The following is a 288,358-nucleotide window of genomic DNA, read 5'->3' as shown; positions in this document are numbered from 1 at the left end:
CACACCTATGCATTCTCTCTATGTGTGGGATCCTGAAGAACCTCCTGGTTTTGGGGTGAACTTCAGGAGATGGTGGCTTACAAGATGCCTAGAATGCCACCAGAGGAAGACTAAGAGCAAATACAACTGAGCACAAGTAAGAGCCTGTATTAAGGATTACCTTGTGGTAATAAGGACCTGACGAAATGTATTTATTTCTCCACCTCTGTTGCATTCATGGGTAGTTACCGAGTGACCCTATTTCAGGTGACTTGATGCCTTCTGGATGTTGTGAGGATTATGTTGAGCATCTATTGGATAAAGTTGCTTAGCTCAATTTAGAGTCAGACTCTAGATGTTCTGGTTCTAAGGAGAGGACCGTGGTCCAGTCTTGTCCAGTTATCTGAGCTGAGTTCAATCCAGTGACTCCTGCAAAAGTGGACAGGGTCTTTGCCACCTGTGTGTTAGATCCATGCCCCTCCTGGTTGGTTATGGTCTCTTGGGAACTGATATTATAACTGGGCTCAAGTGGTGGTAAATGCTTATTTGTGGGAGGGGACAGTTCCACCCGCCTAAAAGGAGGTGGTGGCCTGCCCCATCCTCAAGAGATCATTGCTGGATACAACAGGACTAGACAGTTTCTGTCCAGTCTCCAATATTCCTTTGTAGGCCTGCAGTTCCAAAGGGCTCTGAAGGAAGTCGGTCAGATGCACTCAGGTTTCAGACTGGGTTATAGTACTGAGATAATATTGATTGTACATGTAGCCTCTGGCCATCCTGACCCTCCTTGATCTCTCAGCTGCCTTCAATACTACCAATCAGTATTTTTCTGGGATGGGTAAGGGGATTAGGAGTGGGGACACCGTTCTTCACTGGTTCTCTTTCTTCCAAGGCTGGTTCTAGTAGGTGGGGAAGGGAGAAGTCCAGCCCTAGGCCTCTGCTTTGTGGGGTGCTGCAATGTTCAACTCTCCCCCCATTCCTATTTAACATCTACATGAAATTTCTGGGCAAGGTCATCTGTCAACACAGTGTCATATATCATCAGTATCCTGATGATACTCAGTTATACATCTTTCCCTTGGGCCTTCCAAATGATGCCATCAAGGTGCTTTCTCAGTGCCTGGAGGTGGTACAGGTATGGATGGGCAAGAACAAGCTTCAGCTCAACCCTGACAAGACTGAATAGCTTTGGGTTTTAGAGTTCCCCATATCTAGTGATTTTCTATTGTTAACTCTGGATTAACCATGTAATCCTACCCCAGGCAAAGTTAATGCACAATCTAGGGATCCTCCTTAACTTGTAGTTCCTGCTCAAGGAGCAGGTGGCAACCATGGTCAGAAGAGCCTTTGCACAAGTACTTTTTGTGTGCTTCCTAGATCAGAAGGCACTGCTCATGTTGTCAGACTTGTGAGGTAGTTCAGACAGGAAGCACAGCCAGATGAACTCTACTTTATTCTACTTTATTGTAAGGTTACATTAACAGAATTTTGCAAGTCTGAAAGTCCATTTTTCCCCCATCACCTTTATAGCCCAAGAAACTAGAGAGGATCCCTTCTGAGACATTTGCCATACTCACATTCCTTCTGCAGGCTAAGATGCCTTTTATATGACTGTTTCCCTGGCTGTGGCTCTTCTCGCTCTCTCCCAAGGTCATTCCCACATACCATTACATGGTCATTCATGCCTTAGTCACCTCCCAATTGGGCTACTGCAATGCAGTCTATATGGGGCTACCCTTGAAGAGTATTCAGAAGCTTCAGCTGATCCAGAATGCAGCAGCATGTGTATTATTGGCTGCATCATGGTATGCCCATGTAACACTCCTGCTACACTGCACTGGTTCCCTGTAGGCCTTTGGGTGCAATTCAAGGTGCTTGTTGTTATCTTTGAAGCCCTACATGGCATGGGGCAGATTATCTGTGGGACAGCCTATCCCTAATGGTTTCCTTCTGTCCCACCAATCTGGCAGAGACAGCATGCTCCAGATCCCCCTGGTGAAACCATGTCAGCTGGTGCTGTCCTAGGAAGCTTGCCTTCTCTGTCATGGTACCTACCTTAGGGAACAGTCTCCCTTAATTCATGAGTATTAGTATTCCTGATGCACAGAATATCATCTGTGGGTCAAGTCTTACTTTGTGTGTTGCAATTACACAGTCAAATAAAAATTAGATAATTCCAATTATACATCCAGATGTGAATGCATAAAAAGAGAAACAAGTGACATCACCATGGTGGCATCAGAAGAGCTGTTATTGATATGGCCCCCAGGATCAGTGTTTTAATATAGATTCTGAAATCTCATGAGAAACTACACAGCTGCAGCTCTATCTGAGAACAAGCAATACTCTGCTATAAAAGGAACAGGGCCCAAAGATGAAGATTTTATTTATTTTAACTTGGGCTACAAGACCATCTCTAGGAAGAACAATTTAGGCTAAATTGTCAATTATGTTTATTTCTCTAATATACTTGCTTGGGAGTTAGCCCCCCTGGACTCATGTGGACTACTTAAAATTAATTGTTAAGAAACAAATTTCTATAATATCCTCTAATTTACCCCAGACTTTGAGTTTTAAATCACTAATGTTCATTCATTTCCCCACTTGCTTTTTAGGCTTACTAAGAACTAACAGTTGTCTGCTCCACATTTCTTCTAAGACTATTGGTTCATGAGCCAAGTTATCAGTGTCATATTTCTTAATGATTTTTCTTTCTGCTCCTCTTATCATTTAAGAAGGAAATGTCTTAATGTGGAGCTTGCCCAGCATATCTGCACCTACAAATTCTCTCTCCTACCCACAATTTGGGAGCAAGATCAATTGGGATGGCTATACTCTCCCTTCACACAATTATTTATAGCACAAAGGAAATGTTCAGATATGCTTATGAAGTTATTCAGCTACCTTCCTCAATTATAAAGCTAGCTTTACAACTTCTTCCATTATTCCAAATTCTTCTGGTACATAATATTGCATATTTAAATTATTCCTATTTCAGTTGGGTCTATTCCCTGCAGGAGGGACTACTTCTTATGATCTGTGTTGCTCATTTTAATGTTGAAGGAACTACTGGAGCTTGTAAAAGTAGGTTAATAAATATATATAAATACTGAGAATCCCCTGCATGATTAGAATTAGCAGTTAAGTGGAGGGAGGGGTACTCAAAATTTTCTGAAGTAGTGCTGTAATAAAGAAACCATTGGAATGTTGTTTTAGAAACAAATATGAAGTTTATTACTTTGATTATTAAAGATCATTGCGCAACAGTAAGCATTATTTTTCTTGATATTAATTCTTCAAGGAATATCAAGTATCAGTCAGCTCAGATCAATGTCTATTTCACCTTATAAAATAAAGTTAAATTTGGAACCCTTGTGTTCCCTTCTAATGCAATGATTCACCTAGATAGTTCCTTCTAATGTGTTTACATGGAGGTTGTTCTGCATAGGAAGCATTGTTATTCCAGGTTCATTAATTCAGATATGCTACTATCATCTCTGAGAGCTGAATTGTGACTACATAATATGGGCTGGGGTTTTCAACAATCCAGCCAGCAATAGTCAAGAATGCTGGGACTTGTAGTTCAGTTACTCCTCCTGAATTAATGGTTGCCAGTTCTCACTATTTGTAAAAAAATATTAGCAACAGACCAGTAGAAGCAGGTTCGACAGAACCTTTGTGAACTGTTCCGGTAGTGTTATTATAGTGAAAGTAGATAATGGAACATGTTGTAACATTATGGCTATATTCTGGTGGCAGAAAACCAGGAGTTTAATTAGCTTTCTGGCAGTCTTCACTCCAATTCAAATGTTAATTAACAAGTCTTTCCTTTCTTTCTTTCTTTCTCTTTCTTTCTTTCTATGAACCACTGCAACAACCACTACGTTACTATTCTCTTTGATCAGTGTCCTGTCAACATTAATTTACCTCCACTGTCATCTTGTTGCCACACAGTGGTGCCCTGCCTAAAATATCTTCATAATTTTGACGATGCCTCAGAAGATAGTTAATTAATGCCCCTGAGAGAAATTAATGCTCCAAAAACGTATAGTATGCAATTTATGTATAAACTGCCTAAATTAATGTATTCATTAATCAAGAATCCATGCATTTCTTATAAGAACAGTTCAGAATTAGCTCCATCTAATAGAAGCACAGAATGAACAGTCTTATTGAAAAGCATCCTTCAAGGCCATTGGCTATTTAATTTATAGAGCCTTGCTTGAAAGAGAGTAAATGTCATAGATCAAAAGACAACAAGATCTATCTGTTATGATCCATTCATTACCTTCCTCATTTCATAGTTTCAGGGTTAGTCAAGAGACAATAAAAACTATAAGGGGAAGACCAAGGTCTTTCACTTCAGATCTGAAGCTTTTCCTGCTACCTCCCTTTTATCTTCTGTATGAAGAGTACAATTATTTGTTTTGCTGCATTCTAACTTAGAAAAGGAACACATATATTAACAGAAGCTTTTCAAAGCTCCTAGAGAACTTGATGCATCTTTTTCCAATACTGTAGGGATGAGACTGAGAATATTCACACCAATATCCATGGATACTCTAATATTTGGAAGTCCTTTCATTCTGCAGTGTAACCTGATACCACAGCAAGATTTTTTTTTCTTTTCATGATGTTGGACACTGGTGCTCCTAGTCCTATTCCCAAGGAGCAGAAATGTTCTAGTATGGATCAGGAGCAACTACTGTCATCTCTGTTGCTACCACTTTTTTTTTCCCCATGATGATGCTTTTCTTTTTCCTTCTTCTCTGACTTCTGAACATGATTTCATGAAGCAAGTTTGGCTATACAACAATCCTTGAAGTATTGTTTGAAAAATGATCTAAACATATTTTTAAGAAGCAGTGGGGAGGAAAGGGACAGAACAATCCCATCATGTTCAAGAACTAGAGAAACATATCCATCTCACAAAACTATCATAGGAAGTTACCGCTAATGCTTTACCAATATATTCTTTTGTACCTTTTCCATTCATTTATTCTAGTTTTGCCCCATGGAGCAACAATTGTGATGTATAGGTCTCACATTTCTTCTTAATCTTTTCTTCTCCAGTCTAAGCAGTGCTGGATTAAGGACAAAGCAATGGGGCCCCTTGACAGAAGCAAAATTCTCATTCCATTCTCATTCCATGAGATGGAAACAAATGTGATATCTGATGACACCTTCAGTTCACCATGTTTAAAAAGAAAACTTTTTTAACAATGCAGATTAAAGTCAAACATGGCAGATAAGGACAATTACAAAAAAATTGACTAACGCTGAGTGTGCAGTGAAAGAGTTAAGGGCACGATAGCTAGGAGGGAACCTCTGTGGTGTCCCCTTTCCCTTGGTGCCGTAGGCACATGCTCATTTTGCTTAATGATTTATCCAGGGCTGAGTCTAAGCATACACAGTTTCTTCAGAAGTTATTTCAGAATAACATATAACATCTTAGTAACCATCCTCTATATGTATTCTAATGTATTAGCTCCCTTCTTTAATTGTAATACCCAAAACTGGTTCAATACCACCTGACCAGCACAGATCAAAGTAGAACTATCGTTTCTCATGATCTGGGTGCTAAATTTCTTTTAAGATTTAATTAACTTTTTTAGCTGCCACTTTATACATAGTTTCTATATTAGGAATGCAGTTAGGAACAGCATCCCCAAGGCAAGGTCTCCACTTCCTTGCTGTGACATCTAAGAATAATCAGAACAATATGCACCATCATATTGTAATCTAACTTGCTTTGCTTTGCACTGATTGCTGCTGAGCAGAGGTCAGGAAACTCAAAATATAGTGATATTATATAATATACTCCAGGGTGAGTGCTTCAACTTTAAGGAGACTTCAGAAATCCTGTTGGGAAAAGTTAGTAGAAATGTTTAAATAATCTGCTGCAATGACAATCAAGACATCAGATATATAATGTATAAGACATTAGATGTATAATCTTTTGGCAAATTGTCTCTAAAGCAAATAAATCTCTCCTAGTTTAGATATTTTCATCATCAGCTATTAGATTAAGATAATACAATAATTGGTATTCCCATTTAATATTGCTGTCTGTCTGGATTGCACAGAATTGAGAGAACTTCTAATCCACAAGAAATAATCAGAAAGAGTAAGAAATAGTTTTTTTCACTATTCTTGCTTTCAGGATCAAAAATATGGATGCTTTTTGATCAGGCTAATCACCAAAGAAACGTCTTTATTTTCTTCACTTAAAAAAAAACTATATACAGTAGTTAAAATGCGTGATACCCATTGCAGTTTGTCAAATTGCATACAGTTTTGTATGTATCTGGCAGTAAATATAGCTCTCCTGACTTTAGCTGTTATTGGGGCAGTTAAATGTGATGCCTAGCCATTGTCAAATGTTCTGTAACACAAGTTGTATAAATCAACTTTCTCCATTCTGTTGTCCTCCAGATATAGTGGCCTTCAAGTCTCACATTCTCTAGCTGCATGGCTATTGTTGATGTTAATAGGGATTATCATAGATGTATTCCAAATTAGATAGGGCCCAGGTTGGTAAAAGGTCGTATAAATAGTGTTATGAATCCGATGAATAGTATTTAGAATGGCATCTCAACATGGCTTGGTAATATCATGTAGGGAATTAACAAAAGGGTTCAGTGTTTCTGAAAATGGCATTAAAGTAGAATGAAACTGTTGGTTTTTTCAAGAAACTGGTTATTTCTATACTGTAGATTCCTTTATTGTTGATAGAAAATCCTATAAAAATAGAAGCTATCCACCACTTCAACATCTTCACTGTCAATTCTATGGCTGGTTGCTGTTATCTGTTGTTATTTTGGTTTTTTTATATTTAGTGCCATTTTTTCACTGTGCCCTTGACTTTTATTACTAAAGATTGCAGATCATTTGCATTTTCAGCTGTCAGAGTAATATCATCAGCCTAGTGCAGGTTATTGATGTTTCTTCCTCCAGTTTTAAAATCACACTCATTGTCTTCCAGTCCAGCTTACCTCAATATATACATTTCAGCATGTAACTTGAATAAATGAGAGATTATACAGCCTTGCCACACTCGTTTGCTGATATGGAGCAAGTCAGGTTTGCCATGTTCTGTCCATACTGTGGCCTCCTGACCTGTATACACTGTAGGTTTTGCAGGAGGACAATGAAATGTTCTGAAATTCCCATTTTTCCTAAGGCTTGGGATGGTTCCCACAGCTTGATATGGTTGATACAATTGAAGGCCTTTCCATAATGAGTGAATGACACACATATTGACTTCTTCCTTGGCTGTCTCAATTGTCCACCATGCATCAGCAATAATGGCTCTTGTTCCACAGTCTTTTCTAAACCAGCTTCAAATATGACATTTCACTTTCCATTCAGAGCCCTACTTTGCACTGAAGACTTCTAGGCATTATTTTGCTAGCATGTGAAATTAAGGATATTGTACAAAAGTTTGCACAGTTAAGCTTCCTTTCTTTGGAATTGTTATGTAGACTGACCTCTTCCAATCTGTAGGCCATTCTGTCATTCTCCAATTTTGCTGGCATAGTTTGGTTAGAACCTTTACTGATTATTCTTTTCTTGCTTGCCATATTTCTGTAGATACTCCATCAATTCCTGTAGCTTTTCAACTTGGTAATGACCAGACGGCTGATATAATTTCAGCTTCTATACTAGAGGTTCTTATAAATAAGGACTATCTTCTAAAGTATTTTGGATGTTGACATCTCTACTGTACAGAATTTCAATATATTCCTTTCAACTGTGTTTGATCTTCTTTGAATTAGTTATTTTCTGTCCCTTGTTATGTTTTAGCAAACAGTTTGAGGTTGGAACTTCCTTCTGAGTTTGGAGATATTTTAGAAGAACTCTCAGCAGTCTTCGCTCATCTCTCCCAGGAAAACACACACACACACACACTCAGCATGATAAGGTAACATAGCAAGGCTGGATGGGGGAGGGGTCAGATTAATTACTATTAATTATTTGTTACATGAAATAGATTACATAATGGTGTTTTTTTTGTATTAGCACTATTATGCCTCTCTGAGATTGAACAACTAATTGTATATTTACTAGTACAAGGGTAAAAGAAGTCTTATTCAAAATTAATTGCAGAAAATATGGTTGGAGAAAGATTATCTGAGCCTCCTGTTTGAATGTTTATTTACTTATTAATTTATTTACAGCAATTCTACCCCAGCCCAGTCTGAAGAGATTGGGTTACTTACGGCTGTCAGAATTAATCCCTACACTGATAAAGAGATGAGCAATTATCAAAACAATCAGGAGGTGCAAGTTGGCCTACTTTTACAAAAGAAGAAGGCCTCCTCCCAATTTTCTAACCCTCTCCAATGTAAGGATATGTGAGAACAGTTAAGAGATCTTCCTCTTGAATTAACTATATAAAGAGGCTTCATTGAAAAGTACATGCAGATGCTGGAATTATTGCATTATATACTCTTATCTTTTTCTCTAATAAGTACCACCATCCAAGCTCTTAAGTTTGGATTTTTTCTTAAACTAACTTATTTCCTACCTTAGCTGTATGGAGGAAAGTCTGACAAACACAGTCCTTTAAAGCAACATCCAAATCAAGTACAAAACAATTAAAAACACACAGGCATAAAAGTATATAATCAGCATAACAGCCACCCAGCAGATAACCTCATGCATCTCAAAAAGAACCACTTTGCTGCCTTTTTAAAACCAAGCAATGTGGAAACTGCCCTCACCTTACAGGGTAAGCTACTTGACAGGGGAGACAGGTGAAGATGGTCCAATAAATAACCAGGACCCATGTCATAAGAAGCTTTATAGGTCACAACTGGCACCTTAAATGGTTCTCAGAAACAAATTGCCAGGCAATGCAGCAACACAGAATGCTGAAATGTCTCATTTGCCAGATAGCATCTGCTGCATTTTGCCCTAACTGAAGGTTCCAATTTTCATCAAAATCGAATTATCCATTCAGTCGTATCCAACCCTTGGCAATTCCATAAGCCAGCTCTCTCCATGATTTCCAATCTTGTACAGCTTCTTTCAGTTGCTTTATATTTTGGCCTCTGTCTGCTCTGATTACATCCAGCCAGTGCATTTGGTGTCCTCATTGTCTTTTGCCACTGACCGTTCCAAGCATAACATATTTCTCCAACAATGTTGATCTCATGACATGACCGAAGTAACTAAGTTTTGTTATTTTTCCTTCTAGTGACATGATTGGTTTTATGTGCTTCAAGACTTCTTTATTTGTTGTCTTTGCAGTCCAAGGGATGCGCAAGATCCTCCTCCAGCACCATAGTTCAAATGAATCAATTTTCCTTCTATCCAACTTTTTCATCGTCCAACTTTCACAGCCATATGTAGTTATGGGGAGCACGATAGTGCGGACTAGTCTACGCTTAGTTGTCAAGCTGACATCCTTGTTTTTCCAAATTTGATTCATACTCATCATTGCTCTGCGACCCAGCATGATTCGGCATTTAATTTCTTGGCTGCATTCACCATTTTGATTGACCAGTGATCCTAAAAAGGTGAATTTTTCCAAGCATTCCACCTCCTCTCCATCAATTACTATTCTGATGTTTCCATTCCTTGCAGTTGTCATGAGAAAGAGGCCAAACTTCTCACTTTCTTCTTTGAGTCTCATTATTAGGTGCTTTAGGCCTTCCTGGGTTTCTGAGAGGAGAGTTGTATCATCCGCCTATCGAAGATTATTGATGTTTCTTCTGCCAGTTCTTACCCCAATTTTTGATTGGTCTAGCTCCAGTTTCCTGAAGATCACTTCGGCATACAAGTTGAACAAGAAAGGTGACAGAATGGAACCTTGTCACACACCTTTCTCCATCTTGAACCAATCAGTGTCTCCATATTCAGTTCATACAGTGGCTTCCTGATTTACATACAGTGATTTTACCAACTTCACCAAATGTTGTGGCACCCCAAGGTCTACTAGGGCTCTCCATAGTTTGTCATGGTCAACACAATCAAAAGCTTTCCTGTAGTCAATGAAGCACATATAAATGTTCTTTTGAAATTTGTGACATTTTCCATTATCCGTCATACGTTAGCAATGTGATCATGGGTGCCATGACCCCGTCTGAAACCAGCTTCGACATCTGGCAGTTCCCTTTCGATGACTAGAGCCAGGCGTTGTATGATTTTCAGTAGAATTTTGCTAGCATGAGATATGAGAGCAACAGTGCAGTAGTTGGAACACTCCTTTGAATCCCCCCTTTTTGGCAATGGAATAAACACTGATCATTTCCAGTTATTTGGCCATGTGTTGGTTTCCCAAATTTTCTGGCACAAAGCTCTGATAATTGCAGTTGGTTCTGGTCTTAGCGATTCTGCAGGGATGTTGCCAACTCCTGGGGCCTTGTTGTTTAGCAGTTGGTTCATTGCCCACTTGACTTCTTCATCAAGTATGAACAAATGGACAAATGGGAAAAACGGATAAATGGGCAGGGTTAAGGAAAGACCTGGCAACCTACCTTGTAAAAAATTTTGCCAAAAAAATTCCATTAAAAGGCTCTCAAATGTTTTCCAATTTTCATAGGCAGCCTTAAATAAAATGTGTTACAGTGATCCAATCTTGTGGCGATAAGGGCTTGAGTAAGTGTTACCAGGACTTCCTTCTCCAGAAAGTGCTGCAAGCAACTAGTGCACCAACTTAAGCTCGGCAAGAACCCCACCCCCGCCATGGCCTATACTTCCTGATAAATTGGAAACCATGCATGAACCTCTTCCTTCAGAGGGAGTGTAACCCCAGTCTGGAGCAATTGTAGAGCAAGTACTAAGCCTAATTATTTTTTGATAAACACTAACTCCATTGTCCTAGGATTCAGCTAGAGTTTGTTTCATCCTACCTAATCTCTATGTAGTCTCTCATCCCAAACCAACTGATGACTTTTCCTAGTACTTTCAGAAAGGTGTTGAACAGCATGTGGAAGAGAGCTGTGTCCTACAGTGCACCTCAGAATAGTGACCAAGAACTCTACCTCTGAAACCTGCCAACACTCTCTGAAATAGTGCCATCCATTCTCAGCACCCACAGATGGTCCAGAATAATATCATGGTTGATAGTTGTTTCTTCTTTTTCTTCCTCTCAGGAATTATCCTCAGTTTTACGGACTGTGGAAGAAATTGAAATCCAAACTCTTTGGAAAGCATGAGAGCAGCTCTATCTAGTCAAGCAAAACAGTCAATCTCCATCTACATGGGCCTAGCCAATAAATTAGAAAATTTTCTGGCAACTGACCCATCTTTCTAATGTGTGGTTGAATGATAAATCATGGACTCGTTTTCACCAGTTATGTCACAGTATTAAAAGGATTAAATGGAAGATGATATTTTGGAAAACAATAATTGAATTCTATCTTTTCAGGCCGGTCAGTATGGGATCAGCACACCAGATGCTTAAGAAGACCCTATAGCATGATGCCCCAAATTAAAGATTTGTTGTAGGAAGTTCCTTTCTCCTCTCACTTGCCACTTACAGGGCCTTCCCATTTTACACTGGATAGCTTATTGCAGTGGTGTCCTAGAGCCAGCTTTTTGTTAAATGTTTAGACTGAAGGCTAGCAATGTGATAATTAAACATTTGTAATCTAAGCAATTCAAAATATGCAGATTAGCATTATCTGGTTCTTAAAAGGAGCCTTCCCAAAATGGTTTTCAGAAGAGAACCTGAAACAGAAGCTGCATTTATTGTTTTCAGTATCTAAATCACTATCAATAAAAATTCATATATGAAACATTGGCTACGTATGAAATATGGAAACAGCATGCATTTTTTGCTATGGATCATCCCTGGAGACAAATGCGTTCTGCATTCAAAGTATCACTGATGAAACCTTGGTAATAAGGCTAATGCCCTCATTCAGTTAGCTGGTCAGCGGGTATTGCAAAGTAAATCAAAACATCAACACATAGCTAATGCCTCTTTGATAATCAGCTATGAACTAGGCTTGTTTTATGCAAGTGCTATTGATGTCTCCTTCCATTTATACTGCTGCTAAGACAGCAGTGTTAATCATTTTTCAGTCAGGTATATGCCAAACTTAAACATGGGCATACTAGCCCAATAGGTGGAATATATTCAGAAACAATTGTGGGAGAATAAAAAGTGAGCAATACATGTTACAGCTAGACTGAGAAGTTGAAAAAAGTAGTGTTGTGCCATTTCCATACCATTGCCAAAAAACCCTACATGGACTTGTCCATAAAGTCACCAGGAGTTCAGTTAGGCTCAGTGGAGATTATTTTTTCAGTTCATTTCTTCTCAGTATTTGCTTTAGATAGACCTCACTGAACCCCAAATTAAATTAGAGTCCATTTTAGTATAAGCTCATGCATGTTGTAAACCATACCTAGTATTGATTTAAAGGGAAAGAGAAGCTGGTGAAAAACATACTGCCCTCTAGAGGAGGTTTACAGAACTTGCCTTTTTAGGGTGGTCTGAGGAGGTCAGAGGCAGTCCAGCCTGACTGCCAATAAAATATGGATCAGCAACAACCCTTCCAGGTTCCAGACACTAGTATGCATTTTACACAATGTTGCCTGTGCAAAAAAGGGATTGTTTTAAATACGATTTTCAAAAATTAAAATGATAAAAAAATTGCGTCATTTTAATTTCAATTATATACAATTTTAAAGGTCAGTAGATGGCCATCTACAGTACTTGGTGTCATGGATTCTGCATTCCTATAATAAAGAATTGCAAGGATATTGTGTTCAAGAATAGCGAATTAACACCATACCAACCCTTTAAGTTAGCACTGGATTTCATATTACCTTAAAATAAAACTTGCCTTTAGGACTTGTAAAATATATATGTCACCTAACAGCCCTTCTAGATTTATTTGACCTTAAGTTTATTGTGTGGCAGCCCATCTTTCAGTAGGACCACTATGATGCAGGAGCATGAGACCTAGTCTTTACTTCTAGTTTTAACCACATGGGCTGCTGCTTTCCTGTCTTCTGCAATAGAATAATGAATTAATCTATGACATATAATAAAAATAACATGGTTCTCACTTTACAATTACTATTATCTCCTCAGTTCTGTAGTTTAATGCGACTCAAGTTATGGCTATTTACATTTTCAAAGTAGTGTAACAGGAGATAAATTACCTACTGTATGTAGGTAAAAATGACTAAAGCAATTTTGTAAAGTAACCTATATAAATGTTTGCCAAGTTATAGGCTTCTCTTCCCTAGATGTATTTAAGCAGAAGCTAAAGAGATAGTTGTCAGAGGTGTTTTAATAGGGATTCTAGCATATCTTGAGCAGGGACTAGATTTAATAGCCTAGCCTGTTCCTTCCAACTCTATTATTCCTTTTGGTGGCATACAGATTTTTTTTTTAATGAGGTCTTTTCATAGGTTCACATGAAATTGCAGTATACAAAGTCACAACAGTGGTCCATCTAGCTCAGTGTTGCAGAAAAGACTGTTTTATAACCATACCTGGCTGGTAATATAACTGGGGTTGAATTTAGAATCTTCTGTATGTATCCTACCATTGAGGATGTTTTCACATTTGTAAAAGTCTTTTAGCTAATCATTTTAAAAGGATGCTTATCCACCATGGAAAGGGAAGTAGCTAATAACAAGCCTGAGCTATATATATATGGAGTGTAGAGTCTGCTTAAGAAGAAACCTGGCAGACTGATACTAGGTCCCAAGTTCCAGTGTCATTCATCATGGTATCCTTTTGGATAGTCTATCCAAGTGGGTCTTGTTTACAGTAGATACGCCTATTGGATAGCCAGTTTGAAAAGGAGGTTTCAGGGAGTATTGTTCTGTACCTGTGCATTGTGTTTGCCAGGAGTTGGGCCTTATTTGGCCCATGAGGCTGGCCATATAGTTGCAGAACCTCAGATGAGTCCCTTTCAATGTCTTATTGAGCTGAAATGCCTGCACACTTGATCAAAACATCTTAGAAGATTTTAACAAAGATGTCCTAAAATCTCTCATTTGAAGGAGGAATCCTCCTCCCTCCTTCCCTCCCTCCCTTCCTTCCTCATATAAGCTATCCCAATCTCAACAGATTCTGGGTGGCATACAAGATCAATCATATATTGATTATATTTTATGGTGATGGAGGCTAATTTCAAATGTTGTGCATTACCAACCTGTATTGTAACACAGTTCATTTTGCTGCAATTTTATTTTATTTTTATTATTGCAACTTACATTTCTATAATTTTAAACTACTAGGTATTATCATGGTTTTGTTATCTATTTGCTATTTAACTGATCTGCATACCACAATGTTAATTGACTAATTACTGAAGAGTTTAAAAGTTTAATAAAGAAGTTATCAGTCTTTTTACTGGAATTTTAGAAAAAAATACAGCTAGAAAATAGGTATAGATGAGTAATGCAAATGCATCATAGGATTTGGTAGGCAAAATAGTAATTTATATATTGTATATGGCTTGCAAGGCCTTTCCTCTGTGGAAATAGTTTAACCACTTACGGTTCAGTTCAGGATCAGGAATGATAATTGAAATAGATCCATCTAGTACAAAAATTAGGATTTGTGCCCAATATCTCTTACCAACTAGTATTCAGGGACATCAAGAACCAGTACTGCTATTGTACTAATATCTGTTTGATATTACAATACTGTAAAAGTCATCTAGCAGTGGCTATTAACTCATTTTGGGATTGGGAATTTTAACTTCTCTCGGAATTCCCATGCAAATCAAGTTCATTGGGTCATTTGTGACAAATCCTTATGTTGTATGACTCCCTTGCTTACAGTACTGCTTTTCTGCTTCTGAATCTGTATTTTTTTTCTCAGCAGCTACCCTCTCCCCATTCTGGCAAACCACCAGCAGGCATCCCTGGGGATCTGTGAGCAGAAAGATGTATGAGCAGGGTTTGTCTACCTGTCACCCTCTTTTTGTTTTAATCTCTTGAGGAAAATATACAATGGCTTATTCTTAAACTATTGCAACAACCTGATCATTACAAACTCTTGCTGCAAATCCATTCTATTCTTTAAACAACAAATAAGAGCAAGTATACAAATGGATATGAATGGATATGTATTTTACATCAAGGGAAATTACAGAAAATGGAATGGTTTTCCAATAATGGCCAGAGTAGAAGGATTGACATGGATTTACTGCCCTCAATCTTTTAAATTCCTTAACAAGATGGTTAATTTTTCCACTTCAAAGCAAACAAGTGTTTATTCTGCTAACGTATCATGCTAGCATTCTAGATATTTCAACTTGGTAGTTCTTTGGGTTCTACCAAGAAGACGCGCTGTTGTGCAGTTCATCTGTGAACATGGAGGTGGCACTGCAGTCCCAGTCTGGAAGCGCAGAGTCTAGCACAATGGGGGCATTGGAAGTCCATTGTTGCAATAACTGTAGGAGTTATTCTGTGATGCTGCTCATGGTTTTCTATCAGGTTTTGGCTGCGCCTGTCTTCAAAGCCAGTGGAGGCTTCATAGCACAGGGCTTGCAAGCAGGTTCTGTCAGTAACTGCAGCTTCTAGTTCCCTTGGCTGAATGTCACAGTGGCATAGGGTTTCCTTCACAGCATGTTTGTAGAGCTTGCATGGATGACTTCAAGGTCTCTCCCATAGAGCAACTAGTGAGGCATACAGTGGTCCTCCATTCTGATATGTCCCACCCACTGCATCTGGGCTCTGATAATCAGGAAGTCAATACTGGGGGACTCTGTGAAATCCAAGATCTCCAGGTTGGAGACATGGTCTTGCCAACAAATGCCAAGGATGGAGTAAACAGCATGCATGTGGAATTTCTCCAGTTGTTTGATATGTAGTCAGTACAGAGACCAGGACTCACATCCATATAGGAGAGAAGATATAATCACAGCTCTGTAGACTTTCAGCTTTGTGGAAATATGGATGTTGTGTTGATTGAATACTCTAGTACACAGCTGCCCCAGATCCTGGCTAGCCTTGCTGATCCTGGAGTCAGTTTCTTTGTCCAAAGACCTATCGCTTGAAATGATGCTTCCCAAGTATTTGTCAGCTGCGTGTCATCAACAGTGATTTTTTCTAAGGGGTTGCTATTTGGCATGGGCTGGTAAAGTACTTCAATCTTGTGTAGGCTGATAGTCAGGCCGAAGAGCATAGCAGCATCTGAGAATCTGTTCAGCATCAACTGTAGACCACTGTCTTTGTGCACCAGGAATGCACAGTCATCAGCAAGGAGGGTTTTTTGAATGACTGTATGGAGGCACTTCCATGCATTCAAGTGGCAAAGGTCAAAGGGAGAGCCATTCAATCATTACCTGATACACACTCACTCCTTCAGACCCTGGACAGCATGTGACAACATGAAAGCGAGGAACAGATTGAACAGGACTGGGGCTAGCACACAACCCTGCTTCACTCCATTGGAAGTGGCAAATTCAGCTGACATAGCACCATTGTAAAGGACCTATCCTGTCATTCCGTTGTGGAGCAGCTGAATCAGCTTCACGAATTTCCTAGGGCATCCATAACATCTCAGAATGATCCAGAGAGCCTCCCTGTTTACAGTGTCAAATGTCTTTGTCAGGTCAACGAAGGTAGAGTGAAGAGGCTTGTTGTACTCAATGCACTTCTTCAGGACTTGCTTCATGGCCAATGTCATGTCTACTCTGTTCTGGCCGAAAGCCACACTGTGCCTCGGGAGGTTCTTTTCTGAGATGAGTCTGTTAGGAGAATGCAGGCAAAGATCTTGTCTGCGATGGACAGCAGTAAGATACCTCTGTAGTTTCCACAGTCTGATTTGCTTCCCTTATTTTTATAGAGAGTCACAATGAGGGCATCATAGAAGTCGCCAGGCATCTCCTCTGTGAACCAAATGTCTTCCAAGGTGTCTTGGAATGCCTGTAAGGTGTTTGGGTCTAGTGCTTTGTAGATCTCAGTGGGAATGCCATCCTGCCCTGTTGCTTTATTTGAGTTCATCTGTGAGATCTCTTTCTTCATCTCATCAGTAGAGGGATGCAAGTCTAGGGCATCCAAGAATGGCAGCAGAGGAATCTGCTGTAAGACATTAGGATCAACTGTTGACAGCCTATTGAGTAGGTTGAAAAAGGTCAGCCCAGCAGTTTTTCAGTGGTCTTGGATCAGGGTCAACCCATCAGATGACAACAAGGGGAGCATCCTGATTTGAAGGACAATAAAGTGGTGCTGAAGAACTCTCTGGTGGCATGCATGTCTGCATAGCATTCCACCTGCTCAGCCTTTCATCTGCATTTCTCACAGTTCCGCCTGTACTTTGGACTGCAGGTGCTTAAACTTGTCTTTCTTTGAGATGGATGATGGATCCAGACTCTACCAGACTGCCTAGGCCTTGTTCTTGGCCTGGAGGGCTGCTGAAATGGTCTCGTAGTTTTCATCAAACCAGTCTTGATGAGCCCGGGTTTTCAGTCCTAGTGCAGTTGTTGCAGTCTGCATAATGAGATTTTTAAACTGCATCCACTTTTAAGAACAAGTGGTAAATTGCTGGAGAGTTTTTCATTAAGTACATGTTGGAAATGTTGGACTTGGCCTGGGTCTTGCAGTCTGCTGGTGTTGAATGACATTCTGACAATCCTTGGTTGCTTACAATGTAAAGGGGCTATGTGCAGGTTGAGGACTGACCAGACCAGCCTGTGATCTGTCCAGCACTCAGCACCTTGCATGGCCCTGGTGATGGTGACATCTTTAAGGTTTTCCCTCCCCACATCTCCCAAGGACTCTGTTCCAGTTGTTGCTTCTCTGTCTTCACCCTAGCACTGAAGTCACCCAGAATGATGAGTTTGTCACTGGCAGGGGTTGTTCGAATAATCTAGTCCAGATCCTCGTAGAGACCTTCCTTGTCTTCATCTGGACTCATGAAAGTTGGTGCATAGATGCTGACAATGGTGATATATTAGGACTTGTTGAGAGGAAAGCAGAATTTCACAATACGTTCATTTATTCCATTGGGTCGAGTAGAGATATTCTTCAGCAGTTTTGATTGCAAAACCTACTCAGTCAGTCCTGTTATCAGTCTGTGGTTTCCCTTTCCAAAAGAATGTATATCCACTTGCTGCTTCTTGTAATGAATGCTCATCTGCAAGCCTGGGCTCACTGAGTGCAGGCCATTTATTCTTTCTGGATTTTGGAAATGATAAATATTAATCTTTAGTCCTCTTAAATTACTTTTATCATCTAGAGTTTTATCTGGCACCCTTCTTCTCTCTCATTATTTCAGATGTTTCGTAATATTATAAACATTATAGGATGTTTTAAAAGGATATTCTTTTATCTTTTTCAAATATTTTGTAAGCTACTCTTGGAATACCAGTTGGCTATTGAAAAGGAAAAGTATAAATAAATAATAAATGAAGACCGGGGCAGGAGAAGGAAGCTGAGAAAGTAAGTCTTTGTGAATAATTGAAAAAAACCAACTTCACATTTTTGTAGAAATCTATGTACTGTGAACTGGGAAGAAAAATATTCTGAATAAAAAGATTTCCAATATATGGCTTTAGGTCATTCTCTGTAAAGTGAACAGATCTCTCTACATGGAATACTTAATGAAACCAGCTAAAGAAAATGAGACTTAAAATGCTGACTGCTGTCACTCTTACCAAAACTCTTTCTTATTGCAACACCTTCTTGATATAAGCTTACTAGTTTGAATAAAGATTTGTCTATAAATATTGTTTTCAGGTTTTCAGCTTTAAGAAAGATCGAGCTCATCCTATCTTTTCTTATTCAGAAATTCTACTGTGTTTAAATGACCTTTCTCCATGGTAAGTGAGCACAGTGGGACTTACTTTAGAATATACACCTATAAGATTATCCTATCAACAGAATCCAAGCCTCCCTTACTATTTTTGTGTTGATCAGTGAATTCAGAAATTAGGGTTATGTTTTGACTTGAGGCAAAGATCAAACCCAGGGCACAGCAGGATAATTTAAGATGGATTTTTACTGGCCTGAGGCAGAGTACATAATTTCAACATGCCATTTTCCAATTCAAAAACCCTTTGGGCCTGATTTGTCAATTTAGGAGGCTCTACTTCAGCCTATCCAAAATGGCAGAGGGGAATTTAAGAACCTTTTGGCACTACTTTGCAGAACATCTTGGTAAGGAAATGAAGTATTAGAGCTGTACTCCAGTCAGAGATCCCTTTGCAAGCAGATCACTGTTGGTTGCAATTTTTGAACAGGTAGCAAGATCACTGTTGGCAAGGAGAAGGGCAGGATTGGTTAAGTTTTTAGTAAATTGTGTTTACAGAAGTTTAAAGGAGTTTGAGGGTGCTATGAAAGTGGTTTGAACATGCAGTTGCTTGAAAAAGGAAGGGAAGGGAAGGGAAGGGAAGGGAAGATTATAATGGCACATGACAGAAACAAGGATTGCAGTATGGCTTGGGAGATATCAGAATTTCCATTTCCTGAAGAAATAATTGGCTGAACTTCAAGATGATGCTTTGGAGGGGAATAGCAATCTTAGTTCCTTAAATGAACTAAGTACACCATACAGTGTAAATTACACTGTAATGGCCTTTGAAGTTTTGGTCTGAACTTGTCTTTGTGGAGGTCATCTAGAAAAATTTTGGACAGTTGGATGCTAATAAAGAAAGGGATTAAAAAAACTACTGTACATGGCAATAGCTGTGTCTTAAACATATTCGCAAAGAATAGAGCAAGGAAACTTCTATATTCCTCAAAGGAATGGGATTTTTTATTTTGTTTTGTCTGTTTGTTTAGAGTTCAAGAGGAATCCTCCTAAAAATTCTTTATGAATTATGGGAACAAGAATGAGTCAGGACAATCCATTCCACTCAGGCAGTTTCTAGGGCATACAATCTGGTCTGCAAAATAGGTTTGGTAGTCTCTGCACAGCTATAATAGGAACCCTTGAAATTACCCCCTTTTGTTTTTTTTTCCTCTAGTAATCTACTCTGCTCTTGGTAAAAGCCCAACAATCACCCAAGGTGCAGCTTTTTGAGAAGGAAAATTCGCTTTGAGTTTTCTGCCATGTGCTCACTTGACATGTGGTTATCTTTTTTTCCTTCAATGCTCCACTTTATGTATGCATTGCTTCCTGCAGTGGAATGGCATTTGAATCGGGGCACTGAATTTTACTGTTTATGCTGTTCATGCATCTGCAGAAAAGAAAAATTGTTTCCTAGAATGTCTTTGAAATATTTAACTTCGTTGTAATATGTTCCATATGTGTGGGTCTGTATTTACTATAGGTCCCTTAATTTCTAATATGTTTTGGGCTAACCTTCTCTGTATCTGAATATAGATGTGCACAGACATATTTTCCACATGGCCTCAGTTTTATTGGTCTGAAAGTATGTATAAATGGTTGAATATTTGTTTGTTTCATTTTATAGTCATTTAGAGTTCACTAATGTCACCTTGAATATAGTTGACCTGATCTCATTTTTCTGTTATTTAAACCTTCAAAGATTCTACTACATTTTGTTTATCTAGTTCAGCTTTTACTGTGACATCCTGAGCATGGTGATAGCTGTAGTTAAATTCACCATGATGGTACCATGTCCATAAAAATTATGCTTGGGGTTTTTTTTCCCTTCCTTACCATTTCTCATTTTTTAAAAAATTAATCATAGAGCTCTTGTGACACTTATTCTTTCAGGAAGTTAGTTTGAATCATGTATTAAATGATTGGTTTTACACCTTTTCTTTCTGAAAGGCAGAGAGCATGTGTAAAAGAGGTTATTCCTATTCAGGATGAGATGAAAATTATTTGCATATGGTTGGTTACTATAGACTGAATTGTACTTTCAGTAAGTGTGATCAGTTAGCAGGCAATCCCTGCAATGACAGTCCTGGGGCCCTGTTTTAAAATTCATGTTACTATTTTTGAAGGGAATATCTGCAGCACACGAAGGTAACCCATGGCAACCATCAGTGAAATTGCAATTCACACCATCTAGTTTTATCACAGGGCTAGGGAGTTTATTTAAGCAATTGGGGGAGGGTGTGTGAATGGGGAAGGGCAGGGAAACAGTCATTGCTCCTTCAAATGTATCTAATACATCTACCAACCTATAGCAGCTTTTCATTTCGTTAAATGGAATCATTCATACTTAATGCCTCCCTCTTTCTTTGCCATTTGATTCTAAATTTGAGTATGTTCCAAACAGCAAAACGGATTCTAAGTCATCCTTGCTGTCCCCTGCTCTGTAATGGGTCCTTTTCTGAAATGTTGAAGAGTGCAGAAAACACCAGAGTCTTAATGAATATGCAGGCACTCATACATACTGTAACTATCACATGTCTATTCCATTCCAGGCAAGCAATCATTATAAAAACATAGAAAAGGTGTTAAGAAGTAATAAAGGAGTAAAGGCATAGGAAATTAGAAGAAAATAAGAGTAAATGAGAAGAAAATATTCCTAAATCTAGTTTATACCAAGATCACTCACTATGCCTTTACATATTTTTCTGTTCTTAAAAACCATCCTTGTTTCCATCATGTAGATACACTATAGGAGGAGAGCTGTGTTAGTCTATGGTGGCAAATCAATCAATCAGCAGTCTGGTAGCACTTTTTCTGAGTAACAAATTTTATTAAAAAGCATAAGCTATCACGAGCTGTGAGTCACTTCATCAGATGCACAGAGCGGCCAGGCTGATGTAGGATTTAAATTGCGGTGAGGCAAGGGTGGGGAACGGAGGGGAATACAGGTTAGTTATGCTGAGGCAGGTTATGTATTAGACAGATTATAAGTACCTTATCAGTTAACAACTGTAGTGTGTTAATAGCCCACTGTGTTTGTAGAGACCTTCTGAGATTGCCTGAAACCTTTTGATTATATGAGTTCAGCAACTTCTTGCTAAAAAGTGCAGTTAAAGCCCCATTTTTCCAAAACAGTCACTTTGAGGTCTGCTATAGAGTGTTCTGGGAGCTTAAAATGCTCTTTGTCCTTATTCTGAGTCCTGATGTCAAATTTGTATTCATTAATTCTTTTGTGCAGTTTGTCTCATTTGTCCTACATAGATTCCAAAGAGGCATTGCTGACAGACGTTGACATTTATCACATTAGAGGAAGAACACTTGAAGGTGCCTCTACTATTGCGCATTACTTGATGGTGCTGTTGGTGTAGATGTCGTGATGAAGTAAACATCTGGGTTTGTTGCAGGGTCTGGTTCCTATGTTAGTATCATTGTCTTGTTGTTTCTTCTTGTTTGTGAGAATCTGCTTCACGTTGGGTGGCTGCATGTATGCAAGCGTGGGTCTGCTGCTGAGCACCTGAGAAAGTTCAGTGTCGTTATCCAGTATGAGCTGTGGCTTAATAATAATGTCTTTGAATATTTTGAGCTGCGAGCTATAGGTGACAACTAGTAGTGTTCTGTTTCTGTGGTCTGCCTTTTATAGGTCCCTCAAGGGAATTGATATGGCTCTATAATGATGGATGGATGGACGGATATTTTGCCTGAAAGTTACTATATTCACCGCAGTTATGTTAGCAGTCTGCAATACGAGGGCAAGTTTCTACCATTTCCCCCTCAGAAGAGCAAAGATTTACTTTGTCCTTCAGTATCAATAGTAGTGGTAATAACTGTACAGTACAGAGCGCCTCTTACATGCAGGAAGTGCAGAAAACTATCTGAAAAATGCAGGTTAGGCTTTTGTGTACTTCTGAATACAGAAGTCTATCTATCCCTCTAAAAACATCAGTTAAATGGCATTTCCTGTATGTTTAATGCTCGTCTCCTCCTTGTAATTTATGCAGTTTTTCTTTTTCTTTTTCTATTGATAATTCAAGCAATATTTTAATTGTTCAGCATCTTTTTGCAGAGGGCACACTATAAACCACCCCTTAGCAACTTTCTCTCTGATTTGAACTGCTATAACTGGGGGAAATTATTGAGAAAAATAATTGCACATGAACAGAACTAGATAGAACTAGAACTGCATACTTCGTCAGTATCTCGTATTTATAATGAATAATTATTTCAAGCAAGTTAGGATGCCACTATGCATGTGGAAAAGTGATGTGGAAGATTTTTCCGCTTGTGCTTCAGTTCCTGCTGCACAAAACAATTCTGTGGTACACAAAGAAATGACAGAGATGAGAAAAGAAGAAAACTATCTCTTTGATATGGATGATTCCTGATTGAATAGTTGCTATCCTTATCTTCAATTCTGTGAATACCATTCCCTCCCCCTCTTTTAAATATTCAGAGAATCAGAAGCCTTCTGAGTTTCATTGTAGAAAAACAAACTAGTGGTGGTCATTCCAGATCTGAGATCAGCTACTGAGCAGGTTTGATGGTAGCACGGGGTCTTTCCCATCATTACTGAATTGTGTCTGTGTCTGTATCTAACTGTATAGCTGTATATACAGTACATACATACATACATACTGCACAGAACCCTCAAACTCCCAGGCCTCTGGTAGAGGACTTGAGGTTGAGGAAGACACATACCACCCATAAGGAGAAGAGATATGTGTGTGTCTGTTCTGCTGAATTCAAAGTGGCTTGGAACACACTTCAGGCTAGGTCATGATTTGCTTAACAATGGTTTGTTAAATAAATCATGATTGTGTTTTTTACACATTGTACTAATTTAGAAAATAGTGGCTGGGTTCTACAATGTGCTAAACTGAAATCAAATAAACCTTGTTATGGCTTGAAGCAATGTATGAACCTAGTTAATACATTGCCTCCTACTGAGTTGTGATCTCTTCCTTTCTCTCTTTATAAATAAAAATAACATGGTCTATCTTCTCATTTGAAACCAAAAAGATAGGACTATGGTCTCCTTAAAAATGGATGTGTTGATAATCAATCCCTTCCCAGTTCTGTAGATGGTTTATCAATATAACTTTCTTGTTACTATTGTCATGGTACAGATCAGCACTCACTACAGTTTGCACACATGTCTTGGTCAGGCATTTTCCAACATTCTTGGACGTTGCCTTGCATAACTTGCATGCTTAGATGTTACCATCAACAACCCCTAGGAAGCAGAAAAATAGCTGAATTTTGTCTCACAGAGCCTGCTGACAAACTAGCAACTTTCACAAGAAGTGATTATTTGACTTCTAACATCATCTCACATGCTGAAGCAGCTCCCTCCCCCCACTTTTACTGCTCAAATTCCCAAGTTATCCTCTCAAGACCATTACTTTCCATATTCTGGAGGACTGAAAGTTTAAATCAAATTACCTGTAATAAACCCCACTCAATACAACCGGAATTACTTCAAAGTAAACTTATATATGATTGTGCAGCCTGTAGGTCACATAATGACCTATGAAGGCATTCCTATGCATTTAAGTTCAGCTAAACTAGGTATTGTGCACATTTAGTTCCCAGACACCCCTATTTCCCTTTATCCCTGTGCTAGTTGCTTTCTAGATCTTATCTATTAAGAGCAAAAATCAACTTTTTTGAATACACTTATGATGTTCTCATAAATGGGAAACTTTCTTATCAGGTTTTGTATCCCAAGGGCACTTTAAAAGGTTTTTTTTCAAAACTTCTTTTTAAATAATTTTATTAAAGATTATAATTGCAATAGTAAAAAACTAATACAAACTAAACGAAGTGTAGAAAGAGAGTAAAAAGTGAAATGGAAAAGAAAAAAACAAAGAAAAGAAAGAATATAGTAAAAAAAAAGGAAAGAAATATATAAAGAAATCTTCCAACCTTCATCACAAATATAAACAATTTTAGCAATTTCAACAACTTTTTACCTCCTCTTAATGCAACCAATGAGCTCTTCATCCCATGTCCCATTTGTTTATCTATAAACAAATCCACAAAGCATCGTCATTTCAGTCCTAGTGTCAGCAAAAGTCCATTAAGGGTTGCCAGAAATAACAACATATACAGTATATTTTAACCTTGATCAAATAAACCAACTTTATATTCCTTCCTTTTACTTCTAACAGTCTTAGTCTTTAGTCCATTCAACTAATGTTGTAGAACTTGATTTTTTTTTTTCATTTTTTTATCCCTTCTCACAAGATTCATCTAAACTTTAACAAACCTCTTTTGTAAATCCAATATAAAAGAATTATCCAGGTCACTTGCTTGGTTTATTATTTGTAATTCCCTTTTGATTTTTAAAGCATCAACTAATTTCTTTTGTATATACAATAAAACATCTTTTTCCATGTCATTCTTGTAGCCTGTCACTTGTAGATCCACTTTCAGTGTCAACTCTGTGCCTGTCTTGTCAGATAAAACTTGTTCTGCAAGCAAATAACCAGAGCACCAAGGATTCCACAATTCCCTATGAGTTGATCTCTTGGATAAGAACTAGGTAGCATCATCAGTGCAAGTGAGTGTGGAGTTTTGCTCCCTGTTTATATAAGGTAGCTTGCCCTGCCAGTGTTGTTGTTGGTGGTTTTCTTTTTGATAGTTTACACATCATTCAAAAGAGACAATAAAAAGCTTAAAAGGAAACAAAAGACCAGAAAACACTGGCTCCAGCAGCCAACACTAATATAAGTAGTGATTAACAACAAACAATCAAGCAGAAAACAATATCCTAATCAAGGAACTACCAATAGGATAAAGAAATATCTGCAAGCAAACAACCGAGCTCAGAGAGCACCAATTCTCCACAGTTCAACCCTGAGCTACATATATTCAAAAGGGATTGCCCCTTTTGGAGCCTCTTAGAGTTGGACAACTATTGATACTCAAGAGTAAACATCTGGCAATATCTTAGGTTCTAACAAAGGAAAAACTGCTTCTTTTTGCTGGTTTTTATTCACTGTTGCTTAGTGTTACAGGATGTTTTAGGGAGATAGTGAAACTGTGAATGGGGAATAAAGTTTGGTAGTAATTGAAAGGAGAGATATGGTGGGAGGCTGCAACCAGGCCACTGCAGAAAAAAGACAGAAGGCTAGTAGCTGCAGTCTGACCAAGGAAGTCAGATGACAGAGATGGGGGACCCTGCAACTAATGGCCCTGATTTCTAATATCAGATAAGTAGTTCATAAAATATCCTAGATGAAAGTACTGACCTGGCTTATAGAGACCTGGCTGAGAGAGGAGAGAAGAATCAAGTCCTTCCATCTCTGTTCGCTTGGATACTCTGTGATGCAGCAGACTAGGGCTATATGGCAGGGAATTCCTGTAGCTTTAGTCTACAGGAACTGCTCACTGACTAGAAGCTCTGTCTAATAGTCTGCCCATTTTGAGTGTTTGCTGATTTGTTGGCTTACTGGGTTAGTGGAATGGTGTCGGAATAGTATACTATTCACTTCTCTGCACAATAGTCTCAATTCCTGAGCTAGCTGAGTGTCATATTTGGCATGGCACTAGATTATCCTAGACTTCTTATCTTGAGGGCTTTTGGTGATTTATCCCATGCATACAGCAGGGCGCACTGGATTTTGTGTTCTATTTTGATGGAGTCAGTGATCAGAAAATGAGGGAGGTTTCCATAAAACAGTTGTCATGGACACATCACTGATCAGTCTTAGACTGTGTCATGTTCGCCGTTTCAATGTCTTTGATGCATCGTAACGTTTCGCATGTCATTAATTGGATGCGTGTTTCATCTTTCTCGGGAGGATGGGAACGGTTATCTTTTGGCTTTGCTTTGGAATGTATTTGTATTATCTACTGCGCTCAAGGTTACTTTCCCAGGCTAGCAACTCTGACGATTGCTAGCACCTGTGTCGGGCGGGGCTGTTACGAGGGAGGCGGGATACGTTTGCACCAAGGGTTTAAGTTTGTATTTGGCGCGCTTTTGCTCATTCTCAGCTTTCTCTGTATCTGTCTTTAGTACTCTAAATAAATCAGATTTCATTTAGCAGCCTCTTGTGAGTCTGAGTATTTGGGGCTAGGGCAACCATTACATAAAGCTGAGAATCTAAGTTCCTAACTCCGCTGGCCCCTGTCCAGGAAAGACAAGCGTCTAACCCTGTGAGGGAGAGAGCCCGCGATGACTGAACCCGACATCATGATGATGGAGGAAGGGGAACCGGACTCGACCGTGAGGCAGTCCGGCCGACCGTCCCAAGGTGGGGAGCTGTCAGCCATCCGAGAGGAGGCGAGCTCCGAGTCGGAGAGTGAAGCCGGGGGGCTGAAAACGGCCCCAGAGACCACCGTAAATTCTCCGGGCGAGCTGCTCACCTGGGATACGACCCAAGGAGATGCCACGGCAGCGGGGGGTCCCTCCTGGAGGCAGAGATACCCATTGTCCCCCAACGTGGTGCAGGTGCAGCCAACGGAGGGCTCACCCACTCCGGATCGGATCCGAGTGTTGGAGTCCAAAATGGATTCGTTGGAGGCTATATTGAAACAGCTGAGCTTGGATGTGACCTCGTTGCGAGAGGTCCGGGAAGAATCAAGCCAAAGGCATTCAACCCCCTCTTCCCAGGGGCTGTCCCCGGAACGGCGACGGGTGGTGCGGAGGCGCGAAGGGGACCAGTCGGTCCGGATGGAAATCGCAGCATCGCCAGGGCGATCGCCCCGGGGCCCCGTGCCGCCCCAAGCCAGGGGAACACAAGCCGCGGCAGCACCGGTGGTGGGGCGCAGCGCGGCGGGAGGCGGCATGCGAGACTTCCCTGTCAAGTTTGATGGGGACCCGACCAAACTCTCGTTCTTCCTGACGAACGCGAAAGCCTATATGGAAGAATGGGGGGCGTTTTTCCAATCGGAAAAGGCAAGGATCATCACCATTGCCACCAAACTGAAGGGGAGGGCGGCAGACTGGTATGTCCAGATGTGCCAGTCGGAGGCGCCCGAACTGGAAAGTCTCGAGGAGTTCCTCTGGGCGTTGAAGCAACACTTCGAGGACCCCTTAGCAAAGGAGAGAGCAAAGCGAGCCCTGAAGGAACTCAAGCAGGGGTTCAGATCAGTGGCCGATTATGCTTTGGAGTTTAAAGCGCTAGCTGGGAAGGTGGATGACTGGTCCCAAGCCACCATTATCGAGCTCTTCAAGGATGGCTTGAATACAGAGGTGCTGCGCTGGTCCCTGGGGAGGGACGACCCATACACGCTGTATGAGTGGATCCTGCTGGCGGGGAGGGCTGAACATGCACAGGAGATCTTTGCCCAGCGGAGGACCGCCAAGTCGGGGCGGGAGGTGAAGCCCAGCCGCCCATCGACCACCGGGGGGAAACCGGGACAACGACCCTGGGACGAGGAGCGGGAGAAGCGGTACGCAAAAGGCTTGTGCCTGAGATGTGGTAAGGAGGGGCATAGAGTGGCAGCATGCCCGAAGGCAAAGGTGGAGGAACGGCCCGGAAAACCGCCAGCAAAGTCCCCTGCATTGCCGAGGAAGCAAAAAGCTGCGGTGGCTGAAACCGAGGGAGACGATGTAATGTTCTTCGAAATTGAGGGGGAGACCGAAATCCCGCAGCCGGCGGGAAACGCCAGCCACCTGCTCTAAAGGGCGCCGCTGGGCAGGTGGTAGAGGATGGGCGCGAGCCTCCATCGGTGAGTGGCACTTACCGCATACTCATGGTGAAATTGAAATTGGGCTCCCAATCCAAGACTGTGGAAGTATGGGCCATGATTGATTCGGGGTGTTCCCGCTGTCTTATGCACCCCGACGTGGTGGCGGCTTTGGAGCTCCCCACATTCCCTTTACAGCGACCCATCGCTTTTACTCAGCTGGATGGGTCCGTGGCAGGGGGCCAACCGGTCACCCATTTTACAGGGCGTGTAGCCTTGCAACTGGGCAGTCACCAGGAAGGGCTGTCTTTTGTGGTGGCTCCGGTTGGGGGGCCATTGGTGGTGTTGGGGGTACCCTGGTTGGTGCAGCAAAACCCCCACATAAACTGGGTCTACCGAACTATCACGTTTAGGGATGGGTTTTATCAAGCGGCCGAGGGGAAGGGTGCCCCAGAGGAGATGGTGGGGGTTGCGGCAGCTGCGACTCCGCCTTACCCGGCCTCTCCTCTGGAAGGCTTGCCGGCCGAGTACTGGAGGTTTGCTGATGTATTCGGTGAAAAGGAAGCCGATCAGTTGCCCCCCCATCGAAAGACGGACTGTGCCATAGAACTGTTGCCCAACACCCAATTGCCTAAACCAAAAATTTATTCCATGACTCAGAAGGAACTGACTCTGTTGAGGGAATTTGTGGACAAAAATCTGGCGCGCGGATTTATTGAGCCGGCAAATTCACCCGTGGGGGCGCCGGTTCTTTTTCGCCCAAAAAAGGACGGGACATTGAGACTTTGTACGGATTTCCGCGGATTAAATGCCGTCTCAATTTCCAACAAATATCCCTTGCCATTGATAAAGGACATGTTGTCACATCTGGCCAAGGGCAAGATCTTCTCTAAGCTTGATTTAAGAGAAGCCTACTATCGTGTACGGATCAAGGAGGGGGATGAGTGGAAAACCGCATTCAATTGCCCGTTGGGAGCTTTCCAGTATAAGGTGTTGCCGTTTGGGTTGGCTGGGGCCCCTGGGGTATTTATGCAATTAATCAATGAGGTTTTGCATGAACATCTGTTCAAAGGTGTACTTGTGTATTTGGATGATGTATTGATTTATACTGAAACCATGAAAGAGCATGTAGCTCTGGTAAAGCAGGTATTGTGTAAACTCAGGTCGGCTGAATTGTATGCTAAGCTGTCGAAATGTGCCTTTCATCAGACCCAAATTGACTACTTGGGGTATAGAATTTCAAATAAAGGCATAGAAATGGACCCTGCCAAGGTGCAGGCTATCATGGACTGGGAGAGTCCCCGCACCCGCAGGCAACTTCAAAGTTTCTTGGGGTTCAGCAACTATTACAGATTGTTCATAAGGGGATTCGCTGAGATTGCCTTGCCCCTAACTGAGCTGCTGCGAACCAAAGGGGTGGGAGATACTAGGAGAGTCAAGAATCCCGGAGCGCTGTTGAGGTGGACGCCTGCTTGTCAAACGGCGTTTGAGCGCCTGAAAGCAGCTTTTGTCAAAGAGCCAATTTTACAGCATCCTGATCCCTCCAAGCCGTTTGTTGTACAGGCAGATGCTTCCGATTATTCTATTGGGGCATTGTTGATGCAGAAGGATGAGGCAGGATGCCTCAAGCCCTGTGCCTACTTATCCCGCAAATTCTCTGAGACTGAAAGGCGTTGGCATGTTTGGGAGAAGGAGGCATTTGCAGTAAAAGCTGCATTAGAAGCTTGGCGGCATCTGTTAGAAGGGGCAAATCATCCCTTTGAAGTATGGACTGACCATAAAAACTTGGAGGCTCTTAGTACCCCTCGAAAACTGAGCCCCAAACAAGTTCGTTGGGCTCAATTTTTCAACCGATTCAATTTTCAGTTTAAATTTATTCCAGGGAAAAAGAACTTCTTGGCTGATGCCTTGTCAAGGCAACCTCAGGACTCTGGGGCAGCGCCAGATGTGGTAAGCACCCTATGGACGGCGCCCCAATTGGGCATGCAGGCTGTGACGCGAAGCCAAACGCGCGCGCAGCAGCCGCCCACTACAAGCGCTGTTCAGCCAAGTCCTTTGTCAATTCCCTCCCAGTTGCAACAAAAGTTTCTAAAAGAACTAAAAACGGATACTTGGTTGCTTGCAAATAAAGACAATGTTACTTCTGACAGAGGCTTTGCTTGGAAATCCGACCGCCTCTACGTCCCTGAAAGCCTCAGAAAAGATGTGTTACTACGTTCACACGATGACAAACTTGCAGGTCACTTCGGGTTTGTAAAAACCTTGCACCTCGTTCGGAGGCAATTCTGGTGGCCCACATTACGTAAAGATGTCAAAGACTACATTGCCTCCTGCACTGTTTGTGCAATGTCCAAGCGCAAGGTGGGCAAGCCCCAAGGACTGCTGCAACCGGTGGCAGCCCCTTCTTCCCCTTGGGAGGAAATCTCCATGGACTTTATTGTCGAGCTCCCGCCCAGCCAACGCAAAACAGTCATTTGGGTGGTCAAAGACTATTTCTCCAAACAGGCGCACTTCATCCCTTGCGTGTCCATTCCGTCGGCCCGTCAATTGGCTCGCCTATTCCTTGTACACGTGTACAGGTTGCACGGATGTCCCTCCCGCTTGATTTCGGACAGAGGTACACAATTTACCTCGCAATTTTGGCGGGCGTTTCTCAAGCTGTTAGGCACGAAACAAGCCCTATCCACGGCTTGGCATCCTCAGACGGACGGGGCCACTGAGGCGCTTAACTCGACTCTAGAACAGTACCTTCGAGCTTTTGTGAATTACCAGCAGGACAATTGGGTAGACCTCCTACCATTTGCTGAAGTGGCTTACAACAATGCAGTGCATCAAAGCACTGGCCAAACCCCCTTTCGGGTAGCCCTGGGTAAGGACTTTGTACCTATCTCTGATCTACCACAACCTCCGGCTGGTGCAGTCACTCCAGATGATTGGACAACACAACTGGCTGACTCCTGGCCAATGATTCAAAAGGCATTGGCAGATGCACAAGCAGATTATAAACTGTATGCTGATCGGAAGCGGGCCCCCCAACCGGCATTCCAAGTGGGGGACTCTGTGTACCTTTCAACAAAGTTTATCAAGTCGTCCCAACCTTCAAAGAAACTTGCGCCTAAGTTTGTGGGTCCTTTCCCGATTATCGCTCAGATTAACCCTGTGACTTTTAAACTTGACTTGCCTCATAACCTTAAACGCTTACACCCTGTTTTTCATTGCAGCTTACTCAAACCGACTATTCCTTCTGACCGCTGGCATCGTCAACCTCCACCTCCCACCCCCATCATGATTGATGGTCAGCAACACTTCGAAGTTAAAGAAATTCTGGACTCTAGACGCCTTCGCAATTCTTTGCAATACTTAGTTCGTTGGAAACATTTCCCTCATCCTGAGTGGGTCGCTGCACCAGATGTAGCTTCCCCTGTTTTGGTAGCCCGCTTCCACTCTGCTTATCCCACAAAACCGGGTCCCTAAGTGTATTTTTAGGAGGGCGGTATGTCATGTTCGCCGTTTCAATGTCTTTGATGCATCGTAACGTTTCGCATGTCATTAATTGGATGCGTGTTTCATCTTTCTCGGGAGGATGGGAACGGTTATCTTTTGGCTTTGCTTTGGAATGTATTTGTATTATCTACTGCGCTCAAGGTTACTTTCCCAGGCTAGCAACTCTGACGATTGCTAGCACCTGTGTCGGGCGGGGCTGTTACGAGGGAGGCGGGATACGTTTGCACCAAGGGTTTAAGTTTGTATTTGGCGCGCTTTTGCTCATTCTCAGCTTTCTCTGTATCTGTCTTTAGTACTCTAAATAAATCAGATTTCATTTAGCAGCCTCTTGTGAGTCTGAGTATTTGGGGCTAGGGCAACCATTACAGACTGGCAGCTGCTATAAATCTCTGCAGTGGTCATGGACCAATTAAAATCCAGGTGCCTGATGAATCCAGATGGTTTTCCGAATACAGTTCGAAAATTTTTTGCCTAATCTGTTGGCAATACCGTTGAAGTCCTGGCTAATCTGTGGAATGTGGAGATAGTTTCAAGTTAACAGTATCTTCCCAAAGTAAAAGAGTTTGTATATTTGTTTATAAAATTTATATTTAGCTATTTTTAAAAAATAACTCTGGGTGTTTAACAACTAATCTACAAAAAGCAATATAATAAAACCTGCATGAAAAATACAAAATATAATGCGAAGGAATGTAGATCTGGCCTTGGGAATGAGGAAAGAATGAGTGAACAATTCAGAAAAGAATAGTCCTGAAAAACAGGAAAGTAGGAGATGTTGATGTTGATTTGTTTCATATAAGATAGGGCAGAGAGAAACACTAACAGGGTTATATTATAACCTATTATATTATAATCTGTTCTATTCTAACATTCCTGGAATCCCTGCCATGCTTGTTTCTAGACCTTGCCCCTCTCAAAGGGCCGGCGCCTATGCATCTTTTTCTCTCTTGCAGGGCTGCACTTTAATTTAGCAGGCAGGGCTAGAAATAGAGTGCCTGAAACCAGACTGATTATAGTAACAAAAGAGATGTCAACTCTTCCTCTCACAGAGAAAATGATAGTCCAGCAAAGTACCCAAAGAGAAAGAGTTGCAAGGTTTGAACCTTGGGATGTATGTATCATTTGAGTTTTACAGATTGCAGTTGCTGGTTTTCTGCTTTAACTATGACCTTTCTAATGCCTGTAACCAGCAAGCCCTTTTGTTCATATCAATCTGGTGATAAACCAGAGATCTGAGTGAGATGAAGTGGATTAGCAGAGTGTTAGAGTCAAAAGGAGGGACTCCCATGAGAAATCAGCCCAAATATGGAGTGAAATCCTACTCCCTGACAATGAGTGCAGGCTGCAAAGAGGCCTTAGTTTTCTGCCTCCATTGCATCTACACAGAATAGGCCAGCAATGGTTTTCCATACAGTACAGCATCTTCTCCATCAAAATTTTAGGGAAAGAAAGCCAATGCTCACTCTGAGCAATTTCCATTGTTTTTTTGCAGATGAAGTCAATCAGATTCACCTCAATTTGGAGTCCATGGTAATGTAACTTTGATCGCTGCTTGTCAGGTTCATACAGATGTTTCTCAACTTGTAGATCACAAGGATGTGGGGATGTGGACATGGTATATGAAGAAATTAGGGACACCACTTGTTTTTTGATCCTTATGCTTTCTAGCTGATTAATTTTGCTTGGAACCAACCTATGGTTAAGGACGATAATCAATGCCTCTTTGAATGCAGGATTAAAGGAGCTCCATGATTAAAGGAGGCTGTTACAAGACTTTTACTGCAAAGATGGTACCAAAACTAGATTAAATGCAATTGGCGCAAAATGTGGTGGCCAGGTTCCTAACTGGTACAAGATATAACTGTACTGAAAGACTTGCACCAGCTACTAATTGCCTACTAGGCACAATGTAAGCTGTTAGTGTTGACTTTTAAAGCCCTAAAGGGCTTAGGTCCTGATTATCTATGGAACTTCATTTCTTCCTTCCTTACCATGAACATAGTTACAGTCATAGTTCAACCCAACTGGAGAGGAGCAGCTTAAAGAAGGTTACCAGAGACCATCAGGGATCCTATAGGACTTATCCACAGATAGTCTCATGCAGCCTTTACTTTTATTATCTATTCTACCATGGATATGTAGGCTGACCCTGGGCAAAACATTTCTTTTCCTAGTACTTCAATTCCCCTTAAAAGAATTGAAAGCTAATAGGTTTCTTTCTCACACTTGTTGCTTGTAGTGAGGATAAATACATTAAAGACAAGCAGCATTCTTATGGGCTGCAATAATTCAGCTACAATGTGTTAGGCATGAAAGTAAGCAGGAAATGCTGGTCAGAAAATAGATAGTATAACCCCCAGGACAATGAAGCTGATTCAAAAAATGAAGCAGCTATAGAAGACAGACAGGTGTGCACCCTGTGAATTATGTTTGCAGAACAAAAAAGAGGGCACAATGGGCCATACTGAGGGAAGAGGCATTTCCCACATTTGCAGAAAATGTATGTACAGTATTCTTTATTATTTCAATTTATTCCTGGCCTTTTTTACCCAAAAAAGTATTCATGGTGGCTAATAGTCAAGAACAAAACAAAATCTAATACAGTTAAATCCTAATAAAAACAGTCAAAATTATTATTAGTTATTATTTTCTAGTATTATTACATTGAGATTGGCTGATCTCATTCTGATCTTGTAGTATTTCACTAAGGGCACTATGGTGTTGCAGTGTATAAAAGCAGGTTTAATCTTTGTTTAGTGTTGTTGTTCCAGTCTAGACTGAGGCTTCCTTATCTAATATTTGGACTAGAAGAAAAGCTGCAAAGCCAAATCTGTCGCCATGCTGGATTCCTGAATTAGATTAGGGATGCACCAATTATCCCCATATACAGTATATACATGCACAATCCACACAATTACCAATTGGGTGGATAACTACTTATTTAATTGCATCTAAGAAATGATTACATTTAGCTCTTCCTTGAAAGATCATTATAAATGTGTATCACATACTTGGATATTTAAGCCAGTAAGAATGCAGTATAAATCTATGAGTAACTTAACGCTGATGCATCAGTTAAAAAATTATAGCAGTCTTATTAATTATAGTTCTCATACCAGACCAATTTGTCAGCTTAGAATCTGTCTCAAGAACAGAGCCTTCTGTTGTGCAAATAACCATTAGTACTTGCCCTATCTGTAGCAATGAGAATTATCCAGAGATGAGATTATATTGAACAGATACAATCTCTTAATTATATGGTTCACTATAATATGGTATGCCATTATTATAGCAATAACTGGGGGAATATGAATGCACTCTTTTTTTAAGCCACACTGAGCTCTTTTGAACATGCTTTCAGACATCTGAAACTCTTTCTGCACAGGCTGACAGCTGGAGGGATGAAACTCTGCGTACTTTAAAAAGTTATATCTTGCACAAAGGGTAACACTGCAGGCCTTCACACCCCATTATTCTGCTCTTTGCACTGATTACTTTCCCACATGCAGAAATACGTTTATATTTGTATGAGATTAATACAAATGACTTGGCAAATCCATTTTAATTCCAGTATCAGATCTCACTTTAAAAACCACTTGCTACTGAAAATACTAGAGCTGTCAATCAATAGAAGAAAAAACAATTACAGGCACTGGGAACTCCCATGAGATATTGGAATAACTAGTTGTCTGGTTATATTTAGATCAATGAGTCTAGCTGACATCAGCAACTCCAAAAAATTACATTCACACCACAGGAGAAAATGTTGTAAAGTAGCCATCCATGAAACAGATATAAGAGCTACAATGTTAAGGGAACTTGGAAATGTTTACATAGAACTGATTGTCAGCTATTTTCTTGTAATCATATATGCATTTCCCTGAGACATACCAGTGAATATACAAGGACTGGATTGGTTTACAGATCATGGCTTGATTATTCATTTGAAAACACTGAAGTTATTACTGGATAAGTAGCATGGAATTTATTTCTGATGTTACAAGTCATCACAAGTCATTGATTCTTCATTCTATCTATGATCATGGAGCTGGATGATGACAGCTTCCAGTAAATTGCTTTTTGCCTTTTAAATCAGCATCTAAATTAAATATCTGAGGTCACCTTTTTAAGCCATTTAGAAAGACTCCCATTATTATAGTGAAAGGCTGATGGACTGTACCAGGATGAAGGAACATTTATTTAATAAATTGTATTCAATTATTTAATAAATTGTATTCAGTAGTCTAAATTTGGAGATGGTAGCATTGTGTAGCTCTGGGTCAGCATATTGCCTTGTTGGAGTGTCTAAGCTTTGTTTTGAGTTGTAGACATTTCACTAGCCTACTTGGTAACTTCATTAGACATGACATGACTTAACTAATTTCCTCCACACAGACAACATTGGGCATAACTCAACTAGAAAATAGTAGAAATTTTAGCATACGGCTTTTCTTCAATTTGTGTTCATAGTACAGATATGGAATTCTTTTGGCATTCCTTTTGCCCAGTTTCTGTGTTATGTGAGCTTGTTCACTTCATAGTATTTGATTTGCCCACTCACAAATATTAAATGTTCTTCTTACTTAACCCTTTCTAACCAAGGAAAGAAACTATTTAGTTCTATCAGCTCAAGGAGTTCTTTCTCTGCTTGACTGTCTTGCTTAAAATGATTATATTGCATTTGAACTAGCATTAAATATGAAGATGTGTTGCATTTTTCTTTGATACAAACATAAGGGATGGAGGAAGGAATAGCATATGCAAGAATTACAAACACAAAACCTAATAATTTTCTGTGATCCCTAATAACTTAGCTAAGATTGCATATCATTCCTCTTCATTGCTTCTTAGTGTGTGGCAAAATGAATTACATACAGTATATAAATAAAAGAAGCTAGGCAGCAGCTGTTATAAGCACAAACAAAAAATAGCACAAATATGATTAAAAAGTAACAGAGTTGTTTCTGCTATACATATTTGAACTTATTGCTATGACCCTGTTATAATCAGAGAACATTTTGAGCAACCAATGAGACTCATTGTTGAATGCACAAATATACATTTTTTAAAAAAGATGAAATAAAAACCACTGCCTTCTTATTGTATATACAGGATATGAGTTAAAATTGTAGTATAGATTCCTCTTCTTCATCATTATCCTAGTGTTTTCCTGCATGTGCAGGGTCCACTTTTTGGATCAACAAACGCCATTTCACACGATCAAATGGAGCAACCAGGACCAACTGGATGATTTTCATGTCCGCATTAATTGTGTCCTGCCACCTTTGTTTCAGTCTTCCATGCGAGCATTTGCCATCAATGTTAAAGTATAGGCGGGGCAGGTGATGGTATGGGGTGCTGCTCGTAGAACATGGCCATACAACTGTAGGCATTTTTCCTGCATTTTCCCATTATTGGTGCAACTTTCATCTGCTGCCAGACTGTATAAATGCTGACATGGTCAAGAAGGGAAACACCTAATGACCAAAGGAGCATGTGCATCTCTTTGACATGTAAAGGGTGCTCGGCACTTTTGGTAGTTGGTCAGCACTAAGTGCTATATAGTTTTACTGGGTGGACCATCATTTTATACACTTTCAATTTTAGGTGAATTGGCACACACCTATGTCAGAGCACTCCAGTGATCTCCTTCTACTGCACCCATGTTGCATTCACCTCGTGCGCAGTACCTCATTAATGCCACCATCACTTTGCAGATGGGATCCTAAGTAATGGAAGGAGTTTGTCTTCATTAGATCTTCACTGCTGACCTGGATGGTGTAGGTGCTCAGGCTAGTCTCTAGATACTCAGTCTTCTTGACATTGAGGAGCAAACCAAATTGGCTAACATGGTTGTTCCATGTCTGGACATAGCACTGCAGTTCTTCCCTGGTGGTAGCTGTGAGGAGGACAATGGCATTGATGAAGTTTTTTCAACTTCCAGACATCTGCTGGTAGATTGTCCAAGCCAGGTGCTTTCAAATTCTTCATGCCACTGATAGCTTTGGTAACCTCTTCAGCTGTAATGTGCAGGACAGGCCAGCATTAGCTGAGCCATCAAGAATTGGCAGGTGTGGAAATTCAACATTAGAGATTTCATCGAAGTGCTGCTGCCAGCATTTCAGGATTTTGAGCTATCCTGCAGTCGCTGTCCATTTTTGTCCTTAACACACATGTAGTGTTCAATGTCTTTTCCCACCTTGGTGCACATTTTCACTAGTTGATAGATGTTCTTCTTGCCTTCCTTTGTGTCCAGTTGTTCATATAAGTCCTGGTAATGATTGGCTTTGGCCTCTGCAACAGTTTTCTTTGCCATTATTCTTGCAGTGACATACTTTTCCCAGTTTTCCTTGGTCTTCTGCACATACCAATTCTTGTAAGCTGCCTTCTTTTCCCGTACTTTCTGCTGCACTTGTTCCATCCAGAGCCACACCTGCTTGTTGATTTGATGACAACATGGTCTCATGATGCCTTGGGTTATTCTTGCAGCAGTGGTAATGGACTCATGGAGAACAATCCATGTTGCATCAGTCGAGCCTGTGGTGATTGGAGGAAATGTGATGCAGTTAATGGTCATCTTGTGGTCTTGTAGCTTCTATCACTTGATTTTCTCTGGACCTGTCATGCTGCCACCACCCTTTGCATGCTTGCTGATCATATCAACAATGAGCATCTTATGTTGCGGGGCAAGGCAATCAGATGGAATGACCATTATGTCCATGATAGTAGGGAAGTCACATTGTCCCACGAGGACAAAATCAGTGTGGCTGTTGTGGTCGCTGCTGGCATAGGTGACCAAGTGGCCGATGTACTTTTTGAAAAACATGTTGGTGATAATGAGGTCATTTGCTTTGGAAAAGTCCAGGACTTGCTGTCCATCATAATTTTGTGTACCATTTCCACTGCCACGACAATTGTAGCCTTCCTGCACACATCCAACATGCAGAAAAGCAGCAAGTCTTGCAGGCATGTAGATACACAACCTTGTAGTTCCATCCAAAACTGTTCTTTTTCTTCTTTGTAGAAGAATTACATCGAGTTTGTAGGGTATAGGCCGAGAAAATTTATAATCAATGGACAGCAGCAGCAATGACAGTTAACATGAAGCAGATGAAGTATTGCTAGACCTCAGCAACATGACTAGGCAGATCAGAGCCTACTATGATAGCCACACCTTTATTGTTGGACACACCATGGTAAATTAGTTTGTATCCTTCACAATGTCATGAGACTTTTGGCCTTTCCAACACATCTCTTATATGTACGCAAAATCCACTTTCTGTCACTTTACCCTTTCTGCAAGCTCATGGCTACGTCTGGTCAAGGTGCCGATGTTCAGTGCGGCAATGCGTGAGTGTGATGTTTGAACTAGCTTCTTTAGCTGGTTCCACCCTTGAACTGGTAGCCTTTGCCCACTTGTTGCGATGGTCAGGCAAGGCCGATGCGCATCACGTCTGGGGCACACCCTAGCATTGTTCAATGTTGTATATGGCTGTTGATCCATTATGTCATGAATACTGATGGTGAGCAGGAGGGGGCCTCTATCCAGGGGGGAAAACGCATGCGTAGTACTGAGGAGTTAAGCAGCCATTCAAAGAGACACAGATCAGACCCGCCTTAACCTTTGGGGTTTATCTGTCTGGGTTTTTCCCACGCTTCTTCAGTTTGTTAGGATTTTCTGTCTCCCTCCACAGAGCTCAGCAGGGAGACCATCAATCAATTAAGAAAGGCTCATTCCGAGGATTCCAGGCAATCCTTTTACTACTTACCAGTTATAATGCACGTAAACCCAGAGCACCAGGTCAAGCTAGAGGCCCTCGTGGATTCCGGAGCTTCCACCAATTTTATTGATGTACAGACTGTACAAGACCTCAACATCCCGACCATAGAATTGCCACATTCCATAGAAGTTGAGACCATTGATGGCCAGCCCCTCAAGGCAGGGCTGATTAGAAGTTTCACAGAACCTTTGCAACTAACAACGGGAGACCACACTAAGTGGATCCAATTTTATGTTACCGCATCACTTAATGTGCCTATAGTCCTGGGCACACCTTGGCTGAAGATCCACAACCCATTGTTGAACTGGACTACAGGAGCAATCTCCTTCCCAGGTAAGGAATGCCAGCACCACAAGATTCAAGCCACTCTCCTCTCTCCAGCAACCAATGCAGCCATGGAAGCAGGGGAGGTCCAGTTGCCAGCCAAGTATGCAGATTTCACAGATGTTTTCAGTGAATGAGAGGCCACAGCACTACCCCCCCATAGGGACTGTGATTGCACCATTGAGTTGATACCAGGGGCCAAGATTCCAGCAAGGAAACAATATCCCATGTCCCCCAAGGAACTAGCCACCTTAAAGGATTACTCGGATTCTAATCTCCAAGAGGGTTTCATCCGACCATCTACTTCCCCAGCATCTGCTCCTACCTTCTTCGTACCAAAGAAGCCTGACCTGTTGGCACCAGCAAACCAGGAAGCACCCATGAGAGTGGTACATGATTTCAGTTCCCTCAATAAACTCATGGTCAAAGAAAATTACCCACTCCCACTAATATCTGATTTGCTGGATCGCTTACAGAAAGCACGCATTTTTACTAGGTTGGACCTCAGGAATGCGTACAATCTGATCCGGATCAAAGAGGGGCATGAATATCTGACTGCCTTCAATACCAGGTTTGGTAAATTGAGTACCTTGTTTTGCCCTTTGGCTTGTCTAATGCAGGAGTCATATTTTCCCGATTTATGAATCAAATTTTCTCTGATTTACTAGATAAGTATCTGGTCATTTATCTAGATGACATATTAATATTCTCTGAGGATGCTACAACTCATGTAACCCATGTATGTAACGTCTTACAAAGACTGAGAGAAAACAAGCTGTTCACCAAGCTAGAGAAGTGTGCCTTTGATTTAACTGAATTACATTTCCTGGGCTATAAAATATCAACAGAAGGCATATCCATGGATCCTTCTAAGGTCCAGGCAATTCTCTCTTGGCAACCCCCCCCCCCCGAAATGTGAAAGAGGTACAAAGATTTCTAGGGTTCTGCAATTTTTACAGGAGATTCATAAATAAATTTAATGACAGGGCTAAACCCCTCACACAGCTTTTGAAGAAAGGATCAAAATTCATTTGGGGGGAGAGAGAGCAAGCAGCCTTCCAAGAATTTAAGCAACTCTTTGCATCCAAGCCACTTTTAAAGCACCCTGATCCCATGAAGCAATTCATAATGTATTCAGATGCTTCAAATATTGCCATTTGTGCAGTTTTATTGCAATATACAAACAAAACCGAGAGTACATTGCTCCCTTGTGTATTTTTCTCCCACATGCTCTCACCAGAAGAGAGAAACTATGATGTTTTTAACAAGGAGTTGCTAGCAATTAAAGCAGCATTTCAAGAGTGGAGGCACTGGCTAGAAGGTGCAACCTTTCCTGTGAAAGTTTGCACTGATCACAAGAATTTACAGCTTCTACAAAACACCAGATCCCTCACCCCATGCCAAATCAGATGGAGCCAGTTTTTCTCCCATTTCAATTTTGTTATTTCTTATGTTCCCGGGGCGCAGAACTGTTTGGCGGATGCACTGTCTCAATCTGTTCAGGCAACCCCCGCGACTCACCAGGGGGTACAGGCTACTATATTACAACCTCACAACTTTCAGCAGTCTATGAGGGGGAGCCAGACAGAGATTTTAGCAGCAGGCAGACAAGCAGAGGACCTATTTACAAGAGTCAGAGCTCAGCAGCAACAGGACCCGTATGCCAGGGCCAGGATGGATGACCTCCAGAGGGACCCGCAAGACACTGCCTCCCCATTTAATGTGGAGGCAGAAATCCTCTGGCATAGTGGGTGATTATACATTCCCCCCTCATTGAGGGAAGAAGTACTGAGACTTTGCCATGACCATCAAATGGCAGGCCACGGAGGTGTTTTCAAAACTCTCCATAGAGCTCTTAGAGACTACTGGTGGCCTAAGATGACTGCAGACATAAAGGGCTACGTGGCTTCTTGTCATACCTGTAGACGAGCCAAGCCTCTCCCAGGGAAGCCCACAGGACTCTTGCAACCCCTACCCACCCCCAGTAGGCCTTGGGATACAATCTCCATGGATTTCATCACTGATTTATCCCAGGTCCAGGGGCTGACTTCCATACTAGTGGTGGCGGACCTTTTCAGTAAAATGGCGCATTTTATTTCTTGCAAGGGCCTCCCATCTGCGCAAGCCACAGCGCAGTTGTTTATGGACCATGTTTTTTGGTATAGAGGCATGATAAATCACTCGATGAGTGACAGAGGCCCTCAGTTCACTTCCAGGTTCTGGAGGGCCCTTTTCAAGTCATTAGGGGTCCAGATCCACCTATCATCATCGCATCATCCGGCTAGTAACGGGCAAGCTGAGAAAATTAACCAATGGTTACAGCAGTATCTCAGGTGTTACACCACTTATCAGCAAGACAATTGGCCAGCCCTGCTCCCCATGGCAGAATTTACTTATAACAACTCTGTGCAATCCTCTACCAAGATGTCTCCTTTCCAAGCACTCTACGGGGTTAACCCTCGGGTGTTGCCCACCTCCTCCCAGTAGGGAACTGTTCCAGCCGTGGCTGATTTTCTTAAAGAGCAACAAGCCGCACAGGAGTTGTTAAAGGAGCAGCTGAACAGGGCAGAGTGCTTACAAGAGAGCTGCAGATGCTCACAGACAAGAGGGGCCAGCGATTGCGGTAGGAGACAAAGTGTGGCTCTCTACCAAGTTTTTGACTTCTACCAGACCCTCCAAGAAGTTGGACTCTAAGTTTGTGGGCCCTTTCACTGTGGTACAGCAGATAAATCCAGTGGCTTATCGCTTAAAGCTGCCAGCATCCATGAAAATCCATCCAGTCTTTCACAGAGCCTTGCTAGCCAAAGACCCTCCCCCAAGTACATGATGATCGCAACTGCCACCCCCCCCACCTTCAGTAATTGTGGAGAGGAAGGAGGAATATGAAGTTGAGGAAATTCTGGACTCTAGGAGGAGGGGAAGGGGCATCCAATATTTAATACACTGGATAGGGTACCCTGAGGAAAAGCGCATGTGGGAGAATGCCAGAGATGTGCATGCACCAACGCTGGCTCATCGATTCCATCAGCTTTTCCCTCACAAACCCAAGCCTCGTATTCTACCAGAGTTTCCTCACTTGACTGACCAAGCAGAGGAATCCCAAGCAGAGGAGTTCATAAGTTGGCAACCTCCACCCCCGCCTGAGGCTCTGAGGCCAGAGACAGAGGACGAGGGAGAGCTGCAGCCCTCCACCTCAGGCTTGCATTTCCCAAGGGGGAGGGGGGAAGAATCTTCTAATTATCTAGCTATTTTCCAGCAGCAGCCACCTGGGCCAGAAGCATTATCAGACCTGGAGAGCAGCACTGATTCATCCTTGGAGGAGTTTTCCTTTGAAGAATTTCCATCGTTGCCCAGTTCCCATGGGAGCTTAGAGGGGGAGATGGACTCTTATGAGACCTTTGGAAGGGAGTGGGCTGAAATGGAATATGATTCTGGAGGGGAGGGTGATGGCATGAGTACTGATGATGAGCAGGAGGAGGCCTCTATCCAGGGGGAAAACGCATGTGTAGTACTGAGGAGTTAAGCAGCCATTCAAAGAGACACAGATCAGACCCGCCTTAACCTTTGGGGTTTATCTGTCTGGGTTTTTCCCACACTTCTTCAGTTTGTTAGGATTTTCTGTCTAATGTAGCAGTAATAAAGCACTAGAGACCTATTCCTTGTCTCAGCGTGGTTCCTGACTATTAGGACACATTAGTTGTGGCAAAAAAAAATGTACTGACCAGCTTGTCACCCAAGCCTGATATCGGTTGGTCTGTGTTCTGCTTAGCACCACCCTTGTGGGAGGGCAGTTTCCAACAGCATCAAGGAGGAATGGACATCACCGTCATGATTATTAGCTAATGATACCTTTTGTCTTAGTATATTTCTGTATGTTTAATGCAGATCGATTTTTAAAAAACATGTCAGCTAATCTAATGCAAGTAGTTAATTTATACATTTTTATTTCAATCATATTAAACACACTTTCACCCTTATGTCTATAATTATTTGACTAGTATCTTCCTCACTGTCACGGTATAACAGCACCACACTGGAGAATTGATATGAATAACAGAGTATATGCTGGACCAAAATCTTCCACATTCAACCTATTCTGAAATACCTCTCTGTTCTATATAAAGCTTTCCCCAGTTTTACTGTTTCTTGAAAGGAACTAATCTGAATCTATTTCATATACCCCTGGGGAGATATTTGGTAGCAAAAACAATGCCCAGGTGATACCCCATCCAGACACTGACCAAAACTAGCCCTGCCTACCTTCACTGAAACTGGTATATCAGGTTTTTAGGATGGCTGTGAACTGAAGCTTCCTTTCTCTCAACATCTGACAAAAGACTAGCTAATAATTTAGATTTATTAGTTTTATTAGAAGGAATAGTGTAAGCCAGGACATACAGTATGTAACTGAAGGAGAAATGGTAGCTTCTTCTCACAAGCGCATGTGTTCTGTTTAACATGGTGTGTTAATCTGCTTAAGTTAAATTTAAAATTCTGTGTATAATCAGACTTTATGGCTTGTTAAAGAAACCACGGTTAAAAAAAGAAATCGTGACAGTGTTTGCATGAACACAGCTATTCATAGAATATGTAAAAAAAACCTGTTGCTTTTGCTGATGTGACATAAACATTTAACTGGCCAGAGAATCCAGAAATAACTGATTCAACTGTGGAGTGGCATACTTAAAGAGACCCACAGAAATATCAGTATGAAAAGTGATTTTTTTTTCTTTAACCCATGATATTAGCTGCAATGCATGCTTGAGAACCTATAATGAGATAGCATGGCTGTCAACTTTCAATCATTTTAATGGGGACAAAGAGATATAATAGAAATGTTATCTCTGCTTGTTACAAACGAAAATGGCTTAAGAGGGAATAAAGATAAAGTCTCCTTTGAGTTAAAGGATATGTCTGTGTAGTTCTTTGGAAGCAACAGAGAAGTAATTTGCCACTGCCTTCTTCTAAGTCTTTTTTTTTTTTTACTTCCCATTCTGGTCTATAGCCAAGCATTTTCTGTCAGGTTCCAATCTTCATGCTAAACAGATGCATCCTGCTTATCTTCAGAACCTAAATAAGATTGTCAAGGTCCTATTATATACAGAGGCCTTGCAGAAGAAATAATTAGTATGAAAAAGTTTTCCTTGAAATATATAATATAAAAAGCTTGTAAAAGGAAAAACGTAACCATATTCTGTGTCCTCCCTTTTGCTTATTCATCATCTCTGTCCTAAGAAATGTGCTTGATATAAATTTAGATAAGATTGTATTTTTATTCTCTTTATGGTTAAAAACTACGGAAATCAAAGTTCAGCCTATTCAGAAATCAATGGATAGGAAAGTTAATGTAAAACATAATTACAGTGAAGCTCTTTTAATTTACATGGATTTCAAGGGTTCATAAATATACATATGTTTAACTTTCTTATTGAAATTGGTGGGACAAATAACTGCCTAATTTTCACTAGATGTTGCCACTATTATTTATGAAATGTATTTATCAGCTTAACTGAATAACAGCATTATGTTTTTCTAGTAATTCTTGGTCAGAAGAAGGCTTGTATATAATATAGTGGAATTGGAACATAAGAAAGTTTTTATTGCCTGTTCCTGATGGTCATTTTTAATATTAATAATTTATTTTGGGTCAGTGTTTTGTGATCTTTAGTTTGGAAATGGCTAGTTTTACTTATCAAGAATAATATCAACCTGTGGATTCAGTCAAAATCACTTGTCCTTACCTGGGTTTATGCAACTTGAGAAATTCATGAAGTTTGGCTCCCTAATTTTCATGTAAATATTTCCAATGAAAAAAGATAATTTAATCATACCATGATGTACCAAAATGAGTAAATAGAGTGTATACTTATGACTGGAAAAGACAAACCCATTGTCAATTGTAGTTTAGAACTTCTTAGGGACCCATGATGATTATTCAAAACACAAAATCCAACTAGTGTGCTTGGCAAGAACAGGGTAAAAATTGAGGTTAATTAAATGTTAAAACAACTTTAGTAAGAAAACTGCAGAGTTCCTTGCTTAGACTGTAATACACATATTTGTAGTTAGTCTCTTAGCTGTGTATAATTAGGACAGCACTACGTTATTCCTTGTTTGCCCCACCGTTGATCATTTTTAAAATACAATTTCATTTTTAAATCTTGTCCTAATATTAGAAACACTTTAATTTTTTTCCAGTAATCTTTTCTTCAGTAATTTTTAAAGTAATACGTATATGTGTGTATGAGAAGAGAGAAAGACAGACAGACAACAGAAGAGTTATTCAGCTTTTTTAGGTGCTAGGAAATTATGCTTTTGACAAGCCAGTCCTACTATTAGGCAGGGTAATAGAGGTATTGATGGGGTATTGATCGATTGTCTGTCAGCCATCTCACTTATTATTCAGACAGACACACAGAGGGAGAGTCAGAACTTTGAACTAAGCCTGCAGCTTGTAGGAATGTTCTTCTATTAATATAACTAAACTGTTAGTTCAGTTGGCTTCTGTTTTAGTACAGGTACTTTGCCCTTTACCTCAGGCAACAAAAATTCTTGTGTTGCTTGTGGTTTCTGGATGGAAACAGTATTAAATAAACTCAAATTAAATTTAGGGATTATTTTTAAAATATAGTTAATTAATATATAATCCAAGTAGGTGATTCAATGTGTTTATGTGTGTCTATGTCCATATATGTGTGTGCAAATAAACAGCATCCATTAAAATAAGTGCAAAAGTTCCTATTGACTCTTATAACAAAAAATCCATGAAATACTTTAATTGTTACTGAACAACATGTATATCATATCCATATAGCTATTTTCTGCAGTGTAGCAGCCATACTCAGTCAGAAGCAGGACAAAAAGTACCAAGGGAAAAGAGGTAATTTGAGTGGGGATTTCACGAAGTGATCACTCTGTCATTTGAACTTCTAAAGGCTCAAATGGGGATTTTCACAGTTCAGTGCTCCAAAAAGTGGCTGTCTGAAATAAAACTCATAACAGCTTCCATGTTGCAGTTATAGATTTGAAAATAAACAGTGGCCTTATTAATCTAAAATCAGTTTCCTCGGGAGCTCAAGATCTATTTTGGTTGCTTCCACAGTGTTATACAGCATCTATGTTGGACTGCAGATAGCTCAAGATACAAACTGATACCTCTAGATTATCATAAATCTATCAGGAAATCCTTTCATCTTAGAATTAATATCAATTCAAGGAAAAAATAAAGGACTAAATACTCTCTCTCACACACACACACAAACACGAACACTGGAGTATCTGGGCAGATCATTGACCCAGAACATTTGTAATAACATCTGATTCCATCTGTAGAGTTGTAACCTTGGTCTTGGATTCACTAATGGAACAATGGGAGAAATTAGAAAGTATGTTTTATGCTGAAGGAAGATACTTGTGATAACAATGAGCTGAACTATTCCTTTGCTTTCCTTTGTTCTTTTCTGTAGTGCTAGCTGGAAAATACACTGTTGCAACTATTCCTTATAGGCTGTTGAAAATCAAGGTCTATTAACATAATCTTTCTTTTTTTAGTTTATATTTATTAAGAATTTTACATAGAGTAAAAAAAATCTAAAGAAAAAAGAAAAGAAAAAAGTGCAAGAAAAGAAAAAAAGAAAAGAAACTAAAGTTATGAAATATGACTTCCGACCTTCTTTTCAACAGATAATTACAATCTTATAATCTCTCCTCCCTCTTAGATATTATAATGTCCCTTTAGCCCTTCATTTAATGCATATATTTTTAATCTTCAAACTCATAAATCATGTCATTTTTTTTTCCAACAAAAAGCCCATATAAGTTTTCCAGTCTTTAAGAAAAATGTTGGTTGCTTTTTCTATCACCAAACAGGTCAGTTTTGCAATTTCTGCAAATTCTGATATTTTTATTCACTTAATTTTTTCATCCAAAGAGATGGTTAGTCTGCTGCTAAATGCTGGAAATGTAGCTGTTTGTTCAGTGGAATGTCATAGCATGATCTAGGCTGAACTGAATTTCAAAACAGTACATGCAGACTCCTCATAATCAGCTGATTGAAAACCATGGGCACAATGGGGACAAAACTACTCTATGAATTAATCTTTAGTATCAAACTGGGATATTACTGTATCTGGAGCTACAGTCTCCAAAAGATATATCATGTATTTTCAGCATTTAGCATCAGCATTTACCAAACCTGTGGTAAAAAAAAAAAAGAACATTGTGATAAAAATGCTATTTCATATGTTTTATTGACTGCTGCAACATTACTTTTTCTTCCACTCGATTTTTAAAAAAAATTATAACCTGATACATTTAGAAAACACTGCGTCAGTTAGAAATATATCTGTGATGTATGCTTTCCACATTCTTGTGGAAAACCATGAGTAAAATAGTGGATCCACTACATTTTAAGGTGCCTTTGCCAGTACAGTTAATATTTGAATTATTACATTTATTTATTGTCCATAAGCTACTAGTTTGTTGAATTACAACAAACTAGTAGCTTATGGACAATAAATGCATATTGTATATTTGCTTTCATATTAACTATATTGCTTGAATGAAACTCATAAATAACGTATGCCATTGATATAACAGTATATTCTATATTCAAAACCCAGCAGAATTTCCTTTTCTAACAGTATCTGTACTGTTGCTAGTAGTGTGAAAGAATTGGCATTCTCTGATCAGAAGGGTTAAACACCCCAGGTGAGCCATATTCTCTTAACAATAACAGCATGGAATCAGCAAAAGGTAGAGGGCTTTTAGTAGGGCTGTACTGAATGTTCTCTTATTTGCATTTTCAAGATAAGAGTCAATTTCAAGAGAAACAGAATGTTTCCTTCAACCCACTATACTTTTCATTGGCTACAAAGGGATTTTTTTGCAATCAGCAGTGTTCTGGACCCTTAAAAACACATATGCATGGTCCCTCATATTCTTTCTCAGAATATGATTCAATCAAATGAGGAAATGTGCTGCATGATCAGAAATATTGTCTACATGACAAGTAGAAAGTAGAAAGTAAAAACAAGTTTACATGGGGTCAAAATGTCTTTCTCTCACTTAGAATAGGCAAATATATTTGTTCCTTTAAAAAAAATACACTTCTTAATAGCTGTTGAAAGCTTTTGCTAAACAAAACAAAAACATAATCTTTTAAAAACATATACTTAATCTGTCATCACTTTCAGTATCAGTGACATTTTATCTTGTCTCCTTCCCAAACTACCCCAGTGGTGTTGCTATTTTTCTGAAAGAACTACTCCATAGTTTTGAAGTATATCTACAGTTGTACAAACAAGATGAATGTTTAATTGGTTAATCTGTGTCTTTGTTTTGTTTTTTCATTCTTTTGAGTCAGTTTTTAATTCCTGGTGACTGCCTGGACAAGTCCCTGCAGTTCTCTTGGCAAGATTTCAGAAGTGGTTTGCCATTGCCTCCTTCCTAGGGCTGAGAGTGAGTGTCTGGCTCAAGGTCACCCAGCTGGCTTCATGCCTAAGGTGGAACTAGAACTTACGGTCTCCTGGTTTCTAGCCTGATGCCTTAACCACTACACCAAACTGGTGTAACAGAGTGCAAAATAAATTGCCACAAATTGTAGATACTGACAACACAATCCTAATGAGTCCCATTTATTTAACATAATTTAGTCACTAGCAAAAGAATTTAGGATAGCAACCAGAGTTGTTATTTTAATAACAAGGCCATTCAGGAAGCACCACACTTGATTTAGTTTAAACATACTATTTACAGTTGAGTTTTGGACAAATAATAATTCAGCAAGTTACATGGCACCACTAGATCACCCACTATTAGGAGATCACCAATAGTAATTCTAGACCTTTATGTAAAGGAATAAAAAAATTCTTATTCAAAAAAGAGTTAATTTACTCATAGAATACACCATTCACACTAGGGTTCAAGGGGAATCTTGTTAGTATCCATTCCTTTGTTTGTTTGTTTGTTCAATTTGTATAGCCACCCATCTCATATATGACTCTGGGCAGCTCACAATTAAAAATACAGACAAAAATACAAATAACAAAAACAATAACAAAAACCATTAAAACATAACATAAAAACCATAAAAACCATAATCTGCAGGACAGTGTAATCCATTTTACAAACAATATAACCATTTTGCAGGCTCCATACCACCACCAGATCTCCAGGCACAACGGCAAAGCTATGTCTTCAAGCTCTTTCAGAAGGTCAATAGGGTTGGGGCCAATCTAACCAAAGGGGGAATGATGTTCCAAACAGCAGGTGCCATGGCAGAAAAGGCTTTTCTCCTGGGACCTATCATTCCTTAGTGGTCAGGAACCAAAATATGCCCATTTGCTGAACCTAATGGGATGGTAACTGAGGAGAGGTGGTCCCTCAGATAAACCAGCCCCATGCCATGTAGACAGAAGAATAGGAATACTGGATTGAATGTAATATTAGTTGTACTTATGACTAAATTGTTCACTTATAATTTGTGCTTTACACTATGATAATAAGTTTAATCATATTTATAGTGGATTCATTGAAATTCGGGACCTTACACTAATACTGACTCAGTCAAGTTCCACTGATTTTAATGGCTGTATTGTAAATGTGCTTAACCTGGTCCAATTCAGAACTAGATAATTAGATGTTAGGCTCACTGGTTGGGGAACTGAGATGCAGTTGCTTTTCCTCAGAATTAACACATGGCTAAGGACTAAGCTTTATTGCAATCAGGTTAGCAGTCAAATTAAACAATCAATAGCACTGATTGATAGAGAAGAACTTACACTATATAAACAGAAACAAGCTACTTTACCTTGTTTCTCACTGCCCTCTGAATATGGCTTTCTGTTTCTCACCCTTCCCCTGCAGGCTATAATATCACTACATTCTCTGCATTTTTTTGCTTCCAATAGTAGCATTGTGGAAAAAATGCCCACTTAAAGATAAAACATTGTCTTCAACCTGAGACTTCACCGCCTTTCTCAAATGCTCCACTAGATTTGTCTCAGCATATTTGCAAAAAAAACCCCAACAACAACCAAAAACCAAATTTCCAAGATTAATTTGCTCTTATGGAATTAGGAAAGGAAATTAATTTTCCTAATACCTTCACATTCCAAGGCTTGTCTGTCTTTCCAATCGATAACAAGCAAGATGACCCTCCTGATATCCTCTAATCCCATCTGACAAGAACCTCTGCCTTCAGCCAAATTCTGGGAAAAATAAAAACAAAATTCTTTGCTCCAGACATTTTTAAAAGAGTCATGTGAAAATATTAAAAACATAAAGGGCAGTGGTACAGTTTCACTGTGATGCACATGAAGATGGTTTTAGGAAGATTTTTTAAGAACATTTATTTAACACATGCTGTATTGAAAGAATGAAAGAAAGAATTTAATGAAAGAATTATAAACATGAAATCAAAATGCAAAATTCCATTAAGAACAATGTGGCAGAAATATAAAATACAGAGAAGTAGTTTATTTTGGCTAGTAAGGAAAATAACAAGGCAAAATCACACCACAGAATTCCAGTCCAACACAGCTAGATACATGTTGGCTACTTTAATAGGATTTTGGCTTTCAGCACATATGTATAGTTCAGTGGTAAGTCTAAGACAGTGTAGTGTGCAGGGAATTGTCTGGAAAACATTGTATTAGTTAGTAATTGTGCATGTATCAATTAGGATTAAAAGTTCATCTAAAAGTCAGTCCAGATCTCACCACTGGGAGGGAGAAATGGCTGATTCTGGAATAATTGCAAGTAAACTGTTTACACCTCTACCACAATGATTAGCCATCACCGAATCTGCATGTGCGAGATGAATCATTATGTCCTGTAAATAATGACTGTTAAGCAAGAAACATGGCTTTGGGTCACATACACTTTGTATCATGAACTTACAAAATCCTGTATTAATGTTTGAGATTTTGAAACTCACCTGAGAGCTGTAGATGGATGTCCCTTGGCCTGGAGAGTCTTCATTGCAAGGTAATTCAGGTCCCCTTTACATTGATGAGAATAAATCTTTTCTCTTCCAAATATAGGTGACTGGAATCTTGTAATTCTTCCTGACCAGGCTGGGGGTCAGGGCACGGCAGGATAGGAAATCATCATAGGCAGCAAAAGTCATTCTGCCTTTTTTCTCCATCAAGCACACTCTGCAGAAGGTACATTTTATGCAATTAATACCTTTGCCCATTGAGTGCCACACTGCCTGAAGTTTTATTTTTCTGGAATAATACCGACATTTGACTTCCTAATCAAATGTTATTTAGAGGGGGTTGAAAGCAAATTCTCATTTTAAAGGAATATGAATGAAGTAACTCCAACCTAACAGCAGAGACTGATTGGTATTTTGTCCAATATTGTGATATAGTTCATTTTCATTGTCATTTATCTAACCAGCAAATTACAAATCTTAGCAGCTTAAATCCACCAGTTTAATTGGTGTAGACCAGCCTTTCTCAACCTTTTGACCCTGGAGGAACCCTTGAAATATTTTTCAGGCCTTGGGGAACCCCTGCACATTCAGGCTCAAATACAGGCCAGAAATTTCAAAATTATTATATTTGTTTCATGTGTAGAACTCTATATATGCATTAACAGTGTTCTTAAACTAAACATAAAGAATGAAACTTACCTCTTTAATGTGAAATTGCCTAAATTTGAAATAATTTTTTAAATAAATTGTGATCTCCCAGGGAACCCCTAGTGACCTCCCACGGAACCCTAGGGGTCCACAGAACCCTGGTTGAGAAACTCTGGTGTAGACTCTTGATTTATAAAATAGTTGCCAGTTCTAATTAGATAGTTTATTGTGCAAATGAGCAATGCTGGATGTACATTGGGAAAGAAAATACAAGACCTGGTTTACGCAGGTTCCTCGGTATAGTGAGACCAATTTAGCAGACACTACAGGAAGTACTGTTGACTACGTTGAAATGTAAGGGTTTGTCACAGGCAGAGTTTGTTTTGAATTCAAGAGACTGAGTGTAATGTGAATGAAGTCATCAGCAGAGTTCCCACAGACCTAGGAATACAGCAGGTCAGGGGAGATTTCTATGAAAAGGGAAGAAATAGAATTCCTTGATTATGATTGATCATGCTCTTTCCTATGTATGCAGCTGATTTCACATGCAGAAGACCTGAATCAAAAGATCCTGTATGTTTAAAATTTATGACTTTCTTCGCTTTGAATCAGCCTTAAAAGGTAACTGAAATTGACATTCTTTCAGTTAAAAACTAAAAACAAAAGTGTAATTCCCCCTCCCCCCTTCAATTCCCTTCATCATGTTAGAATAACCCATTGCTTTCTTCTTGTTCTATAGAAAGCTTTTTTTTTTTAGGGAAAGTGGGGAGTTGTTAACCTTTCTACCAAAGACTTATCTTTCCATCTAAGCTTTAGGACAAATTGAAAGGAAGGTGCTTTGGATCTTTCCAAATATGGAACTTAAGAAAACCATGTGACCATCCAGAAAAAGTGAGGGTAGCTTTTTAACTATGCACCTTATGTATGAAGAATGCTTTAATGAGAAATTCCCTTCTTAAACCAATGAAGACAAAGCTCTGGATATAAAAAGAAATTTGGGGTTATTTTGAGAAGGCTCAGAAGAATCTAAGTAATTATTCCATTTCATGCTGCAATAGATTTTTTTTGTAAGATTAGACATACTAGTTGCTTAGAGAAGTAAAACCTTGACTTTGTCTATACTGAACAACCGACTCTTGCTTGAGACACTTGGGAGAATATTGGCTAGTTTCATCTACTCTATATTAATTTACTCTATAGTAAATTAATTTATCAACACAATGTGTCACAACATGCTTGCTCATATTTCATTTTAAATAATAACCAATATATGTTTATTAATTTGTGTCTGTTGCTAACATACTCCTTACCTGCATTCATCATATAATTACATGTCAATTAAATGTTTTACAAATGTATTTCATGACTGATATTAGCCAATATAATTTTAGTTGGAATTTGCATTCTAATAACAACATTTAAAGAGGTTGCTCCTGGATTCTTTAATTTGAAAGAACACGAATGAAGGCATTTCTGAAATCTTTCACTGAATTTAGGCCATGAATGCTGCTTCCTGAAAGCTGGCATATACAAACCTTGCGATTATATGAGAAAGAATGCAGACCCAATTCCCATTGCACATACTGTTCCTAATACAAGTCAGGAATATGGGGCAGAAAATGTTTTGCAATTATTTTTTTTCCACTTTGGGAAAGTTCAAAGTTGTATTATGCTTGCTTCTCAGGTGATTGTTGTTAAACATTGAAAAGCAGGGATTTAATGTCTTTCTCTGTTCCAATAGTTGTGGGAAGGGAAAAGGGAGAGGCAAGTAGAGAAGCTTCAGGGAAATGAAAGACAAACATGAGATGGATATGGTAATTGGAATCAATTAATTTGCATAGGATAATTTTCTGCCCCCCCCCCTCTTTTCCAGGAAACTCTGTTTCTGGTAAGTGCATGGAAACCTGTTTCCAGACATGTACTATCTTGCTGGATCAAAATAAGATTTGTATTCCAAATAACTATTTTCTTCTCTCAGACTGTTAAATGCCTTTCTTAATACTGCATGAAATAATGGAGGGGGAAAATCATCCAAAAGGTTAAAGCACAGTTGAGGTGCTTTCCATGTATTTTTTGTTCATACCTTTTGAGAATGGAGAATGCAACTTTTCTCTTTATGATTCTAGTGTTCAGTATTTATTCCTAAACCTGTGTTCCTCAACCTTGACAACGTGAAGAGGTGTGGACTTCAACTCCCAGAATGCCCCCAGTCCACGCTTCTTCAAGTTGCCGAGGTTGGGAAACACTGCCCTAAACAATGGAGGACCACCCAACAGGAGGAAGCACACAAAGAAAATTATCCTTCCTAAAATACCAAACAGTCCAGAAGAGAAAAAAGCCTAGACCTGAAAGAAGCACAGCAGCCTGGCAAAAAGAAAAAGCAGCAAGAAAAGTGTTTATTACCCCCATAGAATTCAAAGCCCTACTATTGGGTTAACTACAGTCAAAAGAGCACAAGGAACTGATTCTGTGAGTCTTAATATAAAGGAATATAAAGATGAGCACAGTTATACAACTTTGAGGATAAATTTTGTAGACAATTAGTAAATATGTTCCAAATACAAAAAGTAGGTTGGACATAACATTTTTTAAATGTGTACTTTGATTTTTAAATCTGTACTGTACTCTGATACTTAGCAATCCATCTGTGATGTAGCAGTTATAGTGTTGGACTAGGACTAGGAAGACCTATGTTCAATCCAGCCTCAGCAGTTCATTGGTTGATTATACAGTAAGCAGAGAAATAATGATTAGCATCATCTACCTCAAGGGGTTGTTAGAAAAAAACAGGAACCAGCACTATGCATACTATTTTGAGCTTCTGTAGGAAAAATGGAAATGGAAAATAATATTCAGACAGAGTTTTTACCTGTATATGATGTTCTTCCTGATGCCACAAAAGCACAAGTTAAGGCAAGACCCTGGTGATGGGGAAAGAAGCAGATGATCCAAGAATATTCCTGATCTTACCACATGTACAGATGAGATCAGAAAGCGTCACTGAACGAACCTTGATAGGCCTCTACAATTTTTTTTGTTCCTGCTGCTGCTACTGTATTTAGTAGTAACATCAGTTACATGTTGGATTCATGAGTTTCTGTTTCAATTTTATCAAGTAATATTTCTCAAGGTGAACTGTTCTAGCTTGGGTCTATTAATTTCACAGGGAATTGTGCTTTTCTTTGATTACTGTGCTTAAAGGAGTCTTTACCAATTATACTTGGTAAAGCAGGAGGAAATAAATGCAAATGACAACAAAATGTTGCACTTTGAAATGCTCCCAAGTTCCAACCGGCCAGTATTCTCCACTTCATTCCTGGCAAACCTTATTTTCATTTCTTTCCCTCCAATTTAGCGTTCTGCCAGTGAGTGTGCCCAGTTTTCACTAAGCTATCTGGGCATTTTTTCCCTCTATAATTTACCAGATCTTGGACTCTAAAGCACTGTTTTAGTGAAACCACTTTAGTTATAACTCTGGCAGCACTAACCAGTTGAGTTTGCTATTAGAGGGAGGAAATACAGTAATAGGATAATAACCTAAGAGAAGGTCTGTTACAAGGTAACAACTGAAGTTGAGCTAAGGGTAGGTTACAGCACTAAAATCTGCAAGAGGTAAGAAAATCTGTCTCTTTTCACAATGGCACTGTGTTTTCCTTCCTAAGGGGAAAGAAACAGATGGGCTATAACTGGGCTGCAGAAATCTCTGTATACTTTGGAATTTCTTTTGTTTTGTTTTTTGTAAGCTCAATTTATTTATTTATTTATTTGTCAAATTTATATGGCCACCTATCTCAAATGAAGTGATTCTGGGTGGCGTACAATAAAACCAATAATTAAAGCATTGTACACAACTAATTCAACTAATAAACATAGATAAAACAAGATCATGAGAGGAAAGATATTACATATAATGCAGTCAGTGCATGGGGTCCCTATTACCAGGGGATCCCCAGGTTTGCTGAAAAAAAACACACTTTGGGTGCTTTTTGGAAGGCCGTATGGTGTGATAGACTACAGTAATGCAGCTGGTTCTCAGGAAGGAGGAAGTGCATTCCAAGGAGGGGAGCGAGATAAAACACAGTCCTGAGCTGGAACGTGGGAAGACTAAGAGGTTCAGATTAGCCATGCCCTAGAGCTTCCCAGGTTATTTCCCTTTAGATTAGGTAGAGTAGTCTGGAAAGATTCTGTCTATATGGTGTGAGAAAATAAAGAACTGAAGTTTGGCTGGATTGATTCCCTGTTGTTCTTGAGCTGGGCCTGACATATTGGTTGAGGCTAACCTTACCTTGCGAGGGATGATGTTCCAGAGGGTGGGTGCTGTGGCAGAAAAGACTCGCCTCCTAGGTACCATCAGATGAAACTCCTTTGCAGATGGGACTCGAAGCATGCCTCTCTTGCCTGATCTAATGTGATGGGTAGAGATCAGGAAGAGGCAGCCTCACAGATAACCTTTACTGTTATAATGTTGCTGGTGGGGCAGGGTTTGCATATATTTATCACCCTGTAACTTTTCTGGCTGCTCACAATGACTGATCAGGGAAAAAAGAAAACTTGTGGGAGAAGTTTCCTCATGAAGGCTCTTGGGATTTACATGCTAAAATCTGCTTTACTTAAGTGGGGACAATGATTAGTAGGGCCCCTTCTTAATATGATATCTACTAAATACAAATGTGGGAAGATTCCAGCTAATAAAAGAGAGTACTTCCTTCATACCATGCATAACTAACATATGGAATTTGTTACTTTCAGATGTAGTAATGGCCACCAGTCTAAGTAGTTTAAAAGAGAGCCAGATGGATTCACCGTGAATCAGGCTATAAAAGGCAACCTACTGGCTGTATATGATCTTCTGAACTAAATACTAGTAGTTGGAAAACCAATAATAAAAGACGATCATCATCTTTCCATCTATTCTAGTGATATTTCAAATGTATCCCTTTGGCCCCATGTGTCACAGAATGACTAGAAGGGCCTTTCCCAGCAAGGTTCTTCTTTTAGTCAAGTGTAGGAGCTCTTTGTGTAAACTTCTTCTGACAACATCCAGTAGATATTCATCAGGGAAGAATGGAGATGACACTGACTCTAGCAAGTGATGGCTTAGTCTGCTTGACTCCAGTAGCTGCTGCTCATAGTCACTAATGGCATGGAGGAGTTTATATACTATATACACTCCTTTCAATTTTAGCCGGATTAAGCCTACTGCCTATTTAAGTTTTGTGGGGTAGAGGTGGAGGAGCACAACATAGAGGAAAGGAACTGATTCCATGGCATTTAACTGGAAATCCAAGTAACTGAAGGAATTGGACATCTCAGTATGAGTTTCCGTTGTCATATCAAGTCTGTTCTGTTTTTACTAGAAATGTTGTCTGCAGTGCATACTATTGTTTCAACTAATAATTTTGTAAGAATAAATTTAATTTCTGCCATCTACATTTGCAGCTTCTCAAGAGTAGCTAGTAATCCCATTCTGCATGTTATTAAGGAAGACTTCTACTTTATCCTTGGCTCCCTTATCTTTCTCCCCGGTAATAAAAGTGTACAGAAGCAGAAAGTAGCATGAACTAGAAATGGAATGTAGACTTGGCGCTAATCCAATATGCATTTTGTGAATGCAAGCCATGTAGCATAGTTTAATATTATTCATATGCTGTTCTTCGATCAAAATAATTATGATTCATTTATGAGATACTCAGATTCTATAGATGAGAATGAAGGGGGAGTAGACTGAAAGAGACAGCTTGTATTTAGATTCTACCTGATACGTTTCATTAAAAAAATGTTGGAGTAGAGCTCATTCTACTATGGTTAGTCAGCATAGTTATTAAGACAACAAAAAAACAGGTACAACTGCGTTTTTGGTGCTCTCTTGGTGCTCTCTGAGCTTGGTTGTTTGCTTGCAGACGTTTCATTACCTGACTAGGTAACAGCATCAGTGCTAGTGAGTGTGGGGTTTACTCCCTGTTTATATACAGTAGCTTGCCCTGCCAGTGTGTGTGGGGGTGTAGTTTTCCCCTTGGTAGTTTCTTGATTTAGGATATTGTTTTCTGCTTGATTGTTTGTCTGCTGTTAATCCCTGCTTATCTGGGTGTTGGCTGCTGAAAAGGATGTGTTCTAGTCTTTTTGTTTCCTTCTTAGCTTTTTTATTGTCTCTTTTGAATTGTATGTAAATGTGGTTTATGTGTCTCCTGATCTCTCTCAAACAACTAAAGAAAAGGCTTTTTAAGCAGAAAGGATGCAGCATGGAAAACTCTTAGGTTTGCTCCACAGAACTCTATTCTTCTTCTCTCTTTGATGCTAAAATTCCAACATAACTGAATGTTTGTTTTCTATAACCAAATAGGAGAGGCTTTGGGTCATTCCTCTATTTTGTTTTAAGTGCTATCAGGCATATTTTATTTGGGAAATAAACTAAATGTGGCAAGTGGGCAGGTTGCCTGTGTGAACTATGTGTGACAGATTCTTCAGTGAATGAGAGCTTGCATATGCACTACACTTCATGCCCCAAAATTTCTGAATATCTCCATTAAGAATCACTGATGAGAATCAGTCAGGAAAAAAGTCACAAAACTATTTTAAAAGCTCTTGGACTCCACTAATTCACAAAGACATAATCTTGAAATGGAGAGGGTTTGGGATAATACTAATTAGTCTTAAGAGTTCCTCTACTATCAAATTCAATCTAAGATACAGCATAGAATTGTCCAGGAAGTCATACAGAATCCTAGAACAGCATTCAGGTATCTGCATGTTTCTCTTGCCTTAGCTAAAGTCAGTAATCATGACTACACTATCAGAAAAGCACTGGGTGGAAATAGGATTTACAGGACAGAGACAACAGAGAAACCATTGCTCATTAAGAACCTACATGCTCATTTCAGGTTTCCCAAAATGCACCTGGATTATCTCCAGACTTCTGGAGAAATGTTCTACGGACAGATGAACAAATTTCAAGAGTGGAAATTTGGGGGCTCTGTGGGTGTCAGTATCTGCAGAAATCAAGCACTATGTTCCATAATCTCGTACCAACTGTCAAGCATAAATGCAGTAGTGCTATGGTTTGGGGATATTGTGCTGCCTTAGGTACGGGATGATTTACCATTATAGAAACAAGAATAAATTCGGCTTTGTATCAGAGAATTCTACAGGAGAATTCAGCTAAAGATTATGCATGTATGGCTCATGCAGCAAAATGATGACTCCTAACATAATAGCAATTGTACTAGACAATGGATAAAGAACAAAATCAGTGTTTTGGAATGGCCAAGTCTAAGCCCAGATCTAAACCCCATAGAAATGTTGTGGCAGGATCTGAAACAAGCAGTTGATGCTAGAAAATCCTCAATTGTTACTGAACTGAAGCAGTTCACCATGAAGGAATGGCCCAACATTCCTACACAGTGATATGGTGGTTATCACCAATTACAGGAAGTCTTTAGTTGCAGTATTCCTTCTGTTGTTAGCTACCCAGAGTTACATCTGCAAGATGTGTGGCCATATAAATTGATTAAATACCTACATACATACATACATACATGTGATGCAACCAGTTACTGAGTTTAAGGAGACAATTAAATTGGTTTAATTCATGCTGCATGATTCTGGTGCTTGTTTCATTGATTTTATAAACATACTTTGGTGTTTTTACACAGGCTCCCTTTTATGTGGGACAATAAAACATGAAGCTCTGATAATATTCAGTGGCAAAGATATAAAAAGAAATCAGAAAATCTTAAAAGAGGCAAATAGCTTTTCACAGAACTGTATATACAGTAATATAAATATTGTACAGATGAGAGAATTATGGATTGGAAAGTTTTGCTTACCAACTGAAAATCACCTAGAGATCTTGGAAAACTCAGTCTAAATTCTTTTCACTTCTATATTACATTATATTTTGGTCTGAAATCATATGTAACTTAAACAATACTTTACATTAATGTCAGCTTAATTTATCTTTGTTACTATAAAAGCTGCCTAGTTGATCTGTTTTATGCCTATCAAGGGATCAGTGTGGTTTTACTTTAACAACTTGTTCTTGAGTTGACAGTCATAATAATTTTGTGTGCAATACTGCACAAAAGTGAGGGCTGAGTTATAGGATCTTGATAAGGTAAGGAAAAATCCAGCAGGAAAAGTACAGCTCCATTATGGAATGGCCAATTACTTGCTCAAATAGTGGAAAGGTCAATTTCCTTCACCTTTGCAATGAGGATAGATAAATAAGTTCCACCCTTTAAAAAATTGTTGAAGGATCAGTAAATAATTTTTTAAAAGTCTGCAATAATAGGAAGAGAAAGGGCAGCTAAGTTATTTTTACACTGTAATTAGGGTTGCACACACTTTGAAAATAGTTAGAGTTGAGTACTGTGGATCTCCTACAAGCACACCTCCTCTGTGCTAATGAAAGCAGCTACATCCTTTTCATGCTTCCACGAGCCTGAAAAGATATGCTGTTGCTTTAAGGAATTGAATTTAAAAGATTTGAATTAAATTGAGTTTTAAAATATAAATTAAAAAGAGTTCCAAAACACTTATTTTATGAAGCATGAACACTTCTAGTTATTGCTAAGATCAGGTAGAGATTAAGAGGATCCACAGAACGAGCACACAGGTACCTCTTACCATCCTTCAGCATGCTGTAGTATTATAGTCTAATTTAATTGAAATGGATTAATATTATAATGCTATAAAGTCATTCCATGTTTTTTATGTATTATATTGTTAGTATAGAATATTGTAACATTCTCAAAGAAGATTAAGTTGAGAATGCTAACTTAAGTCTTCAGTAGCATTAAGCAGCATTCAGTAATTGTCTGCTTCTTTTAAAATTCCTATAATGTATATTTCTATGGTTACTCTGTGCTAAAAATATCCGATATTCATTAAAATAGCATAGGAACATGCTATAAAAGATATGTAAAACTCATTGGAGACTTGTTTCTTTCCAGTTTTGTTATGTGTAAGAATATGCTGTTTTTTTCTTTCCATAATTTTTCCCTAGGCCCTGCGATTAATCAATTACAGACATCACCAGCAAACCCTTGCTTTAAAATTTACTTCACATTTATCTCAAACACTACATAGTTTAATCCTTCTCAGGACCAAGTACATGCTACATGCGTAAGTATGTGAGGCATAAGTACACATTACATGCATAAGTATTTTTCAGCAAGTATTAGGCTTTTTATCAAGACTAATACTTGCTGAAAAATCCAGCAACTTCTCCTCCAGTGAGTTTTCAAATATTGCCCAAATATGCATTGAAAAAATTGTGGATGGGAAAAAAACTGGAGCAGGGAAATGGTGAGTTGGATCAAGTTAAGTGCTTTTCTGTACTGCTTTTTCTAGTTTCAATTATTCTGTAAGTAATGTGTCTATAGGTTGCAATCCTATGAAGACTTAGAGAAGAGTATGTGTGATGGCTGGCATGGATAAAAATGCATAGCATGGTGGGCTACCCCTGCTCATTGAGGTCATCTCAGTAGGTCTGTCTACAGATACTGTAACTTGAGGGGGGGGGGGTAATCCTTCTCTGTAGCTTCCCCTGGTCTCTGGGATATACTCCCTGTCAAATTAAGAAAACTGACCTCCCTGCTGGCATTTTTTTTTTGAACAGACTTTTGGTTCTTGAGGTTTTATTTTTAATCATTGTTAATATTTTGATTGTGGTTTATGTTTTAATGAGAGCCATTTTGGTGCAGTGATTAAGGCTTCAGGCTAGAAACCATGAGTTCTAGTCCTGCCTCAGGCACAAAGCCAGCTGGGTGACCTTGGGCCAGACACTCTCTCTCAGCCCTAGGAAAGGGGCAATGGCAAACTACTTCTGAAATCTTCCCAAGAAAACTGCAGGGACTTGCCCAGGCAATCACCAGAAGTCAAGACTGACTCGAAAGCACCAAAGCAACAACAAAAGTTTTATTGTATGCTGCCATTAAACTTTGATAGACAATGATATAAGTATTGAATAATAAAAATAGTAAGAGCAATATAGCTCTCAGTGTAAGGCTTATTATGTTGACATACTTACATATACTTATATAACAGACAAGCTAATTCCAGAAATCACATTAAAATAAGAGCTTATATAGATAAGAATGAATCACTGAAGATTCTTGGCAAATGAGCAGCCATATAAATTTAATGAATAAGTAAAATGGGGATGGTAGATAAACCAACTTAAATTATTTTCTAGAGTTCAGTGTATATATCAGGTAGCAATATTATCAAACGTTAGAACTAGAAACCCTTCCTGCTGTAGGTCCAAGCTTCAAGCATTCCCTTAAAAATCTCTTACAACACAAATATTCTTTTAGCCTTCCTCTTCTTTCCTCTCCTAGTCTGAAATCAGTATCAATTCTGAAAAAAATAGGAGGGGAGAGGAAACTAGGGTGCTTAATAATATTTATTAGTAAAACACTCCATGACTACATATAGAATACCTGATGCTTTTCAAGTTGTTTTTTTCTTCCCAAAGGAAAATACATATTCCAGTATTTAACATAAGCAGCTCTTCTGTTCTCGAAGCAAGCTCAGGTAAACAACTGCTCTTGCCAAAAACAATTATTCTCCCACTCAAGAAATCTTGATTTTGTTTTAGAATGAGACAAGGATTTATACTGCTGACAATCTGAAAAGAACAGCACTAGCAGTTTCAAAACTGTAGTTGATTTACTCATCCCAATAAGCTACATATTTTAAATTGGAGTTTATTATATAAATCAGCATTGGCTGGGTTTACATATCTTGCTAACCCATAAAGCAAGAGTGTAGTATTTCTGTAAAGGGAGTATGCCAACAACTGTATTCTAAACATTTGGCGGTCTAAGGCAAAGTGGGTAGAGGATGGACAAAAGTCAAATTTGATTTCATTTCACTTAAACAGAAGTGAAACTGAATTAAATACAACTTGGATTGCTCCATACATACTTACAAAAAAACTTTTCTATCACATTAAAAAGAAAAGTGGGCAGCAAATTTAGGAGCTGACTGGCAGGCTGTACCCAAGGCTTGGTGGGATGGGGGTTGCATCACTAAACCAGAATCAAACAGATCATAGTATTACTTAGCACAATATATAAATCCAGCCCATAAGTGGGCCAGTGGAGTTCACTCTTAATTTCCCTTTCATGTCATCTGTTTCAACTCCTTTTTTTGTAAGTAATCATGAAGCTTGGAAATGGATGACTAATGGAGGCCGCAGGCCATTTCTTAGAAATATAGAGAAAATTCCAGTTTTGTGCCTTTCTGCACAGCCCATCCCTTCCCTACCACAGTTCAACATCACTTAGTCAGCTCATGAAATCTATAGATGAGCAAAGGTCAGAAGGAAGCAAAAGATCAGTGCCAAGTTGCTAAGTCAAAGTAAGCTATGTTTTATTTGCAGCACTGAGTAGTGATTTCCTACCTCTTCCTCCACCCCCAAATCTACAAAGTATGGAGTTTCTCCTATAGCATTAGGACTAAAGTGACTCAAAAGATCTTTGGTTTAAAAAAACCCCCACCAGGTCAGCTTAATGGATTAAAGCATGACATAGTCTATTCATTAATGATACTCAGAATTACCCATTTTCATTTCCTTGCCTTGCAAGCAGTAACAGGTAACTAAGCTTCTGCCGTATTCCAGGTCCTGCTGCAACATGTTTATGCCGTCACTTTTGCAGCATGCAAGCAACAAAACTTTCAGAATGTATTTCTCTTAAAACATGATAGAATTTGCTTGGCAAATGTTACCAAGATGGTTCTACTTTATAGACTGATTTGCTTTTGTTGTCTGAGGTTTTTTTTTTATGGTTTCGCGCCTGTGTGTCAAACTGCATACTTCGGGTTTTCCATGTTGGATAGATCTTCTGCAAAGTTTGCATATTATGGTTTTAATCTTCAAACAACTTAGTCTGGAGCAGCTCTGGTTGGGATTACTCCAAAATCACAGCTGAATTAATTATAAGCATTGCGTTTTATGTTTGTTCTTAGAGGCATGGAAATATTTGTTCTGATCGTTGTCTGCTCCCTAAACGTGTGGCATTATAAACATGGTCGGTTTTCAGGGTCACCCTTCGATAAATTCCCGACTTAAGAAGTAAACGAAGCCAACCTTTAGGCCAGTCAAACTGTAGACACGCAGCAAGAGCAGTTTTTGCAGGCTCGCAACGATTAATGGTTCTAAGCAAACATGCACCAGTCTTCCCTACAGCCCCGTTTTGACTTTCCTCGCTGCCAGTTGTAACTGTTGAGATTGAAAAACGAGCCTGCTCCAGGTTGAACGACATAAGTCCCCAGACCTCTCCGTGTCTCAGCCTGTGCAAAAAAAAAGCCTTTCTTTTCCTCAGGAGCGAGAGCGGCTTTCTTCTCGCTTTACAGGAGGAGAAGGCGAAAGAGAAAGGTACGAAGAGAAAGGCGAGGGAGAAATCGAAGGCGGACGCTGGGAGAAAGGGCAGGACAAGGCGGTACTGAGGAGGAAGAAGGCGGAGCTTCCAGGCCGGGAGGAAACGTTCGGCACCCCTTGCAGCAGCTTTGAATAGAGAATGAAGCCCGGACGGAGACGCCGGGGAGAAGGCGGTGGCAGCGAGCTGAGGGGAGGAACCGAGAGCGGACAGGTTAGTTGAAGTAGCGCGAGCCAGGAGTAAAGAGAAGGCACCGCATCGGCTACTGATGTGAGGGGAGAAAAGAAAGCAGGGCACGTGGAGTGGCGAAGCTAACGTGGGTAAGGGAGTAGCTGGACGGGGTGAACAACCCGGTTTCTCCTCCGTAAGTGTCGAAGCTTAGCCTGGACGGCGCGTGTTCTCTTCCTTGGCACGGCCCGCTGGATGCGCGGAGCGTCGACTTCGCCGGTGCTTGCGGCGGGGCGCCCTGGCTCGCAATCTGCTGGACTTCGGCAGACGTAATCTTCTCGGCAGTTGACTGCCTCTCTTTGGCTCTCTGGCAATTCCCGGCTGGTCCCGGGCTCCAGCTCCGCCCCTGCTCTTGCCAATAATCTGTTCTTGCAGAGGGCGCCCTGTTAAACCCTTCTCTCCAGTTTGAGAAAATGGGAGGCGGCTCTCTGGAGTAAGAGGTTGAAACAATAGCGGGCTGGTCTTTCCTCGTTATGCTGATGCTTTGGAGGGGGGAGAGGGGGCGGGCCGTGGCTCTGTTTAGCTCCAGTTCCGCCGACCGACCGTCCTCCTGCATTTCAGGCCCATAGAGGGAAAATTCATAGCGGCAGCAATTCCGTTTTTCCTTGCCTCTGCTTTTTAAGTTTTCATGTCTTTTGTCCTCCTTCCTTTCTTAGGAAGAAGCAGTTGTCAACTCTTGGCACCTGGAGAAGGAGCCCAGACTGAAGAGAACCAGCAGCTGAAGCGGCATCTTGGCTTTTGGTTGCCCCTTAAAGTGAAGCAAGCATAGAAAAACGATCTTTCATCTTTAGTTATCAGACCTTGTGATACCTCTTCTGCAGGAAAACTGACAGACACCTATAAAGCTGATTCCTATATGCAGTGCTTGATCCTTTTGGGACTTTCAAAAATGTCAAAGAAACTTGCTTAATTGTCTAGATTTTTTCAAGCACCACCAAATACATACCCCTTTTCTGAGTCCCAGAGATTATTCTGTCTTGTAAAATGGAGTAGATGAACAGATTTTGTGCACCTTTCTTGTTCCCAGGAGGCCAGATCAAGAAAGAGGTGCATGCCAAAGGTGCTGTAGAGGGAAAATAAAAAGTAGGTGCTGCAAAGCGTAACGTGTCAGGATTTAGAAAGCAAAGGTGTCTTTTTGGAACAATCATTTAGCCTCTGAAGACAGTTCCACACCTTCCACTGAGCCTGCGCCTCACTGATTTTTCCCCCTTTTCAGTCCCGTTCCCTGTCCTCCTTTCCCTTGCTTTTCTGCCATACCAGAATATTTGTCTTTGGAGATATAAACCAGCTGGTATTTTTGACAGTGGAAGATAAAAGAATAAGGAAGAGTGAAAGTGGTAACGAGTGATGCCTTTTTATCTTCTCTTTTCCACAAAGATGAGGTACCTTCTGCTGGAGTTGACATCTCTTATGCTACTGGGTAAGAAACTGCTTATCTCTGTTAAAAATCTGTGGCAAGTTTTAACTCATCATTTGCTTTTTTTCTTTCCAGCTGTGTTTCCTTATATGATTGAACATTTCTATTACTGGGTTGCAGCTGGAATCGGGAAGAAAAGGAACTTATTTAACACAATGGATTTAACAATAGTATAACCAGCACAGTGTTCTGTAACTCTTTCTGAGCAAGCATATTGTTTGGTGAGGGTATTGAAAGCAGTGTCTTGGCCTTTTCTGCTGTGCCTCAAACAGATTTGTGTCTGGCTTTTGAATCTGGGTGTCTGATATCAGGAGCAGCTGTGAGTTCAGTCAGTCCATTTTGGATGTAGGAGGTTCTTGAGTTTTGAAAACAAGCATAAAACCGGTGAAGGAACACATGGCATGAGATTGTTGAAGCTAGGTTTTTTATTTAATGTGGCTTGTTGCTATATTTTTACAATGAAAACAACTAAGTATCTTGCAGTACAGTAAAATCCAACTTTAGCCATGGCATAAACGTTGCTGGACTAGAAGCATCAAATGTGTCTTAGAAATGTATACTATGATATATTTTAATAAAGTGCTAAAAGACTTTTATCCAAAGGAAGTCCTGCTAATTTTCATAGTTTACTTCCAGGTAAATGTGTGTAGCATTGTAGCCTTTGTTTCTAAAGGAAAAACAAGAAACGATGCTTTACTTTTTTCAATAAGGTAGAGATCTGGCTAAATTAAAGCTAGAAGAATTTTATCTGACTACTCACTACAGCAGTCTCTTCCTGCCATCAAGTGATTGGTAGTGTTGCTGGCATATGTTGAATGGATGAAGTGAAACTGTTCATGTAGTTCTATAAAGTATCAGAATTTTTAAGGCCGAGTGTTAAAAAGATTCCTTGTGCTTTTACTTCATAGAGGCCATATATAAGCAGCGAAAAAAATCACATCCGCATGTTCCAAAGTTCACGTACAAAGCCTGGCAATTAGATGTACACGACCAGTTGAATAAAATGGGATGTAAGAGAATACAGCAAAATGCATAGATGGTCAAGCCCCACAAATGAAACACTTGAAAAATCCCTTCTGAATAAATCTAGTAACCACTGTGCCATTGGTTATCTTGGTTTTAAGAGAGCCTTGCATTCACTACTTCCCTGTTTATCAGTAGTGATTTGTTTTCCAAACTGTTCCACCCAGTTTATTACATAGTTATTCATAGATGGGCATAAGTGGCTACGGGTAATAACAGGAGCAAATTATGACACATACACAGTGACATCACGACGCAAATCCTTCCCTTCTGTACTTGCATCCCAACCCTGTATACAAGTTCATAAGTCACAGGGCTTGCATCATGATGTCACAAAGCGCATTTCATCACATGTCCCTCATCTGCCCCTACAGATGCCTATGTGGGCTGGTAAACTTTTCTGGGAATAATTGCATTATTATTGCTATATTACTTTAAAAATGAATAATATTGCAACAAGTGTTCTGCTTGATCCACAACCTTTAGGCTTATTTATATATACTTATTTATATTGAAGGGTAAAAAAAAAATCTTACATTCCAGTGCCTGGAATGTTTGCATAATTTATTTATTTGTCGAATTTTATTACTGCCCATTTCCCCCTCAAATTAAATCCCATAGGATGGTGCCTAAAGTTGTAGCCTGCAGGCAACTCTATTGTATTCTGAGAAGTGACATGAATAAATTGGTGGTGTTTATTAAGCAAGCACAATAAGTCTTAACATTAAATCCTCTTGGTTTAAGAACAGTATTATCGTAAGTAATGTAGTCTAATGTCAAATATTTGTTCTGTCCTTAATGCCAGTTGTTCCAACAAAACAGTAGAGGGCTCTGTATTACCAGAAGTATTATCTTTTGTGATGATCCAAATCAGGGATCTGGCAATGGTTTAAAACAAAAGACAAAAAAATATAAATTAGTTCCAGCATCAGGGCTAAATGTCAATCTTTTAAGTGTCTTTATCTGAGTAGTTCAGTTTAAATTAAGTGTCACTCCTGTATTTCAAATTGCATGGCCACATTCAAGCATGTCTGCATAAATCTCAGAGTTCTTTCATCCCACTTGATCCCCCCCCCCCCCAAAAAGTGATGGTGATCTGTATAGGGCAGATATGTGAGATTTTCTCTGTGAAGGTTATTTTTAATTCTCCAGACATCTTTGTTAGGCATATTAACTGCTGATATAAATTAAAAAAGGATTTGGTATGGTTTGAAGGCCTTGCTGTGTTCATAGCCTCAGAAAACTGTACTTAGGATAAATTTGATTTGCTTTCTCAAAGAGAGAGGATGGCATAAAATGAAATCAAAAGCTTTAACTTGTTCTGTGACTTGAATTTTCTAATCAAACGATTCAGAAAGATGATTTTGTCCAGAGTGTTAATTACATCCATAGAATTTAGGAAAATGGTCATAAATCCTATTACAATGCATATTTGCTTATGATTTCATAAGGCTCTTTGAATTGGAAAAGTGAAATTGTGAATCCTGAAAGCAATGAAAGATGATGGTGTAATTATGGGGAAAATTGCAGCTCTTCCCCCTGCTCCCCATAGAGCAGTGGATTGAAAAGTCTCATCTGGCATGTGGGTGTTGTACAGAGGATACTGCTGAGTTTCTTTTGCTTGCACAGCAGTGCTTCAATTCCAAGGCTTTAAGAAAGTGGCACTTCATCATGCTGAGTATATAATGGGGACAAATGGGGTATAATATTGTAAATAACCCTTGCATGGTAATGAGACTGTAAATGTCTCTGTCAGGCACCACTAGGCCGATATGTATTTTTAAGATAGACTTGCTTCTTCCCAAAATACAAAGTCTGATACTAATATATGTAGAGTAATATATAGAAAACAAAGCACAATAAGCTTACAGAAAGTTATGGAATTCATTTTGTCTTTCCTGGATTATGAGTAGTTTTTCTATTTCCTTAGGCTTCCAACAGTGACTAACCTGTATTATAAAACATAGTGTAAACTGAGGGGATTCTCTAAATTTATATGCATGATCCTTCTATCCATCTCTCTATTTCTGTATTATGATTGAACTTATCTTGATGTAGTCACAGAACTGTGTTTCAATAGCTGCTTCACTGACTCTTAATAAATAGTGCCAATCTACAGGACATGGAATATGGAGATTTGGATTAAACTCTCATTTTATATTGGTCAGATCATAGCCTACTCACAACTGGTAACTTTTGCAAGAATAGCTGAGACAGTGCAGAACCCATACAATTTTTTACATTTCTTCAAATTTTGGAAAATAGGTATGTGAGGAGAAATCCAGAACTCAAAAATAGCTTTGCAGGAAATACAGTAGAAACCCCTGCCCTGAGTTTTGTATATAATCAAAAATATCCTAGCATAGAAAATAGCAGGTTGTAGAGGTGAGGGAGGTGAGCATTTCCAGGGTACTTGGATACTTGGATAGTGCACTGTTTGAGCATAGGTGGCATACAAATAAAGGAAAATAAATAGCCCTAATTTTTGTGTAAGGACCAGAAGAGGCAGAAGTCAGAAAGCTTCACACTCAGGTACAGTGCAGTTGTTACTAGCCAACATTTAAACATGTGTAACAATGAGTCACGGTCATGTTTGGCTTTTCTCTCAGATAAAAGAGTTTCCTAGCCATATCATGTGAAATTGTATGATCTACAGTATGTATGACAAAATAGATTAGGAGAGAGCAACCTGCTGATGGCCAGGGGATGTAACCAGGGGATTTTGGGGGGGAGGTCAGAGCCAAAGTGAGCAAGGTCATATAACACACTTGTTCGTGCATGTGCACACACACACACACAAAATTTCTATTTCTTTGGGGAGGGTATTTTAAAACTTATATTAAATCTTCATTATTTTTAAGCTATATATTTTGTCTTTCACATCTCAGAGCTGTAAGTAGTACACCACCAATTTGTTGCAGTTATGCCCAACAGCTTCATTGGGAACACTTTGGAAGCCACAGTAGGAAAGGGCTTCCAAAGTGTTGGAGAATGGCTAGTATTCTTGAGGCCTCAGCATGCCTACCGCAGTTGAAATTGTCTACCATGAGACATTTTGTGAGATTACCATTACTTTATTCATTTGATTCCCTGTTAGGTTTAAGAGTAGCTTGCACAGGCAATTTTAGTTCTTATGTCCTGCTGTTTTCTCTGATAATATGTAGGTTGAATAAAGTATTTGGAAAAAGCAGTTTTGTACCTAATGTGCAGAAGAGTAGTGATTTGTATTTGACTTAGAAAATAAAAATACTGTTGTGTCTGAAAAGATGATGATCAGAAATAAAAGTATTCAGGTTTCAGAAGTTACATTCTGTTGATTGCCACTGCCTGTTTCTATGAATTGTAGTTTCTATAACAACAGTTGCCTGAAAAGAGTAAAAGGAAAGTTGATAAGCCTAAAAATAAGCTAATGCATTCTGATATAACACAATGCAAACACAGGCATTACCAAAAATCAAGGTTGCACACTGTTCTCCTTTTTCTTGTGTAAGATGACTGAATTTTCTGGGAGGACAATAAATTTACCAGACACCACTGCTCTGTCATGGTTGGTCTGCTTCTTTTCACCAACAGTATGTAAGGCCCAAGGCCATTTGGCTAGCCTGAATTGCAACAGTATGACTGTTTTTCCCCTTTAAATTGCTAAATACACTTTGTAATAATCTGGGTATGTGTTTTGACTCTTTTCATTGGTATCTAATCCCTCTGTGCTGATATGCTATTGCTCTTAGATGCTTGTCAGGTCAGTGTAGAACTTTATCAGATGTAGGCAGGAAGAATAGATGTTTCCTAAGGCAAAACTGAGATTAAAGTTTCTCTGAAAAGTAATGGAAGTTTAGGGAGTATTTCTTTTTTCCTGATACTGCTGAATATATCTGCCCTTTCTTTTGGCTTTTTTTCTGTCAAAATATTCTGCTGTTAAGATTGCAAGCCTGGTGAATTAAATTAGAAAGATTCTCAAAATGTTGTTTGTCTAAAAGGTATTCAAGGTTACTGTTGCATAATCAATTAACATTAAAATATGTATAATTGGAGTTCTAAAATAAATTAGTCATCTTATTCCTCTGCTCGTTCCACTTTACATACATATGAAGCTATAATGCACAAAATTAAGTTAAACTATAGACCCATTTCTTGCATTCTGTTCCTGCAGCCTTGGATGTGGACAAGTTGATGCTGGTTACAAGTAAAACATCTATGCAGAAGCTTAATTAGCTTCACAATGGGGTTAAGCAGGGCAATAATGAATGACTGATACTATAATCTAGAGCAGATCTGTATGAAAGCTGCAGTCCAACAAAATTTGGAGGGCTATATTCGGGCGGCCCCATTCTGATCTAAACAGAATAAAAGAAATATAGATCCTGCAGATCCTTTACTCACTTTCCTTATAAAGGACAGTGCTGTTAATTACAAAAAACAGTATAAAGAATTTAGGGTAAAACATCACCTGAGAAATAGACTAGTTAGCAAAGGATGTGAAAAGAGAGGAAGCCAAGTTGCAGTGGGCCATCAATCGCTGTTGGAAAAGACTTGAGAACCATCTTGTTCACCTGCATGGCTTTGAGTTAATAAGCTGTTACTGTGCTTGTTTTTGTGAGCAGAAAGGAATAAAAAGTTAAAAGTTCACCAATATACAATATTTCTGAGTAGTAGAAAATTTGGGAAACTTTCTTAGGAAATGCTGTATTCCATACTGAAAATGAGGTAGGGAAAAATGCAGAGCATGGCTTCAAGAATTCTTTCCAACAGTAGCCATAGGAGGCATGTGTGTTTTTTTCTATGTAGCAAAGCAATGTGTTAATTTAATTTGCATATACAGCAATATATATTTGAATATGGAAGATGAAAGAAGATAAGGAAGGTAGCAGAAGTTGTCTTTGGGATATTTGGGATCAATCATGTATTTATATGCATATAATCACATTACTTTGCATTGCAATAGTGATAGGGTAGCAAGGGGCTATGAACTAATATAATAACTTACTGTTTTTGTAGATTCTTTTTCTGAAGTGCTAGAATATTGTTTCAGTAGAGAATGTTTGTAACATCTATTAAGTCCTACAGATCATACCTTGTCTTTTCTTTGTCTACTCTTGTTTATATATTACAAAGTCTAGTATTAAATATTGTAAATACATTACCAATATTTTGTGAGGAGACTTACAAGAGGTTTGAAAAGAAGATTCATTGTTCTATACGTTTACTCCCTAAATTACTTCCTAACTGGTCTGGATATGTTGTACTAAAGTTTCACTTAATATGTAACATGCATATGATGCTCAGTCTCACATTGAAACAGTCTAAGGTAGAAGTGGCTTTATATAATATTTCAGGACAGGTAAAATTTTCATAATCTGCAATCCACACTTCAAGACATTGAGTGCCCAGATCAGCAAGCATATAGCCTATAAACATGTCTGCCATTGCTGAAAATACTGTTCACAAATTATAATTCTTTGTTATATTAAGGTCAGGATATATTCTGGATCAATTTGCTGTTATTCTACTTTCTTGTATGGTAGCTATTCAGATGAGACTGGAGATTCTCAATACCAGGACAAATAATCCAATCTCACAGATTGTCCCAAAAACTGATAACAAGGGGCATACTGCCTCAGAAAAGCTATTGGTACACTGTTCCTCTGTGAATTACCTAAATCTCTTCAGACAAACTAGCTAGTCCATGTGCCACTACCATACCTTGCAGCACAAGTCCCATGAATTCTCAGAATCAATTATGCTATAACAACTATTGCTATATCAAAATCTTATAGAAAATTTTGAACTCAGTTGATGTGCAAATGTGCAAATATTTGAAACTCCTGCTGTAACTTTGATCAGCTTTACAAGAGACGGGTGCTATTAAGATAAATATTAAAAAAACAATATTATCTGCAAAGTGATAAAGGATGAGTTTACACTGAGAATGAAATAGCACTTTACAGAAGCACATTTAAATGTACAGAAAAAAGGTGAGTCTACAAGTTAAGTTAGATCTTTCAATGCAGTTTGTTGCCAACTGATGTGATATATGAGATACAATCTTCACCCTACAGTCCTGGATTACCATTTGCTACAGTTGCAAGATTGCTCTAATGATAATCCTATTAATATTACAAAAGTAATGGATGTATTCACCCAGAAAAATATAATTAAAAGGAACTAACAGGAGGATACAAAGTGTTCCAGATAGTGCTAGTGACAACCACAAACTGTGTGAGAAACAAGGTTTGGCTTCTCATAAAGTGGCATCACAACTTAACACATGACAGCATTTGTACTTATCAATGCAGAAATAATATCCATTTGAAAAAGAAACAATTCATCCAATCTGGATAAATTAAATGAAACTCAATATACATTAAATTGCAATGTCACAGAAGGAAGAAAAAGTATGGGTATCCATCTGAAAACACAGATTTCATAATTTTCCAGTGTACAAAATCTGATAACTATATTATTACAAGGTGTTCAGCACAGCATACATTGTGTAAATTGAATAATTAAATAACAGACTAAAGGGAGACATACTTGATACTATGTACTTTGTATTATTTTAGCAATAGCAAGGTCTGCAATAAAAATTAGAATATTAAGCCAAACATAAAACAAATTATTTTGGATTCTACTGGTAATATTTATAAGAAGCATAGTTCAGTACAAATCATGCTGCCTACAGGCATATTTCATGTAGTGATTTAAAATAAATTCTTTCAATATTAAAAATGTTTTATTTTTATATTTTAAATAGAAAAATGAAAAATATATTGGATTTTTCTATAAATATTTCACTTCTATATAAAGTGGTATATAAATGTTTTAACTAAAAATATGAATATACTTCTAGTGAGCTAGATTTTGTTTTTGTATTTAACAGTAATGGATTGTTAGGTTGTGAGAGATTGTTTAATATTCAGCAGATAAATGCACTAGGCAAAAATAATGTTAATATTTTGTTGAATTTATGGTTCAGTATTGACTTTCTTGGAGAACTTCTTTTTCTTGTTTCTGTCTAATAGTAGATGATCTTGAAACATTTTCAAGCAGTCATGTTTCAGTACTTTTTAAATGAAAAAAATAGTTTAAATAAATACATTTAATGTAGTTCTGTTACAAAAGGCCTGTCCCATTCCAGTCATCTGGGTTTTTGCATATTTTGGCACTGAATGTTATCACAGCTTCAGGTGGGTCTTACTGGTATATAAATTGACTATGGGTGAAGAAATAACACCAAAGTATGGTGCTTGTTTTATTTACCTCATAAAATTGATTCATTATGTGATACAGAACTATCAAAAAGTAATTGCGCCCCTATTTGAGTTAATTCAGTTGAAGGAGTAACTCTGAACACTTCATTAAACAATCTGGGCCAGCCCTGTTCTATATAAAGCTCATAAACTTTGGTTCCCCTAATCACAGTAAATTTCTCACCACACAGATTCTAGAAACATATTAACATGCTCAAGAGAAAGATCTGAAGACTGCCCTAAAATGTCATTCATCCCAATTAGTTTGGAGCAGGTTACGAAACCATTTCAAAAGCTGTTTGTCTGCAGCAGCCCCCAATCAGAGACACAGTCTTCATATGGAGAAGACTGGGAATAATAATGGCCATCGTGTGGAACCAGTCCAGGAACACTGCATAAAATTAAGATCCAAGAACAAAATCCAAGACTTCTGAAAGAATGCTTTATGGACAGCTGAGTCAGAAGTAGAACTTTATGGCCTATCTTTTGCCAGCTGACATGGAGTATCATGTTTGGGAGATGCTTTGCTACCTTAGGACCTCCATGACTTGCCATCATTGTATGCTGCCTTGTACCAGAGAATTTTATAGGCGATTATCAGTCTCTTTAATTTACTCCTATTTTCATAGCTAGACTGACTTTCAAATAATTATCTTGAACAAATATGTTCATTTCAATGTTCATTTCTGTCAAGGAGGAAAACAATGACGTATTTAGGTTTAAAAGCATCAGATTCCCATGTATATACTGTACACTATCAATGCATAAACTAATGGTACACAGTACAGTACCACTGAAAAGGGTTTTGCCCAACACAAAATAAAATACATAGCAGAGTTCCACGACAAGGAAGAAACATCACTTTCTGAGATCCACAGTTTAAAAATATATTTACACAGAGTACATGATTTCAGACTTACACATAACTGCAAGATAGAATGATCTCTTGTCTTAATCATTAAAATTATTGGTAAATTCAACCCTGTTTATAGCTATTTATTTTCTTATTTTAGGAGGGTTATCCTATATTTTAGTGGCACAAACCCTGTTTAGAAGATATGTTTGTCTGTAAAATTATAAAGTAGTGAGCAGCTTACCCCCTTTTCAAGTTGTGCTGGTGACATAATTGAACAGCCAGTCTCTGTGGCTGCAGCACAGTTGTCTGCAGCATGGGTCCTATGTTCAGAGGCTTCCATGTGAGCTGAAACTTGGATATTTTTGAATTCCAGCTCATACTGAATTGCTTACATGTATGCAAAAGGACTTAGCTGCGTCCACATACAGAAGCAAAGATCCTCCTCCTGAATTGGATAGGTTCAGAAGCACTGTTTCTGCCAAGTTCTTCCATAGTCGCTCTTGGTGAGATGGGCGGTGATGAAATGTGAAGTATAAATAAAATAAATACAAATGGGGAGATTGCATGTGATGTGCAATCTTTTCTTTAGAGATTTCCCTTCCCAGTATATAGGAAGCCATAGCTGTCCTGTGAGGAAGTCTCTTAGTAATAGATGCATCATAAAAAATGAAGCACATATTCAAGGAGATAGCAGATAGAATCTGTTTACTTGGTTCCATATCATTCCCAAGTCTGTTTTCTGTCAATCCCTTGCTTTCATTCCAGAGTTTTTATTGCTCCCATAATACAGGGTACTGGAAACACCTTATTTTATTTTTTGTTTCCCTGCAGTCTTTTATTATGCTAGAGGTGCATTATTAGTTCCTGCTGTGCTAAAAATATTTTCAGCTAGAGTGTTGCCACAACTGGATTAGAGTTCAGATACCAGCTTGGACCATATAGCTCCTTTACCCCTGAAGAATATATTTCAAGTTCCATGATGTGTTCCTAACATGGTGTTGCACCATGAAGTTGGCATAACTAGAACAGAAGCACTTATTTGGACATCATCCTCTTCTATTAGCTAAAGTTACTTTTTCACCCATGAGCTTGACATCCCTGATTTTAATTGACTACTTTGTTTCATCTTGGGGTAAGACATTGCATGAGACCCTGAAATGCTACATTTTCTCACCCAGTGTAATTCTGAAGTTGGAATAAGAGTATGCAGTGGCACCCCTTAAAAAGTGTGCCAAGGATTTGAAAGCCCACTCAGACCTTGCCATACCCAAATATGTGTTCTTGAGAAGTTGCTCTTCTTTTTTAACCCCTACTCTGCATTATTTTATACATACAGTATGCCAAACCTATTGTACTTCACAGGGTTGGAGATAAAGATTCTGTTTGCCACCTAGAGTTTTACCTTGAATGTAAATTATAGAATACCACCATGATGGTTAGTGAGCTTGTTAAGGACTTGTAGGAGAAAGGAAGGCTTCCCTAGAAAATGAAGATGTTGCCTAACATGAAGAAAAAGAAATACAAGCTTCCATGAAAGTGGTTTTTGAGAGGTTAATAAAAATTCCTTACAAGACACTTTGTGACCCGTATCTTTGTGTTTTCTTTTAAAGGCAGTTCTTAAGTCTTCTTTTTATTTTCTATCCTCCCTTTCTAACATGCCCAACCTTGCTTTTTTTATGTTTATAACTCAGCTTGCAATAATAGGGCAATTTCCAATGCAGTGTTCTTCCCATCTAAGGACATAAAAACTTAGAATGAATTATTCCAGTCAAGGAAGGTAATTGGTGCTGTATATATTTTGTCATTGCAATACAAGATGGGTGGTAAAGAAATATGCCCTTGGGCCGGTCACTCTCTTTCAGCCCAACTCACCTCACAGGGTGGTTGTTGTAGGGAAAATAGGAGGAGGAAAGAGTATTAGGTATGTTTGCCCCCTTGAGTTATTTATAAAAATAATAAAGGCAGGATAAAAATTAAATAAATGAATAAATATTTTCTAGTCAGAGTTGTTAGAAATCAGCCTAAAGGTTAGGATAGCAGGAAAGTAAATTAATTAAATACTTCTGAGTATTATGTAAAGAATAAGAAGTTTCAATCTTCATTTGTATCCTATCTTAATATCTGAGTGAACCCAAAACCTTAGGAGCAGGTGTCATATCTATGAATTTTTGTGTACTAGGAAAATATGACATTTTTAACTGCCTATAGGTATAAAAAGTAAATGCACACAATTTGTTTTGCATACTAGTATGCATGTGAAAGACAAACTTGATAACAGATGAATTTTATTTGTTAGGATATGGACCGTTTGTTAGTTGAGCAAGTCATGCTGTTTTAGGATTTTTCACTGAGAAAATCAGTATTGTAATTCTGAAAGGCTTATTTGGAGACCGGCCATATCTACTGTTGCTGATCTTTCCTTGTGCATGTCAGAGTACTTTTTGTCAGTCTGGTGGAGATATTTACAAGGATTTTTTTTTCATTGAATCAGTTAAGATTTTTTATTCATTAATCCCATTTGAGTCTGTATATCTTGGATATATTGAAATCAGAAAAAATAAAATTTGCATACCTTGTTAGTTATGTAATCTTTGCCTTTTCAGTTTATGAACATATGGGTAATGTGTAAAGATATAAAGGTAGATCAAAACTTATGAATGTTTCATTTAACTAGGTGTAGAGGAGTTGGCCTTGAAGAAGGAATTCAGCAGCCATTAGGTAAAGACCAGCTTAGCCCTGGAATAAAGGAGGGAGTGTGAAAAGAAATCAAGATTGCCCCACTTGATTTTTTTCACATATGGAGGTGGAAAGGGAATGCCTATCAGGCTTTCAAGATTCATCATCATCATCATGTTGGACACAATAAAACTATACAATAGTAACAATCGTAACAATCTTACATTTATATATATATATATATATATATATATATATATATATATATATAAACATAAACAAAAGCAATTAATACACTACACAAAATTAAGAATGAAAATACTAAAATGAATTGAAATAAAATGACAGTATTTGAAGGTGTTTTACTTCTGTGGAAATTTTTACCATTTATCAGGAATGAGAAAACATGGGCACTCTAGATATTGTTGAACTACAATTTTGAGCAGGCCAAGTCAGCAGAAAAAGTCTCCTTTTTGTGTGACTAGGACAAATCTGACCCTATCCAAAACATAAAATGTACAAATCTGAACATAATGGTAGGACCAAAATATTTCACGTTTAGCTATGCACTGTCGAGTAGGGTCCAACTCCTGAAGACTACATGGACAAATAGCCATCGTTGTGACCTTTCCCTGCCACCCATGAGACACTTTTCCAAGAACTTTCCAGTGCTGTCTTGATTCTATCTGTCCACCTTATTTGTTTTCTTTGTTCTGGTTATTTCAACCTTGTCAAGTGTAGTTTTCCTTGTCTATCACTCACTTAAACCACATACCAAGTATATGAGTTTCTGCTTGCTGATTGTTGCATTAACAGAGCAGTCAGTCTTTATTAATCCAGAACTGATTGATTGGTTCTTTTTGCAGTCCTTTCCATAGCACTCAGTAACTGTCTCCAAATCTACAACTTCAAAGTATCTGTATTTTTTTAATGTTACTCTTTCACACTGTACAGCTTTGTAATGGTACATTACCACTAGAAAAACCATTGCTTTAATTACTCTGATTTTGTCACAGAAATTTTTTCATCCTTCATTATTTTATCTAAGATTAGCATTGCCTTCTTCTTAAGAATTAATCTAATAAAATCCAAGTGATGGTAGATCTAATTCTACCCAAAGGGGACAGAACCGGTTCCGGCAGGACTAGGGAACCAACCAACCCCAAGAGTGTGCCTTCCTCTCCCCATTCTTGATTGTCATACCTTTCCTTGTTCTTTCTTACTTGATGTTCAGTGTATGTGTGTAGAAGGTAAGGAAGATGACCTTGACAGATACATAGTAGGCAAGATCCATTACCAAAGCCACAAGGGAAAGTGTATCTTAAGTCCACAACAAGCAGAAAATATGCGGGAAAAGCTCAGACAGACACCTCCCTAATTCACATAAAAAGGGGAGGAAGTATAGTACAATCAGACTTGCAAGATCTATTATTATAATCACTCTTGATATAAGTAGTTTTAGCTTTCCAGGGGAGTTGATTCCTAGTTTGGTCTACCTGGTGGGGCTGACAGTCTTGTTGCATGCAAGCTTTCATCCTCTGCTTTTCCTGCCATAATAGCTCTGTCTGCAAGTTGTTGGGATCTTTTTGTCATATGGCACTTCAGCATAGCTAAATGTTTTATTCACAGTTGTACAGTTTTCTGAACAACAGTGCAGAAGTGGCTTGTTGTATTTTCTGGATTTGATTTCTCCTCAATGAATTAGCTTCAGTCACCTCTACAAAATCCCACCTGTCCTCCCTGCTGTGTGGAATACCTTTAGTTTCAGACTCCTCCTTTAGTGTAACTGGCAAAGATGATACTACCAGGACATCACCCTCTCATCAGCACTGTTTCATGGTCATTAAAACTACTAGGCTGTCTCACCACATTAAAGTTTTAATTCCCAGGGAGAGTGTCTGTTTTTAATTAAATATAAATTTAGCTGACACAACAGACTGGCATTTTCTTAATAAGGGTAAAAGAGGAGCTGACTTTAGAATAATGTTTTGTATGCTTAGTTTACAAAGTTCTTAGGCTAAGAAATGGACATTTATACTTCATAAACTCCATACATAAGTATGGTGCTCTATAAAAAATAAACAGCTGAGCAGAACCATTTCCAATTAAGTGTAGGGCACCGGCTTTTCAACATGACAGATGTCATACTAGCTATGTACTGCATTCAATGCCTGTGTGAAATCTAGTTGGTTTCATTTAAAATTCACCATAAACCCACTTGTGGGTTTACTGTAAGGGAATTTAGAGCTGACCTTCTAAAGTTATGGAAGAGCGGTTAAGGGGGGAAATGAAGGAATGAGCTGTTAAGTACTGTAGATGAGATTACACAATCCAGAGATTGAAGCGAGCAAGAGAAATAAACTCAGTTTATTTAACCTTGATTTTGTTTAGTAGGACCAAAAGAAACTTGGACGAGCCTTCAAGATTCTGTTATTATATTTTAGAAGAGTAAAGTAGCGTTCCTGCAGTGTCTATTTCTTGACTGAGTGTACTCCAAAGATGCCATTTCTGGATTTAAATATGTTGTTTTGCAGATTAAAGTAACACATCTTCTTTAAAAAAAACAAAACAGGTTAAATAATCCTGACCTTTAACTTTTTGGCGGAGGAGTGAGTCAGAATATGGAGTAGAACTAGGCTGGTATAAAGGTACTGTGAGAATAATTTCTCACACTGATAAGTCTAGCAGCAACGGTTGCCAAAATAATAAATGCAGGGTGCTTCTACTTTCACAAACCTCCTCCCATTTGCATTAAAGAATGTACAGAATCTTGTGTTTTACATTGCCTATATATAGATTTCTAATTCAACAGCAGAGCTTTTGCTGGAATTCTTGTGTGTACCCTTAATCTTCTAATTGCTAATTGCTAATCAGTGCTCCAAGAGACTGTTTCAGGTCCAGATTTCTAAGAGGGAAGTCTATCAGATCTGCCAGATTCTGCCAAGCTTTATGCTTAATGCAAATCTATTCAATGTAAAACTTCCACAATGGTGGCTCTAATTCTAGCTTTTGTTACAAAGTGTAAGCTGTCATGTGCGGTCTCTGGCATGCTCAACAGTAGTTGTGTTTTTGAAAATATAAAAACAGTCTTACTCCAATGTTTCTATTAAAAATTGATTCAGGAGACTTACTCTCAAGGATATAAAATGTGATTAATAGAAACAAATATGGGAGAGATGGTGTGTAGTCTAACTTGTTTCTGAAAAAGGTTCTTGCATATAGATATCAGCACCTAGTACGTCCATAAATATTACATTTTCTTCCTCCACTTATTCCATTGAAATGTGCATAAAGCCTATGCTTATATAGTTCTCTTAATGTGATTAGGGGTGTGAGAAACCCAATAATTGCTCATCAGGTGAAATGCTCCACACTGTATTATGCATTGGTAAGATCCACCACAAGTATCATGTTCTATTCTGAGTATTGCATATAAGTTCTGTGAAGAAGAGATTGAAAGAGCTGGGTATGTTTAGCCTTGAGAAAAGGCTTATGAGGGATATCATAAGAATATGTGAAAGGATGTCACATAGAAGTTCTCTCTTCTTCCAGGGTGCAGGACATACAGTAATTGGTTTAAGGCAATTCCAATATAATAGTATAAAAATATTTAATAACAATATTTTTTGACAGTGGAATCAGGAAGGTGTCAGGTTCCCATTCACTAGGTATGCTCAAGTGGTAGCTAGCCATCCATCCATCTCATATGTTTTAATTTGGATTCCCACATTGAGCAAGGGATTGGACTTGATGGCCTGAAAGGATCATCCATTTCTTTACCTACCTGCAGGAAAGTTTGAGAGTAGAAAGGATTCCTTCATGAGACTAAGCATAAATGTACACTGCTGCCAAGCAATAACCAAGGAACAGTATGGAGTCAGAGTCTTGGTAACCATAATTTTTGCCTTGGCTAGTAGAACTTTCAAAAACTCTTTCCCCTAGAACTGCTGATTCTTCTAGAAAACTGAAATCATCCCACATATTAAAAGTGATTTGTAAAATAGAATTGCTGGACTTGGAGTAGAAAGATGATGATGATGATGATATTTTATCCTGGCTTTTAAATTGTTTTATGTATGTATGTGGTCAGCTCAAGGTGGCAAACATACCTGATACTCCTGCCTCCAATTTCCCCCACAACAACCCTGTTAGGTGAGTTGGACTGAGAGAGAGTGATTGGCCCAAAGACAGTCCATTCCACTTTTATGTGGAGATTTAAAACACCTGCTAAAAAGAGGCCAAGTTTAAAGGAACATAACACAAACTGTAATTCAAATGAGCAGTGTTAAACTTCCTTCTAAGATGCATTCTTTTTTAGTGGGAGAAATACAGTTTAGAGTAGCAATGTGTTGTGCTCAGCCTAATAACTTGAATTGTTCTTGATCTATTCATCTACACTGCATGATAGATCTGCTATGCAATTTTGCATTACATATTATGTAGCTGATAAGAGTAAACTTTTTTGGACCTATTTCAAGACTTCTGGTTGGAAAACTTTGTATTTGGAGCCTGATATCTAGCAGGAAGTGATTGAGTTAATGCTCCACAAATGCCAAACTACATTGTACTTTCAGCTGTTTAGTTTATTTAAAAAAATAATAGAGCAAAAAATTAATTTCCTTTTCTGGATTAAAACACTTGCATGTATAAATTTCTAATTTCTTTTGCACAATTATAAAAAAAGATAATGATTGTAAACAGCCAGTGTTAGGCAGTACAGCTTCACCAGGATAAATGCTGTAAGTAGCTCAATAGCCAAAGATTTTTGTTGATTTATAGATAGTGTAATTTGTTGATTTCATTGCCATTGTAGCATGGCAAGAACTAATTGGTCTACAACGAAGCTGATAACAGTTGTATTATTCATTTGTCTCTTTCCTTGTGTATCTTACTTGTAACCCAAGGAACAATATTCTTGCTGCAAACAACACCCTATGATAGTGCTCAATATCTTTTAATTTTGCTTTGCTTTTGTTTTGTAACCGCTTTTTTTTTTTCCTAGCAGTTTTCAGACTGATTTAACCCACTAGGCTGATCAAGGGACTATATGCTATTGACAAATAATGCAAAATATATGTTGAACACAGTCTGAGTTCAGATTAGTCATACTGATAATGGAGCCATTTAACATCCCACTGATCTGAATAGTTATGTTTTAAGTAGGACTAAATCTGGATCATGACCAATAAATGTAACTTAGTACAGTGTCCTTTGCACTAAAAAATATTCTCTTGTAGGTCATTAAAGGGTATAATCAGTTCGTGCCTTCGAATATTCCTTCATATGCTGCTTAAATGAGAGAAAACCAGATGTATTAAAGTGAGTGGTGGTTACCTTTTAAAATAATAATACACAATAAGGCTACATCTGCTTGATTGTATAGTTAATAGAAAACCTGAAGTTCCTCCGGATATCTATTAAACTGCTATTTCCATAATCTGTTATTTTTTATCATGCTGTTGGAATTGAGAAAAAATTAATAATATTTGGAAGGCTACAGTTATTTATTCCCAAAACAGTTTTAAAAAAAAGATACTGTATACTGCTGTTTTGGAATAGTTTTCACAAACACTGTGTTGCCTCTAATTTATTAGTTTGGATGTTTATTGTTATTGGGCTACAGATGCTTTCTTGTTACTGTATCATGGATGTTTTATTTATTTTATTACCATGGGCACTTCAACTGGTCATTGTTATGGATGATTTAATTGTAGATTAGTTATTATTGTGAATATTGTAATATTCCGCCCAGAGTCCCCCGACCGGATAAATAAATAAATAAAATTATATTATGGTTATACTTTTGGATCTTACTATATGTTTGGCGGCATACAATTTTAAGAAATACATCAATTGATTTATCATAAATGTGGTCCCTAAGTATTAAAGATTTGTTAAATAAGTTTTCCATAGCCCGTTTTCCAATCATATTGGCTCTTTCAAGTCTAGCCTGTTAGAAAAAAATGGTAATATGAATATGAATGGTAGTATGTCTGCAAAGAATTCAGAATGCCTGCAATTAGTCTAAAACTAGGATATAAAAATTAGGTATTAATCCACTTGATTAGTGATATTTTCATATGTGACTGTATCACATATGACTGTTTTTCATGACTACTGTTCACGGTATCATAATTTTATATATTAACTACTGCTGTTATTTGAAATGAAACTGGCATGTATGTCTTCTAAATTCTCATAGCTTTGGGATCTTGAGTTGAAATAGAATGAATTTTTATTATAACTGATTACTATTCCTCCATAAAGTATCACTTATTTTATAGTGTAAGAACTCAGTGCAAAATATTACTCCTGCTGTGCATTACATATTGAAGTTATAAACATAAGGGTAAAAGAGTATGTAGAGATGTGTTTTCTAGCACAGCACAGCAGATCTAACCAAAGGCTACAGAAATGAAGAGGGTGTGGGTGAAGGAACAAATATTACTACTTTAAATGTCCATTTTATATTACAGTATATAGCATGCTTCTACATATTTGTATTCTATGAAACAAGCATTTTATGTCATAAGATTTTTTAATTCAGATTTTTCCACTGCTGTCAAAATAGTGCAAGTTATTTTCAGAAGCTGCTGGATTTGTTTGTTGATTAAAAGTCTAAGACAATTTAATGTAACATTGGATATAGATACCAGGAACTATCCCATGAAGCATGTGTAAAATTGCAGCTGTTTGATGAGTTTGGAAATCATAATTAGCAAAGGTTATGGTTTATTGCTTGCCTCGTTGTCTGGGATGAGTTTCACCCAGTTAGCCTGGAGGAAGTGGACAAGGTCCTTGGAATTGCTACCTGTGTTTTAGATGCATGTCTTCCTGGTTGGTCAGTACCAGCTGGAAAGTGGCGTGCAGTTGGGTCCAAGTGATAGTGAACACTACTTTGCAGGAGATCCCCATCTTCTTCTTTGAAGGGGATGGTCTCCATCCTCTCCTGATGTCTTGGACCTGACAGCAGTGGACAATTTTTGTCCAGTTTCCAGTTGAGTTTCAGGTTGAAACAGGATTGCTCATGCTTCTGGATGACGTCTGAGGGACTCCATATGTAGGTGGTGCATCTGTCCTTACCTCCCAGATCATTCAGCAGATTTCAGTTCCATCAACCATGATATCCTCTGGGACTGGCTTTGGGGGTTAGAAGTGGAGGGCACTGTTTTGCAGTTGTTTCCTCCTTCCTCCGAGACTAGTTCCAGTTAGTATTGGTAGTGGGGGAGAGTTGTAGCCCCAGGCCACTCTTATGTGGGATGGCTCAGGGCTTAACTCTCTCCCTACTCCTGTATAACATCTACATGAAACCACTGGCAAGGTCATCCATTAGCGTGGAGTAAAATACCATTAATAAACTGATGATATGCGGCTATATATTTCCATCTCTGGCTTTTCAAATGACCCTGTGCCTGTAGGCTGTAAGGATATAGATGGGGGAGAACAAGTTGCGGCTCTGCCCTGGCTAGACCAAGTGGTTCTGGGTTTTTGGACCCCCTGAATCTAGTGATTTTTCATCTTTCACTCTTGATAGGATGCTACTCTTTCAGACAGAGTTGGTGTGCAATCTGGGGTTCTCCTGGCCTCATGGTTCCTGCTGGACAAGCAGGTGGTAGCCATGGCCTGGAGAGCCTTTGTATAAATACTTTTTGAGTGTCATTTGTTGCTAGACTGGAAACCTCTGCTTACTGTTACTCATGCCTTACTCACTTCCTGATTGGATTGCTGCAATTAGCTCTACTTGGGGCTGTTCAGAATACAGTTCACCTGCAGTTTTGCATGCTCCAAATTTTGCCCATGCAACATTACTGCTACGTGAGCTGCGTTGGCTTCCGGTGTTTATTATCATCTTTAAAGCCATGCATGGCATGAGGCCAGGTTATTTTCAGGAGCATCTCTTACCAGGGGTTTCTGCCCATTCCACCAGATCCAACATGGTGGACATGCTCCTGGTCCCCTCTATTAAACAGTGCATCTTATGGGACTGAGGAGGTGTGCCTTCTGTGGCAGTGCCTACCCTATGGAACAGCCTCTCCCAACCCTCCTGGCCTTCCAAAGACTGTTCGGAGCTGGCATTCAGGCCAGGATGCTGGTGGGCCCAAATTGTTATATAGATTTTTATTTTTTATATTGGATTATGCTTAATTTTGGCTATGGAGTTTTTACACTGTTTTTGTACTGATTGTTTGCCATCCAGAGGTATGTATTTAAGATGTATACATATACGTTTCTCTGAACAAATAAAGCAAGAGTGTACCAGTACATGACGTAGATGTTGTGATAGAAATGAAGGGTGTAAATAGAGAGAAAGGCTGGGTTAATTTTTGGAACAAAAGATCATAGTTTAGCTATAGATTTTTATAAATATTAAAGGCCAGTAATTTAATTATAAGATTCATTAACAGAACTAGGCCAACACCTAGATTCCCTCTAGCCAGAGCTTTCATTGTACAGTAGCGCAAACATTTCATGTTGCATTTTGCAGGATTTTTTTCCCCACTCCATCTTACATTTTAACAAAGAAAATCTATTAAAATGGGGGGAAAGTATGTAGTATATCCTGATTAGTAGCGTTAATAACTATCTAAATGGAAGCATCCAAGTCTTCCTCTTAACCGTTATTTCTTAAGTTAAATCTATCTGTACTTTCCATTACAAGAAATTAAAGGATATATCAAACCTTTGTAGTGGGAGAGGGGAAACATCATCTTCAGATATGTATTTAATATCTGTTTCTGAGCAAGAATATATATTTGGTGTTACTTTATGACCTGATTGGAAATAGACCGATTCCTAATCCTAGTCTTGACAAAATAACCTCATTTGTTTTAACAAGTGATTATATTTTACCAGTTTCTAGAAGAACTCTTCTTTTGGAAAAATGTGAGTGATGTACATCAAAATAAAAACCAAAATGGAATATATTGTAGTTAATAAATTTAACTTTTCTTCTTCTTCTTAGGGTGGTCGTTTGCACAGCGTCAAGTCACTGTTCAAGAAGGGCCTCTATACCGAACTGAAAATTCTCACATTACCATTTGGTGCAAGGTCAGCGGTTATCAAGGACCATCAGAACAGAATTTTCAGTGGTCCATATACCTTCCATCTTCTCCAGAAAGGGAAGTACAGATTGTCAGCACCATGGACCCTTCCTTCCCTTATGCAATCTATACTCAGCGTGTTAGGAGTGGAGAAATCTATGTGGAGAGAGTTGAAGGGGATTATGCTCTGCTGCACATCACACAGCTCCAAGACAGGGATGCTGGCGAGTATGAATGTCATACTCCAACGACTGATGAAAGATACTTTGGGAGCTACAGTGCCAAGATGCAGCTAATTGGTAAAGTGTATTATGTTATTTGCCCAGAGAAATAGAGTATTATTATAAATTGTGCAGAGTGGTGGGTTTGAATGTGTTTTATGATGGTTTATATTGCATAAATTAGAGCCAGAGGGGGAAAAAGTCAGGAGCTGCAAAATGGAGTGTGTTATTGGCATAGATTTGGGCCAAAAAGCTTAAATTTAGTTTTAATGAGACCAAGATTTTATAGATTGACAAGCCTGCCAGTATATGGAAGTCTAGAACCAGTTCTAAGTAAGATTGTATTCCTTTGGAAGAGACCCGTCTCACAGACTTTTGTTAAAAAAGTGCACAGCTGGTGTGACTCAAGCAGTTTTCTCTTAGTGATTACATCTGTCTGATGGGTTTAATTAGTAGGGTTGTACAGTGCTTCAGATATGATTTCCAAAAGGTGCTTCAGAGTGCATTGGAGTAGAAATGTAGTATCTGTCTCCAACATGTATTTATCTTTTAAACAATTATTTTATTTTAATTCTTTTTATTTTTTACTAATTGTGAAATACAAAAAATTACAGCAACAACAGAAAAAAATAGTAATTATGTAGTAAAAAATAACTGTACTGATTAAAATAAATGTAATCAAAATTATCACCACAAATTAACAAAAAATATCTTTATAATAACTATAGATAAGAATTAAAATTAAATTCTTAAAGCTTATCATTCAGGCTGGACCATGTAGAAATATATTACATCATGTTGTCATTTTTACAATACACAGACTTTTCAAAAGTAGGTAATAAACATATCCTGGATCTATTCCTTAAAATATACACTTTGAAGCAAGTGATTACATGGCTATTTGTTGATGCTGCCAGACAATCTGGGAACATACATGGCTGCTTTAAGATGTTGCAGGCAGTTGCTCTGTATGCATCATTCTGACCTCAGAAGCATTTTTGGAGGTCAGATCCAAGGCGCTTCACATCCTGTGGTTTTTAATATATTGCATTTTTGGTACCTGACCCTAAAAAGCTGCTTATAAATATCTTGAACAGATCTCCTTCTCCCTTTCTCTGCATGTGTGTGGGTCGAAGAGTCATTAATGCATTCTGTTGTTAAAATAAACTAATTACAAAATGTATTAATTACATTGTACCTACATTTATTCTGTGACTTTACTTTTTACACAATAGCTATGGTAATGGTTTGTCTAATGATGACAAAGCAATTTGTACAGTCATCCTAGAAATTTTATTGAAGCGGGGGATGCACATTCGTGAAATAAAATTGTGAAGATTTTAACTGGGTCACATCCCTCGAATCATATATTGCCAGTTTTAAAATAGTTTAGCTGTTTCTTTGTTCTTTTATCCATTTCAAGGGCTAGGACTTCTTTCTAAGTACTAAATTGTTGGGACCCAGAAATTTAAAGTGTACTCATAAGCTTCTGAGTATTCTTTAGTCATCTGATGGGACTTTTATGAGTACTACTCTAAGTGAAGCTGGTAGCAATGAAGAAGAGGGATTTTCAGCTGTGTTGCTACACTGTGAAACTCCTTTCTTAAGAAATCTCTTCTGTTGCTTACATGTTATTTTAATTGACTTACGAAAATCTGCATAGATTTTAGAATCTTATTTCTCTTTTAATGCAGGAGGAGAGCCACAATAATCAATAATCAGGAGTAGTCTGATTATTTCAGACTGACAAGTGTTATTAAAGCTTATGCCTTTAAATAAAAGTTGTTACTGTAGTTTGAAAAGGTGCTACTAGACTCCTGATATGTTTTATTTAAGTTTGCAAACATCTCTGAACTTACATAAAAAGTATTAAGAATTCATATGTTGTTTGACTATGACAGATAATATTTTTTATTTATTTTGGTCAGTAACCAAATAAAACAGAACATATAGTTGTTTTAATATGATGTGTTTTTTGGTTGGTTGTGGACTTTTTCTCATGAACTTACATTAACATACCAAGTTGTTGTCTCCTGTTAATGATTTGTACCATTCTACAGGTTTTTTAAATAAAAAATCGATCCACAATTGAGCCAAAACCTTTCAAAGATTTTAATTATTAGTTATCCATATAGAATTTTTAAATATAACAGATCTTTACTATCCTTTGAAATATTGCTATCAGATTGATCAGTACTGAAGTACAGTGTTAAGAGCTTTGAATTAAGTACCGTGTTAAAAGCATTATAATTAACTGAATAATGTGGAATAGAATTTGCAAAAGCAAATTTGGCAGCCATTAGAGTCAAAGGAATGTCTCATGGTGCAGTGTTCTCCTTGTCTTATTTTGGTAATGACAACTGGGTCATTAACATGAGGTTAGACAGTATAGCATATGTTTATGAGAAAGTTAATTGCATGGAGTCCTTTGTGCTCTCTGAGCCTTGTTGTTTTCTTGCAGACGTTTCATTGTCAAACTAGGCAACATCTTCAGTGCAAAGAGGAAGTGGGCCTTGTTCTCAGTTTATATACCTTGGCTTGCCCTGCTTGTGTTGGTAGGGGTGTTGTTCTCTCCTTGTGGGTTCTTTGATTGGGCTGTTATTTGCTGTTTGGTTGATTGCCTGAGTTAATAGTTCCTTGATTAGGGTGTATTGTGCTGTTTGACGGTTCATCTGGTGTTAATCCTAGTGTTGATTTTTGCATATCTGGGTGTTGATTGCTGGCAAGGGAGCGTACTGGTCTTTTGGCTTTTCTATTGTTTCTTTTGAATGGTACGTAAATGTTGTTTACCTCTATGTGTCTGTTGATGGCTGCTTTGTCTGAGTGCCAGGCTTCCAGGAATTCTCTGGCATTTTTGGATTTGGCTTGGTTTAGGATGCTCACAGTTTCCCAGTTGAAACTATGGTTGAGTCTGTCCATGTGTTGTGAGATTAAGGAGTTCTCATCGTGTCTTCTGACTGCTAGTTGGTGTTTGTGGATGCGCTCTGCTAGTCTTCTGCCTGTCTGTCCTACATAGTGGCTGTTACAGTCTTTGCATTGTATGTTATAAATAACTCCTGTTTTTTCTTCTTGGGCTATTGGGTCTTTTGGGTTGCTTAATATGTTTTGAAGAGTTTTAGTTGGTTTATGTGCTACGGTGATGCCATGTGGTTGTAACAGTCTGTTGGCGGTTTCTGATGTATGGCAGAGTTATCCTTTTCATAGTTTCCATTGGTTGGGTTGTAGTGGGTTGGGTGGTGAGGCACTTTTTGATAAAGTTGAGAGGGTATCCATTTTGTTGGAAGATGCTGTAAAGATCATCTTTACAGCAAGGGATATTTTTCTCTGGGAAGATAGGTCTTATAAAAGTCCAGCAGAGAGACATGATCAAATTTTTCTTTGAATTGAACGTCTGATTGCAACTCTGTGCATTCCACTTGAAAATTTGGAGGTAATGTAGTTATGTCAACTGAAAATGGAGTCGAAAATATACCAAAATATTGATGATTTTTCTGGAAATCTTGAAACCTGTTCTCAAATTCCTGTATCAAACCAAAAAGCAAGGCTTCATATTTCTCGCTGTTCACAGGACTGTGTTTAGCCAACATGTTAAAATGTATAAAATTATTTTTCATAACTTGAGCTTGCCATACTTTTTTTCATTTCAAATGCTGTTATGGTTTGAAACATTGCAGTCATAAGTTGGTTTTCACCTTGAAGACTCATGTTTAACTCATTAAATGAGTGGTCAAATCCACCAAAAATGCTAAATCTGTGAGCCATTTTTCATCTTCAAGTTCTGGCACAAATTTTCTTTTTGATTCCATAAGCGACTTGATTTCATTTCGCAAATCATAAAATCTTTTCAGCATTTTACCCCAACTTACCCACTGTACTTCAGAAAAGTAAATGATGTCCCTATAATCAGCATCCATACTTTTAGGGAACTGCTGGAATTGGCGATGATTCAATCCCTTGGACCTTATGAAATTCACTGCTTTGATAACAATTTGCACGACATCCATTTTTAAAGCTTTTGTGCATAAATTTTCTTGATGTAGAATGCAGTGATACTTCACCAAACATTAGTTGCCGCTGGCACTTGCATTGTCTTCTATCAATTTTGTAAGTCCTTCACTTTCACCAACCATCACCGGGGTCCCATCAGTAGATATACCAGATACATTGAAAATGGTTAAAGAAAATCACTTAATGTCATTTTTACTGCTTCATACAAATCAAGAGATCTAGTTGTGTCTTTTAATGGCACCAAAGAAGTCATTTCTTCAGTGACATTGTATTTATGTATTTATTCTAATAAAAATGGCAAGTTGAGCCATATCTGTAGCATCAGTACTTTCATCCATCGCCAAAGCATGAAATTTGAAATTAGCATCTTTACTTTTCAAACCTCTTTCGATAGATTTTCCTGTTTCTTCAGTTTGCCTGGCTATAGTCTGGTGAGACAAACTGATTTTAGAAAAATCACTTTTTTTATCAGGACAAATTATATCTGCTACGCTTTCCATACATTGCTTAAGAAACTCACCATCGGTAAATGCTTTTGATTTTTTTGGAATGAGATTTGCTACCAAATAACTAGCTTTTGTAACAAAGTCTTTTTGAGTTGTGACTTTTAAAAAAAAATGGTTGAGATGATAGACTTTTTTTCAGTTTTGCTAATTTGTCTTTACAACAAATTCCTCGATACATTTTGAATCTGGCAGCATGTTTTTCCATATAATGCCTTTTCAAATTGTAGTCTTTGAAAACTGAAAAATTTCCCTACAAATTAAGCATAGCACCTTAATATTTGTTTTGACAAAAAAGTACTCATCTGTCCATTTTTCACTGAATACTCTTCTTTCATCCGCGATTTTTCTTTTCTTTTTCTTTTCTTTTCTTTTTTGGGTTCTGTTTTCTGTTGAAACGACATTGAAGCCATGCTGGAATAAATTTATTTAGGAATAAATACATATTTTTAAGAAATAACACAACAGGCCCGTCATAAATTGTTAGGCAAATAATGCAAAGTTTAATAAATAAGAAAACTTACATGTCTACTTAATAATAATAACAAACACCTGTCATCGCAGAACACGTGTAGGTAGGTTGAAATATATATAACGCCAAATCGCCACAAGCTGAAGGGTGTAGAGGCAGTGGTTGAGTTAGCACTGCACTGCCCCATCTTCTACACAGCGTTCTGTTGTTTCTACCTATGCAGTCCGTGCTCGAGCACCTCGTGATCGAATCAGGAAAAAAATCGCAAAAAAAATGTTAAAAGTTTACGATTTTGGGGGGCCGCATTACTAGCTCTTCAGGGCCACATGCAGCCCGCGGGCTGTGGGTTGGACACGCCTGATGTAACATCTGCATCTCTCTGCTCTATGAGCTTGATGGAAAGTGAACTGTATACACAGTTCTGATAGCCAGGCTGTTAAGTGTGCAGGTTACTTGACTTTATTTGCACATCCAGCTCTTTTGTTCCATAGTGCCAAAAGATCAGGACTAAATATTTTATACACATTATATTTTATTGTCTATTTATATTTATATACTTATACTGATTGTATTTATATGGACATTGAATTTTAAATTTTGTTTTGTTGTAAACCGCCCAGAGTCCCTCCTTGTGGGTGGAGATGGGCGGTGATAAAAATTTTATAAATAAAAATAAATATATTTCAAAAAGAGGCCAAATATATTTGAAATCCAGGGATAGATCTCAACCAGTTTACACCATGGTCTGAATCTTAGATGGTCTTAAGCTTGCACATTCCCTTTTTTTTTCCCTTATGTTTATTCTGTATTAAGGAACACAGACCTAGCTATAGTTCAAGTATGATTATTTAAATGCAGCTTGCTATCATGAACCCCTCCAAAATGGGCCCTGACCTTGCTCATATTGAGTGCAATCCTTAATAGGCCTAGGTTGAATTATGTATATTCCTATTCCCCCAGTTATGACAATACTTTTCGGTTTAATGTATTATGGTTTTGTTTTTAAAATTGTGTGCCTCCCAGAGTTAGTTGAGTTGGAAGGCCTTAAGAAATCTAAATTATGAATAAAGTAAATAATATTTAGGGGTTTTTTTGGTACTTTTTAATCTTATTTATGTAAATAGGGTATGTAAGCCACTCAGAACCAATTTGACTGGAGCAACATACAAAGCCAATAAACACATGAATAAATAAGCCAAATGTGCAACTTTTGAAATGCAAAGCCTCATGCAACTCTCAAGTTGACAGAAATTGCATGAACTTGACTTACAGTATAATTCAAGTGATATTTAAATGGGCACTTTCCATAATGACAAGTCTCAGACCACTTATTGTAGTGGAAACTGGTCATTTAAAATTAGTGTGTGCGTGCTCCCTTTCTCTCTCATGAGGGTATAGAAGTGGATTTAGATTCTACAAATGTGTTTATATTGCACAGAGTCTAAATAGCATTGCCATGAAGAGAAATAGACTTTTGGTTCATACAATAGGAATGAGCCTCTTCCAATCCTTGTGTCATGGAAACATACGTAACACCATTCCCCCCAGTCTTCTATTTAGCAGATACTTCTGACCTGAAAGGAAGAGCAAGTTCCACAGTCATGTTTCTAGGTAACAGATAAATAAGGCATCATGTGCTGTCTAGAAAATAGTTGTTTGCAAAATCTGTATGCCTTTGCCTTACACCCTTCCTTTTGTAATTTTAAAGGCAGGAGAGAGGAAAGTTATTGATGTTATTTTTCTGTGTACAAAGAACTGAGTGGTCATGGTGTAAGCGTACCCAGGCTACTGCTAAATCTTGTGTCTTAAAGGTAGCAGAGTGAATGTTTTTCTGTATTTATTTATTTACTCAATTTATATAGCTGCCCATCTCACATAAGCAAGTCCACTCTGCTGAATTTTTTTTACAACTACTTCAGTCTATATTGGACACACACCTCATAGAATCTCTTATTTCATCTCTTTTAGAAAAAAAAAATTAAAGGATATGTGTGTTAAATGTAAATTTGGTCTGGTCATAGGAATTAGCTAATCAAGTAGAGGGAATGTTGGTATTGCAGTCACTGCTGTCAGATGTTTAGGGGTAGAACTATGACATATCATCCATTAACTACTTCATTACTTAACTCCAGTTTTCTCGATTTGTAATGAGGTGTTACACTTTCAGGCAAATTCAAAGTTTGTTACAACAGCAGCAGAAGCTTATAAGAAAAATATGCAGTAGTTATGGCTAAATGGAACCCGACTAGATGGTGATTTTCTTCATCTAAGTTCGTTTGCGTTGATTCTTGTTTTCTTGAAACTGTATATAATGCATAAGTACTCCAGACATTTTTCTGGAAGTGTAAGGATCGCCACAGCAGCTTTAAGCAATAATCCATCTAGTTTGTTTTACCTGATGTTAGTTAATACAGGATTCTCAGAAAAGTGCATGAAATTGCATCACAACAGAGAAAACATCTTTTACATTTTTTATAAAGCTTTATTAATTTTTTCAACATATACATAAAATAAAAACTGAAAAGAATGAAACAAAGAACACTACAAGAAAAAAGAAAACTAAAAAAGTGCAAAAATACAAAGACTTCCAACTTTCTACAACAAAGATATATATAAGTCATTATCAATCTCTTACTCTAATTAAAACTAAGATAAACATTTCTATAAAGCATTTCCATCTCTATATGACATTCTCCTCTAAAACTATCTCTCCCTCTTTTAAAAAAACCTTTTCTACATAATTATTCACCTAATAAGCAAATAATCAAATATTATCCTACTTCACTAACTTTTTACTCCTCTCTGCCTACTAAAATAACAAAAAATAAATTATTTCCTACATTTGGTTAATGTCCTTTTACCCAATGTAAAATCATCATCTCCAAAACAAAAACATCAGTCTAAACTTTAAAGAGGCCATCCTTATAAACACATTTAAACAATTATCCAACTTCAAAATAGACTAAGGCATTTACATATCTCGGTATTACACACAAAGGTTTCCTCTTACAAGACTCAAATTCAGCAGCCAGCCTTGATTCTTGGTCTCGATTTTCCAGGAAGACAGCCAATTGTATCTCTCCTTTGCTCCCGATACTCTCTCAGTCCAATTTTTCTCCCTTTTTGGCTTGGAAATGTTAATCCTGATTTTCTTCTTTAAAGAAGGATCATTACTCTCAAAGCAGTTTTCAGTCTTCTCTTCTTTTTCAAGTTGTTGGTAGGCTTTAGACTCCACAAGTTCTAAGAGACAATCCAGGCCTTGGGTGATGTCAAAATAGAGTTCTTTAAAGATCACTTTCATTTCTTCCATGTTTCTCCACAGTGTGATATCAGGAGAAAAAAGATGTAAACAAGAGCCATTCTCAAAGGAAGGCAGAGGCAGATAGCTCAAAATTCAACACCACAGATTCAGTGAAGTAGATAAATCTTTTATAATCCTCAAAACATTAAAAAAAATGGCAACAAAGCAGCAAAGATCTTTAAATCCCAATATTAGAAATTAAATATTAAAAAAGCCAACTTTCCAAATTAATAAATTCCCAAAATAATGAAAATCACCAAGAGCTTCACATTTCTTTGTTGCAAAAGGCCTCTCTTCAGTAACAAATTAAAAAAAACAAAAAACACCCTTGGTGTTTTAGAAATGGGGTGGCAAGATTTAGTGTCCATTTTACAGCTTCAGTGCAGCCCTGAACTTGATAACATCCGTGCCTCCTGGCATCCTCAATCACGGATAGATCACAGGGACTCCATTCCATGACCCCACCCCCCACAAGAAAATGTCTGGAGAACAAAAGGGATTATTTCCTGGGTTCTCCTTACCTCCGGAGAATTCTTCAGGCTGCGGGGATCCAGCCCACGCCCAGAAAATGCTGCGCTGCTGGCACTGCTTAAAAAAGCAGTACCACTCAGTCTGCCATCTGCCACAGGAAACCCACATTTCCCATCTTCTATATTTTTAAGAGTTAGAAATTGTTATATCATGAAATAAGTATATTTAGTTTTGTTGCCAAATGTGCTTTTCTCTTTGTTTATTCAGTTCTATTTTCTTGATTGTCTAGTAACACAGAGTATGCAGATTCATGATACTTTATGGATGTGAAGACAGGACAGTTTCAGTATGTAATGTTCAATTAAAATATATTATCTCTTCATCTCATTAATTTGCACACCTTATTCCATTGTTGCCTAATGTGGTATCCTGCAGATGTGTTGTACACTGCAACTTCCAGAATTCCCAGTCAACCTAGTCTTTGGGTCCATCATTCACTGCTTAGCTGGTCTAAGACAAATTTATTTACTGTATTTATCTTTCAATAAGATAGGGGGCATGGTGGCTCAGTAGTTAAGATGTCAGGCTTGTTGACAGGAAGGTTGCAAGTTCAGTGGTTTGAGACCCAAGTACTGCGCGGCGGAGTAAGCTCCCGCATTTGCCCCAGCTCTTGCCAACATAGCAATTTGAAAGCATGCAAATGTGAGTAGATAAATAGGTACTGCTTTGGTGGGAAGGTAACAGCGTTTCCGTGATTGTCATGCTGGCCACATGACATAGAAGTGTCCTTAGACAATGCTGGCTCTTCGGCCATGGAAATGGAGATGAGCACCGTCCCTTAGTGTGTCATTAGACACGGCTAAACGGGAATCTATCTTTCAATAAAGTGTGTCATGTAGTATGCATCTAATTTTGAATTGCATGTGTTGTTTCTACTGTATTATGCAATGTTCCTCCATTCTCCTACATAAATTGCCAGGAAGCCACAGAACAGCTTTCCCAAATTGGTGCCCTCCAGATCTGTTCAGTCTATGACAACTCCCAGAATACCTAATCTGCATAGCCAGAGGCCTAACCTCAGAGTATCAAATCAGAGAAGTGAACAGTGTTAGTCACTGATGTGCAGTACTGTAGTTTCTCATAGTAGGAATCTTTGTTTTAGAAGTACTCTGCAGCTGATGAACTTTTATTATTTATTATTCCTGGCTTTTAGTGATAACAATACAACCACAGCTAGCATAGCTGAGTGAATATAATGCAGGGCTGAAGTAATATTTGCTTTTAATACTAATTTCAATCAGTTATTCTAATTGAAGGAATAATGCCTTGTCTGAGCAAAAAGAGGAAACAGGGCTGTGCAGATTCTTTGAATCAGTGCCTCAGAATACTCAATAATGTTAAGTGGGGAAGGTGAAAACCGTAAGTCCAGCTGGTAACATAAGGCACCCATCCCTTGCCTTAGCAATTGCACAGTAAATTCTGAAGCAGAATGTGGTCACTCTAGTTTCAGCCAGATGCTTTTTGGATAAACCTTAGGAAGGAAAGGGATCATTATGCCATTTCGTATCTTTGCCATTCTCCTGCAAAGTCTCTTTTGCTCAGACAAGGCATTATTCCTTCAATTAGAATAACTGATTGAAATTAGTACTAAAAGCAAATATTGCTTCAGCCCTGCATTGTATTTGCTCAGCTATGCTAGCTGTGGTTGTATTGTTATCACTGAATGCTAGGAATAATAAATAATAAAAGTCTCTGATGAAGTTTTCCTATCCTTTCATACTCTTTATTTGTATTCCCCTATTCCTCACTTGTATGATCCACAGATGAACTGTGTGCATACTAGATGTGGTAAATCATAGGTCCTTATAGAAGTCATAGGACACTTCTTTTACAAAACTGTTACTTTTATATATCAGTGACAAAACAGATTCCACCAGGGCTATGAAAACATTCATTTATCATTGCTGTCAATACGTCAGGAAAAGTGTGAAAAGTATTAGAATCTCTATTTCATTATTAGTGCCTTAAGGCCTGCTTACACCCCCATTAGATACATACCTAATTGGGAGGGTTGGGAGAAGAAACTCAAAAAGCCTACAGGTACAGTCTTTTAGTTCATTACAATCTAGTGTTCGTTAAATATTTAGGCTGTAAACCTGCTAACTATTTAGGCTATGTCATGCCACTGCAATTAGTTGTTGTTGTTGTTTTTTGCAGTGGCATGTGAACTCCTAATCCTGCATGTTACAGATGAGAAACCAGCATGCAGAATTTTTTCCTGCATCCTCTAGACTTCTAATCTTGGAAATAGCACTGTAAAAATAACTTGCCCACCAATATTACTATCTCAGCTACCAGTACATAGACATGTTGGTCAGATATACTCTGAACTATATAAAAGATTCTTACACTTGAATGGCATATATATATTTTGGAAGAACAGTTATCTGCCAATCTCTAGCCTTTTCCAGTACCTTTCTTCCTCCTTTCCATCTCACTTTTAAAGAGTATGCGTGTTAGAATCAAAGAATTTTAATGACTACAGTTCAGTCTTCAGTGACAGTAAATGGCTGGATACAATCTAGTCAACATTATGCCATAAGCAAAGAGCAAGTATGCTGCAGGGGGAAATGTAGAAGGAGAAAACAGTTCTGTCAATGATTGCTGAGTTATTAAAATCAAAAGACCAAAGATGAAAAATATGACTTATCTGACTCCTAGAATTTCATACATCTGGGAATAGAAGTGAAGTGAAGTGAAGTGAAACCCTAGCTTTGTTGGTGTGTCCAAAAGAAATATATTGAGAAATTGGAAAAGTGATATTATTTCAGACAGTAAGAAATGTGCAATTTACCAGTTTAGGAAAAGGCAATATTTTGTACTAATAAAAGACTGAAGCAAGGTGTTTTTCTTTTGCAAAGATTTTGTGGTATTTTACAATAATACAGCGGTATTATTAGGGTTTTTTTCTTTTGTATGTTTTGTGTCTGGTTACTGTATAGCATTATATGATATTTTTGGTAAACCAGTAACTGTACATTTAACATACACGTTAGATTTTTAGTTTCAACCATAACCATAATCCCTTTAGTATTTTAATTTGTTAGTTTTTAAGGGTTTTTTTAGAGGACTTTTTCTTTTGTTTTAATTTTTCTTTTAATTTTTATTTCTTGAATTGGTTAGTTTAATTTTGTTATTGTTGCATGTTTTGGTGCGCTGTTTACATTTTGTAATCTAAAAACAAAGAGTAAAAAAATGCCTAGCTTTAGTGAACCGTGGAACTTCCTTCAAGTAAATTTGCCAGAGGAAACCAGTAATTGCAGTTTTATATTGCTCCAGTTATACAGCTATGTTTTATATAACCTGTTACATAAATTTGTGGAATTTTGTTCATAGTAAACTATAATTTAAAGTTCAGTTGTCATCCTGTTCTTTTATCTGCCTTGCTCTTGCACTTTTCAAATCAGGCAGATTTGCTTATATTTACCACACTTAATCTCTGTTTGAAATCTGTAATTGGATCAAATACTAAATATTGATGGTAAATGAACCCTCCAGATTCAATCTGACTAGATAAAGATAATCTAAGTAACTGCAGACAAAAACAAATCTCATAAAATATATGCAGAATTGGGTCAAGTAGTCAACGGTGAGCTTTTTTCTGTGTCTAGAAACAGAAGGGGACTTGCTACATTCTCTGTCATCATAATGACTCCTGCTGTTAAAAGTATCATGACACACACTGAAATAAAAAGATCACAAGATTGCTCCTATCTTTCTTATAAGTACCAGAAGATCTCTTAACTGTTTTGCTCTAAATGTGTCTATTTTGATTGCAGCAGCAATTATTCAGTAAAGAACTAAAACAGTTTTTGTCAGTTGTGTGTCATCATGTGGATTGTCATCCTGTTCAAATATTACTTTCCATGTGGCTTTGTAATTGTGTGGTGTAGGAGAGCAGGAGCGAAGAAGGAAACAAAAAGATCAGAACACATCCCCAGATAAGCAGGGATTAACACCGGACAAACAATCAAGCAGAAAACAAACCCTAATCAAGGAACTACCAAGGAAAAAAACCACACCCCCACCAACACTGGCAGGGCAAGCTATTGTATATAAACAAGGAACAAAACCCTTCACTTACTAGCACTGATGATGTTACCTGGTTGGGTAATGAAACATCTGGAAGCAAACAACCAAGCTCAGCATCAAGGACTTCACAGTTATGCCTGCTCTATTTGTTCCTCTGTCATGTTCCCAGTTCCCTGTGAACTCCATATCTGGAAAAGGGGGACAATATCTGCTCTGAATTCCTAGGCTTTCTTTGTGATTGGAAACCCAACTTATATCAAGCTCCCAGAGAAAAGGATGTATGTACAATAATTCCTTCTCTCTTGAACGTAAATTAGATTCAGAATTAATTGAAAATGTGATGGGAAAATCAGTCTGGCTTAAAGAGTTCTGTTCTCCACTTTCCCAAGCTATAATTGATGTTTGTAGTGAAAGGGACTATTTGGAGCTTATTGTTATGTACCTTTGTGATCTTGCATAAGAGGCCTACCACCCACATTGCTTCTCAGGGATAACAATGATCAAGTGTGAGTAAAAATGCACACTTCTGTAAGTCACTTCTGTATGTAACTCTGGAAATTGGTATTGTCAAGTCCCTCTTCAGAGAAGACATTTCCACATAACCTTTCCTTTCAGTACTTGTAAAAATACGTAAGGATAGGTGAAAGTGGCCTATCCTGAAATAGTCTAAAATTGTGTTCTGCAGTGTAGTGCCTATAGATGAGTAAGTCTTTGGATATGCTGTCTGGGAATAATAGGAACTGGAACACATCATTTTCAGTATCATCTTGTTCTCTATCAAATTCTCTACTTGTTTCTGTGTCAAGGACACAATAAAATAAATATGAATCCTGTTCTGTACAAATATATAGAGAAGAACGTATTTTTGGTAATTAAAACTAAGGGTCTTTCGGCTTAGACATTAGTTTTGACAGTACGTACACTGCTTTTTCAGAATAAAAGACACTTTCATAATATCACATATAATGCACTTTAAACAAAGAAATCATGTACAGGAGAAGGATTCTCTGTCATCTAACTCAGACTTTGATACCTTCTCTGTTCAGATCTGTATCAGAGGATCTTTTTTTGCTAAATTTAGACAGGCAAGTGAGAAGGAGGAAGACAAGCCAAACTGTTTAGCTAGGAACAGATCACTGAAAGCAACATAATTATAGTGCAAGTTTTCTTTACCAGCAGTGACTGATAACTGTGAGATACAGGCTTTAAATACCCAATTCCTTAGCTTCCTGGAAGATGAGAGATATAAAGAGAAAAGTAAACTAATGAGGGAGATAGCACATGTTGGAACCATTGTTTGCAGAAGCATTAATTTGCCACTGCATGAAGCAAATACTTTTTTAGCTGGCTTCTTGTGTGTGAGAAAAAAGTGCCTAAGACAATTTGTGTAGCATGTAATTTCCTTTGGGTGGTAATTAATATTCATAAACTTTTTACTTCTTTGAAATTTTGGAAATTTATGTTTTTCTAATGAGATCATCAGTCTGGTTCTTAAATTAATCACAAAAAGTATCATTGTTTGAGCTTTGTCTTTCAATTGACTCTGTGAATCAAATGACTATAGCAGGATAAGAACAACAGCAACAACAACTACAACTAGTTGTCTTAGCCAAGAATAATTGAGCTGGCAGGAAAATAGTTCATAATGAAAATGCTAATGTTGGCAAAATTTCTGGTCTGACTCTTGACTGAATCTGTAGGACAGCTGATACATGTCAAGGCTTCTGATAACCAGAAGAACAGAAAGAAAGAAGATTGTGAACAAAGCAGAATGAAGGCTTGTATTATTGAGTAATTAGAGCAGCACAGTAGGCAGATGCCAGGTAGTTGAGAAACAAGCTGGGTATCTTGAAAACATATGTAGGACACTCAAGCTTATTAAATAAGTATAGTCAGTTTCATTCAGTCCCTTCAAAATCTTATAAAAATGGCTACTTATTTATGACTCAGTTGAGTCCTTTTAACAGTTATGGAACTTCAGAAGCAGGAGTGGCATCAGAACCAAATAGTCTAGTAATAAGTGTTTAAGTTGTATAAACTGCCAGTAATCCTCCTTAGGTTAATCAAATTCTGTTGTACAGAAGTTTAAAAAGAATTGTATTGGGATTAAATTGGTCCAGTTTACCTAAAAATAGCTTTACTGGATATTTTTAAAGCGTCAGAATTATATCTGTGATTCAGTGTTTTCATATGTATCTCACATTAAGTGCAGCTAATAAAACTGATCCTTGAACAAAGAAAGATTCCAATGGGATCAAAAAATAGATTTCAAATTGAGCTTAAAGAAGAGCTGATTTCTGAAGTTCCTTATTCCTTCTATAGGAAATAATGTGGAAAATTAAGGCCACATTTCCCAACAGATAATTGTAATTTATACTTTGAATATCTCAAGGATGCCTTGCTGAAAGAAATTATTTAATATTCTATAAATTCACTTAAAATAGTATGAAGGAATAAAAATAGGAAGACAAAGCACCCATTTATTTAATTGTGCAGATATCGGCAGAAGTATACTTAGCTGTCCATCATGTCTTAAACAAGGTGCTGCAGCAGATACATTGGGATCTACGGATAAATGTATGGGTGGTGATTTGCAGTAGATTTCCATTAATTGTTTGAGCTAAAAAACAAAAATACTTTGGAAGAAGGTATGAATTGTTGTGTGAAACAACAGAATACAGTTCTAGGTTGTAAAACTGATGCCTGGATTTAGCTGATGTTCAAGAGAAACCTGTTCATTAATTTAAAATACGTAATTGTTGGGGGTCTGATTTTATTTTGCATGTGTTCAAAGCAAGCCTTGCCTAGTTTCCTTCAAAACTAATTTAAACCTAAAGGAAAAACTTTTCTTAAATGGACCTATTCATTGTTGCTTTGTTCACTCTCTTTGAAGTGTAGTCCTTGCTTTAAGCTTAATACTCATCCATCTTTTTCTTGGTATACACCTCAGTGTATATATCTTTTATATACCTCAGTGTATATTTATAATCTGAAACTGAATACAGAAGCATTGCTTATTTTTGTCATGTAATCTTTCCTTTAAAAAAAAATTGATGATGATAACAGCCACTACAGGTAATGTTTGTTTCTGTTTCATAATAACATGTTCTAATAAATAGAGCAAATCCTAACATGGGTATAAGTAACCTTTATGGTTTGGGAGAACATTTGGCATTTTGATAATAGGTGTGGGCATACTTACAAAATGGCTACAAATCCCATTTTCTAGAAGATGAACTATCTTTCCAGGATGCTTCTTACCATCCCATGGGTTCTCTGTGAAGCCCAAAAACATTGTTTCAGATTAGACCTGTTCAGTATTCAGATCTGAAGCACTGTGCCCACTTTGGATCTGAATAAGCTCATGAACATATTGGTGACTATGGATAACACGTTCTCTATTCCTTCCTTAAAAATTAGTTACTATAAAAGGTTCTCTTTAAATACAGGGTCTCTTAAAAAAAAAAAGAGAAGAAGCTGGGTTAATTCTTTCAAATGCCCTCTGAAACCAATTATAAATGTATGATTAACTTTGCACTGTTCTTTTACACATTTACTAAAAGAGAGAACATGGTGAGGGCCATATGATTGCAGTGATTGTGTTAAGAGGGGAAATATCCATTACATTCTCCTCTGCCCGTGTCATCTTAAAAGCCTTCAAAATCTAGACTTCTAGGTGGTGTAAATTAAGGAAGAAATGTTCTAGAAAGTGGTAATGAGAGATCATACTGTTAATAGAGGGATTTTTTTTCATCCCAGGATAAGTTTCTTCATCTCAGTGAATGCATTTCTTAACAAAGGAAATAGGGTGATACTGGGGTATTGGTCTTTCAATCTGAATAATATTTGACTTTCAGGTACAAGCTGATAGAGATGCTTACTCTGAACAGATTTCCTGATGTTTTTTTCCCTTCTCTGTCCTGGTTTAGCTACTTTGCCTGGGAATAATAAGCACCATTCATATTTACAGCAGGAGGGGTAGAACCTTTGGGCATTGCAGATATAATTTCCATAATCCCTGATTATGATTGTGCTGGCTGGGACTGATGGAAATTGAAATTCAGTAATATGAAGGGGCACAGATGCTTCCTTCTTTCCAAACTACATATTGCCTATAGGACCTCAATGAATTCTGTTTTTCAGTATTAACTATATACTGACAACTTCTTACCTACTCATGATTAGAGTAGATTTTCAATCACTTTCTGATTGACTGAATTATTTTGATTTCTATCTTTTCTTTATTCTAAGTGTCACCTTTAAAAAAGATACAAAACCTAAAAGCAGTAGAAGCTAAATGATTAGTAATAAAATAGAATCAGCCTTTACCAGAATTAAACACATTTAACCCAAAGCTTTCTTTAAAAAGAAGGCATTTACCAATGTAGGATTTTGTGGCCTTTAACAAATGTCTATTAAAAATATATTAAGGCAAGCTTCCGTTTAGAGAGTGTTCTAAAATTCAGCTGCTAGAGAAATAATTAACATGTTATTAAAATTTAATTTTGGTCTTCTCAAAATCCATACATGATCTTCCATATTTATATCCTTACCATTTCTTTTAAAATACACAATAGCCTTGTGTAATTGCACCTGTTTTTCCAACTTCAGTTATTTCTATGTCTCCTGCTGTCTTATAGGACTCTACTATTATATCTTTTGTTTTAGTTCTTCCTCTCCAAATGCTTACATATTTTATTTTATTTTATTTTATTAGATTTATTTTATTAGATTTCAAAGGCTGTCCAACTCCATGACTCTGGGTGACTTAAGTTAAAAGTTAAGAGATAATAATAATAATAATAATAATAATAATAATAATAATAATAATGATGAGTTAACTTAAGAGTTAATAGTTGAGAGAGAGAGAGAATGACATGTGCCCAGACAAAATCAACCAAAATTACATAAAAACCACCAGGGGTCTGACAAATAACCTAACCCCAGGGCTGGGACGAAAGGAAGTTTTCTTAAAGACTTGCAAAACACCTGTACAGTGGAATCCGTGAAAATATCTTTTTGGAGATGTTTTTCCAAAGGGCAGGCCTGGTGAATAAGAGGGTATGTTTCCAGGGTCCCACCAAATCAGGGTTTCTCAACCACAATTTATTTTAAAAAATTATTTCAAATTCGGGCAACTTCACATTAAAGAGATAAGTTTCATTCTTTAATTTTAGTTTAAGAACACAGTTAATGCATATATATAGGCCTATACATGAAACAAATATAATAATTTTGTAACTTCTGGCCTATATTTGAGCCTGAATGTGCAGGGGTTCCCCGAGGCCTGAACAATATTTCAAGGGTTCCTCCAGGGTCAAAAAGTTGAGAAAGGCTGCACTAGATGATATTAATTGGGAGGATCCAGAGCACCCTGCTTTGCCCAATCTTAATGGACCAGCAGAAACCACTGGAAATAGGCACTCTCTCAAATAACTAGACTCTATCCTGTGAAGGGAGAGCCAGTTGGGCGTAGTAGTTAAGGCACCGGGCTAGAAATCAGGATGCTGATTTCCAATTACATTCTCTCAGCTCTAGGAAGGAGGCAATGGCAAACCACTTCTGAAAATGTTGCCAAGAAAACTGCAGGGACTAATCAAGGCAGTCACCAGGAATAAACACTGACTCAAAGGCACCAGGAAAAAACATCCTATGAAGGACTTTATGGGTGACAGCCAGCACTTGAACTGTATCCTGAAGCCAACCAGCAGCCAATGGAACTCATGGAGCAGGGATAACCTTGGGTGTATCAAACCTGTTGTACCTGTTGCTGCTTGCATTACTGCTTTTTGAACCAGCTGTAGCTTCTGGGTGGTCTTCAAGGGCAGCTCCATGTAGGAAGCATATTGCATTAGTCCAGTCATGAGGTGACTGGGGCATGAGTTACCATCCTTCCCAATTGAGGAATTGGCACAACTGGTGCACAAGACGGATCTGTACAAAGCTCCCCCCCCCCCGCCACAGCTGCCACCTGCTCTTGCCACTTCTATTACATTAAATCTTCTCCAGAATGATTTATTCCTTAAGTGCCTTGGCTTAATCCCTCATCTCTTTCTGATTGAAAAAAACATTACATTGATTTGCATTTGCCACAATATAAAGATTTGCTTCTTGTATTCTCCTCTGTTCCACTGCCTGGTTATATTTTGATTGCATGCTTAGAGCAGTGGTAAGTTATGACATAATAATACTGTTGTGCAGTTCTTCACTGATGAGGAAGAAGATGGTGAATGATCTAATCAGTACACAGAAAATATTTTTGTGAGCTCCCTAAATTAGCAGTGGGCATGAAGATACCTCTAACCCAGAATTTGTGAGTCGGAAAGCTGTAATTGAGAAAGCATTCATTCATATCATTGTGTGTTTCAGTAAAATATTCAAAATTTAACGTACATTATTAGCAGAAATAAAATATTTTATCAAGCTTCAGGGACACAGACCTCCAATATGCAGTTATGTGAGTTAGTTTGTTCTTACCAAATTTGCCATATACCCTTTATATAGGGTTTTTAAAATGCATTTATCTTACATGTTCATTCCTTTTCCAGTTTCTTTATACTGAACATTTTAGTATGTTGTTACTATTTAATTGAAATATAGCTATTTATTGCTGGAAATGGACCAAAAAGAAGGAATTTCTTTTATTAGTAAAGCTGCATTACTAAACAAATATACTGAGTAGAGAAAGTGATTTAATAATATTAATTATATAAAAATGTTTCAAAATTGGATATTATGCATGAAACTCATAGCAAACATCTTGAGAATAATTTGTTTCGTAAGTAAATCAGTTTATCAACTATAGATGTATTTAGGATGGTATTTTAATATACTTATGCATAGATTTTAATACCCAGTCTCCCAGTACTTTCTGCTATTCTTTTCAGCAGCTGCTTAAACAATGGAGCAGAGCTGTGAATTTTTATTTTGTATTTTTAGCTGAGATGCTTATGTTTGTAAATCATGGTAGGGATTATTAAACAGCCAGAATTTGAGCTATTTGCATTTATTTTCTTACTAATGATGCATATCTGAACCTGTGGAGTTTTGAAAAGTATCACTGGGATTGATGGATATCTCCATTAGAGATTCAGGGGAAGGGTGATTTTTGTTTTTGTTTTGTATATATATACAGACCTATATTTTCTTTTCTAAAAAGTTGCTCCTTTGGAGTTACAGTGAGCGTGGAAAAAACTGGTAGATTTATGTTTTACTCACATAATATTGTTAAGTTCCAAAGTGTTAATCCCAAACTGCCTTTTTGCATGGTGTTGTTAGGGTCTATATTTGTAGCCTTGGACTCCAGTAGAGCAGCCAGAATCTATTTTTACTTGAAAGTATCTCCAAATTCTTTACACGAGCTTCCAAAAAGCACATTTGCTTGGTGAATTCTGCAACATTAGCCAGTCTTGCAGCAGATCCTGATTTATAAATCATATAGCGGTGTTGTCCCTTGTCTCTCTGTATGATCTGAAACTGTACTATTTTGGAGCAGTGTTGTACGTTTCCTTCTCTTTGTGATTTTTTTATAAAGCAGGATCAGATTTTTGTTCGTTCTTGTAGTGAATAATATAGCATATAGTTAGTTTAACTGTCTTAAATGAGTTTGTGGATCATGGCAAATGCCTTGTAATATCATGTGAGAGGGATTTATGGCCTTGAGTCAGAAAGCTGACCTAGTTTCCTATCTTGAAAATAAATGTTCAATATATGCCACCAGCCCCTTTTCCTCAGCTGCTTGACCATATCCAATTACTTTGACAGATGTACTTCTTTCATCCTAATCATTTGACACAATTAGTAAACACAAACTAGGATGCTATTATAATCAGAGGACAGATCAGTGGTATCATTCTGCAGCAGCCAACAAAACTTCATTTTAGTCTTCATTGTAAATCTAGTAAATATGGAGTATTCTGGTATCATTTATAAGAACAATAGAAATAATTGTGAATTACACCTCATTTCATAAAAATAAAGAAAAAAAGATAAAAAGGTTCCTCTCCCCCAGGAACAATAACTGCAAAATTCATTCCACTCTTACTATACATTAAACAATCTCTGCTATAAATATTGTTTTCTATAATTCAGAAAACTAACTGAATTTTTTGTTAAAAAGCAGCAATATTATGTCACTGACTTTTGATTCAGGAATTATTGAGTTTAAACAGTTTAACTGTTTAAACAAGAGGTAGTTGAAAGAAAGTCAAGCTACCATTAAAGAAAAAAAAAACCAACTCTTGTTCAAGTATTACTCAAGTTTCTTCTTTCTTATATTTTTATATATTCTCTATTTTTATATTTCAGTAACATTTCTAGGAAGTTAAGAAGCCAGTTTTTCAGGCTGGATTCAGAATATAATGCATTATAAACATTCCTGGAAACAGATGGTTGTGTGTTAGATTAGATGAAATCAATTTGTTTAAACATACTGTAGATCTGCTGTATCAGTGGCTAGCACAAAACCATGTGTGCATTTAATTTAATTTAATTTTAGAAAGAGTATGAGAAAGCAGGAAATCAGCCTTCTCCTAAGTTAATTCTCTATATCTAATTACTCTAAGGACCTGATATAGAACTTCCACTTGGTGGAGAGCTTTAGTGGTCTTCCCCTGGCATATCCAGAATCACTCACTCAAAATGAATGAGGCCAGGCTACTAAGTAGGTCTAATGGGAGGCAGCTGAATGATTGAAGGTTTAAAGTACTCATCTTGTCTCTTAAAATTCCCCACCACCAAGTTGTTTGGGTTTGTTTTTTTTTGCTCCCTGTACTTCAAAGGGGATTCTGAGGCCATAAAAAGGGAATGTACACCAGCTGTTTCCTAAAGCTACCCTAAGACATTTTAACTCCTGGTATCTTACAGGGTCAGAGCCTACCAGCTCCTTATAGTGGAAGAATGAATTTCAGTAATAGATTAAAAGGAGCTTAAACAGTGTCAGCATTCCTCTGTTTCTTTTCCTCTTAAAAATTGGAACCCCATAGTGTCTAAAGGTAAAGGTAAAGGTTTCCCTTGACGTAAAGTCCAGTCGAATCCGACTCTAGGGGGCGGTGCTCATCTCCGTTTCTAAGCCTTGGAGCCGGCGTTGTCATAGACACTTCCGGGTCATGTGGCCAGCATGACGACTCGGAACGCCGTTACCTTCCCGCCGAAGCGGTACCTATTGATCTACTCACATTTGCATGTTTTCGAACTGCTAGGTGAGCAGGAGCTGGGACGAGCAACGGGAGCTCACCCTGCCGCGCGGTTTCGAACCGCCGACCTTCTGATCGGCAGCTCAGCGGTTTAACCCGCAGCACCACCGCGTCCCTCTAGTGTCTGAAAGGAAGCTGAAATTTTCTACTAATCAAAAGGGATAAGTTCTACTGCCAATCTTAAAATGTATGCCTTATAGAGCATATTATTCTAACTTTATTAATTTTGTTTTGATTTTTATATTTTTATATTTCTTATTTTGATTTTTAATCTTCATGCTTCTGTTACACACACAAGCTCCCAGGTTCGGCTTATGGTCACTCACTTGCACACTCGCAGCCTGTTGAGGCATGCGGACCTTGTCAGCCCCCCTTGCTTTCTACCTGATTTTCCAGATATGTGCGGCTTGAGCAGACAAGACAGCCCTGGTCAACAGCCAGGAAGAAATTAGGGACACACACAAATAACTGTCAACCTTACACTGATGCACAACAGGTTCTTTGTAATACACAGAGACCCAGTGAATTTAAAGTAACAGCAAAACTTTACTGGTTGCAAGATACATTTGCTCTTTCTCACAAGCACACACATATACACACATGCTTATCCACACTTACCCACGTCCTTCTCAGTAGGCTGCCAGCCGCTAGCCAGAGGGATGGAAGCCGCCAAGTCTGGATCCAAAAATGACTCAAGGAATGGGCGGGCTCTGAGACCCCTTTTATCCCCAAAAGTCCTTGTTTTGTTGATGGGATTGGGGTGGGGGTTTCCTTTGATCTCCTTCGGTGGGATCCATTTGTAGGCCCATTTGCTCAGGCCCAGTTTCCTTTGTCACTCAGGTGACATTTCCATTTCCTTAGAACTTGCTTCTTGTCTACTTCCCCTGAAGGGATCTTTTAGACAAGATTCCTGGCTTTTGTCCTCTCTGCCTACTTTTCTCTTTAGGTTATGGCAGCTTCAGTCTAGTCTCACACTTCTTCATGATGTTTTTAGAATCCTATAAAATATCTCTTACAGGCTTGTAGTTCCCAAAATTTGTTAAAATTGCTATAACAATGAATATGCTGATTTAAAAAGTAAAATCCAAGTCAGGAAGTACCTGTCAACAAATTATATATAGCATAATTTAGCAGATTATCAATGTTAAAAAAGCATAAATCAGTGAAGCAGCTGAACAGCTACTTAAAGCAATTGTCCCATGTTCTTGAAGCATTTATGCTTAGTCTATTATGTATTGAAATAATTCATATAAGTTTTTATTGCAACTAACATGCAAAATGAATGAACTTCCATTTCATTTATAATTTACTACAACAGCAAGGATAAGAAATTAATGAGAAAAGTTGTTAATTAGCCTTAACAAATCGTTAATCTTTAAAGTGCACTCCTTTTAAGAAATTCTTTTAAGTAGAGGTATCACTGTTTCAGGGATCTTTGTTTCCTGTCTGTATACTCATTTAAATATACATGCAAGACTTTATTTTCATCATCTGTCTTGTTAGACTTTAAATGTAAATAGTGATTATTGTGGCTTTTCTGATACATCATTTCACCTGAGTCTTTGGTTTTGTGTGCATCTGTGTCAGTGTGCTCAGTGTTGACTTTTGTTCTTCTGTGATGCAGGACTGATACTCATCTAAGCAGAGAGGGAACAGCAATGTCATCTTGCTTCCATGGTAGAATTAATTCTGATTGCAGCATTGGTTTTCCTGCCAGTTCCACTGAAAGTGACATTACAGCATTACTGTTAGAAAGGCATCTTGGGCCTGGCTGTTTGTTATGGTGAATCCCCGGAGACTGCAAATTGGAAGAAGAGATAGGCAGATTTGTTGATTGGTTTCACTCAGTTTCTTGTTTTTCAGTTTGCTTTGACCCATTTGAATATCTCTTTTTCCTTTTTAAAAGAAGCCTGCATGAACATTTCTGTACATATACATTTTTTTCAAGCTAGTGTGATTAGTAGTTAAGGTGCTGAGCTAGAAACCGTGAGACCTTGAGTTCTAGTCGTCCCTTAGGCATAAGAATTGGCTGGATAACTTTGGATGAATCACTCTGTCTCTCAGCCCAACCCGACCTCACATGATTGTTGTGGGAAAAATAGGAGGTGGCAGCATTAGGTATGTATCCACCTTGAGTTGACCAAATACAACGGCAAGATAAAAATCTAATACTAAAATACAATAATATACAAAAAAATAATTTAGCACTTTTCCCTATTAAAGGCTTTGGGGACAAACAGTTCAAATTGCAAAATACATAATAAACTCCAGAAAATTGAAGGTTTCATCATATTGCAATATTTGCCACATACAAATATGTACTATGGATCATTTTCCTCAGTAAATCAATGAACAAGTATAATGTTTTTGACTCATTTGTTTAATTGGGTTCCCTTTATCTGGTTTTAGGACTTATGCAGAGAACAGATCAGGTTTTAGGTCATATTTATGCAGAGATATTGAAAATTCAAAAGGGTTCACAAACTTTTAAGCACCACTGTATGCTGTGGGGTGATGTTGTGTAGGTCCATCAGCTAAGGAACATTGGTTGGCAGGCCCAAGAATGTGAACCTTTTCTGCCATAGTGCCCGCATTCTTCCTCTGGAGATCAGGTTAGTCCTGACCCTGCTGGCCTTTCATAAGGCCCTAAAGGCCTGGTTCTGTGTAGGGCCCCGTTTCTTGGTTGTATTAGTGATTATAGGATATGACATTTTCTCAGCTGCTATATATTTTAATTTTTATATTTGTTGTTGCAATTGCTGTCCTCTTTCTTTGTAATATTGTTCACAGCACAGAGTCATTTGTTGAGATGGACAGCTATACAAATTTATTAAATAAATAAATATTGACTCCTGTCAACTGCCTGGAAAAGTCCCTGCAGTTTTCTTGGCAATATTTTTGGAAGTGATTTGCCATTGCCTTCTTCCTAGGGCTAAGAGAGATTACTGTAACTGGCTTAAGGTAACCCAGCTGGTTTTGTGCCTAAGGGAGTTCACAGGCTTCTGGTTTCTAGCATGGTGCCTTTAACCATTGTACCACACTGACACTCACATATATGATTGTTAACTGTGAATTCGTAGAATGTAAGAATTAGAAGGGACTTTGGAATCATCTAATTTCTTGCTCAGTGAAGGAATCCACTACAATATCCCTGACAGATGGCCATCCAGACTCTCAAATACCTCGGGTGAAGGATCATGCACCACCTCCCAAGGCAGTCTGTTCCATTGATGGCATAGCTCTTACTGTTAAGACATTTTTCCTGATATTCAATCAAAATCTACAGGTAGTCCTCACTTAACAATGGTAATTGGGACTTGAATTTCTGTCACTAAGCAACACAGCCATAAAATGTGACATCATGTGACCATGCCACTTAGCAACAGAAATTCCAGCACTTCCAGTGGCTATTCTTAAGCGAATCACTGTGGGTCATTAATTGCAGATGTCATGTGGCCGTCATTTGCAGCCTCCTGCCAGCTTCCTCATTGACTTTGCTTGTAGGAAGCCAGCAAAGAAGTTTGCAAATGGTGATTGCGGGATGCTGCGATTGACAGTATGAGGACCAGTCGTAAGTATCACTTGTTCAGCACTGTCATAAGTTTGAGCAGTCACTGAATGAGGGTAGTTGCATTTGTTTATTTTGCAGCTGTAACTCACTGCTGGCATATGTTCAGCTTGTGATCTACCAAACCACCCAGATCCTTTTCAAATTTATTGTTGCCCAGTGTGGTGCCCATCACAGTCCTATACTCATGTCTTTGATTTTTCCTACACAAATGTAGGAAATTTCATTTGCCTCTGTTGAAATTTATCTTGCTGTTTTCTTCTCATTCTTCCAGCTTGTCATGATCCTCTAAGATCTTAATACTATTCTCTAAGTTAATATTTTCTATATTTTAATATAGGCCTTATGTTGTCTTAAATGTGGTAATATTTCTTAATCCCTTGTCCAAGTCATTTATAAACATATTGAGTAGCACAGGGCCTAGAATGGAGGCCTAAATTATAATACTGAACACATCCTTCCAACTCGACATGGATCTATTGACTTTGGTGTGGTTGTTTAACCAGTTGGATTAATTCATATCACAATGTGAATTAAATGAATTTCTTACTATCCCTAGAATTCCCTAGAATTAAGAATGAATATATATATATAACAGAATATCTGTCTATCTGTCTTTCCCCTTTGGAATGTGAGAAATATTATTTTTGGGGAAATTTCTAGTGAATTTAATTTGTAGCAAAGATCTACATGATTCACTGTGACCCACCAATGCATAATTGCTATTCTTTTCATTCTATTCTTTTACCTCTAGTTACAAACGATTTTCTAATCTTTGACACCCTAGTTATAGAATGAGAAAGCATTCTGGAAGTCCAGATAAATACTGGTAGTGTTCTTTCTTTTAAGTTAAAGTTAGATTAGAAAAGAATGCCGTGATTAATAGCATTCAACAAGCTATTCTCTCAGTTTATATTGTGTCCTTTTAAAGATGTTACAATAGGTAACTTAAGGCCTTCCTAACTACTCTGTATATTATAGTTAGAGAAAATAGGTATAAGATGTTTTATTGTTGGTATATTATCCAGTTTTTATTGCTATAATAAACAATTTTCAAAAAAATATATGGAAATGTAATAAGCTGGTCAGATCATTGGCAACTATACTGTGAAGTCAACAGTTCTGGAAAATGATTTATACTAGTATGAAACAAATTTTATATTACATTCCTGTTAAACTTCACTAAACCCTATATCTCCTCAAAGTATACTGAATTAGTTCTATATATGATAACGGCTGCAAGGATTCTGTATGCTTCTTACTGGAAAGGTCATCTGATCACTTCAATGGAAGAATAACTAATCAAGTTGTGGGAATATGCTTTGATGTCTAGAATAACTTCCTATCTTAAAAGTAAATCTGACACATTTCTTTTTTATAAATATATAATTTTTATTAATAATTTTATATAAGTAAAAAGAAAATATAAATAAAAAAGTGAAAGAAAAAGAAGAAAAAAGTACAAAAAGCAAAACAGAATAAGAAAGAAAGAAAACTAGTTAAATTAACGAGAAAGAATACGTGACTTCCAACTTTCTTTTCAAATAAACGAACTCATTATCCCTCCTCCCTCTAGGTATTACAAATCTCTTCAGCTCCTTATTTAATCCTTTTTCAATCATAAAAACAATAAATAATAATTTTTTTAGTGTTATATAGATTGTTGTTTTTGATACTCATTTTCAACTTAAATTCAGTAGTGATTCTTAGTCCCTTAAGGTGATATAATAAATATATTTAACTATTCATAACTAAGCATTACTATTTTAGGAAGCTATGATCTCTAGAACATTTTTAAATCCCTGGTTTATTTATCCGTATTCTTTTATTTTTTTCATGTACTCTTGTATTTGTTTATATATTTTCTTTAAAGTATTCAATAAAAAAAGATAGAATCAGTAAGTATTTAAGATCTAATCCATCTGTGGTTACATTACAGGAAACATAATTTGGAAAAGTTTAAGGACAAATATTTTGGAAGACAAATTGAAAATTTTTCTAAAAAAAAGTTTTTAGATTTTTTTTCTAAAATAGAAAAAAAAAATTCTTTAGAAAAAAATCTAAAAAATTAAGAGTTAACAGAAAAATCATACATAATGTCCAGAAACAAGGAGGATGAGTAGTTCCATTTCTAAAATTATATTATTAAGTAGCACATTTGGGACATACTATTTGCTTTATATTGGAAGATTCAACATAATGGTGGATACCATGGTGTATGGTAGAAAATGGTGTATGTTATAAAACATACAAGAGCTAGATAAAACCACAAGCCAAAAAATTTTTCTTTTGAAAAATTTTATAAAACTAGATAATAAGGTGCTCATAGAAGCTGTGTTTCATTACAAATAGCTACTAAAATTAACTAGGTAATTGATGAGCAATAAGTAAGTGCTGCCCATTAATGGTATATTTTTTTAATATAGGCCTTGCCTAGTCTAATTTCTCAGTCATTGAGTGCTAACTATTTGATATGCTTTCTTCCACACTTCAATGCCTACTGTATAAAGTGGAAAGCTATTCTTCTAAAACTTGAGTATCTTCAATTTTGGTGAACATTTGAGGCATCTGAAATTCAACCATTACAACAATCTTTTCTTCTGTTTTTTTCTAGGCAGCTTGGAATATTATCCATGGCTTCCCACCCCAACTGCATATGTGTGCCCCCTAAAAATAATTTTGAACTTGTAAAAAAAGTTTAAAATGCACTTCTAAAAGCAGATAGCAGAATTACAGTAGTGATGTGGCATTAGAATTTAGTTGGAGCGAATGCTTCTGATCATGGTCTTTGGGCCTTTTACCTTCTAATTGCTTAGTCTGTACAAATAAATAATCTCATTTCTTAAAGAGCTAAATTGCATGATTTTCACAGCAAATTTAGGTAGGGAGTGGGGGATATTTGGATTCAGATGACAAAGCAAAAATATTGCATGAATAATTGCTTTATTTCTGAGTTACACATTTGATGTTCTGAAAACAAAATGATCATCTAATTCAACCCTAGAGTTGACCAATAGATGAAAATAATTTTTGGATCAGGCCTGAAAAATAGTGTGTCTTGCTAAATGAGAATATAAGGTTTTAACAGGTTTAAACTGTGCATGGGAAAAACAATAGTTCTGAGAACAAAACAAGTACTTTAGAATTGATTCATTATGTTCCATCAAGTCATTTTTGACTTCTAGTGACCAAATAAATAGATTTTCTCCTTGAATTTTGTACTTTCTACCCATGTGGTTTTCTTGGTAAAAATACAGGAGTGGTTTACCATTGCCTTGTCCTGCACAGTATGAATTGATATCTTTTCTATTGTCACTAAAGTGATTATCTGCCTCCCGCATCTTCCTATATCGTTGCTACCCAATATAGGGGCCTACTTGCTTTAGATGGGCAGCTGGGATGACCTTCATGCCTTGGGTGACCCTGCTGGGAGAATACATTTTGGCATGCACTCCCAGTATTCTTTGCTTATCCATCCCAGGAACAGCCTCCCCCCACCCCCCACCATGATGAGGCAGTACAGCAGGACATGGAGGTGGGCTTTAGAATAGATGAACACAATGTTGCATTTTTAGAAGACTCTATCCTCCTCTTTCATGTAGTTCTTCAAAGATAATACTTGCCAATGTGCAGTGAACTAGATTTCATTTTTAATTATCCAGTTAATTTAGGAGACAATTTTATTTGATCAAAATATAATCAAAGTATTAAAATACATATAGCATATTAATCACTGTGAAAAGATTTTTATCATTTTTTCATTGATTAGGATCTAATTTATATTTCATTGAAAAATTCTTTGTTCTCCATGAATGCGTTGGACTTTCTAGAAATTTTAGAATGTTTCTCATGCCCTAATTCTATCTGAATCAAATCTAGCATTCTTTATTTGAGTTTATGTTAGTAAACAAAATTTTACATACTGGGTAAATATCTTAAAGGATTTCTTTTTACAATAGGGAAATGTAATTCAAATGAAATTTTGAATGTTTAAACGTTAAATTCCAATACAGATCATGTAGTATTTACAAATACTTAAATTGTAAGCACAAAAGTTGAGATGTTGAAACTTTTAGCATAAGTTTGTTATTGATGCATGGCAGGGAGTAGGATTATAGTTGCCATCAATATAGGGCAGAATTGGATCTTGCTTTTTTTCCTTTTTTCCCTTTTTTGTATTTATCAATAATTTTGACATTACATTATATTACATTAATACTATTGCATGTTTCTATACTTTTCCTTCCATTAACTAGTTTAAATAACAGAATAATAATAACAATAACAATAACAATAATAATAATAATAATAATAATATAAAATAATGGCAACTTTGTACCACATTTGCACTTTCAGCAAATGGTAGAATAAGCACTCTATACATACAGCAAGTTCCCTGATTGTGGTTACAGGCCCTTTGTTCATATAGCTGATCTTATTTCTGGTAAACATACTGGATGAAGCCAGCCCTGCCACATTTGATAGAAAGCTTAAATGGAATATAAAATTTATAGATAGCTGTCCCCCAAAAGAAAAAAGTTACATACAGCTCTGAAACTTCATTATAACTGGTAAAGTATCCATTCATTATATTATAAAACATAATATCTTTCCATAGAAAAATATAACAGTGAAAAAATATGGTTACCCTTATCTCTGATGAATACGATTGCTAAGGAAAAAGTAATTTTCCTATTACTTTCTTGGTAATCTGTAAATCATAATTTGCTCAGCAAAAATCCCATCTATTAACGGATGTCAGCTGGACACAAGAAATTAATGAGTGTTTTGAAGTTGTTGCAATACAAAACATAGCATTTGGAAAAGTGTTTACATATTGCTTTTAAAGTTAATTGCTTAAGTTGAAGGAATATGCATTTATTTCTTATCCTTGCAAGAAACAGACTGCCTGTGAGTGCAATACCTTAATTTTGTTTGCAGATATTGTTAATTTATGAAAGGACAAAATACAAAATACAATGATAATCATAGTTTTTATAGACAAAGATTACTGATAGTGTACTGCCAAAGAACACACATACACACTCCAGGAATAATTATTTAGGAAGGTCTGAGCAGCTAGTACCAATACTGAAATTTAAAAGAAATTTAAATAACAAAATAAATCTCTAAAAGTATGTACTTTTATTGCATTAAAAAAAAAAGAAATTAAAAAGAAATAACTGGGAAAGGAAAAGAATGGGTGAGGCGGATCTGATATAATCTGATCTGGAAAGTAAACCAAAGGTGACAATTGGAGAAATTCTTCTGAGGAATTAAGTGGGCTTGTGATAAGAAGCTGCTGTATCAGGCTGTGCATGTCTGAGATCCTTACTTCATTATCATACATACAGAAATCTATAGTAGGAATAGGAAAGGCTTCTGCTATAATTCTGAAGGCCAAGACTAACAGAACCGGATCAGATAGATTGCTACTGTATGCTAAATCAAAGTAGCAATCCATCCGATCCGGTTCTGTTAGTCTTGGCCTTCAGAAATATAGCAGAAGCCTTTCCTATTCGTACTATAGATTTCTGTATGTTTGGTAATGAAGTAAGGATCTCAGACATGCATAGCCTGATGCCTGGGGGCCACATGCAGCACCCCAAAATATTTCTCCAAAATTTGTCACCAAATTATAGTGTTTAATATGACAGCTTATTAATTATCCTGTGAATAATCATTTTAACTATATTCATTTGCTAATTAATTTTAAATATAAATGAAATTAGGACTGATAATTTTTGTCTTGGTCATACCTACTTTTTTGTCCTGGCCCCAATATTTTTTGAGTGTGGCCCTCAGTCTTCCATGGAAAGGCCAAGTGTAGGCTTTGTATCAGGAAAAAAAAAATGTATTCCCACCAAGAGCCAACTGATTGCGGCAGGCTAAAATTGGATAAATAAATGTCCATAATCTGTTGGATATGAACCCCCCCCCCCCGGCTTTGCTTTCTATCCTGTAAAAGTAAAAGTACTTTCCTATTATTTGTAAAGTCTAATTTCTATTTGATCTATTCTGCAATATCTGTAGGAGCATAAATACTACTATGAATATTTATATTCCTTTCTTTCATCTTTTCACTGCAGTTATTCCTGATTCCCTGCGAGTGACCTCAGAAACACAGACTCTAAAGAAAGTACAGCATGATTCTCTGGAACTAAAGTGTGAGATAACCAAGAATACTGAAAAGCACAGCCACATTTCCATTGCCTGGTATCGTCAGAAAGCAGATGAGCCTCTTGCAGAAGTTATTTCTCTCAGTAGGGATTTTGTATTGCATGCAGGAAGTGAATACACCCAACGCCACGCAAGTGGAGACGTCCGGCTTGATAAAGTGGGCGAGACTCAGTCTAAGCTTACTATCTACAATCTGCAGTCCTCTGATGAGGGCGAGTTTTACTGTGAGGCAGCTGAATGGATTCAGGACCCTGATGGCACTTGGTATGCTGTGACTCGCAAGCGGTCAGAGAGCACCATGGTCTATGTGGAAGGAACTGGTTAGTGTGCCAAGATTTTTTACCTCTTTCATAGCCTTGCATGTGCTCTGTGATTTCACTTTTTGGATCAGGGGATTCAAGGTGAACAGTATAGTTTTCTGTGGAAATTTGCTTTATTAGGAGGAGTTTCAAAGGCTATAATGATACTTCCCATACCTCCTTTATGTTGACCACTATATCACTACCAAAAGCTTTTGAGGGCTACTACATATAGCAGAGGTTGGAAATGTAGAAGTTATGGGTACCATGGCGCACAAGTCTCCCAAGAAAGCAGTCTGCAGGAACCCAAAATTAAATAAAAATACCTATTTTAAAATTTGAAATGGCTAGAATCTCATGAGATTGCCAAATATAAATGTTGGTTTCCGTCCTGATTCTCACAAGAGTTTTGGTAACAATGCCTAAATCTAATGAGATTTGGCAATCTCTCAATATTTTGTTAATCTACATATATGCTTGTATATACATACAGTATGTGTATGTACTGTATATATAGCAACTGTAATTATTTTAACCATTGGACTAGAACTTAATGGTTCCAAGTTTCACTTTTTAAGAGAGTGTGTGTGTATGTATGAGAGTATGTGAGAGATGGATTGATTGATTGATTGATTATTGGCTGAATCATTTAGTTAATACATGGAGGTGAAACCTTGAAACCAAACCAGACACTTCTTATAGTGGTGTAGGATGATTCATCTTAAACTTTGATGCATCAAAGACACTCCTGTTCTTTTGGGCCATTAGTTAGTTACAGACTGGTTGATTTAGACTACCTGGGATGTGCTTAAATAGTCTCATTATCATATGGCTATTGATCCCTCTCTCTTTCAAAAAGAGACATTTCAGCAGCTGTTGGCAAAAAAGATGTTTGTATAAGGGAATGCAAGAAACAATAGAACAGCAGCCATTCTACCTGCTGGTTCTCCACTCATAATTGCCAGTATAGAACTGAATCCCTGTTTTGACAGCATCTTTAGCTAGAGTAGCATCCACCTTTGTATTTGATTTAACCTCCTAGAGTTGTATATATATCAGAGTGGCTAAAAGATCTTACATTTTTATAAGCCAGAAACTAGAAGTTTAGTTATAGCACTCCCATTCTCCACAGTCCTGTCTTTTGTTCTCTTTCTTTCCCTTTTACTTTTCTTTTTTCTTCTCCTGACTTTTCTTCTCGTGCTCTTTGTGACTGCCATGTCACACCTCCTTCTTTTCTCCTGACTTAACTCCTCTAGTGCTGCTCAGGAAAGGAGTTCATGGGACCTTCCATTTGTATGATATTATTGCACCGCCATCTGGTCAGAAGCCCCTTAGTAATTTCTGTACAGAATGTTACTGTTGGGAATGAAGCTGTAGTTTTACATTTTTGGCACCCCCAAAAAAGCCTCTTCAGCTGAAGGTGTCTTAGCACTAAAATGATTATCAGGAATTCTGTAAGAGAACTTTTGTTTCCTGTTTGAAAAGTAAATGTAGTTCTTTAGAGAAAGTTTTGTAGAAATTATTTAGCAACGCAACTACAGAAAAACTGACAAGTGTGAATAAATTATGGAATATTTTTATATTGAAGATAGAATCAAAATTTGTATTTATTTGTAAAATAGGAAAAAACTTGATTATCTTCAAATGTTTTGGACTATAGCTTCCACAATTTCTTGCTAATGATCATACTGGTTGGGGCTAATTGCTATTGAAATTATCTGATAAGCCTCAGGTTGCCTAATCCTGTTACAAAATGTACTGTCTTGCTTTAGGATATTTAAATTTATGTACAACACAGTTTATGAAAACCTACATAAAGAGGAGTATTATTTACCTTGGACATACACCATTTTTCTTTCTTTGCAGCTAATCATGGTCTCTATATATTAAAGGTATTCAGGGAATTTTTCTGATAAATAAAGTCTTTCTGTCCAATTAATATTTAAGGATGTTGAACATTAAATGCCCCGTTTACCTTATTATTCATATAAAAGAAACACTACTCTTTTCAGTGCCTTTACTAAACTATGTTTTACCCTGTCTTGTTGTTGTCCTGTGTTGTGGTCCTTTCTGAATGGTGATGTCCTCTTTTTGGCCCATCAGTCAGTACTCACTCTAGTTTTGGTAGGAATTGCTTATTTAGAACAAATGAATAAATAAATTACAGCAGTTCTTTCTAGATTTTGATGTATTCAGTAAATAAATTCATGCAAGACTGTTTACTTATGTGACAAGCCCAAATTTTGAGGTAGAATACATGGCTGATAAAAAATATTCTTTGAATTGATGCAACCTAAATTGGCATAATCCCTCAGTCTGCTAGCATGTAACTAGCTAGCAAATTATCTTTTGCAGAAAATTAGTACAGTATATAATTGTACCACATACATACCTCTTTGTGTTTCCCTATGCGTAATAAAGATGAAACATAAAAGAAACATAGCTTTTGGATATGAAGTTAGAATCCACGAAGAGGCAGAATTGTTAATATGTACAATATGTTCAAAATAATTCTCGAACGTTGTCTAAGTTTGTTAGCTCTTTCACAGGTGTATAGTGCTGTGACACAGTTTCATTGGTTTGTGTGTGTGGGTGTGTATGTACTGTTTGTTCTGTTTCTTTTAGATATGGATATCAACGTTCGACTAGAAACAGAGAAGCGGACATATACAGTGGGTGAACCTGTGGAGTTCAGATGCATTTTGGAAGTACAGAATGTTGCAAAGAGATATTTCTCCATCTCTTGGGCCTTCAATAGTTCCCTCATTGCCACTTTTGGTGCTAATGCTGTGCCAGTCCTTAACAATGAGTTTGCTCAGAGAGAAGCCCTGGGGCAACTGAAAGTAGCCAAAGAGAGTGACAGCGTCTACATCCTAAAAATCTACCGACTCCGCTTGGAGGACAGTGGCAAATATAACTGTCGAGTGACAGAGCGATTGAAGACGACAACTGGTGAATTTATTGATGGAGAAAGCAAACGGCCAAAGAACACACCTATTACGGTGCTGCCCCTTAGTAAGTAAATATCTTCTTTGCTTCTTTTGATTGTGTGGCTTTCTAGGACCTGGGCAGGCTTATGGTTATGTGATACAAGCAGCTAATGGGGTTGACTTCTTAGCTGCTGCCGAGTATAACCTGCAGAGGAACTTCAGACTCATTTGACCAAGTAAATGTATACACCACTTTGCCCACCAAGCTCCAAGCAGTTTCTAGCAGATAAATTCATAAATACAGGCAGACATCACTTAGTGACCACTCATTCAGTGACAGTTTGAAGTTACAAAGGCGCTGAATGAGGAGACTTATGGCCAGTCCTTGAAGTTGTGGCTTTTCACAACATCCCTGCCGTCATGGGATTTCAATTCGGGTGCTTGGCAACTGGTGCACAATTACAATGGTTGCAGCATCCTACAGTCACGTGATTGCCATTTGTGACCTTCAGTGCCAGCTTCCGACAAGCAAAGTCAACGGGGAAGCCAGCAGGAAGTAGCAAGTTGCGGTCACATGACATCATGCTTAACAACTACACATGATTCACTTCACCACCACCACCGGAACTGCCAGAACTACTGCCTTAAGTCAGCGCGATCATGTGATTTTTCACTTTACAACTGCATCACTTAGTGACAGAGTTGTTGCTCCAAATTACGGTTGTTAGCTGAGGACTCCCTGTATAATAAAACAAACAGTGCATTATACCATCAAATTACAAATCAATTTGCAGAGTGGTCCATGCTTCAGAAAAATACTTCAGATTGCAGCATATACATTTAGTATATAAAAAGAATATTTGTGCACCTGCATGCTATATGTTGTTTTTGGGAGAGTGGAAGACTTATGCTGCCATCCCAAGCAAACTTATTGGGAAGCAAATCAGAATTATCTCAGGCTTGTGTAATAGTGGAAAAGAACTGTTATTCATCTGAATGTGTGTGAGTTCCTGAATGCATCTGTTGGTCACTGTCTTAGGGAATGTTGGACTTAATGAGCTATTGGTCTAATATAGTAAGGCTCTTAATGTTCTTAAGGATTTTAGGTTTGGGCAGCCTAATTAATGATAGAACTACATCTTCTGTTCCTTTCACATGTCTCCAGAACTTTCTTGAAATACATATAGAAGAAAGGTTCTCTTTGTAGCCTTGACTCAGAGTTGTTTTGGCACAAAGTCATAGACATCATACTTTTGTTTAGATCCCAAGCAAACTCTCCCTTCAGTTCCTTTTCTGACACTTTGGCTTCTCTCCTGCTGACTATAACAGGGAAATTGGTAAAAAGATCTAACTTTGATCTTTTCAGAATTTGAGAGAATTTGAAGGCATATGTACTTCCCTGAAAACCTCACATTTCAAACAAATAGTTTCAAGTGAATGATGTGTTAGAGATATTTCAGGTTGACTTGGACCACCCTTCACTCTGATATGAGCTTCACTTTGCTCCTTTCTCATAGTTGATGAAGCACATATGTCAGTAGTGTTTGCTTAGTGAACAGTGGGTATTTATAAGTTGGTCACAAAACATATATAATAAACAATATAGTATCAGATTTAGATAGATTTAGTATTAGGTCTATATATTCACAGACTTATTCAGTATTGTAAATAATGCTTACAGTTATTACTGTAATCTGAATCTGGGTGTTATATGAACAAATTATATCTGATAACTTACACCAGACAGACACAAACAATGACAAAGTAAAAAGAAATAATTAGAATAGAGAGGGAGTAATTTTAGAAAAAGATTTGTTTTAATTGAAGAAATATCACAGAAGCAATGCACGGTAATTTCTGTCTTACCCATTTCTTCTGCATTACTGATCCTAAAAGAGAGTAGTCTTACTGTACATAACAGTGAAAAACAATAAACAGCTTTTGTTATATTATTTCATTGCATATCCCTCCCAAAAATAGTTGGTAAAGTTGTCTCTCATTAGTAAACAGAACTGAACACTTCATTCTTCTTTTCACCCACTCCCCTTTAACTCACCTCTCAGGTCTGTGTTTTCAGTGGAAATAATACGATTCTTGCAGGGCAAAACATCTGGAAAAGCAAGGAAGTATCTTTTCTATTATAACTTGAACATTTTTAAACCCAGTGAACTGTGAAAAAGCAGGAGTTGTGCTGACTAGTTTAAACAAGTTCATGCACTTGCCATTCTTAATTCTCAGGTAGTAAGGATGTTCGTAAGATGGATTCTTCTTACCTCAAGTGGTTGAGAAGGGAAGCAGGAGGTGCTGAACAGATATTGTACAATTCTGTTACTTTGTGATAAGAATGTAGTTACCTTTATGGAAAAAGCTTCATTTTTAGTTGATGTTATATGGATATTACAGGAAAGATCTTTAATATGAAATATCAACTTAATATTCCTTTGGCCATGGGAAGGCAGTGATTATGGCTTGGCCATTGACCCACAAGATTGACTGTGTATCTGACAGCCTTGAATGGATCTACAAGTTGATCTTTCCACAATTTAAATGTTAAATAAATCAGAAGTTTAATTTTATAGGACCTCTGAAAAATACCTATAATTCACCTGTTATTTGGCTGTTATTCAACTTTTTTTAAACAGGGTACAGTAATCATGAGAATCTGAGGTTTAATTGTCTGAGGTAACATGGAGGCCTACCTTGTGGCAGTAAGAGTGGCAAAACATCAATATTTCTCCACTCTTATTATATCCACAGAATGCCATCCGACGGCCCTGTTTAAGATCACCCAATCCCTTCTGGGGAAGATGGGTCCAGTAACTCACCTACAGGACTGTGCAGAGGAATTTTCCAGGCATCTGGAGGATAAAATCCTCGGATCTGTTCCAAGTGTGCGGCATGGCCTGTGGAGATACCTGGGGAGCATACTTACCCAGTTATCTGGGAACAGTTTGACCCTGTTGGGCCCGAGGAAGTAGACAGGATTCTCTGGACTGTAAATGCCACAACTTGTCAATTAGATCCTTGTCCTTCCTGGCTGGTGAAGGCAGCTCGGGAGGTGATGTGTGGGTGGGTCCAGGCGATGGTGAATTCATCCTTGGGGGAGGGAGTGTTTCCAGCTGCCTTTAAAGAGGCACTGGTGCACCCCCCCCAGCCATCACTGAATCCCACCATGCTGGACAATTTTCGTCCAGTCTTCCACCTCCCCTTTCTAGGGAGGGTGGTTGAGAAAGTGGTGGCATTGCAGTTTCAGAGGATCCTGGATGAAATGGATTATCTGGACCCTTTTCAGTCAGGTTTCAGACCTGGATATGGGATGGAAACAGCTTTGGTCACACTTTTGGATGATCTCTGGTGGGAGCAGGATGGGGGCAGTGCATCCATCCTTGCTCTTCTTGACTTCCCAGCGGCTTTTGATACCATAAACCATGGTATCGTTTTGGGTCAGCTCGGGGAGTTGGGGGTGGGTGGTGCGGTTTTGCACTGCGTCACCTCCTTCCTCCAGGGCCGGTCCCAATTGGTGTTGATAGGGAGCGAGAGATCCAGTCTGCAGCCCCTCCTTTGTGGGGTGCTACAGGGTTCAGTACTCTCTCTGCTCCTTTTTAACATCTACATGAAACCACTGGGTGAGATCATCCATCGCCACAGGATGAGGTATCATCAATATGCGGATGATACTCAATTATACATCTCCATCCCGGGTGACTTAAGTGATGCTGTGACCACCCTCTCTCAGTGCCTGGAGGCTGTAGGGGTTTGGATGGGAAACAACAGGCTTCAGCTGGACCCTGGGAAGACGGAGTGGCTGTGGGTTGGGGGCTCTTTGGCATCCAGGAACTTACCATCTTTAGTTCTGGATGGGGCTGCACTGCCCCAGACAGATCCAGTGTGGAACCTGGGAAATTTTATTGAGACTGTTGTTTCACCATCTTGGATTTTATATTTTATATTTCATATTTATATGTTTCTAATGAATCTGTTTTTATGATATGTTAATCTTTTATTATCTTAATTTGATTGTAAACTGCCCAGAGTCGCTTGCAGAGATGGGCAGTGAATAAATGTGATAAATAAATAACATAAATAACATAAAATATAAGTTGACTGAGAGATTGGGCAAAATTTGCCTTTGTTTTCTCTTCCTTTCTTCTCTTAAGCCAGAAAATAAAGGATGGGGTTGAATGCATACACACACACATGCACACAGTGTTGACCTTAGACTAGTTGCCAGTAGCTGGGAACCTAGGCAGATTAGGCAATTGGCACCTCCATCCCCAAGGCATATGGAACACATTTGTTTTTTACCATAGCCATCCATTTAATTTGCTTATATGGCAGACCACCCCTGGTCACACACATACTCACTTGTCCACATGCGTGCATGTGATTTCTCCAGGCAATTTAAAACTGCAATTAAATCAATCAGAATAAAAAGTTACATTTCAAAACAGATTTTAAAAGCAGGATAATAAAAACACAGGAGCAGTACGTCAAATAAATGCATCATAGTTAGAAAGTCTTAAGAAAATAAAAATATCAATATAAGAATGAGGGCCAGGAGCCAGAACATCATAATTGAGAAGGCTTTCTCTCTAGTTACTGCTTATCTTTAAAGATAGGAATAGTAGAAAAAAAGTTGAAGTCATAATAACAGTCAGATGTAGAAAAAGATGGTACTGTATTTGAAATATTTTGCAGTGAAGTAGGTTTTCAGAGGAAATTTAAGCTTGACAATGTTCCACTACACTAAATCAAGGAATATCTGGCTTTGAGTGTTTATTGCTTTTTATATATTGCTTTCTAAAGTAAAAGTGGGAATGTTATTTTGGAAAACTGTTCAGCCTGCATCAGTGTTGTGTGTGTCCTAGAATGTATAGCATGAAATAGAAGTAATCATTAAGATTTTGGATTGTGTCTAGCAGTGAGTGAAGATGTTTAAAAACTATAGAAGAATTCTCTTCAGCCAGTTCTGGTCAAGAGTGTAGAAAACACAAAATTAATCCAAAGATTTATTTTACCAGCTATCTCTTTCCATATCATTGCTCCTGATTACTCCCAGATACATACTAGTGGGGTTTTCCAAGGACACACAATTAAACAATAAAAGTGATAATCTGTTTCCAACATTAATGTGTTTCTTTTTAAACTAGCACAATTTTAAAATAATTTTCCAATGTATCCTGTTATTGCTGGATCACATGTTGTATTTCTGTATGAAGAAATATGCATGTATGGATTATCCCACACAGTCCTGATTGTAATCACATATGTTCTCCTTTACTGCAGAAACCAATATTTCAGTAGAAGTGTCCAACAATGCCACAAACGTTCTAGAAGGGGAGAGCCTGAGATTTGGTTGCACTGTTCGCACTGGGTTTAGACCCCAAAACCGATTATCTGTCACTTGGCAACTTGTGGATAAGCAGAACCGTCGCAGTGACATTATACAACTTGACCGGGATGGAACTCTTCGTCCTGGTCCCTCTTATGTCGAGCGCAGTAGCTATGGGGGGATCCAAATGGAGCAGATACGGCCTGGATCCTTCACACTTGAAATCTTTAACAGCATCAAGGCAGATGAGGGCCATTATGAGTGTCGTATCACAGAATGGACACGTAGGCTGGATGGGGAGTGGCAGATGATTGGAGAGCGGCATAATGGCTCAGCAGTAGCTATTACTGCACTAGGTAAGTATAAAAAGTGCCACCAGTTATTACATGACAGTCATCAGCTTAAGCGAGAGTTGCCTAATCAGCATTCCCCCAAAACTTTATATACAGCTGTCAGATCTTTATGAGAATTGCTATTACATTGTGACTTTTAATGTTTTAAAATGGAAATTGATTGCATATATGAGAAGTAATATTAACTATAATAATAATTGCTTTGACTTTATATCATTTCAGCAAAATCGATCAATGAAATAGTTTTCATCCTGGCCCTTTCCACTTTTTGGGAGTGTGCCCTTGTAGAGAGTAAGAAACATTACCTTGGTACAGTTGTTGCATAGGCAAAAGGGGCTAAAACTTATTTTAAATCCACAATAGATGGATAAGATTTGGAAGCATCTCAGACAGACACCTCCCTAATTCACTGAACTATACATAAGGAGGAGGAGATACAACATAATCAGACTTGCAAGATTCTGTTATTGTAACCAATCTCAGTAAAAGCAGTTTTAGCCTTCCTGTGGAGTTGATTCCTTGATCTGGTCTACCTAGAATGGCTGACAACCTCCTAGCATACCACTTAAAGACCAAGAGTGGACTGAAAAGATGGTTCAACTCTTATTATTTATTACAGCATTTAAATCCTGTCTTCCCTCTAAGGAGATCAAGGCAACATAAATAAGGATCTCTCCTCGTTTTATCATTAAAACAATAAATTATTGACCCAAAGTCATCTATATGGTTGTGTGTATGACATATATAAGGAGTTAATTTAAACTGCTCTGTTACCATTTTTGAATCAGCTGTTTTCATCTTCTGGGAAAATAACCTAGTAAACCTTCGTTTTTCTCTTTTTATGCCCAAAACAATATATACGTTACATAAGAATTAACTCTTAAATGCTTGAAATAGTTGTCTGAGACAGCAAAAAATGTTATAATAACTCATGGTTCTTTTAAGCATGTATAACACAATTGCTTGCTAGTGTCCTTGGGGAAAGAGGTGGAAGTTTGTCTGTCTTAGAAATAGATAACAGTCTATTTGTTATGGTACTTTTTCAGTGCTTAGTCATCTTATTTTCTGTGGGCAGACATGGCCATGTCTGTTGGTCATGAACTTTCTTACTCCCAGTAGAATACTCCTTGCTATGCATTGGTGATTATAGGCTTGTATGGACGTAATGTCTCAGAAATTATTTGAGTGATATTTTCTTCTTTTAAAAATGGTTAGAGCTAATCTAAATTAGATTTTCTGTCTGAATGTTCTTAGAGGATTTTACATTTTTAGATCATGCTTACTTGCAGGTGTGAAAGGACACAATTCCCAACCCCATGTTTCTCTTGTAATGGTAAGGCAGAGGATGGAGACAAGTGAGAATTATTAGATTATACAAATGATGAATCCTTGTCCATGTGCTGGTTTTCCTTGACCTTAGCCTCTAAAGTTCTTCTTAACCTCTGATTACTAAAGAGGCATGGGGAAACTGAGAAGCTAGGCTATATGGCACTTGCACAACCTCACCGTGTTTTAAGCCCCCTTTTATTTTATCCTCCTTCCTTATAAGTGCTTTCATTGTTTTGGAATGGCTCCAGTCTTATTGTGCTATCTGAAATTAGTTCAGTTGTTCAAATGTTTATGAGTCTTCTTGACTTAATGGGCAACAGAATTGCCCATCAGTAACTTTTTCTTTGACTTTACTCATGCTCACAATATCTACTATCTGGTTTCTGCCAACCTCTTTTTCTATTGCCTTAGATTTTTTTCAACCATCAGGGTCTTTTCCAAAGATTTGCTTCTGCATTATATGGCCAAAATATTTAAGCTTTAGCTTCATTATCAGTGCTTCTAATAAGTTGTCTGCCTTTACCTTATTTAGTATTGAGCATTTTTTTTCTTGCTGTTCAACAATTGCCGTCTTGCTGTACTTTCAACAATTTTCTCCAGCACCAGTATAAAGGGATCAGTTTTATTTATCCAGCTTTTCTGATAATCCAGTTTTCCCAACTGTATGTTATGTCTTGGAAGACTATGGCTTTGATAATGTGTAGCTTTATGATTGTAGTGTGATATCTCTACAAGTTTATGTTTTGTTTAGATGTGTGTAACCTTTCTCTCAAAAAGCAGATATTATTTATTTCACTATTATAGAGTCATAATCCCTGTGGATTGTTGAGGCCAGGAAAATAAAGTCTGTTGCTCTTTCCACTAGTACTCCACTCCTGTGCGGTAGGCTGGCACTAGCAATTGATATAACTGCAGGTTTTGTCTGTTTTGAAAACTAAGCATCAGACCAGCTTTTACATTCTCATCTTCCAGCTTCAACAAAAGGTTACATAAGCTTTCCTCACTTCCAGCTACCAAAATGGTATCTTCAACCTATCTGAGATGGTTAAAATTTCTTTTATCAGTTGTAATTCCAAAAAGTTATTCTAAAATTAAGAATCATTCAAAAATGTGAATCTTCCCCTATGTATGGGAATGAACAAGTCTACACTGTTCCATTTTATCAACAAATTATGTTTTCTACAGCTAGCAAGATTTACTGGCCATTGAGAACATATGCTTTGCCCGGTGAGGAAGAGGTTAAGGCAGAATTAAAAAATAAATATTGTTAATCTTGCAAACTCAGAAGCCAAGACAGCTGGAGAAAAAGAAGACAATATCACACAGATCTAGGAATTTTCTAGTGAAGTGATGCTCTGATTCCTAGAGAGGCATAAGGAAATTATTTACATGCTATAGTGTTTTCCAGAAAAGTTAAACTCGTATCTGGGACAGAAGAAAAGTTTATGCTCATTTTACATCTAGCTCTTAATTCTGCTGAATGAAGACAGCGCAGAAATTGGTATGAAAGCACGTGGTACAATTAAGTGTTGATATGAAGCAGGTCTGATCCTATGATAATATTGAAGACTATAGCTAGATTATTTTGCAAAATAAGCGGTTTGTTTTTCACTTAGCATGATATATTTACTCAGCTGCTGAGGTGAGTAAACTATTAATTTTATTTATTTATTCAAATTTCTATCACTGCCCATCTCCCCCCAAAAAGGGGGAAATTTTATGGTTTAACATGTGTGATCCATGGCTACAACAAATCATAGCTTAACATAGTGTTCAGACAGCAAAATATGTAAGCTTCTCTTAGTTCTTTAGAGGAAGGTTCAGGATACATGGAGTAAAGTAAGAATTTTCCAGTTTCCAAACTTGCCTAGATATACTGTTAGTCTTCACTAACTGACTGCCTTGACCATTTGAAGGTACACTGAAAAAGTAGGTTTATGAGTGGTCCTCAACCATTGCAGTGACCTGCGGTCATGTGGTAAAAATTCAGGTGCTTGGAAACAGAGGAGTTTCCAACTAAAACTCAGCTAAAGTACTATTGTGTGAGGGGAGCCATGCCTGTACTCCATACTAGAAAAATGAAAGTGTCTCTTGAATGTGAGTTTCCAGGAATTGCATTAGAAATCTAAGTGCAGCATTATTTCTGATTGTCTACTGTGAACTCCACTCATAGGAAGAGAAGGAAATGTTTGTTTTTTTTCTTCCTCATTTAGTCTCTTCTTCTTCTGTAAATCATTAAACACATTTCAAAAAGGGCTTTGATGCCAAAGTTTGACCGGTTTTTCTGTAATTACATGGAGTAGAGTTCTGCTATAATGATGGCCTCAAGGATTAGAATCCTTGAGCCACTTGCTGTAAGTGTACAAAAGTTCTCTTGCAGTTCTGGAGCAACAATATACCCAAGAGCTGTGTTAAAAGATTTCATAGAATCTACTGCTATGAGTTGCATATTAGAGAATATTGTGGATTAGAAAACAAGAAATAGCAACATTTGAGGTATGCTCTTTGGTGCAAACAGCACATCTAAAAGTACAACACAGTTTTACAAGTAACAAGACAAAGTTTCATTTTCGATGTCCAGTTCAGTGTACTTGGAAACAAAATACATTTTGCTTCATAGCGGATAATTTGAAAAGAGTGGAGTAAGAAGCATCCTTTCCATTTAATACTACCTGCTCAATTTTTACCCTCAGATTTCAGGAATAGGATTATTTTCCGTAATACTAGGAATCAACTTTTCCTATTTGAGTTTTAATGTGTTAACTGAAAAAAAAAATGCTTAGAGCAATTTTCTATGAATTATACTTAGGAAATTAGTTGCTTCTTTACGTATAAGGATTAATACAAGTTTATTAATGTTTTAACTGGTGTTTTTGTATTTTATTTTTTGGCAGATGCTGGCTTTGCAGTTACAGCCATCTCCCGCACACCTGGAGTGACCTATAATGAATCATTTGACTTACAATGCATTATCAAGCCACACTATCCTTCATGGGTTCCAGTGTCTGTGACTTGGCGTTTTCAACCAGCTGGCAGCACTGAATTTCATGATTTGGTCACTTTTACTCGTGATGGAGGAGTTCAGTGGGGAGATAGATATGTTGGATTCCGAACCCGAACAGCCATTGAGAAAGCAGAGTCCAGCAACAATGTACGCCTGAGCATCAGCAGGGCCAGTGACACAGAAGCAGGCAAATACCAGTGCGTGGCCGAGCTGTGGCGCAAGAACTACAATAGCAGCTGGACACGTTTGGCAGATAGAACATCTAACCTGTTGGAGATCAGGGTCTTGCGGCCCAGTAAGTACATTGGCAGAATTGCAAGACCCTGCCATTCTACAGCCTGAAATTACTTACCTTTTATAAGATTTGTGTTTATAAATGTTTTTCCCCTTGGCTCAATGGAAGGTGCAGGTTTTTAAATTTCTTGGTGCTGCCTTAAGTCCATGTGTTCTCAGGAGTGTATGTACCTTCAGGAAAAGTAACAGAAATCTGTTTCAGATTCCATGAAGTTACCATTAAAAAAAAGTAGTTGCTTTCTCCTTTATGAGGAAGAATTATCAGGAGAAAATTGTGTCTGAACTAAAGGTAGAGCATTCAAGAGAATTCAAGCTGTGCTCTTAGTTTACAGCTGTTTTACCAGCTTCTGAGTGTGTATCTAGGACTAATTTTCTTGGGGGGGAAAATCCTCAGTATAAAGCTGGAAAACAAATTATTGTCTACAGGTGGTCCTTGGCTTATGTCTATTTGTTCAGCGACTGTTCAAAGTTACAGTGGGGCTGAAAAAATGGACTTACAACTGGTCCTCAAAGTTCCAGCTGTCGCAGTACTCCTGTGGTCACATGATTGCGATCTGGGCACTCGGGTGGCTGGCTCACGATTATGACATCTCAGCGAGCCGCGGACATGTGTTTGGCATTTGTGACCTTCCCTGCCAGCTTCCCGCAAGCAAAAGTCAATGGGTGAGCTGACAAGGAAGGCTCCAGTAAGTCACTCTCACTGTCTTCCCTCCCGAGGAGCTCAGGATCTCGTACTCCGTAGCAGCTGCCACCCTCCTGCAGCCTCCACCAGCCCTCCTGCAGTCTCCCCCAATCCGCGCATGGCCTCCAGCAGCCCGCCTGTGCTCCATAGCACCTGCTTGCGGCACCCCCCATGACACCCCTGCACTCCTTATCTGGGACTGCCATCTCTTTCCGCTTAACAACCTACGTGGTCCTGGGGTTATGGCAGCAACTAGGACTGTCAGAATTGCCATCGCTAAACAATGTGATCATGTGATGTTGCACCTTATGCCTGCATTGCTTAGCAACAGCAATCCCGGTCCCAACTGCCACTGTAACCTCGCTTAAGGTAGTCCTCGCTTAACTACTACAATAGGGACCTGAATTTCAGTCACTAAGTGATGCAGTTGTTAAGTGAGGTACAGTGTGACTGGACCCAATTTTATTACCATTTTTGTGGTCGCAGAGTGAGTCGCACAGTTGTAAAGTGAATCAATTGTTTCCAATTGATTTTTTTGGGTCGGAAGCCAGCTGGGAAGGTCATAAATTGCGATCACGTGGCCATGGGACACTGCAAGTGGTCATAAATGCAAGTCAGTTGCCAAGCGCCCAAATCGTGATCACGTGACCATGGGAGTGGTGTGACAGTAGTAACTTTGAGGACGGGTCATAAGAAACTTTTTAGTTCTATTGTATCTCCGAACTGTCATTAAATGAACAGTCATTAAGTGAGGACTACCTGTACATACTTGCACTTGTGAATACATGTATTTCATGCATCTTACTTTTGGATCTAGTGAGCATTGCATAATGACTGAAAAGTCTGTCTTCCTATGACCTTAAAAGTCTCAAAAACATACTTCCGAAAACTTGTTAAAAGTTAAAACCCAGAACAAACAGCAAATTTCCATACTGAAACCATCTCATAGTCATAAAAAGCATTGTTATATAGCTTACTTAGAGAACTCTGTTTTAAAAAAGAATATGCAGAATCACATCTGAATGGTCCCTGTATATAAACATAAATCAAGAAAAAAAGTTCCTTGCATGTGGAATAATTTAGACTAAAATCAGTGTTTGAATCACATCTAGAAAGAATCTGTATGTTTATAACAATATGATCAAATAAGACCACAGGGCAAAATTGTAGTTATTATGCTCAACAAGGATGCACAAGTATGTCATTTAAATGAGAGATTACTTCAGGCATAAAATGTTGGCTAAATTCCAACATCAGTCAGTAATTCTATTTATCTAGCTCATTCCATCTAATTTAAGTTGGATAATATTTTAGTATATTATTTCTGTTACAGTAGTCTCATTTGTGTGTCTCAGAGTAATGTGTGTGTCTGGAACATGTCATTTTTGTCCTTTAGTTGCAAAAACAAATGCTTCCCTTCGGCATTTGTTCAGTATGGAATCCCTTGATCCTTTTTGTCTTCTATTTACACACCATATTCAGTCTACTGTGGAGCACCTGAGAAGGGTTGAATGTAAAAATCACTGTATAAATAATGTTATAAAAGGGCCTTGATGTTTTAACACTTTTAAAATGCATAGGCATTTGTCTCTTCAGCTTATCACAGTTTTCACTACTAGTAACAATGAGTTGTAACTGGCAAAAAGATCTTAAATTCAAAGAGGTAACTGGTGTATTTTGTACAGGGCCATAACTAACGTAGCACAGAAGTTAGATCTATCCAGTTCAGTCCCCAGGGTCCTCTGTTACATGTCGATGATGACTGAGCTGTGCTACAAAGGGTAGTGGTAGTAAAAACTGAATCCCAAAGTCTACTTACTATAGATTGATATAAAATAGGCCTTTGGGGATAGTGAAGAAAGCAATATATGCTGAGATGCAATTAACAAATAGGATACTTCTAGAGTGTTAATACCAACGATTTGTTTTCAGTGTTACAACTAAGTTCATAGTCCTTTCTCATGAAAACCCAATCTTAGTTCCCCCACACCAACCAAGGTGTTTGTTTATGCAGTTCAAATTACAGAAGATAAAAAGTTCGGACCTAGTTCTTGCAATTGTTAAACAGGTAGAAATCAGAATGTTTTGCTAATCTACCATATTACTCGATCCTTCTATAACAGAATATGAGGAATAGTCTTTACAGAATTGAAACCACAAGGAAAAAGCATCTCGTTGGATGTAATATTAACAATGCTTTAGTGAAAAAGCCTTTGGCTAATGTTTTTCCCTCTCACCTTAGATATACAGTAGCCACAAAGACAAAAATTGGAAGTTCTTACTTCCATTTATTGTTATGTCTAAATCCAGTGAAACTGTTTTTCCTTAAATATAAGGAAACAAATCAAGTATGGTTTAAAAAAATGAGCAAACTCAATACAGCACTCCATAAATTGTTCCTATGAATCATGGTTAATACTAGCTATATTTTGTCTACGTTTGGATAAAATGATAAACTACAGTGAATTAAAAGCAGAAGTGAAAATTTTTGATCTCCTGTAAGTAATACTGTAGCTGAAAAAAATAATTTCCATAACATTAAATAATGGTTCAACTTTACATCCAAATGAGACCACTGCTTCTCTCAAAAAAAGGCATCCAAAATGGCTGAAGGCAAAGGAAATTAAATCTCCTTGCTTTTCAGTAAGACAAAACGTGCTAACAAAGCAGTCTAAGCTTCCTAGCTTCATTATTTTTTAAAAATATTTCTGCAGTTATTCAGATAGGATGATGAATTTGGGAATAGGGGTCATATTAAGACATACACACGGTTTTAGAAGAAATTGTAGGATGGCACTTTCCATATTTATTAGCTGTGTGTTGATTACCTCACCCTTTTGAAATACATCTTCCAGTTGTGATCGGCGCCACAAGCTGAAGTAGATATGTCTGAGGGCCTCAAACAAAGACAGCAAGCTCACTTCTGGTCCTACTGTCATATGACAGATGGCTGTGTTGCACACTACTGAATAGAAATATTTATTCATGACCTCTGGCAAAGAACTTAACTGACTGATTTGTGCCTCTATCAAATTGCTGCAGGCTTGAGGTATATTAGTGCAGTTAAGTTTTCAAACATGATCTGCATTAAGTGATGGAATGATGGAAGCATTTACACAAGCAAATAAATGTTTCCATTTTGAACCTTTGTGGCCCTTGTTTTTACTTGAATAATCAAGAGCCATAGTGCTCTTAGAAGCTATAATTTGCTTCTGTAAATGTCCCTGTCCTTTCTATAAACTAGGAGAACCTATAAGGCTCCTTCAGGTGGTATGTACTAACCCACAAAGTAGTTTTTGTGGTATAAAATATCAGTGCCCATGAATTCACTTTATGAAATTGTTTCTCACATATCAGAGTTTAGACACGGTGTGTGTTCAGCAAAGGAGAAGAATTCTGCTGGGATCTGATTTGAGTATTTAATTTGTTCTGCTTAAATATATTAAATTTGCTATGTTAAGTATTTTGCAGATCACTGAAGACTGCTAGTGGTATATTCTGGCTTATGAATCAATGTGCAGAAAGATAGTCATAAACTCATATTGTTTTGTGGTGATGTGGCATCATAAAAAACATGGACTGTGGGCAATCTTTTGCTCTCTAAATTGAGACACAGGGTTCCCTATGCTGCTGCTTTATGGTCTCCTGAAGAATAAAAATATGCATTTGGGATGTCACTGTAGGTCACAGCTATCTTTGGTTATAGTGAGTGATTGCTCCCATATATTTCCTTACCAGTATGCTGTAATATTATATGTGGAGATGGGGGCTAGGACAGGAGGAAATAATATGTCTGTTAAATATTAAAAATAAATCTATTTGATCGAGAAATCTCTTCTACCCTATACTTCCTTCTAAAATATCTGATATTTAAGCAGTGGCTGGATTAACTAACCTTGAAAGAAGTACACTGAGATAAACTGCAACTGGTTTATAAACTTACTGTGCTTTATTTGATTGATTGAGCGATTGAGCGATTATCAATCAAATGATTTAAAGCAAAAATATAACATGGGTAGCAGAGAAACTTTGAGAGGTAAAAAGCTTTTCCCAAAAGTCTCAAATTTCTTGCTACTTTCCCAGGTCTGGCCCCAACAAGTGGTTTACTTTAGTGCCTCCAAAAGGACTTTTTTTTCCCATGAGAACATTAATTAGAAGAAAGAGTCTTGTGGATTCCCTTTCTAATTTACTAACAGCTATTTAAATTAAGTCAGCTTTGGTGGAAGTGAAGTAGTGTGCTCAATGACCTAAAAATCTAAATGCTGCCCCATTATGATGAAGAGGAAAGTCCAGGGATGGCAATGTGTGTTTCAGTAATACAATATAATCATCAGTTGCCAGTTTCTCAGATCCCAAGCTAAATAGCTAACACAAGTGAAGGAGGTAAGTAGAATAAAATCTATTTCTGTAACTTAGGAAACTAACTAGTGTTTTATTAACCAATATTTTGATACATCTGAACACAGAACTGTAATAGAATAGATAAAATATCTTCCATAATTCATTCTAGCATTAATAACAGTCCCACCCATTGCTATAAGCCATCAAGTTTAAGTATCTCTAGAATTACTTGAACAGAAATGTCATGAAGCCCTGTTGCTATCCAAATGTAAACATCAGTATAGCTATAGTAACACTTCTGATTGTATTAGTTCCTGCTGGCAGACATGTAAAAGCTTTCCAGTTTTAGATACGTGGAGAAAAATGAGGTATCTGTAAAGAAACCCAGATATAATTGAGTATGGTTAAGTACAGCCAAGAGTAGTACTTAACCTATCACTAAATTCAGTCTCTGTATCAAGATGTGGATTGTAGCTAATGTAAAGACTGTTTAGTCTATAAAGGTGGCATTGAAAGCCATGGGCCAGTGAACAGGCAAATTGATTGAAACTGCAATAAAGAGCAAAACAGCTAGATGCTGTAGGTTAGATAAGACCAGCAGCTCTTTGGTGGTCTAGCTAGAACTTCTGGCTCAGGAGACAGTTTTATTTTCCCAGGTAGCTCAATTTTTGGAGTAATTTCTAATGCTTGTGGATCAGACATTTATCTGTGTGGGGAGCCATTACTCTAAAGTTCTTAAATCACCATCTGATCATATTATAATACTTGTTGCTGTAGGATAATTTGGTATAAATGTGCTCAGTAGAACTAGAAAAATTGTAAAAGAAATGATCAATAAAAAATGATTAATTAGAATGGTAGGACTTGCAACAACTTCAAATGCTGCATGAACCTCTAATTGACAATGATGGAAGTAGCTGATCGGAATCAAAACCTCTTTCCTGATCCCAGGTGGGCACAAAAAAAGCTACTTTGTGTAAAGCAATTCCAAGACTTGTTCCAAGTAGGATAAGGAAATTAAGATAATTTCATGAGAATTAGAATTAGCATTGAGTAACATTCTTAAGTCACAGACTCAATTTATCACCTAGTTTCAAAAGAAAACAAACTTACATTATTTCATGGCAGGGAATTATGGTTTATGAAGCTTCCTAATAGGAGGTGGTATCCATGATGGGTCCTCAAAAATATTAAATTAGTAGTGGTAGGAAGCATTCTGCAGTGATGAGGAATAATAACGTGTGAGTTGTGTTTATGTGTTAGCTATTATGTTCTTTTTTTATACAGCTTTCATTTAGATGAATGAGATGTAACTGCTCAGCTTTTACTTTCTAAGCATGTTTCTGAGGCGTTTTGGGGAAGGAATCCAGAAACAATATTAGAAAAGAAATCAGGATGGTGCTGGGACTGGCATTTTGTCTTATATCCTACTCTGATATTTATCTAGAATAAGTTGGAGTTGAACATTTTGATGGATTGAAGGTCAGCTGTCTTGCATTAAAAGGTTTGTTCAGGAATAGCCATTTTAAGATCAGTGACTATGGGAAATTTCAGTGACCATGAAATGTTAAGTATCATTTAATTATAGAGTTTAGAAGAATCTAAAGGCTCCCTAGGTTAAATCCTTTGGTACTAGTAGGGCTTCACATTCACCTGTTTTAGGCCAACCTGGATTCTTTAGATTACCACAACCATAATAGAAAGGTAATTGCAGATTCTGCCAGTTTCATTAGGATGACAAAACAAGTGTTGTGATGCCAGCTTCGCCTTTCATATATGTGTGGGCAACATCACAGTGCATGTTAAAAAAAGGCACAGGTTCTCATATTGTTGTCACCCTGTAGGTGCCCATGCAGAATAGAGATTTCTGAAGGTCTTTGATTAAATATACTTTTAATCTACTGAAGGAGAGAGATAGTTCCAATTATGTAAATGTATATTTGCAGGGTATGCAGGAGAATAGTGCTTACTATACTCTTCAAGTTTTCTTTCTCAAGGAGCTTGGAAGACAAAGGCAACCTGCTGGGTGAGATTCCTCCTTTGCTTTCCAACCTGCTCTGCCTTCCAAAACAGTACCTTTGACAATGGTAAACGTAGCCTTTGGAAGACAGATGCTTCAGAAAGTTGTCATTCAGTAAGGGCTGTATTATATTCCCATCTGTTCCAGACATGTTATTAATACTGTTATGAACTGTCCTTCAGTATATTTTGGAGAAACAAGAATTTTAACTTTCCATGCATTTCTTCTTGAAGAAGGAAGAAGCAGGTCATCTGCCTTACACTGAATAGATTAGTTCTTCTGGACAATGGGCTACATCTAGAAAGATGGGTAAACCCTTCTGAGATGTATCATTCTGTCTGCATTTGTAAAAGATAGATTGCTCGTTCTCCAGGTCAGTGCATGCATACCTAGCGAAGCCTCTCAGGAAAGCTTTACTTGGGTCTGCCAGTTCTGTGGGAAGTGTAACTCAAACATCAAGTCTATTCTCCTGGAATATTTAGGAACAAAATTGTGGAGTAAGCCATTACTCTTGTTTTCAGAGGTCAAAAACATCTTGTTTTTCTGACAAGAAAATATGAGGTCAAGAACTTAAATCATATTTTCTAACATCTCAGTATAGGTAAACTGGTATATTATAATCAAGATTGTAAATAAAACTTGGCAGAGAGTAAGACAAAGATGTGTGTTGTCCCCTGGAATGTATAATGTACGAATCTAAGGAATGCTTCTGGTGACATTAGAGGTGTGTTGGTTGGGAAAATAAATATACATTTATTTTTTATAGGCAGATGATGCTATGTTGTTGTCCGGGTATACCAATGATTTGCAGTGAATGTTAGATAGATTGCATGATGCGACAAGGAGTATCATAGACCAAAGGAATTGAACTAATGTATCAAAACCAGGTAGCTGTATTTGGAAGGAGAAATGAGTGATTGCAAGTTGTATATAAATGATTAAACTAGAGCAAGTAAATTAATTTGTGTCGATTGATTGTTTACTAAAGATGGGTAATGGGTGGTAAAAACTGAAACATGAAAATACTGGTAGAAGGTGCTCTGTGATCTGTTGCAAAGAATGAAAGTTTGTTGAATAGACACAAAGTCTGTGTATACAACCATACTTCTGACCACTTCGTCACATAGAAGTGAGAATAGGGTATGTCAGGAAAAATATACAGTTGAGTGCAGTACAGTTGAGTGCACTAAAGTTGAGTGCAGTAGGAATAGAATCTTTAAGAAATGTGTGTGGTAAAACAATAAAAGATAGGGTCAAGAATGAATGGGTACTGAATGAATGTGGACTGAATTAAAAAGTCATGACTAGTATGAAAAATGTATGTTGAGATGATTTAGTCATGTAGAAAGAATGAATGAGGATTACACTGCAAAGCAAATATATGAAAAGGTGACAGAAAGGAAGACTGAAGAAACTATGGATGGATGGAGTTGGTGAGAGCCTAAAATGATGTAAGATATTTAAACGTGTGATATATGAAGAGCCAGTTTGGTGTAGTGGTTAAGGCATTAAACTAACAACTGGGAAACCATCACCTTAGGCATGAAGCCAGCTGGGTGACATTGGATCAGTCACTTTTTCTCAGCCCTAGGAAGGAGACAATGGCAAACCACTTCTGAAAAACCTTGCCAAGAAAACTGCAGGGAATTGTCCAGGCAGTCTCTGAGAATTGGACACAATTGAACGGATATATACACAGACACAGACACGAAGTAGCAAATAGAAAGAGTGGAAGTAAAAATGGTTTGCAAGGATAGAAAGGTATATAGAGATAAAGTGAACGGTATTAGTGTAGTCTAGTTTTACCTATATTTGATTTTCATTTTCTTATGTGTTTAATCTCTTTGGCTTTTTATTTCTTTCTTCTTTCTGCACTCTGCACAATGTTGCTAATCCTGAAAGGGAATTGTGTGATGGTCATGTATGTATGTAAGTATATATGTATTACAGAGTTCTACGTAAAGTTTTATTATTCAGCTTAGCTGCTAATGCAGCAGCATCTTTAATATCTTGGGGAATATGAGGGTTTGGGGAGAGGGGTACATTCTTCATTAATACATTAATCAATGAAAAAGCATTTTTCCTTTGATATGTGATTCATTTGATCAGTATTCTATCACATATCCTCAAACTTGGTTCTCCATTCCTTCTCTTTTTCCTCTTTAGCATTTACTTAAAACAGTTGGAAGCTGTGAGTGGCCAGTGTTCAAATATCTCAGTGAATTTAAACAAGAATCCATGGAGACCAATATCCTCTTTCCAGCAATGGCTGGCAAGAGATTCTAAGAACATATTGCAAATATATGAGATTTTAAGAGTTGGAATTCTAAGCTGAAAGAATACATTTGTTCTAATAGAGCCTTATAGAAACATAGTCAGATCACTTATACAGAGTCTTATTATTAGTCTAGTTTATTCTTCTCTACCCAAGGGAAGTTCTCCCAAGTTTACTGTTTTTTCTTAACTTTGCTTGGAAGTGTCACAGATTGAATCTGAGGCTTATCACATGCTATGAATGTTGCTTGCCGCTGATATTTATTGCTTACAAACTATGGACTTCTAAGTAACAGTCCATGGTACTTAAATCTTATAGACATAGTCAAATTAAGTATGATTCCAAACTGTATCCTTAAGGTTCTAATTTATTGAAATAAAATTAATTCATATGTATATTCTTGGAGATTTCTTGGATTTTCTGCCCCTAGTTAAATGAATGTCATTGTACTGATATTACAATGACTGTATAGCTGTTTACTGAACTTGCTTGCAAATGATTCTTAAAAGTTTGAATTTACACGAACTTAGTATTTTATTTTCAAACACTTTTTTTTACAAACCATGTCTATCAGTAAATGAAATGCAGAGTAAATAAATAGATTTCTTTAAATAATTAATTTAAATTGCTTATTTAAATGTTTTCTGCTAGCATATTTTGTTTTAAATGTTTTTTGATTAGCCATTGATGAAATAGCTCAGACTTGATTGTGTCCTTTTGAATGTATTCCTTGATGTAACTTCTATTTTTAATTGTTTATATCTCCATATTCTAGCTCACCAGTGATCACTAAGACATATAAGTTTTCTGATTATATATACATAGTTATTTATTCATTTATTTACTCATTCATTCATTCTGGCCTATAGGCCACTTGAATCATAACTAACTGTAAGTGGCTTACATTCCCAGTTTACACTAAAAAGGTTAAAACAATAGATATAATAAAACAAACCCACAGTTCACTCAGCAGCACACTCTGCTGGTGTACTACTTGTATATTTCAGGTTTATTGCTAGTTGCACTTAATAAATGGTTTTGTGAAAAAGTATTTGCTCTGTTTTGGATTACTTGAATTGTTAAAGTTGGGTGTAGTGGTTAAGATGCTGGTCGAGAAACCAGGAGACTGGGTTCTAGGCTTCACTTAGACATGAAAGCCAGCTGGGTGACTTTTGGCCAGTCACTCTCTCTCAGCCCAACCCATTTCACAAGGTTGTTGTGGGGATTGTATGAGGCAGAAGTATTATGTATGTTCACCACTTTAAGTTGTATATATATATGAAAAAGGCAAGATTAAAAATATAGTCATCATCTTTGTCATTGAATGTTACCAGAGCTTCATGTGGGTCCTACTTATAGAGGAATAACTAAGCCATTTACATTGATGTGCGGGTGTAAAAAAAGTAATTGGCCTCTAGTTCAATCAGTTCTATTAAATGGATAAATAGAGCCACTTGTTTAAGTATTTCCTTAAACCAGCTGGAGGATATGAGGAACACTGCCCTATATAAATCTCATAAACCTTGGCTGCTCTCATCAAAATAGAGTTCTCACCACAGGTATTCTGGAGAGAGATCATGCTCTGATCAAAAGAAATTTCTGAACACCTCTATAAAAATGAGGACAGCCAGTCTGGAAGACATTGGAAAATGAGTTCTAAAGCTTTGAAGCTACAGAGATACATAGTCTTCCTATGGAGAAAATTGGAATTATAGTGAAACTTCACAAGAAAGTGGCCAATCTGTCAATATTATTTCAAGAGCAAAGCATAAGATCATTCAGGAAGTTACAACCCTAGAACATCAACCAGGCTACTTCAGATTTCTCTCACCTAGGCTAAAGTCAGTGTTCATAATTCTTACCCAGATCTTAAAAATTGGTTTTATCAGGAAATAAGCTCTAGTTTACTAAAAAGAACACCGATAGTCATATTAGGTATGTTTGCTGCTTTGAGTTATTTATAAAAATAATAAAGGTGGGGTAAAAAAAATCTTAAAAAATTCCTAGGTGACCAATCACAGAGTTGGAAGGGGCCATAGACATTTAGTCCAACCCCTTGCTCATTGCAGGATCCACTACAGCATCTCTAGGAGATGGCAATTCAGCTTCCATTTGAACACCTCTAGCAAAGGAGAACGTATGTCATGTAGCATTCTTTTTCTCTAGCTGAAAGCTTGTACAGTCACAAAATGTCTCCTGGGGTTTAGCCTTCCATGTAGGTTTAAACCATTCTCTGGAGAAATAGAGAAATCAATTTTCTCTTTGGTATTGACTACCCTTCAGATATCATATCTCCTCCTAGTGATATTTTATGTAGGCTAATCATATCCAGTTCCTTTAACCATTCCTCATAGGGCTTCGTTTCCAGAACTTTCACTGTCTTGGTAGTCATCCTTTGGGCTCCAATTTGCCTCTCTCCTTTTAGAAACGTGGTCAGAATTGGACAACGCACTCCAAATGGGGTCTGAAGCATAAGAGTGAATGGAGCAATTACTTCCTGTGATCTGGACTCCATGCAACTCCAAGATAGCATTTGCCCTTTTAGCAGCCTGCATCACTTGCTGCCTCATGCTTAACACAGAATCCCAGATTGCTTTCACATACAGTATACTGTACAGTTGCCAAGCCACATCTCCCTCTACACTTGTGCCTTATATTTCTTCTGCCAGATGAAGAGCTTGACATTTCTCCATGTTAAATTCCATCTTACTCATTTCACCACATAGCTCAAGTCTTTCTAGATTATTTTTAATCTTCACTCTTTCATCTAAAGTATTAGCCAGGTTAAAACCTCAATGTTTTTTCTTTCACCTTCTGACAAATGAAGTCAGCAGGAGAGGACAAGAATTCATTGGACTTCTCACTCTAGCACAGTTAGATTCCTAGCAGATGTCAGTATAATTAAAATGCCCCATTAACACTACTGCATGACTCTTTGAAAGACTGGTCATCTGATGCAGGAAGACCTCATCTGTATCTTCTGCCTGCCCAGGTGGTATATAATAAACTCCCATGGCAATATCTTGTTTGTTTCTATCTCCCTTTTTTTTTCACAGATACTTTCAAAAGTATTTCCATGCTTTAATTCTGAATTACTGTGCAAATATATATTTTTTTCTTTACTTACACTGAAACACCCTGATCTTTTCTGTTGGGTTTGTTCCTTTTCAATAAATTGTAATCTTCCAGTGCTGTGTACCAGTCATAAGTATAATTCCACAAAGTTTCTGTCATATTTGTCTTCCTCAGTGAGAATTTCTTCTTCTGTTTATTTCCCATACACTTTGTGTTGGTGTAGAATCATCTAAGTATTACACTTACTGGCATCTCTGTTGTACTGTCCTCTAAAATGTGTCCCTATTCCTGACATCCTGCTTCTCCCTTTGTGTTCTGCTTTCTTGGCTTCAGTCCTTAGAGATATGTTCTGTAGACAGAATGTTCTATGGACAGATGAGTCAAAAGTACAAGTATTCAGGTTACATGGTGTTTTACAGTGCATTCCTCAGTATAAATCTCATGCTGGTATCAAGTAGGGAAATGCAGAAATATGGTTTGGGAATGCTTTGTTGTCTCAGAACTTGGACAACTTGCTATCATTGAAGGAAACATGAATTCTGCTTTGTGTCAGAGAATTCTACAGGAGAATATTAAGCTATTAGTCTGTCAAGTGAAGTGTAAGCAAATCGTGTTACAAGACATTGATCTCAAATATATAAGCAAGTGTACAAGATAATGGGTAAAGAAGAACAAATTCACCATTTTGGAATGGCAACATCAATGTCCAGACCTAAATCCCATCGAAGGGGACTTGAAATGAATAGTTCATGATAAAAAAATTCTCAAATGTTAATGAGTTGCTTTGCCATGAAAAAAAAATGGTTCAGAATTCCTGTATAGTGATGTGAGACAGTGATCACCAATTATAGGAAGTGTTTAGTTTGCAGTTACACCAGCTAAAGTGTATAACTGAATATAAGGAGCAATTACTTTTGTTTATGAAATAAGTAGGCAATCAATCTCCTTTTATATATCAGTAGGTTCAGCTTGAGCTGTTGATAACATTCAGGACAAAGATAGCAAAAATTCAGAAAATCTGAAAAGGGTCACATTCATTAATTCATCAAATTTATATGGTGGCACATCTCACAAAAAAAATCAGTGGCGTACAATAAAACCAAACATTTAACATACAGTATAAAAACAATTATTCATAAAAAAATTTAAAATTGTAATTAAAGGCTAAGAAGGGCAGCAGATGTCAACAACCTCACCGGTCCCCTGGGGCCCCCAGGCCTGATGGCATAACCAGGTTTTGATAGACTTCCGTAAAATCTACAGGGATAAAGGCGGCCTCACTTCGAGGGGAGAGGATGCTCCATAAGGCATCACATACTGTAGTTTTTCACAGAAACAGTAGAAGCCCCAATGAGCTATCGTACAACTCATAAGCATCTGCATGTTTAGAGAAGTGGATCACAATCCTAAATTATTATAAACAATTGTAATGTGACATAATTGTTTTAAAACGTATTGGTGTTATATAGAAATATGGACAGCTAATTCATCTGATGAATTGTAGAATATGTTATTTTCTCATATCTGCTTTAAGTGACATTATTTTTATGTAAATTGCATTGACTCATATATGGCTGGTCAGAAACATTTTTCACATTCTTAATAATGTGGCTATAATAGGATAGAACTGGTGGTACCGAAATATCGGGGGTTCTGTACCATCTGGCAACAGTATTCTTACCCTGAAAAGGATGTAATTTCTATTTAAAATAAAATATTTTTTTTGCTGGTTTTTATCAGATCTGTTACACTTGCACACACAAATATATCCATTCGTTCACATACATCATGTTGCATTGTCCTTGGTGCTCTCTGAGCTTGGTTGCTTGCTTGCAGACACTTCATTACCCAACTAGGTAACATCATCAGTGCTAGTGAGTGTGGGGTTTGCTCCCTGTTTATATACAGTAGCTTGCCCTGCCAGTGTCGGGGATAGGGTGGTTTTCTCCTTGGTTGTTCCTTGATTAGGGTATTGTTTTCTGATTGTTGTTAATCCCAGTTTATCTGGGTGTTGGCTGCTGGAGGGGATGTGTTTTGGTCTTTTTGTTTCCTTCTTTTCGTATTATGTCTTTTGAATGGTGTGTTAATGTGGTTTATCTCTTTGTGTCTGTTGATGGCTGATTTGTCTGAATGCCGAGTTTCCAGGAGTTCCCTAGCATGGTCCAGTTGAAACTATGTTTGAGTCTGTCTATGTGTTGTGAGATTAAGGAACTTACATTGTGTCTGCTGACTGCTAGTTGGTGTTCGTGGATGTGCTCTGCTAGTCTTCTGCCTGTCATATATAGTGGCTGTTACAGTCCTTATACTGTATGTTTTAGATAACTCCTGTTTTTTTCTTCTTGGGCTACTGGGTCTTTTGGTTTACTTACAATGTTTTGGAGGGCTTTAGTTGGTTTGTGTGCTACGGTGGTGCCGTGTGTTTGTAATAGTCTGTTAGTTGTTTGTGAGATGTTTTTGATGTATGGTAGTGTTATCCTTTTTATAGTGTTACAAAGTTATCCTTTTTATACTGATGATGTTATCTAGTCATGTAATAAAACATCTGCAAGCAAACAACCAAGCTCAGAGAGCACCAAGGAATCCACAGTTCAACCCTGAGCTACATATTTTCTCTTCTGTAAAAATCTCTGTTTAAAGCTTGATAAAGTGGGGAGGGTTTTGCAGCTTTATTTTAAAAGGCAACAATGTTGAACTCTTCTCTAACTCCTCAGGAGCGAGGATGTAATTTGGGGTTTGGTTCTTTGAAAAATCTTGGCTTCTGACTCAAGTAGCTTTTTAACCTAGCATAGGAAAGAAATAGCCATCAAAGCAAACTACAATTACATTGGAAAATGAACTAATTTCGGATATGAACATTTAAATGCAGAACATAGTTCTTGAGAGCTCTTACAGAAAGAGTTAATGCTATCATGTTTATCTAGAAGCTGTTCATCCCTTTCCTCTCTCGTGATTCAATCATGATGGCCTGCTTTCAGGCAATAATTCATTGTTACCAGAACACTAGAGTGAAATGACAAGTTAATAACTGCACTAATAATAGGGGGTAGTCAATCCTGGGGGTGGCTAGCGCCTTAAAAGTCGTTCCCATGTACTTATGAATTTCAGTCAGAACTTTTAATATTGCCATCCTGGATGCTATTTTATATTTATATTTAAGATACATTGTTTTTATTGTATTTTAATCTCTTTTTAGCTTTACTGTAAATCGCCCAGAGGCCCTCCTTTGAGGGAGATGGGTGGTGAGGAAATTTGATAAATAAATAATCGTTTCACAGCCTAACAGTTTCTCTTGCTCATATTCTCATTGTACCATCCAGCTGCCCATGCTACTTAATGCAATTTACAGCATGGTTAATGCAGTTTGAGTTGGAATATTGTTCCGCTGTGCAAGAGAATAGTGCATGCAGCAGCCAGGGATATGTTCATATCACTTGTGTCTCTGTACTTCATTCTAATTCTATTATTTTTGTTTGATTTTCATTGTTTCTCCAAGAGAGTAAATTGACCTCATTGTGAACTGTTTCTCCTTTCTTGTTATTTTCCACTGATGGGAGGAATTTCCCAATACAATTCTTGCTCCTCTTTCTATTTAATGATTCCCAAGCTGCACCGTAATCTGTCAATTTCCATTCAGTCTTAATGTCAGTTATAAACAGATAACTATTAAAAGAAAATTAATTTCATTGTGAGGATGCATGATTATATTGTATGGTGATGGAAATCTCCAACACTGTCGAATTATGCAAGTTATACTTTGCATAACTTTTAAAATGTGTATCAGGGAAGCTCTAATAATCCACTTAGGTCTGGATACTGCCTTAGAGATTTCTTCCTTTTTGGCAATAACTCTTGTGAGACCTAATACATTTCCCTAAGGTTGGACATTATGGAAGTTAGACATCTTTGTAAGGAACTTCACAAAGTCCTTGCTAAATATTATTATAAGATGTATCAAAACACAATGGAGATACACAGTGAAAACGTTTTAAAACCTGGATGAATGTAACAAGTAATAATCGAGATAGCATAATCATTACAAACATGTATAACAATGAAAATAATGTTAACATATACATACCTCGGGAGCCAATTTGGTGTAGTGGTTAAGGCACCAGGCTAGAAACCAGGAGAGTGGGTTCTAGTCTTACCTTGGGCATGAAGCCAGCTGGGTAACTTTGGGCCAGTCACTCTCCCGTAACCTAAGGAAGGAGGCAGTGGTAAACCACTTCCAAAAAACCTTGCCAAGACAACTGCAGGGACTTGTCCAGAGAGTCACCAGGAGTCAACACTGACTCAAAGGCACTTCCCCGATCAGTACATACATACATATATATATATATGGGGAAGCATTTCCACTACAAACTTTCTTCATTGTGCTTCAGAGAAACTTGTTTCTTAATGAATTGTCCAGATTTGAAGTTCATTTTGTGTAATACTTCCTCAGAAGCACTGAGTGAAAGTAAACATGATGGCATATTTTCAGCCACAGCTGTGAGATTAGAGAGGGAGAGGGAGTAATTCTGAAATTCATTTCTGAAATACATTCAAACTATAGATGTGTGTCATGAACACACATATGAAAATTCTTCATTCATAACAGCTCTTCTCAACTTTTTGTTGTTGCCTACCCTGTTGTCCTTCATTCTCCTACATCAAAAAGGCCAAATTCTGTCAGAGACTAAAACTAGGGCAAGCACTGAGAAACTTTGTAATGTTTCATAAGTTCTCTGCAAGAGAAAGCTGTCTTTGAAGATTGCTAGCCTCCAGGGAAGAGTACCTTCAAAGTAGGACAAAGCAGACGTTGACTCTCCTTATTACATAGATAGTGGTTTCCCATGGCATTCTATACCAGGTTTTAGTACTGCTGTGTCTATACATCAGCATTTTCCTTGTCTTCTCCCCCACCTCTCTTTGAGTTCTTAAACAATTCTTCTCTCATTACTATATAGAACATTTTGCCAGTGGTGTCTTTAGCTAGATTAATTATCATGATTAATTAGGGGCCAATAGCTTACACCTTGTACCTGCAGTCACTAGAAAGTATGTCATGGAGGGTTTTCTTCTTTTTATCATGAGAGAACATGCATTAAAAAATAACCTGGGAATGACAAAATATTTAATAACCTGTATCAGCTATAAGATTTCTATCTTGCAGATTCAGACATTTTAAAAGAGTCAGTTACTATTATAGGTGAGGGAACTGAGGGCACATACTACATCTGCATGTTTATTTTTGGATTTGTCTGCCCATTGACAGCTGTCTAATCAGTGCTAAACAGCATGAAATGTTTCAGGTCCTCTCACCTATCTCCCAGTGGCAGAAACTATGAAATGCCCAAAAAGGATTTTGCAATGTTATTATCTAGATTGTACTATTCATGTGGGAGTATCTCAAACCAAACGAGATTACCCCTTTCAAATGTTAGTATACATTCAAATGTAATGTTCTTATTTTCTATTTTAAGGATGTGTTCTCAGGAGAACAGAAAATTAAGGAGAGAGTTGACAAGCCAACCAAATCAGTTGAGGTTTGTGTGCCTTCAGTAATAAAAGGGATGAGTGTGAGTTTTGCTTGGAACTTGGACTACCAGAGTTCAAATCTTAGTTCACAATGGATTTGTTCATTGTCTTTTAGAAAAAGAAAGAAATTCCCTACTTCGGTAGCAACAGAAATAGTGATAGATATATCTTTCTCAAGATTTTCCTAGCTATGATTTCAAGACCGTTCAGTTTTAAATAATAATGTTTAAGTTAAAAATATATAAAGACAATAGAGGATGGAATCATAACTCGATCTGGTGACTCAGATGCCAACATACATATGTCCTCTCTGACAGCTGGTTCCCTTTTTTATTTTAATTCTTTGCTTACTTTTTTCAAGTGACCCAATAGTCGTGAAATAATTGTATTAAACAGTCATGATTATTTCCTTGAAATATTTGTCTGTTTCCCATTGCTTATGAGCTACTGCTGTATAGAGCACTTGGTTTCTTAACATCACTGACATCATTAAGCAGAGCCAACATTTATCTACCTCTTATTGACCTGCTGGTAGAGAGATTGCAACTAACTAATTTTCTTGCAACACTGAGCCACAAAATTGGGAAGCAGCTATGGCTTTTTATATGGATTCAAATGCATTGTGTATCTACTTAAAGGAATATGCAACTAGTTCTCCCTCTCTTTGACCACCTCTAATACAATTTCAGTACCTTTTTGTATAAACTTTATACCACTTTAGTACTTTCCATTTAATACGATCTGTTTCTAAGCCCAGATGTGGCCAAAGATAGAAATGCCAATTTACTTTTGATTCCTATCATTTCATATCTTGATATGGTTGCCTTCACTTTTTCCAGGGAAGCACAAATGGTAAATTGTACCTGCCTGGCAGAATATACTATCTCTTCCAGGAAGGTTGTCCATAATGCTGTGATGTGTTAATACCATGATAAGTGCAGGTGCATTCTCTGTCAGATCATGGAAGAATGAACAATTTTTAAAGCAAGAGTATATAACCCGTGGCTTGAACGTCACATCAGCTTGCCAACACCCTGTTGCACCCCCTGCATTGGACATGGTTCTTTGTTGTATGATTGAGAGATTTTAAAATATGAAAGGGTATCCTAAGTCTTGCAGAGGTTTAGTGTCCCATTTTTACACTTCACATTGCCGTGAAAAATTAGGCTGATATTTTGGTGGTGTGTGTGTGTGGATTTCAGTGCAGAAAGGCAGTACTCAAAGGCAAAAATGTAAAATCTCAGGTTAAAAGTTTGCCCACACCCTTTAAAGGCTCAGTGAGAAATTAAAAGAGTGGAGATGGTATGCTGTATAGAGAATAGGTCCTATGCTTTTTATATGTCATGTATATGTTAGCATTAAAAAGTGTGTAGAAAAAAGAGAAGCAAAGACACTGAACACTGTGATGGGAAATGGAAAGCAGACCCACAAGTGAACAGCCCTCAAATCAGAGCCTGTTGCCGAACTTTGGTAATCAGCTGACAAAGTATTCCCAATGAAACATTTGAAGCTGAAAAGGTGGAGACTCACCTGGCTTTGAAGTATTACCTTAAAGATTATTTCCATAGTTTTCTAGATAACATAATGTCAATTGTCATTCAAAAGAAAACATATTTAATTTTGCAACAATGAGCCACATGGTGGTGCAAAGCTATCACAACTTGATGCCAAATGGGGAACTATGGTTCCTGCCCTTTTTTCAGTATATGGGCTTATATCAAAGGGCCTCTCATTTTTCTATCTTCCTATGAATTTAGAAGAAAAAGTAAAGGAGGGAATGGAGGATTTGGAAAACTCATGTATTGCTAGATGTAATTGCAGCATATCCTCATAGATACAGGAACTGATATGTTAGGTCTACACATGTGTGAAGAGATAATGCTTGGGATTGTATGTGTACTGCTTTAATAGCAGTCTTACAGCTCCCCACTTAACATACACAGTTACTATAGCAACTGAGGTTATAGCAACTGATGCTCCCTTAGCAACAGTGCCAGGAAATAATCCAGTACCAATTAAAAATAAACTGTTAGGTAGGGGAGTGGGAGCAGCAATGGGAGAAGTAGATTTTTTTGTGAATTGGTTGCTTTTTCATCCTGAGGACTTGGAGCACCAGGAGGGACAGGAAGAATGACCTTTTTCCTTTTTGAACTTGGTAGCTGAGGTTGTTCTCTTAAACTTAAGCTAGAAAGTATCTGCTCAGCAGTATGAGCCTAAGCCTCCCTGTAAAAATAAATTCCCTAGAGAGAAGTGATGAGGACTTCTCTATATGTCACATCATTGCATAGCAAAGCTATCTAGTCTTTATTAGCATACTGATTAAAGCCAGTGGCAATATAGGCTCCAGGGGAACTTCCTAATGTGTTGCCAGGATACATAAACCTATATTAGAAAGGCAAACTCCTATTACTGTATCATGAGAACTGCCTCCCCTCCCCATCAATTATTTGTGCATTCTTTTCCTTTTCTATGTGGCTATCTGTGTAGCAGATAAGCAAGGAAGGATTAATAGAGTGGGGCTTTTGATATAAAGGTGGGTACACTTGTTTTAAAAATCAACAGAAATATACTTATGTAAGTCTAGCGTGTGGCCATGGGTGTGCATCCTACATCGTATCAACATTTTGCCTTCAATGAAGATATTGGGGAAGTCCCTGGATTAGTATTCCAGGGGACTTTTTATTTGTACGTTATCTGTAAGGAATATTTTACCAACAGTCACAAGTGAGAGAGTAGCTGAAATGTATTGCCTGCTGTGTGACAACTCTAAATATTCTTGGGATGTTTTAAATAACCAAAGTTACAGTGGGGAATAGTTTATAAAAGTGATTGCTGTATTCTAGATAATGGCTTGAGGATAAGAATGATCTTGGAGTCTCTAATTTTCTTCATTATACACTGATACCGTACCTTACTATAAAATGTGCTTAAAGAAATCTTATTTACATGATTGATTTTTCTGAAGTGCTAGCTCCAAATTCTATTTGTTTACACTTTTGTGGGGTAAAAGTTAAAGTGAGTTGAAGAAAAGAGCCTGAGTAACAAAAGAAATTAACCTTTTTCTTAAAATGGCATACAGCATAATGGAAAATGGAATACAAAATGACATCTTCTTGATCTTCCCATATATTTGATGCCCTCCATATATATTGTCCTAAAACCTTTGGAAAGGCATAAAGTTTAGGAAGACAATCCTGTCTGGTCTTTCTCTATGACTATAAGATGGTCTGCTGAGAGAAAGCCATGTGCATGCATCTAAATAAATTCTTCTCTCTTGCTTTTTTTTAATTGATCCATTTTATTGTATTATAAGACGCAAGTAATACATTGTAAAATTTGGGTATAGTGCTATTTATATAGTATTAACTAGATATTATTAATGCTATGATGATTTGGGTAACTTAAACCTTAAAGAAAAAAGTTTATCAGTATTAACTATGATTTCTAAAAGGTTAATGTTAGGTTGCTTAAATTATATGTCTACAGCTGAGTATTGCATTGATAAACAGCTGCAAAGTGTATTAAATTATTTTGTTGTATAATAATGATTTCTATCTTAAGCTTAATACTCAATACTAAGGTCTCCACTGTAATTAATTGATCCATCCACTTCTCTCTCTTTTCTTCTCCATTACTCCACCTCCAAGTAACAAAGCTACAGGTCAGCAAATCAAAGCGGAGTATAGTCCTTGTGGCGAATAAACCTATCCCTCTGAATTGTTCTGTCAAGTCTCAAACCAGCCCAGACTCTCATTTTGCGGTCCTGTGGTATGTTCACAGACCCTCAGACACAGATGGGAAGCTCATCCTGAAGACGACTCATAGCTCTGTATTTGAGTATGGCACTTATGCAGAGGAAGAAGGGCTAAAGGGAAGATTGCAATTTGAGAGGTCACTATCCGGGGGCCTCTTCAGTCTGACAGTGCAGAGGGCCCAGGTCAGTGACAGCGGTAGCTACTACTGCCATGTGGAAGAGTGGCTGCTCAACCCTAACCATGCCTGGTATAAATTGGCAGAGGAGGTTTCTGGCCGGACTGAAGTGACTGTCAAGTTACCAGGTAATAGTTCTCAAGGGCTGTGCAGGCTCTGCATAAACAGATGGGAATTGAGGGCTCTGAAATCTTTGCATTTAAGCAGCACTAGGTTCCCCATTTCCTTTCCTGGTCAAATTTGCTTTTTAAAAAATTTATATGTCACCCATTTAGACTCATGGCAACTTGCAACAAACTGATGGGTTATTCTTCCTTCCTACTGGGATGGAATTTGTTATCCTTAACAGCATTAAAAGTTTAGATCCCAAGCAACTTTCTGGAGCAATGCATAGTTGATGGAAATTACTAGCCCTGCCAGCTTTTGCTGTAATAAACTTCACCTCTCTCCTGCCTCTCAATTTTTGGAATGGCAGTCCATTAATTTATTTGTCTTTCCCTGATTCCATTCTGAAACCAATATCTCATGTCATTAAAAGTCTCAATACAGAGAATGAAAACCGATGTTCCATGTATAACAAAGGTATAAGAGCAGAAATTTTCATCAAATTGCTAACACTGGGATATCATGTCATGGGCTTAATATGAGACTATTATCCCATTCTATCAAAGAGTCTCGAAGCATATTTGGAAAGGAAATACTTCTTTGTCCAGTGAGCCCATGGCAGCGCGCTACTTAATAAAACGACTCAATAACAGCTTTCAGAAAAAGTCCTTGGAATATAACTGGAAACTGGAATATAAGTATTTAGAAAACTTTCTATGTAAGCATTTTTAACCCATTTCTCCTCACCACAATCTGTAAGGCTCACAGCCTGCTGTCACTTGAAATATTTTTATGTGACAAAAATATCACAAAACTTGGGAGTCTGGCTACTTGGCATCTTTTAGTGTATTGAAATTGCAATTCCCAGAATTCCCAAAAACCATGCTTGCTGGAGAATTTTGGAGTGCAGTCATAACACATCTTGAGAATACCAGGTTGCAGATCGCTAATATAGCTGTTAATAGTCGTAAGCAGAGGATTAACTTACAGGGAAGGAATGAAAGACAGAGAAATGGTCCATGAAAAGAACTGATTCAATTTAAACAATCATATAATTAAGATCATGAAATAACACAATGCTAAACTAGTAGAATTCCAAGGGAAGAAGTTACAGTATGTTCTAATAGAGACAGCTGTAAGGAAAGTTCTTAATCTCTGATGTAGCATTTCTCAACCTTCTGACCCTGGAGGAACTCTTGAAGTATTTTTCAGGCCTCGGGGAACCCCTGCACATTCAGGCTCAAATATAGGCCAGAAGTTACAAAATTATTATATTCGTTTCATGTGTAAGACACTATATGTGCATTAACAGTGTTCTTAAACTAAAAATAAAGAATGAAACTTACCTCTTTAATGTGAAATTGCCTAAATTTGAAATAATCTTTTAAATAAATCGTGATCTCCCAGGGAACCCCTAGTGACCTGTCGCAGAACACTAGGCTGAAGAAACCCTGCTTTGGTGAGTGCTTACTACTCCAAATAACCTGATTGGTACATTTGTAGTCCCTCAGTTTTATTAGTGGATGTGGTATCTGCAGCATTCCCATGTGGTCACTGCATAAGAACCCATGTTGCCTGTAGTATCTTTCCTACTGCATGGTATACATGCTTTTCTTATGCTAGAACCATGTGAGACAATGTGCACAATATGAAGTATCCTTATAAACGTACACTGAATTATTTTTTTAAAATAACTGAATCCAGCCGCCCAGAGTCAGTTTAGAGTCAGGCAGTGCCTGAATCAAAATAAATAACTACAGATGATACATAAAGAATATCAGAGCAGAGTTGAAACTGTAGACGTGTAACTAATGTGTTGGGCAGTTCTTTTTCAGTTAATTATTTTCTTGTATTTTCCCTAGATAATCTCTTGGAAGTGAACAAGAGCCAAAAGAACCTGACCATTTTAGAAAATGAATGGGTAACATTAGAGTGTCTGGTCACTAATCGGAGCAGTCAGGCTTCCCAGTTGTCTGTGGAATGGTATGTGTGGAAATCTGGCCACCCAGAGAAAGAAGCAGTTGTAAAGCTCACCAGGCAGGCCACTCTTTTATATGGAGAGCTAGCAACCCTAAATGGTCTTAAGAGCAGACTGCACCTGGAAAGCCCCTTGGCAGGCCTGTATCTGCTCACCATCCAGAACATGACACTGCAGGACAGTGGGACCTATGATTGTCGAGTGGAGGAGTGGCTATTGAATCCTACAAATACCTGGTACAAAAGGGCAGAAGATCTGTCTGGGCTGACAACAGTTATGGTGAAGAAGCCAGGTAAAATGTTCGAATACTTAAGTTTTGGATCACTAATGGAGAAAGCAGCTTAATTTCTGCTCACTGCAAATTAATCAGTGAAATATCTGGTCATTCTGAATTAGCTAACATGGGTTTTAGTCAGCAGCTAGGTTGACCAGTTGACCTTATATCCCTCTGCTATAATACTAAGCCAGCAGTCACTGATTTTAGATAATGTTAATGATGTGAAGAGAAACTCCAAAAACTATTAAACTCTTATGCATTTGTCTTTTTTAGAATGAGGGCAGGCTTTCAAGTTGCAAACTGAGCCTGCTGCCAGACACCTCAGTCCAAACATTTGAAGCTGTCTCTCCCCCGGACCTACACAGAGCAAAGAGCTTCCTACCTTAGGAGGGATGGATCTTTTTGAATTGTATTCCAGCTCTTTTCTTACTCCCCCCACTCCAAACCAGTATTCTTTTGCATGACTGTATGTGCTACACTGTTTTCACTCAATCTGAATTATGATATACAGTTCTGATTTCTGTAGCTTTAAGGGTGATTCAGATAAATTGGAGCAGCAGGATCAGGGAGAGGTAACAAAGTTAATAAAAGTAATTAAAAAACCCAGGTCCTATTTATTTGATTTCTAGACTGCTGCAATCATACACCTCTTTTTGACCTACAGGAACATGATTATATACATAAATATAAAATGTCCACAGTATAATAATGACAATATACTACCAAAATTAAAACCAGTAATCTAGTTACAGCAATATTAACATTCCTATAGCGTTCACTGAGATACTTTAATAAGCCATCTGGAAGAGTTCCATCTTAACTTGCTTCCAAAAAGCTAAGTGTCACAGCTAATCTAACAATGGCTGTCCACAGAAAAATGGCACCTTCTGACCTCAGGTCCTCAGATCCTCTGATTTCATATAGCAGGGAACTATGATCACACCCATAAATGTTTTGGCAGCTAGTGTAGGCCCCCAGCATAGATGTAGTGAGTTCATGGCATCTAGATGCTAGCAGGGGAACAGTAGGCTGTTGCATCTTGAACCAAATGCACTTTCTGAATGGTCTTTAAATGTAGTCCTAAGCATGTTGCAATAGTCAAACAAAATGGTGATGAGAGAGGTAGGACTGCAGATACTGCATCAGCTGGAGCTGGACAAAGACCCTTCTGGCCATGTCCTCCACCTACCCATCTAACCATAGCTGTGAGTCCATCAAATCCCAGACCTGCTCTATCAAGAACAGTGCCACCCCATAGAATGGTAACACTGAACCTTGTTGAATGAAATGAGACTCCAACTTGCTTGGGTTCATCTTCAGCCTGTTCTCCCTATCTAGGAAAGCAAATGAAAAACCTTAAGAAGAGAAGACCAAAGAGAGAATATGATTTGTGAAGTTTCCAACTTTTTCCCAAATTCTCTAAGCTCCTAAGTGAAACAGGAAAGACCATGTGTCACTGCCTCTTTAATGCTGCTTTAACTCAGACAGCTAACCATGAGCATTAAGGAACTGCTGACAGGTACAGCAAGAACCTGGTAGTGTATGAAACTTAGACATATTTTGAAAAAATACAATCCAAACTATATTTATAGGCATTTCAAGTAAAGTTGCAACATTCTTTTCCATTTAAAAATGCATATGAGATTGTTCTTCCCTTGTGTATGGATGTGATGCTGACTAATTAATATAACGCAAGGAGAAAATGCAGCCTAAAAGTTAAATGATTGCTGATACCTCAAGTGGAAAGTTTAACAGTGAACTGCTGGCACTACTTTCCATGATGGAAACATTTTATATTAGATAAAATGAAAGCAGAAAAGACCATTTTAACAGATAAGAAAATAGATAACTTTCACACTCTAAAATTAATACTTTATATTTCAGTGATGGCTTCTGACTTATAGAAAAAATGGAAGGTTGAAATTATATCTGTGAAATATACCTTTCAAATCAGTGCACTTGCTCTTAACAAACTTCACATAGACCTGTGCTTTCTGAGGATTTATGCCTATAAAATGTCTATAACATAGTTTCCAAATATCAGCAGAGTGAATAGGAAAGGCTATAGTCCTTGTTTTTTTTTAAAGAATTTTATTAAGTTTGAAGAAAGGCTACAGTCCTTGTTGATGGGATCTGCACTCTGAAAAACCAGCCAGCTCTTGAAGAATGTGAAAATCTTTGACATTCTTGCTAAAGAAACTTTTTTTCAGCTGTTCAGGTGAAGAAGAAAGATCTATGGGTCTCTAGAGGAAAAATGCCTCCAGGCTATAATCATTGTGATGCTGCACACATTAGAGTTAAGCTTCTGGATTTTCTTTTTGGGCAAAATGTTTTCAGATGGTCTGTTAGCAACATCCAGATAGATGAAGGAGAGTAATCTAAGGCAGAAACCTTATGACTTCTCCTGAGCTATATGCAAAGGGAGACCATTATTTTAGCATTTAAAAATTTCCACAAGTGTCTAAACTCACTAACAGAATTTAAATGGTCTTTATAGTTCACCAGAACTTAGTCCTGTTCATTTAGTTTGTAAGTGTTCCCTTCCTCCCTCTAGTTCAACAACTAATGTGTTTGTTTTCTAATAAGCACCCTGTGAATGGGTGTCAGCTTGAAATTCCAAAACGCACTCTTTTTTTTTCCTTTTCTCTTGAAGTAAATAATACCAAAGTACCACTTTCTTTTGTTGTACATTTCACTGTATGCTGGTCATTCTAGGTAAGACAAGTAAGCTTAGGAAAAAAGCTTTAAAAATTTATGTCACATGATTGTTTCTCCTTATAGCATTATCTTATATAATTAGATAAGGGTGAAAAGGAGAATTTGTGGAGGAGTATTTGTGGAAAGCACCAACTTTTTTGCCTCTACTTATATTTTCCCTCATTAAATGTTACCAGAAATGTTAGAAAAATAACAAATGTAAGAACAAACCCTTTGAACAGGGTGCTCCAAAGAACGTTCAGTTGTGCAGCACCATTCCATGATAATCCTTGGACTGCAGAGGCTGTCCAGGGAGGCATGAGTATCTCCCTATCCATTTCAGGCTTGAAGTAATCTTATTCCAATCAGGACATTTAAAAAAGGCTGAATATGCTATTCTTTGTGATATTTGCCCCATGGGTATACTCAATTCTCCAGCACTTGGTTACTTAGCAATCCCTTTCTTAATTATCTGAAAGTTGGCAGTATACCCTTACAGTATGCTCTTTACCATGCCTCTTTTGATCTCCTGGTTTCTGTGCCAAGAAGAAGAATTAGCCCTTGCAGGCAAACCTAACTCTGTGCCTCATTTCAGGAAACTTTTCTGAAGGGAGGGCCACTCAGGAAATTCCAATTTTGCTTTTCAGCATAGGGCACATGTTCTGTACAATTAAAGAAATTAATTGGCCTCTGTATATCTTCAATATCTTCAGATGTCTCACTGCAAGTGGATGCAACCATAGCCAACCTCACAGTGCCAGAACAGGGCCATTTCCATTTGGATTGCAACATTTTGTCACTTTCCAGCCAGGATTCCCGTTTTGCTGTGACATGGTTCATCATGAAGAGTAAAGATAGAAGTGGGCAAGCTGGTCACAAGAACGGAGAAGATCGAGAGGCCTTGTTAAGAGTAGGCCAGGATTTCGTCTTCAGCCGAGAGGCCAGCCCCTGGGAAGGGAGGCTACGTTTTCAGAGACTTTCAGCCATGTTCTATCGGCTGACTGTGTTGCAGGCAGCTACTACTGATGCTGGCAATTACTCATGCCATGTGGAAGAGTGGCTACCTGACCCCAAGGGAGTGTGGTACAAACTGACCGAGGAAGATTCTGGTCTTATAACTGTTTATGTGCAAGATACAGGTGAGGTGATGATGTATTCAATGGACAGGAATAGGGCTTGTAAAAATTCAGTGAGAATATAACCTGAGAATATTTTTAGGGTTCTATAATGAGGAAAGTGTTCTTAGAATATTAGTTAATGAAACTGATTATTGCGTATCGCAATTATTTCCAAGCCCAGTTAAGAACTGCAACTTCTGCCCATGTTTTTAATGTTGATTGCAAATAATACATGCCATGCTAAGTGTTGCAGGTATGAAAAATAACCAGATGATGTATCCTAAAAATATGAGTGGAAGTTACAAGTTATGCTGGGTGTGGTGTAGGAGCAACCTACTAGATAATCACAACTATGCCACTTTGGGTAATCTAAATAGCTTTTAGATTTTCTCTGAAACAAGTTGAAGAAAATTAGCACTGCAGTAGCATTGGAAAAAAATCTCTGGGAAGACATGATGCTTTTAGCCATCTTATACAGTGCCTGTTACATATTAACTGGAACAGCTACTTTTCTGCATCAAATTATTATGTAATGCAAATTGAGGATTTCCTAACTTAGAACCTTTCCTGTTCTAATGTTCTAATTCAGAGCTACACAACCTAAGGTCCAGGGCCATATACAGGTCCCAAAAGCATTGAATAAGACCAGACTTTAATTTTGGTTTTTAAATTGCCACCAAACTTTAACTTTTTAATAGGAGAAAATAATTGCATATACATATTAATTGTATTCATTACATTTAAATGAAAATTAATCAAATTTAGTTAACCTACAGAGTGTAGTCCCCAGCATGCCAGCCAGAGGCCAATGCAATCCTTAGTCCCCTAAAAGCTATCTGTACCTACTCTGGCAACACACAGGATCAGATTTTAGACAGGATTGTTTTGTTCACTTGTTTTGCTGGACTTATATCTTGTGTTTACTAAAAGAGCTTAAGGAAGCTTCCATGGGGATCATTATAGCTACGATGTGAAATAGATTGCGCTGAGAAAATGACTGATTTAAAGTCAGTAAGTTTCCATTGGTAAGGGTAGAGTTGAATGTGGATTTCTCAGCTCCTAGTCCACTATATTATCTTTATTCTCCACAGTCTCTGATATTTTATTTCCATAAAACTACAGATATGGCAGGTGGTAGCTCCTTCTCAAAGATAGTACTGTTCTTTTGAAAGGTTATGGATATGAAAGCAAAAGGAAGCAAAGATCTAAAAATCAATTTCCCCTTGGATGCAAGTCCATAGCCTGTACATATGGCCATTTATGCTCATTTTTAGTGGTTGAGGCATACAATAGCTCTTTATGGAATTTGAAAAGTTGTGGTAAACAAAGCCTTTTGGTTAAAAGTGTTTGGCTCGCACAGGACTGATTTTAGCCACATTTGGCATATTGCTGCTTAATGGTTGTTTACAAAAGCCAGTTTGGTTTAGTGGTGAAGGTGCTACATTAGGTGTAGGATGACCTGAGTTCTAGTCCTGCCTTAGGCACAGAAGCCAATTAAGTGACTTTGGGTCAATCGGTGTCTCTCACCCCTAGGAAGAAAGCAATGGCTTTCTTCTGAAGATGCTGCCAAGAAAAATGTGTGGATATTAAAACTGAACTGCAGTTTGTTTGTGTAGTCACCAGGAATCAAGACTGACTTGAAACACATACACAAATTGTTACATTGGTATGTACAGAAAATCATTGATCTGAAAGTTTATTACTACCCTTTGTCACTCTTTTTTTAGGTTCCTCTCTGCAATCTGTTATCTGCAGCAATGACTCCCTGTTCTATTTCGTATTTTTTTACCCCTTTCCCATCTTTGGCATTCTCATCATCACCATTCTGCTGGTGCGATTCAAAAGCCGAAACTCCAGCAAGAATTCTGAAGGAAAGAATGGGGTGCCCTTGCTATGGATCAAAGAGCCGCACCTAAACTATTCACCCACTTGTCTGGAGCCTCCTGTTCTCAGCATTCATCCAGGAACTATAGATTAAATGGAAGAGTCCTAAGAGAGGTAAAGCTGCATCTGAAACCCAAAGGAGGTGTATTTTGTTGTCTTTTTATCCAACATCTGAACTTTTGGATACCAGCTTACCTCTGTTACACTGTTCTGTCACCATTGGGGCTAGAAGAACTTGAACACCCCAGAATGCCTGTGAAGAACCAGCCAACTGCTAAGGGGGGTAGAATGTCCATCTGTTCACTGTATATAGTGGATTTTCATACTGTTTTCCTTTTCATCCAGTGTCATCATTTGTCCTCTGGGATGTAATTCTGTTGCTCAAATATGTATTCTTGTATTATGCAGAGGACAGACTCCAGAATGTATTGATTTTGGTTGGGCTCTGGTTGTGCCAAAGTGGGGCACTTTATTTTGAGTAAGCTTGTTTTATCAAATGAGCTTGTTTTAGCAGCTACATGTCCTTGATATTGGAGTGGACCAGAAAGACTACATACTGCTTTTGAGAAAATGAACCTAGGACCACTCCATACCACATATTAAGCAGCACACCACATATTAAGCAGCATTGTTTCTGCCCTATCGGTCTCTGGATGTTTATTATTCCTTGAGGACTAAAAATGCTTATGGGGGAGTGGGGAGGGGCTTTGCTTTTAGCTTCAAAAAGAAATTGCAGTCCATCAAAGGCAAATCTTGACTTCCCCAAGTACAATTGCCTAATTCTAGAAAGGCCCACAGTTGTTCTTTGGTTTTATTATCCTCCACTATCACACTTGGAGACTGCAGGGGCAAAAAATTCCTAATCTTGACCAAAGATTTAGGAAGTGGTACAGAAATAGCCTCTTTATATGGCCTGGCATTGTGTAACTGTGGAATGTTTAAACAGAGCAGAGAAAGGGCTGACATACTGACCAACTTCTGTTTCTCACAAGCACTCTGTCCAGTTGCATTGTCTACACAAAGAAGCTTACATCAGGCAAGAAGGGGTATGAATGGTCTTCCTTCCCTCCCATATATGTATATGCTGCTTTGTTATTTCAGCTTTATTTCTTCAGGTACACTACCCTTCATCTTCATTCCACCAGCCTTGCATAAGCCACAATAAGTGAAAATATGCTGGGCTAAGAACTGCTGTTCTTTCTATGAAAGGCATAGCATTAAGAGACCTTGGTTCAGTTCAGGTGGAATTCCTACTTCCCACCAGAGAAAGGCAACAGCTCTTTCCATGTGCTGTCCAGGAAAATGCTTGTTATACGTGATGGATACGTGTGCCCTGATTCTAGCTGCAGAGACAGGGAAACTTAAAAAAAAAAAGTGTATGTTTACTGTCTTCCTAAAAGTCTTCCTGGCACAGCTGGTTGCTAATTTTCATAAAACGGATGAATCTGTGTAAGGACTCACCGTGTCAGTGATATATGCCAGCATGTTCTACTGTCTTGACATGAGGTGGTGATCAGTGGTAAGATGATAGCAATAGAACAGGTTTTTCCTTCCTGAAGAGCGAAAACACAAAGTTTTGCTAATTTGCCCTCACTGAAGCAATTTGTGGGAATAATAAATTAAATTTAACGAATGGTGCTTTAACACTGATGCAGAAGTTTTTCTTATGTCAAGAGAAAGACATGCCTGTTATACTAATACTAGAGCAGTCTTTCTTAAGATGTCTCTGATGTCTTTGAGCTGGGTGGAGACTACAGTTTGCATAATTTCCAGCCAGCAGGGCCTTTGGTTATGTTGGCTAGAAATAATAAATTTGTAATACAATACATCTAAAGGACCTTAGGTTGAGGCAGGTGCTCTAGGGGAAAAAAAGTCACTATTGATCTAAGCTCTGAGGTTTTGAAAAGAGTCTCCCTTTTATAAAAGAACTTTGTAGCATTCTAATAAAGCACCCAGAAAGTTCCCAGGACCAAATCTGCCTCTGCAAAACATTAATCCTGTATAATGTGCAATTTGAAAACACACATACTTTTAGTCTGCCTGCCTACACTGTCTATTCAGAAGAGGGGGAATTTAAAAAGAAAATGAGACTCCCTGCCCCCCAAAAGGTTCCTAGCTTCTCTCTACAGTTCTATACGTGTAAAATGTCTTGTACATATACTGCTGGAGGGCAGGAGCTGTGATTGAGTTCAGGTCTTAAAAAGGAAAGGGGGCAGTGGGACTATCCCCTGCCCCAAACAACATTGGCCATTATCTTTGCATTGGAAATGTGTTGGAACTGACCTAGTAGCATCAATGCTTCTCTACTTTACCAGCAATCCTTCCCTTCTTCTCTGCACTCCTGCTTATGGAAAGCTATCCCACAGCGACATCCAGTGGCTAGCTTTCCAATCTGTGGACTATGGACTCTTGGGAAAGTATGTGGATGTCATAAAGCCACTAGACAGTGGGAGAATTGTCCCACAAGCAGCACCAAGGATCACTTGCAAATGACTTGTCCGTTGTGCTGCCAAGCTTATTACGAATTCAGGATGGGCTTTCTTTTTAAAACATGGGCACCGCCTGCAGAAAGCTTTCACAAAGCTTTTTGGACCACTCTTTCTCTACCCAGAGAAAAAGGAACAAGCTACCTTTGCATGATGTGAGAAAACAATGTGTTTTTTATTATTATTAAAGAGAACTTTGTACCATGTTGCACTAAATGTTTTATACAACACACATGCAAGCTGTAGTAAACTGTGTTAAAAAGGTGATTTAATGTCCTGTGTTAATGGTTTTGACCTGTTAACAAAACTTATTTTTATTGATGTAACCCAGCTATCAAAGTGTTGCTCATTTCAAGTTGGATGTTCAGCTGCAGCAAGCCATATGGTTCTTGCTCTAGCCCTGGCTTGGCATTGCTGCCATGTGCACAGCAACACAAGCATTGGACAAATGCCCAAGATGAGTCACCTGTACAGAAGAATGGATTTCACCGGTCTGTTCCCCTTTCCTTCTGAAAGCTAAGACTATGAACATACAACTTCACTGAGACTTAGAAATAGTGGCAAATAAAAGATCTGCTTTTCCTTAATGATTCAACAATGCTGGGGAAGGAAGGGGACACTAAGCTGATATTGGAGGTATGCAAAATATCTCTCTGCTTACCAATTGTTATATCTTTTTCTTCCTTGAGGGATTATCTTTAAAAGCATAAATATAGACTTTCTGTCTCAGTTACTAGTGATTTAGGAGCAAGATGTCTTCAGTCCAACTGGACTTATTTCAGAACTCCACTGATAGAATAAGCAAAGTTTTCAAGATGCTAAGCAAAACGTAATGTTAAATTCCTGAGGCCAAGGTGTGGCTCTCTGCCGGCAAGATGTCAGTTAGAAGTCCACACAATACTGCTTATGTATATTTATGGGAGCAATTTGAACTGAAGGACAACAGCCAGATGACTAATGGCCCTCTCTGATCATCTAAAACTACAATCCAAAAACTGAAATTGGAGCAGGGACAATTACATCTGCCTACACACCCCCTAGAAAGTCTAATGCAGGACACATTTCATTATTTAAATGATAGCAAAAATTCTTCCTTGTTTCAGATTCTTCTGCCACATTTCTAAATACAAATGAAACACCAGAGATTAGAGGTCCCAACTAATTTTACAAATGAGAGGTATTTCCCCCTTTTTAGCTAAATTTTATACTGAAATAAATCCTTAAGTTTCTAACATTTAATTAAATTCCTTGCATAATTTAAATTACTATCTAGATGTATTCACTTTTCATATTTTACAAGTTCATTGAGAAGTATTTTATTTTACTACATTTTAATGGTTGCTTCATCTCTAGTGGCAGGACCTTTATCTAGTCAAGCTGAGGTGATAGAGCTCCTTAGCTACTTTCTCCAGTCGGTCTCGGTATTCAATTTCTTCATAGTTCTTTTCACTAACCCCTTCGAAGCCATGCATTGCTCCCCACCAGCATGCAGCAATCACTCCAGTAGAGTCACTGTCCCCACCATGAAAGAAACTCCGCAGAGCCAACTCAGTCCAGTTCTTAGAGCCCAGTATGGCATCATAGGCAATCATGGGGGCATCATGGCCACTACTACCTCCCCACCCAGAGAAACTCAAGGAAGTATAGAATTCATCTCTCTCTCTCACACCAAATACTTCAGGGAAGGAGGGAGGAGAGTTCCCATCTGAGATGCCTCTGATTTTCAGGTATCTCTTCCACTGGTTTTCAAAGTAGTTCCTTTGAAATAGAAATTGAAAAGTTTCTATTGATATGCTAGCCTTATGTAAAATAATAAAATGAATTTGAATTAAAACTCTAATCCCTCAACCCTCCCCACTTAATAGCTGGAGGATTATGGAAGAAAGTTGAAGTCCAATATAAGAAGAAAACAGTTAGGAGATGTTCCCTTAGATCAGCCTTTCTCAACCTTTTGACCCTGGAGGAACCCTTGAAATATTTTTCCAGCCTCAGGGAACCCCTGCACATTCAGGCTCAAATATAGGCCAGAAGTTACAAAATCATACTTGTTTCATATGTCAGCCTGTATATATGCATTAATAGTATTCTTAAACTAAAAGAATGAAACTTACCTCTTTAATGTGAAGTTGCCCAAATTTGAAATTTTTTAAATAAATTGTCATCTCCCAGGGAACCCCTAGCGACCTATCACGGAATCCTAGGATTCCATGGAACCTTGGTTGAGAAACCCTGCCTTAGATGTACAGAAATATAAAAATTACATTGAACCCAATGTAATTAGAAGACTTTGAGGCATAGGTTATCAAATAATGTCTGGAAATATATGCAGATCACGTTGAAAGTAGTGTAACTGGGCATTGCCCATTACCCTCTTCCCTCCATTCTGGAGTTCTGAACTTTTTAGTTTGAGAGTTTAAATAAGGAAGGTGTGTATATCACTTACAGATTATCCTTTTGTTCCAAAGTATCTATATTGGTTGTCTGAATAGAACACTTAATGCTTGCTCAGCACTATGTAGTTTCAGCTGTCAGATATGCTTAGGACCTTCAAATTATTAAAATCACAAATACCCATGCTTACCAATGCTCCAAATTTTTATCTACAAAGCAGCCTGACTTCTGGATATATGCCTTTGCTTTAGGGATCACCTCCATTAGCTCTCTTCCCCACTCCTGTGGTGGTTTATGATTCACAGCATAAGAAGTAAAGAGAGCAGACGCCAGGGATCCAAGATAACCAGTAGGATGATGGTGAGTCATTCGTCCACTCTCAATACTGACTGTAATCAATGTTTCCAGGTCTTCTGGATGACAAAATCTCAGTCCAATGCACATTGATCTCATGGCAGCTCCACACCCTCCTCCTCTTTCACAGAAATTAGGTTTCCAGCTATCTGGATCATCTGGATCCAAATTCAGAGCATAATGCATGCAGGTACCACCTATGGAAGATGGAACACTATATCAGAACCAAACATGTTAAGCAGGCAGCAAAAACAGTAACATTAAAAATTACAAATAGAGCTTTTCTAAAAACCTGTCTAAATGACTTAGTACTATTATCAGAAAAATTCTCCCTGAATAACCTTTTGCTATGCCTCTCTCTTTACACAATGTAAAATTGAAACAATGCCTTCACTGCGTGTCTCCAAATACGTTTTCTTGCAAGACCCATCATCCTTAGTCAATCTAGCCAATGCTGCCCAAAGATGTGGGCTGCACTCCAATACATTTTAAGAACACAGAATAGGAAAGCCTAGTTTACAAAATTAGCGGTTCTTCGGTATTTCAGAAAGTACTGAACTAGTAAAGTATTAAACTATTAACTATTATTACTATGTCTGCAAAGTAGTGGTCAAAACTGGCAATCCATCTAAATGCAAACCCCACCTCTTTTGTAGAAGAAGCCTATGTTTTGTACAAGAAGCCTATGTTTTACCACTGTGAAACTGAAAATTGTTATTGCTGTTCATAAACCTGAACAGCATTAACAACGTTGGTAAAGCAAGTAGGTTGAAGAAGGAGATATAATAATTACAAAAAGTCTAATTAAAATAATAAACCATCTAAGGATGAAATTAGATGTACACTTATATGAAAATAGGCTCCACTGAGTGTTGTGGGACCCAGTTCTGACTAAATATACATAGAATATATATTAACCAAAATATGTAAATGAATGAGAAACTCTTTAAATTTATACCAAAGTATGCATGTACTAAACCTAGAAGAAAACAATTCATTTTTTTTAACTTTTCCCAAAGCTCTGCAACATAATCCAGTGTAGTACACTGTGAATATCCTAAATGAAAATGCAGAGAATCAGTACACACATTCTAATTGCACTGTGACCACTTTAGAGATGAGTTTAAAACTAGGAGTAACCATGTTGAATTGGATCTTTAGTCAACTTTAGCCCTTTAGTCAAGTTTCCAAAAGCTCCCAGCAAAATTTCTCCAGAAAGTCCAGAAACAACACAGTGGCAGTAGTCTTTCCTATGTTTTGTCCCCAAACGTCCAAACCCAGCTAAAATAAAGGTGCAACTAGTAATGACAGAAGCGCATTAACCAGCGTTCTTTCCATATTACAGGCTGCTCTGGAATTGTTGCTTTGCACATCTTCCAACAGTTAGGCTGCCACAGGAAAGAGGCTATGAATATATCCTCTGTAATGTCCAGGGTAGGACAAGTACTGATGGGTGGATGTTTTAGAGAGAGAGCCAAGCTCAACACAAGGAGCAACTTCCTGACTGTGAGAGCTATTAAGATGAAATAATCTGCCTCCTGGAGTTGTGGATCTCCATCACTGGAAGTTTGGGATGGTATGAGAGTTCCTGCTCTGAGCAGGGGTTTGGCATAGATCTCCAAGGTCCCTTCTAACCCTATGAATCCACCAGAATGGGTTTTAAATATCTCACAATATTCTCCGTGGTGAAAGGATATGGAAACTAATGCTATTAAAAGATAGTGGAGGAAAGGATTACTTGTCAATTTCTTTCTTTCCATATTTTTAATGAACATGTTTTTAGGTTCCACTAAATGCAAATAACTTTAAGCATAACAAGAAGGAACCAGAGAGAAATACAAAGTATCTTTTAGGAACAGAGGCAGTCAATCTCCCAATATCAACAGCTAAAAATCTGCATGGGAGAAAGTTACTAGCCTTCTGACAGGCTCTGGTTAGCAATGGTGGGAAGCAAAATACAGTACTGTAATGGCTAAATCTTAGCTATGATACAGTGGAAATATTCTAGTTTTCAAAATCACAGGATGGTGTGGTTTACACAGAAGAAAACAGGACCTGTTCTCTATCATCCTTGAATGCAGAACAGAGAATGAGGTAGGTTACAGAAAGGCATAAGAATTAGAGAGCAGCTCAATACTGGAACCAATTACTCTGAGAGGTGGTGGGCTTCCCTTGACTGAGTATGTCTAAACAGTGGCTGGACAGGCATCAGCTGGAGGGGTTTTAAAGTAGATGTCTGCATTAAGCAGAGAGTCAGACTCACTATTCCTATGTGGCCACTGCCAGTTCTACAACTCTTAAGAATTGAAGGCTGTATCTGATGTATTTTTGTAGGGAAGGAGAAGGTGAATTAATTTAGTGACATGTACTTTTCTATTGTTAAAAAAGGAAAAAAAATACAATTTTAGTTTGAAAACATGCTTCTTTAAATAAGTTAATCTCACTAATGTACTCTGATACTGGAGATGAGCTTCTACCTAGCTACCAAGAGATAACAGAACAGCAAGGTTACTTTGCAACCTTTTCTGAAGGTCAGGGCAGGAGGAGGAATTTCCCTATGCCTTCTCCAGAAGGGGAAAATCCCTATGATTTGCAGAGTTTCAGGCTTGTAAAACAGTAAGGTAATTCACAGTTGTGTAAGTCTATCAACAACAGAAAGCCCCCAAGCTACACCACAAGGAGCTGCAAGAAGCCCCAACCATGGACATTTTCTAAAAGTCATTTAAAACTGTCCTTTGTATTTCAGCCTAACTTGGAAGTTTTCAGGGGAATAATGGTGGGTCACTGGTACAGCACAAATACTTTGCACTCAGAAGGTCTCTAATCCAACGGTCCTCAGTTATATCTGGGAAACACTCCTTGTCTAAACACTATAGCTGTGCTGCACAACCTGAGGCCACGAGATTTTCTTTGCACTTCCTTTTCCTCCTGACTTCGTTTTTTGTAGGATAACCCCTTGCATGATAACTAAAGATAACTGATCACGGGCCTGAAAAAAATAGTGTACCCTCGCTTTGGAGAATTGCTGGCATGAGTGAAGGTAAGACTTGAGCCAGGCACCTTTGGCACACTTGAAATCTTTTGCTGCTTAAAAAAATCAATTCAAAGATCTGTAGAAAACCACATGAAAGTACAGCATGAAAGATCAGTTAATCTATACTTCCCAAATTTCCCTTTCTAAGCACTGAAGATGTAATACAGCCACTGATGTAATATAGGACAGAAGAACAGTCAGGAGCTGATGGAAATGGGACTCAAACCATACATGGGTGTTCATAGGCCCTTCGTGTGAACCTCACTTGGCTGGACAAAAATTCTGATATACATTGGATAAGTTCCCATTTGTTTAAGACCACTGTGATACATTCTGCTAACAAATTCCCATTTGTTTAAGACCACTGTGATATATTCTGATATATTCTGCTTGCTTAAGACTGCTGTGATATATTCTGCTAACCATTCTGCATGGTTTATCTGCCACAATTGTTCACACGAAGTACAAAGCCCAAACCCCAAAATCCACAGTTTGGCTTCCTGCAATGTATGAACCTAACACTGTCTTTTTAGTTTTACTGAACTGGAATTTTATTTGTTATTTAAATTTATATATCCCTTTTATCCAAAGAAGCCTCTAACCAGCTTATAAAATAGAGCTTAAAAAGACCCACAATAAAATAAACAGAACAAAAGAGCAATGCTCTTAGAAGCAGCTGAAAGCATCCAAACTCAGCAGGAGGATCCCCCTCATCACAAATCAATTCCCAAGGCTCTCCAGAATAGCGAGCTTTTACTAGCTTTCTGAAAAACCAATAGGGTGGGAGCCAATCTAATCTTGGAAAGAAGGCTGTTCCAGAAAAGGAGGAAGCACAACTGAGAGACGCATCCCCATGGTGGTTAATGGAACCCAGATAAAGCCCCCTTTCCAATAACACTGGGAGAAGGTGGTCCAGTAGATATCCTAAGCCATCATCTTAGGATTTCAAGGAAACTACCACACCTGGAAGCAAACAGGTGAACAGTGCAGCTTTCACAGTAGAGGCTTTGCATGAGAAAACAGAGACTCCCATCATTACACAAACCACAGCATTCTGGAACAGCAAAAGCTTTCCAGTGGTCTTCAGTATATTTAATGGAAAAGAAAAATGCTTGGACCAAAATTTGGTATGTATGTTTTATGGATAGACTTGAGGTGGGAATTGTTTGGAGATGGTGCCATGTCCTAATTAAGTGAAGGAGCTATAATGCAGAGAACAGAAATTGCTAACTATACCAGGAGGGAACATTCAGTAATGGAGTAAATATTTGGATAGATCTCACCATAGCCTACCACACAGGGTAGTAGATTAAAATGGGAGAACTGCCCTTCTTATTAAGTAGGGTCAGGTGATTGTCTCACCTAGCAGATTTTAGGTATATAAAAAGACAGTGGACTATTACTTCAGCTATTTATTACTGCACAGTATTTTAATGCAAGAAAGAGAAAAAAGACTCTGGGATGTTCTGCCTTAGGTGCCAAATACGTAATTTGGGTAGCTTAAGAATTTATGACTGGGGAGTAGTACACTGAGGATTTGGGCAGCTCTGAAGAAAAGTTATGGCCTCTTAAATTCTTCAGGGAAGCAAACAAAAAAGGAAGTAGGTGAATAGATATTGCTGCCACAATTTTATGTTTTGGGCTCCTTCTATACTTTCTTACCCTTCTGCCAACCTTTAACAAGCTGCCACTCTCCAGATAGGTTGGTCTATAAGTCCCATCATTCCCAATCAACATCCCCAGTGCCCTGAGTGAGTGGGGGTGTTTGTTCCAACCCATCTGGAGCCACATGGTGTTGTCCCTCTAATAGAACCTGACTGGAAAAAAAAAATGAGTGTGTACTGCATGTGGCTGTTATAGCATCTCAGTAATTTTCAGCAATTAGTTTCTGTAACTAGAAATGGCTGTAGAGGCCACAAAAAGTAGGTTACCAGCATCACTAGGGCCTATGGTTAACTACTACTGCTTTAGAGCAAGAATCATAAAACTAGGGACCAATGAACAGAGTTGCACTTTCTAAGAGTGAAATAGACTACACCTGGCAAAGTATGACATTTGAGAAATACTATTCTATTCCTTCCTGTGGAAACATTTTGAAAGCATACCTGGAGCTCGTCCAGCCATGTCACTCATACAGTCCCTGTAGTTTGTTGCAAGGAGTTTGTACAAGTGGAGTAAGTCTGTTTTTTTGCCAGCAGCAACCAAGGCTTCAGCAGTAGCCAAGTGCATGATGGTGTCATCACTGACCTTCCAACCTGCTACATTGAGATGGCCCACGCCGCCCATTTTGGCCACTTCCTTGTGAATTTTCTCACCACTGCGTTGGAATTCCCATTTTCTATTACCAAACCCCAAGGCATCTCCAGCTGCACTCAATACCATGGCAGCCACATAGTTCTCCAACAGGCCAGAACACATGTTGTGTTGCCACAAAAGGATTAAAATCAAGAAAATCTGAAAGAAAAACAAGTTAAAAACACATTGTCATTGATTTCCCTAGATACCTCAATTTACAGTGCATGAATTTCAGCTGTTTTATTCTCTGCATTCAGTCTTTTTTATATAATTGCTTGGGCAGAACACACTGTAAAATGATTTGGAAAAAGTGCTTCAGAACTTACATGAGCAAAGCACCTGTATGCTGTTCACTAAAGTAGCATACGGGGGGGGGGGGTTCAGATTCCTACATGAATTTGAAAGAAAAGTTGCTGTTTTAATGAGTCAACTCATGTAGAAACCTGAAAAAGTACAGGCTGCTTTAATGAATAATAATCCTGCTTTCAGGAGCTACAAAACCCAAATAATGCTCATTCTCAGATACCGAGGGCATGTGCTATCCCACAACCAATAGGGGGGGGGGGGGGAAATCTGTGCATGGTTTAACACACACTGTCTCATATATGAAACAAAACTAGAACAGGTAGCTTTTAAATAAGGAATTTATTTCTATTCTTTCTAGAACCTGACACTGGATGTAAATCATCTCTTTTCTGCCACTTTTATTGTGGAAAAACCCTGATCCTTTTCAAAATGTTTAGCCAATGAATGAAAAGTTCTAATAGTGACTAAGTACTAGAAGAAGTTCCTGGTTCATCTTGCCCTAATGAAAAGTGACTGTTGAAGCTAGGACCAGACACAAAAGTCAATAGTATTTTTATTCAATTTTACTTTAAATATAGGTGAATTTTGAGGATACACACACATACATGTGTCTATCCTGAAATATCTGTATCAAATATATATCCAATATATCTCTATATCAAATGTACTCCTGTCAATGCATCTAAATCAAATCCATTGTGAAACACGTTGCAAAAAACAGTTGAGAGAACATGAGTTACACAGTATTGCAAGATATCCTAGAATTGTTATGTCCATGGGGGAAGGAAGATTGGTATATAGCAACCCTGCACAGTATTCTCCTGGTGGTTCTTTTTTTTTTAAACAGGAAATAATTCTGATTTGAAGATAAAGTCTCTTGTTTGTTATCTGGAGAGAAGAGAGCTGGCTAGTCTCCAAGCTGAGCCGAAGAGTCATTACTGTACTGTACTGAAGGAAGCCCAGGAAAATGTGGATTTCATTTACATTTTGCTTTCCTTTAAAAAATGGCCTTTAAGACAGCTAGCCATAATATAAAGTAAAAGTCCTGTGTAATAAAAGGCTTTATACCATGCTTTATACAATGATTGTTGCCTAGAAACAGGTTAGCATGCCCTGGAATTGCTTATAGACGAGGGAGCATATGACCAGCTCATTCAGTAGCGGGTGCCACAGCACTTCTGAAGTTTCAGAACACTTGTAGCCTAAAGCAAACTTGTATCAAAACATTGCTATAGCACATGTAGAATAAGCTATGGTGGACTGATCTGACAGCTTTAGGAATTAACACTAGGAAAGAGATATTCCTTTTTTCATGGATCTTTTTCATGGATTTCAAGATAGGTCAACCAAAATATATAGATCTAACTTGACACATGCCAGTATTATTTCTTGCTTCTCAATAGGTAAACATGGGAGTTATTAAGTGAAGTAGAGAAAAGGTGGCAGTCCAGCACAGACAAATTATTTCTTAATCTGTTGTTTTCAGTGACATATAACATTTCTAGCAGCTGGATCAAGCATCAGTTTGTTCTCTTTCAATCAGTCCATTAATATCAGACACCATTTGAGAATCTGAAGAACTTCCTTAAATGTCAAGGTTTAATTGAGGATCATATCCAGAGGCAGAGAAATTGTATCTAAATCCCAGGATAACACACTTAAAAAGAAATTGAGTACCAATATCTCAAGGTCAGAATTATTTCTTTTGGGGGAGTTGGGCGGTGGTGAAATGTGATAAATAAATAAATGAATATGCTTCTGGTGAGAATATGGCTAGGGATACCACCATTTTCCAGACCATGCTACAGCCCTAAAGGGGCATTAGGTTGAGCCTTTCTCATTTCTAAATCACCCAATTTGTGTATTTTTAAAATTTTTGTACCTTAAGAGAAGCTTTCCACAGCAAGAAGAAAGGAATTCCTTGGTGCTAATTGTTGTTTCTGGAGTAGCATCAAAACTTTCTCTTAATCTCTTAATTTAAAAGGAAGACTGAGAATAAATAATCATCTCTCTGTTACTATCTTTGTATCTAATTTGAAGGATTTAACATTTTCTTACACATTTGATGTGAGTTTTCAGTTTTCTGTTCACTTTCCTTGGATGCTGTATTTGCTGATTTGCATACTTTTTGTTTTGTCAATATCATTCAATAGCTTTTGGAAGCCTTTCATAGGGAGCTAGATTTTACTGCTTGAATTATGGACAACCTTAAGGGGACAGTTTCAGAACTCTGTGCTGAGCTTCATGCTGATTTCAAACAAGTTCTCCATGAAACTACTCGGGCTATTTTGCAAGATGTTCAGGATATTATTTTTAAAATGCATCAATTGGCTGAGGACTTTCTGAAGGGAGAGGAAGAGATTTATCAAGGAGGAGGCATTTTCCCTGATTGTGAGAATCCAGGATGTGAAGAAATGCCAGCTGATGAATATATGCTGCTCATGAAGGAGTTACAATGACTTGCAAGATAATGACTGATCTGTTTGTCTCAGGGTTTGTTTTGAGAACGAGATGGCTCTGTTATGTCAGAAATTTTCTGCTGATTTTTTAAGGGGGGCACTTGGGTTGCTTGATTTATTTATAAAAAATGTCCTGTGTATAATATGGAGACAAATAAATGTTCTGGTTTATATTGAGGCCAGATAAGAAATTAAGAATAAGTATGTGGATTGATTTAAAGGCAGTATGATTCTATTGTTCCATAATGATTCAAAATTTGTTTGATTTTTTTTTAGGTCTAACAGGGGCAAGATTGTTATAGTAGTACTAAGCATAAAAGTAGATAATTTAATTTTTTTTTAAAAAGATGTTTTTATAATTTGTTAATATAGCGGCCAGAAATATATAGAATAGTGGTAGGACAGAAACATTTCATAAATGGGTTTCTATGGGGTGGGGGGAAGTTGATTTGGAGATTTATATATTTGTTAATTTTTCTTTATATATAAGGGGAAGGAGCAATTGCTTTTATTGATTTTTATAATGCCTATGGGATGATTTATAGAAATAATGTGATACTGGTTAGATTTAGAGTAAGGGATTAATTATGGAAATTGCTATATATTCTTGATGTTGAAAGTCAGAAGTCATGTTGTAATTTCTCAAAAAAAATCTTCCTTCATTTTCTATTTTCTCACTTTTTTTTCTTTCTTCTTCTTCTGTTTTGTTTTTGTTTTGCTTTTTTGTAGTTTTTATCTTTGTTCTAAATTTAATAAAGCTTTAACCAAAAACAAAGATAAATAAATAGATTTCTCTTGGCAGGCTCAAACGATTAAACATTGTAGACTTTTTGTCCAGTACCATCTGGTCTCTTAATACAGTAAATGTGGAATCAGACCCATGCAGTTGTATAAAATAAACCACTGGAAGAGTATAAAATTCTGTAATGTAAACATTGCCAAGTTAGCTACTGAAAAAGTTGCAGATCAACACCATGAACGTAACGTGAGTTCTTAACCATGGCCAAGTAAATCCTTTTCTTTCCATTTCTACTGCAAAAGGCATTCCCACAGCTACTATCTACAGAATGCCCATCAGTGTATTCCAGGTGGCAGAAGGAACTATAGCTCAGCAACAGAGCTTTTACTTTGCGCACAGTGAGCCACCTTCCATCCCTAGCCAGTGCAAGTAGGCTGGGAAGAAATTCTGGTGGTGTTTGCACTCCAGGGTAACCCTGGGGCTTCATCAGGTCAGTTAAAGACTTAGTAGCAGCATTTAGTTAGCAGGAAAAGCGAGGTGGGGGGGTTGTTGCAACTTAGAATGTCATGTTAACCCATCCCTTTTATGAATTTATGTATTGTGTGCACCCTGAAGATAGGTTAATTCAGTAACCAAGTTAAGCATATTGTGCAGTTGAAGCTAAGTGAACTAGCGCTCTGATAGGATCCCTCAACAAGTGAAGCTGTCAAGCTTATGAAAAAGGCGTTGTTACCAGGAGAGAGAAATCCGACTGTAAAGCTGCTGCGCCATGTTTCTGGGATAGACTCTTTCAGCACCTCCGGGCTAGGCGCATTTAGCGTGCCGTTAAGCAACAAGCCAAGGGTCAAGGTGCCTTACCGGGACACGCAACTTTGCCCCACAGGATTAAGCAATACTTTCTGAGTCAAGGTGAAGTGAATCAAGCAATCCTCCCAGTCCCGTGAAAGTCCCTACAGTACAGTATGGCTTTCGTTAGGCCGAATGAAGATAAATCGTTCGGTGTTCCTCTCCTCGCCGCTCTGAGTCCTTGCTAGCAGCGCGACTCCCCAACCCCCTCCCTCCGGAGCCGTCAGCCGCTCTCCAGAGCGCCGTTTCTTGGCTGAGTCCTGCATATTATATACAGTAGGTGGTTCCTCGGCGCGTGAGGGTTTCTTCTTCGCGAGAAGTTCCTGAAGAGGTAAGAGGGACAGCTCCACTCTCAGCGGGGTTTCGCAAACCACGAACTTGGTTTTACCTCGTTCCTCCGCCTTCTCTCAGCTTTCGCCGTGGGTGCAGCTTTTGCAACAATCACTGGGAGCAACCCCTACAAAACCCTGTAGGAGGGCATATTTCCGAATAAACACGATTCTATTTTTAAAAAAAATCCAAATTATCTGATTTGTTGCAATGCTAATCACCCTTGCTTATTAGGGACTACGGCCCATTAAGCACAGTGGGACACGCTTCCAAATATATAAGTCGAGGAGTGCCCCGTAAGGCTACGCCCAATGTCTGTCTGCTTAGGAGCAGATCTAGGTGGTCTTACTTCTAAATGCACAAGGCTGGGCTAAGTATTATCCTAAAGGGAAAATACAGAAATTCGGGGAAGGTATTGGTGGGAACGGGACACCTCAGGTATCTTGGTTATCGCCGTGACCTATCCTGGGTTATTTCAAATTGGAGACTCAGCCGTACTTACTATACTGTTCTGCGAATGTCAGATCCGCGGCTAAAGCCCGACGAAAGGCTCGAAAGAAAATGGGAGCGGGAAGCAGCGACAGCCACCCTGACTCAGCCCGGGCCGGCCGCCGATCTACAGCTGCAGGTGGCGGTGCGCCAAAAAAGTAGTTTGGCGGAGAGCGCCGAAAGAAGTGTCTCCCGGTCATATGATCGCTGTTTTGCTTCCCGGGAAGCTTCGTTTGGATCCGGTGTGGGTGGCAGGAAGCGAAGCACAAGTTAAAGTTGCAGGCGTTAGGGCGCACTTTAATCACCAGTTTTCTGTCCTAACAAAAAGATCAAACAGGTGGAGCATCATTTAAAATTAAATCTAAAAAAAATTAGATTAAATTTTTAATCTAAAAAACAGTTGTATGCTGCTTCCCCCCCCCCCATTCATAGAGAACAGTCCAATTAGTTTACAGTATAGGTGCATATACAAATAAAAATGGAGGATAAAATAAAACAAATAAATTAAACCATAAATAAGGTAACTTCACTTTAAAGGCCTGGTCCCTTTGAAAAGTAGATTGCATACTAATCACTCCCAAGTGCCAGATATACAAATCTCTGACAGAAGTTGTGTCATAAGGGTGGGGGTGGGGGCTTTTCCTGCAGATTCATAGCTGGACTGATGATAAAATCCTTCAGATTATCAGATTATCCAACTCCCAGACCCACACATGTGTATGATGTAGCCTCCCCACTTTTCAGCCTTTCTTTTTTTTCCCCATATGTTACCTGTGACTTACACAAGTGACTTTTGGTGGATCCTGATGTATATTTCAGTTTGGTAATGCCTGGGCAAACTCTACTTAAAGAAATATTCAAGAAAGGAAAGCAAAGGCTGTCTTTATCACATATTCCCTCATTTCCAAAGTATCACCTTAAGAATCTGCTTCTTCAAAACTTCCTGCTTTATTGGTTTAGAGGGAAAAATAAGTTATGTATACACTAAAAGCTATAATACATACATAATGCTCATATATGTCCTTACTTCCCTACTTTAGCATCAAAACATGCTTGTGCTAGCAAGTATCATTAAAAATAGGAGAAAAGTCTACCAGTGGCTTTTTGAAGGTGCTGACATACAGGGTCTCAGGATTGCAGGTTGTCGTCAGATTGTCAGTACTCCAGAAAATATGCAGTCTACAGAATATAATCTTAACTTAATGAAGAATTAAAATAGAGTTCTTCAGATTTGTAATGAATACCATTAATCACAGAATTACAAACATTAGCAATAGATTTGGCAGTTTTGAGACAAAATCACAACAGTGAGGAAAACCAGTACCCTGAACCTTTGATGTATAGTTCTAACCAGTCTCTTTGCAAACTCTTTTATAATAATTTTTAAAAAGTTATCAGACCACCAGTCACATTCAGAGAGGCCATATAAAGTCTCTTTGGAAGTCTTTTTTTTTTTTAAGGCAAAGGGACATATCCAGATCCCAGCAATGATAGGGGCCGCAGTGGCTCAGTGGTTAAGACGCTGAGTCAGAGGACCATTAAGGTCGCAGCTCAGCAGTTCAAAACCCGAGAGTGCGAGCCGCGTGAAGGAATGAGCTCCCATCAACTTGTCCCAGCTCCTGCTAACCTAGCAGTTCGAAAGCATGCAAATGCAAGTAGATAAATAGGTACCACTTTGGTGGGAAAATAACAGGGACATGAAAGGAGCCTCCTTGGGCGTCCCCCAGGCAACGGTGACATCACCGGCAAATGCTCTTAATACAGAAGTGTCTTGGTAGGTGCTTCTGACACACACACATACACACACACAAAATGATAGAAATTCAATGTTAGCTTGTTGAAACCACATCCATACAAATGCACAGATGTGCTGTCTTTAAGTAACGTAGGAAAAAAAATGCAGGGCTTATAGTGAGAAAGGAAAAGGGACTGAATCCTATATGTTAGGGCTGGTCTCACTGTAGCTTCTTTCTTTCTGAAATTCCGTTCTTCCAAACCAGACAGAAAGGATGAGTGGGCTTAGCTATTACCAACGATCACTTTACAGAGTAAATAAGAGAAAATCTAGCCTCTCAACAGAAGAGCCATCTTCTGTGTTAAGTCCCAAACTGATCTTTCCATGCAGGAAAACTAAATTCATCAGCTAAAAGGTTTTCTATTTGGGCAGGGCAATAAATAAATGCTAGAGCAATAAATCATAGTTGCCCACACTGTATATAAGTCTCGGGTATAGAGAGAAATGTATGAGAGAAAGTGTTGCTCCTCCCTGCCTCTGTTTTGTTTTTGTTTCTTTCCATATTGGCATGAGGGTGGGGATGAGCAAAAAGCAAATGTTTCTCAGAAGAAGTTTGCAGGTTCTCTTTTCCCTCCGTACTGTTTAACAGGGGGATCCCCAAAGGACATTAGTGTAGAAAGAAAAGAAACATAGTCTGGCTCACTTCACACTTACTGGCATATCAAAGGGAATTTCTGAGGCCTGTTTCTCCAACTGGATTTCAAAGTAATCAGGGACTCTGGAAGATACTTCAAAATACTTTGAAGAACCCAGGGGTTCTGGAACTTACTTCTAGTTTGGGTATGAAACACTACACTTTGTAAGGATAGCCTTCTCTTTTTCTAACAAATTCCTTGGATGCTGGAAGGATTATTCTGAAGACTCTCCTCTGGGCACCTCAGGATTCATTAGGTTAGGGCAGTGTTTCTCACCCTTGGCAACTTCAAGCTGTGTGAACTTCAACTCCCAGAATTCCCCAGCCAACCATGAAGTTGAATTCTGGGAGTTGAAGTCCACACAGCTTGAAGTTGCCAAGGGTGAGAAACACTGGGTTAGGGACCTCAGAAGAATGAACAATCTCATCTGGAGACCCAGGAGTCTGCTTTGCAGTTGTCCCTAACTTTTCGCCGGGCAGAAGTAGGGTGAAGTTTCTCTGTCAGCTTCCATGGTATAACTTTCTCTCATGGTCTATGCTACTCAAAAAGGAAAGGATTACCACTAGCAGACATCTCATCTCATGAAGAAGACTGGTATTTCTATAGCCTTGGGATCTGAAAGAGTTCTTCAAAACCCAGATCTTCTTCTATTTCTAGATATGATTGTATAGCAAACAGCTGCTGATCCCAGAGGGCTAATTATCCTGATTTATTCAACAGTATACAGTTCTGACTGCTTCTACTTATATTATTGTACAGTACAATACACCCTTATCATTCTACCTCTAGCTATATTCGGTTTCCCCAAAGTAAACCCCAATATTCTTATATATTGACCTGTATATTATTCTTAAACTCACTTTTTTGTCTTGTACCCACTGATGGTTTCTTTCCTTTTATTGCTCCTTCCTACTGCCATATTTTTTTTCCTTTTGTCTTCTTTTGTGATAAGCTTCTTGTCTCTCAGCTTTTGCACTATGCACGCTATTCTAGATTATGGGGAATGAACACTACCAGGTCAATTTACTGATACTGTTTCAAGGATTAGGGGGAAAAAGAGGACAACTTTGCCTTCCTGACATGTGGAAGGGTGGGCACCTGAGCTGGAAAATTACCAGCTGGTTTGATTCAGAAAAATGTAAGAGCCAAAGGGAAGCTGTCTTGCAGAGTACCAGCGGCTCCTATCATGGGGAAGCAGAGACCTTAAGAGCATATGCCACTTAACCCATGACCTTAAGACATTCATAGGAGAGATGGCATTGCTTAGGGAAGTTGTTTTACTTCTGCCAGTGCCAGAATTAGACTTGGTGAGGCTCTTTGTTAAAAACTTACACCAGAAGGTCTCACAAAGCTACATACCAAAACAGGACCTTGGGTCACCACAAAAAATTTAAAAACATATACATATGCCTTTTAATTAAATTTAATAAAGCCATTTTAAAACTACATATAACAATTTGCTACACAAGATTTTAAAAACTACAAAATATATAAAAGCCACATAAAATTCTAAAAGCAAAAAACAAACAAAACACCCCTGAAACTTTTGAGGCCCTAAGCTGTAGCTTGTTTATCTTATGCCTAAATCTAGCACTGGCCTTGTTTCATTAAAGGTAGCTTTATTTTTGTAACTTTATGTGTTTATTGTAAGCCACATTTGAGGTTATTTTTTGTCTTAAAAGGGAAGACCCATATAAAGATATAAACTGTGATTAATTAATAATATCAAAGAAAAAGTCCTCAGACTTAGATAAATTTTCAGCAGAATGTGTTTTGATTAATTGAGAGTCTTTTGAACTACAGAATGGACATTTTCAGGATTAAATCATTCATATTTCTTGGAAAGAGATCCAAATGTGACTGAATCTACTTTTTCAGTCTATATTAACCGAAGTATAGTGGGTATCTTGAACATGCATTTATTTACATACCATGACTATCAGTTCAATTCCATAAAACCTTTGACTATTCTCATTAACAATGAGCCTAGCCAATAAAGGTTTCAATCTGTACATTCAAGTGTGAAGAATAAATCTACAAGGAATGTCATTAATAACATTTTGTACAATTTAAAATTTTAACCATTTCCAGAAGAACAGCTGCTTTTGTTGCAGAAAAAAAATGTGGCAGCCTTCAAACAAATATTACTATGTTGCAAGATTTTGAAGACTATAGTCCATTCATCTGATCTGTGGGGAAATATCCTGAGATTGGAGTTGCATGAGAATAAATTCTCACAGAGATTGGTAGTGGAACAATAATTACACATGGTGGGAATGATTAGCTGCTTTAAGAAAGTTGTTTGGGTATGTGGGTGAGGCTGTTTGCTTTTTTTCCCCTGCTGAATGAAGTGCTTGCTTGCTGATCCCATGATCTGTGGGGGAAAGGTTTACAGCTCCAGCTGATAAGTGAATCAGTCCTACTCAGTACTCTTTAGAAAGGGGAAAGGCATTTGGGAGTGTGTGACTGCAATAAGCAAACAGAAACAGAGTTTATAAAAGTTACTTTTTTTTCTTCTTCTTCTTCAGAAAGGAGAGCAGGAGGAGGAGCTTGGGTACATTGACCTTCCACCTCCAGAAATTCAAAGTAAATTTAGTATCCAAGGAAGCCAGGACTCTAACTCTGGGCATATCACCTTTTGTTTTGGAACAAAAAGAACAAAACTATGTTACCAGAAAGACAGAGAGCCAGCAAAGGGGAAGGTGCTTTCCAGGTTTTTGCTAGCATGATAAGTGCATGGTTATTTGCCTGTTGGCATAGTTTATACTTTTTCCTGTCTTTTAGAAAGAGAGTCTGTTTCCTTGAAACCATGGTGGTTGAAGTAGAGATCTTTAGACAATGAAAGTAGTACATAAATAAGACTCTCCAGGATGCAATTGCTTTGTCCCACCCACAGGATGACGAGTTCCTTGCTGCCAAGAAGAATGAGGCTCTTAGGAAAGAAGGACATAATTCTGAGGATAAAAGAGGTGTTGTCATAGGAAGAACTCAATCCTTGGGTGATGTCCACCTTTGATGATGATGATGCTATCTGTTCAGTCATGCCTGATTGTCGGTGATTCTATGGACCAGGTCTCTCCGTATTTTCTGATCTTGTAAGTTTTCTTTGAGTTGTTTTATGCTCTGCCTGGTGTCAGCTTTGATGGTGTCTAGCCACTGTGTTTTTTGGCAGCTTTGTTTCCTTTTACGGCTGACCATTTTGAGCATAACTGCCTTTTCCAGTGAGTTTGATTGCATGACATGGCCAAAATAAGTAAGGCAGAGTTTTGTGATTTTGCCCACCAGCAATATGTCTGGTTTTATACGCTCCAGTACTTGCTTGTTTGTCACCTTTGCTGACCAAGAAATTGGTCAATTTTCCTCCTGTCTAGTTTTTTCATGGTCCAACTTTCACAACCATAGGTAGCTATGAGAAACATGATAGTGCAGGCTAATCTGCATACAGATAAAATAAAATGTAAAAAAACAGGAGTCACTGCAGTCTTGGACTTGCATGCAGTTGGGGTATTGTAAACAGAATTTTGAAAACTCATCAAATCCCCTCTCTACTTCATCTTATGCCTAACACAATCCAGGTGGAGTTGTTTAGGGTTTCTTTCTCACGTTTCTACTTTCCCAGGACTTGGATATCTTTTCTGTGACAGCTCCCACTTCTCCAAGTCAGATTCATATTCCATTACACTACTTTGCCCATCAGAATCACTTCCGGTTCCTTGCCCAACATCAACGAACAAGTCTGAGATGGAAGATTTAGGTGAAACTGCAATGTGTTCCTCCTCTCTTGTTCCCTGGCAATGGTAACTGGTGTTAGGAACCAAGTAGTCTTCCTTGTCATCATTGTCTAGAGGCAGTTCTGAGGGATGGGGCTTGCAAAGATATTTCAGAGGCAGCTGGCAGACAAGTTGTGATGCATGGATGTCCCCTGACACTTCCCAGGATTGCTATGTGTCAGAGTAGCCTTTCCAGTGAATCAAATATTTTCTCCCCACCAGGTTTAAGTGTTTTATTGGCTATAAAATACAAATAATACATCATAGAATATAGATAATTGAGTACAGTGGTATTTATACAGTAGGAATTGGAAACTGTTAACACTGATGATTAAGGTAAATTAAACCTTTAAAAATGAGTAAAAATTATACCAAAGTTGGATATGATTTCTAAAATGTTAATGAGCATAAGAATGTTTAATTTGTGCAATTAATGCTAAATATGACGTCGATTAAAAACTGAAAAGTGCATTTAATTATTTTATAATATAAAAGAAGTTTAGATCTGAGCTTAATACTAAATATTTAATACAGGTAGTCCTTGCTTACCGACCACTCATTCAGATTGTTCAGAAGGGTTAGTATATATTAGATATAGTATTAGTATATGTTTATCTCTATTTATTTCATCCCTTATTAATTTCTATTTTGGGGAGTATGTTTTAGAATGCACATAGTATATTAGTAGTGTAGTTGCTGTGGTGGTCCATCAAATCAACCTTGATTCCTTATAACTGCAGGAACAAGTCCATACAGTTTTCTTGGCAACATTTTCAGAGTGGCTGGCCAGTACGTTCTTTCTAGGGCTGAGAAAGAGTAACTGGCCTAGAGTCACCCAGCTGGCTTTGTGTCTAAGCCGGACTAGAACTCATGGTCTTCTAGCTTTTAACCACTGGACCAAATTGTCTCTTTTCTACAGTATGCATGTTTTTTTTCAATCTGTTCAATCGTGTCTGATTCTTGGAGACTGCCTGGACAAGTCCCTGCAGTTTTCTTGGCAGGTTTTTCAGAAGTGGTTTGCCATTGCCTCCTTCCTAAAGCTGAGAGAGAGTGACTGACCTAAGGTCACCCAGCTGGCTTTGTACCTATGATGAAACTAGAACTCACAGTCTTCCAGTTTCTAGCCTGGTACCTTAACCACTATACCAAACTGGCTCTCTCCATGCATGTACTTACCTACTATTTTTGTCTCTGGCATTTATTTTCTATGAGCTCAGCATTGGGCTTTGTATTATTGAATCTCTTTTGAATTTTTAAAATGGAGATTTTTCTAAGTAGGAGCAGGCCAGCATTGTCTTATATCTGCCCAGAGCCTTATGTTTTTCTGTAGAAGGTTAATTTGAAATGCTTTCTGTGGCTTGAACAGCTATACATTTTAATTCTTCCATCATAATGTAATGATATAAAGTTAAAAAGGGATTTTTACATTTTATCTTTTCCTTTTTATTAAAATTATCCTTACATTTTACTTAGTTCTTCTGAGATTGTCTCTCTCCCAAAGGGAGGGGGAAAGGGGGTGATTTCCCTAGCTACAATGCCTCAGTGCTACAGGGTCAGGAGGAGACACTATAGATTTTTTTCCTCATTTTTTTTCCTTTAAATTTGCCAGAAAAGCAACACAAGTTTTGGGGGCCCTCTCTCTCTCACATTCAGGAGTTAGTGGAAGGATGTCGGATGAGTTATTCTCTGGAAGACTGATGTTGGTAGCAGGAACTACCACCACGACACTCGGACAGAAGGCACTGCTGGGAATGGAGACCCAACGGGCTTGCAGGAATGAGGTTTGAAACTAACCTTTTGCTCAAAGGGCTCAGCCCTGTTGCCACTGCTCCAGTTTGAAGCTGCTCTTTCAGTATCTTGCCCACAGCACAGTTTTTGTATCGATACATATGCATCATACTATTATTTTCTTTGCAACTTATGTTAATACTCAGTATTGCTTTTTTCCATGAGTTAGAACATTGTAATTTCTCCTTTTCCAATCATCGCCACAAACCTTTTAGCCAGAAGGGCCAACCTACTGCATAACATGTGCCTGCTTTGCTGTTTTCTCTGGTAATATTCTACGGTAGGGGAAAAATGGTCAGCAGTATAAATTATGAACCACCTACTTCTTCATTTTTGGATACTTGTTCTATATTCTATATTTTTGAGAATTGAGAAGTACTGGCACATAACATAAGAGGAACAGATACAGGTAGGGCATTCTCAAAAATTACCAAAAGAGAGAGGGGGGGGGAGGGAGAGAGAAGGAGAGGCATGTTCAAGCCACAATCAACCACTGCTAAATTTCAGAAAAATATTTAAATATTCTTTATGAGCTGAGCTCCACCATATGCAAAATACATTACTTGAAGTTGCTTATTTGGCATGATGTTTAATAACATGACTGAGATTTAACCTTTCATCCCCCATTGCAGCCAATGAAAGTCTTCGCCTTGAAGCAACTATTAGCCCCAGAACAAGGCTTGCACTGGTCCCAAAAGACCATTTTATTATTGCTCTTATTGTAAACCGCCCAAAGTCCCCTGTTGGGGGATATGGGCAGTGATATAAATTTTAATAATAATAATAATAATAATAATAATAATAGATTTGGATTACATCAGGCCTATCTAATCCATCATTCTGTTCTTAGAGTAGGTAAAGGTAAAGGTTTCCCTTGACGTTAAGTCCAGTCGTGTTCGACTCTAGGGGGCGGTGTTCATCTCCGTTTCAAAGCCGAAGAGCCGGCGTTTGTCCGTAGACACTTCCTTGGTCATGTGGCCAGCATGTCTACACAGAACGCCGTTACCTGCCCGCCGAAGTGGTACCTATTAATCTACTCACATTTGCATGTTTTCGAACTGCTAGGTTGGCAGGAGCTGGGACTAGCAACGGGGGCTCCCCCCGTCACGTGGATTCAAACTGCCGACCTTCTGATCAGCAAGCTCAGCAGCTCAGCAGTTTAACCCGCAACACCACCGTGTTCTTAGAGTAGTTGTTGGAAAACCCACAAGCAAGATATGAGCACAAGGTCTTTCATCTCATATGGAGACATTTACTATCCCTAATGCTAATATATAACCATTGTGATTAATAGCTGACAATAGACTTATTATCTGTAAATTGTCTGATCTTTTGTCCAACTTGCTGCTAATTACTACACCTTGTGGTAGTAAATTAAGGCACCACCTGAACTAGTATCTCTTTTTTTCTGTCTTAAATTTTCTACCATCCAACCTCTAAACTTCAAGAGGAGGAACAGAACTCATTCTAGCCTATTTTCCTGCACTGTATATCAGTTTGTATACTTACATCATAATCACTATAATCACTTTTCTTTCCCTAAGCTAAAAACCCTAAACTTTGCAAGCTTTCCTCACAGGGCTGTTCCTCCAGACTTTGGTTGCTCTTATTTGTGTTTTTTTCACCTAGCTCTGCAAGATCTTTGTGAAGTGCAGTAGTCAGAATAGTATACAGTATTCCAATTGTGGTTAGTAATAGAGATAGTATTGGTATGTGGGAGGGCTCCTGGGCTTCTTCTGTGTCGGGTGCCTCAGGGCTCTGGTCTCTCCCCTTTCCTATTTAACATCTATGTGGATCATCTCATCCAAATGTTTGTAGAGTCCTGCCAACCGGTGAACTTCACTTCTCTGCATGGATCAGTTTCTGCACTGATGATCTGAACCAAACATTGAAACATCTGCACCCAAAAACCAAACTCAGAGAACTGAGAACTCCAGAAGTGCTACATACCAACCCCTGAGCTGCAGATATTCATTATTATCACACAGAAAATAATTCCCTGTGATAAAGGGAATTTTCCTTGAAGCTTTTATCCACCTATCCCAGTTGCTTGTGGCCTTTTGAGAGCAGGAATAGACAACTGGTGAGCAGCGATGAGCAGAAACTCTCCACATGATTAATTTTAATGTACCTTTCTTTCATATGCTTTAATATGTGGTGGAAGAATTCTTTTTTCCTGAACTTAACTGTTCCAGAAAATGTTGCAGTCTGGACTAAGTTATTTATGTCCTTATTCCCATTCAGAATCTACCTTTCCATCAATATGGAGTAGGCCATGGGCAAGTAACCTTTCTTGGGTAAAGAATTAAATTAATGGTTGCAGAATAACATGATCTTTTGCATTTTTCTCTCTGTCTCATACATGCACATACAAACACCCACACACCAGAATGGTAATTCTAGCCTCTCTTCCCACCACCTGTCTAGATCAATATAGCTGTTTCCTCCTGCTATTAATGACAATATCAGTCTTCCCTGCAGAGGTTGTTGGTGGTGAGGCTTTACTTTCATCCCCACCCCTTTCTGATCAAGATCACTGTTTACCTGCAGAGTTTGCTGGGGAAGCAGGAAAGGCTTTAATTTCCCCAGTGATCAACAGGAGTAAGGTTAACAACCCCTCCCCAGATATTGATTTCTCACAGTTAATAATAGTGGAAAAGAATAAAATTGATCCCAGCCATCTCTAAAGATAAAGTGGGCATCAAAAAAGTGAATGGGACATAAGTATAATATATAAAATGACTGAAGGCTGTGTATGGCCTGCATGGCTGCTCACTAGTGGGCTAGCCTTTTCTAGTGCATGAAGAACTGAGGGGAATTATTCTAATGATATGACAGCCTGTTTCCTTTGTGGCCCTGACTGTATCCTTCCTGCTGCTACACAGACCTATGTAAAAGAAACCTCTCAAAAATGAAGATCGTTAGAGAGGTTGGGCCAGAATCACTGTGCCTGGTGGACTGGATTTTATATGTTTTTTGTGTAGCATTTCTGTAGCATTTGAAGCCTGTAATGGCCACAATGCCCATATTCTAACTTCAACATTGGTGGCATCTCCAGAACAGTTCCACAAACTTAAGATGCTGCAGCAACTGTGAAACCCAGGTCTATATTATCTCATACAAAAGACATCCAAAAGTGACAAGCAGGATCCAACTGTCTTAATAGCAGCTGAAGTGGCACAAAGTAACAAGGCTAAAAGAGAGGTGGGAAATAAAGGGAAGTAGAATGGCTATCAGCAGGTATAAGAGAGAAAAAAGCCCTCGTCTACAAGTGTGTTGCTGTCTTTACGTGAATGAAAGGAGGTGCTCTGCAGGTTGAATGAGATTAGATGACATTTGCTACAAGTTGTGGGAAGGGAAGCTGGACTTAGGAGCAATGGACTCTTCCTTTGTTTCAGAGCTATCAGTTGGATAGACAAGAACAGCAGTGAAGCAAAGGAATAACCTTGTATTCACTAAGTTAAAAAAAAAAGTTGGGATCTCTTAAATTAAGAGTTAAGAGAAAAGGAACTGGGTAATTCCTCCTTTCCCAAATGCCAGATTGGACAGAGTCATTACCAGTCATAAATTATGGGAGAAAATTGCCTTCTGATAATGGCTTGTCTTCTAATATTGATTCTGGCCTCCTCTACCTGGCACACTCCATCGACGTCTGACTGCATTTCTCATCATCCCTGGTGAGCACATCATTGGTGGCTTGGTGGGGGGGAGAGGAGTTTAGGATAACATATCTGAAGAGAGATAGGATGGGAAAAGTCGGTTTCTTATGGACCAGGTAAAATTATTCTAAGGAAAGGACCAGCTCTTATTTTCTTCTTTGACATTTCTTTGCTTAATACCTAGCATGAAATTCTGATGAAATACAAAAGTTGTTTTACCCTTTTCAGCTGTTCTTTATAAATGCACGTACAGTATTGGTTTTTGGATTTTTGCAGGTAGTTTTTCTTTAAAAAAAAATCCCATGGTTTTGCCAGAAAGCAACCATTTCACAAATGTTAATCAGCCTCAAAAGATCTTTTTACTCAAAACCGTGCTCCTTCCAGCAGTCCTAGGCATCCACACTATAGCCAGTAAAATCAATTGTCTACAATAACTTGATCCCCAGACTTTTTAAAATAAAAATCCAAGCATAAGGCGGCAAAAAAAGAATGCGCACACACACACTCTCTCTCTCTCTATATATATATATATCTTCTTGCTTGCCAGCAAAAAACAGGCCAGCTGCAGCCAGTTCTTGGTTGGTAATTGGCAATTGATAATAGACCACAAGTCAACTGAGCAAGCTAGCCAGCCTGTTTTTTGCCAGTAAGCAAGGAACACGATGTGCTTTCAGGGCATCTGAGTATGAGCAGTGATATCACTATGCAAGCCCCACTGGCAGCAGGTTCCAATACCGGCATGCAAAGGACTGGTCATAACTTGTCCTGTTTTGCTGCAATCTCTGGAAGCTCATGGAGAAAACCTATCTCTGTGGTCGCTAGGAGTCAAAACAACTTGATGGCACATAATCAAGCTCTGGAGACACATGTCAGAGGGTGCATGTTAATCCTTCATATCCCCTTTTATATTTAGTTGCTTACTTGTCAGCTTTATATCCTTGCTTTCTTCCAGAGATGTATATAGAACAACCTGTTACAAGAACTCCCCTGTGATGCAGATTAGGCCGAGAGATCATGACTGCCCAAAGGCACCCAGTCCTCTGGTCCTAGTACAATCCCTTAATTGTTGTGCTGCATGGGAAAGGAGGATTAAGCCTCACATACCCCCATTGCCCCAAAGATCCCAGAGGTCAGAAAATCTTCAAGTATATAATTTAATCTGATCCAGATCTCAGGTAAACCTTTCCCTGAAAAGCAAATGAGGTTTCAAAGGAGGATCCTTCCTGTGTAATTCTTTGTAACGACAAAGAGAAGCATGGCATTTTATTTATTTATGTATTTATTCAATTTACATGGCCACTCTTCCCTAGTTAATGACTCTGGGTGGAATTATTATGGGAAGCACAGGGATCCAGCAAACCCCCTCCCCGGCATGATATGGGACAGTAATGTCTTGTTTCCTATTCCAGTACATAGCCATGCTTTCTTCCAGGATGCTGTGTTCTCCTGCTTAATATTCTCCAACCCTGTACTTCTAAATGATAGTATTTTATGTCTTCAGTGGTCATTTTGCAGAATTTGCTCTTTTTTCCTAAAAATGTTTTCTAGTTTTGCAAAACATTGACAAAATATTTTTACTAGCCTGCTGAATCGAACTTTTTTTTCTTTTGGTATATACAGTATAAGTTTGTATACCTTATGCCTGAATAGCAAAAATATAAAAGCTGTACAAGGCTCCCCTTTCAAGATTCCTTTTTCCTTTTCCTTCCCCCAGCCCATCCCACCCCATCCCCCCACTTACCCAGCTGCCATCAATTAGCATTCCCTGCTCCTGAACATATTCAGAGTTTATTGAACATTTCCCAACCCCCTTTCTCTCAACCACTTAGGTTTTTCTTTAAAATATTTTTATCTTTCTGCAAAGTTTGACGTTATCCTGATATATTACTCTCCCATGCATAAATATACAGTATTGAAGCTATCAAACCATTAACTAATTGATTGTGTTTACTTTTCAGATTCTTACTTAGCTTAATACCACTGTTGCTGTGTTTTTTTGCATCTGTTTCATTTCTGGTTTTTGGAATTGGGTTGGTTTTATTTTATTTTTGCATGCTTGCATAATTATTTCATTTTTTTTCCTCTAAGGTTCCTTGAGTTTATCATTATTACTGTTGCTAATAGTGTTCTTAAGTGTGCCTGATGCTTGAGAATCTTCCTCTTTTTCTGTATAATGTTGTTATAAGGCATGCTTCCCCTTTCAGGCTAAAATACGTGTTAGCTTCTTGGAAAAAAAATTTACTCTGAAAATAATTAACCAGATTTTAATGCACTTCTAGTGGGCTTTATGACCACTGCTCTGAGGTCACAGTCTCATACATCCTCAATACCTTACTGTACTCATCTCTATCAAGCAGGGATCTTGAATAGTTATTTGTCCTCTCTTTTGTAAAGTACTGAAAATATTCTGGTCCATTTTATTCAGTAATCCCAGAGCTCATAGTAAATCTGGAACTTCTAAAATTCCTCACCTTGTCTGTAGTTAATATAAATACATATCCTACCGTCTAGTCAATCTATACAAAACAATCCAGACAATCCAAAATATAATGAGTTTATATATAAAGAAAGGAAATGAAAAGAAGTTTTGAAAAACTGAAGGACTGGCTAGTATTTTTTTTTAACAGAAAAGAGATTTCCAGGGACTATTCTGTACTTTATAGTTTACAGAAGAAAAGATGCTTGGGTACAATTTGCCCCGTTATTTTTTAAAATATGACTTTTAAAAAACAGAGTAGGAGTACATAATTTTCTTCTCATTATACATAAGCAACATTAATATACACAGTGCTCACTAAATAAATACCCAGCAATTTTAACTCTTAAGTAATCCATAAAATGCTTGGGATTAATGGTTAGTAGCATGGCTAATCATTTCTGGCAAATTAACAAGGAAGTTCATGTTCATGTGACTTGATGACATAATACTGAAAAATAAAGGGAAAACAGTACAGTTTAGGAAGTAGTTGGCTATGAAACATGAGATACTTGGCATGTGAAAGTGCAACAAGGCTAGATTTAGTATGTCAAGCCTACATTTACTAACCCATATTTGTAACTCAAAAACACTTCCTTAGGGATCATACTGCTGATTAGTGCAGTTGTTAGCTTTATCAGCCTGTCTGTCTTTCATGAAATGGAAAGTGTTGATGAAACTTACATTTCAGACATCGAAAAAAGGAAGTTGTGTGGGTGGTACATTTAGCTTTTCTTAATCTTTTGCTACCATCATTGTTTAAAGAATGAGTGACTTGGGGCTTTGTAAGTCAGCCAGCTGAAAGAAGAGTGTTGATTTGCAGTGCAAGCGACTAATCTCAGATTTCTGCTTACTGTAAGTTGACTATAAAGGATTTTCTTGCTTCCTTATCTTTGCTATCTTTTGCTGTACTCTGAATAGCTAATGCGAAACTGATCATTTATGGAGAGCTAAAGTCCATGTAATCTTTTATTTCATAAAGATTTGGTCTTGTTTGTCTTTCAGAAAGCTGGTATAGCAAGGATTAAGAGAATAAGGCTGTATGCCAATCTAGATAATATTAGCTTTGGATTTAATGATCTTCCAAAGACCCCTCCTAAATTCATACATTATTTTAGCTGTACAGCATCCAAAAAACTTGAGAATAATACTCTTTTTGCTTGAGAGTAAGAAGCACTTGTTACAAGATTATATGTTTGGAATAAGAAGAAAAAAACAACCACTCTAATAAACAGCCATAAGCATGTATAGATTCAGGCAAGCAAGTCCTAATTATGAGCCACTTGCAGCCTCCCAGAGCTGGTCTGGAGTCAAGTGGCCCTGAAACAGAATGAGTGAATGAATGAACGAACGAATGAACAAATGAATCTATTGAACCTTAGTACAAACATGCTCGGACAATATATTTTTCTGCCATGTCACTATGATGTTGACTTCATCTTGTTCAGAACTGATGATTGAGACAGGCTTAACTTGTTTACTGTACTCTGACACCATCCAAGGACAGCCTCAAGCTCAGGCAAAACTGTTACATTTTGTCATGGATTATAATGAAAGAACATTAGAGGTCTGAAGTGACTTGAAAGATATGTAATAGAGGTGTTTAAGAATCAGAAATGGGACAGAAAATTCTGAGCCAATATAAATTTCTGCTGATTCAAGGATAGGTGGATAGCATTTCAGTTCAGCAATGTGGAAAGGCCATATGTGTTTAAAAATAAGAAAGGATGCCGCAGTGACCATTAGTAGTTCACCCATATTCTTACGTTAACAAAGGTGCCGATCCCTGAAATAACTGCTGTTGCTTAGGTCACCAGTCACCCTTTACTTATCTGGGGTCTGCCTGGTCTGTGGAGTGGGGCTTGGACCTTGTCTTGGAACTCCAGGTATAGTTGCTTGTTTGTTCTCCTCCCCTAAATATTTTAATCAATCCACCCTAATAATTAATTTCCACTGGAAACAACAAATATTTGGTTTTCCTTTTCTTCCTGATACATCCTTTTACAGTACATGTTTGGAAACAACTGATGTGTCACTTCAATCTTAATCTTATTTCTTTCATATTTTCCACATAAGATTTTAATTTTAGAACTTTTACCATCCCAATATTACTGATGTCTTCTTTCTAACCTCTGAAAAACCTCCCCTAGAAGGCAACTGAAAATTGTTCTCCATCTTACCTGTTTCTTTATGGGTATTTGTGGAATCTTGAATTCAAAGTATATACAGTGCTACATCATTAATATAATTTAATTTTTCATCAGTTCCTATTTAAATCCTGCTTGGAATTTCTGTGGTTTATCCTGTGACTTCCCATGCTCAATTGTCTCTAATTCCATTGTTACTTGTTTTTCTTCCTAATACTTTATATTTGCTCAAGTTCCCTGTCTTTCAGATTACAGGTATCATTCTGTTAATTTTCAGTTTGCTTTCAGACTAAGCTCCAAAGTGTTGGTTTTAAGGGCTGATTCTCCTATTGTGTGTGTGTGAGATATATATGATCGTGCATGTCTGTGTGCATACACATACACGTTTTCTTTGTTGTGTGTGTATATAACATATGTTTGGTAGATGTGTTTTTCATCTTTTTATCCACAATACTGTGATGAAATTGTTGAATATACAGTATAAACCTTAGAGTGATTCTGGAAATTTAATACTTTTTTTTGGTTATTTATATATCAATTAATTACATACTATCTTTCAAGCAGTAATTGTATACCCTTGAAGTCCATGTTTCACTGATGTTTTGTAATTAATTATGGGTAACTAAATGCAGATACAAATGTCTTCATATAGCACCCTACATTCCCATAGAGGTGAAGAAATAATAAACATAGAGGAAGCTAGATAGTTACATTGCAACAGTGTGTCTATAATCTTACCCAAATTAGCCTTGTTCATTCTGGTGCTGTTCAATTCAAGTTGTATTTCCAAAATTCCCAACTAGCATGGCCAAACTTGAGAATTATAGGAAAAGCAGGCTAACAAATCCAGATATCCCAGGGATCATCAGACTAGGAAAAGATAAGCTAAATTGTTTTCACTGTATGGGACTTCTACTGTGCTTTTTGTAACTTCCTGCTTTTTTTTTTAATCGTATGGCATAGCAGTTTGGTGTTCATGCTGCTTTTTCTTGTTGGGAAATCCTTGTGAGGTCCAGCAGCCAGATGTGTAGGCTATTTAGCTGTGACAAGTCACGTTGCCCAGGGTGCACCATGAGGAGGCTAGTCTACATTGCACCGAGTTGGGCTGAGAGAGAGTGACTGGCCCAAGGTCACCTAGCCAGCTTTCATGCCTAAGATGGGACTAGAACTCACAGACTCCTGGTTCCTAGTCCAGAACCTTAGCCACTAGACCAGACTGGCTCTCGTAACTTCTTGCTCTTTTGTTGCTTCTGTTCAGGTAAACTGAGGAAATGATGCATACACAGAAGACTGAGACAATGTTATCCAGCCTACAGGGAATTTTGTGGCTTAGTTTCTTTGAGCTTATATACAGTAGTTCAGGTAAGTCAGTGTCTATCTGTCAACGCAGAAGAGCATCTTAATCTACCTTGCTTATTACCAGTTAGAGTGGCTATATACTTTTAAAAATGGCCTCAGCTTTAGTCCATAGCAGTAACTCATTACCACTTAGCAATGAACATCCAAGAAACAGACACAGGAATCACCCCCAGAGTCAGAAAATCCCTGCCTGAATCTCACCTTTGCCATGAACTGGCTAATGAACAGGACTAGTCATGAATGGACAACAGGTATTAGGCAAGCCAATCTCCCTCAGCTCCACTTACATATAGAGATGGAATTTGGGAATTTGCCCCCAAATTCTTAAATAATATTTTGTTTATGTGAAAAATGCAATGTCTCAAAAGAATCAGCCATAGTACAAGAGCCACTATAATTGTGGTTTGTTTGTCATTTTTTGGTGGGTTTGTTTATATTAAATGTAGATATTAATATATATTACTCCCAAAAAGGAAGTTTTTGGTCAAAAGATATTCTCAAATGATCACCTTTTCTTTGTAATGATTTTTTACTGTAAAGAAAAAAGATAGAAGAAGCAATGAGAAAATACAGAAGATTACAAATGGTAGATAAAGTCTGGAAACCCCACCTCCACAAATTCCATCAATAAGGATCTTATTGGAAGGGGAGTTAAAATGCACAGAGTGTAAGACTGCATCATACATGGGCAGGATTGGGATTACTATTTTTGTCCAGTTTGAGAATTGATGTATGATTTTTATTTTTCAACTCTGCAAAGAATGTTTGAAGGCATGTACTACACTTCAGCTGTGTTTCTCATTTCTAAATACCAGGGGAACAATTGTGTTACTGAAATTCAATGGTAGTGTGAGAGGGCATTCTAGGGACAGTGGAAAAAATATGGGACTATAAGTTACCTATCTTAGCTGAAGAAGAATTTGCAGTGATCCTGAACGGAGCCTTACCTCACTAATATTGGAGGTTTTTGATAGTATAAAACGGGTAGGCAAGCTGGGGTCCTTGATTCTACTTTTTGAGGTCCTTGGGCCCCCCTGCCATGAATGCTGAAATCTGAAAGTATAGTCTCCTACCATACCAAGATAGGAAGCAGAGGAAAACTGAAATGGAAGCCCTACAATAGACATATTAAAGTTAAAAAAACAAGAGAACACAAAAAACTCTCCCCACAAATCCCAATCTCACATACCTCTGGGGCCCACCCCACCCACTTTAAACTGATCCTCCTCAAGTCTCCTGTTAACAGCTGCTGTGGAAGCAGTAGATTCTGTGGTGGAATGAACAATAAACTAAAACTGCTTTTAAAGCTTTTATATGGATGGTCACAGTAGAATTTGGAATCCCCACCAGTGGGGGCAGATAGCTTATGCTAGACTCATCCAACCAACTATACCAAAATGTCGGTAGTAAGTACATGCTTTAGATTACCCCAGTGATGGTAGTAAAGATCCTGCCACAGTACACAGTTCTGGCTAATTAGCCCTTAAAGGAAACCATAGAGCTAGAAAAGTTCAGAAAAAAGGAGAAGCAAAAAAGATCAAGGACTTGGGACACTTCCCAGAAGGAAAATTTAAAATTATTTGGACTTCGTAATGTAAAAACAAAGGTGACTGAGACAGAACATGAAAGGAAGTTATGTATGCATGATTGGGAGGAAGAATCACAGAGATTTTTCCTGCTTTTATAACATATAATGAAATGCCTCAAACGAACAAACTTATAAGAATGGAGAAATTAAAAGAAGAGGTAACTTGAAGAGGTTATTTAGAGAAGCATTTCGTCAAATATGGATCCTTCCTCTGATTAACTCAAAGATGTAGAAACTGAGAACCAGTGTGGATGGACCTTATGGGACTGTGCAAATCCCAATTCATTGAATAGCCTTAATAAATTATCATTTAACTTCCTTAGAGTTTCAAAATGGTTATACTGTATGTTGCCACTGTTACTTTCTTGGCATGAACTTGAAGAACCCTCTCCACTACCTTCTTAAAAGATTAATGGTTTGTAACTACTTTGTAGTTGCAATCTAAATAATTTTCAATAATAATAAGATCCCTAATGTGCTGTAAATACACTATTTTCTCAGTACCTTAATTTCCCCTAGCTGAGGAAGCAAGAAAATTGGAGAGATTTGTTTTTGTTTTCAGAATGAAAGGGACTCTATCTGTAATTTAAGTCTGCATAATTCTGAAGGGAACAGTGATTCAAATGATCCCTTCTCATTCTAATATTCTATAAATATTGCCAATTGTAATTTAATGCATGCACCACATTTTTAGTGTGGGCATTTAGTCACATTTGTCCTTGCCCTTCTCTCAGAGCCGCATGCGCCTTGCTCCTTTTTAGGACATTGCCAGTTCTCATTTCCCAAGTCATCACATGCCCAGCTGCGAGTTCAGTATATCCGCTGAAGACATTCTGAAATGAGCAGCTCTAGCCTTCGCTCTGACACTGCTGTCCTGGGAAAACACTGTATGGTGTTTGTGCTGCACATGAAACATTTTCTTCCTTGTCATTAAAGACGTGGCTTTTCTTTTTTCTGAAGCTATGTAATTCAGATTGTTTTTATGGATCATGATGGGGAAGTAAAAAGAAAATGAAAAAAAGAGAAAAAAGATTACCAAAGAAATAAAAATTAATCAGTTTCAAAGTAGTAATTAAATTATGCACATAATCAATTTTCCTAAGCCCATATTAACATCAGTAGCCATTATTGTATAAAAAGAAACTAATATAAGGCATAAAAGCCTTTTTTAAACCTATTTTTAAACATGTCTTCAGAAAAAGGGCCAATCATGTATTTTAAAGTAACCAGAAACATGACTAACATGTGCTGGCTGGCAAGTCAAGACAGTGAGATGGCTCATTACCTCTCAGGAAAGGTGCAGAGAGACAAGCCAACTCTTCATCCACCAAGCCTCGGGTCCCATGGAACCTATCTAAGCAACTAGAGACCTGTTGGGTAAAAAGCCATTTCTCCCAGGTTCTCCTGAGATCTATGGTTTGGCATGTTGTTAACACATGCAAATGCTTTGTCTTAATATCTACATCTAATATAATCAGCTGACAAGCATGATGGGTAAGTTGCACCCTGAAGCATAGAAACAGTGCGCTCACTTGCACAGTCTCTTTTTCTCCTTCTTTACTAGGCTGCTCCAGGCCTCCAAGATGAAAATTGGCTCTGAGAGTTGGTGCACCAGAGAGACAGAGCCCAGATTGAAAGAACCACAAGTTACTACTGCCCAAAATAGAATGACCATGGAAAACAGTGCCAAGGGATTGGAGGGGAGGTGGCATGTTGTAGCAGCCTAAAGTGGACAATACAGTAGATGCTGGGCAGATCCCAACCCCTGATCACATCATCAACCATATTATCTTAGATTATGTCCATAGCAAAACTTGTTTCAGGAAAAGAGGGGTGACATTCCTTTAAAATTGGAACATGGTGTTGCCTTGTCTCTATCAAGGCAACTTAAAGTCATCTTTCACTTTAAGTTGCCTTGATTGAGACAAGGCAACACCATGAAGACATGTACAGTTACTGGGATATGGTTCATGTCATGGTGTAGGGGAATGTGAGAATGTGCTCATATACACAAGAAATGGAGAGAAGACTGACTGGTCAGTTCTCACAATGGAAGGAAACATGAAGTGGTTCCCCTCCCCCCACAAGTTCTATATATGGACCAGTTCTTTTTAACTAGTTCATAAATGAACAATTGGGGCAGAGGAAAGATGAGTTGAATAATCAGGGTAATTTCAACTGCCATACCCACTATCTAAAGCAGCCACCTAACACTGTTTAATGATATGGTCAGCAAGGAATAGCATTTAATCTCTCATGGGAACGAAAACATTGCAGCTACTGGTTGTTGTTTCCCTCCCAACATAGGGATTCTCCCATGCCATGATTTATCTCCTCATGGGCTTTCCCCAGTTTCTTACAAAATTCCCCACTTCTGTCATCTCAGTTTAAAGTCACTAAGGGGCTCTTGAAAATAATCTAATCTTTAACATTTCTGCAGGACTTTATATAACGTTTTTGGAAAGTGTTTTATATTCATTTATTCATTCCTTATGCAGTTATTAAAATATTCCAGAACTGACTTAGGAAAAAAAAATCCATATTGTTATCACAATCAAGTTGCTATATAAGTGAACAATTTCTCATAGAAAGTCCAGCATGGCAGCATATTTAATTTCAAATGGGAGCATTGCTCAAAAACATCAGGGAATTAATTAAAAGTAGTAGTCTGAAATGTCTCATATAAGACATGTGGAGTTGTTTTGAATTTTTGGTAGGATTGATCAATAAGAAAAACTCTTTTAAGATTCTACAACAGATTGAAAAAGTTACAGAAAGGTCTAAGAGTATAGAAGATCATCCAGGCCTTGAGGGGTTTATCTGGGTTAAATGCAGCATCTTGAATCAGAACTAGAAACAAATTGGGAGCCGGTGAACATTATGAGAGCCATTTCGGTGTAGTGGTTACTAGAAACCAGGCTAGAAACCGGGAGACCGTGCATTCCAGCCCACCTTAAGCACCAACCAGCTGTGTGACCTTGGGCCAGTCACACCCTCTCAGCCCTAGGAAGCAGGCAGTGGCAAACCACTTCTGAAATCTTGCCAAGAAAACTGCAGGGACTTGTCCAGGCAGTCACCAGGAGCCAAGACTGACTCGAAGGCGCGCGTGCGCGCACACACACCCACACACAAGTGAACATTATAAAGAACTGGTATGATGTGCTCAGTGCTCTTGCCATAGTGTTTACTCTTGATTTATAACATTGGTATGAAACCCCATAAAATAAAGTACTCATTTAAAAATATTTTTAATCAATTGTGTCTGATTCTTGGAGTCTGCCTGGACAAGTCCCTGCAGTTTTCTTGGCAAGGTTTTTCAAAAGTGGTTTGCCATTGCCTCCTTCCTAGGGCAAGAAAGAGTGACTGGCCCAAGGTCACCCAGCTGGCTTTGTGCCTAGGGCAGGACTAGAAGTCCCGGTCTCCCGGTTTCTAGCCTGATGCCTTAACCACTACACCAAACTGGCTCTCATTTTAAAATAATAAACTTTAAAACAATAAAAAGACATTTTAATTTAGCTATCCCACAGACTAACCTACAGTGCCCTGTACAGTAATTTGTTTTAAAAATAAAACCCAATTTTAAAAAAGCATCTGAAATGTGAAATTGCTTGTCTTCTAATAACTTTTCCCTTCACATTAGAGGCCTGGAGAGTAAACAGTGTATAGTAATAACATTAAAAAAAAATAGAGTAATTTCAGTCTCATTAACGTGATGTCTGTTTCAGGTAGGTTGGTGGAGAGCATGATAAATGATAAAATGGTAAAGAAAATCAAGATTTGTTGGGAAGGAATCAGCATGAATTCTGAAAAAGAAAGTCCTGCAGAGTATTTTAGAGTGCCGGCAAACTTACAGACAGATGGTGCAGCGGATATTATTATATTTGGGATTATAAAAATTTTGATAAAGCTCTTCAAGGGCTTCTGAATTAAATTAGCAGGCAAGTAATAAAAAAACAGTGCTTTTATGGACTGATAACTGGTTAGAACAAAATCATACTGTATAGTAATGGAAAGTTTACGTAGTAGAAGAAATTGAACAGTGAGATCTATGAAAGAGGGCATTTTTCTAATCATTCATAACTTTAGGCAAGAGTAATCTGTGATGTAGTGAAGTTTGCAGTGACATCATGAGGATTGCAAAGAATACCAAAAGCGTCTTTCCAAATGAGCCTCAGTGTAAGAAAATATAAAGTGATGCATATTTTATTAGACTTAAACTGTAGTGTCAGATGTTGCTTTATTGACCAACCGCTATTAGGATAAATCATACTTTCCCAAATTCAGATGCAGTTGGAAAACGAAGTTTAATTAAAACTCAATAAAGTTTTTATAGTTCTCCTCTTACATTTGTAAGATAGCCTTATGTCTGCTCAAGGCAAACTGCAGTTCATTCTCATAATATTAAACAATACTTAATATTATATCTGAGCCAGGTTTATCTTTCTTCTGCTTCATCGTCCATTGCCATTGGAAATATTAATCAGTTCCTGTAGTTGGTAATGGGCTGGCTGTAGATTTAATCTGGACAAGAAATAAATGCTACTTGTTTGGGATGGTTAGCATTTCCACAGAAGAATCAGGTCCACAATTTAGCATTGTTCCTTGATCCAAGCTTGCTTCTCCAAGGTACAACTTCTCCTGGGAAAAAAAATAAATCTGGTCATCGTCTCATATTCTTAGATCATATCCCACTTAGGGTTGATCTACATAAGTAGTTTGTCCTAGCATGAGCATGGTCTATTAAGTGTTTTTCTAGGACCGGAACACAAGATCTTGTCCTCGACTGGCCCCCACATCACTATCAAGGTAACCTGCTTCAACCTTTCCTGCTACGCATCAAAAATACTGTTTTCCAACTTGTACCAGCAATCCCACTGGCTATTCTGCACTACTGCAGAACATACCATTCTTTCCAGTCACTGGTCACTGATTTCCACTGAGTGTTTTCCCCTCTCTCTTCCAAGCTTCATTTCCAGCTAGCTTACACATAAGAGTCAATCAGCAGAAAAGCCATTAGACCAGTGTTTCTCAACCTTGGCAACTTGAAGATTTGTGGACCTCAACTCCCAGAATTCCCCAGCTGTGGCTGGCTGGGGAATTCTGGGAGTTGTTGTCCACACATCTTCAAGTTGCCACTTTCAGACAGCCTTTTAGCCTGGATTAATTACTGTAGAATGTTGCTTTGTTCTCCATGTTAGATCTGATAGACTCTGGGGCCAGTTGTATTTAATTATAGGCAATATGATTATACTTCCTTATTTTGTTTATTTTTGAGATTTTAAATAATGTGATTCAATGCTGCTTTTTGGTTATTGCCAAAAAGTCCGTACATATTATAACTGTATTAAATAATTCAAGAGGTTTTGCAACCTCAAGATGTGGAGTGGGTGCTGGCCATAATAGTAGAATATCGTTTACAGATAATGTGTCTTCTGTATCACTTGTTGTGGAGAAGCTATGGGAATAGGCTTTTGCTTTCATGCCTTGCTTTCTTCTGAGTTAATTAAAAAAATCTGTTTTTTTAATGTTTGATGTTAATGTTAACCATCTGTTTGATGATTGTGAGAAACAAAATACTGTACTAGGTGGACAGCCTTATACAATCCTACCTAATTTTCAGATGTCCTGATCTACTAGACTACAATTTCATTTGCTGTACTAGTTGGCAAGAGCCAGTGCAGTCTAGTGGTTATGGCAGCAGGCTAGAAACTAGGAGGCCGTGAGTTCTAGTTCCACCTTAGGCATAAAGCCAGCTGGGTGACTTTGAGCCAGTCACTTTCTCTCATCCTAGAAAGGAGGCAATGGCAAACCACTTCTGAAATCTTGCCAAGAAAACTGCAGGGACTTGTCCAGGCAATTGCCTAGGATCAGACAAAATTGAATAGGGAAAAAAAAATAGTTGACAATAATGATATTTATGGTGAACACATCTGGAGGATTCAAAGCTGGAGAAGGAATATCTCAAAGGATTCACTTTTTCAGGGGATCTTCTAGATTAAGTCAGCTAATTTCCAAAAAGTTTACATAATGCTATATGTGTGTGTACACACACACACACACACACACACACACAGAGATAAGAAATATGCAAATGCATTAAGAGAGCAGTCCTGTGTTTGCACAGAGGCTCCAGCAACCAAGTGCTTCAATAATTCCAAGTATTCTGCCAGCAATGCAGCAGCTGACAGGCATTTGTTGGAATGAGCAAGGTTTCAGTTCCCTGTTTCTTAATTTTAGCAAAAAAGAAAAAGAAAAAATCCTCCTTTTATGGGTGAAAATACATTTAGGACAGTTACTGAACTGGTTTAAAGTTGAGGCTGTGGCAGAAGGTCAGGTGATTTAGGATCCAATGGATGGTTATCCTTGCCCAGCCTACTTCCATAACACCTTTTGGGCTTTCCACGTTGAGAATTGGCAGTCTCCTTCCATCATCAGAGAGGATCCTGCAAAAAGCCCATGGGTGCTAGGATTACCCCTATATAGTAAAAACCTTTAAAATAATATGCTTTCCCAGATTCAACCTTCATTTAGTCTAGTGGTTAAAGTGTTGGGCTAGAAACTAGGAGACTGTGAGTTCTACTCCCGCCTTAGGCCTGAAAGCCGGCTGGGTGACCTTGGGCCAGTCACTCTCTCTCAGCCCAATACACCTCACAGGGTTGCTGTTGTGGGGAAAATAGGAGGAGGAAGGAGTATTAGCTATGTTCACCGTCTTGACTTATTTATAATAACAACAACAACAACAACAACATCAATAATAAAGCTGCCATGACTAGTCTATTTCTTACTCTCTGTACATAAAACTACATGTTGTGTTAAGCTTGAAATTGTTTGTTTACCACCCCCCCCCCCATAGAAGCCACCATGGGGTCTGTTACTACAATTAAGTCTGCACACTTCTCTGGAGAGGACATCAAAGTCTTTATACCCCTTCCTGTTGTTGTAATTTGGAATGGAACTCTATAATTTTTCTTTGCCTCTGGAATATAGCTGTCATAAGCACAGGGAGTACTTCATTTTTGGGAAGACAACAATACTGTATATGATCATACAAAAACATATGTTCACCCTTACTCTTTCTCATTCACTTTTGTATGGCAGGCTGCTTAATGCTACATATGCTGGAAACAAATAGCCAATTTAACAACTTGTACATGTAGCAAAAATGTTAACATCTCAAGTCATATATAAAGCATCCTGTAAACTTGTTTGCAAAGTTGGGCAAATTCTTGCAGTACTAATATTTTAGCACAAGATCAAGCTACTTTTCTAATCTCAGCGAAAGAATGAGTGCGTACACACACACACACACACACACACTTCTGAAGGCCACAAGGGACATGCCTGGTAATAAAGTGATGCCACCAGATTCTAAGCCCACAAAGCTGACAAATTCAAGAAGCAAGAACTACATGAATTTCAGAAAAGCATATATAATACACATAAAAACATAATCTTGAAAACTGTAAGAGTAAATTCCCAGACTTATAGCAAGCCAATTAATGGAAAGTCTTTTTGAAGTGTTTTCTTCCCATTGACCCCACCTCTGGCCTCTGGTTCCTCTTTTCATACCCACCCACACCCACTCCTCCTCCCCTCACCCTTTTCCCACAGTCTCTCACACCAGGTTGCTAGGCAGGATTAAGAAGGTTGAGAGCTTGGTTCCTCTCTAGCACAGTAGAAGAATTCTTATGAATGTCCATTGTATGGGGTTCATAGCTAAAGTAATATTTTTCAATAGTCATGTTTTCTGCTGAAGAACCTCAGATATGATAGGGCTAGGAAGCACTCACCCTTCCCCCTAAGTCCAAACTTGGGATATTTGTTAAAATATCTCAGAATTGTTTTGTTTTATTTATTTATTTATGTGTGTGTGTGTGTGTGTGTGTGTGTAAGTGAATATAGTTTTAATCTTTTTAGCCTGTTTCCTGCATAATCCAATTTTGGACTGTTCACACCTAAAATAAATACACTGCAAATGTGTCCACTGTTTTTGAGTAATGTGATGAGATGCGATGTAGGCTTCTAAATCTGTTACCTGTGTATATTTTAAAGTGATATAGTCTTCTTTTATTGGTAGCAGTGGAAAAGCTCAATCCACAGGTGCTTTTCTGTACAAGTGAAAAGGAAATCAGCGAGAATGAACAAAATTACTCCTTACAGATGCCAATTCTCCCATAGAACCAAGACGACATGAAAAAAGTGTATTTTTGATGTTTACAATAATTTTATCCCCCTACCTAAGAGTATTGGATTAAAATCCTAATACACTGAAATACTGAAAGGATTTGCAGGGAGGGGGGCAGTGGTAGTCAATCCTATGCATTCATTGGATGCATGGTTATGCAAATACAAGGAGAAATCTTGGAGGTGAGATTTAAAAAAAAAACAGCCCTTGCTTAAAATGGACCTTACATCAGTGTGCTTGAGTATCTTCAGTAGAAATGTAAATTCTGGATTCATGCTGCACCAAACTACTTTCTAGTGTAGGCTGGGCTTCTTCTTTCTTCTGTTGTATGCTTTTAAATATCAGAAGTTCACTGTCTCAGGGAATCCCCTCATTGAAAATTAAAGCTGACTATGATGAGTAATGACATATCATGCTCTCCCTTGGGATGACTGCAAAGAAGTACAGCAGCCACACACACTTTCATTTCCTTTCCTTTGGTGGCAATATAACATACAGTCACAAACTTTTAACCCTGTTTCTTTGCAGTGAATAAGTAAAAGAGATGATATATTGAGAACTCCATAGTGTAGTGATTATAATGCTGGACATGGATCAGGAAGGCCCAGGTTCAAACCCTTGCTTAGCCACCATACATCACATTGTTTATTTTATGCTAGCCTTCGTTCATTCATTCATTGTTCACATTTATATGGCCACCTATCTCACACAGGGCACTCTGGGCAGCATACAATGATGAGATAAAAACAGTGAATAAATAAAAACAATCATTATAAAAAATAAAATGATTATTTAAAATATCACATAATTATAAAATCACTATAATATACCAATACCATGGAGACAGCAAGAATGTCAGTCATAGTGGAGCCATCTAAAAATGTCTCCTGTTCCCAAGACCCCCAGGCCTGATACAACAACTTCTTGTATCATTCAATCAATGGGAAACCAAATATTGTCCCCTTTGATATGAAAGGTAGCTAGAAGTACACTGCCAGTTTTTGTTCAGCTTATTGGGACCAATTGTTTTGTTAGTGTGCTAAGCCTTTCGGCTAATGTCAAGTGTAATAATGATGCCACTTTGATTTTCTTTATTTTTGTATTTTCCAATTGCTTTTATTTAATCATATCATATTTAGTGTTCTATGTTTATCAAGCTTTTAGTAGTTCTAGAAGTAATCTAGATTACTATTAATTTCTATGCTGCTGAAGTATTTCTTTTTTAGCAAGAAATAACTGGACTGTGGGCAACATCATTCTACTTGTCCATAGCTCTTCTATGCTGTAAACATATTCAGGTTACACTTTCATGGTCTACAAAGATAGGAATGACCTTAGCAAAAAAAATTCCAGTATCTCTGTGCAAGCTCACGGGTGCTTAGCCCAGGAGGTTTTTGTTCTCTTTTTCTGAATAGAGGAGAGAACCACAAAAGAATTTGACAAGCTCTCTGACATAACTACACCCACAGTCATCCTCTGCTGATTTCCTGTATTGGTGTGGTTACCAGTTACAGCTGACTACACCACCCCCATAGAATTCCATGGAATAAAATTATCATTCATAGCTATATTGAGGGAGATAATGTTTTGTGAAATACTTAAAGAGGACAGATGAATTGTAGGCAGGACATTGGACAGGACATACTTATACCTTCTCATATGCCTCTATATAGACTTTGAGACAAGTTGTAGGCTGCACAACATAGTTTGAATGCTGGAAAGCAAACCAAAGTCCATGAAAGTCAAAAGATGCTTTGGCAGCATCTCAAGTGTGATATTCATGAGAGGTTTCCTACATGAAAAAAGAGGAGATATGGGGAAAGGCAAGTAAGTGATATTCTTGTTCATTCATGAATTCCAGTATCACTTGGGGAGTGTGAGTGGGTCTTTGGCAGCTGATAAAAAAGCAAGAGACAGGAACAAGCAATGTAGTAATGCAAAACATGTTTATATTTCTCCTCTGAATGTTTGCAATTGGAATGGCAGAGCACTGCTTTCAGTGCTGCTGCTCTATAATTATAATAGCACATTCAGAGCCTCCCTTCCCAACCTGTGTAATTTGACTCCCATCTGACCATACATGCATGCATGTGCATACACATTCTCTATCCCCATTTAACCAATATGTGAACTCTGTCTGCCTACCAATGTCATCATAAAGTTCTTCCTTCAGAGACCATTAATTGAGCACATGGAGATATGATTTCTGCATATCATTAAGACAAAGCTAGACCACATCGTTAATGGATCCATATAGATTGCTTTATCTAATAAAAACAGCTAACTGTAAGGTCTGTATATGTGGAATTATATTTTTAGAAATTTATATCCCCCTTTCCTCCACAAACATACCCATTACATATTTCTGAAACTATGTGTTTAGCAACTTATCAAGGGGCTCTGCAAACAGAAGACCAAGTGTCTATACATACTGTACTTTTCCTTCCCCTCAGTCCTGTTCAGTCTAGAATATGTACTTCTCACTGCACCCTCCCCGTCTTCCTAACATTATTCAGCACAACAAGCTAGAATGAAATATATATCATCTTCAACTGTCTTGGTTTGGTTTCAAATTTTTGATATCATCACTTAGAAAAAATGAGTGATAGTGTAATGTGGCATCATCATGTCTACTAGTCAATTAGTGATTGTCTGAAATCATAAAGTGACAGAGAATGAGCTCAAAAACATGGCATTGAAGCAGAAGTGGAAAGGGAAAATGCAGTGGGCAGGCATGGATATAATCAAAACCCAAAGAAGGTATATTTGTAGAAGTATTTGAGACACTGTGTTCTTTCTGAAAGCTCTTCCTTCACACCACATTGTATTAAGGGGGAAAATGCACCATGCAACTTGTAATATTGATGATCATCGCAAGGTGGACTTCTTACAGTTTTATTCACTTGATTCTACTACATGATGATAACTAATATATATTTGCTATCTCACTCTTCCCTCTTTTCTCCCACATTACTTCATATTTGTAAGGAGAAACTTGAAGAATAGGTATCTGTGTCATACTTTTGTTGGTGCATTTATATGTTTATATTTTTCCTTCTTAGGCATTCTCAGTCAAGAAATAACCAATATCTCAGCCAGAGAAGGAGATGAAGCCAGGCTTCCTTGCAGTTACAAAATCTCTGAAGGCAGATCTCTAGAATCTTACTATATCTACTGGCAAAAGCCTACCTTTGGTAAATCAGACCTGGTTGTGATTTCTTACAAGCATGGAAGAGAATCTGAATCTGAGAAGGACGTGCATTATAAAAACAGAACAAAGATGGATAAGCATAATCTTACACTTTCAATCTCCCCAGTGAAACTATCAGATATAGGCATATATAAATGTATTGCCATATTGCGAACTTCCAAAGAAGGGGAAGGATTTGCCAGTTTATCTGTGATAGGTAAGTATTAATCTGCTGACACAGCAGCTTTAATTACTTCTTTTCATATATATATATATATATATAATTAAAGATTTTTAAAAGGGAAGATAAAAACTAATACAAACTAATATAAAGTAAGAACAAGAAAAGAAAAATCAAAGAGAAAGCTAAAAGTGCAAGAAAGGGAAAAATGAAAAAGAAAAGATACAAGGAAGTAGCTTCCAATCTTCTTTACAGCAGTTATAAGTACAATTATAAATTTACCTCTTACTCTATAGTTATAAGATAACTGTCTTATTTGTATAATCTATCCTGTCTAATCATCAAATCCATAAATCATAAGTTCATTTTTTTTCTATTTTACACAAAAAGTCCATAAAGGATTTCCAGTCAGCAATAAACATAGATACTGACTTTTCTCTGATCAAAGAAGTCAGTTTAGCTATCGCAGTAAGTTCCATTCTCTTCACTAACCATTCCTCCATTATGGGTAGTGCTGAATCTTTCCATCTTTGTGCGTACAATAATCTCGCTGCAATTATAATAAACAAAAACTAAGTTCCATGACTTTTTTCCAACTGTTTGTCCATCAATCTCCCCCACAAAAAAACTCTGGTCTTAATTGTATATTAATCTTTAAAATTCTCTGAATCAGTGTGTGTTTGAATCCAGAATTTTCTAGCTTTTTTACACATCCACCAAACATGATAAAATGTCCCTTCTTGATATTCACATTCCAACATAAATTTGAAGTGCAAATTTATACATTCTAGACAATTTCTCTTGTGACATACACCAATTTTTTTTTTTAATTGTATGGCATAGCAGTTCGGTGTTCATGCTGCTTTTTTTCTTGCTGGGAAATCCTTGTGAGGTCCAGCAGCCAGATGTGTAGACTATTTAGCTGTGAGAAGTCACATTGCCCGGGGTGTACCACTCGGAGGCTAGTGTACATTGACTGGCCCAAGGTAAACCAGGAGTCTGTGAGTTCTAGTCCCGCCTTAGGCATGAAAGCCGGCTGGGTGACCTTGGGCGAGTCACTCTCTCTCAGCCCAACTCAGTGCAATGTAGACTAGCCTCCTCGTGGTACAACCCAGGCAGCATGACTTGTCACGGCTCAATAGTCTACACATCTGGCTCTCACATATACCAATGATACACCATTTTATAAAACTTCTCTTTAAGGTTATAACATACTGTAAATTTCAATCCTTTCAACCACATATTTTCCCATTGTTCCATTTGTATGTTAAAACAAAAAAATTAGCCCATTTTATCATATCTGTTTCACTTCTTCTGTTTCAAATTTCAATAAATGTTTATTTTAGCAATTACATGTTCATCATTTGTACACAATTCTGTATCAAACTCAGTCTTACAATGTTCAAACCAAAAAACTCTTTTGTCTACTTAAAATATTTATAATAACTGTAAATAAGAAAAACATTGACAACTATATCCCTCTGCCACATGTTCTTCTCCTGATTTTATTTACATTGCCCTTGACAAAATTCTAATATCTCATGATAAGTTAGCCATTTGTGTTTGCCTATTATTTCTTGTCTAGAAAATGCTTCTTGTGCTGAGAGCCACAAAGATGTTTTCAGGCACAACCTGGGTTTGTATCTATTCCATATTCTCAATATGGCACGACTAACATAATGATTTTTTTAAAATCCACATTAACCTTGACTTTACTGTACCATATATCCATGCCACCTAAATCTCAGGTTGTGCCCTTCTAACTCCCAAGAGCCTTCTATTTCTCAGCATCACCCACTCTTTCATTCAAACCAAACAGCAAGCTGTAAAATACAATTTCAAATTAGGTAGACCCAATCCTCCTCTTTCCTGTACCTCTTGTAACATCTTATATTTAATTTGTGCTTTTTTCCCCTGCCACACAAATTTAGATATATCCTTTTGCCACTGTTTAAATGGTGCATCAGTTGTCAAAACAGGTATTGTCTGAAACAAAAACATCGTTCTAGGCAAAACATTCATTTTTATCACAGACATTCTTCCCAGCAATGACAGTTGTAGTTTGTCCTGTCCTAACATGTCTTTTTTAACTTCATTCCATGTCTTAATACAGTTATTTTGAAATAACATACAGTTCATATTTGTCATAGTGATACCCAGATATTTTACCTTCTTCTCAATCTTAAAACCTGCTTTATTCATCAATTCTGTTTGATCTTCTATTTCCATATTTTTGTTAACATCTTCGTATTCTGTTTATTAATCTTGAAATCTGCTAATGCACTAAATTCTTTTAATTTGCCTGTTAATGTTTCAATTCCCTTTAAAAGATCTTCCAAAACCAACACCAAGTCATCTGCAAAAGCCCTTAACTTATAAGTTTCTTTTTAAATGTTTACTCCCACAACTCTCTCATCTTGTCTTATATCTCTATTCGGTATTCAGAATCAAATTAATCAAGAGTAGAGACAGTGGACATCCCTGTCTTGTTCCTTTTTGTATCTCACAGGGTTTTGTTAGATCTCCATTAACAATTATTTGTGCTTTGTGTGAAGTGTAAATCAATCTAACCCATTTTATAAAATTCTCTCCAAAATTTGTATCTTCCAAAACCTTGAACAAGAAAGCCCAGTTCAAATTGTCAAAGGCCCTCTCTGCGTCTAAGAAAATCAATGTGGCTTGTTTTTCATTAAGTTGTTCCAAATATTTCAAAATATTGAACACATTTCTAATGTTGTCCTTTAACTGTCTTTTAGGTAAAAACCCACATTGATCCTCATGGATAAATTCTTGCAAAATTATTTTCAGTCTATCAGGTAGAATCATTGTGAACAACTTGAAGTCATTATTCAGTAATGATATTGGCCTATGGTTTCTTGTGAAACTAAAATCTTGTCCCTCTTATGAATTAATACTATATTGGCCTCTTTCCAACTCTCTGGCATCTTTCTTATCTGTATGATAGAGTTCATCGTGTTTTGTAAAGGTTGTAAAAGTTCACCCTCAAAATGTTTATAATAAAAACCTGATAATCCATCTGGTCCAGACACCTTTCCTAGTTTAATCTTTTTTTATAGCTTCAGAAACTTCCCTTATTGTTATAGGTCCATTCATAACCTGTCTCTGTTTCCTCTGTAATCCTTGGTAAATTTTATTTCTTTATTTCTTGATATTCATCTATTTTCTCTAGAGATATGTCACTTCTTTTATACAAGTTGGAATAATATTGATGAAATGCTTTTTGTATGGCTGTGTTGTCCATTAATACATTATCCCCCTTTTGTAATTTCAATATAATTTTCTTTTTCTTTTTTTAGTTTTTATGCCAGCCACTTCCCTAGTTTGTATGCAAACTCAATTTTTTTTTGCTTTACATAATTCATTTTTATTTTCTATTTCTCTCACTGTTAACATAGATAATTGTCATTGTAAAAGCTTGATTTGTTGAGAAATACTTACCTTCTCTGGAAATTTCTTTAATTCTTCTTCTTTTTTCTTTATCTCATCCCAAATAGCTTCTGTTTTCTTTTGATTCTTCTTTATGAGTTCACTATTATGTTGTATAAAATAACCTCTAATAAAAGCTTTACTTGCATCCTAAACCATTCTTAAATCAGTGCCTTTACCTAAATTATTTTCAAAAATTCTTTTAATTTTTTTAATTTAATTAAATTCTCCACTATTACTTCTTTCTGTAGCAACATTTCCTTTAGTCTCTGTCTAAAAGAACTAGATTTTCTTTTATAAACCAAACTCACAGGATTATGAACCCAAAAAGTCTTTGCTGATATCTCTACTTTATAAACATTAATAGCCAAGTTCTTTGAAGTCCAAATCATGTCTATTCTTGAAAAGGATCTATCAGAACAGTAGGTGTACTCTCTTGAATTGTCCTTTTTTTGTCTCAATATATCAACCAACCCTAAATTGTCCATCAGATCAAAGAAAACTTTTGGTAATTTGCCCTGATTTTAATATCTTTCTTGGAAGTTCTGTCCAGTTGTGGGGCGATCAATCCATTTCAATCCCCCATCAAACACTTAATCTCTCCATATGTTTCTTATAGAACAAGACTTTGTCTTCATTTGGGGCATACATTCCCAGTATTGTCTTAGTCCCATGCAAATTAACTTCCACCCTAACAAATCTACTATGGTCATGAGTCAGTACAAGTTCTGTTTTTAACTGGGGATTTATATACAAAACAACTCCATTTCTTTTTCTTTCTTTTTTGTTCTTGCTGAAATAAATTCTTTACTCACATTTTTATAAATCAAATATTTTATGTCCCTTTTTCCTAATATACGTCTTTTATAGGCGAATACCTTTTTTTAATTTTTTCAAATAATGAATTGTTTTCTTCTCTTTTGAGGAACATTTTCTTCAATTATATTCCACGTTAAGCATTTGATATCCATAATCAAGCCAAAAAAATTAGAAAAATTGATGCGTGTAGGTCCTAGTTCAGTATCATCCCTTTCAGTTTCCTATTACACCTGCTGGAGTTTTTGTGTAGTCTCATATGACACCTCCATTTGAATCTCTTCCAATTCTTCTTAATTTTTTTCTAGAAATTCCCTTGCTTTCCAGACAGAATTCAATTGACACTTCTGTTGTTTAAAAGTAAAAATCACGCCTTCCAATTTGTCCCATTGAAATGGAATCTTCTTCTGCTTTAGTCTCTCAGTAAAAAAATACTTTTCTCTTACGCAAGATTCTAATAGGAATTTCTTTAAAAACAATTACATCTGTATTATCAAGATTCAGTCTTGCATTAAAATGCTGCTACAAAACTTGATCCCTTGTCTTCTTGACAAACTGCAGCAAAACATTGTTTGGAACATTTCATATTCTCAGATCTTGTATTTATTCTATATACTTTATCAATTTCTGCCTCTGTATTTTCCTCATCCCAATCCCAAAAAAATTGTTAAAGCCTTAATAATGTTTTTTCTAATATCTTCACTGGAATCCTCTGGGATTGCTCTAAATCTCAAACGAAATGCCTTCTCTCTCATTCCAATAGAGCCAGATAATCTAGTTCACTTCCAACTCTCTTGTCTACAACTTCTGTCTTACTCTCCAAAATTTCCACTTTGCAATTAATTTGGTTTACATCTCCGGACACTTTAGCACTTTCCATCTTCTTAACTTCTTCTTTCATCTCTTTCATCTTTACAAGTCTTTCATTCATTTTTTTTCAAAAGCTGTCAATTTAGTATCAAGTAGTATTCAGCTAACTTATTGCCCAGTTGCTCAAACATTTTCTAAACCAAATGTGGCGTAATTCCTCTCTCTCTGGGTTGATCTAGAATCCTATCCTACCCCTCTACTATTTTTGCCGCCTTTTGGTGGCTGCCATTATGCTATTATAATCCAAAAATGAAAGTGTCTCAAACATGGGAAAGAGAAAAGGCAAGCTTTCCCCCTTTTTTCTATTTTGGCTTCCTGTGCCCTTAATAATTCTGTCTCAAATGGCACTCTGTAGTTACAGTCAGCATCACCGTCTGGCTAATATTACCTTTATCTTTTGTTTTGTAAAATCCACCAATTGTCTGCATTCTTTAATAGTAAACAAAAAACATTCCCCCAAGGTCTGGTTCATGTGTCTATTTTAATTCCAATTTGTTCAAAAGCACTTTCACCAAAAAAGAATCTTTCAAAATAACTATCCCTTTCATCCATTTTAAACTTTCTCTTTTTAAGCTTTTTTTCCCTTTGTAATCCAGAAAGAATGTTAACTCACCAAGTGGAATTTTCTTATCCTGCCAGTCAAAAAAATCTTTAGTTGTAAATTAGTTATATATGAAACTGCTTAATAAATTAGACTCGTGCAAACCTTATGTCCATATAGGCTGCATTACAGCTGTGAGCTTTATTGAAATGCATCGACTTCCAGCCACTCAAGTCATAAGCCAACCACAAAAACCTCAGTTCCTGCAGTCTACTCATGAGGAGCAGCTGTCTGGAGTGCAAGTGGGCGATCTCACAGTCGCTCCTTTTTCTGGACAGACTGCACCAGCCAGAATTCCCTGTCAGCTGCTGCTATCCGCAACAGTGCCACCCCCATTCCTTCAGGGACATCTAGTTCGCCATGAATCCTCACCGGAAGCCAGCATCTTTAATTACTATAGAAACAGTCAAGGCTTAATATCCAGTCTGTTTTGCCATAGCAGTAATAACAATGTGAGCTGCCTTTTTGCTTTAGACATTCTCTATGTAAACGTAATCAAGCATATACCTCTTCAAAAGTAAGCTTCACTGAATTCAAAATAAAATAATTAGGAATGTGGACTGCTGGACATTGCTGTTGAAATGAGATACAGAGTTCCATTTGTTTCTTTTTTTCTGCTTCCACTAGTCACATTACCCATGTAGAACGGATCATTTGGATTGTTTATGTGTTTGTTCTAATTAACAACATTTTGATTTGGGGGTTATAAAGCATAGTGGTATAACCTGCTGGCTGTATGAGGTCCCTCAGGCCCATTTTTGTAGCTATGGAGTACAGAATCAGGTGCAAATTTCCTCTGAAATACTTAAAGAGGCCAAATGGATTGCACACAGGACACATGATAGATCATATTTAAATCTCAGATGCCTCAGCAATATTTTGAACAGATTGCACATTATGGACTTGAGGCTGGACAGAAGACTAGGTCATGCAGTTCAAAAGATGCTTTAGTGCTATCTCAAGTATGTGTGGTAATCAGGAGTGGAATCTTGCATGAAGAAATGGGAAATGGTAGAGAAAAAGAAAAAGTGGAATTGTTCTTTCTTGATCTCCAATATCATTTTGGAACATGAATGGGTCTTTGACGGCTGCTGCAGCTGGAAAAAAAAGACAGACAAGAGCAAACAATGAATAGAAACAACCCTTCATACTCCTATATAGGCACATCTTCCTATACCCTTAATTGTGTCATAGGATGCTACAGTAACTGGGTTTTTTATGCCATGTCATCACGACATTGCCTTTGTTTCATCCTTAGTCCATGGCTGAAGCAGCTTAAAATAGTTTTTAAGCTGTTCCAGTTATAGTGTTTTTTGTTCTTGAAATACGCTGTGGATATTATAAAGCAAATTTCATAAGCAGCTTGGTTGCTGAGTGGTAAGGTGTGATCTGCTCAGTATCTACTGGCTATGTTAGGTTACTGGGGGCACCTTCCCTCCCCTCCAGGTGCTGAGAGCTGCCCTCTGAGGCTCTTTTGACCTTGGCTGCAGATGAGACTGTCTTACCTGCCTTATACAGAGATTTCCACCTGAGTCATGCCAGACTGGAGCTTTCCAAAGGACTTGTCAGATTATATGCAGGCTCTTTTTAAAGTGAGAGGACTAGTTCAGTGCTGCATAGAAGGCCAATTGAAACTGGGAGAGAGATGGGTTTTGCCTGCGAGCTGTTGCTGGCTCTGTCACTGTTGGGTACATTCTGTTAGTAAGGGGTTTCATGTGACCATATTTTTATTGCTTTTATTATGTGGGGGCTGGAGTGGGGTGGCACTATTTGCCTACTCCATTTGAGTTCCATGGGTGTCCATGGGCTACTTCTGGGTGCTGCCAGCCAGGAAGATTAAAAATGGGCTCACTGCATTGTTAATCCCTTGAAGCACTAGTCAAGAATGGACTTACTTATTATTGATCCCTCCTGCTACTCCCTGCACCTCTCGGCTATAACTCTGACCTGTCAGCTCAGCTATTTTTAGACATGGATTTAGTGCTAGATCTGTGTTCATAAAAGGTTGGAGACATCACAAGTTCAGAACACCTCCATACCTGTAGTTGTCAGTTGGGAAGTTTGACAGGTGATTTAATACACTGCTTCCAACACCTGACTACACTCATCCAGTGCTGCCCTACGTTAGGTGATGGGAGCAGATAATGCTTGAAATGGGCATTATCACATCACAATGAAAGATCTACCCTTTTGTACTTGTACTAAATTTGGGAAGGAAACTTTATTCCAGTATATGTTGTAAATATTGCAAATAAAAAATAATTTTGTTATTGGTAACTTCAGATTTACTATAGTAAAAAAGTGGAAAGTTATTTTTTTTCTTTTTCTCCTCTATAGATTAATGGTATTTAAAAGTGTGGAAAATAGCATTGACCCCAAAATTAGCACAATAGCAAAGAGTTTCAGAGAATCTTTTACTTAAGATAGTTTACTTAAATTTGGTATTTATTTTTTTAGGCATCTTAACAATTCTTAATGACTTTCATCTGCACAAAAGTTGCTTAGGACAGAAATAATATGGATGCTTAAAAATTTGTAGCCCTCCTTAAAGATTACAATTATGTATACTCCAAAACTGTTCATTATTTTGCAATTTTTCCTTTCATATTTTTTAATCATTAATATTTTAAAAGGAAACATCCAAAGGCCAAGCAAGATTCTTACACAGATTTGCCAGCCCAACTTTTCAGCTGGTTTTTGATTACCTATTAATTCTTAATGATTTACAGTTAGAAGACGTCACTATAAAATAGTTCTGAAAAGGCATCTGGACTAGCCCCCTCCTTATTATAATATGGTGAATTGATTTGACAGGAAGATTATTTTTCCCCCCAAATAATTTATGTGTGAATTGAGCAGAGGTTATCTTAGAACTATACATAGAAGAAGAATAGAAGCAACATTTAGCAATAGTGTAAATAGTGACAGGTGAAAGTAGCTGCAGATATCCCTGCTGCAAAGCTTGGATGCTTTGAAAATCAGTTTGATGATCTTCTGCTCCTTGGGAGGGATCCACTTCTCTAATGGAGGAAAGTAACCTTGTTCTGGAATGTCTCATAAGAGCTTCTGTTTCTTTTCTTTCCTTCTCCTGCCAGTCACCTGTTCATCTAGTTTCACCTCCATCCGGTTATGTCCCCTCACCTTTTTCCTTCTCTTCCCAATACAGTTACCCTTCTGTTTAGGCCACTGCCCTTCCTTCCTTCCTTCTTGTTGTCTCTGCTGAAAAGAAAGATGGGAAAATATATGCCTCCTTGCATAATTTCTATCTGTGTTATATAATGGTTTGTGTGTAAGGGGTGCAAGAGAGGGTAAAACATGGTTGGAATATTAAGCTGATATGTGCACACATTTATTGGGAGGATGAATCCCCAGGATCAGTTTCAACTAAGCTGGCAAACTTAGATGGACAAAGTGGAAAAGCTGGGCACTGAACAGAACTGATGTATGCATTTATTTTTTCCTGTCTAGTCTGCCTGCCTGCTTATTATTTATTTCAAGTGATTTTATGCTGCTTCAGTCAAGAAAGAAATCTAAGTGTCTTACAAAAGCATTATACAACAAATTATACAATGTATATTATGTATAAAATAATATATATTATATTTGAGAGCCAGTTTGGTGTAGTGGTTAAGGCACCCAGCTAGAAACCAGGAGGCCATGAGTTCTAGTGCTACCTTAGGCACAAAGCCAACTGGGTGACCTAAACAACATAAACAACATCACTTTAAACCACAATATTACCACCACCCTTAGCAGCACACACATACCTTTGTGGTACATATTTTGGATTAATTACTGAATATCTACTTAAATCATTAAGTTTTCACTGCTGTTCAAAAAAGATTAACAGTGAATATGCTATCTTATTTTGGGGGAAACAATTCCACAGAAGGGGAACTTGGCAGAGTTTTCTAAAACTTTTGTTTAAGACAGTTTTCTTAAATTCAGGATCATCAATGACAGTGTTCAACTTAGGGTTTCATGTGTACAAATCTGCTTGAGCAAATTCTACCCATATTAAACTATTGTTTGCATACAAGTCATATTCAGTAATACCTTACTGTCTTTTCTGTTTCTTCCAGCTCCATTTAGTAAGCCTATCATCCAGTATAATTCATCCAGTGATCGCTGTGACCCAACAGAGTTGACACTGAGCTGTTCATCTCATGGAGGTTCTTCATGGCCAAAGATGTATGGATTTGTCAATAAAAAAGCAGTGAATTGGACCTCCACTGTCACAGACAACAACCAATATAAACTTTTTAATATTACTGGCACCTTGCAGTTAAACATGACAGAAAATATGTTGGTCCAGTGCACAGTCGTATTTTCAGATTTCCAAGTGTCAACCAACTTTAGCTTGAGTAAGTTCCCTCCATTTTATATAAAGGCAATATTATTTGATTGTATAACATAGTAACTGAGTAAATGACAAAAGCCAAGCCTATTTGAATTAATAATAATCAAACAAAGAATCTTATTTCTGTATGAAAAATCCTCTTGTGCTTAGGAAGAAATTGAATTGGATCCTGAGTTACTCATGTTTAGTCACTCAGATTCATGGAAAGTAAATGACTCACAGCCCATTGATTTAAATTGATTTATTCTAGGTAAAGGTAAGCCTGGTCCAATTGTACAGTATATTGCCATTCTTCTTTTCAACCATTCATTGCTACCAATTATTATTTCCTATTTGATCAGATGAAGAGACACTTCTGCACTTTACTGAATCTTTGAGAGATAGTAAAAGTGCAAGCAAAAGTTAGTAGCTGTAACTGTTAGCTAAACTAGTGAAAACAGTACTGAACATAGTTTGAAATAAATTTGAATATTCCTTCTTTGATGTGTGGTTATAGCTGATATTCTTCCTGTGCTTCAGCTTGGAGAATGATGTCATTTTGTTCGTCATAAATTTAAAATATATGGAAACAGTACTTGCTCTCTTAGATTCAGGTGGATAGTCATCATAAGAAACAGAAAAGCCTGGTTTCTACATGTATGCAGATTTCAGATTTTACTAGGCAGGATATCTAATAAAAAACCTGAGATAAGGGAAAAAAGACAAGGTCTTTTTACGCTGTAGTTGCTTGATTCCCATGTGTAAACTGGCTGGAAAAGAAGCCAGCTTAAGAAATTTCTTTCTGGATTCAACCCCACCCTCCTGCACTTCAGTCACAGTGAGGACTTGATATCCTGCAAGGAACACAGCCCCCAGTTAGTAGATTGCCCAGCTTCATCCCTCCCACCTATGCTGGGAAAACCAATTGCTTTCCTTTCTGTGGGTGGATCTTCAGGACATGTAGTTTTCATTGACAGACTTTTTGTATAAGTCCCCTCCATTTTATCTCCTCTGTACATGACACCTTCCAATATGATGTGTCCACTAATAGACTGGTAAAAGAGAAAAGAGAACTACTTTACCCTTTTTCCTATGAGTTGAGGTAGAAAGGGAAGGGAACCTTTTACTATTCTACAGCTCTATGTTTCACCAGTCACCAAGGGGTGGAGGATGGAGAGAGATTCACCAATCAACTCTCTTCGGAAAGGGGAAGGCAATCCAGCAGCCCAGCCAAAATGGCTATGGAAGATAGTGACCAGTAATTGGAAGGGAGCGGACATTCCTGCCACAGTGCACAGTAGCCAGATGGAGGGAAGCATTGCAGGAGAACAAGATAGCACCACTGTGCCAGCATAAGCTGGAAAACAATAGGAGAATTGCTTTCATAGTGAATTGGAGGCAAAGAGAGGATAATGTTATGTGTTCCTGTAGTTGAGAAACATTTAGTGGCCTGTACTTGCACAACCCAGTCATGCAAATTTGTCTATAGCTATGACTAGTTTGCACCATTCACTTAGAGGCCCCATAGGTTTCTAGCCTTGTAAATTATTTTCACTTCATTCATACACAACTTCACACATTGTCTTTTGTTCTTTAAGCTTCTCCCTTTTTTTTAATCATACAACTACAACTTTTTCAGTTTTTTCCTTTTTTTTTTAAATCTCTTGACCCATTCACTCTTCCTTCATATTTTTATTTTACTGAAAGTCCTTATTCTTGTGTAAGTTGATAAAATACTCTAGCTTCATGGAGACTATATCACAATGCTATATCATGGAACCAATAATTTCTTCACAGTGGGCCTGAATTTTTCAGTAATATTTTCAACTTTTATTTCAGATAAGACAACGAAGTGTCTTAAACCCACATTGCCACCATTGACTCCATTTGGGATCATCATTTCTTCAGCAATGATCCTGATTTTCCTTCTAGCTGTGGTACTGCTAGTAACACTCCAATACTACTGTAAGTACTGATACATCTGTCACTAGCCAGTGCAGTGTTGAGATCCAGTATGAAATGATAGAATAGTAATCAGTGAGGTCATAAGGCCGCAATAGACTCTGAGAATATGCAATCTTGTACAATTGTCCCCAGGGCCGCAACTAGGGTCTGTGTCACCCGGGGCAAACATGGATTCCGCACCCATTTTGGCGCCCCCCCAGCACTCATTTTGGCACCCCACCAGTGCGGCGCCCGGGGCACATGCCCCGGTTGCCCCCCAAGTTGTGGCCCTGATTGTCCCTCCCCCATTTCCTGAAAGTTCATCAGCATTCAGCAACCTTACCCAGGAATGTCCTGAGATCTCAAGCAAGAATGATGAAAAATATGATGAAACATGAGATTATAATCTAATGGCATTTGGTGTTTTTGCAAGATTTTGGCCCTTCCTTTTTAATGTTTATAACTGTCGCTTTGGTGAGTATCAAATCCTCTGATGCCCTAAAGTACGATATTTCTAATTCTTGTGATATGGAAATAAAATACAAAAGGTAAACAGACTGACAATTAAGTTCTTAACAAAGCAGTTGCTAGATGTGATGCATTCACAGGAATGTACTGTATATGCAGTTGTATAAAGGATTGGGCTATGAACTCAGCCTTGACCCTTACGGCCTCTGACCTCCACATGTTCAACCAGAAATTATGAAATCTAGTTGTATTCATATTTACTTGAATACATTTATTACTATGCAAATATAGGTTTCCATCTTATCTAGAATGCTAATAAAGCACACAGATGTATGAGGTCTTCAGTCATGGTTGAAGAGTAGAGTGCAGGGGAAGGGTACAGACATTCCTACTTTAGACATTCCCACTTTAACACATATAGAGTAGTAAGAGTAGTTTGCCTCTGTTATATCCTCAAGGAAATAGAGCTGAACCATTTAATGAATCCTAGTTCATCAGTTTTGCTACTAAATCAATCTTCGCAATTCACATAAGTTAGCAAAAACAGAATATCTAACAAGCATCCCCTGGCAAGTTTCAATTATTTATTTTTTTATTTATCCAGTTTATGTGTATAAATAAATTATATGGATATATTCATTCATTTACATTTCTGCTTTCAAACTTCCAGTTCATTTCCTTTTCATAGTGACTGGCCATTTTTCAGTAGGGCATTGTTAACTAGAGGGCATGTTTCACAGGTGGAAGGTGGATTAATCCTTTTGTTGGGAAAATAGCATTATCACAATAGATGTGGGGATATAGTTGATGGATAAGTTTTCTGCAGCATTTAGTTCTTGAGTTTGTATCATTACGGTATGATCTGTTTTTGCTATGTTTTAGGTTATGTGCTGACTGTATTCAGCTACAGTCTGACTGTATTCAGCTACAGCTTCAGCTATTCACACAAATGTTGTGAAAATAAGGCTATAGGATCTGGGCTGCAATTTTTTTTTTTAAATCACCTGTAATTTTTTAAAACCACCATGTAATTTTTGAAGAGCAAAAACAACAGAATTCTATTGTTATAAAATATATATTTTTTCTCTACTGCCCTTCCATCTAATGGATTTTGGATTGCAGTTACCAAAGTTCAGGGCATAATAATTATGTGCATGTGTTTATGGTGCCACAAGTCTCTCTTATTTTTGCAGCAAGTGACTGATACAACTGTCTTTCTGGAAATCTCTTCTTCTAAGAACTTTGAAAAGTAAATAAATAAGCTTTTAAAAATCCCCTCTATTATTAATCTGCAATTTTGAAAATAAAACTTGGTCTTTAAGAGTGAAGTGATTGTTCCTTCTTTGTGTGGTTGTGGATTTCAGAGAATGTTGATCTTTGTTCTATTCGGCTAGTGGTTAAAGAGGGAATTCTCTTGGAGGTCTGTTTCAGCATCTATAATATGTAGGCAGATATTCTCTGTGTTTTTCCAGTGTTAGGCAAAGGCATCTATCTGTAATATATGGAACCAGATGAAACAAAATGCTGTGTTCTTGTTTGCATCATTTTTATCTGTATAAATAGGAATTGGTTGTCAAATATAAATAAATAACGCTATGTATATGTTGGAAAAAACATGTTAATAAGAAATCCACATATAAAAGCAAATCTTTGTTATAATTATTACTTACAGTATGATGCTTACTGTGTATGATTTGGATCCATATAGATGTGAGAACATTTTTCTATGAATTCTGCATTTTTCAGATAAATTGATAATGCACTCTGCAAGTGCTATCTTTTTCTAAAATTTACAGCACAATCCTTTCCATGATTATTCAGAAATAAGTCCATGTTTCAATGGAATATAGTCAGAAGTAAAGCTACAGAATTATTCAGCTATGACTTTGCAGCAATGTAGAAGCTGCCTGGAAAGGTTTGCAATGCCTATTTTATGGCTGCTCACCTGATGAAAACTTTTGTTGACAAAAGTTTAATACTGAACATATATTGGAATCATTTTTGCTGTATCTGGTGGAAGATAACCTAGAACAACTTTAGGCAGGCTAACAAATTATTACCTTGTCATATACGTATGAAGAGGTGTGGGGAAAAAGGCTAGTCAGCGTCCACCACATATGCTTGACAAGACTAGTGTCAGTCTCTTCTTACAGTGAGCCACCAGCCCAGCCACATCTTAGTAATGGATCTGGCTGTAGATGATCATACTAAGGAGATCAAAAGTCAGCTGGTTTTGTTTTGTTTTTCAATAATTTTTATTAAAGTTTATATAAAACAGATAAAACCAATCCAAAGAAAAACCTAATACAAAAATACATTAAAAATATATTTTAAAAAGTGCAAAAAAGAAAAAGGAAAAAAAATCCCCAAAAAGAGAAAAAAAGAAGCTTCCCCCCGTTATCCCCAGCAAATATATACAACCTTAACAACTTACCACTGTCTCTTAAAATACTACCAAATACATTTTCATTCCATATTTCACCCCATATTGTATAAACCCATCTCTAAATCCTCAGCTCTCCTTATTAATCAACAAAAGGTGTAAAAGTTAACAGACATAACTAACGACATAAACATTTAGTCCCCCTTTCCATTTAAACACAGCATTTAAACATAATTCCCCTAATCCATAATAATCCCTTATTTGTAAATCAAATATAGTAACATAGCCATTACAAACTAATCAATTACACCCAATTGTACATTTCCTGAAAAACCTATCCAGTCAAACAGTACCAAAAATAACAACCCAATACTTAACCATAATCAAATAAACCAGTTTTGTACTTTTCCTTCCTCCCATCATTCCTTGAATCCCATAAATAAAGTTCTAACATCTGCTTTATTCTATTCTCAAAATCCTTGTCATCTTTGTCAAGTCCACATGTATCACTGTATCCACTCATGTAAGTCTCTTATATTCCATTTTAAATGAATAATCCACATCTCTCTTCTGGAACATTATTTGTACATCTTTAATTTTTAAATATCCATCAAATTCCTTTTGTAAATCCAATATTTCCATCTATTTCTTATAAGTTATAATTTTTAAGTCCACCTTAAAAGCTGTTTCATTTACCGTTGAAGGAACTTGGCTCTCTTCCATAAGAACTTTTGGTTCCAATATAGGATTAAATAATCCAAGCATTTCTTGAGCTAGCTTGTAAAATGTTTCCTTTAAAGTAGCCAACTGGTGCTTTCTAGCAATTGACCTTCAAAGCTTTGTTTTCAAGTTGGAGTATAAACATAATGTTCTTTCCCACACCAGAGGATCTTAATTAACTTCATCTTTCTTTCAATTAATTACATCCAAATCCTTAGCATTTAAAAACTTAAACAACAACAACAACACTATAGTCTCCCTTTTGTTATATACTACAAAAAATAAAGATCTTACAAAGCTGGAAAAACATAATTTTCTTTCTTTCTAATTGGAATGAAGAGAAACTCACCCAGTGAATACCCAACTTGAGGCTCTGAATGTTTTCCAATCTAAAAAAAAAAATCAACTCCAAGGTGATTAAAAAGATGAGGTTTGGATGAACTTTGAGTCCTTAAAAAGGCTACATTAATGCCTCAGAGCATGATGAAACTCATGACTCCCAGCTGATCACAAGCGCTGCAAAAACATCATCTGTGCTGCCAACTCACACACACACACAAAAACAGCTGTCCAGAATGTATGAGGGTAATCTCAAGATCTCTCTTTTATCCAGAGAGAGTTATCAGCAGTCTGGATTTCACATCCAGCTGCGTTTCAGCCTCAGTGTCTCCTACAAAGCGTGTGGCATCAGTTCTCCAGCCTCACCAGAAGCATTCTCCCAAAATTCATCTGGTTTTGGAGTTAACGGAGCCCTATCCATTTTCTCCAGGAACTGTCTGGTAACCCCTGAGCCTTGGCACCAGGAAAGTACTAACAAGGTTATACATATCACTAGCAGACTTCCTATTGGACTTCCTATTGGAAGTCTGCTAGTGATAAAATCTGTTATCATCGGAGATAAAATCTGTTATCGGAGTAGAGACTGGTTTACAGTCTTGCATAATAAAATCCTCTAGGAGCTTTTAAATTTTACTACGTTGGTTTAACAGAAAGCTACCATCCTTCTCCCTGTATATTTCCAAACCTAGGTAATTTGTTACAGTTCCAAGGCTTTTTAACGTGAAATGGCTTTTCATGCAGGCTTCAAAATCAAGCCTTTGTTTTTCTGATGTGAACAGCAGCAGATTATCAACATAAATGCACAGATACATACAGCCTTGTTTGTCTTTCTTCATATATACACATGGATCTGCTTTTCCTTTTTCAAAACCAAAATTTTGCAGTTTTTCATCTAATTTTTGGTTCCAGGATCTAGCAGCTTGTTTTAACCCATAGATTGACTTCTGCAGTTCACAGACTAGATTCTCCCCTTTTTCATGGCCAGGGGGTTGCTGCATGTATAATTTGTGGTCTAAATCACCATAGAGAAATGCAGTTTGAATGTCATAGTGGTGAACTGACATTCCCTTGAGTGCAACAATTTTTAACAGTAATCTAATTGATTCACCTTTAGTAACTGGTGCAAAAGTCTTGTCAAAGTCTAAATCTTTCCTTTGAGTGAACCCTTTTGCAACCAACCTTGCTTTATATTTTTGGATTTTGCCATCAGCATCCCTAAACAGCGTTCATTTGGAGGTAGATTTACCAATTTCCATGTTTTATTTTCTTTCAAGGATGCTAACTCCTGTTGCATGGCAGAATGCCAATTTTGTGCAATCTCAGGTGGTAAAGCATTCACTTGTTCTAAAAACTCAGGTTCTGTGAATATGTGAAAAGCCTTTACTGTTTCAGCCTGAAAACGTGATGGAGGAATGCCTTTATTACTTTTCTGAGATCTGCGAGGTAATACAGGGCTTAAATTTTGACTCCTATCACTTTCCTGAGAAGCATCTGTATCAGACAGATCTTCAGTTTGCTTTTCTGGTTTAATGTCCTCATGAGGCAAAAGATCACCATCAGCAAGTCCTTGCTGTTCTCTTGTGGCAGTCAGATCAACTGGAGAGCTAGAGTTTAATCTCCCCAAGTTTTGTTCAGCAAAAGAAGCACTTTTGCTAATTATTAATTTCTCTCCCATTATGAACCTGTAGCTCCTTTGGCTTTGTTCATAGCCAACAAAGATGGCTTTCTTTGTTGTGGGGCCTCCTTTCCTTCTCTGTTGTTTTGGAATATGAACCCATGCAGTGCTACCAAACACTCTGAGATGGTTTACCTTTGGTTTCACACCATAAAACAAATGGAATGAAGTGTCCTGAATCACAGAGTTATACCATCTGTTTTGTACATAACAGGCAGTAGATATTGCCTCTCCCCAATACTTAAAAGATAAATGTGAATCTTTAAGCATGCATTCCATCGCATTTTGCAAGGTTCTGCCCTTTCTTTCAGCAACACCATTTTGCTGAGGGGTGTAAGGGTTAGAAAGAATTTGTTCTATCCCCTTTTCCGCTAGGAACCTTTTGAATTTATGAGAAAGGTACTCCCCTCCTCTATCACATTGGAGTGCAGATACAGGCCTAGGGAATTTTCCATTTGCCCATGTCACAAAACCTTTAAATTTCTCAAATGCCTCATCTTTGTTTTAAGATGTAGATAAATGTGTATCTTGAGAAATCATCAATGATGGTCATTGCATACCTCGCTTGTCCAAGACTTGGAGCGAAAGGACCAATAATGTCAGAGTGTACAATTTCCAAAGGTCTAGTTGTAACTCTGTCACTGTGCTTACTCACAGAAGCTTTTAGTGTTTTGCATTCTTTGCAAACTACACAATCTAAGTATTTGTCGCAGAGTTTTATCTTTAGGTCAGCACACAGCTGTGGCATTTGTGCTATATACTTGAAATTAGCGTGACCAAATCTCCTGTGCATCAGGTGTACACATTGGTCATGATATGGAGTGTTGCCAACTGCAGCCTTGCAGCTTGGCTTCCTTGCATTTTGCACAATGTACAAGGAGTCTTTTAATATGCCAGTAGCACACAATTTTCTATTTTTACGTATCTCACAACCATTTTTCTTAAATGTTATGACATACCCTGTTGCAGCCAATTGTGCCAGATAAAAGGCTTGATTGTAAATTTGGCACATACAACACGCCTTTTACAGTTTCTCCCAAGCAGGATAAATACAAGTCACCTTGTCCCATAATTTTGGTCACAGACCCATCAGCCAAAGATACACTTTGTCTCTCAGTTTTAGACAGTGACACAAAAGAGCTTTTACAATTACATAAATGACAATTGGCCCCAGAATCTAACACCCATACATCAGAATTACCCTTCTCAGCAACCTGTGCAATTTGGGTTGTCTGAAGAGCCTTCTTTTGTGTTGCCCTTGTGTTCTTCTTCTCTGTCTTTCTACTCTTGGGTCTTAAGGCACAGTGTTTCTGCAAATCTCCAGCTGAACCACAAGTGAAACATCGCTGGCTGGCTAGCACTGTGGCCTCAGCTTCCTTTCCCTTCTTTTCCCTTGTTTTCTGGTACTGCAGCTTTCCAGAAGAGATGGGGGGGGGATCTTTCCTCTCTCTTCTCTCATTCAGCGAGTAAGCACTGTGTAACATACGATGGGGTGAGGTCTGCTTCAGGCATAGCCTCCTCCAGGGTACATATCAGTGGGTCCCACGTTTCATTCAGTGAGGACAGGAGGATATACCATCTTGTGAGAGGTGTAAATTCCATTCCTCTCTCCTGCAACTCAACAAACAGCTGCTGAATATAATGCAGGTGCTCAGGAAGGCTATCTCCTTCTGCAAGGTAGGCTTTGTACAGCTTTTCTGTCAGAGTAACTTTACTCCCTGCTGTTGCCCTTATATACAAGTCTCTTAAAGTGTCCCAAAGTTGCTTTGCAGACTGCATACCTTGCATGTGGACTAGCTGATTGTCCTCAACTCCCAGGATAATGGTGGCTCTAGCCCGCTCATCCTGTCTCAGCCATTCAGCACTGGGATTTGGGGGGGTTTGCTCACCAATTGGCAGCCAAAGATTCTCTCTGCAAAGATACATCTCCATCTTCAGGGCCCAATTCAAATAGTTGGTCTCTGATAGGCACTCCAGAGGCATCGCTGAGGGCTGGGAGGTAGCCATGGCTTCTTCCTTCTTTTGCAAGTCACCTCAGCTGGCTTCTTTGTCCTGTAGACCAGCAGTTGCTGGAAAATCTCCACGTGGCTCCAAAGAAAATCTTCACAGGTCTTTGCTACCTGCCTTTAAATTGTGCATGAGGTGTGGAGCTGATCTCTCTATTCTCTCTGGGGTTTTACTGGGCTTCTTAGGTTTACTGGGCTGCTTATTGGGCCCATAACCTGTTGGCAGATTGCTAGGAAAGCCTTTGGCCCAGGAGAGATCAGAAAAGTCACACACCAGGCATTTCTATAAAAATAATTTTATTTACAGAAAGCAAAAAATATTTAAAAGCTTCTGCATTCTTACAGGCTCTCAGTGAGAGCTGCTTAACTCTCAACGTGCCTACACAGAAGGGAAACTGAAACTAAAACAAGTCCAGGGAAGTTCTTCCCCCCAGGTGCAAAAATTAACATCCGAAAAGAGGACAATTAAATTCAACCTCTTCACTTGGCCAAAATGATTAGTTACCATAGTAACCTTAATCTGTAGTAGAAAACATATTAACATGGACCTCATCAACTTCTGCCTTACAACCTACTTTCAGTTTGATGGAGAAATATACCAACAGATCAAAGGAACACCCATGGGATCACCAATTTCAGGACTTATAGCAGAGATTGTAATGGAGCATCTGGAAAGGATAGCACTCCCACACATATAACCCAAAGTATGGATCCAGTATGTAGATGACACTTTTGTCATAATACAAAAGAAACAACTGGAAGAAACCCACAAAACCATCAATAACATCTTTAATGGAGTAAAATTCACAAGGGAGGAAGAAAACAACAACTCACTACCATTCCTGGACATCCTCATCAGTAGAGGAAATGATGGTAAGTTAGAAACACAAGTCTACAGGAAAGCTACCCACACCAACCAAGTGCTCTATTACCAAAGTAACAATCCAACCTCCCACAAGAGAAGCTGAGTAAGAACATTATTCAGATGAGCACTTACACACTGCAGCAACCCAGAACACCAGAAAAAGGAAAAAAATCATCTTCCAACAAAATGGATACCCTCTCAACTTTATCAGAAAATGCCTCACCACCCAACCCACTACAACCCAACCAATGGAAACTATGAAAAGAATAACACTGCCATACATCAGAAACATCTCAGAAACCACCAACAGACTGTTACAACCACATGGCATCACCATAGCACATAAACCAACTAAAACTCTTCAAAACATATTAAGCAACCCAAAGACCCAATAGCCCAAGGGGAAAAAAAAGGAGTTATTTACAACATACAATGCAAAGACTGTAACAGCCACTATGTAGGACAGACAGGCAGAAGACTAGCAGAGCGCATCCACGAACACCAACTAGCAGTCAGAAGACACAATGAGAACTCCTTAATCTCAGAACACATGGACAGACTCAACCATAGTTTCAACTGGGAAACTGTGAGCATCCTAAACCAAGCCAAATCCAAAAACGCCAGAGAATTCCTGGAAGCTTGGCACTCAGACAAAGCAGCCATCAACAGACACATAGAGGTAAACAACATTTACGTACCATTCAAAAGAGACAATAGAAAAGCCAAAAGACCAGTACACTCCCTTGCCAGCAATCAACACCCAGATATGCAAAAATCAACACTAGGATTAACACCAGATGAACCGTCAAACAGCACAATACACCCTAATCAAGGAACTATTAACTCAGGCAATCAACCAAGCAGCAAACAACAGCCCAATCAAAGAATTCCCAAGGAGAGAACAACACCCCTACCAACACAAGCAGGGCAAGCCAAGGTATATAAACTGAGAGCAAGGCCCACTACCTCTTTGCACTGAAGATGTTGCCTAGTCTGGCAATGAAATGTCTGCCAGAAAACAACAAGGCTCAGAGAGCACCAAGGACTCCACAGAAATAATTTAAACAAAGTCTCTCCATTTACCTTTGTGCTTCATTTTGCTGATAGGGACCTAGAAATAGAAGATAGTCTAGCTTCTCTTAGGACATGGTATTAATAGCAGGAGGACAGAAAAGCAGGTTGTACAAAGTTGGGAAGTCTTAAAACTTCCAGAATGAAATATGAGGATCAGAGGGGATTCTGGGGAAAAGAGTCTAAGTAATGGATGAGCTGGTTGGCAGCTCAAAGTGTTACCATGGCTAAAAAGGATTAGTCAGCCCTAGTAGCTGTTGAAGATGGACTGTGTACTATTGGTTTCCATCCAGAGTAGAGTTGACTGGTAAACCTGAAATGAAGTGATAAATTTCCACTAATTGAGATTCACGGGATACTGGGTGAGACCAGAAGAAAACGCACTGGAGTGTTCAAGGGCCCAATCTGGGGAAGAAAGCATGCTGAAGAGGAAGAGCACTGTGGGAAACCCAGTTAGATAACCCAAAAATTCATCTGGAGTTGAAGGGGACAGAACATAACAATATCAAAAGTTTGCCTGCCATAGAATTAACTAGATACTTGCCCATCATCTCTATAGCTTGAGATTGGTTGGTACCATTAATTAAGCACTTTCCTTAGACCTAGAATAGTAAATATTGGTAGTGCTAGGACTAAGGTCCAGAGAGAGTGCACATGTGTTAAGCACACATCATACTGTGTCTAGAATTGCTTTCTTGGAGTGCTTTCAGAACAAGCACAGCTCTAGACTGTGTCAGCCTATCAGTTGGGAAAGAGAAAATTGTCTGTTAAAGAATGTAAGATAATGTTGAAGTTGGTAAAAGTAAAACTACTTGTCTGCCAGATAAGCCTTAGCTTTTATCCAAACTACTAATCTCTGTCTTTCTTTCTTATTGAAATAAGAGAAAAATCTGGAAACTGAGTGATTTATTATTTTTTTTAATATAATTTTTCTTTGCACTAGTTCGCAATCATCCAAAGCCCTCCACCACACATCAATCACTGCCAACAGATGAAGTGATGCTCCAGGAGCTCTCTAATGGGCAGACACCTTCAGGTCTGAGGAGGTAGGCTTGGTTCTCTGCATTGTCCTCTTAAAAAGATGAAAATAGAATCAGAGTTGGGAGTAGCCATGTAAACTACTAAATTCCCCTTGCGCAATGCACTTCATACAAGATGAAGTCTTCACTGCAGATGCTGCCCAGTCTCTGCATAAAGACATCCAGTGAAAAGGGGCCCACCATCACTCTTGGTAATTAGTTCCACTGTCAAACTGCTTTTACAGGTAGGAAGTTTAACTTCAAATCTCACACCATGAGAACCAGTACAGTGTAATAGTTGAGGTGTAGGACTAGGTGTTGACCCAAGTTCACAGTCATCCTCAGAAAAGGAAACTTGCTGTCTCCCAAACCTATCTCACAAGGTTGTTGTGAGCAAAAACTGGAATAGGGAGTACCTGAACAACTGGAGGACAGGCAGGATATTAATCAAACAAATTCAAATCTTCACTGCTATAATTTAAATCCAGTATGCCACATTGTGTACTATGTGGTGATAGAGAACATATTTTGAGCATCTTCTTTTGGACATTATGTAACTGCCAAGTCCTTGACGTTCTTTTTCTAGATATTAGTTTCTAATTCCTGATCTTCCTTATAGTCCTTCTCTAAATCTGTTCCACCTTATCTGAATCTTTCTTAAAATGTAATGCTGAGAACAGAATACAATACCTCAATAAAATGCAATACTTTGTTCTACCAAAGCAGAACAAGTATTAGTTCCTATCACTTAGAGATTTTACTTCTTTTGATGCAGTATAAAATTGTGTTTATCTTTTCTGTTGCCTCATCCATGCTGAGTAATATTCAGTTTGCAATAAATTACTGTCAGAAGTACTTTTACCAAGCCACACAATACCTGCTTGTTTTTTTATTTTTGAAGTGAACTTTGGATTTGTTTATTAAATATCATTTTTTTCAGCACATTTATCTAAACTAGCTTGATCTCTATCAAGATCACTTTTAAAATTATATTTAGTTCTCCCACCCAATTTTGTGTTATTTGCAGACACAATCAGCATTCTCTTTTTCATACTAAATGTTGGCAAGATATGGAAGTCTAATGGCATTTAATTTTATTTATTCCATCTTTTACATGCCACTCATTCCAATCTTGTGTACCTACCATCTACAGTTCAATTCAGAATATCATATAACAATGAAAGCTATTTAAAACTTGCAGCATAAAAATTCTAAAGTAAAAGGGTTGGATAAAAAATATTAGCCTCCTCCTAAACTGTAGCAACAAAGCCAGCCTTTGATTCCACCTAAGATCTATTATATTAGATATTCAAGATTTTTCTTTCCTGGATTGGCAACAAACTCCTGATCAATTCTTGCCGAATAATTGGTCATAAGTTCTTTTTTTATATAATTTTTAATTAAAAGTTTTACAAAGCTCATAAAAACTAACTAATAAAGAGTAGAAGCAAGCAAGCAGCTTCTGATTTCCTTTGCAGCAAATATAAGTACAATTACAAAGTTATCTCTTTATGATTACAAAAAATAGCTCACTTTTTTCTACTAACCAGTGGTTTTTTTCTAATCATCCAAACCACAAATTGTAAGTGCATTTTTTTCTGTTTCATGCAAAAAGTCTATAACGGGTTTCCATTCAACCATAAATGTAGATATTGTTTTTTCTCTAATCAAAGAAGTTAATTTAAAAGGCTCATAAGTTCTAATCTGGTTTTGAGATGGTACAAATGGTCTGATAGTTATGAGATCTTTCCATTCAAGAACATCAGCAGTATATGAAGATAAACAATATATATCCCTGTCATTTAAAATTAAACTAGTCTTTTACGTGGTATTCATTTCAGCAACAACAGAAATATATTATCAGGGATGTACCTACAGACAATCCACTTAATGCAGAAATTAACAACAGTGGGAAAGTTGAAACGCCTTTCCAGATATGTAAACATTCATAAAACATGAAGCTGTCTTAGTAGATTAATTTAATTCAGGTTTCTAACTCTAGAAATGGTAAAAAGGAAGCTCACAAGCATGACAATATCTGATTTTTCAGAATGTTGCAATCACAGATATTCTTCCTCTGAACATAGATGTTTCATTCTTAATAATGACTATGACTAAAGTTAAAAATGTGTCCAATTTTGAGGATGGCAAGGGCAAAGTTCTCAGTGAGTAGACCATGGATTATATGAAGTAGTATTTGTTTGTTGATCCTTTATCTATTTTGTAATTGATTTTCTACTGGATCTACAGAGGCCTCCAACGGGAGGATATGGGCGGGGATAAATTAGATAAATAAATAAATAAAATTGCTCATTAATATGTCTAATCAGTACCCTTTGTTGCAGGACATTAGAGCTATACAAGTAGCAGAACTTGCAAGTGGAATCAGTGTTAAAGTTTTGAATCCAATTACTAAAAAACTAAAGTCACTTTCCAGTTAAGGTCAACTCCTGATAGACACATCCATATGGCTTTTGTGGTATGATAAGGATCCAGGATTTCTTAAATCAGGGTGCTTTATTTTTTTTTCTCAGTCTAACCTAGAATTCTAGGCTTCCCAGATTCTAAGTACTAACAAGGGCTAACCTTACTTAGCTTCCTAGATCAGCCAAGGTCAGTAAGGTGCTGCCATCACTGAGTTACAGTGTATCAGTGAAGCAGAGAGGCACTCTGCAGTCCATCCATACTCCTGAACTGAATTCAGAGAGTGCCCATCTTTTGGGGGAGCGGGGGTGCTGCAGGAAAAAAAGGGAAAAGTACAATTAGGGAGCATAACACAACATAGCTGGTAATGTATTTCTATGGGGATAAAGCAAAACATCTCATATTCTTTGAAATGTTACGCTTTCCCTATCGGAAACATCTTATTACATTTGTTAGATTACATATTGAATGTTTATTTATGTAGGAAAACTACCAAAGGAGCCTAGCAACAAGCAGGCTAGGCTAGCCTTTGTTTTTTCTACATAATCGTTTTTTTGAAAATGGCATTTCCCACCTGCTGTCTAAAGTGATGCATTTATTATTGCTGAGTAGAAGCCATGAAGCAAGTTCATGAGTCTTTCTGCCCATGTTTTACAGAATTCTTTTATGTTCTCAGATCTCCACTCTGATGCTAAGTTGCAGCTCCAGACTTATTTTGCTAGCATATTTCAATATTCAGCTGTGATGAAGAATTCTCCTAAGCAGAATTTAATGGTGACTATAAACCACAAACTCATATCTGAAGATTTTCCTTTACATACATGAACACTGGTGATAACTTTGGATGGACTTGAAAGCTAATCATGATTGCACCTTGGAAAGTCTTGCATGGGATACCACCATAGAATGCCAGGTTGTACACAAGACTGGGAAGCTGAAAAAAGCAAGGCAGTGCAAATCACTTCCAGACTGCTGTGAAGAAAACTGAGGTGTTCTCTCTTGTGGTGGGGTTCTGTCTGTCATTAATGCAATGGTATTGTTCTTTGGCTAAAAGTAACAGATGACTTTATTATTTCTTTTTTAGTTTCTTGTATGGAGTGTTTTGGTTTTATTTATAAAGGATATGTAAGCTCAAAGTTAATAACAATTGGAGCAGCATATAAGCCCAATAAATAAATAATGAAAACTCTGTACTGATAGAGTCACCAGGAGAATAGTGCAACTCACGTGCCTTTTTAAAGAAAATCTACTGTCCTGTAAAATAATTCCCTGGAAAATATACTATTAGTCCAAAATTCATTAATCTTTGTGAACTGGTTCTTGCAAGATATGGTTTTAATGTAATGAAGAGATGTTCTCATATTTCCAGCAGAAGAATGCAAGCTATCTGAAACTTAGTAATTTCTAGAAATAATACTATGCCTGCTACGTAGGTAAATGTAGTTTCTCATTTTGGAAACTTCCCTTAAATGGAACTTGAACATGAATAACCCAGCTTATTTATAATGAAAACACCAAACAACTAAGAAATTATATAGCTTAACTTGGTGCTATGTAATAACCCAGAATTAATAAACAATGTAAGGAAAATTTGGATGGAAGCCGGGATTTATACTTTGGCTCAATTAATAATGAAAATGAATTTTTATTTCCACTTTAAAGGATAAATATTACATGCTGGGTACGGCTTGGCAATTACATTTATTGACTTATCAATTTGGATCTGTGTTTTCATCCTTGGAAACATTAGATCTTCTACAATAAATTACTAAATCATATGACACAGCACACACAAACACACGGACTTACTCTGTAAACTTCTGATCATTAATCAATTCAATATACACACTTCAATAGCTGATTCCAATAGAATACCTGAATAGAATAAATAGAGCAATAGGATAAATAGAGATTCCTATTTGCCTATATAATGGAAAGGGTTGTTGACATGAATTCTAAAAAATCTATAGACCTTAGATTACATCTTATGCAACAAAAAGTAGTATTTTGGACTCCATTGCATTTTTTGAAGAAACTTCATGCTGGAGATGACCTCAGATTAATAATTTCATTTAAATGTTTGTACAGTATCCTATAATTGTTCCATTTTAGAGGAAGTAGTTACAGATATTATTCAATTTTGAAACAAGCTTTATATTTTCAGATGTTCATATTCTTAACTGTAGTCCTATCATGTGGAAATTGACATCTAGACAAAGAAAGTAGACTCTCCATGCCGATAAGACTTACTCTTCAGCCCTGAAAAGATAAATATATGGCTATGCAATGGGCTGCAAAATTGATGTTGAATTAATCACTTACCAGCATAGATTATACATGGATAATTGCCATGAAATGCTTATGCATATTTTTTTAATTATATGTATACATATCTTGTCAGTATATGCCCTGCATTTTTTAAAGGTTTTTGGGTTTTTTGTATGTATACTGTTTACTTCTGTTTTTTATATTCAATTAATAAAGCCCTCCAAATTTTTTAAAAGCTGTCTTACTAGGTACTGCTATTGCCATAGCTTATTGGTTATCTGAATATTCTATTTATTACTGCTTTAAATGATGTACCTCTGGCTTATGTGACAGGATTTTAATGAGCTAAAGTAAAATAGTGTCTTGTACTACACCTTGATAAGCAACAAAAATAGAAACTGCTAAATTAATGTTAGATTATGGGGACTGGGTTATCTATGGACATGGATCCCAGAGCACCCCCTGCTTTTCAGAACTCCAGAACAACACTGGAGGAAAATGAAGACTGAACCCAACTGAACACAGGTAAGAGCCTTTTTTAATACCTAGTGGCAATAAAGGCCGTGAACTGTTATTTCTCTGCCCTTATTTTTCCACAGAGTGTCAACTGGTGGCCTAGTTCAGGTAATCTGTTCCCTTATGGATAAGGAGAAGTCATGGGAATACCTGCAGGACTGTTGTGAAGACTATTCTAGGCAAGTGCCAGATAAAATGGCTCAGATTTGCTTGGAATGGGATGTATCATTTACCTCAGGTGTCATGGATTACTGGTTGTAGTTACTATTTTAATCCCTATATGCCAGAGGGCTGTGTGGAAGGAAGGAAGGAAGGAAATAAGAGAGGGATATGCTAAAGAAGTAAAAAAATGAAGATAAATTGCTCAAGAGGCTCAGTAATTTTTACATTTTAATTCAGGTGATTTGTAACAAATATAACACCCCAGTCTTGTTTTAAAATGGCTCTTGATTTCACATGGTCACCATAGATACTTTCTCAAAGGCTTTGCTGTTTGAACTGTCAACTGTTTTCCATAATTTTCTTCCCATTAAGCTTTTGTACTTTCCTTTATGGATAGTCTCATCCAATCAGCAATTCTGACAATTCAGTCAGGAGACACTCTGTTCTCACAAGTTTCTGATCAATGCCTGTTCATTAAATCTTCATTAAGAGACGCCTGGAGCGCCACTGGCAGAAGACAGGGAGTGAAGATGACCGAACACAAGCTAGAGCCTCTATTAGAGCCTACCTTGTGGCGGTAAGGGCGGCGAAACGTGGTTCTCTGCCCTTATTGCATCTGCAGATAGCCGTCTGGCAGCCCTATTTCGGGTGACTCAGTCCCTCCTCAGAGGGAGCAATACCAAGCTTCACCTTCGGGTTCTGCGCCAGCTGTGCCCATTCCTAGACTGAGATGTCTATACCTGTATCTCTCTCATTTTTCTTTGTTGAACAGAGGTCATCCAGCCATTACAAAAAGCAAATAGTATCTTTATGACTATTCACTGCTACTGCTTTTGAAGTCCACAAATATTTCCCTTATTGCAAAAAGTTCTTCAAAAACAGTAAACACCTGCCAAACGCTTGTTATTAATAAAGGAGGAAGGGAAGAACATTCCTTCTCCCAATGCTATCACATAATACAGGCTTTTTCATCAGTCATTTCGTCTGAATTAGCTAGATTTTCTTGCAAATCTGTTAAGAATGCATTTTTATGCTGCTCAGAATGTTTTCTAACCTGTTATCTCCCATTTTCACAATAGCTTCTTCAATATTGTATATGAAATGGCACTTGACTAAAATCTATGCTGAGACAAAAAACCTTGAACAAATTTTATAAATTTATATAGGAAATAAAATGATTGAATTTCGCTCCTCAGTGTAATGTATATGAATAGTTGACTTTTATATTGCAACCCATGTAACATAAGTTTTTAATTTAACTTTTACATACTGTTTCTTAAACAATGAAAACAGTATCTTTGAAATCATTGTGTTGCAAGTAAAATATGATTGGGTCAGCTGAACTAGGCTCAAAGAATGGTTTAAATGCTCAATAACCACAATTCTTCATGGACCAATTCACACAATCTTTATTTTGTGGTATGTGGTTTCCTTCCTCGCCATATTTATGGCAAAATATCAGTTGATGCATTCACTCTACACATATGGTTAGTTAGACATCAGTACCCATTCACATAGTTGAAAGAAATGTTTAATCATTCATCTCCATCTCACTGTTTGCTAGACTGGGAGAGTCAGGATGGACCTGGATATGGGATTGCTTGGACATACAAATAATTTATTTCCCTAACATTCACCCAAATGAGGTGATTATTTCTTAAGTAATAGATGCAGGGATAGAGCAAACTCAGCTCATTATCAGTGGTGGTAGTATGAGAAGAAAAGTGGCAGCAAAGGAGTTTGAGACAAGTGTGTCAGGCAAGAAGTGTTGGGAATGAGGTCACTGGCTTACTATAAGGATTGATACAGGGTATTTATTCAGCTGAATAAATTTATTCTTGTCCTCATACTGCCATCAGTGAAGGCTAAATTATCCTGTTGGCTCAAAACTGAACAGTGGCCTTAGCTTTTTGAAAATATTCCCTGATTTTTTTATATATATTCAAGGGAGCAGTAGGACCACATCGAAGAATTCATGTATTGTTTAATATTCCTGGTAATTATTTTTACAATCCTTTACTTTTTTAAAAAAAGTTACTGTTTATTCCACAAAAGGAAGTTCTGTTGTCACGTGCACCTATTTAATTATGTGTCCAGAGGAATTCGAATTTCTCCCCTTCCAACAAAAGCTTCTAGTCAATTTTTGAAGTTGAATTTTTGTTCTCTGAGATTATCTGATATCATCTTCTTCCTGCAGGATATCATCTGTTCCTTCTGAAATATCTTCAGAGATATCAAGAGTGGTCCTCCTAAACAAAGAAAAAGGTTTCAATATTTCTGGATAATAACAAACAGAATTGCACATATATAACTTATATGATGTCTAATATTGCAGTTAGAAGACAATCTATTTAAAATCAGTCTCCAAAAAAGACAACCCTTTCATATAGAACTCAAAATTAAGGGTAGATTTTGATCCAAGACAACCCTCCTTCCAAATTGTAGGTACCAGTTATCATACACAGTGTATCTCCTAAATAAACAATGTAGGAACCAAAACTTTTACCTAGCTAGTTAAACTAGCAGCCCAGAGTTCTTGAGACTTTGAGGGCACCTAAATCAAATAATTAAAATTAAAATTTAGGCCACTTCAAGTATTCGGGCAATACAATTATTAAGCCCACTGACAACAGCAATATTATAAAAGGCTTATTCACCTGCACATGTGCCATCAATGGTCCATTTCTCTGCAGCCCAAAAGGCCAAATGAACTCAAGATGTAGCAACATGTAAAACTAAATGGATAAACATTTCAACTTCCTGATTCACTTTAATCAATCCTAAGGTTGTCATACAGAGTAAGATGGATTTAAGGGCTAGATATTTTCATCACAAGACTTCTGGTGGGAACATGGTGGACTGAACTGCTGTCTCATGGGCTCTGCAGGCAGAACTGACAACATGGCAGGTTTTTTTGGGCTCAGGCAGGTTTTTCCTGAAGCCCTGGAGCACAGACAGAAAATGCTCAGAATCATCCCATTTGCCCTCCAGAACAGTGATTTGCAGCCAGAGGATCTTAAATAGCGTTTGCGCTAATTTATCTGGTAAGAGCTGCCAGAAGGCTGGGACATCATCATTTCCAAGCTGCGCTGTAGCCTTAAAGGGATACTAAGACCAGCCGTCCCATTTCTAAATCACCCAATTTATTTCTCTTTATGTATCCCAAGAGAAACTTTTTAGAGCAAGGAGAAGTGAGCTCTCTTGTTGCTTGTTATTTTGGGGATTAATTTTTAAAGAAAATTCTTCTTAAGTTTTGGATTTTGCATTCCATCCAAATATTGAGGGTTGAGATAATGTAATTCTCTCCCTGTTATTATTTCTGCATTAAATTTGGAGACTACTTTTTCCTACACGTTGAATCTGCTGTTCTGAACTTTTAGCTTTCTGCTGCTATTTTCCCTGGGGAGCTGCCTCTTATTGCACTTTCACTTGTGTAAACATCTCTTTGGAAATTTTCCATTAACTCCTACTTTCACTAGTTACGTACCTAGGGGGCACCATAATCTACTGCGTGAGACATGGAGGATTTCAAGCAGACTTTCTTGGATTTCCGTTGTGAGCTTAGCTGGGGATTTTTGGAGGAAATTGAAGAGCTTAACAACAATGGAAACGTTTCTACTAACAGTGAGATTGAGGCTTCTGTTAAAATGCCAGATGAAGATCGGGCAGTCGAGCTGAAGAATTTAAAGGAACAGAACCAATTGCAATGTTATGGAAAAGAAGTTATCTATGGGAGGTTTTTTGCTGAGAAGTCAGAGTTTTTAAAGGGGCAGTTGGGTTGCTTGATCTCTTTATGAAAAATGCTTTGTGTGTATTGTAGAGATATGTAAATATCTGGTTTATTTTGAAGTGGGGTAAGGGTTTAAGAATAATCTGGATTGCTTTTAGGGCTTGTTTGACTTCACTTCTCTTTAATGATTTGGATTAAGTTTAATAAGACACAATAGTAATTGTTTGGTTTTAGGTTTAATATGATTAAGATTAGTATAATTGTTGTATTATTAACTATAATGGCAGACAATTTATATGCTTTTTAGTTTGATTTCTATTATAGCAGACAGAAAAGTACAGAATAGTAGTTGGAAGGAAATAATTAAATAAATGTTATTGGGGGGAAGTTGATTAGGAGGTTTGTATTCTTTTCTTTTAATATAAGGGGAAGGAGCAAATGTATTTAGTGATTTTTATAATGTGCTAATAGAATGTTTTAAAGAAATGTGATTTTGGTTTAATCTAGAGTAAGGGATCGATTATGGAAAATTGTTGCATATTCTTACTTTTAAAAGTCGGAAGTCACCTCTTTATGTAATCCTTAAAAAAAAATTTCTTTTTGTGTTTTTTTCACTTTCACTTTTTTTCTTTTTTGTAGTTTTTATCTCTGTTCTAAATCAAAATTCTTCTATAAAGATTTAAGGGCTAGATATTTTGTGGATGTATGCCTTAATTGTTGATTCCTGGTGACTGCCTGGACTAGTCCCTGCAGTTTTCTTGGCTTCATTTTTAGAAGTGTCTAAAACACTCAGACATCCAGTTGGCTTTGTGCCTTAGGCGAGATTAGGACTCATGATATCAGGGTTTCTTATCTGGTGCCTTAAACAAAACAGGTAGTCCTCGCTTAACAACCATTTGTTCAGTGACCAAAGTTGCAACCGTGCTGAATCAGTATTACGACCAGTCCTCAAAGTTATGGCCCTTGCAGCACACCCACAGTCACATGATCAAAATTTGGGTGCTTGGTAGCCTGCCTGCATTTATGACTGCTTCAACTCCTCCCACCCACCTATCTCCACCCCATCTCTGCCCTTCTGGCTGCCCTGCACTTTGCCACCCCTGCCACCTGAGCTGACCTTGTGAAGCCTCCCCAGGTCTTTGTACGGCATCCTGGAGACCTCACATGGCCTCAGGGAGGGCTTGCACAATGTCAGGCAGGCCTTGGGAAGGCCTTGTAAAGGGCTGGCAGATGCCTCGGCTGGATGCGCCTTTTCAGCAGCGGAAGAAAATGGCAAAGGTCAGCTGGGAGTGGCAGGGGCAGCAGAGTGCAGGGCAGCCAAAAGGGTAGAACATGGGGGTAGATAGGTGGATGGGGGAAGTTGAAGTGGAGGCAAGCATGGCAGAGCAGAAGTATGAGGTCCTCGCCTAATGATCACAACTGGGACTGCTGGAACTGCTGTTGCTAAGCATTGTGGTCACGTGATATTTCACCTAACAACCACTTCGCTTAGTGACAGAAATTCTGGTCCCAATTAGGGATATTAAGTGAGGACTACCTGTACAGATAACACTATGAGGCTGCTTTTTTCCACTGCATACTGTACTAGATAAATTAATCATCAAGGAGACTTACTTCACTTCAAAAAATAATTATCTTATATAAGATCTTAATTTCAAGTACGAATAACCATGAATTGGGTTCCTTAAAACAACTTGACTTCAACTGTCCTTCTGATATACTATGCCTATTCTATCAGGGAAAAACAAATGGTTTGGTACAGCTTACTTTGTAAAATATTTTTATCAACAGGACAAATGGCATTGTAGCAGTCAAAATACAGTCACGCTACAGATAGTAGCACATTTGCATGCCTGACTACATACAAATAGCAAGTCATGTTATTAGTGAAAGTAGCGATGACCTGAGAGGTATGTAGACTGAGACCCAGCTGTTCTTATATAATGGAACAGCGGTGGTTTCTTACCACATTGCCATCTTCATTTCATGTAGCTCACTTTGCTTTCTTTTCCTTCTCTCAATAAAGGTTTCTCCAGTGACTTTTTGCAGTGCCATTAGTAATGCTCCTACAGAGACACTATAGAAAGACACCAAAGGAAATAAATGTAGCTATGTGGGATACAACCAAGCATGAATTACAACAATGAAAGGATCAGACACTTCAAAACAGTTGTATCTTTGCCTCTTTCCTAAACCTTTTCCTTTTAAAAGGAATTTGGGAAATGGAGCCCAATGTTATAATATAAGGGCCCTGGTCTCTGGCTGCTGCTGCTTAATGCCAGGTCAGTCAATAACAAGGCCCCCCTCATATGTGATTTGATCACGGAAGAGGGGGCAGACCTGGAGTGTATTACTGAGACCTGGCTGGGCCCAGGGGGGTGGGTAGCCCTCTCAAAAATGTGTCCAGCCAGGTTTCAGGTGTGGCACCCGGGGCAGGGGAGGTGGGGTGGCGGTTGTCTTCCGAGAATCTCTAGTGGCTTTCAGGGGCCCTGCTCCACAAGTGGCCAGTTGTGAGACCCTGTTCTTTAAGTTGGGTTCACGAGAACAGTTCGGAGTGTTGCTGCTGTCTTGGGGTTGGCAGTGGAGTTCCCCAGGCTTATCGTTCTGGGGGATTTCAACCTGCCATCCCTGGGGCATGCCATGGAGGCAGTTCGGGCGTTCATGGCTACCATGGCAGCCATGGGCCTGTCCCAGATTATTTGGGACCCAACTCGAGACAGTGGCCTCGCTCCGGACTTGGTTTTCTTGTCGGAGCTTTGGCAATGTGATCTGAGGGGAGCGCTAGATCTGTCCCTGTTGTCATGGTCAGATCATGCCCTGGTGTCCCTGAGATTCTCTTGTGCCACCCCACCCCGCAGGGACGTAGGACCTATTTGATTGGTCCACCCCCGGCGACTGATGGACCCGGTAGGGTTTCAGAGGGAGCTGGGGATTATACCCGACGATATACTGCATGGTCCAGTGGAGGTCCTAGCCACAGCCTGGAATAGGGAGGCAGCTGGGGCCTTGGACAGGATCGCACCTGTGTGACCTCTCTTGCCCCATTCAGCCAAACACTCCCCGTGGTTCACGGAGGGGTTGAGAGTTCTGAAGAGGATTAAGAGACGTCTAGAGCGCCACTGGAGGAAGACGAAGACCAAATCTGACCCAACACAAGCTAGAGCCGCTATTAAGGCCTACCTTGTTGCGATAAGAGTGGCGAAATGTCAATATTTTTCTGCTCTTATTGCACCTGCAGATTGCTGCTCAGCGGCCCTGTTTAAGATCACTCGTTCCCTTCTGGGTAAGGTGGATTCAGTTATCCACCTACAGGGCTGTGTGGAGGAGTTTTCTGGGCATATGCAGGATAAAATCGCTCAGATCTGTTCCAAGTTGGACTCTATGCATGAGGCACAGTCTGAGGAGATGCTGAGGGAGCATACTTACCATGTTATCTGGGACCGGTCTGATCCTACTGGGCCTGAGGAAATGGACAGGATCCTCCGGGCTATGAATGCCACCACAAGTCAAGTAGACCCATGCCCTTCCTGGTTGGTAAAAGCAGCCTGGGAGCTGACATGGTTGGGTCCAGGTGATGGTTAATACATTCTTGAGAGAAGGGGTGTTTCCAGCTACCTTCAAGGAAGCGCTGGTACACCCCCTCCTCAAGAAACCATCACTGGACCCTACTGCGTTGGACAATTTTCGTCCTGTCTCCCACCTTCCCCTTTTTGGGAAGGTGGTTGACAAAGTGGTAGTGTTACAACTCCAAAAGATTCTGGATAAAATGGATTATCTAGACCCCTTTCAGTCAGGTTTCAGGACAGGATTCAGGACAGCAACTGCATTGGTCGCGCTTATGGATGATCTCTGGCGGGAGCGGGATGGGAGGAGTGCATCTATCCTGGCTTTTCTTGAACTCTCAGCAGCTTTCGATACCATTGACCATGGTATCCTTTTGGGATGGCTCAGGGAGTTGGGGGTGGGCAGCACAGTTTTGCGCTGGTTCACCTCCTTCCTCTAGGGCTGGTCCCAATCAGTGGTGATAGGGGATGAGAGATCTGACCCTCAACCCCTCTTGTGTGGGGTGCCGCAGGGTTTGGTTCTCTCTCCTCTCCTATTTAACATCTACATGAAACCTTTTGGTGAGATCATCCATCACCATGGAATGCGGTATCATCAGTATGCTGATGATACCCAGTTATGTATCTCCATCCTGGGTAAGTGATGCAGTGTCTGCCCTGTCTCAGTGCCTGGGGGCTGTAGGGGCCTGGATGTGGAACAACAGGCTTCAGCTGAACCCTGGTAAGACGGAGTGGCTGTGGGTTGATGGCTCCCCTACATCCAGGAAATTGTCATCTTTAGTTCTGGATGGGGTTGCACTACCCCATTCAGACCCGGTGCAGAACCTGGGGATCCTCCTGGACTTGCGACTCCTGCTCAAAGAGCAGGTGTCAGTCGCGGCCAGAAGGGCCTTTGCACAACTTCGTGTTGTGCGCCAGCTCCGCCCTTTCCTGGAGCAAGAGGCCCTCCGAATAGTCACTCATGCCCTGGTCATCTCCCATATAGACTATTGCAATGCGCTCTACATGGGGATACCCTTGAAGGGTATCCAGAAGCTTCAACTGGTCCAGAATGCGGCCATGCTGGTAGTTATTTGTGCCCCTAGATCAGCACATGTGACACCAGTCCTGTGCAAGCTGCACTGGGTGCCGGTTTGCTTCCGGGCCCAATTCAAAGTGTTGGTTATCACCTTTAAAGCCCTACATGGCATGGGGCCAGGGTAGCTGAGGGACCGTCTCATCCCCATAACATCAACCCATCCCACCTGGTCAAACAGGGCATGCTACAGACCCCATCAACAAAGGAATTTCATCTATCAGGGTCCAGGAAGTGAGCTTTCTCTGCAGTGGCACCCGCCGTTTGGAATATCTTGCTCCCGGAGGTGAGGCAGGCACCTTCACTTGCAGACTTCTGGAAGAATTTAAAACCTGGTTCTGCCACCTTGCTTGGGATGGGAAAGGCAACAGCTTTTCCAGGGGGTAGTTCGCAACGTAGTGCCTTCCCCATTGAATGGGTGCTTTTCACCATAAGGGTCATATATTTATCTATTTATAATGATATTTTGTATTGCAATCTATGTTTTATGAATTTGTTTCTTGTGTTGTAAACCGCCCAGAGTCCCCCTTTGGGGGAGATAGGTGGTGACAGAAATTTGAAATATAAACCTACCCCAAGAGTCCTCCAATAATGTTGCCTCCAACCAGACCTCTCAAGCCCAAGTGCATTCTGAACAAGCCTCCGGTACAAGCTAGAAATAGAACGCAATCAGAGGAACCAAGGTCTCAATCACAGTACTATAAGAGGCCTATTCTGTTATTTCAACTTCCTCCTTCCCCCATCTTCTGTAATGAAATGTAATTCCAAGGTTGTGCAGATCATAAATTCAATCCCAAATATTTGTACAAGACAAACCAACATTCTCTGCAGCAAACACATGAGGCATGGGCACTATGTGCATCCATACCCATCCATATAGCCATATGTATATCTTTAAATGATCTTATACATATAAGTATGATGTCTACAGTTGGATGTGTGTGCAGGAAATATTAGCATAACACAGGTGTACACATATAGATGTCCCATCTCAGCATCTAATTCAAAAGTGTAGATGTTACTAAAACAACTTAGAACATGGCCTTCCTACCAAGTTCCTTTTTAAGGTCTCTACAGTATTTATGTGGTATAAACAATTATATTGTTTTCAAGTTGTTCTCTGCTAATATGACTACCCATATTAGGACTACTAACTGTAAAAAGTTGTCTCCAATAGCATATTCAAGTGAAACTTCTAGCAGACCTCATTTCGGTGAAAACGAAAATAGCACTTCCCTCCAGACGTATATATGAAGCAGCAGATTCCAGGATCAATTTGGTGCTCCATTCTGCATTAGGAAAATTCTGGGCTCAATAGGTATACAATGGGAATAATGAACAATCCTAAACTGCAACTCATTTCATTACTGTAACTGGGTACTAGAGAAAGTAACAATAAGTGTTAGACTATTCTTTGGGGATTTTCATAAATTTGAAAAAATTATGAAAAAAAAACAAAACAGAAAACCCAAGGAAAACTGTAATATCTTATAGTATCTTCTGCTACACTGTGTGTCTGTGTCACTGAGTGCCAGCAGTATGGAGGATCTGTGGTTTTTCAATGTCCAGCATCCTTGAACATTGAAATTGAAGGTTGTAGTGAGTAATTCCAGAAACTTGAAGCTGTAGTCAGTAATATATAGAAGCAATATTTTTTTCAACTCTGCCCTTTCCAAAGAAGTAAGCAAAGAAGAGAGAAAATACCATTCATTTCGGCATGCACGTTTTTACATGATGCTTGCATAACTCCAGCTGAAATAAAGGAGATTATGGAGCACAGCGCAATAAACTATTTATCTTATTAGCTACTAGAATTTATTAGGGAAACTTCAGCAGGAATTCAGCAGGGCCTTTTCTGTATCAAAGGACTGCTGCAGTTTCTGAACAGCCAGTTTATACCCACAGAACATTTAGATCAGGATCTATGGGATATATATTTTTTGAGTACCTGAATAACTCAAAATATAACCAAGATCAGAAAGCAACTCTGATGTTTATTTTCTCTAATCAGTAGTCTTACCTCCAGCAATGGTATAGTGACTAAGGATGCTTTTATCACGATATACAGACAAGCCAGTATTCACTGTGCTGTAAGAAGGAGAGAAATAATAAGAATTAACAAGAAGAAATTCAAGAAGTATTTATTCTGTAGATTCAAACTTTGGCCTATTATTTTTCAAGCTAGATACTTTTGTAATCTGCAAAGAACATACATATTTTCTTAAATGGGATCAGGAAATTATATACATGTGAAATGTGTCTACATCACAGTTCACATATGAGTAAGAAAAACATCATTTCTCAGTGAACGTATTTATGGCTTAAGCATAATTCACAAGAGATAGAAACTGTATTTTTCACCTTCATGAATACCTTCCAGAGGGAAGTTCATATATAATGTAGGTTTTATTTGGGGTAATGAGTACACAGTACTATTTTGTGGATTTAGGGCAATTTAGCAAAATGAGATAAGAATTTTAAATAATGTGATTTAATAATGATGGTTTTAATATTTAATAATAATGCATTGCATTTCTATTACCAAAAGGGAATACTACCCTGGATTTAAGATAATCCTGTCTCAAAGGAGTATTAGACAGAAAAAAGGTTTATAAACAATCTTGGAGATTCTTTGCCGACTTGCACACCTGCCCCCAATTCTATTTGTGTGTATATAGAGCTGCACACAATCCTTGTTATCCACGGTCTTGGCACCCACAATTCCACTATTTGGAACAGAACCCAAATAGTGAGGCCACCTGCAAACAAGTATTTGCACTGGGAAGAAGTTAGGCTAACTTCTAGGGAGTAAAGGACCTACTGCCAATTTGAAAGATAACCACAGTTCTTAGAAGGCCAACATTCTAGCTTCTGTGGAGGAGAGAAAACTGATCCATATGAAGGATCAGTAACAGTGCCAGTCAGATTTTCAAGCGGCCCCTATGTCCCCACAAACAGCGACACTTAAAAACCCTTCAATCTCTCTCAATTTTGACAATCTTGTTTTGTTCTGTTTTTTGGGGAGGGGACATTTGGGCCATTATACAATTGCTCCTGGAAGCAGAAGATAAAACCAAGCCCTGAGTTTTGCTCAGATCAAGCCTATTGCTTGAGAAGAGGAAAATGCTATTGCAAAAATAAAAGAGGGCACTATGCTATTAGAGATGCAGGAAACAACAGAAAGGGCACAATGACCTTAAGGCAGTCTCACTTTGCATCTAACTACTCATAAATTACAGTAATATTATCCTAGAATTGTGGGGTATTGTAGATTTGTAGGATCATGTATTATGGCCACAGCACCTTGTTCACCTCCCACATGTAACAAGAGACACACTTACTTGAATATTGCTACAAAAGCAGCAACTCTCCAGCTCCACCGCCAGCCATATCGGATGAATCCTCTGATTGCTATACGTTGCATAGATTGCTTTGGAGAAAGTAAGCAAATTTATATGATGTCAAGGCATTCTATATCCACTATTCTTAATGTGAACTCAAGGTGTGCTAACAGAAACCAGGTAAAAGCTCCATTGTATATATAAATCCCTTGCACAGCTTTTTGTTTTGTAAAAGTAACGTATACCCAAACTTCTGCCATTACAAATTAAACCTGATCACAGAAAACAATTCAATTGAATTTAATGGTACCATAAATAAATACTCATTTGTACATGGATGCACAGAATGTATTATTTTAATAAGTGATTCTCAATATTAGATTCAAAAATGTCAGTGAAAAATATTATATAAAATATAATAACTGTCTCTCTGTGGTGCTTGATTTCTGATTTTTGTTTCTCATGTACAAGACAGCAACTAACAAAGAAAATAATTAAAACCTATTTAGAGGATTACATTTAATGTGTGTTCTATTTTTGTCAAATATTTGTCCATACCACAGCATCCAGCCGATTATGATAGACTTCTCCTTTGCACTGCTCAATATACTGCTTTTTGGCATTTACAAATCCAGGGATACCTCCATAGACCAAGCCAGTAATACCCCCTGTAAACGTTGCTTTAATTATATCAATAGTTTCTTCTGGGTATTCATTTTGTTCACTGCAAAAGAAAATACGCTTCATGAAACATATTCAGAAACTATTCAGGGTTAAGACCATTTTATGAAATTATATGTATCCTTCTGAATAATAACAACTGCAGATAAAAGGGAATATTTCTTTTCTAGATAAATGATAATGCTAGCAATATTTTGGATGCATATGGACATAACACTTCACAATGGATTAATGAAATGTCAGTAAATGTTAGACTGATCCATATCTTATTCTGCCTTCTTCCACCTATATGCTTCAAGTGTTAGGGGATTTTCAAAAAAATACCTTTGCAATGGAGTTGAACTAGATGACCTCTGAGGTCACTTGCATCTACCATTCTGAGATAACCTGGCCCCATTCTCTGATTAGCATAATGAGCATTTTAGGTTCAGGATACATTTGAATGTTAGCAAGGCAGACTGAAGCAGGGAAAGATCAGCAATCCACTGAGTCAGAGTCAAAGCACCACTGCATTCGGTCCAGAAGTGGCTAGTTCAGTACTGGGATGTATTTGTATTGGTAGACTGAAGCTCAGAAAAACATGAAACAGGGGCAATGTTCACTAGACACACTAAACCATGATTAACTGAACTATGGCTTACTGAATTCACCCTATTGCTAACCACGCTACTGGTTGACTTGACCGAATACGCTGAGCCACAAGTTCGCCAAATGTATTTTGGCCAAGCGTGTTGAGCGAGCTCGGCAAGTAATAAGGAAAACGCTTTCTGATCGTACACAGAAACTGGGATACGCAGGGAAGCACGAGACTGGGGCTTAATGTCGAAAAAGCGTGTCATTTTTTAATTATATACGTTCCCTCCCGCCACCCACTAGACCTCACCTGAGCTGTTTGCTATTCACTTACTTCCGCCGAAAGAGCTCCCGAAGTCGTTGCCAGCCCGAGTCCGGTGGCTGCAGCCAAGGGGGCGAGCTTCCCTCACCCAACTCTGCGGGCGGCCGCTCCATATTGCAGTTGCCGGCAGCAGCTGCCCGGGAAGTCTTTGTGGGAGCTTCCCTTCAATGCGTTAGTGCGTCGAAAGAAAAGAGCGCCACTCTGTCGCCTGGGCGGATGTAGCGCATCCTGGTATCCTATGCGAGAAACGTCGCGTGAAAAAGAAGCGGCAATGGGGGCGGGCGGTAACTTTCTCCTTTTTACCTTAGAAATAGCATGAGCGCCTGCAGTGATTCTTAAAATAAGCAATGGAGGAAGACCTTCCGTCCTCCTTGACTTCTCCTGCTTCCGGTCGGCCTGCACTTAGAAAGACGTCGTTCTAATATCCTCGGCGTCATCCCCTTTATTCTTCTTTACCCAGGAACAAGCAAAACAAAATACCCTTTATGCTTCCTGTCCCCACCAGCCCGGTCTTGCTTCTCAGCCTTTCAAGCTTTTCTGTCCAAAACCTTGAACCTGTCTCCTTGCATCCCTGATTTCCGCAGCTGCATTTCTTCCCGTCTCTCCACTTTCTCTGAGCCCTGCTGACTACGTTTCTGCTACTTCTTCGACGCTGCATTTTTTCCCTCCGCAACTCTGAGAGGGAGATCCGGAACGTCCTTCAAAACGTTCTCCGCTTAACCAAGACTCAGTGGACAAAGATCCGTTATTACCTAAACAGTTTGTGGGAATTGTCTTGGAAAGGCTTAAACATGTTTTGCTTCTTAACCCTACCCTTGGCCCAAATACAAAAAAGTCCAAGTGGCAGCATGTGCTTCTAATCAGCAGAACTGTATCTCCCCCAAACGTGTTGCATCTATGTGGTTGGAAGGCTGATCTGTGTACATTCTTTGTATTGTTGGGTGGGCATTTACACCTACAGTGTGGGGAAGTGAGAGAGATATTAGGCAGAATCTTAGTATCAATCATACCTTCTGAGAGGTGGAATTACAATTCAGAATTCATACAGGCAACCTGCTTGGTCCTTCAGATCCACATGGGCTGAGGAGGGATGCATCCAGTCACTTATTTAACTGATATAGCTTCCCAATCACTTGATAAGAGATGGCCCTGAAAAATTCTTGTCTAAGTAGCTGTACAAAATAAAGCACTTCCAAAAATCCCATCTACTATTGTACAGACAAACATCCAGCAGGTCAACAATCCACCCACAACTGTCTGCCTTGTGAGGTAGACAGAGAGGAAGCACACCTAGATGAGCTAATTCTATTTTACTGTAAGGTTACATTAACAGAATCTTGCAAGTCTGAAAGTACATTTCTTTCTCCATGCCCTTCACAGCCCAGGAAACTGGAGAGGGTTCCTCTGAGCCTCTTGCACCACCCACATTCCTGCTGTGGGTTAAGTAGCCTTTTATCTGACCATTCCCTTGGCTGCATCTCTTCTCCCTGTCTCACAAGGTCATTCCCACAATCATTACAACACAGCTGCATCCCTACTGATGACACATGGCGCACTAAGTACCTTTTAGAGATAAGTGTCATTATGCTGGAGCATAAATCTTATCATTTGTATCTATAGGAAGCTCCAACAGTCAGCTTATCATCACAGTGTGGTTGTTGTAGAGAAAATAGGAGGAAAGAGTACTAGGTATGTTCACTGCCTTGAGTTATTTATAAAAATAATAAAGGCAGGATTAAAAAAAATCTTTAAAAATTTGTTGAGAACACTCATTTGATTTTATCTATATAAGAAAATAAGCTCAAGATAATACCTTCTAAATCATGTTTGGTAAAGTCGAGGGCCAGCAGAAAAGAGGAAGACCTTCAATGCGATGGATTGATGCAGTTATAACAACAATGGATGCAAACATTGGAACAGTCAGGCATATGGCGCAAGACTGAACAGCATTTTGTTGTTATACATAGGGTTGCCATGAGTCATAAAGGACTCAATGGCAACTAACAACAACGTATGTGAGGGAGTATAACCCCCTCACCAGACATGAACTTTCCTGGTCGCGAATGGTGAAAACTTTAAGTCCAATTCATCCAGAGGACAACTTGCAGAATGCTGCCAAAAAGTGACTTCCAAACTTTTGCCTTGAGTTGAGAGCAATGAAAACCTTGCAAAGCTATGAAATAATTATATATTGTTTTGAAATAAGCAACATGCACGTATATAGCTTTCAATTTTTAATTATTTCAATCCAATATTTCTATTCCAAGTGGAGCCAAAAAATTTGATGTTTTTTAAAAAGAATTCATGAAGTAAACGATTCCAAAACACTGTTCTTTGGCAATCATTAATAATACATTGCTGTCAGTTTTGTTGATATCCAAAACCAGCTATCCCAGGAGACTGCCTCACTATGTCCAAGGATAGAGCTAGTCCTATTTATAACAATACTGCTTTTTTCTTGGAAAATAAGAATACTTTAAATCTGCACAAGAAGCCTTCATAAAAAATTAAGTGAAAAACACCGATACACTGAGAGAAAAATCAGTTGCTCAAACATTTCCACTAATTCTGACAGAAAAAGGATTCATAGTTAACATTTACATTTTAAAAAGGCAAATCATCTATTTCAGCAAATAGCAGTGATGTCTTTTCATAATTATTAAACATAAAAATTAAACAGTAACTTTAACATGTTAAAGAAGGTTCAGACTTACAGTGTTCAACAATGTGTTTTTGGAAATTAAGGTGATAAGTATCTTATGAAACGTCATTGAGTTGTGTCTATGTTGTTTATTCGTTCAGTCACTTCTGACTCTTTGTGACTTCATGGACCAGCCCACGGCAGAGCTTCCTGTCAGTCATCAACGCCCCCAGCTCCCCCAGGGATGAGTCCGTCACCTCTACAATATCATCTATCCACCTTGCCCTTGGTCGGCCCCTCTTCCTTTTGCCCTCCACTCTCCCTAGCATCAGCATCTTCTCCAGGGTGTCCTGTCTTCTCATTATGTGGCCAAAGTATTTCAGTTTTGCCTTTAATATCATTCCCTCAAGTGAGCAGTCTGGCTTTATTTCCTGGAGGATGGACTGGTTTGATCTTCTTGCAGTCCAAGGCACTCTCAGAATTTTCCTCCAACACCACAGTTCCAAAGCATCGATCTTCCTTCTCTCAGCCTTCCTTAGGGTTCAGCTCTCGCAGCCATATGTTACTATGGGGAACACCATTGCTTTAACTATGCAGACCTTTGTTGTCAGTGTGATGTCTCTGCTCTTAACTATTTTATTGAGATTTGTCATTGTTCTCCTCCCAAGAATTAAATGTCTTCTGATTTCCTAGCTGCAGTCAGTGTCTGGAGTAATCTTTGCGCCTAAAAATACAGTCACTGCCTCTACGTTTCCTCTATTTGCCAGTTATCAATCAAGCTGGTTGCCATAATCTTGATTTTTTTGAGGTTTAGCTGCAAGCCAGCTTTTGCACTTTCTTCTTTCACCTTCATCATAAGGCTCCTCAGTTCCTACTCGCTTTCAGCCATCAAAGTGGTATCATCTGCATATCTGAGATTGTTAATGTTTTTTCCAGCGATTATACCCCAGTGGCGCTGCGGGTTAAACCGCTGAGCTGCCAATCGGAAGGTCGGCGGTTCAAAACCGCGCGGCGGGGTGAGCTCCCGTTGCTTGTCCCAGCTCCTGCTCACCTAGCAGTTCGAAAACATGCAAATGTGAGTAGATCAATAGGTACCGCTTCGGCGGGAAGGTAACAGCGTTCCGTGAGTCATGCTGGCCACATGACCCGGAAGTGTCCTATGGACAACGCCGGCTCTAAAGGCTTAGAAACGGAGATGAGCACCGCCCCCTAGAGTCGGACTCGACTGGACTTTACGTCAAGGGAAACCTTTACCTTTACCTATACCCCAGCCATGGATTCTTCAAGCCCAGCATGTTGCATGATGTGTTCTGCGTACAAGTTGAATAGGTAGGGTGAGAGTATACAACTCTGCCGTACTCCTTTCCCAATCTTAAACCAGTCTGTTTTCTGCGGTCTGTTCTTACCGTTGCTACTTGGTTATTATACAGATTCCTCAGGAGGCAGACAAGATGACTTGGTATCCCCATACCGCTAAGAACTTGCCACAATTTGTTATGGTCCACACAGTCAAAGGCTTTAGAATAGTCAATAAAACAGAAATAGATGTTTTTCTGAAACTCCCTGGCTTTTTCCATTATCCAGCGGATATTGGCAATTTGGTCCCGAGTTCCTCTGCCTTTTCTAAACCCAGCTTGTACATCTGGAAATTCTTGCTCCATGAATTGCTGGAGTCTACCTTGCAGGATCTTGAGCATTACGTTACTGGCATGTGAAATAAGTGCCACTGGTTGATAGAGCATTCTTTAGTGTTTCCTTTTTTTGGTATGGGGATATAAGTTGATTTTTTCCAATCTGATGGCCATTCTTGTGTTTTCCAAATTTGCTGGCATATGGCATGCATTACCTTGACAGCATCTTCTTGCAAGATTTTGAACAGCTCAGCTGGGATACTGCCGTCTCCTGCTGCCTTGTTATTCTGAAGGCCCATTCAACCTCACTCTGCAATGCTTCTGAAGGCCCATTCAACCTCACTCTTCAGGATATCTGGCTCTAACTCACTGACCACACCAAAGTTATCTCCGCTATTGTTATCCTTCCTATACAGATCTTCTGTATATTCTTGCCACCTTTTCTTGATCTCTAGGCCCTTTCCTTGTTTTTGATCATACCCATTTTTGCCTGGAATTTACCTCCAATCTTTCTAATTTTCTGGAAGAGGTCTCTTGTCCTTCCTATTCTATTGTCTTCTTCCACTTCTGCGTATTGCTTGTTTAGAATTAATTCCTTATCTCTTCTGGCTAACCTCTGGAATTTTGCATTTAATTGGGCATATCTCCCCCCTTCGCTGTTGCCTTTTGCTTTCCTTCTTTTTTGGGCTACTTCTAGCATCTCAGCAGACAGCCATTTTGCCTTCTTGGTTTTCTTTTTCTTTGGGATGTATTTTGTTGCCGCCTCCATATCATTCCATATCATATCTCATATCATATCATAATCGTCATATCATATATAAATCATATATAATCTATATAAACCCCTAAAAAAACCCTGAAAAAGAATACATTATACTGAAGCTACAAAAAAATCTGCTCCCATTACCAGAATATGCATATTTATAAAATGTATATGCCTAGGAGCAGAAGTACTTTTTTAAAAATGAATTTAGTCATATTGTACTCTGGGTGATGACCCCAGGCCCTAAGATATATTAGCACTCACAAAGAATATATTTAATGGAGCTGAAATATTTCAATACTTAACCCAACACCAAAAACTCTGCTGGGAAAGTGGCCAATTTCTGTTGTATTTTTTTTCTTAGAGGGAAGGAATCTGCTCCAATTTCTACTTTTCCATCCTAAAACTGGTCAAAATATCAGGCTATTTTGGAGGGACCTCTTGGCTTTTATGGCCAGAAATAGGAGCAGTTTTGCCTCTTTCCACACTCAACCTCTCCTTCAATGATGTAATCACACTTCCAGGGACATCAGTAGGAGCACTCCAGCTTGTCAGGGAATTGGTAGCTCACAACTCTGAAAAGATTGCCTGGCCTGATTTAACATGTTATTAAAAGTTATCCTGAATATGGTAGTGGTTAATTTATCAGGAAATGTAACATAGGAACCTAGAACTCATACAAGATCTTACAGATATATACTGTAGCTCCCACAAAACAGTTCTTTTGATCAATACACTTTCAATCATTAGCATAGTAGTAGCTTGAAACAACCTCTCTATATCAGCACTGCTCAACCTTGGGAACTTTCAGATGTGTGGACTTCAACTCCCAGAATTCCTCAGCCAGCAAGGATGGCTGGGGAATTCTGGGAGTTGAAGTCCACACATCTGAAAGTTCCCAAGGTTGAGCAACACTGCTCTACATAAAGGCAGAAGATGAAAGCTGGAAAAGATGTTTATGCTGTTTGCAAACAACAGACTCAGCAAGAAACCATTTCATGGCATTTGTATTCCAAAGCACATAGTTCTTTAACTGATGTTTTAGGTTTATTGTGTTGTATAGATCTAAATGGACTCCATCTTGGTTCCTTTTAAGCTAGATCTGTTTTGTTGTCACATCTGACTAAGGGGATCCAAGATAGCACACATGTGAAGTCTACATAATATGAATCTGAAACTTAAAGAGCTATAACACTCAGAAAACACAAACTCATGGTAAAATTGATTAATTTTTTAAATTTGAATTAGTCCTTTGGACATTCATGATGTTACAACCATTAAGAAATTAGTGTGGAGGCCAGAAAGCATGGAGGCTGAACTACAGTTCAAGCTACTGTCTCCATCCCATAAAAATATTTTTTTTTCTTTTGCAAAGGTGCCATATTTTACATCTGGGATCACGTGTAAAGTATTCCTACTGACTAACATACTGGTCACTAATTATGATTTGATTAAATCAGTAACTGATTATCAGCATGTATGAGGGGAAACCCATGGCTTACTACAAATTGTTTGAATACAGCTGGTATGCCAGACCTCCAGACCTGGGGAAAATAATAGGGAAGAATTATTTAATTTCACGCTTTCCACAAGCTTCCAGCAGCTTGTTTTAGAATGATGGGCTTCCTGATGTATTAAACTATATCTTTGATCTTAGCCAGCAGGAAAGTTAGTCAACATAGTATGTTGCACAATTCAGGAGATGATTCACTTAGCAATTATAACCCACACAGTAGATCAATATGACATTGTGGTGAGACAAGTAGATATGACAGAACAATTGTCAAGGAATTTTTAAAAATGCTAGGACTCAGTGAAATTTTCACCCCCTTAACAGAGTACTTCTCAAAATTTTACTGACCACAATATAAAATAGAATACACACTCAGCCATAATCACTCAGTATAATAAGTAGCAACAATATGCTTCTCTCTTTAGTTTGTCAACAAACACAGAGAACTTCCCTGGTTGGACGAACAATCCTGTTTTCCTGATTTCAAAATGTTTACAAGCCCTGATTGGAAGTGTTGTTTTTTTACAGTTCTGTTTTCAAAGGTCTTGGTGGTATCTCTTTATAGTTGCTCTTCCGTTTCACTTTATAAGTCAAGGCTTTGGAATACTCAGTTAGGAGTCGTTCCCAGTAACAAGAGATATCCTCCATTTGCAAGTGGTCCATGATGAACTGGCGACCCCTAGAGGCCAAATGATCAAGCAAAGAAGTCAATTGCTTTTCTAATTCAAAAGTCAATTTTGAATTCTAATTCAAAAGTCAATAGTCAATTGCTTTTCTCATTCAAAAGCTTAAATACACATCTACGCTATAAAAGGAAAAAAAGCTTAGCAATCATTATGTCTCTCCAGGGAACTCTAATTTCATGATATAAAGCCATGATTTTAAACGGGAAGCCTCAGCATCCTATGCTAGGATTTAAACACTTATTTAAAAATCAAAGCCAGGTTTATACATATAATTCGAATGGATGTGTAAGACTTGAAGTGCTAGCTGTTGTAAAGAAAACAGAACAAACCTCTTCCCAATTGTGGAGATAAACTTTAAATGATGTATAATCAAATCACTGATATTAGAACTGAATGACATTTAAAGGTCTTCCTCCTGCAAAATATAAACACCTCCTAGCAATTATTTCTAAATTTGCATGTATCAGAAATAGAATTTTTTTCAGCTTTTAAACATATTGCAAAATATAACCTTGGGAAAGTCTTATGGACTTCATGATCAAATCTGTTTTGTTCCAAGCAATTCCTATAATTAAAACAAAGCACAGCAGTAACAAGACTTACCTCTCAGAAATTCTTTGAGCAACGTCATCATTTTCTCTTGCAAATTCCAATAGCTCTCTGAAACATATATGAAATATATGTTTACTATCTTCTGGATACAAATCAGAAAATTGTTAGGTTCTTAAGACTGACTTTAAAAGGTAAAGGTAAAGGTTTCCCTTGACGTAAAGTCCAGTCGTGTCCGACTCTAGGGGGCGGCGCTCATCTCCATTTCTAAGCCTTGGAGCCGGCGTTGTCCCTAAGGACCCGTCCGTGGTCATGTGGCCGGCATGACTCACGGAACGCCGTTACCTTCCCGCCGAAGCGGTACCAATTAATCTACTCACATTTGCATGTTTTCGAACTGCTTGGTGTGCAGGAGCTGGGACGAGCAACGGGAGCTCACCCCGCCGCGCGGTTTCGAACCGCCGACCTTCCGATCGGCAGCTCAGCGGTTTAACCCGCAGCGCCACCGCGTCCCTTAAGACTTAAGACTGACTTTAGGCAGGACAAATAAGCCCAAAATCAGCAAGGGAAGTCTCTTACGTTTAATTGTTTGGTTTGATTTGGTTTTTTTCAACTTGCTATTTATTCGCTTGTTTATTAGTTTGTTTGCTGGAGCTTTTACGTAGCTCCAATCCAACAGAACTCTAAGCCTTCCTTCAGTAAAAGCATTAACATACAAAAACAATATAATAAAATACAAAAAAGTAATTCAATAAATAAATAAATATGAAATTACATAAAAATAATTATAACAATGTGACTAAAAAAGAAAGGAAGATCACTGAGAACAAAACATCAGTCACAATCCATATATATATATTTTGCCTTTAATTAAAAAGAACAGAAGAATAAGTCATACAACAGAAAAATAAAACAAAGGGGGGGAAAAGCAAAACATATGTATATAAAGGTTTCTCATACGTGAGTGAATACACACACATGAATATAATTTTATAGAACAGTTTCAGTGAAGGATGATATTTCTTATAATCATCCATACATAATCTATGTCTGTAAGCCACTTGTTTATAAGTCACAAGTAACATCAGGTCTTCAATCCACTGAGCAATTGGGACCATACATTTATCATTCCAGCATGAAGGTCAGAGTCATGTAGAACTGGGCAGCTATGGAAACCAACAACCAACCAACCAATGAACCAACCAAATAAATAAATGTGTTAGCAGTATGAAGGGAGCAGAGAATCCAGTTTTGTGGTCCAGCCATCATTTTCCAAGTACAGTAATAGGTATATAATTAAAAATATGTATGTCCAAAAATATTAAACCTTGCCTTAATGTCATATTATTGTACAGTATAATTTATAATTTTCCCAGAGTACAACCCTTTTAGGACATTACAAAAACACATGTTTTAATAAAGCTTTATTCCCAATGGATCTCCAAAAGAATATGATTTACTTGTTTCTTTTCTAAGCAATGCAATAAGTCTGAAATATTTTTTTAATAACCTATAGTCTTACTGAAATTTCTAAATTTACCTAAATTTCTAGATTTACCTAAATTTCATATAGACACTAAGACAGTTTATCATAATTTAAACAACATGGAGATCTCCAATTCCTTATTCCAATCACTTTAAAATATGCCTATCAAAATGATTTATCAATAATAAGATTTATAAAGACTAACCATGGGCTTTTCTGCCTTATAATATTTAGTGATTACTTCTAATAATTTAGGTGCCCTAGAAGCTGAAAATGCTAATTCTCCAAATCAAAATACCAAAAAAATCCTTGCTAATGTAGTCCATTTTCCTAGGAGATATATAATATGATGTTTTATGATGGCAACTGGGACTACAATTGCCATTGCTAAGTGACAGGGTTGTAAAGTGTGATGTGATGTGACTGCGCCACTTAGTGATGGCACTTCTGGCAGTCCTGGTTGCTGTCATTAAGGAAGGACCATGCAGGTCATCAAGCAAGGATCTCACATGACTGCAACTTCCAACTTCCTCATTGACTTTGCTTGTGGGAAGCTGGCAGGGAATGTCGGAATTTGTGACTGCAGCTTACTCCAAGATCATAATTGCAAGCCAGGCACTGAGCGCCCAGATCATAATCATATGACTGTGATGGCTGGAGCTCCAAGAACCAGTTGTAACTCCACTTACTCAGCACCGTCTAAGTTTGAATGGTTGCTTAACAAATGGTTGTTAAACAAGGACCACCTGTAACTGGAAATGGCTTTTATAAAATGGGCTGGAATGTCAACTACACTTCTATCTATAAAAATCGACTTTACGTAGTCTCAATTATATAAGAACCAGTTAAATCCAGACTAAACTATGCAGTGCATTCTGTATGATTTTACCTTTGAAGGCAATCATATATTTTAAGTCAGCTATCTCTGGCTCATTATTGATTTTGACAAATATGATGCACAATTCTAAGTAATTTTCTATTATTAATATTTTATATAAAAGCTATTAATACACACAAATAATTAAGCAACTGCAGTTTTAACATCTTACCTCACATTAGAAAGATCAGACTGAACTGGGATATAGTGAACCCAAGATTTCAATTGTGGGTAGAAGAATTCTTGCCAGCCTTCTCCAACATGGAAGACCAAAGAACCACACAGGAAAAGGTGTTTGAAGCGGAAACTGGCTGCTACACCTCGAAAATTGAAGAGGTATCTTATCATTCAAAAAAGAAAAAAACAGACACCTGCCTTAGAATATGGCCTCTTCTCCAACAATAAGCATATTTATATTTATTTACATTTATAGAAATTAAAATTTATTTTATTCTTCTACAGAATGAAAGTTGTTAGAATACAATCCTAATGCTATATGATAAAGCATATTCCACTCAAATATTGCCACACAGAAGCTAAAATCAGAAGCAGTAAATCAAAAGTTCAGCAGTCTCGGTTGCTGCATCTATAATATCTGCCTGCACTCCTCCATCTGGGTTTAATCCTTGCTTCTACTGAGTCGATACAAGTAGTCCTTGCTTAATGACCACAACTGAGACCAGAATTTCAGTTGCTAAACGAAGCGATCATTAAGCGAATCTGACCCAATTTTACAGTCTTTTTTGTGGCAGTCATTAAGTGAATCACCGTGATTGCTAAGCAAGCCATGTGGTTATCAAGCACATCACATGGATCCCCAGTGATTTTGCTTGTCCTTCTAGCCAGGAAGATTGAAAATGGCAATCATGTGACCACAGAATGCTGCAATGGTCATAAATGCGAACTGGGTACAAGTCCCCAAATCGTGATCATATGACCATGGGGATGCTGCAATGGTCATAAGTGTGAGCACTGGTTGTAAGTCATTTTTCTCAGCACCATTGTAAGTCTGAACCATCACTAAACGAATGGTCTTAAGTGAGGACTACCTGTATAAATAAATGAACACACTATAAAATGTATATTTCAGCTAAAAAATTCACCAATACCTTAGTAACCACAGTGGAGCTAAAAGAAATAGAGAATGCATTCTGCTAGTACAATGAGAGGAAACAATCTGAAAATGAGAGAATCCTCAATTTCTATTCTTAGCAATGTTTTGCTTTTTCCAAGAGATGCCAAATCATTCAAATTACCAGCCTATCATCATCATCATCATCATCATCATCATCATCATCATCATCTAAATACAATACTGAAAATTCTTGCTGCACAACTCCAGGGACTTGAATGATTGAGTGCCTTTGGTCTGTGCATCAGAGCAACTACAGATATCCTAAGGTGTCTAATCATATCAGTTATGATTAGACTCCTTATTACTGCTGAATGACACATACAGGATACAGAGAGTCTTAGAGATTCCTGGAATCCATTCCTTCAATTACAGTAAATAACACAGCTGTAAATCAGGGATGGCGGGGCAAACAATTCACAGCACTACAGTTACAAATACAGAAGTAGGATTATTTAGAAAAGTTAAATTTAATTTTTTTAAAAAGTCAAACTGCTTACTTGGCAGCCATGTATATTTATCTTGTATTTATTTTGTATTTTAATTGTTTCAATTGTAATTGTTTTAACTGTTTTATAGTTTTATTGCTGTAAGCTGCCCAGAGTCACTTGCTGAGATGGGCAGCTATAGAAATCAATCAATCGATCAATCAATCAATCAATCAAATAAATAAATAAATTTGTGCAGTGCCAATAGCATTTATATGTTCCTACTTACAAAAAAATTCAGGACACAATTGTCTAGCTTTCATCATGAAGTTCAAGCTAAGGCAAACAATGAAAATAGCACTAGCAGCTAATGGTTAATGAGTGGACTCATGGCTTATCAATTCCAGTGTAAAGGATAGATAGCATGATTTTAAGGCTAGTGCTGACATGTGCCCCAGTGAATTCCACGACACTTGCTTTCAGATATTTGCACTGATTTGACATGTATTCAGATATTTACCTAGACTGAATCAAATACTTACTTGAATTTACAATGGTCTACCAGTGGAACTTCTGTCGCAGGTGGTCTCCCAAGAGTATCCTTTAAAAAAAGTAGTTTAAAAAAAATCTGTTTCAAATCACCTTCCTAATAACTATAATAGAAACGCTATACAAAAAGGTGCAGTAATACATATTTTTCCTAATTTATTTTCAGTAGGAGATATGATTAAAGTTCTTACTATAAACCTGAGAATCTAAGAACTAGCTAGCTAAATATTCAATTAATTAATTTTCTTAGAGTACAGCCTTACACATGTTTTCTTAGAAGATCCCTTGATTTTTTTTCCTTCCAAGTAAACATTCATTCACAGACACAAACCCCTTGTAGTAATTTCTTCATTTCACATATGCAACAAGCTGTCGTTTTCCTTAATCCATTTTCCTGTCTTGCACTGATTAGAAATGCCATATTTAATATAGGTTGTTTATTTAGTCAATTTATATGCTAATCCATTTCTGTAAACTCTGAGCAGCTGGTCAGACATGCCTCAAGTCCTCTCATCACTTTCCATATCAATAACTGCAGCTGTGAACTGTTATTTTCAATACAGAATATTTCAGAATACAGAAATAGTTATAAGCCCTTAAGGTTTTTAAACTATGCAGAACTCATCTTCAGCTAAATCGTAGTTCCAATACTGGTCAGTCTGTTTTATACTATGAAATCCAATCCCAACACATTAATTGAGTACTGTACATATTTGCGGACAAGCCGAGAATTCGGTATCAAAATGCACCTCCAGCTTTGGCTTGTCTGAGGATGGGCTTATCCATGAGTATATACTGTACAGTAATACTTCTTAAAAGTACCCATATTTCCTGTATATACTTGTGGATAAGCCCATCCATGGATAAGCAGACCCTTGAATTTTTAACCAAAATACCATGAAAAATGTGGGTTGACTTATCAACGGGTGGCACATTTTTCACGGTATTTTGGTTAAAAATGTGAGGGTCGGCTTACACTCAGATGGGCTTATACACCAGTATATACAATAGTTCGAAATGATCTTCTGCATATAGTATATCAGGGAGTAGTACACAACAATAGTAGGTGCCAGCATATTCAGTATCTAGTATTCATCTCTCCCTCCCCTTATCCCCAAGGTTCCTATCTGTCTGTCTGTAAAAATGCGTTTTAAAGACTGGAAACTGTAAGGCAAGACCATCAGAACCTTGCTAGATGTAAAGTAATTTTTGTGGGCTAGGAGAGAGAACCTCATCACTGCATGAGATCACATGGCAGTACCTGGACCTGAAAAGATTGCTGACCTGTGTCGTTATTCCATCTACATAATAGGCACCACCAAAATTAGAGACTAAACTCCATGGCTATGGAATAAGCATGCTCAATAAAAGACACTAGGAAAACAAGTTCTGGTTTGCACAAATCAGGGGGGTAATTATTGTTACTTAATTTACTTCCTGTTGTGCCAAATCAAGCATCCTGATGTTGAAAAAAAGACTAAAGCTCAATCAGCAAGAGATGATAAAAAGAGAAGTAGAATCAACCTATTTAACATGATCCCATTAGGGCCAACCTATGCCTACATTGTATGAATGCACTATGCTCATAGCTGGCTGTTAAACAATGTAAACTCCTTGTCACATTTACAGTGAAGGCTATTTTAAAACATCTAGAAGAACCTTCCTCTGAGAGATACATCTTGCAAGTATGATTTGCAATCAGTCCACATACAACTGGGACATATTGGCCAGGTGTGTGCTAGAGTGATGAAATCCAGGATGGCATGTGGGCTAGCATAGTGTAGTTGTTAGATGTGTTGGCTAGCACTACAGTCAGAGATCCAAATTCCCACTATACCACAAAGCTCACTACACCCCCTGGCCCAATCACTATCATCTCTCAGCTTAACCAACCTTACAGTGGCTGCTGGAATAATAAAATTGGAAGAAGTAATACTATTTATTGATTTACTTATTTATTTACTGGAGCTTATATACCACTCCAATCCAGAGGAACTCTGAGCAGCTTACATTCCCTTTGTTTGGTAAGAAGATTAACATAGTAGTAATGTAACAGAAGAGCAACTAACAGCAGAACAAAAAAATAAAATCATAAAAAAAACATGTACCCTGCTACACATCTAACAAACAAGCATAATGCTGTATTTGGAGGAGCTTTCCTATTTAAATATAAACTCAGTTGTATATTACATATTAAAATAACTCTTACAAGTCCAGTGGCAGTTCCACCAGTTTTTGGTTCTAAGTGGATCAAGTACAGTAAAATAACAGATAATTTTCCACCTTCTTAAAATATATTCTTTCCTTTAAATAGAAAATCCTAAAATGTACTAATGATTATCAATATTAGAATCTACATCTGACTTCACAATGAGAACATATTATTGTCTCTTACAAGAAAAAGAGAAAAAAATGTTTTGAACAGTATTTACTTTTTCAGATTTCCAAGCCTGGTTCTTAGTGTACTCTGCATCAACAAGATCTGGATTTTCTCGGGAAAGAAGAATGAGGGGATCCCGCTCTGAACTTGTCCTTACAAAGAAATCACACAGAAATCTGTTTGATTGGCTTTTCCCAATCTGGCACTCTTTAAATATGTTGGACAATAAATCATATAATTCTAAAGTGAGCGAGTGATTATAGGAACTATCATCCATTGGTTTTGTAGGACTCCGCTTGGAGAGATCAGAATGTTCTGCTGTGTTTTGTGACCCAACAAGGACAGACAAAACCCTGAGAAATTTGGAAGCATCTACTGAAAAATTATTTGAAAATGACAGTTCTCCCTAAAGGACCTTGAAGTCCCCAAAAGCATATAACAACAACAGGAGGAATCTTAACTGTGTGAAGTTTCTGTAGAGCATGTAGGAGAGAACAATCTGTATTCATCACACACTCCAAGCAGAATTTTTGCACAAACCTTTCTACTATAAAGAAAATGCACAAGTTATGTTTGGATAGACTAAAACAGAGCAGGGGTGGGAAGTGTACTGAAGAACATAAGAACATAAGCAGTGCTCTGCTGGATTGGACCCTTAGCCCATCTCATTCAGCAGTCCGTTCTCACAGTGGCCAACCAAAGACACAAGGAAACTAGTCTCCCAGCAGATGGCTTCCCTCTCACTTCTTCCCTCTTGTCAAGGTCCACACTGTTTTCAATATTTGGACTGAAGCCCTGCAGTAAAACTACCCAAACATAGAAGTACTGAAATATAGAATTATGCTGGGGTGTGCTTTTCACACACCCAGATCACAAATGTCTTTTGGCAAATGTTCCAGATGACTATAGAACTCTGATCCATATGGGCTGTTCTGGACCTTACACACTATTCTCATGCTTCATTACAGGACAGGACTCTTCAATGGCTCCCATATGCAATCTAGGATGTGATTAAATCAGTGAACATTGTATGTAGAGCTCTCTGTTCACAAACTCCCCAGTATCTATCTGCCCTTACTTCTCCCAACAATCCTGTTAGCTACTTTTGTTACTCTGAGCAGGGCTTTCTTTCTGTTCCTCATTCTGAGGTTGCAGTCTCTAGATTCAGGGCTTTCAGGGACTCAGCCCCACAACTCTGGAATCCATGCCATCCTTCCTTAGCCTCTGCGAATGTTTGATGGCCTTTAAAAGAGAGTCAAAACCCTTTTATTTGACTAGTATTAGCTTGGCTCCCACCTACTTTGTCTTGGTGGGTCCTATGTTAATACCTGCTTTATTTTAATTATGGATGTGTCACTCAGTGGCATCAAAGGACATTTTTTTTAAAAAATATGTATGACTGCAGTGTTTGGTTTGCTCGGTTAATATCTGTTTACTGTCTTGACTGTTAAGTTGTAAGCCAATTCTATTGGATAGAATTTTGTTATTATTGTATTTTTATTACATGCCACACATAATATAAAAATATGATTGCTTCTACTACTATTACAACAGCTCCCTGCTTTTTTAAAGGCAATAATGAATTATTATTTCTTAAGTAACAAAATATGGAAAGCAACATGAGAACATTTTAAAAAGCTGCTGATTTAGGCGAAAATTCTGGTGCACTTCAATGGCTGCTTCTAAAACAAAATGGTACTACCCACACATAGCACTCAAATTTAGTTCACACCTTGGCTATTTTCATAAAAAGTTAAGCAGGGTCAGATCTAGTTACTATTTGGATGGGAAACACCAATAATTCCCAGAACTATAATCTAGGCATTATGGTAGTATATACTACAAAGTTGACAAGCATTCCTGAAGATAGTAGTGGCAAAGCATTTCCATACTGTTGCCAAGAAAACAACACTGGTATGCCCACGTATTCACCAGGAACTGATGTCAACTCAAAGGAAACTTTACTTTACATGCATATATTTCAATTGGACCAATTCCATCTTCCTGGGCAACACAGTACAATAGAAGCATGATTTACAAGATTAGGACTGTCACAGTATCAAAATACCTGGGGAAAAAAAATACTCACCTGGATCCTCGAAAATAGGCTTTTGAAATTTTCTTCTCCCAGCGCCATTTTTCTGCTGAGCTAAGAATATTTTGATTCACAGTATTAAAATACTGGCATTAAAAGTAGTCAATAAATAAATGAACAAACAATGTTTTTGACTCAATTGCTTAACTGGGTTCTCTTGATCTAGTTTTAAGACTTGTGTGGAGAACAAATCAGGTTTTAGGTCATATTTATGCAGAAATATTGAAAATTCAAAAGTGTTCACAAACTTTTAAGCACCATTGTACTTCTGGCAGTGCTTTGACTGTTTACTTACAGCTCATTGGATGGAGACTAAGCAGGATGGCAAAAAAGAGAGAAAGAAGTTGCTGCATTCAGTCCTGGAATCCAATTCCCAACAGCATCAACCAAGGAAATGCCATCCACCAAAGAAAAACACATCTTCATCTTAAAATGTTTGCATCTGGATGCCCTACTGACTTCTAAAGTTTGCTTTTCCCCCCATGTGCTAACTTCTGTATGGATTTCAGTCAATCTGAACCACAATTATATCAGTGTAGATGAACTTGAGCCACATGCGCGGCTCCGTTTGAGTTATACTGTCTGTAACTATATGCGTTCAACTTTCATTTAACAAAGTACAAGTTATTGCTCAATGAAAATGCTTCAGAATGAAGAGTTGGGTACACATACCTCTATTACAATGCAAATTGTCTCTTTTAGTTAAAAACAAACAAAAAACAACAACAAAACTGTTCTCTCTTCAGATATACCTTTGGAGGCTTTCTCTCATTAGATCCCACCGCCCAAGGCCTGTGGGATAAATTGGCCAAACAGCTGGTCCCCCTTCCCAAAATGTCCAGGCAGGGTACATAATATCATAGTATTCTGAAGTCTTTGAGAGAAAAAGGAGAGCAAAGTATGTCAGTTATATCAAAATGTTTCTTTCATGCAAGAGATTCAATGAAACATCTTATTTGTTCTCATCTAATATGACTGATGGGTGATAGCTCCCTGCTCTCACCTTGCTGAAAGATAAAACAGGCACTCTTGGTTTCATAAATTTGGGCACTTGGGGGTAGTCTCGCACATTGATGACCATCTCCATATCTGGAAGATCCTGAATAATTTCCAGGATGAAGTGCTCAACTCCACTGCATCTGCAGACAATTAAATAGCAAAAAGGTATCTATGAGTAGAATACACTGGCTGTGTTCACACATCATACAAAGCCATGGATTATTTCAACCACAGTTTTTAAAGCAAGTCAAAGTTAGCATCACAGATGACCAAAGCAAGCAAAGGAGTTTACTTGGACAATTCTTTTTTTTCTCCCCTTTTTTAAATCTTGCTTTGTAACTTTGTAAATGGGAAAGAGGCTTGGCCAGGGCATCAAAACAACTAGTGAGTAAATGTCTCAGACAAGCCTCTCCCTAGTTCACACAAGGATAAAGTGGGGCAGGGGGGAATCACAGACTGGCAAGATTCTGTTACTATAGCTTTACAATAAAGATAGTACTGACATTGGTTTCCTAGTACTGACATTGGTTAAGTATCAGGAGAGAAGGTGCAGATCTTTTGTCCTGTGGTAGGATGTGCCACAAGAGGCAAAATGGTTTATGAAAAGTAGGATTAACCAAAGTGGTTAAAAGAAATATTAAAATGGACTGAATGACCAGATTGAGATTGAATAAAAGTTACAGTATTCCTGTGACAGGTATAGGATGAAAGCATTGCAAAAGGATCAGAAACTGAGTTGAGCAAAAGCAACAACAGGGAAACACCATACCATTAACAGATATTATAAAGAGTGCTTTTTATTTTACTCCCATCATAAAGCGGATAAAGTAAAGTCACAAGCTCCCTTCTGACAGTCCAACAACTCTATGAGTAATCCTTTACAATTATTCTTTTTTCCCAGAGGTATTTATTCCTGATTTCTTTCAGCTTTTAACCCATATCACGTCCTTGCACAACTAAAGTGCATTGTCAATATTGATTTCTCACAAAAGCAAATCCAATTTCTACATTTCAAGCAAGGCAATGCGAAATCAGTTAGTTCCCCTTACATCAGAGTTCAGCCCTTTCAAACATTTTCTGCTCAATGATCCATAAATTAAGTGGGGCAGGGAGATTCTCCTGTTTCTCTCTCTCTCTCTCTTTGGGTATGTGATTGATAGGGTTTATATCTCACCTTGCAGGGAACATGCAATCACGCTCACGGTACAATTTCTTCTCAATGATCTGGTAGTGTGTCCCAAACTTTCGACTGATTGCTTCTGACAGCAACTCCTCAGAGATTCCTTCTCGAAAAGGAGCCAAGTCTTGTTCCATAACTCTAAGGTGAGAGAGATTTTATCCATTGTCACACATATTGGAGGAAATTAGTATAATCACCATTAACAAGACAGGAATAAATTTTTACTTGGCAAATATCCAGTGCAGATTTAGGACCAGCCCTATAGTGGGCAAGGTGAAGCAAATGCGGTGGGGAAGGATCAATGGTACCAGCCATCTTCCCAGCTACTCCCATTCTCCTGAGCCTTTACCTTGGTGGGCTGCTTCTACATTGTTAGTCTGATGAATATAGGTTTTCTTGCTTTGCCAATTGCCCTCTCCCCAAGTGTCATCAACAGCACTGTTGGGAACAGGCCCTGACTGGATGAGCATCCAGAGAGGCAGGCAGCCCAAGCCATATATTCCATGAGTGGTGAGAAAAAATTGAATCCTTTAGGATGATCAGTAATCAAGCTGCACTGTGACCTATAGCATGATATGAGCTTCAACTAAATGCCAGTGATAGATAAAGAGATTTAAGCTAAACAAACAACACAGAGAACAGTATAGTGCATTATGTCTCCACAGTGAACCACCATTTGCTGTTTTTGCTGGGAATTTTTTTTTCTTGAAACTTTAGATTTAGTAATTTGTGGCACCTCCTTTAGTAGCAATGACTTCAGCCAAACTTTTCCTGTACCTGTTGATTAATCTTAGTTTGACATTACTTTAGCCTATTCCTCTTCACAGAGCTGCTTTAACTCATTAATATTTTGGGCATGTCTTCCATAATTGCAGATTTCAGAACACGCCAAAACATTTTAATTGAGTACGGCCAGGTGGCTATTCCAAAATGCAAAATTCCTTCTACTTCAGCCATTTTGTTGTAGATTTACTAAGTCAGATAAACATGATATAAAGCAGCTTCCAATGGTCCTTTGATTTGGCTTAATATGAACTATGAACCAAAGAACTATTGCTAGTTCAATAAAATCCTGACTTAGCACAACTAGGCATTTTTCATCTTGCATGAGCAGTGGCTGAGACTGACTGATCTCTTGAGGCCCTTTAAATAGATTTATTTTACTGCTGTTCTATTTTGCCCTCTTCCTATTCATACCGAAATGTTTGCATACTGACCTATTTTTTTTAATGTTTCCATTATGAAATTGTACTGAATTCTCTTTTATAGAATTCTTGTTTTTCCATGCTTTCTAGAGAACCACTTTGGGGCAGTTTATATAAAATAGTATAAAAATAAAGCAGCTGTGAAGTACAATCTTAAAATAATTTACCAAGGTATAATTAATCAGTGCAATTTACCTCTAAGGAAAAGGTATTCAAGATGAGAAAGATACAGAATAGGTTATACAGAAAGCACAATTTTATTTTATTTTATTGAAGGAGTTTTTAAATAAACTAAAATATTTGCAATTAATGCAAGGAAAATATTTTATTGTTATTATTGAATATATACCCCACTTTTCTGTTTATTCCAATATTCAAAGTTAACTTTCACCAATAAAAAATGCAAAGTATAAAACATAACAAAATTAATGCAATTCCAATCAAAATCAAAATTGTTAATTACTGTAATAAAATCATTACAGTAATTAACAATTAAAAGCTTGGAAAAAGAAACTGATTTTTATCATCTTCCTATATACTGGGAAAAGACAAGCTAAATACAGGAGTACATTCTATAGCCTGAGAGCTACATGAGATAAGGCCCCTTCCCATATGCCCAATAGTTAAGCTTCTGGCAGTGGTGGACATTTTCATAAGGGTCCATCCTGCAGGTCCATCATGAAAAGGGTGGTTCCACAGATAATCAGGCCCTAAGCCATTTAGGGCTTCAAAGGTCAACACTATTACTGGTAGCTAATGCAGATCTTTCAGTACAGGCATATGATCCCTATATCTAGCACTGATAAGCAACCTGGCTGCTTTATTTTGTAAATTTCTGGACATTTTTCAAAGCTAGTCCCAGGTAAAGCACACTGTAAATTGAGGCACATGGGTAACCAAGAAATATATTAACTGTTACTAAATTGCTGGTTTAGGAAGGCTTGCAGTTGGTGCCCTAGCTGTAATTTTGCAAAGGAGGACTGGAAACATTGCAAAACAATACTCTGAAGGCACCACCCTGCCAGATGGATGCCAGGGTCAATGGTATCAAAAGGTGAAAACAATCCAAGAGAACCAGCAGGGTTGAACTTTTCCATCTAGTTTCTGCTGTAGATCACTCATCAAAGCAGTCTCAGTATTACATTCTAGAAGAAATCCTAAATGTAACCATACAGTAAAGCAGTTTCTTCCATATGCACCAGGAACTACGAGGCTATCGCTTCCTCAATCATCTTACCATGACTAGAATAACTGAGACTGGCCTACAATTAGAAAGATTTCAAATCAAAGGGGGGATTTCTCAATACATGTCTTAAAACTGCAGGTCTTTTAAGCAGGTAAACACACATCCCACATTCAAAGAGATATTAATTACCTACATTTGGAGCCAGCCCTGACCTGGCCAATTTAATCGTCCAGAAAGGCAAGCATTGAACAAGCAAGCCTTCATCTCTCCACAGAACCTGTCTACATACTCAAGATCTACAAGCTAAGAATTCAAGTGAACACTATGACTTCATCAATGTTGGTCAGTAAACAGAGGTAAATTCAATTGACTATGTCTGCAGAGAATAATGAAAATTGCTTACAGCAAGCCTTCAACTGTTCTGACTCCCTTCCTCCAGCATAACTGTACCCAAATCTGGGATCTGAAGAAGCCCTTGTGGTTCTAGGTCTCAAGAGTATACTTCATTTGTTTAGCATTACATATATATATGTAATGCTAAACAAATGAAGTATACTCTTGAGACCTATTTGTTTGTTTGTTTGTTTATTATCACCGCCCATCTCTCCCAATGGGGGACTCTGGGCGGTTTACAACAAAATAGCACTAAAAACATAACCACATAAAAATTACCATTAAATATATATATAAAAACAAATGTAAAATCCAAGTGGAAATGGAACACAGTCACTAAGAAGTGCTATGTCGCCAGCCATCCCCAGGTGGAGCTATCACTCTCCCCCTCCCAAGAAAGGCGGCAGAACGAGGTCTTAAGTTTCTTCCGGAAGTCCGAGAGCAAGGAAACCTGTCTCAACTCCGGGGGCAAGATGTTCCAAAGGGCGGGCGCCACTGCAGAGAAGGCTCGCCTCCTGGACCCTGCTAGATGAAATTCCTTTACTGATGGGGTCCGTAGCATGTCCTCCCTGCCTGACCGAGTGGGATGGGTCGATGTTATGGGGACGAGACGGTCCCTCAAGTACCCTGGTCCCATGCCATGTAGGGCTTTAAAGGTGATAACCAACACCTTGAATTGGACCCAGAAGCAAACTGGTACCTAATGCAGCTTGCGTACCAGTGGTGTCACATGGGCTGATTTTACAGCCCCGATAACTGTTCACGCAGCCGCGTTCTGGACCAGCTGAAGCTTCCGAATACTTTTCAAGGGTAGCCCCATGTAGAGCGCATTGCAGTAGTCTCTATGGGAGATGACCAGGGCATGAATGACTGTTCGGAGGGCATCTCGGTCCAGGAATGGGCGTAGCTGGCGCACCACCCGAAGATGTGCAAAGGTCCTCCTGGCCACAACTGCCACCTGCTCTTTGAGCAGGAGTCGTGAGTCCAGGAGGACCCCCAGGTTCCGCACTGGTTCTGAATGGGGCAGTGCCATCCCATCCAGAACCAAAGATGACAGCTTCCTGGAACCCCAGGGGCCATCAATCCACAGCCACTCTGTCTTACCAGGGTTCAGTTGAAGCCTTTTGTTCCCTATCCAGGCCCCAACAGCCCCCAGGCACCTGGAAAGGGTGGAGACCGCATCACTTACTTCACCCGGGATGGAGATATATAACTGGGTATCATCAGCATATTGATGATACCTCATCCCATGGTGACGGATGATCCCACCCAGTGGTTTCATGTAGATGTTAAATAGGAGAGGAGAGAGTACCGAACCCTGCGGCACCCCAAAATGGAGGGGTCGAGGGCCGGATCTCTCCTCTCCTATCACCACCAATTGGGAACAGCCCTGAAGGAAGGAGGTGAACCAGTGCAAAACTACACCGCCCACCCTAACCCGAGCCTCCCCAGAAGGATACCATGGTTGATAGTATTGAAAGCCGCTGAGAGGTCTAGGAGAGCCAGGATGGATGCGCTCCCTCCATCCCGCTCCCGCCAGAGATCATCCATAAGTGCGACCAATGCAGTCTCCGTCCCATATCCTGGCCTGAAACCTGACTGAAAGGGGTCCACGTAATCCGTTTCTCTGGAGCTGCAACGCAACCACTTTCTCAACCACCTTTCCCAAGAAGGGAAGGTGGGAGACAGGGCGAAAATTGCCCAGTATAGTAGGTCCAAGGATGGCTTTTGAGGAGGGGGTACACCAGCGTCTCCTTAAAGGTAGCCGGAAACACCCCCTCCCTCAAGGATGCATTAACCATCACCTGGACCCAACCACAAGTCACTTCCCGGGCTGATTTTATCAGCCAGGGACCTCATGGGTCACGCTGACATGTGGTTGCATTCACAGTCCAGAGAATCCTGTCTACGTTCTCAGGCCCAACAGGATCAAACCGTTCCCATATAACAGGATAAGTACATTCCACTGGCATCTCCCCAGGCTCTGCTTCACGCTTAGAGTCCAACTTAGAATGGATCTGAGTGATTTTATCCTGCAGATGCTGTGAAAACTCTTCTTTGTAGGTGGGTCCCTGGATCTACCTGACCCCGATGAGATCAAGCAATCTTGAACAGGGCCGTCAGATGGCATTCTGCGGATGCAATAAGAGCAGAGAAATATTCACGTTTCATCGCTCTTACCGCCACAAGGTAGGCCTTAATAGCAGTTCTAGCTCGTGTTCGGCCAGATTCAGTCTTTGTCTTCCCTCAGCGACACTCCAGACATCTCTTAACCCTCTTCAAAACCCCCAACTTCTCTGTAAACCATGGGAGTGATGGGTCCAACGAGGCAAGAGAGGTCGCACAGGCGCGATCCTGTCCAAGGCCCGGCCCTATTCCAGGCCATGGCTAGAACCTCCGCTGGACCGTGCAGCAGGCCCTTGGGAATAACCCCCAGCTCCCTCTGAAACCCTACTGAGTCCATCAGTCGCCGGGGGCGGATCAATCGAATGGGTCCAGCCTCCCTGTGGAGCGAGGTAGCACAATAGAATCTCAGAGTCACCAGGGCGTGGTCTGACCATGACAATGGGGACATGTCAGGCTCTGCCTGCTACTCAATAAAACACAGACGCCAATTTAGGGAAAATCAGGTTCTGAGTTTATTCAAGTATAGTGCATGCCTAGTTAAAAGCTGAGAGTGGAGAGAACGCGCTGGTACGGGATTTAAATAGCCCGCGCCAGTCAGCGCTCTCCCTTCCCTCCGTTGCGTCAAACCCCGAGCCCCAAATGTCCCGTTGCCGGTGGGTGAGGGGTCGCGGGGCCCCTGCTGGTGCCCCAGGCGTTTTGCTTAATCTTTCTCCTCTGGCCAGTGATGACTTTAAGCCGGGCGATGATCTTCTGCACTTCTGTTGACAACTCCGGGCGTGCCTTGTGCTCAGGCGTTGTTTCACCCTTTGCAACAATGTATCTTCTTGATTGGACCTTTCTGGCTGGACTTGTTACTTTGTTGCCGGTGTCTGTTGCCTGTCTTTGTGTGTTGCTTGCCTTCGAGCACTTAATCCCTTGCCCCTGCTTCCTTGGTATTGTTGTGTGTGCTGTTGTGCTGACACAATCAGCTCAACGGTGCTAATGACATACTGCCCCCCTTCCGAATGGTTAACCCGTGGGTTTGTTGGGGTAAGCAGTGTGGAATGCGCGAATTAGGTCCGGTGCTTTGACGTGTCGTGCAGCAACCCATTCTGGGTGGGGGAAGTGTTTCCACTTCACCAGGTAGTGTAGGGTGCCCCGCTGCCGGCGCGAGTCGAGCACTTCTTTCACTTCAAAATGTTGCTGGCCGTCTATCATTACCGGGGGGGGGGCACGTTGGGATGCCATCGGGAGGTACTTGCCGGCTTTAAAAGGCTACAGTGGAATACTGGGTGAAGTCTCTTTAAATTGTGCGGCAGTTCTAGGCATACTGTGACCGGGTTAACTATTTGTGTTACCTGGAACGGCCCAATGTACTTCGGGCCCAGTTTCTTCGAGGGTTGGGGCGATTTTATGAATTTGGTAGAGAGATAGACCATATCTCCTACCTGGAATGTCAGTTGCTGGCGCCAGTGCTTGTCTGCTTGTTCTTTGTAGGCTGACTGTGCTTCTTTCAGCGCTGCTGTGATCACTAGCCACGATTCTGCTATCTTCTGTCCCCAGTCACCAGCGCCCGGGGGGGGGGGGCAGGGGTTGCGGCAGCTCTGGGATGGGGGTGAACTCGCGACCTGATACCACCTCAAATGGGGTTTTCCCCATGCTCGTGTGAATGGCATTGTAGGCGACTTCCGCGAACAGGAGAAGATCAACCCAGTTGTCCTGGTGGTAATTGATGTATGAGCAGAGGAATTGTTCTAGCGTGGCATCGAGGATCTCCGTGGCTCTGTCCGTCTGGGGATGCCAGGCTGTGGATAGGGCTTGTTCTGTCCCGATCAGTTTTAAAAAAGCCCACCAAAACTTTGAGGTGAATTGTGTGCCCCTGTCGGTCACCAAGCGTACAGGACATCCGTGTAGCCTGTACACGTGTACGAGGAAGAGTTTAGCCAGTTGCTGGGCGGACGGGATTGCTGCACAGGGAATAAAATGCGCCTGTTTGGAGAAGTAGTCTTTCACCACCCAGATGGTTGTTTTCTTTTGGCTGGGTGGTAGGTCGACTATAAAATCCATGGAGATCTCCTCCCATGGCCGGGAAGGCTCCGCCACCGCTTGCAGCAGTCCCTGGGGTCTTCCCGGTGGCCGTTTGGCCATTGCGCACACCGGGCAGGATGCGACGTATGCCTTGATGTCCCGTCTCAATGAGGGCCACCAGAACTGCCTTCGTGTTAGGTGCAGGGTTTTTAAAAATCCGAAGTGTCCCGCCTGCTTGCTGTCGTGCGATCTGCTGAGGATTGCCTGGTGCTGTGAGTCCAGGGCGTACAGTCTGCCTTCTCCCCATGCTAAGTCTTGCTCCATTGTCACCTTGTCGGGGTTGGCTAGGACCCAGGGATCGGATTTGAGGGCGGCGGTGAGGTATGCGCGTATCCCCCCTGGTAGTTGCGGCTGGCGCCGTCTGTTAGCTGGTTGGCTTGCCGTCGTTTGTGTCGTGGGGGTGGGTTGTCTCCGTGCGCTGCTCCGAGTGGCCGCTGCCACCCCCAGCTGGGAGGCAGATAGTACGGTCCCTACCATATCTGGGATGGGCTCCTCGTCTTGGGGCAGTCGGGAGAGGGCGTCTGCCAGGAAGTTATTCTTGCCCGGTATGAACTTCAGCTGGAAGTTAAACCGGCTGAAGAACTGAGCCCATCTGACCTGCTTAGGGCTGAGGCATCTGGGCGTCCGGAGGGCCTCGAGGTTCCGGTGGTCTGTCCAGACCTCAAACAGTTGGGAGGTCCCTTCAAGTAGGTGCTGCCATGTCTCCAGCGCCGTTTTCATCGCGAACGCCTCCTTCTCCCATACGTGCCAGCGCCTCTCCATCTCCGAGAATTTTTTTGACAGGTAGGCGCATGGCTTAAGGATTCCTGCGGGGTCCTTTTGAAGCAGTATGGCGCCCAGGTAGAAGTCAGACGCGTCAGCTTGAACTACGAACGGCCGTTCTGGGTCCGGGTGTGCAAGGATTAGCTCCGTTGTGAACAGCGTTTTCAGCTTGTCAAACGCTGCTTGACATGCAGGGGTCCAATTAAGCACGGCCCCCGGGTTCTTGACTCTGCATGTTTACCCAACTCCTTTGGTTTTGAGTAGATCTGTTAGGGGGAGGGCTATCTCCGCGAACCCCCTGGCAAAGGACCTGTAGAAATTTGCGAATCCCAGGAAGCTTTGAAGTTGGCGCCTATTGCGTGGGCGTTCCGAATTCAAAACTGCCTGGACTTTCGCGGGTCCATTTCCACGCCTTTGCCGGAGATTCGGTACCCTAGGTAGTCGAAGCGCGATTTGTGGAACTCGCACTTGGACAGTTTGGCGTAGAGTTTAGCCCCCCTTAATTTGTCCAGTACTTGTCTGACCAGCCGTTCGTGTTCTTCCTGTGTCCTCGTGTAAATGAAGACATCGTCTATGTACACTAGTACCCCTTTAAATAGGTGTTCATGTAGCACCTCGTTGATGAGTTGCATGAACACCCCCGGGGCCCCTGCTAACCCGAATGGCAGTACCTTGTATTGAAAGGCGCCGAGGGGGCAGTTGAAGGCTGTTTTCCACTCATCCCCCGCCTTGATTCGGATCCTATAGTATGCCTCGCGGAGGTCGAGTTTGGAGAACACGCGGCCCGTTGACAGGTGGGCGAGCATGTCCTTTACGAGGGGCAGTGGGTATTTATTGGAGGAGAATGCGGCATTGAGTCCCCGGTAATCGGTACAGAGCCGTAAGGTGCCGTCCTTTTTTTCTCGGAAAAGGACGGGCGCTCCGACAGGTGAATTTGCTGGCTCTATAAAACCCCTGGCCAGGTTTTTGTCGATGAACTCTCGGAGGGTTGCCAGCTCCTTTTGGGTCATGGAGTATATCTTTGGTTTGGGTAAGGGGACGTCTGGGAGTAGCTTGATTGTGCAGTCCATCTTGCGATGGGGGGGTAGCTGGTCTGCCTCCTCTTCTCCGAAGACGTCTGCGAAGTCGGCGTATTGGTCTGGTAGTCCTTCTGGGTTTGGGTCGGTGTCTTGGGCGACCCCTTCAGCCCTCCCCACTGTCGGAGTGGGCATCGTGTCTGGTGCTGGGGCCTGGTATGTGCCATCGCTGAATTGGATGGTACGCGTCCTCCAGTCTACGCGGGGGTTGTTGTTTGCTAACCACGGGATGCCCAGCACTATGATGGGCTTCCCTATTTGGGTCACCACAAAGGTTATTTGTTCTATGTGGGCGCCCATTGTGAGGGTGACTGTCCCGGTCTGTTGCGTGGCTGGTTCCCCCCCCCCCCGCTGTTGAGCCGTCCAGTTGGTGGAACACCAGCGGTTTGGGGAGGGGGAGGCATGGCAGATTGAGCTTCGCGACGATGTTGGGGTGAATCAGGTTTTTGGAGCACCCAGAGTCCACTAACGCCACGGCTATGGTGGCTCTAGGGCCGTAGCTGAGCCTGATCTTCGCTGTTATGATGGAACTTTCGTCGCTCTCCTTGTGTGTGTCACGCCCCCTTTTCACCACCTGTCCTGCAGCGTGCTTTAGGGCAGGTGGGGAGCGTTTCCCGCCAGTTGTCCCAGTGTGTCGCTGTCGTCCGCTGCGAGGTAGGCATCCACGTCCTCATCTGGGGCTGCTAAAGCTCCTGTCAGTCGCCGGGGGGGTGTTCGCTGGTTTGAGTGGCGCTTTCGGTGCGGGTCAGGGTGTGCGGTCCAGTGCTCTGTTTGCGAAGCAGTCTGCCGCCTTGTGCCCCATTTTCCTGCACTTTGCGCATGGTGCGCGGGCGAACCTCCGCTGTTGGTCCGCGTGCCCGGTTGAACCCGTGTGTGGGGGGGGTCCTCTTGGGTAGGACGGGGATTTGTCATCTCCGGTTGACAGCAGGAACGTGCGGTGTGCGTGTTCCGCTTTGCCGGCGAGGCAGATCCATTCATGAAGTGAGGTTGGGTCGTCCCGGTAAAGTGCCCATTGGAGCACTTCTCGGTTGAGTCCCCTTTTAAACATTTCGGTGAGGGTGGCCTCTGACCACTCGGTGATTTTGCCCGCGAGGGCTTTGAATTCCAGGGCGTAATGGGCCACAGTTCTTTTGCCCTGTCTCAGTGCTTGCAGTGCGCACTTCGCCCTCTCCTTCGCCATTGGGTCTTCAAAATAGTGTTTCAAATCGGTGAGCAAAGTCTGGAAGTTTGATAGGGCTGGGGACTTGGACTCGTATAGCTGGACGTACCAGTCCGCCGCCCTGTCTTGCAGTTTGATGGCTACCGCCGAGATTTTTTCAGCTTCTGAATCAAAGTAGTGTCCGTGGCGGGCCGTGTATTCTCTGGCGTTGGTGACGAAGGACAGCTTTGTTGGGTTTCTGTCGAAGGTAACTGAAAAGTCCCTTGGGAACCTCGCGTGCTGTGGGTCGCCCCTCCACGTGCTTTGGCTCGTGGGCTCTGCCAGCGTGGATGCACTCGCCACTGCAACTTGCATGCGGGCGTGCCCTCTCCCGTTCAGGGTCTGGTTTGGGGTGGGTATCTGCGTTGCCATTGTCTTGTAGGGTCCGTTGGTTATCAGGGACTGTAACAGGGCTCCTAGGTCCCGTAGTTGGGCTTCCATGGCTGTGAGCCTGGCTTGCGTGTCCCTGTCAGCTGGCCGCGATGTTGTTGGAAATGGTCCAGTCGGTGTTTCGGGGTAGGTGAGCTCCCAATTTGGGTAGGGTGGCTCTATCCGGTGTTCTACCCTGTCAGCCCAGTAACGGAGTGATTGGTCCGTGACTTCGTCCTCCGCTGTGCTTCTTGCGGCTGGGCTGAAGCTCCAGGACCGGAACTGGGGTGCGGTGTGGGCCGGGAGGGTGCCCGTGGCTCTGGTGGAGTGCGTTGTCTCCAGCCATTGCGGGGTCGCCTCTGCCTCTTGCTGGGTCTGAGACTGGAGAGTGGGGTGGGCGAGGAGGGTGTCCATGGCTCCGGTAGGGTATGTTGTCCCCAGCCACCGTTGGGTCGCCTCCGCCACCTGCTGACCGTCTCGTACGTCTTGGGTGCGGTTTGTCGGCTCCATCGTTGCTCCCGTTTCTGCCTCTCGCCGTCTGGTTCCTCCCGCGGCTCGTCTCCGTCCGGTGGGGCTTGGCGAGGTTGGGTTTTGTGACTCTCAGCTTTCTGTCAGGCTCTGCCTGCTACTCAATAAAACACAGACGCCAATTTAGGGAAAATCAGGTTCTGAGTTTATTCAAGTATAGTGCATGCCTAGTTAAAAGCTGAGAGTGGAGAGAACGCGCCGGTACAGGATTTAAATAGCCCGCGCCAGTCAGCGCTCCCCCTTCCCTCCGTTGCGTCAAACCCCGAGCCCCAAATGTCCCGTTGCCGGTGGGTGAGGGTCGCAGGCCCCTGCTGGTGCCCCGGGCGTCTTGCTTAATCTTTCTCCTCCGGCCGGTGATGACTTTAAGCCGGGCGATGATCTTCTGCGCTTCCGTTGACAGCTCCGGGCGTGCCTTGTGCTCAGGCGTTGTCAGTTTCACCCTTTGCAACAATGTATCTTCTTGATTGGATCTTTCCGGCTGGAGTTGTTACTTTGTTGCCGGTGTCTGTTGCCTGTCTTTGTGTGTTGCTTGCCTATCTCTTAATCCCTTGCCCCTGCTTCCTTGGTATTGTTATGTGTGCCATTGTGCTGACACAATCAGCTCAACAGTGCTCATGACAGGACAGATCTAACTCTCCCCTCAGATCACATTGCCACTGTTCCGACAAGAAAACTAAGTCCGGGGTGTGACCACTGTCTTGAGTCAGGTCCTGGATAATCTGGAACAGGCCATGGCTGCCATGGTAGCCATGAACTCCCGGGCTGTCTCCGAGGCACGTCCCAGGGATGGCAGATTGAAGTCCCCCAGAACCATAAGCCTGGGGAACTCCACTGCCAACTCCGAGATGGCCTCCAGCAGCTCAGGCAGGGAGGTTGCTACGCAGCAGGGAGGCTGGTACAGCAGCAACACCCCCAGCTGTTCTCGGGATCCCAGCTTGAAAAACAGGGTCTCACAACCTGCCACTTGCGGAGCAAGGCCCCTGAAGGCCACTAAAGGTTCTCTGATGACAACTGCCACCCTGCCCTGGCGTCTCGGCTGGTGCCACACTTGAAACCCGGCCGGGCACATCTCGGAGAGGGCTACACCCTCTTCCAAGCCCAGCCAGGTCTCGGTGATACACGCCAGGTCTGCCCCCTCCTATGTGATTAAATATGCTGATGAGACCCAGAAAATCTCAGGATCTTGCACCCCCTGCACGGCAAGGAAGGGGTGATAAAAGCAGGATTGCACAACCATGGTGGAATTCTGCAAATGTGGTTTCTAAAGATGGTTTCTTGAAACTAAACATGGTAAGCTTGATATAACTATATTTGACTAAAAGTAGAAGCAAATGCCCCTGAACTCTTTCTCTTAACTACGTGGGAAAAGGGAAACTTACACATCATACTAAATCATAGTTTAACTTCTGTTGAGAAAACCATTATTGTCTGTTTAGATCATAATTGCTGGGTTCACACAAAACTCTAAGCCAATCATGTTACAGCTTAGCCTGCTGTATAAAACCAAACTACAAATGGAAGGTCTTAACATCATGACTGCACTGATACTGCACTAAGATATGATTTAACTAAGGTTTACTTAACTCAGAATTAGCAAGATTCTCTTACCTTTGATAGCAGTCACAGTTACCTTTCGTGCATGGTCTGTAGTTCTTCACTGCCTCGTCAATTTGAACAAGGAATTTCTTCCAGTGTGCATCTAAAAATTGAACAGAAATAATTTTGCAAATTTCACTGTTGTTAATGCAGGGTGTGCAAGGTTTTCATACATATTTTGTTAATAGTGTACCTACAGCATGAATGAACTTGGATTTACAGTTTTGTGCTAAAAGTATTTACCTTTTCCTCTAATAATACTTGTTCCAAAGATATGCAAACATTCAAAAAACCCAAAAAGGGTTAAGTTATTTCCTCCTAACCTGTACAACTAAGTAAGTGCAGGGAAATACATTATGAACTTCTTGTTAGTACACCTGGTGAATATAATATTAAAAGCAGTGTTTCCTTGTTTTACAATATTTTTGACTTATCATTAATATATCATTGTATCTATTTAATTTTAATCAATCAATTGTATTTACAGTCAAAAGGCCCAAAAACAAGTTACAAATATAATCTGAACTTGGAATTAGATAAAATAGTTTAACAAATAATATATTTAATAAATATTACAAAATACACTTAAAATACCAATTCATTGATTTGTTACTAAAAACCTTGTCTTTATAGCTATAGGTAAAAATCTGGCTGTTGTCACTGTATTTTGAGGATTTTGAGGATTTATTTATTTAATTTCTATAGCTGCCCATCTCAACAAGTGACTCTGGGTGGCTTACAATGATAAAAACCATGGAACAGTTAAAATAATTAAAAACAATTAAAAGTACAAAATAAATATATATGGTCGCCAACTATACAATGCATAGATGTTAATATAGCCAAGAAACAGGGCTCTTAACACACTTGGAACCCCAGGCCCAAGCACATAACCAGGTCTTCATGGCCTTACAGAAGGCCAACAGGGTTGGGGACATCCCGATGTCATGCAGTCATTACACCTGATCTCTGAAGGGAGAATGTTCCAGAGGGCAGGCGCTATGACAGAGAAGGCATGCTTTCTAGTCCCTGCCAACCAACATTCCTTGGCTGACAGGATCTGTAGCATGGATGGATATACCCACTGAACTCCTTAAATAAAATATAGATTGGTGGGGCTTTTTATTAGTGGCCCTATTCACTGCAATAAATGCCTGTGGTTTAATTCCCTCAGGCTTTATTTAGTTTCTTTTGAATCTCAATCTTTAGCAAGTTGAATATTATTTTTACTATTCTTTGAACATTAATGTGTTTTTTACTGCCCTGAGTTCTGATTACCATGAGAATTAGCCAGTGTGTAGATTAGAAGTGGTACATTAATTGGATGTGAAGAAAAAAAGGGTTTTGCAAACTACAGAGAAATGAAAGTTAGGAAATTTGCCTCTTTAAATTTATGGTTTAATTCACCTGAATAATTTATTTGCTCTAAGCAATTATTGTTTTGATCAAGCAGGTCAATGTATGGTATGAATAGATGAACTGTACGAATAACTGTCATTGACCAGCCAAACTAATGTATTTTGTAAGTTCTTCATCTTCTCAGTGACCTTGCCAAGCCACAAATTCCTTTCTGGTATCATCCATATTTATGCCCACAGAATGAGGTGGTTTTAAATGCAGTAGCATTCAGGTAGCATTCAATCTCGCGAATAAAACCGTGTGTTGACATTTTTATATTGCAAATAATGCTGCATTACATTCTTCTACAGCCTGGGGTTCTTCTGACACATGGGACTATAGAGTCCAAAATCAGCATGGCCAACGCTTGCTGGGAGCAATAGTTACTTTACTCCACCATATATTAAAGGCAACAAGTTAACAAAAACAGCTTTAGTTCCATTCTCCAAAATCCAAAAGGGGCAAAAAACATACTCCAGCAATAACCAAATTACTGCTTAAACAAATCTGCAGATGCGACTTTGCCTGGGTAAAGTTTTATTTTTCATTAATTATTTTATTTAATCTGCAGAAAAAGTGAAAGTAGATTTAAAGGATTAGCAGCACTTTGATTCAAGAAAGTTGCTTCAGAGGTAGAGGGCAACCACAGAAAAAGATGCTGTTACTCAAAATGGACCTAGGCATGTGTTATGCCAAAGCACTTTTTTGGAATTGAATTAAAATGCTGCACAATCGTAATAGATTACAAAAACATATACTATCATATAGTTTTTATGATTAAGATTTCTCACAGTCTGTTAGTCCCTCTTGTACACAAAAAAGTAATGCTTCCAGATGTATAGTGAGAGAAACTCCCAGAATTCATCATGATGGCCAAGATTTCTGATAGATCTGGAGGTTATCAAGTCATAGACGAAATCTTAATGTTTTAATCTGGTAAATTCATTCTAAACTATTTACATAACAGCATAATATTACTAATAAGTTAAGTATATCAGGAAACAATTACTGAAAACTGAAAGGAAGTTCCAGGTGAATGCTCAAATCTCTGGCGCAAAAAAAAAAAGGGAAACCTGTAAAGGAATACAGTATGATTTTGGCCTTTGAACAACGAATGATTCCAGAGAGTCAAGAGTAAGACTATGCAGAAAGAACTCCTGGATCCCATATATCAGTGCGCTGCAAGACAAAACTATAATGAGATACACTTCTGTCCCCTTGCTTCCACTCAGTGAAAAATCATCCTAACAACACTCACCTGCTGAGCTATCCCCCCAGCAAACAGTAAACAGAACAACGTGCAAAATCCCAAGAGACAGTTGCAGACGCTGCATCACGCCGAAAGCCAAGCTACATTTACGCACGCGCCCACAAATCCTCCCGCACTCCACTGGAACGATTCATTGAAAAAAGGAAAAGCGGATTCCATTAGCCCCACCTCCACCAATGGCAGTTACTACACAAGCGCAGAAGGGGCGTCCCGCCGCTGTCGCGTTGGTTTATGGGCTTTGTAGTTTACTTGGTAGAAAGACTAGTCGCTGTTTTGTATGGTGCATCTTCGAGTATTGACAAAGAAGCATGTTATATATTAATGCTACGTTCAAATATATACAGACGTAGACTATATCCCACCGTGGCCTTATTTCTAAAAGACTCGGAGCAGCCTCCTGGCACAAGAACCCGTTGAATCCTCAGGCAATTGTTTGCTGATAAATCACTCCTTTGAGTTCAGCGAATGCTTATTTGAGCTCTGAATGCTCTAATCCGATTTTTCGGCCTCGAAGCTCGGCTACATCGGAACTGCCTGCTAGAAAATGACCTCCCGCCCCAGACTGATGACGCCTCTTATTATCTCCCAATACCGGGGCTTTCCCAAAGCTGCGCGGCGCCCCGAAGCGCAGCGAGGGCGGAAGTCTTGGAGATCTTCAGCCACAAAAGGCACGTGCAGGGCCAACTACAGGAAAAGATATCTATGGGAGATCCAGAGGGCTTTGGTCATTCATCATAAATGACAAGAGTGAACTTGTAATTTGTACTGGAGGACATGTGTGGAAACTTAATTCTGTATTTCTTAACTCACTGTCCAGGGCTTAGGAAATTATAATGCAGAATATGTATTAACCAGCCGCTTTGTCTGCACAGTGTGATCGTTCATAAAGCTCCCAGGCATTGTCTACGGGGGAAGTTGATCTGCAGGGTATCATGTCAACCTGGAAAATGAGGTTGAAAAAAATCAGGGTTCTGTTAATCTTGGGTAAGCTGTCCTGCAAACACAGCACTTCACACTTGCCCAAGTTTTTTGTGCAGTTAAGACTCGATGGAAAGACAGTGGGGTTTGTTCGTGGACTGGAGGGAATGTGGCCTGGTGGGAACAAAATGGTACTAAACTAATCAGGAATATTTTTCAATAGGTAGTGAGAACCTGTGTGCTGCAAAACAAAAACAATAGATTTGTAGTTATGCTGGGTGTTACCTTAAACAATGCAGGGGAAAGACTCGGAGGCAGGATAATAAAATACATAGAGGGGAAAATGGCAGCATTGCTTAATGTGAGTGATTTCCCAATGACCCAAATTCCTGAATTGAGAAAAAATAGCACATACTTAATCTCTCTGCTATTCTGCTCATATTGACTGTCAGATGGAGGTCTCTTAACAGGCTAAAGCTTGTATTAGTTGACAGAAATGTAAGTTCCTGTTACGTAACATTGATGGAAAGAAAACTTACCAAGGGTTCCTCCCTTGGAATAAAGAAATGCAGGCAATTGCTTGAGCAGAGGTGATTTTATTTCCCAAGAGCATGTACAGTGTATGCTGGTTGAGGGTGGCCACATGTGTGTTTGCCCACCAGCTCCTTATATAGAAACGTAGATCTTTGTTAGAAAGGAAGGCAAAGATGCTGTTTGTTTTAGCTGGATTTGTACCTTGTCAGTTTCAGGGATGCTTTCTAAAAGTTCGGAATGAGTGTTAATTGAACAAAGGTCAGAGGCATTCCTGTGGTTGCCCCCCCCCCATTGCTTTCTGGTTTCTAGTTCCTTTGACCAATTAAGCTCTCTGCTGGGCTGTGGATTCTGTCTGTGGGGTTTAGATTGTTTGATATTCCAAGGGGAAACGCTTTTCTTTACTTATATTAAGATGTTTGCTCTCTGCTCTTTGTTTTCTCAGTTCCCTGACCTAGGCTCATAGGGAATCTGATTAGGTAACCTGATTAGGTAACCTAGGCTCATAGGGAATCTGATTATCTTTCCCAACAAAGATACAAGAATGCAATTACCCAAGTAGGAAGCTGGTTCAAAAGTGATTCAAAGACATCATGGGGAAGTATCCTCAACCTTCAGATGTTCTGAAATGGGTCAGATGTGGATCCAGTGTAAACGGATTGACAACATTTATTACATTCACTACAGTGCACCAACTTTTCTCATTAATATTGCTAATTCTTGCTTCTTAGATACAGGAAGTTTTATTTTTTGCAAAGTAGGTGCACATTTAGAAAGGAAAGGCTGAAATTTAGAATTTACCACTATATTGCTACACTGAAAGACAGAAAGTTATGTGAGAACAGGGTCACACTCAATATCTTTGGACAGTAGTTATGAAGCTTAGATGAAATTGATGGGCTTTCTCTTTTTGCTTGCTGTAGGGTTAGTTTTAGTACTTTTTATGCATTTAGTGACAGTGCTAAAGATAGATGTTTACTTGCAAGAAAATGGCTATAAGTTTACAGTGTTAATATTTGTTCAGATATGAGCTAAATCACACCTATTTCTAAGTAAAACTTAAATATTTTTTAGTAACATAAAATGGAAAAGGAAAAAGGGAAAGGAAAGGTGTCTGTATTTAAAACAGACTACAGACTTGAACATACTCCTACATGAGAGTAAGTTTCAGTAAATTCAATGGGGAATTTATTTTTTTAGAAAGTAGATTGGAATGGGTTAAATCGATTTATACCTCACAGAAAGCACAAATTATTGTTAATGGAGTTATAACAAAACCTTGTGAAATACAAAAAGGAACAAGATAAGGTTGCCCATTGTCTCCTCTTCTGTTTATTCTGGTTCTTGAAGTTTTAAATAGAGATATATGGCAAGATGAGAGGATAACAGGTGTAAAAATTAAAAAAGAGACGAGAGCTTTTGCAGATGATTTGGTGCTGGTTTTGGAAGATCCGAGATTACTAATGAGAAAACTAAAAGAATTTGGTGCATTAACTGGTTTTAAGATTAATAAGCAGAAGGCAAAGATGTTAACAAAAATATGAAGATACAAGATCAAACAGAATTGATAAACAAAACGGGTTTCAAGGTTGGTAAAGGTAAAATATTTCGGTGTTACTTTGACAAGTATTAATTGTATGTTATTTCAAAATAACTATGTTAAGACATGGAATGAAGTTAAAAATATGTTTTAAGATGGGACAAATTACAATTATTATTGTTGAGGAGAATTTCTGTGATGAAAGTTTTGCCTAGAATGTTATTTTTGTTTCAGATACTACCTGTTTTGACAGCTGATATACCAATTAAACAATGACATACAGAAAGACAGTATCTAAATTTGTGTGGCAGAAGAAAAAACCATGAGTCAAATATAAGGTGTTACAAGATACTAAAGGAAGAGGAGGTTGGGTTTACTTGATTTGAAACTATACTTTGCAGCTTGTTGTTTAGTTTGGATGAAAGAGTGGGTGATGCTGAAAAATAGAAAATTATTGAAGGACTTGATTTGAGGTTTGGGTGGAATGGTTATTTATGGTATGATAAAGCTAAAGTTAATGTAGATTTTAAAAATAATTTTGTCAGACGTGCCATATTGAGAATATAGAATAAATATAAATCCAGGCTGAATCTGAAAATACCTTTGTGGCTTTTGCCACAAGAAGCATTATTACAGAAGAGAAATAATAACTAAACATAAATGGTTAACTTATGGTGACTTATGGTATTAGAATTTTCCCTGGGTGAATTCAA

At 38.5% G+C, this 288,358-nt stretch overlaps 5 protein-coding genes across 10 annotated transcripts; 2 read left to right on the top strand and 3 right to left on the bottom strand.

Annotated features, from left to right (window-relative positions):
* Positions 1 to 64,965: 64,965 nt before the first annotated feature.
* IGSF3 (immunoglobulin superfamily member 3) lies at positions 64,966 to 165,605 on the top strand. 3 transcript variants are annotated; one of them, XM_063305509.1, is made up of 11 exons: positions 64,966 to 65,121; positions 65,793 to 66,556; positions 87,321 to 87,698; positions 119,319 to 119,729; positions 122,334 to 122,723; positions 127,925 to 128,326; positions 132,547 to 132,951; positions 154,511 to 154,921; positions 156,761 to 157,168; positions 160,564 to 160,989; positions 162,696 to 165,605. In XM_063305509.1, the coding sequence occupies exons 2-11, from the start codon at positions 66,484 to 66,486 to the stop codon at positions 162,944 to 162,946; spliced, it is 3,555 nt and encodes a 1,184-aa protein (XP_063161579.1). In that variant the 5' UTR covers positions 64,966 to 65,121; positions 65,793 to 66,483; the 3' UTR covers positions 162,947 to 165,605. The 3 variants fall into 3 exon arrangements, with proteins under 3 accessions (XP_063161579.1, XP_063161580.1, XP_063161581.1); XM_063305510.1 differs by having other exon boundaries at positions 64,966 to 65,228; XM_063305511.1 differs by lacking the exon at positions 127,925 to 128,326 and having other exon boundaries at positions 64,968 to 65,121.
* Positions 165,606 to 166,022: 417 nt separating this feature from the next.
* On the bottom strand, positions 166,023 to 178,653 carry ADPRH (ADP-ribosylarginine hydrolase). Its single transcript, XM_063305518.1, has 4 exons — positions 178,595 to 178,653; positions 173,223 to 173,571; positions 167,920 to 168,280; positions 166,023 to 167,096 (listed from the first exon to the last, which is right to left on the bottom strand). The coding sequence occupies exons 2-4, from the start codon at positions 173,533 to 173,535 to the stop codon at positions 166,703 to 166,705; spliced, it is 1,068 nt and encodes a 355-aa protein (XP_063161588.1). The 5' UTR covers positions 173,536 to 173,571; positions 178,595 to 178,653; the 3' UTR covers positions 166,023 to 166,702.
* A 17,460-nt stretch (positions 178,654 to 196,113) lies between these two features.
* Positions 196,114 to 231,948, top strand: LOC134499025 (CD276 antigen-like). Its single transcript, XM_063305520.1, has 5 exons — positions 196,114 to 196,213; positions 209,046 to 209,390; positions 219,171 to 219,452; positions 221,267 to 221,392; positions 231,842 to 231,948. The coding sequence occupies exons 1-5, from the start codon at positions 196,123 to 196,125 to the stop codon at positions 231,946 to 231,948; spliced, it is 951 nt and encodes a 316-aa protein (XP_063161590.1). The 5' UTR covers positions 196,114 to 196,122.
* Positions 231,949 to 238,678: 6,730 nt separating this feature from the next.
* TIMMDC1 (translocase of inner mitochondrial membrane domain containing 1) lies at positions 238,679 to 250,756 on the bottom strand. The gene is made up of 7 exons (XM_063305519.1): positions 250,585 to 250,756; positions 249,555 to 249,720; positions 248,997 to 249,085; positions 247,676 to 247,743; positions 246,229 to 246,307; positions 242,984 to 243,094; positions 238,679 to 239,536 (listed from the first exon to the last, which is right to left on the bottom strand). Exons 1-7 carry the CDS (start codon positions 250,683 to 250,685, stop codon positions 239,458 to 239,460), a joined length of 693 nt encoding a protein of 230 aa, XP_063161589.1. The 5' UTR covers positions 250,686 to 250,756; the 3' UTR covers positions 238,679 to 239,457.
* A 6,329-nt stretch (positions 250,757 to 257,085) lies between these two features.
* Positions 257,086 to 284,786, bottom strand: POGLUT1 (protein O-glucosyltransferase 1). Of its 4 annotated transcripts, none has more exons than XM_063305505.1 (11): positions 284,645 to 284,783; positions 282,001 to 282,091; positions 269,476 to 269,619; positions 268,306 to 268,441; positions 268,055 to 268,176; positions 267,297 to 267,356; positions 265,260 to 265,359; positions 262,821 to 262,879; positions 260,891 to 261,058; positions 258,410 to 258,493; positions 257,086 to 257,799 (listed from the first exon to the last, which is right to left on the bottom strand). In XM_063305505.1, the coding sequence occupies exons 1-11, from the start codon at positions 284,718 to 284,720 to the stop codon at positions 257,643 to 257,645; spliced, it is 1,197 nt and encodes a 398-aa protein (XP_063161575.1). In that variant the 5' UTR covers positions 284,721 to 284,783; the 3' UTR covers positions 257,086 to 257,642. The 4 variants fall into 4 exon arrangements, 3 of the variants coding, with proteins under 3 accessions (XP_063161575.1, XP_063161576.1, XP_063161577.1); XM_063305506.1 differs by having other exon boundaries at positions 258,410 to 258,466; positions 284,645 to 284,780; XR_010068089.1 differs by having other exon boundaries at positions 257,782 to 257,799; positions 258,410 to 258,500; positions 284,645 to 284,786.
* Between the last annotated feature and the right edge of the window lie 3,572 nt (positions 284,787 to 288,358).

The sequence above is a fragment of the Candoia aspera genome, chromosome 5 (genome assembly GCF_035149785.1).
Source record: "Candoia aspera isolate rCanAsp1 chromosome 5, rCanAsp1.hap2, whole genome shotgun sequence".
Lineage (NCBI taxonomy): Eukaryota > Metazoa > Chordata > Lepidosauria > Squamata > Boidae > Candoia > Candoia aspera.
The sequence above is the reverse complement of the archived record's forward strand: the minus strand, read 5'-3'. Positions and strand labels throughout refer to the sequence as shown.

Bases quoted from the DNA above. Each gene is read 5' to 3' on its own strand.
- IGSF3 (XM_063305509.1), top strand. From the start codon at position 66,484: ATGCCTTTTTATCTTCTCTTTTCCACAAAGATGAGGTACCTTCTGCTG. The intron at 132,952-154,510 runs GTAAGTACATTG...TCCACCTCCAAG, and splicing joins GATCAGGGTCTTGCGGCCCA to TAACAAAGCTACAGGTCAGC. The intron at 160,990-162,695 runs GTGAGGTGATGA...CTCTTTTTTTAG, and splicing joins TGTTTATGTGCAAGATACAG to GTTCCTCTCTGCAATCTGTT.
- ADPRH (XM_063305518.1), bottom strand. From the start codon at position 173,535: ATGTGTTCTGGCCTGTTGGAGAACTATGTGGCTGCCATGGTATTGAGT. The intron at 168,281-173,222 runs GTATGCTTTCAA...CATCTTCCATAG, and splicing joins CATGGCTGGACGAGCTCCAG to GTGGTACCTGCATGCATTAT. The intron at 167,097-167,919 runs GTAAGCATGGGT...TCTATTTCAAAG, and splicing joins GATAAAAATTTGGAGCATTG to GAACTACTTTGAAAACCAGT.
- LOC134499025 (XM_063305520.1), top strand. From the start codon at position 196,123: ATGATGCATACACAGAAGACTGAGACAATGTTATCCAGCCTACAGGGA. The intron at 196,214-209,045 runs GTAAGTCAGTGT...TTTCCTTCTTAG, and splicing joins GCTTATATACAGTAGTTCAG to GCATTCTCAGTCAAGAAATA. The intron at 221,393-231,841 runs GTAAGTACTGAT...TCTTTGCACTAG, and splicing joins AGTAACACTCCAATACTACT to TTCGCAATCATCCAAAGCCC.
- TIMMDC1 (XM_063305519.1), bottom strand. From the start codon at position 250,685: ATGGAGCGGCCGCCCGCAGAGTTGGGTGAGGGAAGCTCGCCCCCTTGG. The intron at 249,086-249,554 runs GTATGGACAAAT...CTTTCTCCAAAG, and splicing joins ATAATCGGCTGGATGCTGTG to CAATCTATGCAACGTATAGC. The intron at 243,095-246,228 runs GTAGGTTTATAT...GTCTTTCTATAG, and splicing joins ATTATTGGAGGACTCTTGGG to TGTCTCTGTAGGAGCATTAC.
- POGLUT1 (XM_063305505.1), bottom strand. From the start codon at position 284,720: ATGCAGCGTCTGCAACTGTCTCTTGGGATTTTGCACGTTGTTCTGTTT. The intron at 258,494-260,890 runs GTAAGATGTTAA...TCCAGAAGATAG, and splicing joins TCTGATCTTTCTAATGTGAG to TAAACATATATTTCATATAT. The intron at 257,800-258,409 runs GTAAGTCTTGTT...TTTGGCCTCTAG, and splicing joins GCTCAAAGAATTTCTGAGAG to GGGTCGCCAGTTCATCATGG.